This window comes from Crocodylus siamensis, chromosome 1, assembly GCF_052110815.1.
Source record: "Crocodylus siamensis isolate JL-2025a chromosome 1, ASM5211081v1, whole genome shotgun sequence".
Classification (NCBI taxonomy): Eukaryota; Metazoa; Chordata; order Crocodylia; family Crocodylidae; genus Crocodylus; species Crocodylus siamensis.
In genome coordinates this window covers 79092757-79381114 of record NC_143395.1, presented here as the reverse complement: position 1 = coordinate 79381114, position 288358 = coordinate 79092757, and the positions used below count along the sequence as shown (strand labels likewise).

At 43.5% G+C, this 288358-nt stretch overlaps 1 protein-coding gene and 1 long non-coding RNA gene across 6 annotated transcripts; one reads left to right on the top strand and one right to left on the bottom strand.

Moving 5' to 3' along the window:
* Nucleotides 1–126681: 126681 nt before the first annotated feature.
* Nucleotides 126682–129930, bottom strand: LOC149872956 (uncharacterized). Its single transcript, XR_016440931.1, has 3 exons — nt 129841–129930; nt 128586–128684; nt 126682–127237 (listed from the first exon to the last, which is right to left on the bottom strand). It is a non-coding gene; the product is annotated as an uncharacterized LOC149872956 (long non-coding RNA).
* Nucleotides 129931–129972: 42 nt separating this feature from the next.
* Nucleotides 129973–282458, top strand: FBXL4 (F-box and leucine rich repeat protein 4). 5 transcript variants are annotated; one of them, XM_090037134.1, is made up of 10 exons: nt 129973–130091; nt 139986–140115; nt 145811–145959; nt 146770–147363; nt 170954–171305; nt 194602–194846; nt 210716–210929; nt 249478–249549; nt 258008–258320; nt 265117–282458. In XM_090037134.1, exons 4-10 carry the CDS (start codon nt 146852–146854, stop codon nt 265278–265280), a joined length of 1872 nt encoding a protein of 623 aa, XP_089893260.1. In that variant the 5' UTR covers nt 129973–130091; nt 139986–140115; nt 145811–145959; nt 146770–146851; the 3' UTR covers nt 265281–282458. The 5 variants fall into 5 exon arrangements, with proteins under 5 accessions (XP_089893260.1, XP_089893263.1, XP_089893262.1 ...); XM_090037136.1 differs by lacking the exon at nt 129973–130091 and adding an exon at nt 130592–130670; XM_090037135.1 differs by lacking the exon at nt 129973–130091 and adding an exon at nt 130768–130900.
* The last annotated feature ends 5900 nt before the right edge of the window (nt 282459–288358 follow it).

Genomic DNA, 288358 nt, shown 5'->3' with positions numbered 1-288358 from the left:
TCCCCAGACGGATGGGCTGGTAGAGCGGTTTAACCATACCCTTAAGGGGATGCTCAGGGCATGTATATAAGGTGATCCCTGGGAGTGGGACGACCTGTTGCCCCTGTTGCTCTTCGCTATAAGAGAAGCCCCACAGGCCTCAACAGGATTTGCCCTATTTGAACTCATTTACAATCACAGCCCACAAGGGTTGCTAGACCTCATATGTGATGAATGGACACAAGATCAGATGAATCCATCCCAGCCCCGAGTTGTGGGGGAGTTCCAAGAATAATTACAGAAGGCTCAGGAGCTAGCACAGAGACATCTCAGCCAGAGCCAAGAGGGGCAGAGACAACAGTGTGACTCTCGAGCCGCCAAGAGGGAGCTGCAGGTAGGGGACTGTGTGGTGGTGTTACTCCCAGATAATACCCACAAGCTGATGGCCCAGTGGCAAGGGCCCTTTCATGTGACAGGACGTACAGGACCAGTGAATTGTGAAGTCTTGCGAATGACACTGACACGATGAAGACAAATTTATCATATCAACCTCCTGAGGAAATGGCGCCAGGGAGATGGGTGGCTGGAAGAGCCGAGGACGAGATGGAAGAAGGGAACAAAACAGTGGTGCGAGACTTAACCAGAGCCCAAGAAATGCCCCAGGTGGACGGCCAATTAGAGCCTAGCTGGCAAGCTGAAATAAAAACCCTGATAGCTGAGTTCCAAGACGTGTTCAAAGAAATACCGGGGGAAGCTAGGGGAGTCTACCATCATATTGTAACTCCACCCGGACAAGTAGTTAGGGATCACTGGAGGAGGTTACCACGCCATTTATGGCCTGTCGTCCAGCAAGAAATCGATCAGGTGAAGAAGCGAGAGATTATTGAAGAGTCCAGAAGTCCCTGGAGGAGCCCCATAGTGGTGGTACCGAAACCGGACAGATCTATCCGGTTGTGTGTCAATTACCAGAAGCTCAATGAGATCGCAAGATTTGATGCCTTCCCGATGCCTCAGATTGATGATATGCTGGACAGGATAGGCTAGGCCCAATTTATATCTATTCTAGACCTCACAAAGGGGTACAGGCAAATCCCAATGGCAAAAGAGGACAATGAAAAGACAGCTTTTGGGACTCCATGGGGGCTTTTCCAGTTCAAGAGAATGCCATTTGGACTACATGGGGCGGTGGCCTCCTTCCAACGATTAATGGAACAACTACTTGCCCCACATCAAGACTACGTGGCGGCCTACATAGACGACATTATCATTTTTTCCCCCAGCTGGGATACCCATTGCAAACATCTGCAACAGGTACTGGGGAGCCTCTGACAAGCAGGGCTCACAGCACACCCCAAAAAATGCGCCCTGGGGAAGAAGGAAATGCAATACTTAGGCTTTGTGGTAGGGCAAGGGATCATCAAACCCATATCGGATAAGGTGGTGGCCATAAGGCAACATCCCCTACCAAAAACCTTGAAACAACTCCAATCATTTCTGGGGTTTGCCAATTATTACCGGCGGTTCATCTCTAACTTTTCAGAAAAGGCAGCCCTGCTGACAGAATTGACAAAGGGACGCCACAACCCAATCTCCTGGAACTCAGAAGCCCTACAGGCCTTTGATCAGGATGGCCTGAAGGATGCATTATGTCAACACCCAGTCCTGTATACGCCAGACTTTCAGAAACCCTTTTTCCTACAAACCAATGCGTTGGGAGTTGCACTAGGCACCATATTATTTCAAAAGGAATAGGGGGCCAAAAGACCAGTGGCGTTCTCTAGTAGAAAGCTTAAACCCACCAAGGCCCATTACTGTACCATAGAAAAAGAATGTCTAGCGATACGATGGGGCATAGAACTCTTTCAATACTACCTGTTAGGCAAGAAGTTTGTGTTTATCACAGACCACACACCCCTGCGGTGGCAAGGACGGCAAAATTAAACAATGCTAGGATTATGAGAGAGTTCCTAGCATTACAACCTTTCTGTTTTGCAGTGGAACATCGAGCGGGACGGAGAAGTGGAAATGTAGATTTCTTATCCCACCTGGGAGACATCCGCATCCAAGGCACAATATCCAGAAAAAGGGATACACCGGAAGGTTAAGGATCAAGTTAAGGATCTCCTCATGTGAGCAAGAACGGTCAAGGAGAAATTCTGGCCCTGACTTTTTTTTTTTCTCCCTTTTCTTGTCCTGGGTCAGGATGGTTGCCCTTCCTTTTTTTTTTCTTCTTTCTCACTTTCTTTTTTCCCTCCGGGGGGATAGGACTAAATACCTGGAGGGGGAGGTGTGTAACAGGGCCCTGACTGAGACCCTGTTACTAGAGGGACATGGACAGCTGAAGACAATTACAACTCAGGGGGAGAAGGTGGGTTCCGCCTATGGAGAACCAATGAGGATGAAGGATAAGAGGGAGAAAAGGCAAAGGAGAAATTGCCTTCGGGCACGACAATCCACAGAGACGCCAGGGAGGATGTGGCTACAAAGGATCCCAATGTGAGAGTCCACACAAGGATAGCAAAGGAATGCCAGGACCCACCGCTCCTCACCCTATGTACCTGGAGCCCATGCTGGTGACGGTGAGTCGGACAGAAGTGGAGCTGCAATGCAGGAAAAGCCGTGGCTCTGGGCCAGGACGCGGCAAAGGTATTTGGGAGTAAAAGGGAGCGGGGAACGCCCAACCGGACCCTGAGGAGGCAGGGATCCAGCACCCCACACCCAAAGAGAAGGGGATCAGGGACAGGAGACCCCTAGCACGTGGCGGGCCCCAATCCAGCAAAAGACACAGCAAGGGAACGCTAAAGGTGTCGCTAACGAGCCACTAATGAGATAATTAGCAGCAGATACTGGGACTTTGCGCAGTACTTACTTATTGTATTAGTGGACAGGGATCGGCCAGGAGGCCTGGGGGATCCCCGAGTTTGGTCTCTTGGACTGCTTCCTCCTCCAAAGGGGGTTCCTGTAAATAATAGAAAGAAAGGAGCTGAATAAAAGCACCTGCATTATACCCGATCCATCGTGGTACTTCCCGCGGGTACTCCCTCAAATAACACCCCCTTCTTCGCTATTTCTATTGAGATCCAAGTCATGGCAGGAGAGAATCACGAGGCTTGGGGGGCTACTCTGCGTGAACACGCTGACAATATGAAACTGGGAAGGACTGTGGACATGTTGGAGGATGCAAGTTCAATTCAGAAGGATCTCGACAAATTGGAAAGTTGGGCTAGAGCTAACAGGTTAAAGTTCAATGTGGACAAATGCAAGGTGGTACACCTCAGAAGGAATAATAAAAAAACATGAGTATGAAATGGTTGAATAGCAACACTGTGGAAAAGGACTTGGGAGACCACAGACTCAATATGAGTCGATAGTGTGATGCAACCAAACAAAAGGTGAATGTGGTTTTGGGATACTTCATTAGGTGCAAGAAACAGAAGGTGATAGTGCTTCTTTACTCAGCACTGGTTAGGCTTCATCTTGCATATTGTGTGCTGTTGTGAGCTCCACATCTTTAAGAAGGATGCAGAGAAGTTAGAGAGGGTCCAGAGGCCGGCAAGATGATAGAAAGATGATAAAGGGCTCGGAAAGCAAGTCACATGAGGCTAGGTTGACGGAGCTAGGCATGTTTAGCTTGTGGAAAAGTTACTTAAGAGGGGACATGAAAAAAATCTTCAAATACCTGATGGGCTGCCATAAAGAAGAGGGAAAGCAACTTTTTTTCTTGCTGAAAAGAGGAAGATGTGGCCCAGTGACTTGAAGTTTCAGCAAAGTAAATTTAGATTGGATATCCAGACAAACTGTGGCAATTTAGCTGCTGGGGAAAGTGGGGGCTGGTCCTGTGCACATACCAGCAAGACATTTCCAAATCATCTACTCTGCCACACTTGGAACCAAATAGAGCAAAAGCAAGGAGCTGGGCCTTATATCTCAGGGGTGGTTCTGTATATGGCAGGGAGGCAGTATAGACATGGCCTTATTTATTTTTGAAAGCATTTGCTTCCAAGGGAAAGGATATTAACTTGATTGTGCAGAGATATGAGGGAGAGAAAGTCTGTTTACCTGGGTGGTGAATATGACAGAACTACTTGTAATAATTGGATGTTTAATTTCTTTATGTCTCCCCCCCTATGTATTTTCTGTGATAGTTTCTCTAGAAAATGGATTCCTTCCACAGTGTTTTATAATGATTATATCACAACGCAGGGTGCTGTTGCCTTTCTGTTTTCCCAGTAAAATCACACTGTTTGCTCATATTCTGCCTACGGTTGACTGTAACCCCCAGATCCTTCCCTGCAGTAATGCAGCCTAGCCAGTCATACCCCAGCCTGTATTTCTACATTAAATTTATTCTGTCCTGCTTTGCATTTGTTCTGTTGAATTTAATCTGGTTGAGTACATACTGTTTCTCCAGTCTATCCAGGCTAGGGACAGACATTCAAAAAGCCTGAGCCCGAATTGATTCAATCTTTGCAGATTAGCCTAACCTGGCTAGGCTGAACTGGTTTGTAATTGGCGAGACATTCTCTCTGGACTGAGGAAATTCAGGAACATGTCTGCAGTGGCTCAGGCTAGAACTTGAGGGGTGCTAGAGCAGCCTTCCCTTGCATAGTCCTGAGCTGAGGGGGGCACGGCCGGGCCCTGACAGAGCCTCTGATTAGGGAGGTCTGCCTGCACCATCCCAGGCTTTTTCCTGCTGGCTGCTCAAGGGGCAGGAGTGTTGCCAGACCCCAGGTCCCTGCTAACACTCTGAGGCAAGGGCGGGTGGGGTGTGTGCAGTGCATGCATCTGTTGACGATATGGAGCTTTTTAATCTCCCTCCCTGCTCCTTTATACTGTCTGCAGCAAACTGACAGGCGAGCAAACCAGGGCGGGGGGTGGGGGGAGGGTGGTGATAATAGCGTTTATCACTTCATCAGCAAAGCAATAGTTTTTTTGCATTAGGTCAAACATAAACAGCTTACCACCTGGCTTATTGATTAGCTCCACAAGCCCTAAGCAGTCACTTTTCTTTCTGCCTTTTTCAATGAAATTGGAGACACTCATACAGCCACCTGTCTCATTAGCTACATATCACATGCCTTGGGTCCATGGGGCTGGGATCTGTGCTGTGCAAGATGGAAGGGTGGGAGGAAGGGAAGGTGGGGAGGAATCCCTGCTTCAGCAGTGAGCAGTGAGGGGTGGGGGGCAGGGCAGGGGGTAGCCGGGCAGACCCTGCTGTGTCTTCAGTCTCTGCCGGAGCTGCAGCCAGGGAGCAGAGGGGAGGGGACTGTTCTGCTGTGGAGCAGAGAGCCCCACCCAAACCAGATGGCATGCTGTGGTTTATCTTAAACCAGAAAGGGGTCTGGGACAGACATTGCATAAACTGGTTTGTGCCAAATCAGTTAAATCTGATACTACATTCAACCAGGTTTCTGATACTACATCTCAAATTGGTTTCAGCAATTTTCAAACTGGTTTATGTGCACTGAACATCTGTTCTGTTACAGGTTTAAGCCAGTTTCTGATCACTTAAACTGGTTCATGTGTAATGTCTGTCCCTAGCCTAAGTGGTAGGAAAGTCTGTTTGCCTTGAGTAAATGGCTGCCCCAAAGTAAAATTAACAATGGTAGCAGACATGACACATACAGTGGAATAATTTTCTCTGTAGAAAATGTAATTCTCACTTCCTCAGAAGTAACTTTACATAATGTTTCCTCTGGAGTAAATGCTAGGTGCCATGTGGCCACTCCACTTCTCTTCTTGAGTAAATGAGTTGTGTCAAGACCTGTAGCTATATTCTGAATTTGCTTGCCATACACTGGTAGGAGAGAGCACCACATAAAATACACCTGTCACAGCAACTTTAATTTAAAAATATGCCCAGGGAAGAAGGAATCCTCCTGCCTACATACCTTTATCCAACAGCTCAGTAGACAGAGCACTTTTCCAGGAGGTTAGCCTAACCCTTATAGGTTGTTCTGGAATAGTAAGGATGCTCTCCACCCTTGCATTGGAGCTCTGCCACTCCAAGAGAGAAGGGAATTAGGGGACTATGACTTTTGCCTAATGATAAGGGCACACACCTGGAAGAGGGGAGATCTGGGTTCCAGCCCTGTTTCCAAGGGCTGTTTTTGTATTTTATCCACTGACTGTTGGATGTAAAATACTCTCTTCCATCCTAGCCACATGCTGTTATCCCTGACATGCTGGATAAAAGAGAGGTACCACCAGCACTGACATTTCTTCTGCCTCTTCTAGCCATGTCTTAAAGCAGAGCCATCCAATTTGTGGCCTGTGAAGGTTTAATTTGCAGTCCCTAGGATCCTACACCACAGCCAGTCCTCCCATTGCTCCCCTTCCTTTCTTTGGCTTCTGCTTTCTGCCCTGACCCCAGAGAATGGGTTAAGGCAGGATGGGACATGGTGGAGGACAGTCTGCAGGGTTGAGGGAGCCCACAGTGCAGTGTGGCAGGGAAGCCTACAGCTGGGGAGCTGGGACTGGAGGCCAGAAGAAAGAGTAAAGGAAAGAGATAGAGTCACACTTGGTTTTTAAATGACTCAGATTCAGGTGTGGAATTTAAACTACAGAGCCTAATCTGACACTGGTGTTTCTCTGTAGTTCTGGATTAGGTGCCTAAATCCTTGAGAGGGGTAGTTTTAATTATACAGGCTGTTATGTTAACTTCACCTATGTGTTCCTGCTCAGCCTGCTGTCTGTTGTGAATCCAATTCTGAGGTTACTGAGTCTGTTCCATGCCTGAGATAGGAAGCAGAGGTCCCTAATTAGGGCTGTAAATTCCATGCTTGGAGCCAACTGCCTGATTGTTGCAACACCCTTTGCATATAGCCTGCAGTTCCCATTCGTTACAGGTGGCATGAGAAATGTCCCTTAAATCTCTCTGTTAAATTTCCAACTGTAAATTGGAATAAATTGTGTTACCCTGCCTCATAAACGTAGACAGAAGGCAGCATAGAGTTGCACCTCTCCCTCTGCTCATAGGAACTTCATAGTAACTTGATACATAAATACAGTACTTGGGACATATGGAAGTACTATGGTGATGGGGGCCTTAATAATACCAAGCTAGATTTGCTAAGGAAACATTTGGCACAGATACTGAGGAGGATTTTTTTCTTCTTTTTTTTTTTTCTCTCAGATCAATTAAGTGAAATGATGTGCTTTTGACTTACTAGGAGAAAGGGAGAAAAATTGAATTTTATTGGATTGTGTTCTACTGCAAATTTGTAATTCACTACTGTGACTTTCTGATTTTTATAGTTGGTTTCAGTAGCCTGTGGTTTAAAGATGATATGAATTAGAAAGGCCTTGTCCAAACTGGCTCAAAGAAATCTACTGCATTATTTGACACCAATAGAAAAGGTAGTTGGAATAGCTTAATGCCTGGAAAAATGAAGCAGTTGACGCTAGTCATGGGGAAGTTGATGCTGAAATATCTGAAAAAGTATTTACTTGTAAGTTTAAAATGAATGTATATAATCCATTGCTGTCATCATGTTGAAGAATCATCTGTGGAAACAGATGGATGAAAGAAATTGGCTCAAAATCTTATTTCAGTGGTCTGGATGAATGTTAGAATTCAAGTTAATTTTAAAATCAGTGGAAGAAAATGTATAAATATTATGACTTGTGATCACAGCCTGTGTTACTCCACTTCCACTCTCTAAGAGACTTTATATATGATACTGCCACTTTGAGTCAAATTAATGAAAGAGCCTGCTGTGCTGAGAAATTTTACAGTCTCCCATTACTTGTTCTTCCCACATGGTCTGAGGAGTGGGACAGCTTGTGTATCTTGAACCCCAGTTCAATCATTGCGCTTATTTTCTCTTGGGTACTGATGACTCCGATGAGCAGAGAATGCTTTGGGATTATTATTTGTGCCAGATCACAAAACAAATTCCCTCAGTTGTATCTGGTGTTATGGATCACAGATGAAATCAGCTGCTGAAGGTCTCTATGGAATCCATTCATTTGGGTTTGAAAAACTGCATTCCTTCAGAACTTAATTTTTTACCTTTATTTTCCCACACATTTTCACTCATGTCTGTTAACTTGCACTTATCAGAACTGAATGTTTTTGCTTCTTTAAAATACTCTTTGTTGTTTCATTAATAGGCTGTTATTATTGACCTAAGTTCTACCTTGGCTCATTTTTTTCACTTTCGGGGCATTATTGTTTGTGATTATAAGTCTTAGAAGCCTTTTTTGTGCTCTTTGAGGTGTGTTTCCATAGTGCAACAGCCAGTGGACACTTCTACACGAGACGTTACCACACAATGGTTACTAGGCATTTATTTAGCACTTGATTATGCTTGTATAATCAAATGCTAAATAAATGTACAACAACTGGAGTTACTGCACAGCAGGACTGGTGAGTGTGCTGTGCAGCAGCACTGGTGAACACATTGGCGAATGCTGACCCTAGAAACTATGAAACTAAGAACTTTTTAGTGATGCTACTGTGCAGTAGCCTAATAATACTGCACAGTAGCATATTAGTACTGTTGGTGCTGTGATGCACTATTGCATAGTTTGTGTCCAGTGTTTTCTTTTTCCTTACCTTCCCTATTTTTAATTTATCTGTTAATATTATTTTGTTTTTTTTATTGCTTTCCATTCTCATATTGTCCAATATTTAGTCTGTTTGGATCTCATTTCTAACAAATCCACATTTGTATAAAGTATCCACAACAGGTTATCTTCCACCTGCAAAGCCTCTTGCATACATAGAACTGTATAAAAAATAATAGTAACAGTAATAATAATAATAAATAAAAAAGAATATGGAAAGACATGATTAGAATATTTTGATTATCCTGGTTGCCCTTAGGATTCTTTCCAAGACCCTGAAGGAACACCTCAGACTTGGACATCTTCTTTGGCATCTTTGAATTCAAAGAATCTGGCTGACTGATCCTTAGTTGAAGCTCATAGACTGAAAACTCATTGAAAGTAACACCATTTCACAATACTGTGATAGGAATGATTGCTATTACCATATTTACTCAAATAAGATGATCCCCCAATAATGAGATTCTATATATGGAAAAATTATAAACTTATTATAATTGTCCAGGTATAGAATCTAATTATTGGAGATTTTTCCTTGAATTTGTCCCCCTCCCACTGGTACAGAAAGGAAAATAAATCTGGAGGGATTAGGTGGCCACTTTGTCCTGTGTCCCCACAACTTCTTCCTCCTGCAGCCCCTTCTGTGTCTCTTTACTGTCAGACCCTACTCTCCCTCAACACATAATAGTAAAGGGCAAATTTAACTTGAAAACACTGACCTCAAAATAAACACAGCTGTAGTAACTGCCTGCAATAGTTGGTCTTGCATCTATAGACCAGGGGAGAGCAATTATTTCGGGCAGAGGGCCGCTTACCGAGTTTTGGGGAGAAGAGGGAGGAGTTGCACTTTATGTAAAAGAGATGTATGATTGCTCAGAGCTCCAGTATGAAACTGGAGATAGGCCTGTTGAAAATCTCTAGTTTAAGATTAGAGGGGAGAGCAACAAGGGTGATGTTGTAGTGGGTGACTGCTTTAGACCACCAGACCAAGAGGAAATGGTGAATGAGGCTTTCTTCAAACAATTAGCAGAAGTTTCCCGATCACAGTCCCTGGTTCTCATGGGGGACTTCAATCACCCTGACATCTGCTGGAAAGACAATACAGCAGGGTGCAAGCAATCCAGGGCTTTTTTGGAGAGTGCTGGGGATAACTTCTTGGTACAAGTGCTGGAATGGCCAACTAGGGACCATGCTCTTCTTGACCTGCTGCTGTCAAACAGGAATGAATTGGTGGGGAATGTAGTAGTGGAAACTTGGGGAGCAGTGACCATGAGATGATTGAGTTCAGGATTCTGAGGAAAGGTAGGATGGAGAGCAGCACAGTAAGGACCTTGGACTTTAGAAAAGTAGACTTTTGACTTGCTCATGTAACTCATGGGCAGGTTCCCTGGGAAGCCAGTCTGAGAGGGATGAGGAGTCCAGGAGAGCTGGTTGTACTTTAAAGAAGCTTTACTGAGAGTACAGGATCAAACCATCCTAATGCACAGAAAGACATATGGCAGAAGACCAGCTTGGCTTAGCAGGGAACTTTTCAGTACACTAAATTACAAAAAGGAAGGTTATAGGAAGCAGAAACTTGGACAAACAACTAGGGAGTGGCATAAGAGCATTGCCTGGGCATACAGGGATGAAGTCAGGAAGGCCAAAGTGCAATTGCAGTTGCAGCTAGCAAGGGATGTGTAGGGTAAGAAGAAGGGTTTCTACAAGTATGTTGGTAGCAAGAGGAGGATCAAGGGAAGTGTGAGTCCCTTACTGAATGCGGGAGGCAACCTTGTGACAGAGGATGCAGAAAAGGCTTAAGTGCTCAATGCCTTCTTCACCTCAGTCTTCACAGGCAAGGTCAGCTCCTAGACTACTGCACCAGACAGCACAGTTTGAGGAGGAGGTGAGCAGCCAACATTGGCAAAAGAACATATTAGGGACTATTTAGAAAAGCTGGACATATACAAATCCTGGGGATGGATGGAATGCACCCAAGAGTGCTGAGGGAGTGGGTTGATGAGATTGCAGAGCCACTGGCCATCATCTTTGAAAATTCATGGCAGAAAACTGAAAATTCATTCCTCTCCATGGGGAGAGGTCCCAGACGATTGTAAAAGGGCAAACATTGTACCCATATTTAAGAAAGGGAAAAAGGAGGATCCAGGGAACTATGGACCAGGCAGCCTCATCTCAGTCCCTGGAAAAATCATGGAGAAGATCCTCAAGGAATCTGTTTCTAAGCACTTGGAGGAGAAGAAAGTGATTAGGAACAGTCAGCATGGATTCACCAAGGGCAAGACATGCATGACCAGCATGATTGCCTTCTATGATGTGATGACTGGATCTGTGGATGCGGGGAAACCAGTGGAAGTGGTATACCTTGATTTTAGCAAGGCTTTTAATACAGTCTCCCACAACATTCTCACAGGCAAGCTAAGGAAGTACAGGCTGGATGAATGGACTGTAAGGCAGATAGAAAAATGGCTGGAGCATTAGGTTCAGAGTGTAGTAATCAGTGGCTTAATGTCTGCTTGGCTGCTGGTATCAAGTGGAGTGCCCCAGGGTCTTGGGGCAAGTTTTGTTCAATGCCTTCATCAATGACCTATAAGATGGCACAGAGTGCGTCTTCAGGAAGTTTACAGATGACACCAAGCTGTGGGGAGTACTACTACTACACTAGAGGGTAGGGCTAGGATTCAGAGTGACTTAGACAGATTGGAGGACTGGGCCAAAAGAAATCTCATGAGGTTCAACAAGGACAAGTGCAAAGTCCTGCACTTATGACAGATCAATCCCATGCACCAGTACAGGCTGGGGGCTGACTGGCTGGACAGTAGCTCTTCAGAAACGGACCTGGGGGTTAGTGGATAGTATGCTGAATATGAGCCAACAGCGTGCCCTTGTTGCCAAGAAGGCTAACAGCATACTGGGCTGCATTGGTAGATGCGTTGCTAATAAGTCAAGGGAAGTGATTATTCCCCTCTATTTAGCATAGGTGAAGCCACAACTGGAGTCGTGTTCAGTTTTGGGCCCCCACTATAGAAAGGATGTGGAAAAATTGGAGAGAGTCCAGTGGATGGCAACAAAAATGGTTGAAGGCTGCTATTAAGTCCCCTCTCAGTCATCTCTTCTCTCAACTAAATAAGCCCAGTTCCCTCAGCCTCTCCCCAGATGTCATGTCCTCCAGCCCCCTCACCATTTTTGTTGTCCTCTGCTGGACTCTCTCCAATGGAGAGTGGTTAACATGAAGAAACAGAAATGAAAGATAACAAAGATGAGAGCAATAGCAGAAGTAGCAATGACAACAGGGGCAGTAGCAGAGAAAGTGATGGGGAGAAGAACAAGGCCAGAGGGCAGACAGGAGCAGACAAGAAGGGGAGGTAGAGTGGGAGCAGCGCAGGGAGAAGGTACATTGGACAAGAGGCAAAAAGCAGCTGAAGCACAATGGAATGCCAACCCACTGGGAGCAGCACAGGGGGAAGACATGGAAGATACACTGAGATGTCAGGGAGGGTCAGAGACTGCAGATAAAAGCAGTATCAACTAGTGATGGGATGCAGATGGGATAAACAATGAACAGATATGGGTTCATAGAAAATATACTGTTTGAGATATTGGAAGTACAGGCAGAACATCTCACCAGACTGATTGCTTTTCAAAACAGAAAGACTTGGCAGTTTACCTACTGGAACAGTGGGAACATTTTTGGAAGTATGAACATTTTTGGAAGAAACATGCAGAGGAATTAAGAGGGGTAAAATTTATAGGAGGGAAAAAGTCAAGGGAATGAGTGATTATAGTAAGAATGTATACGATTTATTAGAGGCAGAAGACATAGGAAGGTAGATGGAACTGCATGTGCAAAGAGTAATGTGTGTAGAAAAGGTGTGGGACAAATATGTTATTTGGACAGGGTCATGGAGGGGGCAGGTTGTGTTGAGAGCAAATTAATGGAGCCCAGGTGGAGTACAGTACCTTTCATTTGTGATCCAGCTGGGGACCCACTGGGGTTTTATAACATACTTTGGGTACCCAGGTATATTGAAAAAGGGTACCTGTCCACACGTTCTTCCCTCATGATGTGTTACTGATGTGAAGGGAAGGGGCATAGAGCTGCAGAGTGTCAGGGGCTCCTAAAATACATTTGCTGTGGGGGGGAGGGACACCCAGAGCCATTCGTAGGATGGTGTGGATTGGGGTGACCACCATGGGCCCCACGCTTTGGGGAGCCCTATGGACAGTGCCATACAGGCTCTGCCGTGGCTGCTATGTGCCGCCGCTGCTGAGCACTGCTGGCTCTGCCAATCCTGCCACACACCACCAGCTCTGGCTACTCGCCACCCATCCACCCCCCTAGGCCCTGCACAGGCCAATATGTCCCCGGCCCCACACAGCCCTAGGGATGGCTCTGGGGATACCTGTTCTGCAGGTCTCGCAAAGCCTGTGAGCTCAGCCCCCTGAGAAACAGTGTGACGGGGGGAGAAGAGGAAGGTGAGAGTAAAGTAGAAACGGCAGATGAGAATGCAGGAGGACAAAGATGGGTGTAATATCTGTAACTGAAGTGTCTCAAGAAGAAACAGGAAAAGAAGAAGGGGATGGGGGGGGGCAGGAGAGAGCCTAAACATGGAGGCAGGGGAGGGGAGAAAGAAGAAATCAAACAAGCAGAAGAAATGCAGGTGGAACATCTACAAGAGCCTGGGATTCAGGGAAGGAAAAAGAAGAAAACACCGGAGAAGAAAATCAGGGAATGAGTAAGAGCCAGAGAGCAGCTTCCTGCCATTAACTCCCCTAAGCCCCAGCCTGGAGTGGCGAGCTGGAGGCAGGAAGCAGTGGGGAGGCAGAAAAACGTAAGCCTTCCTGAATGCAGGGGCAGTCAGGCAGCTTGCAAAAGCAACAGGCATAAAAGTGGGGAGGCGGAGGAGTCAACCATGGTGAGCAGCAGCACCAGCAAACATTAAAGGGAGGGACACACTTTTAAAAAACAAGCATAATGGCACTGATTATAGCATCTATTAATATCTAACAAGGAAAAGATGGGAACAGATCAAGCCAATGTTGAAACAAGAAAAGGCAGACATAATCTGTCTACAAGAATATGGGATATGGGGGGGAATGGAATTATAAAGACTTTGAGAAAAGGTGGAGATGGAGACTGTCCTGGTGGTCAGGGACATGTGAAAACAAAGTAGCTGGAATGGCAATACTATTCAAGAATCCAGAGGTGAAAGCAAAGCACATGGAAGACATCATCTGTGGGAGACTACTATTACTCAGGGGAGCAGAATTAGGAGTTTTCAATATATATGCACCACCACAGCAGGAGGGGAAGAAGGCTCTGCTTAGAAAGCTAACAGTTCACGTGGTCTGAGAAAGACTGCAGATAACAGAGGAGGACTTCAACTGCATAATACAATTGGGTGACCCAGTAGGGGGAGGAGGAGATGGAACTTTAGACAGTTCATCCACATTGTTATCAAATATAATAAAAGAGTCACTAAGAGATGTGTGGGCAGGGGAGAATTTTTTTCTCTAGAACTGACCCCAATAAAAAGAAAGAATCAAGAATTGACTTTGTGCTGGTATCAAAAGAAATAGGGACAAGGAAGAAAGAAACCATAACTGTGGCATTTAGGAATCACAGGAGACTGAAGATGGAACTGAGTCTCGGTAAGAGCCTCGTAAGAGGAAGGGGAATGTGGAAATTAAGTGTGTGACTGCTACAAGATGAGGAGATAGTTCAAGTGTACATAAGACAGGATGAGGCATGGAGAACACTGAAGAAATATTTGAAGAGTACCAGAGAATGGTGGGCGACGATGAAGACGGCAATGGGAGAATTCTTCAGGAAGGAAGGCCAAAGAACTGTAGGGAAAAGATGAAAGAGCTAAGAAAGATGCAGGAGCTGTTAAAGAAAGGTGCACAAGGAAGACAGGTATGAGAAGAACTACAAGAGACAAAGCAAGAGATAGAAAGCTGGTTTAAAAGAAAGACGAGAGAAAATGATTATAGCACAAGCACCATGAGTGAGAGAAAAGGAGGAGTCCTCAAACTTTTTGGCTAGAGTGAAGATGGCAAAAGGAGAGCTAAAAGCAGTGTGGGAAAAAGGTGGTTTCCGGATTGTAAAGCTGGGGTGTTGGAGGGAATGAGAAGAGTATATGAACAGCTATATCAGAAGAAGGAATACAGGAAGATGGTGAAGGATTTATTGGAAGAGACTGAAGGGAAAGTAGAGGAGAAGGAAGCAAAAAAGATGGAAGAAAATGTAAATTTAAAGGAAGGTGGAGGTGTCTTTAAAAACCTTTAAAAGAAGGAAATCACCAAGAGCAGAATGGAATTTTACAAGAAGTTTTGAGCACGGGTAGGGAGGGATATAGTGGAAGTTTTTAAAGAAATAGCGAAAGCAGGGGAGTCTGGGAATGGTTTTACAAGAGGCATTGTGATCTTACTCCTAGAACTTCTGAAAAGCTGGAGACCAATTATACTCTTTAGTATGGACTATAAGTTAATGGCCAAGATGCTGGCATGGAGGATGAGGAAAAACTTCCAGAAGATAATACATGAAGACCAAGTATGTGCAGTACCAGGTAGAAGGATCTCCAAAGAGAGCACATTGATCAGAGATACGCTGTCCCACATCCAAGAGAGGAAAAAAACCACAGTTACAGCAAACATAGATTTAGAAAAAGCACATAACAGAGTGGATCATGATTACCTATTCAAAGTACTAGAAAAAATGGGGCAGAGAAATGTATATGTTGGATAAGGCAGACAAGGTTCTTTGGGTAAATGTGATATCTTTTATTAGACCACCAAAAATAGTTTGAAAAATTGTTCACCAACTATTTAATTGGTCTCATAAAAGATAGCATATTTACCCAAAAAACCTTGTCTGCCTATGCCCTTAGACCAGCACAACTACAACCAATACCCCCAAAATATGTTGGGTAAGTTATTCTATAGAGAAGTAGAGAGTCAAGTCCAAATTAATAGGCATCTAAGTGGGTCTTCTAAAATCCATACAGGGGTGAGACAAAGGTACATCCTGTCACCACTACTATGTGTGTGTGGCATGGAAGTGTTAGCACAAATAATAAGAAAGGAGAAGGTCATAAGTGGAGTAAAAATAAGTGGAGGGGGAGAGGTAAAATGCACATTATACATGGATTATATCAATGTAGTAGTTAGAAATAGATTTTTCAATGGAAAGAATACTAAAGTATCCATCAGAGAAGGGAGGAGCAACAGGGGCTAAACTAAAAAGATTGAAGAGCACCATAATGGAATTGGGGAACTGAAGGGACTTGGAAAAGTTGGGCCTTCAAATAAGAGAGGGAGAAATCAGTGCTAGGGATCCTGATAGACACTGAGGGGGAAGGTAAGACAGCATGGGAAAAAGTGATGGCAAGGCCACGCCACAGCAAATACTCTGGTTATGGTCCAGAAGGACACTGTCCTTTGCCAGAAAATGGTGGTAGTTAAGGCTGTGCTAATGCACATGGGAATTGTATTCCCACCAACATTATAGCAGATAGCAACAGTACAGAAGGAAATATGCGCGTTCTTCTGGAATGCCAAAAGAGAGAAAGGTTGGCTAGATCAGAAGGGTACACAGCAAGAGAGATGTTGAGATTGTTTGTCTATGTGAAATATGCAAGGCAGTAATGGAGGGAGAGGGGAAAGCAGCACATATCACCCTATTTCATGGAGCTGCAATTATGAGGAACTGGGGAGTATATCAGACCTTTCTGAAGAGTCCATGGGTGTGGCAACTGCCGACACGTTACATCAAGATGGAAGGTTTCATGCAGAGGTATAAAATAGGGAAGGTAGGGCTGGAGATCCTGAAGAAACTGATGAAAGCAGGAAGGGAGAGAGACAGGTTGGTGTTGGTGGGAAACTTCACAGAAGGTCAAGTGAAGAAGGTGTGGGGAGCAATGGTTAGTAAACAACCACAAGGGGAACTTGCTGACCTAGCATTCATGGTTGTGAGAACTATCTTGCTGGTGAGAGAGCTGCCCCACATGTGGGGCTTGATAAGTTCTAGGTGCCCAAGGGAGAGGTGCAGAGAAAAAGAAACAATGGGACATATTTTGGGAGTATACCTATGCAAAGGGGGCATGGGAAAGACTCTAGCACTTTCTGAGTGTCACCAAAATAAACCTGTTTATGAATATGGACTCATACTAAAGGGACTGGAGGAAACTTTATTAAGGACTTTATTAGCATGTTTAAAACTAGTTTAGGGAAAGTAAGAAGCCTCTAGGTTTTTAAGGCTTTGGTGTTCACTGAAAGAGAATGTCTGAAGCTGGAGCTGCATGAACTGAAATACACTTGGGTCTCTTTTTATGCAAATTCATTTTGTGCGAATTCACGTATATGCAGCAATCTTATGTATACCAGAAACTCACTTTGTGCGAGAAAAATTTGATCTTATGCCAAGAAGTATGCAACATGGCTATGCACTGATGCAAGTGAAGCATTGTTGGTGGATGGGTGAGGCGGGTATGCGACAGCATCATGCACTTGCCTCAGTCTTGAATAATCTATTGCTCTGTGCAGTGCTATGCTACTTCCACTCGTATTGTGGTGCATCTATTTGCCTTTATTATTGAATTTAGTGAAATGTCATCTAAGTGACCTTCTAATGCATCTCCTAACCCCTCTTGAGTCAGCCATGAAGCAAAAAAAGAAGCTGGTACGTATCCTTATTAATTACATGTAATAATGGATTTGCTTTATGCAAATTCACTTTGTGCAAGGTTTTTTTGGTACACAACCCTTACATAAAGAGAGACCCAAGTGTACTACATCAGCTAGGAAAAGGAAGAGATCAGAAAGGAAGAGATGGAGAAGTGGAGGAAGAAGGACTGGACATATTTATTTCACTGAACCAACAAAGAGTACTGATTGGAGGGCTGGAGAGTTTCAGGTAGTTACTGAGGTGATTAGTTTTTAATGGCATTCTGTATGATGGGATAGAGTTCTGCTTGAAGTTGTGGGAGGTTCATGTGTATTGTTTAAGGGTTTAATATATGTAATTGTATATTTTTGGATATGTAGTTTTTGTGATATGAGGTTTTGGTAAAAAAAAAAAAAGGATGCTTAATATGTGCAGTTTTGTAAGTGTAGGGTAATATGTGTGTTTTTAATAAAAGTTGTAAAACAAAAAAACGGTTCTCATCAATGTGTTTGCCCAATATTGGCCATGAGTTTTATAGTCATGCTCAGTATTGGCTGCATTTAATCAGCTTCGTAGTTGGTTGCCATTACTGTGCACATGCTGCTTTTGGCAGCAGTTTAATGATAGACAATGTATTTAATGAGGTTTCCTTCTATGTAAATATAAGACAAGGGGCTTTTCCCCCCATGCTGCCTAGAGGAAAAAAACTTTTCTCATATATGGTAATAATGATATTATTATATTAAAATGCATTTTAGTGACTCAATGCTGAGAAGCCCTGTATGTGAAGACCTTATACTAGTTGTGCCAGTCAGAGATTCTTGTAGGAAAAAACTAGTATAGCCCTACTAAAGTCAGTGGTAAGACCTTCCCCACAGCACCATTATTAATGCAAGTTTTTCTAACTATGCCATACTTATTTACATACTCCCTCCACCTGAAAAAAAGACATACACTGTGTTTTGCAAAGGCAGAATGAGGGCATTTCCCCCGCTTTTATCCAACCTATTTAGATTTATTTTCCTCATTTAAAGTGTATATCCACCCCAATGTTTAATGCTAATTTTCAGAGGAACATGGTGAGTGTGGTCTGTGAATGAGAAGGGTATCTTAAAAAATCTGTACATCACTTACTATACAAGGTTTGGAGAATATTTATTAGTGGTGTATGGTTTGTGCAAGTGAAAAATGTTGGGAGAATTATAAACTTTATAATCATGGAGCAGGTTCTCAAGGAATCTAATGTGAAGGACATAGAGGAGCTGAAGGTGATCAGGAACAGAGAACTTGGGTTCACCAAATCATGCCTGACCAAGAGCAAATCATGCCTGACCAACCTGATTTCTTTCTACGATAAAGTGACAAGATCTATAGATGGGGACAGTAGTGGATGTCGTATACCTTGACTTCAGGAAGACTATAAAACACCTGCTGCAATGCCCACTGCTTGAAGGCACAGGTGTAATGAAAGATCTTGCAAATACAATAAACAAGCACAAATATGTGTAACAAAATGGTCAAATGTGGTATAGAGACACAAGATGAAGAAGAAGATGAAATACTTTTGATACTGTTTCCTACAACATGCTCATTAACAAGCTAAGGAAATGCAAACTAGATGGAAGTACTGTAAGGTGCATACATAATTAGTTGATCAGCATACTCAACAAGTAGGTCTCAGCGGTTCAATGTCTGTTTGGAAGGAGGTATCAAGTAGTGCTCTGCAGGACTCCGTCCTGGGGCTGGTACTCTTTAACACCTTCATTAATAATTTGAGCAGTAGAATTGAGTGCATATTAGGAAAGTTGTGGATGACACAAAGTTGGGTGGAGTTGCAGACAATCCGTAGGGTAGGCCTGGGATCCATATTGACCTGGACACACTGAAGAAATGGTCTGCAACCAGATGGAATTCAAGCCCTGCACTTGGGATGTAATGTAGAAATACAGGCTGGGGAGTAACTGGCTAGGCTGCAGTACTGTAAGGAAGGAACTGGGGGCTATATTAGCCTATAAGCAGAATATGAGCCAACAGTGTGCTCCTGTTGCAAAAATAAAGAAAAAGCCAACAGTATTTTGGGCTGTTAATAAGAGAAGTGTAACAAATAAGGGAAATGATTTTTCCACTCTATACAGCACTGATAAGACTTCACCTGGAGTACTGTGTCCAGTTTTGGGCCTCACACTTCAAGAAGTATGTAGACAGATTGGAAAGAGTGTAGTGCAGAGCAAGAAAAATAATTTGGGGCCTAGGCAGCAAGATTTATGAGTAAAGGCTGTGAAAGAGCTAAGGTTATGTAGTCTAAAAAAGAGAAGACTGAGGAGAGATTTGATGACCATCTTTCAATACCTGAAGGGTAATTATAGAGGGAATGAGATGGACTTTTCTCTGTGGCCATAGGGGACAGGAGTAGGAGCAATGGTTTCAAGCTGCAGCAGAAGAAAATTAGGTTGGGGATTAGAAGGAATTTTCTGACTGTGATGGTGGTCAAGTACTGGAGCAAGCTACCTAGGGAAGCTGGGGACTCTCTATCCTTGGAAATTTTCAAGAGCAGGTTGGAGAGACACTTGGCTGGGATGGATGATCCTGCCTTGAGCTGGGAGCTGAACTAGATGATCTTGTGAGGTCCCTTTGAGCCCTACTTTCCTATGCTCCTGTCAGAGAGGGTCATTCACTTTAATTTTACAATATATACACACTTGTTTGGCTGCATAATATATGAATTTAGAGAAGTAATATTGTGGTGTTACTGTGTAGAAGAAGGATTACAGTTTGCAGTTTCAGCTACTTGCATGTTAAAAAATTTCTGTTTGGGAGGAAAATATAAGAACCATTTATCTATTCACTTTTTCACATTTCATTTTTCACTTGCATAGGTTATACATCCCCTTGCAGTAGTAGTTAGGCTCATTAGTAATTCCCCATTTAGCCAAAAACATAATAAATATGATGTCTTAGTCTTGTGATGACGTAGTCTTCCGCTTAAGATATGCTACACCATGTACAAGAAGTGGTAAAGTAGGACACAGAAGTAAACAGTAAAGCTTGACATTTTATACTAATGCTAATACTAAGAGACTAGTTTTTGCAGACCCTAAAGTTAGGGAGGATCATATCTTCAGAAGACTTCCTGTTCTGCTGGCTGTATTTTTCCAAAAGATGTATTTTGCTTTGCATAAAGTATAATTCTCTAGGAAAGTGACTAAGGTTGTGTCTACACTTGATGAATTTGGGACCACTGCCAAGGATTTAAGCCTTGCTAACTGTCCTGTTCTACGTGCACCCAAGACCAACAATGAGGCAATATGTGGTTTTGAGCAGTCCTGAGTTCATGCCCCAGTGCTGCTCTCAGGCACTCCGGAGACAGAGGGCCTCAGTCATACTGGAACATGGAAACAGGTCTGCTGAGGACTCCTTTAAGCTCTTTTAACCTTTAGCTGTGTACTTATTTCTGGGTTTGGGCATATGTGGAGCAGGAGTAAGCAGGCAAGGCTTAATTCTTTGCTAATAGTCCTGGGCTTGGCTGAGAGAACGTATAGACATGACCTAAGAAGCTAAGGTCCCAAGAACCCCAAGTTCAATTAAGATCAATCAGTTTATTTCAAGCTTCAACACACTGTTTTTTCCTTTATGAGAAGTGAATTTTTTTTCTGGGGTTCTCAAGGAGATTGCTCCTAATCACTTAGAGAGGTCCAGGAAATGGGATCAACTGTCAGTTTGGACAATTTCCAGTAGTTTTAAGAATGAACGCTATAAAGACTGGGGAGTGGGCTGTTAGAAGGAACTATGCCCTTTGGGTCTAGAAGTAGAAATGTGAGGTTGCATACAATGCTGACAACTGGAGAGCAGATGTCCTCAGGAGTCAGTGAGGTCAGTGTTTACAATGGCAATAATTTTTCCTAAATAGGCTCTTGCTTTGACAAGGTGCCTGCTATAAGAAATCCATTGTAGTGAAATTCTGTAACTGCAATACTGTCTCACAGTGACTAGTACAACAGCATAGTTGTATTAAGCCATTCTTTTTAAAGCCTTCTGGGGAATAATCTGGACGTGTCCTATTTCCTCAAATTCTCTGATGAAGCAGCACAAAAATATTGTTGTTTCCAAGTTCCTATGTGTTTACCTTATGCTTGCAGTCAGAACGCTTATGCCATGCTGATAACTGTATTTGATAATCCAGGCTTGCGTCTCTGGGACAATCACGTCCTGTCATCATTTTGTATGAGTAAGTGCCATAGAAGCCAATAGGATTTTGGGATAAAATTAATGGCAGGAAATGAGCCTTAGAAGCAGTCTTTGGCTTTGTGTTCTGCCTTGCATATTTCTTAATGTAACCCGGGTACACCCAAGGGTGTGCCCTATTCTCAATTGAATGAAATGGGTAGGCAGGAGGGGGTGCTGTGAGAGGGATGCCAGAATTTCAAGCAGATCCCTCTTTCCTCTATAGAGTTAGCCCAAGCCCAATATATAAGGTGCAAACATGAATAATCTTAATACCATCGATTCCTTAATATAGCCCCTGACCCATGGCAAGAGATAGTCTTCCTTCCAATGGGGTCCCTTGTGGGGTGTCCAGGGCCTTGACTAGGCAGGGGGGAACAATGCTGCTCACCCAGCCCCTTCTCTGGGTTTGCCGGCCCCAAATGTCTTTCCCCAGTGGGACCCAAGGGCCCAGTGACTCACGCTCCTTCAGGTGGCGATGGTCAGGGCACAGCTCAATAGGGTCTCCTCTGCTGGAGCGCCTCTCCAGGCTTTTCCCATGCTGCTGGGTTCCTCCCCACCCTGTGCCCCGCTCTGGGCACCGAGGGCTCAGCTCCTCTCAGCTGCTGCACAACTGCTGCCGGCTCCTGGGTGCTGGGCCTCATGCTGCAGCACTACCATTTCCCTGTGCCCTGGCGTGGCACTGAGGGCTCTCTTAGCACAGGCTGGGCCCTTCAGGCTTCGTCTGTCCATCCTCATACTGGGTGGCTAACCCAAGCAGCCTCTGCTGCTCCCTAGCTCCCAAGGCTCGGGCCAGCGTGCTGCCCTGCTCATCGTGAGACCTGGTTGCTTGCTGGGAGATGGGGCCTTTGCCCCGTGTGCTGTCCCACACACTGTGTGGCCCGCTGGCCCTGCTCGGGTTGCAGGCTTTAGTTGCCACTTGTGGGTCCCAAAGCCTGGGCTCCATGCACCAAACCGCACACCGTGATGGGCCGGAACGGTTTCACACCGCTCCCAGGGCTGGGTCTCCACGCACTGTCCCTGTGCACCGTCAACAGCCCGAGTGTTCTTGCACTGCTCCCAAGGGTGCTCCTCCAGTGGCAGCTTCAGGAGCCTTGGGCCTATTGCCAGCTGAGGGAGAGCTCCCCAGCTTTTCTTGGCTCCACTCTGCTTGAGTCCTTTGCAGCATCTGCTCTCGTGCTGGGCACGCAGCTTCTTTTATACGCTCCAGAGCTCCACCCCTGAAGTGGACCTGACGTTTACACTCTTCATTCAGGTCCGGGGGAGCTCTTCTCCCCCTCCCCTCAGGAAAGGGGTGTAACTTTATATCTCCTGCTGCCTCCTGGTTGGTGGATAGGTTCCACCAATCAAAACAGCAGGATCTCAAGCCTGGGACTCAACCCAAGCTCTGAAAAGTGAGCCTGCTACATTCACATCGTTTTTTTTGTCCACAATTCTTGTTTTCCATCTCATCCTAGTTTGTGGTCATGTGTCTCAGGAAGGCTTTTCATTGGACATAATTTTTAGCAGGTTTCTTTCCCCAGTGATTTTATTGTTTTTCCCCCATAAACGCATTACAGAGGTTCTTCAATTCTGTGTTGGAATATGGGATGGAACACAAATAATATTTGTGTTGTTGTTATTGCTGATGATGCTATTATTGTTGCTGCTATTATTTAAGCTGTACAAAATCTATGTACCAATGAGAAAAGATGCATAACTGTTTAGATATTATTTGTTATGGTTCCTCTGAAATGTCCATTTCTGACTAGCTTGAAGAGCTGTATAAAGCCAAATCTTTTTCACAACGCATTTTACATTCCCTTGGTAATCCTGAAGGAATGATCTTGGATTCTGAGATAGGGTTTGCATAATATAGGTAATACAGCAATAAGGAGCACTATAGCCTCTGCTAGTTCTATTTTGTAGCTTCTGCCTCAAGGCATTTCTTCCTCCCATTGTTTTAGATTTACTGGCTGATCATGAAACTTTTCTGAAATCTAGTTTTCAAAACAAAGCCCGTTGAATTAAATTCTAGCTTCAGTTATGCTCCTACGACCCTCCTTGCATATATCTTAAATATCTAAAGACAACATTTTGCTTTTACTGCGCATAACAGAGACAGCTTTTTTAAAGGAAGCCATAAGCAAGGTGTGGACATAGTAGATACACAATTTGGGCATTAACACAGGATTTGCTATTGCTATTATGAGCTGCATAACGATAATATTAAGACAATTTTATCACACACACAATGTACTTGAGAGCAGGATGCAAAATAAAGGCCAGTTAACCATTACATATAATTGCTTCAGTCAGTTTAAATGTTTCGAAGTATCTGAGTGTTTTTATGTAAACTTGTGGCATTGTGTGTTGTATAAATAGATTAATTTAGAACGTGGGTGTCAAACATGGCCCGCAGGTCTTCTCATGACCTGTATGACCCATCTCTGTCCACCAGACCAAAGTCTGCAGTCTCTTGCCTGAACCGCTTTTATAGTATGTCTCCAAAATCCAAGGGCTTAATTTCACCACTGCCTGCTAGGGGTGTGCGAAATGGGTCCTATTCGATTTGAATTCAGCCCAAATCAGGGACAGTGATTTGATTAGCTGATTCTGGCCCACTTCTGGGTCTGCTGCCAAGCGCGCTGGGGACCCCCTCACACTTCTGTGGGACACTCCATGCGCCCCAGCATCGCAGCACTCACTAGCCACCTGCTACCTAGATGTATGTAGAAAAAACATTTAAAGTTGTGTTTGTATCCGAATTGCTGAGTTTTTCAGAATCTCACTGAATCAGTTTGCAGGGTTCCAATTTGATTCAGAAAGATTAAAGGGTCCTCTGATTTGATTCAGATTTGGAGATTCAGCCACTGAATTGGGCTGAATTTCTGCCAAATCAAATCAGGGGCCGAAGCTTTGCACAGCCCTACTGCTTGCCTCTCTTCCCCTGCTTACCTACCGTTGAATTTGAGGCTTTTGGTTGTTGTTGGCAACTAAAATTGTTGTCAGTCAGCAACTGGAAGAGCGTGTGGGGAAGGGGAGAGGGGGGTACAGAAGCTTTAACTTCCTGGGTTCCATAGCTGTGCTGACATAGTGTCTCGGGCAGCTGCAAGGATTAACACTGCTGCTACTTACTTCACTTCCGGAGGTGGCTTGTCTGGCCTGTGAGAAGCCCTGTGATCCAAATCCATCCCATGAAGCCAAAAAAATTGGACAACCCTGATATACAGCACAGTAGTATAACCAGGACTGAAAATGTATGAAAGGTTAGCAGGGAAAAAAACCTTCTCAACTCCCCCCATTCCCATTTCTCTTTTGTATTTTGCAGTCAGACTCCTCCTCCTCTCCCCAACCCCCAAAGCTGAAGGTACTACATTTTCTACACTTTGATTCATTTTCTTCAGTTTTAAGAAGCAAAAAACAAATCCATGTTCCTGTTGGAGAGGTACAGTATGGATATTATCTAAACTTCCTGTGAATCACAGATGACAGTGTTGCTATTTCTGGGCCCGAGAATCACTCTTTGAACAAAATGCAATCTCTGTGTCTTTTCAACCTGCGCTTCAGCAGAGTGAAACAGCAGGATTCCCGTACTGTATAATAACTGTCAGAAACAATTTCTGCTCTGTAAGTGAGGTGAAGCAAAATGTCAAAATATTTGAATACATTTCATTGAGGATATCTTCTTTTAAATTAGTGAAGGCTAGAGGAAAAGAACCCTATTCTCTCACATAATAAATATGCATGGAACAGTGGGGCCAAGTGAATTCTAATAAAGCTGAGTCCTCGCTTGTTAATGTGTTAGAGAACCACAACAATAAAACACAGTAATTATTAGTTAAAGAAATGCCAACCTTGGCCTTTTACTGACACTCCTGAACATATAAATTGTAATAAACTTAGGATGTCTAAAGTGAGCATGTTAGTTATCATATTTTATGAAATGCCTTCGATAGAAGTGAACAATCACAGCAGCTGGCAAGGATTCTACTCTCTCCAACCTGTGTGTGTACATCTCATTATTAGTACAACTGCACTTTTTGGAACTCATTAGCTTAGTGATGTTAACCTCACGCATATCAATGTGTCTGTGAAACACCAGGAACATAATAGTAAGGAAAGTTCACTAATAGGGTTTTCTATAGGGCTTTTCACTCTAGGGGGTCCAAAAGCACATTATAAACTATATGGATGAACCTCCTGAATTTCAAGTTTTGCAAATGTTTCTTCCTGCATTTCTGTCTTGCACAATACCACTTTCAGTTTGGGAATGCCTCTCTCATGTCCCCATCTGGTGATCTAAAGTTAAGCGAGTCAAAAGTGAGTCAGGAACGTATTGATATCTATACATTCCTAGTAAAAGGGAAAACTCCACACAGTTCTACAATTGTGTATTTATTATGGTATCATGGAAATACTTTAGTTGCTCCATTTGTTAGGTGGCTAAACTAATTAGCTCCAACGAATGCAGTTATGTTAATGATGGGTTATATGTCCATATGTAAGTTGGAAACCTTTGTGTCAGTAGAAATATGATTGTCCCTAAAATGATTTAGGCTTAATGAATTCATAGTTCTTATTATGTCACAGTCAGATAAGAGTGCAACCTTATTTATTTTACATGCCCACTCAGCCCCAGCTTACTTTTTGTAGCTAAAAATACACTTCTCTGATTAGTATTATGTAAATGATTTACTATCCTCAGCAAAATTGTATGTGAATCTGTGAAAATAATACTTTTGAATTTAAACTGAGAATGCTGGTTTATTTCTGACAAAAAGATGAATTCTTCCACAAATCTGCTTTGTGTTTGGCATGTAACCCTTTGTCTGTTTGGCCTCCTATAAGATATATCTATAGAGATAATGAGCTCTTGCTAAGATAGGGGTTAGGTCAAATTGCTGTAACTTTTGTAAAGGAAGTGATCTCTCTTTGAAAAAATGTGTGTATTAATGGAGAATGGGAGGCAATAATGAATCTTGGTAACTTGTTTCCATGGTCTTCACTGAAACATTGTTCGCAGATGGTGTTTTTTTTGATGTTCTCTTCATAACACCAGTTGCATTCCCAACCTTGGCTAGTAAACCAGATTCAACTTACATGGTATACCATAAATCAGCAAGCATTTTGATAATCGTGACTAGGTACAGATGTTACACATAATTTGAACTAAGTGATCAGAAATCGAGCCAAATCCATACAGAAGTTCAGGGCACAAAGACCAGGCTAGAAATGACAGAACCCAGGCTAAGATAGTCCTGGACCAATGTACATTCAAACTTAAGTGAACTAAGTTAGTCCTGTTCATTAAACCTCTGTACCAGCTCCCCTATTGAATCAAGTTAGGTTGCTGTCTGACAGCATTCCAGACTCCTTTGCAGGCACCCACCAGCCTCCCCTCGTAGAGCAGCATGGTGGGATTTGACCACGCTTGGCTGCTTTGGCCAAGCGCCCGGTGGGTCCCACCCCCAAGTTCTCACAGAGCCGAGTCCACAAACCTCTGTCCCCAGGCCCACCTCTTGCCTGAGGCCAACTGTCAGCCGCAGGCAGGGAGGGTGGTCGGGGGGGAAGGGAGTGTCTGTAGCTCAGTATTTTTCTATCTTTATACAGTGTTTCTAGGCAGAAGGAGGGAGTGCTGCACAGAAGAAAGGATTGGGCCCCTTGAAGCTCTGGTGAATGGCAGGTGGTGGCAACAGGTGCCTGGCACAATGCCTACAATTATGATGCCTGCAATCATGCCAGGCACCTGCAGCTACCACCTGCCATTCACTTGAGCTCTGAGTGGCCTATACCTCCTTTTACAGAGTGCCCCCTCCTGCTGCTGCCACCAGCAGGGCTGGCAGGCATGCCATGGTCACCCGCTCTGGGTTTTACCAGGAAGCCTAGGGCTGGGCATGGGGGAGGGTCTGCAGTGACTAGGGTTGGCAGTGTGCTTGCCCCTGCCTGGTTGCCAGTCAGGGGTGGGCCTGGTGCTCAGGTTTGCTCAGCATTCTCTGGCAACCCAGGGAGCACATGGGGCACGGTGGGAGGCATGCGGGAGTGACCCTAACCTTCTGGCACTGGCTGGTGCAGGCAGCCTGCAGGCCCCCCCCAGTGAAAAATTACACTAGTTTAATTTCCTTTTATACTGGTAGTTTCTATAAAAATGTTTATTGTGTTAAACATACGTACCCTTTTGTAGACAAGACTACTGCTGTGATTATACTGATTGTTTAAATGTTTAAAATGTGTCGGCTATTTCATTATGATGCTAAAGTGCTAGAACATAATCTTTCTGTATTTTCTAGATTTAAAAAATTTTCTCTTATGAGACATGATAATTTATGTGATTATTCTGTTTGTTGTATTCTTTAAAATAATGCAGGCAGAGGTGACAAAATATTCTGGTAATACTAGGCTGAAATCATAGTGTACTTCTATAGTGTGTAGATGGAGATATCTGCAAACCTTGGTAATGTATGCTGGTCTTTCAAAACTGCTGTAAAGAAACAGGAAAATTCAGATAATCTGGACAAACTGAGTCAAGGGATTATGAACCTGCCTCAAAAATGTTTGTTTAGCTACAACTTGGCTAGTTAACTGAAATGTAATATGTTATGTCATCTAGCCTCTCTTATGGCTTCATGCAGTACTGGTCTCTGCTTTACATATATAAGTATTTTACTTTTGCAGAGCCTCATGGCTTTCTCTTTTTCAGCGTTTCCTTTCAGCAGTATGCACCTATTATTGTCTCTCCTCTTCTTGGTGTTCTTACTTTGCAGATCAGGATGTTGTCAACAATGTGTTTTAATATCTCCTTTGATTACCCTATTTTTCTCCTCTTTGCCATCCTGACAAAACTCTGAATAATTAAAGTCTCCTAGGTGTATAGTATACTTTGATATAGACATCCTTTATAATTGGTCCCATAACTCCTTGCATTGTTTTCTCCTTTTTTCCATTTGCAAACTCCCTAAAATAAAAACTCATCTCTTAATCTGTGCTAATAACTCTCTCTCTTCTGGCTCCTTGCAGAGCTGAACAAAGCAACAGCATCTTCAGGACGTACCCACATACCACAACTAGCTAGTCGGGAAATTATTACATGTTCTAGATCTGAACTTTCCAAGTAAATGGAGAGTTTTTTCTCTATTGTGAACTCATATTTAAACACATTTTTAAATGCATGCCATTGTTTGAGTGCATTATGTAAATTTATATTTTGGTAATTAATTAAAATATATTTGATACAGTTCTGGCTGAGATTCTTTTCTCACTGGACTGAAAGCAATTAACCTTTTTAAATCGAAAGTCTTGTTTCAAGTTACCTGCTGCCTCTCACCCAGTTATGAAAAGTGCTCAGACTTTTCAGCATGTCAGTCTTTGAAGTCCCTCTCTTGCATATAGTCAAATGTTCTTAAGTTAATTAATTAATCCATATTTTCTTAAACACATGGAAGATCCCACTCCTTGATGGGGACTATGTATCTATCAGGATTCCAGGTTCAAGTGTCAGTAACTGTGTGTGTCACCCTGTCCAAGAATGTGTGATTAGATTTTTTTCCCCTCCCCCCATAGAGTGGCTAAAATATATCTCTTTCTAGTTTTATTTAAAACATCTTGACTGCGTTCTAGGAACACTTTCCAAAAAATATTCCCTTTAGGAAGACAGCAAGGCATATTTTTTAGAAATATATTATTTTTTGTTTTCAGACATTAAATAGAAAGTAACAAGCAATGGGCACTATGGGCACATGGCATAGTAAAAAAATTCTAGCGTCAATAAATAAATGACAATATGTTAGTATTCTTGTGCCTTCAACCTGAGGATCTCAGTGTTTCACAAATGTTCTCTAATGTTCTCCAAGTCTCTCTCAAATCCAAGGAAGTTAGTGATTATCTAATCTCTCTCTTCCTCTCTCTTGGAATTTGGTGGACATCAACAGACAGAGTTGGATATCCCTGGCCTTTTGAAGTACCTGTTGTGATATTTTGGCATCAAGCTTTCTATAAATGTTTCCTGTGCAGTTACCAGTAATCATCCCTATAAAATAAAACATTTTTCAATGCCATATTTGATCACTGAAAATATCTAGTTCAATATATCTCCCTTGTTTTTTGGTCTCCTCTTTTCCCCCCCTTCATCTCATTAGCGTTTCTTTTATTGTACACCTTGCTGTATCTTTTTCTTCATCTCTTCCTCTCAGTCTAGCACATCTAATTGTATGTTTAAATCGCCTTGCTCATTTCTTTTTAACACTGCTTCTTCAGCTCTTCTTTCTTTTCAGTGCATTTCAGTGAATCCCCATCAAGAGCTAATATACACACCAATTAGGGATGTAACTTCCTGATGGTGGCAGGGGGTGAGTGACTCTACATATGTCTTTTTTTTTATACTTTTCCTCTAAGGCATCTGCTACTTGCCATTGTCAGGAACAAGATACTGTGTGAGATGAAGTGACATAGAATACATTCATATTTTCTTATGTGTAGGAATGTGCTTGGTGGATCTGTAAGCAAGTTCTGAAAAAAAGTGATGCTGAGTTAAACTATGTCTCCTGTAGGGACAAACAACAGTTGTAGAAGTTACTGCAGCCCTGAGGTCAGGAAGCAGCACTCCTTTCCCTTCTAATGTCAAAGGAAGGGTTGCAGATCACTGTAACTATTTTATTCATTGCCCAAATAGTTGGGCTATACAATAACAGGTTTCTCCCAGAAGGCAGGAAGAGGTCTAATTGTACTTATAAAGGATCATAATGAAAACCCTTACTTGAGACTAAATATATGCAGAATGTGGGTCTTTTAGTAAGTTATACCCTTCCACTTCTTGCTGCTATTTTGCAGATCAGTAGGTCCCCCTGCAACACAGTAGTCCACACATTCATAAGGAAACAATGGATTTTTCTTTTTTATGTTAGTTTTGAATAATAAGAATATTCTCTAATGCATTATAGTACACTTGCAAAAGCAGCTTTTGAGATAGATGTCATGCTGAAACTTCACTTTGCTTAATAATAATTTTCTGCAGCCATTTATTGCTTCATATGGTACAAAGCAATAGCAATCGTCTCTTACACAGTACTAGAAAGGAGAGAAAATAACAACCAGTCTTCTACAAAGTACTAAGTAGCAAGCCTGTGGACATTGATTTTTTTGTGGTGGGGAGGGGAGTTGGATGAATTACATAAAAGAATGCAGTAGATGTAACCTATTTGCACTTGGCCAACATATTTCATACCATCCTACAAAATCTTGCTCTCTTAAGTCAGTGAAACTGGCTCACCTGACAATGGGATCACGTTATTAGAAAACTGGAGGAAATGCCACCCTTCCCACAAAGAGTTAGGGGAAATCTGCAATATAGTGAGTGCCTCACTTGATCTTCAGAATGATGTGGGATAAGCTGTAAACGTCAAGGTTGCTAATGATACTAAATGGGGAGTGCTGCTAACACCAGTAAGGGCAGAGAAATAACAGTAAGGGTCTTAAAGAGCTTAGTACTATAGGAAGAAAACACAAAAAGTATACACATTTCCATAGCTCTGTTACAGCTCCTTCTGCCTGGCCATTCACCAGGCTGTTTTGTCTGAGTCACAATAGGCTTGACCCCTGTGTTCTTTACCTTCTCATGGTCTTAGTAGGCTGCAGCATTGATCCCTTCTTTAGCTTCTCTAATATGATTTGAGGGAATACATTGTCTGTCTCTTGCTTCTTCACAGCCCCATTGTTCAGCTGTCCTAGGGCCCCAGGACCAGACTGGATCACTTCTCAGACTCTTCAGGAGATTCCAACCCTATGGAGCCTCTGGGTTTTCAGTAACTATTTCAGAGACACATGATAGTTGGTGGCAGAGAGAGATAATATTTTGTCAGATTTTCTAAGCATAACAAGTCTTTACTTTAGCTGGCACAAGAAATAAAACAGATCTAGACAAAATAATAAATGCATCTATACACATTTCCTTGACTCCGTTTTCCTCTTAATCTTTGCAGGCCTAGGTGCTCTCCTGCCTGCACAAAGCTGAGCCTCCAAATCATGGAATCTCTCTCTCAGCTCTGCAATCCATGCCCTTCTGCTCCTTCTGAGAGAGCTTTCCTTTCATAACCGTCAGCCCCCGATCACTCCTATCCCTGTACCAGATCATCCATTTTTTAATTACTGCTCCCAAGAGCTACCCTGAAAAATGTTGTTTACTGGGCTGCAAACTTCTATTTGCTCAAGAATGCTCCATTTAAATGAGCAATCAAAGTTTCATGATCCTGTGTTGTTAGCTTGTGTCAAGTCAAAACTGTCCCATTATCATCTGTGGATTTATGCTGGGGGGTGGCGGTGGGGGCCAAAAGACAGCAAAAAGGCAAACAAATTCCACATGCAAATAATGTCTATATAGGTCAGTGAGACCAAGTACAGTGGGGAATCACTACCTGAGCTGTGCCTGATCTATGCATAAATGACAGCACTCAGTCTTTAATATGTGGTACATGATGTAGGCTGTAAGGAAATGAGGCCAGCCACCTCTCCTGCCATGCCCTGATGTTCCTAATTATCCAATGTTAATCAGGCGGGAGTCTGCCCATTTATCTGCCCCGATGACAAAGGCCTATGTATATGATTCTGACCTCCCCCTATTATATCCCATGCCTTGCAGGTGTTTCCTCCAGCTAGCTAGCACTGTGCGCACACGCGCATAAAGAGAGAACCCCCACCTCCCCCCACACACACTCTGGGCTCCAACCCCACACCTCAGGGCTCCAACCCCTTTTCTGGGATCAGGGCTCCGAGCCCTGTCCCAAAGCCCTCCTTGGACTATCCTGTTATCCCTGGGCCTGGGAGCTTCCTTAATAGCTCCCCAAGGCTCAGGACCCCACCACCCTGGAGCTTCATGCTGGCTTCAGTATGCAGCCTCAAACCTCCACCGAGAGTCTGGGCACTGCCACAGGTCCCTCCACTGACATGGGTCCTGCCTCAGTATCCTTGGTGATTCTGGGCTCCCCTTGCTTGATCTCACCCACCAGGAATGTGGGCCTGGGATTAGGAGGCACCCCATAGTCACCTTTCACTGGGGCAGTAACTGGCATGGCATTTCTGGAGGACTGTCCCACCACAGACAGTCCCACCAGGCTACCCATCCCCAGCAGGGTTCAGTTATCTGTCCTGCCCAGGACCATGGGATCTCCTCCATCCCCATAGCTCCATTCCTTACCTCCAAGGATGTTCCATGAGCAGCAGCTCAGCCAAGTATTGTTCGTTTGGCTGCAGCAGCAAACCGCTGCCTTTTTGCAGTTCAGGGCTCAGCTCTCATGGAGCACAGCTGGGCCCTGCTCCCAATCAGGCCACACTGCCCAATTGGCATTGTAGGCAGCTGCAGGCTGCCATGCAAGCCCCTATTAGTAACAGAGCACCCTCTGCTCTGTTACACCATATTATAAAAATATAAGCCAGTTAAATACAATACATTATGTATTTATTATAACATATTACCTGTATTGTTATGTAATCAGGGTGGCGGCCCAACAGTTGCCACTCCAGCCCAATATCAGGGATGGTGTGGTGAGAGTGGAGCAGGACTTTCAGCCAGCCCCTGCTCCCCACAGAGCAGCCTGTGGTCCAGAGAAGGTCTAACACTTAACTGATTTAACTATTTATGCTTTATTTACAAAACAAGCATAATAGGAAAGGTTATTTACAACTGGACTTAAATGGCATAACCAGAATCACAAAACAAAGCAGAATGCATTAGTCAACCCTTGACTCAAGAACCACAGGTAGGGTAACTGACAGCTTTCAGCCATTGCTGAGATGCTGCCACAAGGAAGCAAGGTAATAACTCCCAGCAGCTCCAACAGGTTTTCCAGTAAGTGACAGAGTGCAACAGGTTAAGCTCTTCTGGTCTGCAGCAATCAAATTGTATCAACCCCCCAAAGAGGCTGAAGAGTGACCCTCCATGGCAACCAAAAAGGCAAGCAACAAGCAACAGAGTAGGCTCCTGCAGCAATCGGCATGACCCAAGCACAAAGCTCAGGGACGCCATCCAATGACAACCAGCTGCAGAATAAGGGATAGGCCTGAGTCCCCTCTGGGGCAGTCAGTGGCAGAGGGTCAGCAGCACAGGCAGCTCCCAGGAGTCATTGCTCTAAACCCCTGCCCCAGATGATTGGCCGGGCACCCCACATGCCTTGCCAATCCCGTTCTGAGCACTGGCCTGCTCCCCGAGCTCCCAAGGACCCTCACCCTGGTGCTCTGCTGCTCCTCAGGATCCCAATGCCTTGCCTGCTGCTGTCCCACTTCCCCAGGAAAGAGAAGGGGTTCCCTCAACTCACTGGCCCAGCTCCCTACTCCAGATAAGGATGCTGCCTGCATTCCTGGCCACTGCTTTTTCTCTGCAGTGGAGTGGGGGGCCGACTGCCATCCCTAGCCTCTGGGATGCTGGACAGGTCCAGCACACTGCAGTGGGGCCTTGGAGCACCAGCTCTCTGCCCCAAGCCCTGGCTGCTGCTCCGTCTCTGCTGCAGGGCTGGAGGAACGGCCGACTGCCGCTGCCTTCTTCTCCCAGGGCCTTCAACACTCTTCAGAGGTGTCTCTCTGCCCCCTCTGCTGGGTCAGCTCACCCCAACTCTTCTTAGGCCTTCTGCATTGTTCCCTGGAGTCACTGTCAGCAGCCCCCTCAAGCCAGCTCAGCTGCTGCTTTTATCCCCTCTGGCAGTCCCTCACTGGCTTGCAAACTGGCCAACCAGGGCTCAAGGTGGCTGGTCCCTAACTCCGGCCATCCCCCTTCCATGCGAATGAGGGGATTGAAAACCCCTCCTTTCGATTGGCTTCTCCTTTTCCACAGGGCAGGGCTCCCCTGCTCCACCCTTGGGATCGCTCAGAGTTCACTGGTACTGTTTCTAGCCCAGGGTAAGTATCTCAAGCCAATCTGGTGAGCCCACATTGGCAGTCTGTTACAGTTAAATACAATAACTGTATTGTAAGTAAGGAAACTGCCTTTCCTCCGTGTTGGAATAGATTTAGCTTGTGCACTGAGGATCGCTTCCTTGAGAAGCAACCACTCTTCTTGAACTCCCATCTCCCTGGGGTTATGGTCCCTGAGGGCCTGACCGACAAGCCTCTTGAGCTTATCAAAGTCGGCTTTTCTGAAGTCAAGGACTTCTGTGTTGCTGACTGACTTGCCAGCTTTACGGCGGATGGTGAAGGTGATCAGCTCGTGGTCGCTGTCACCCAGCTTTCCATCGATCACTAGGTCGCCGATTAGGTCGTCCCCCGTAGCCAGTACATGATGTATTTATTATATTTTCATGAGTTTATTTACTCCCATATCCAGCATATTTTAAAAAAGTTAGATAATAAGTCATAAGTACATGCAGAAAAAGTGGGGAAAAGGGAAAATTAAAAGTTCATACACAAACAGCATTTTAAATATCACATAGACAGTAGCATGTAGATGTCAAGTGATAAAGAGTAAAGTCTCTGTCCTTTCCAAAATTCACAATAATTGTAAATGAATTTAAATGCTCTATTACAGGAGAATAACAAACCATAAAAACTGCAATTTAAGTTACCTCTTCTCTGACAAAGGTCAATTGCTCCATATACATAAGCTATCCAGGTGAGAAAAACACAGTAATGCTAAAATAATGTAAATAAAGGTTACTTGTAAGGAGGAGACCAAATTGCTCATTTGCCAAAGCTTGGACATTCACAGCTTTCTTTCTGTTGCACAAGAAAACAAATTCAGTTAATTTTTAAGAAAAATAAAGGTGAAAAGTAACTTAGAGTTTCAGGGGAAGGCTTGAATGATAATTAAATCTATGCCCAAGTAGAAATAAATTGATCTAGTCTAAAATATTGTAGTAACTGGGCATGTCTCCACATGCTATTAATGCTATAAAGGTTTACTGTGCAGTAAAATACTGCACAGTAAGCCTTCCCTGGGAGCACATCTACATGTGCTCCTGTTGGGAGCAAATCTGCTCCCACCAGGAGTAGCCCAGTACAGGGCTGCTCCTACCCTTCTCTGGCACTCTGAAGCAGCCAGGGAGAGCTCCAGGCTCTTCCAGGGTGCTAGGCTGGAGGATGGCAGTGAGCACAGGGTTGTTCCCATGTGCATGGGGCAAAGAAAGCTCTGACTGTTGCAGTGGCAGTTGTCTCCTTGCCCCATACATATCAGGAGGGTTCCTGATGTGCAGGGAGCTGGAAGACAGCTACTGTTGCAGAGGTCTCCCAGCTCCATGCACATGGGGACAAACCATGTGCTCGGCAAAGTTTCCCTGTGCAGCCTGAGGTAGGCTAAGAGCTGTTCTGCTTCTGGGGCAGCTTCCAGAAAGCTCCAGGCTGCATGTAGATTTCCCTGAGCAGCCCCGGACCGGCCAGGAGCTGTCCTGCTTCTGGGGCTACCCTGTCCTGGCACTGCTTGGCTCCCAGCTCCAGGGGGGAAGCTGGGAGCTAAGTAGTGCCAGCACTGGGGCAATTCCCTGTCCTCTGTGGCTCCCTAGTGTTGGGGCTGAACGGGAGCAAATTTACTCCCAGTCAGCATCTACACACACACTATGGCACAGTATCTACTGCGCCATTAGTTTACTACCTGTATTTACAGGTAGCAGTCAACTGCGCGGTAGACTAATCTACTGTGCAGTAAAGGATGTGCAAGTGTAGATGGTGATGTCTTACTGTGCAGTAGTTTAGTCTACTGCATAGTAAAGCATCTTGTGTAGACACTCATGGGTGTCTGGTGCCTCTTGAATCAGCGACTGATCATGCTGGCTGGGGGTGGAGGAGGATCCTCTGGTGGCCGATCCCGCTGGCCGGTGGGGACCGATCTCACTCACAGGAAAAGTAAAAACTTGCAGGGGGGGCACTGGTGCTCCTGCCTGCCCTCCTGCCTGCTGGCTACACAGGGAGCATGGCCTGACAGGGGGTGCACCAGCACTTTCAGGGGGTGCATGTGCATCCTCGTGCACCCCCTACACCTCGCCCCTGTGTCCTGAAGTTCTTGGACAGGGTTATAAGATTCATATGACTTTTTAAGTGGAGCTCCCCACTCAAATCAGGTATTACTCAGTTTTTAATCAAGCACTTACATTAGTTAGGAACTTAGAAGTTAGGACTTACTGTCACACACTGCATGTATTTTAATTTCATATACATTGTATAATATTGATAGCTATAGCAGTCATCTTTGGATGCAACCCTCCCTTCCCTTTCTCTGCCAAGTTACGGAGAAGATGAGGGTTTTTGATATCAGCATAAATGAAGTCTTTCTGATATGAAACAGGGTCTCCCTCTCTCTTGCTTACTCTTGCTTTCTCCCTCTCTAGTGTCTGATAATGTCAGTATAATGTTTTCTCCCCTCCACTTCCTCATGTAAGTATTAAACTCTTGTAGCATTTCTCAATGTACAGTGGATTCTTTAGGTTGGAAATAAGGAATCATTCAAATGGGGCTTGAGGTTTTCATACCTGTTTGAAGATGCAGCATATATAGAATAATATAATTATACAAAACCAGGCAGGAAGGAGGGACCTTATAATGTTATCCAGTGCATACCACTGCCCTTAAGCTTGATTGTCTACAATTTCACTTTTTGCGGGGAGGGAGGGTATTTTATATGAGTGTGGATTATTTGTTTAATTGCGAGAGATTTTACCTTAATTCCATATATCAGACTGCAAATGTCTTCTTGTCTCCTTTCCCTTTTAAGTTGTTCACAGGAGGTGCTTAGCTTCATTTTTCATTTTCAGGGAAATCGTTCAGGCTTGGAGGCTGTCACTTCTTGCCAGTTGCATTTCTAATATCTGTTTTACTAGTAGCTTTTCTTCAGGGGATGGTAGTATTAAACATTTGGATCCACATGTTCAGCTGGTACAAACTGGCATAGCTCCATTGACGTCAAAGGAGTAACACTTATTTCCACCAAGGATATTCTTATGGACATCAGTATTGATTCTGACAGGTTGGTTGGAATGCCTGATACCAAGAAAAAAGTAGTAATTTTTCCCATTATGCTTTTTGATTTTATAGCATCATTTTAATGCCTGTATTGTTCAAAGCTTTTATAGTCTTCTGCTGTCAATACATTTTAAGCCTGGCATCCTGAGAGATAAGCCAATTAAATCTCAAATTCATTTGTCAGAACATTTCCTCTATGCGTCTGCCATGTTTTGGAGCCAAGTCCTACAATCTCTTGATTTTAGACCAGCAGGAAATATTAGCAATAAGTAACAATGAAGATTTCTATTCTGAGAATTATAAATTCCCAAAAACCAAAACAAAACAAAATACTAAAGGAACATATGAGCGGTATCTTGAAAATTAAATAAAAAATTTAGGATTATTAATGCTCTGAAAAAATAAATGGACTAAATTAACTTTTATCGCAGGGGGGGAAATGGACTGTTTAAAGCTTTCAAGTGTTCGGGTTTTTGGCATAACACTGAACAATTTAAGTAAATGCTTTTAATAAGATAAGTCAAAACAATTTTACTTCCACTTCAAGCATCTTGTGGACTCAGGGCCAGATCCAAAACCAAATAACTTGTCCCAGATGCCTAATGGAAAAGATTGTGTGCAGAAAGCAGAGTATAAAGGAGGAGGTAAAAATTAGACTACAGAAGAAAAGGGGGCAGGGAGAGAGAGATAGCGGGAAGTGGGTAGTGCTAGGAGAGACAAACAAAACAAAACAAACATTAAACCTATAAGAAGAAAGGGTCACAAAAATGAATCCAAGTAATAAGTATCCTTAATTCCTGTTTAAACCATACTTAAACAGTCCCCTTTGTAGATGATTTCTGCTTCCTCCACTTTCTGTTCAAACTGGTTTTAAAAAATTTTCTGCCTGAGAACAGCAATTCTGAGGTCACTGATGGATTCTCCGGGGACAGGGAAGTGTTCTGCCACAGGCTTTTGAGTCCTTCTGCAGCTGGTGTAAGATTGGTGTTCATTAATTTTTTACACAAAGAGATTGCCCTGTCTGTCTAATGTAGACAGCAGGGGGGCATTGTAAGGAGGTACTGGCATATATGTCATTGATAGAGTTGCTGGTGAATGAACCTGGAATGTTATGCTCCTTGTTATCTTTTATTAGTCCATACCATACCAGCTATGAACTGACTACCCCGAAGAGTTTTCCATCTATTGAGTCCTCTCTGAAATCCTATGAAATATGAACTTTCATTTCTACCCAGGAGAACGTTTACAACCTTTTCTCCAATGCCTGCTGAAGGCTGTTTGTGCCCAAAAGCTTGCAATTAAAAATTTATTGTTGCAAAAATCTTGTTGGTCTAATAAAAGATATCATCTCTACAATGAGTCCTGATTGCCTTTTCCTCTAGACCAATATGGCTACAACCTGGATACCATACTCCTTTAAGTCCAGTGATGATGTGGTCGGTATTGATGTGGGGACACAGCAGGCATTTGGGTCCCTTGCAAGACCTTGTGCCTCAGTGAGAACGAGAATTTGTTAGTCTGTTGTTTGAGAGAGAGTTTGAGGTTGGAGTCTGCCTGTAAGCCAGAACAGGTTTTTCCCGAAGGAGTAGAAGCCAGGATTCTCCTCCATGGGCTGTGTCCTCCTCACTATGCTACAGTCCATTTCCTCTTGCTTGCTCTGCTTCTGGTCCCATGAGTCTCATATCTTGGCTGAGATTGTTCCACAGGAAGGAGCTCAAGGATACTTCAGCCAAGAGGATCCTATAACCTGTTGGTTAGAGTGCTCTCCTGGAAAGTGGGAAGTATGGGTTTGATCCCTGTAGACTGAAGGAGGGCCATCAGTACACTTTTAGAATCAAGCAGTGCTTCTGAAATCCAATAAATATCTATGGCGGTAGCTTGCTTCACTTCAGTATAGATGATGAACAGTTACTTAATGATGTGTACAACCAGGGGTTTTGTCATTCTTTGCTTTTTTTGCCACCATATGAAATTATGTAATAGGCCTAATTGCTTAATGCCAAGACAATCCATATTTCTTGGCAAACACTATCATAATAAATCTTCATGCTTTTCTACCACTTTGGAACCATATGCTGCATCATCAGGTGATCTGCAGGCTGCCAATGAAGGTCACAGAGCTGGAAGTGTTGCTGATGCCTCACAGTCTGATGAGAAAGACCTAGAACCATTTCTCCCAAGTCCCAATCTGAACTTCAGTGGAGCATAGGCAGGAGTTTGGTGCCTAGGACCTTGATTTACATCAACTCTAAGTACAGTACGTGCACAAGTCTCAGCCGAGATGTTTAGGGATCTTTCAGCCCACAGTGGAGATGCTAAATGATTCTAAGCATCTAAATGGTTCTGGGCCATTGGTGTGGGACTGCCATGCATAAAATTTTTGCCTCAGTTCCACCTCAGTCATTTTTGAGCACCTGCCAAAATGAATTGGATACAAATATCTTTCTCAATGAGGAAAAATAGTGTGCTGAAAAATGTCTCTGGTTGAGAAATAGTAAGGTTGCTAGTATAGAAAAGCTCAGATATTCACAGCAGGCAAATTTCCATTGCATTTGTAATAACATTCCAGGGTGGATAAGTGTTGAATTTCTGATGAGAAAGTAGAGCTCTGAGCGTAAAGTATTTTGGTTTGGAAAAACACTCAAACTTTTAAAACATCATGGTTCATTTATAAGTACTGACTATTTAAAAACTCTCAGGACTTGATCTAAAGTCCACCAAAACTAACTGCTCTTTTAGTTTCACTTATTGCATCTACATGAGATGTTTACTGCACAGTAGCCTAATAACATTGCACAGTCAGGTCACAGTCAAAAACCGTACTAATATGCTACTGTACAGTGTTATTAGGCTATTGTGTAGTAAGCATCACAAAAAAGCAGTGTGCCAGTGCTACTGCGCAGTAACTGTAATTACTGTGCATTAGTTAGTACTTCATTAAGTACTAAATTAAATGTGCAGTAACTCATACACATTAATGCACGTGTAAACGCACCCACTGATTTCAAAATAAGCTTTAGAAGTACTTACATCTAGAAAGAAAGAAATCTCCCTTTTTTCTGTGAATAGCTTCCATCTCTTCTTTAATTTTCTTGGAATTATAAGATAAATTGTATGACATCTCTAGTCACTTCAGTGCTTGAATTTAACCTGAGGTAAGAATATATAGTTTTCAGTATAATAGCGAATAGTTATCTACAATACAGTGCTATGTAAAGCCAGTACACACCCTTCTGGTGGAATTTTTTTCCTTCATGCTGCAAAACTTTACCTATGATCCTATGTGTAGTGTGTTGCAACTCTCACATGTATCTACTCTCCTGTTAGCACTAGCCCTGTCTGCCTTCTTGTTTAGCTGTGACTACTTTGACACTTAATTTGAACACGAACCTTTCTTTAGATTCAGTGCTTTGGTTTGTTTCTCTTTAGAGGCCTTCTCCTGACACCTATTTTTTATCATTATTTCATTAGGTAATTTTCAACTTGGTTGAATATACTTACTTTGGTCCTTCAGAAGAAACCCTATCATTGTAAAAAAAGTAGCATTTACTGTTAGCGGTATACACAAACATGTTAACCAGAGAAACAAAACACTGAAAAAAAAAGATTAAACATTTAGTACATTACGTATTTAAGACTCAGGTCTAAATGTAGAAAATGGTGGTATAAAGAGTGGTATAAATATGGTATAAAAGAGTGGTATAAAGAGTGGTATAAATATAAAAATAAGGAAGAGAAAACAGTCTTACCCCCTAAGAATAAAAATATTTATCCAAGCTGATTCTTTCACTGTCACTCTTTCTAGAGCTTCAGAATTTTTCAATTGGTGCCATGATATTCTACCAGTAATGCATTTATGTATCAGTAGTGAAATGGGGCCCAGATCCTGTACAGCCAAAGTCCTTCCCCACCCTGTGATGTGCTTATATTACACTTTGCTCCTGTTCCCTGGTCTTCCAGGCAGAGATAGCTGTAATCCAAGGCTGGCTTCCATATTGGACTTACCTTTACATCCAAACTTGGGGGTAATTAATTTCCTTTCCTGTCCCAGGTTAGGATCCACAAATCCATTGCCTCTGCCTTATTTTTTCCATGTATTGGGATGATGATTAAAGCTCCCAAAATTATGACCACCTCAGAAAAGACAATTACTCAATTTCAGCCCCAGAGGGCACTAGGCCTGCTCTCTACATACTTCCTCCCAAACAGAAAGTGGTCCAGCCCTGATTAGCTCCACAGAGAGGCAGTCTGTTAGCCCATAGGAAGTGCTATACTCACTTCATTACTTTCTGGGTGTGTCTACATGTCGCCGTACGGCAATGTTTCTACAGTGCTATGCTTTAGTACAGGTGGCTATTGCACCGTATGCATGGCACAAGGTTAGATTTCACTGTTACATTGCCGTAGCAGCATGCTATACTGGGGGAGAGCGCCACTATGGTGCCGTAGCTGCCATAGCTGGCAATCACACATAGGCCCATGTGATAGTTATGTTGCCATAGCAGCTGTATGGCAACGTAGCACATCTCTACATCGTTGTAAGGTGATGTATTCAGGAAAGAATGTGTAGAGCAGGAGGACTGCCATGCTAGGATAGCATGTTGTTTTCTAGGACAAAAATTTGTGTTGGGACAAAATACCAATTTTTAAAACTTCTTTGGAATGACACAATAATATGTTTCAGCCCAGGACTGTCCTGGTCAAACTGGGATGCTTGGTAGCTTTAATGATAATTAACAGTAATATAATTTAGGGCCCAATCTGGCAAGATTTACCCCTGCAAATGAGGCTGTTAAGATAACAAGCCTGTTTGTGTGAGTAAAGGGACTGCTCACATGAAAATGGGCATGCATGAACAAGTCCTAAATAGCCTTCTGTCACAAGTACTATTAGCATTAAGGACTGCAAAATTAAGAGCATCACAAAATCTTTAAACATAAGGATTAAATGATAGAGACAATAACAATATAAATAACTGGTCATTGAAATAGTCAGTTTATAAATAAACCAGAGGCAATATATATATGCCTACTGGTCTCTAAAGAAATTAGACCAGTAAATTAATGGAAATCACAATAAGGAACATATTTTTTGCATTTTAAATAAATCTCAAAGCTGCATGATAAAGCACATTTAATTATTGTAGGGTGGCACAGGCAACAACTTTATGCATTATAACTCCCAGATCAATAGCAAAAGGAAAGTAGTTTTGCAGGTTCTGAGGCTCTTACACATATAATAAAGTGGTATTTAAAAAGAAATGGTCTGACTCCATCCGTACTTTCTCTTTACTAGACATTTTATTTAACATACATCTTAAAAGTCAGTTGATTATTGTAGAAAAGGCAAGAATATCTTCAAGAAAGAGTACCTTAAATTAGGTGCATGTTTAGTAGATGTTGAAATGCTAACAAAAATGGTATAAATGCTTTACTTTGTCTTACTGTAGCAAAGGGAGAGGGACTTATTTTACTAAAAATATGCTAAAGAGAAGGGTGCAAGGAGAACATTTGAAAATATGTTTTGCTTTTGTTTTAAAAGGTTAAATGATATGACAGCAAGAAAAACCCAGAACCTGGCTGTATCTGTATCCATGAAATGGAGGCCTTACCTGTTAATATGGGCAGACAGCCTTGCTTGGTAACATATAATGAACAATGAAGCCAATCAACAGATAGTTGAAACACTGCTTTACAGTTTTAAATAGGGCTTAAGAGATGCTGAATCTGATTTGTATACTGTATTTTTTGAGACAATTTTTGATAGCTACCTTGATACACTCTTTTAGGAAGATAAGAGTGCATAGGTGGATTCACATCCAAAGGCAACATCATTTTCTTTATCAAATAGATACAAATATCTTTTCAGAAGATCCAACCTGAATAATCAGTTGCTTTGTTCTTTGTACATATTCATGACCATGTCTTTATTTACTGAAATTATGTCTGTATTTTTTCTGACTTTCTAGTATTGTACAAAACAGGTGTCTTGGTCATTTTTACCTGTTATAGCATAATCACCCTATTAGCTAAGAAGAATATGACCTGAAGGACAATCAATACTCAGAATCTAGGAACCCTATAACAAACCATTAGCTATTCTTAACACAAACACAGACAACAAATGTACTTGAGAGCATGTCTCTCTAGTTTTGAGTGGGCAGAATTTGGTCCAATGCAGGATACAACAGATTTTCTCAAGAATTGGGAGCTATAATGCATAGAAAATAGGTGCTAATTTGCATTAGCTTTTCTTCTGTTTTTTTTTCCAGGGGAGACTTGAGTGACATGCTGACCTTTCCATTCAATAGACCAACTTGCGATGGTACCAACACTCACAGCTACTAGTGCTTGCACAGCTCTAATATCTATGGATATTTTGTTCTGGAAATGCTTACTTATTCATTGCACTGTTTTATACTTTGGGTCTCTCAATCTCCTGCTGGGGCTGTGGAATCCTTCAGAATGATCAAAAATAGACATCAGCCCAAGGCAGCTTCAAAGACGTTTCATGCATTTAAGCATCATAAAATATTTCAAAAATATTTTATCATGTTTAGCACATCTGGCAAACTAATAACCCCAATCATAGCTGATATTCATATAACCCCTTTCTTGCAAAGAAACCAAAGCGTGCAGCGCACTTTATAAAGAATGGTCAGCTGCCCTTGTGGTAGACTACATTGTTCACTTCTAAACAGTGCACAGCAAAGCTACATAACACCTCAAGAGAGACTGTAAAGTATGTCTGATCCAATTATAACTATGGAAAAATATGGGATAGGCAGCATACCTTCTGTAAACTGAGCCCAGGGCTAGCCCCAATCTTGGGGAAAGATATGTATAATTTTTAATGACCACAAGAATTCATGGGAAAAAGCCCCACAGTTTTATCTTATACAAAGGCAGCATCTCATTAACACTATGCTGTATTATTAGGTTATGTCCACACCAGAAGCTTATGTGAGCATAGCTGAGCCAGCCAGCGGACAAAAATATGTGATCCCTGACCAGCACAACTGTCCTGAAAAAGCACCTCATTTTACTGGCAAAACAGCACTTTTACCCAGGATAGTCTGTTTCACACATAGGTTTGAGTGATTTAATTCAATTTATACAAAGCGTAACTTTGCAGGTATAGCTGTGTTCACAGTAGGAACTATTTGCTGGTATAGTAGATTAATAATCCTATGGTGCAGAGTTCCTGGTATGGACATGGCTTCAGCTCAATACTAGATTAAAGAAATAATGGAGTTGTTTAGTGAAGTACCCTCAATGCTTTCTGCAGCACTGATGTTTTCCTCTGAAATCTTCTATCCAAACTCTTAACAGGACTGATTTTGCTTAGTTTATAAGACCTATTATGATCACAGACCAAGGTGACATAGTTGTACTGTAGAGACAGCTATGGGTTAAAGTGCAAATGCCCTTCAAAACTCCCAGCAAGCACATAACATTGCTGAAATTAAACAAAAGGCTAATTTATGAATGGGACAACACATTAGTAGAATTTTAATGAATAAGCAATGTGCCCACTCATTATTTTTCTACTTCTATGTGTTAATAAACAGCTCCACTGATAATTAACTGAATTTTTACCTTTATAAAAAAGTGGCACTTCATAAATATAAAATTGTGCTATTACCCCACCTGTGTGCTGGTTTCCTATGAATATATAAATTTGGTAATTACCACTAGAGCTATTTGTTAAAACGTGAAAGAAGATTAATAAGAAAGAGTAATATAATCATTACAGTTCTAGAAACAGATAAAATCTTTACCTGATTCCAGGATTCAGCCTATAATAAAGCGGGGGAATGGATGGAATTCCAGCCTCAATCAATAAAGGCAGTTTTTTCTAATAATATGAAAGCCCTGTAAATGACAAATAATAAAACCTGTCTGCAGTCAGGTTTAATTGTTTCAAAAGTTTGGGCAGGTCTGTATTCGGGCATAAGGATTATAGTCCTGTGCCTTAAACCCAAGCAACCTAAGTCATACAATTACATGAGAATTTCAGCATTCATTTAAAAAAAGTTAAGGTTCTAGTCCTCACAGTAGAGGAGAAACCAAAAACACAATGAACTGAGCATAAGCAATGCCTGAGCTTGCAAATGGCCTGAAACTGTAGGTATGAGAGGTGTGACCTGCATCATTCATCTCAATGAAACAGCTACCAGTCTGAGAGACTTAGCTAACACCATTCCAACCACCAGTGGGCCTCTGGATTCAGACCAATTCCAGGTCCAGGGTAAGATCTCGCAGGGGTGCTGTGGTGCATGCCTCCGTTGAGTTGCACTCCCAAGGCACATTCAGACAAGCATGCATATATATTATGGGACACCACACACTGCACTGCAAGTGCAGACATTCCCTTTGCTGCTAATTTGCAGCATGGGGTGGGAGGGAGGGTGAGGGGGAGCTGACATCAGGATACTCCAGTGTAAAAAAAAACTGCCTAAAAAAAGCAGGGTGGCACATGTAGGGGCAGCGCGTGCTGACTGAAGCTGGACCCTGGCAGGGTACAGCCAACACTTCAGCTGCCAGCTAGGCTCCCTGCTGCTGAGTTACCACAGCTTCAGTCCCCAGAGGCCACCAGGACCCCAGGTAAGGCTGCTGAGACCACGCCAGGGTGCTGGCCTCAGTCTCCTCTACCCCACCCAGGGCAACAGGCCATGTGCCACAGCATGTGTGCATGGGCATTCTCCAGGGACAAGTAGCAGCATTGGTGATGCATAGGGAGTGCACGCAGGTGCATGTGCACCCCCTGAGTGTGGCAGTGTATCCCCCTGAGAAGAGGCTCTGATGACGTTGTTGGGGGATGGTAACTGCTTGCCACCTTCCTCTCCCCTTCCCCCCGCATCGTCAGTGGTGTCTGCGCATGGTCTGCTATCGCCGCTGGCCACCACTGATGCTGCTAGTGGTGTCTGCGGGCAGTTGCTGACCACTGGTTGGTGCGCACCACCCCCCTCCTCTGCTACTGACAGCACTGCAGCTGCCTGCTGCAGGTCCCAACTTGCCTCCACCTCGCTCCCACCACTGACAGTGCCACTGTTGCCTGTGGGAGCTCACCATGCTCCCCTCCCCGCCAGCCTCTGAGACAGGGGTGGGCAAAATGCGGCCTGAGGGCTGGGTGCAGCCTGCCAGGTCATTCTATCCAGCCTGCAGGGCCGCTAAAAAATTTAGAAAATTAATATTTATCTGCCCTGGGCTTCCTATCATGTGGCCCTCGATGGCTTGCCAAAACTCAGTAAGCGGCCCTCTGCCCAAAATAATTGCCCACCCATGCTCTGGGAGCATGCCTCATTCATGAGTAGCAGCGGCGCACGTATTGTGCCCCTGCTGTTTGTCCCCAGGGCAATGCATGTTACCACTCATGGGGATGCATCCCCTAACTGCCTGGCAGTGACAACGTTTTTATTTATGCAGCAGTGAGGAAGTTCATTGCTTTTATAGCTTATTATAATCTACTTGATTCTTTGTAAACTCTTCATTTTACAGGTGTTAACAACTTTTCAATAGTCCACTAATCAAGTTATCTTTTCTTCTGTGATTTTGCTGTCCATTAACTGCTCCTGGTAAAGTAGCTCCTGTTTCACAGCTCTGGAGGTTCTTCTTTAACTATACAAAAACATTAACTCAGATGTGCAAAATAACTTTCAGTGAAGCACTGGATGGAATGTCAAGATGCTCAAGAGGATGAAATTTTGTTTTATGAATCTGAGATGTACATTTAATGACTACAGAAACAACATCTTGTGATTATTTTTTGCCCTGTTGATTATGTTTTACGCATAATGTATGATAGAGCAAATTAATGAACATTCCAATAGTTATATTTTCTTTTGCTTTGATCTTAAACTGAATAATATAGCCTTAGGCCCCTAGCATACAAGTAAATCTTACTATTTTTTGAGCTGGAAAAAATGGTGTGTTACATGTGCTGATGCACACCATCTGCTTTTAAAAAACCTAGCTCCGCCCATATCCAGGTCTGTGGTCTCACACAGTGGCAGAGATTGGATGCTGAAGGGTGGTTGTAAAGGGTATTTTTCATTCTCTGCTTCTCTCCTGCTGCAGCTTCCAGCATTCTGAGGCTTAATACATAAAAAGAAGAAAAAGGATTAAAAGCAAAGCCCTGGCAAAGTCAAGGGATCTGCATCTCGTTAGAATATTGCAACATGTTTCAGAATGCTTTCTTTGGATAACCAGTTTGCAGGCTCATAGATGGAATGTCAAAAACCATTGTGTTAACATCTAACAGGCTTCCTCAGCCAAAAAAGGGGCACATAAAACAGCTCAGCACCAAGGAACTAGCACTGAAGAAATGTTACAGTGAGGATACCAAACAGACAGCTGCCCTATTGCAAATGGAAGAAACATTTAGCTTCTAAACAGAAAGTTTCTGGCAACTCACCAAGTTAACAGCAGTTCCATCTGCACCAAGGTCATATGCTTTAACTACTTCTGAAAGTAAATGCTACAGGAAGAGCAAGAACAAATCCCAGAGGGATGCTGGCTCTTTTTCCTTAAGAGTACCTAGAATTCTGCTAATACAAGTAGTACACCTGCAATGAAAAATGCCCACAGGGGCAAACAAGAACTGCAGATTTGAAGGAACTGAGAAGTGGCCATGTAGCCAGGAAGCTCAAGAAGTTCAGGTAAAGTAATTATTTTGTCTAAATGAAATCACCACGAAATGGATGTTAAATAGGTTGAAGGAAAAAAACACATGAACTACTAACCAACAGCGCATACCCAAAAATTATTTATTTATGGCTTGCTGTCAGATCAGCATGACATTTCAAGTGGGATCCCACAGTGGTCTGCCCAATTTCCTTAAGGATTTGGTTGACGGAGTAAAGAGTATGCTCAAAACACTTGCAGACAATGACCTGGGAAGGGTTGCAAACACTGGAAAACACAACCAAAATTCAAGGTTATTTTTGAAAGGTCCAAAATGAACAAAATGAAATTAAATAAAGCCAAGTGCAAAGTACTGCACTTAAGGAAAACAATTAAGATTGTTTATTAAGCAAATATTCTGATTTTAAGGACGTTGAAGAACTGTAGCAGGTTGCCCCAGTGCTTCAAGAACTCAAAGGCTGCCCCAGGGTTTCAAGAACCAGTTAGATTAACACCTGTCAAGAACAGTTTAGCTATACTTACTCTGCTTCAGAGCTGGGGGTTGGACTAGCTTTGTTTCAAGTCTTTTCCAATTCTGTCTTTCTGTGATTGAGAGCCATCCATTAAGATTCACAATTAGCAGGATAACCTGTTTGGAAACTCATTTATCCTGAGCTTCAGGGAAATTATGACAGGCTTTGGAGTCAGTGGAGTCATACTGTTGTCATGCAGTAGTGGCCACTTTGTAATCCTGATCCATTTCATGCGACTGCAGCCAGGAAATAAAATTCAGTCATGTCCTGCCTCTGTTACACTTTATATGCACATATCTCCCGCTTGGGGAGCTAGAGCTGGATTGGGAAAATTACGGTGTTATGTAAGACGCTTTCTTTCCAACCCTCAAAGAGACACTTTTGTGGGTCCTTACACAGAAATGAATCTTTACAGGGAATGTACCTAACACTGAGATTCACACAGGCCAGTATGCTGAGCAGGGAGCTGGCTCAACTCACAAAAGAGACAGTTGTGAATAAAGACTCACCTCTCTCAGGAGCCACGACACTTATCATCACTTGGGGTTCACAACCAGGAGCTCTCTGAGTTAGTCACCTAAGTATTTTCTTTCAAAATCAAAGTGGGGGTCAGGTGTTTTTCCCCAAAGATGATGGCCAGAGGTTTTGGCAATCCTCCTTAATGTATTGTAATTAAGTATTTACTCATTTAGGGAAGCTAGTGAGAAGGCTAGGCTCAGTAGGGAGACCTGGGTTGCATTTCTCATTCCTGTGAACATACTGCACAGCTTCACTGGGAGGGAGGAAGAGGACCCAACCTAAAAACACCCTGCATCCTAGGGGTTAGAGCGTTCTGCTGGGAGGCAGACAATGTAGGTGCAGCTTCCCTGAAGGAGAGGAGAGATTTGAACTCAGGACTCCCACACCCCAGGTGAACACTTTAACCAGAAAGGCATCACTGCAACTTGTTTTCTTTGGTGAAATGGATCAGGCTCTGCAAGAAATGTAGGTGAGGGAACAATGCCTATAAGTTTATTTGAGGGTTTCACTAATACCAGAGGCTGTTCAGGGTTGGATATAACCTTCCACATCCTTTTTGTAGATTTAACCCTGAGTATTTAGCAAAGTGCTCTTTTACTGTGTGAAAACTAACTTACAGATGGGCTGAAGTGCTCTAGGGCTTGGAACAGAAGTCCAATATAAATCTGTTTGTTTTGGGGGGGGGGGGGAGTGCTCAATTTGTCCCCTCCTTTCCCTTTACCACCCTAATTAAAAATAAAGAAATAGAAAGAATACTGGGCCTTAACAAACTGATAATCCTTCTTCATAATACACAAGTGATATTATGGTATTCTGAATGATCCTCGGTTTAATACTTGCCTGCCTGCCTGCAGGTCAGGGTAACAAAGGGGTTGTCTTTCCCACAGCAGGTGACAGTGTTGATTCATGGATTAGCCAGTCATAGTTACTGCCACCAGCCTGCTTCCTACATCTCCATATAGTTCCTGAAGCTAAGACTCTAGTGAGGGAATGTCTTAGGCCTGGAAAGGCAACTTCCTTTGATGGGGACCTTTCAAACCTCTTTGACCTGACCTCGCTGACAAAAGAATCCTTCAAAGAAGGTGAACCATTTCATGTGGCAGCAATTTCTCATGTCAATCAAAAAGATTTTTTAGAGTGCCAGCTCTTCATCCGTCTCTCACAAAACAGTTCATTTTAATATTGCTATTGTTCCCTACACTCTTGAGTAGCATCTTTTACTGTCCAGAAGATACATTTTAAGTTATATAATCATATTTTATTTTCTTGAAACAACACACACATGCCCACAAAACCAAGTTGGGTTTAATTTGATTCAGAGTTCGTTCATTTGTTCTCTTTCTTTCATTCATTCATTCATTTGTTCTGTCTTTCTTGCTTGCTTTCTTTTCTTTCAAAATGGCCTCTGACAGGTGTGTTTGCTCTGAGAGCTTGCCTCTGTTCTGTGAGCCTTTCTCCTTCTTCTTGCTTTGTTTTTCCTTCCCCAAAGCAGTCTGACCCTTTTGTCACCGTACCTCATCACTTTTCATTACTTTTTCCTGCCTTTTTTCACCTTATTTGAGCCCTTTCTCCTGCAGTAACCCTCTCCCCCTCCCTTCCCCCTCCTTCTGGGTTTATTTTGTTTTTTCCCCCCTCTCACTGTAGCTGTTCTGCTGCTTATTCTTTTCTCTTCTCTTCCTTGCCATATTGCTTACCTTTCTCCTTTCCTCTGGTGTTTGTTTGTTTGTTTTCTAGCTACTCTGTTTACTGCTTGCAGAGGGCTGCCCACCCATCTGGCTTCTTGCAAAGTTAACCCTCTTTTGCTGGAATGGCTGAAGGTAGCTCCCAGTGACCCACTGCTGGGGCTTCTGGTCCTCTGGACTGGAGTTTTAGTCCCTGGCCTCATGCCCCTCCCTCTATTGGAGTGAAAAGGTGTGCTACTGCTGTGGGGGTGCTGGTAGGCTGCAAAAATGTCCTTTATGCTGCCCAGGTGAGCTCAGTCCCTATCATTTTCCTCAGCTCCCCTGCTTTGAGTAAATTGGATGCTTATCTTGCTGGGATCCTATGACCCCAGCTGACTTCCTGCCCTTTGGTCAGAGGGCTGGACTTGATGATCTCCCGAGGTCCCTTCCAGCCCTGATGTCTATGAAATCTATGAAATCTTTGGTGCTTGAGGTCGTGGTAGCGGGTGTGTTTGTCGGGTGTGCTTTTTGCCTTGTGACATCCTTAGACACATTGGCCATTTGGGTGGTAGCCTCCAATGTCCCCCCATTCCTCTCAACCACCTGAGCCCTTATGGCATGGTGATGAGCCCAGTCCATAGACTGCTACTTGGCAGCAGAATCCCTGAGCTTTGGCATTTCCTGTCCTTTAAATGGCAGGTGTTCATGCTTCTTGACAGGGAGGGTCGCGGTTTGCCCCACTCCATGTCCTTCCTGATTAATGGGCAGCAGTACAAGGTTAACTTCATCACTGGGGACACCTCATGCTTTCACTGTGGTAGCAGGTCTCATCTGGCTACCCAGTGCCAGAAGAAGTCAGCCACAGTGGAGTCGCCTGTGGCTGCACTCAGTGGTGGCTTATCTGCCTCTGGTGTGGCAGCCCTGTTGGGTGGTGGGAGCGGGTCTTCCTCCTGCTTCATTGGAATCAGCTAGCTCCGATGACAGTGGACCTACCCCCCACTTTCCCCCTCCCACAGGGGAGGTTTTGGCTTCTGCTGGGAAGGGCAAGTTGGAGAAACAGAAGGGGGCTTCTAAAAAGTCCTCATCATCCCCTTAAGACCTCTCTACCACTTTGAGGGGAGCTGAGGTTAGTGAGTGGGAACCCCTAGCTCTAGCTGTGTCCTTGGCACCTCCCTCAAGCCTGGTAAAAGATGGGGTGGGCCTGGAGGCAGGGGCGGTGGTGGAGGGATCTGTTGGCCTTCCCCACACCTCTCAGCTCCCTGAGCCTGATGAGGTCAAAGTGGAGGTCAGGCACTTTGGGAGCCACAAGCGGCTCAAGGAGCAAGAGTGCCCGGCTCAGGAGAGCACCCCTCCCAAGAAACTGAGGCCTGATCTTCCCCCACAAGGCCACTCAGAGGGTGCTGCTCCCACAGGGCCTGATGCTGAGAATTTGGTGATGTGGCGAGTACCATCCCCTGGCCTCAAAGGCTCTTGGTACAGGACATGTACAGCTCCTGTTCCTCGAGGTCAGATTTTGATTCTGCCCCTGAGGATGAGTTGATGGAAGTCCTTCCTCAGGAGGTAGCATCCCCCGATTCAACTCCAGTGCCCCCTGGCATGGGGAAGGTCCCCACCCCAGAGGCGGAACCTGTTCCTGCTTCTGTGAAACCTCCCTATGCTGGTTACACTGATGAACGCCTTACTGAGTTTCTTGATCAGACGAAGCACTAGCGAAAGGTTGCACAGAACATTCATAAATGGTTCCCAGAACCTGAGATGTTCGTGCTTTCCACCAAGGCTGCAGCAGTGGCACTGCACTCCACTCCAGGGATGCAGCATTATATCTTTCGCCTAAGCAAGGTTGCAGGTAATGTTGGGTGCTTGCTGCATGATGCACAGGCTGGCAGGCTGTAGGCCCATTCTTTTCCCTGTCCTGCATGCTTACTCCTCCCTAGTGTTCCTGTCTGCTCTTTTGGTTTTGCCTGTCCCCCTTTCTTCACCTCTTGCACATGCCTGTTATGGCCTTTGGCTGTCTCAGTGCCAATGTCTGCTGAGCTCCTGTGCTGTAGAAGGCTCTCTTTGATTTCCTGTGCCAGAGGCAGCTAAATGTCACCTTTCTGTATGAAACACACGGACACAGATAATCAAGCCAACTGGCATGTTGCCTGGTGGGGCTGTATGTTCCTGGGCTGTGGTACCTCCCTCAGCACAGGGGTTGTGATCCTCTTATCACTGCAGCTGACATCTGACTCAGCTGTTGCCCAAGTGGTCAACCCTGACTGCCTGCTGACTGTTCGTATCTTGTTTGTGCTACATTGCTGCTTCCTCATTACCATCTATATGCCCACTGTTGGGCAGGAACAGCTTGCCCTCTTTGAGACACTGGCTGGTTTTTTATGGGCTGCAGCTGATGGCGATAACCTTCTCCTCCTGGGTGGGGACTTTAATTCACACAACCAACTAGCAGCTTGACAGGAATGGACCAGAACCCCATCTGTCCTTGGCCCATTAACTGCAGACTGCTTTGGAGGCAGTGGACTTTGTTTCAGTCTGATGCCATTTCCATGCTTACATGATGCAGTACACCTGACTGATGGTGACCGCTGGTGGGATTGCCATGGCACGCCATGGCTGCTTGTGCATTGCCAAGCATTGCCTGCCAGCCCTGTGGGGTGGCTGCATTTATTCCATCTAGACTCCTGAATCACAGTCTGTGAACAGTGACCTGGGTGGTGGGCCCAGTACTTCCTTGACTTTTCCTGTGTCTCCTGCCAGTGATGCCGGGGTTTGCCTTGCCTTGACCGGGGCAGCCTTGTACACATCGGTGGTTCAAGTCCACCATGCCCTCATCCTTGCAACTCATTCTGAATGATGTGGCAGCAGTGCCTAGTGGAACTGACTTTCAGCACCTTGCTTGCAGGGCTAGACATGGACATCTTGGACATATCCTATTTGTTTTCTTTTCCCTGTCGGGCCTCTAAAGGGAGTATCATCTGCAAAAGATGGCTACCCTCCAGAGCTGTAGGAGATGGCTTACTGGGGCCAGTTCTGATGCCGCACTGTGACTGTTCCCACGTTTGATCTGGGCACAGCTGTCACTGTGGTGTGAGCCTGTGGTTCTACAGCAGATAGCACCCACCTTCCAGGCGCACTGGGCCATTTCAGGGTTGCTCTGTGGCATTGAGGGTGTCCATTTGGTCCTCAGGCTATGACACTGTCCCTCCCCACTTCCTCCTGGGGTACCAGCAAGAGCCCTAGTGGCTTGCTGTGTTAATGGATGCTGTTGCTTTTGTATTTGTTTTCATTTGGGAGGGCAGACCTTGAGGGCTAACCCCAGGCTCTATCTTCTGCACCTGGGCCACTGTGCGGGCCATGTTTTTTTGTCTTGTTGTATTATCACCTGTTTTCCCTCTAATAAACATTTATAAAAAGTCTGTCTGTCTTTCTTTTGATTTGTAACTTTAAAACATGTATACTTTAGAGAACAATTTGCTAGATGAGATCTGGTTATCTTGAGCATGTTTTAAGAATTAGATGCCTAGTTTCAATTTTTACATGATGGAATGTTTGACTTGTTGGCCTCATATTTTTAAATCAGTTTTCTGGGTTTCAAATTGGCTGCTATTGCATTTATTTTCATGACAATGGAAGACCCATGTTGGATAAATATTTTTTGCTACTGGAATAAGCATTAAACTGCATTTTACTAGATTTATATTTTAGCTAGGAAATAAATAAGGCAGATGCTGGACTCAAAGAAACCTTAAAAGCTACTTTAAAATGGCCAAAAATAGACTTTCTATACATAAAATGACCATAGTTTTATAATAATAATCTTAAGTCCATTTTTATCACTAAAACTAAGTAGTAATAAGATGCTGATTATGATTATCTTGGGTGATGAGTAAGATCAGGAGTCCTCTGGGAAGTGGAAGTCTTTCTTTCCCTATGACTTAAATCTCTGGAATATTGGTTTTTAAAAATTGGCAAGTATTGAGGAGTTTAGAACATTAGAAATAGTCCTGGGTAAGACAAACTAATGGTCAGGGGGCACATGACATAATCACACAGTTCCATTATTTTTTTATGATCTACATTTTACCATGTGTCTGTGATAGGGTTGCGAACTCTGTTTGAATCTACTCTGGGAGGTTTCCAGACCACCAGTGCGTCCATGACACACAATATGAATATGCCCGTGTGCTTGTGTACAGGCAGCCCTCAGACTTACAACACAATTGTTTCCTGAAAACCACATCTTAAGTCGAAATGTTGCAACTCGGAACCAATTTTCTCATAAGAAACAATGTTATAAATGAGGGATTTGTTACTGAACCAAGGCCCGATACCCAATTTTCACCAAAAATACTCCAGAATTTTGTACTCGGTCAATTATAGATGAATAATATAGCTGCATTAATGTATTTATATTGTAAATAGCAATATATTGATTTGGAAGGACTTCTTTGAGGTGACTTTGCTGGACTTTTTGAAAGGCTCTTGGTTGGACATTTTGAAGGGTTCTTGGCTGGAGTCATCTCAGGACGTCCTGGCTGCAGGTTTTTCTGGAGTCTTGCCTGCTTTCTTAAAGAAAGTGTCCAAAAAAGCTTGGACAGATGTTCTCCAGGGAGATGAGTGATGCAGCGAACTTGTTCACTGGTGTGGTGTCGCACTGGATCAAGTGTTGTAAAATCAAAACTGACATCATAAAGTTGAAACAGGGTGTCAATTTATAAAAGTTGTAAGTGTGAAACATTGTGACTCAAAACATTGTAAGTCAAGGACTGCCTGTATATTAGTTATGGATTGTGGTGCATGGGCTAAACCCCACTGGCCTACTGTATAAATCAGATTCAGCATTTAATATTTATTTTAATGAATGCCCCATCATTTATCTCTTGGGTGACTCTTAGCAGCATCCTGGAGATCTTTATAATTCCTGGAGACTCCAGGGCAATCCTGGAGGGTTGGCAACCCTAGTCTCTTACCACTACATGTATGTAGTATGTATTAGGGCTCTGTGAAGCTTCGGTAGATGATTCGATTCAGAGGAGATTCAGCCTGATTTGGGGACCAAATTTCTGATTCTGAATCAAACTGGGAGACCAAGTAAAAGCTCTGAATTGATTTGAAGCATCCAAATTGATTCAGAAAAGCTTCAGAAAAAGATTTAGCTGATTCGGAGATTCAGTCACAGACTAAACAAGCAGCTGACAGCTGCCTCCAGCTGGTAAGTTTGTTGGGGTTGGGGGAGGGAAGGAGTGTGGGGAGGGAGGGATTGGGGCTGGGACAAGCTGCCCAGCCAGGGTTGGGTGGCACATTACCTGGGGGGGAAGGGTTTGGGGGATGCAGGCACGGCAGTGCTGAGAGTGTGGGCTGTGCCCTGCTGCAACTTGCTCAGTGGGGGTGGGGGGCAGGATGTGGGTGCAGCTCACTCCAGGTGGAAGGGGACAAGTGGCAGCACGGCATAGCACGTGCCTGCATCCCATGTCCCCCTTGTTCCGCGCCGGCTGGCAGGGATCTGGGCATGGCAATGCTAGGAGCCCTGCTGCTGCCTGGAGTGAGCCATGCCTGTTGCAGTTGCATTTTCCATTATTAAATGGGATTTTTCTGGTTCATTGGTAGGTGGTAAAGACTTGAATTTTCTGAGCAAGAAAAAAGGAGTATCTGTAGGGACCAGATGTGCCTTTTGTGTGTAGCAGGCTTGCCTTTTGGAGCTTGGGTTCAGTCCCAGGCTTGAAATCTTGCTGTTTTGCTTGGTGGAGCTCATCCCCCAATCAGGAGGCATCAAGAGGAGTTCAGTCATGCCCCTTTCCTGAGGGGAGGGAGAGAGAAGTTTCTCCCTGCTTCCTGCCTCCCTCCTCCTGTGGACCTGATTGAAGACTGCAACACTCAGGTCCAGAAGACTTCAGGGGTGGAGCCCTGGAGAGTATAAAAGGAGCTGCGTGCCCATCATGAGGGGAGCACATCCGGGAGAGAGAAGAGCAGGGCTTAGAAGAGCTGAGAAGAGCTGCTCAGCAGGGTGAAGCAGTAGCCCAGAAGCGCCTGTGAAGACTTCCATCAGTGGGGAACGACAGATGGCTCCAGCAGCTAGGCTCTTGGTGTGCAGCACGGGACAAAGCTTCCAGACCCTGGGAGCTGCGTGAGGCACCAGAGACATGGTGCACAGGATAGTGCACAGAGTAGTAGTGCCTTTGGAGCACTTGGGCGGCTCAGGTCCTCAACCCCTGGAACAAGGCTGGGAGCTTGGTGCAGGAGGTGCTGCACAGAGGGTCTGGGCGAGGTCCAAGCCTGGTGCTGCATGAGGCAGCCCAGGCCTCTGACCCATAGCAAAAGGTTGAGTCCAGAGAGCCAGACAGCGGTTGTGCTACTGAGCCAGCAGACAGGGCCAAACCAGAGGCCCCAGAAGCCCTGCACAGAGGATCCCTGTTCCAGGGCACAGTGACCCCCCTGAAGCCCACAGCAGGCGAGAGAGCAGCCTGGCACAGAGGATGAGGCCCACCCTCCAGGCCTGGAAGCCGTGAGTTGCAGGGAAAAGAGGATTCCCACAGGGGAAGGGAGTCCCCCCTGGTTAGTGAAGGGCTCCTGAAAGGGGAGGTCCCACTGAGAGGGCCCCCTAAAGTTACCAGCTTCTTTGTAGGGCTTGGGAAAAGCCCAAAGGCATTGGGGTTTCCCCTCGGGATTGAGTTTATCTTTGGGGTTTTTCTGTTTCAGATCAGATACTTACCTGTAACTTACCTGTATCTGGAGTGCTGGTATAAGGTTTTTGTCATTTACCTAGAGGGTATTGCTTATGTTACTGGTTTAGATATCTTATATATATACATATATAGTGTGTGTATATGAATATATGTGTGTGTGTGTGTGTGTATATATATAATATATATAGTACATATGTTACTTTCCCTTGTGATAAGTTAATATAAATAAATGTGTATATAGTTAAGTCCCCTGAATGTCCTGGCCTGGTTCTATAGGGACAGAGGGAAACTGAGTGGTCTGAAGTCCCCACCACCCAGTATACCTGCCAGCTAACAATCCCCTTCAATTGGAGAAGGGGAGTATATACCCAAGTTACCTGGGCTACATGTGATTTAGGGAAACCTGCCTGTCTGTTTGTATGCTCCCTAGAATTTGCCTGTGCATTGGTTCTGCATTGTACGTTTTGCTTGGGAAAATTAATAGACAATTTTGTCCTTCTCTAGGGCTAATGAAGTTGTATAGGAAAGGAGGAAGATTCTTTCTATAGGCAGCTGTGAGGGAATGTGGGTAAAGATGGAGCAATGCTTTGTCCGTATGAGAGAAGAAAGTTCATGTGCAATACAACAAATGGTCCTACCTGATCAACTGCTCATATTGAACAGCATAGAGCATTCTGCTGCTAACAAACCCAAGAACATGTATTTTGAGGATGGAAATATTGCAATATGAAGGACTCATGGGTAAGGAAAAGACAAAGGAAAGAATGCTTGTTGCACCTTAACTCTTCCTTATCCCATTCTCTTTAATTGCATCATTGTTAGCTTCTTTCCACAGGAGTACTGGTAGCCAGTGCCGCTGGCCGCACTCACTACACTTCAGGGTCTCCCCATCCCCCACCTCAGCTGGCTCTCTGTGCATTTCCAGGATCCCAGGAGTAGGGCTGGGGGACTGAAAGCAGCGGTGCCCCTCTGCAGGCTGCACATGCGCTGCCCAGATGGGTAGACTGGAGGGGAGATGGGGAGGCTCACATGCAGCAGCCACTACTGCCACTGCCACTATCACTGCCCTGCACTGCCACCACTGCTGTGCCCCACGCTGCTTTCTCATGGCCACTTGCACATGCAGCCATCTGGGTAGCGCTTGTGCAGCCTGCAGAGGGGCACTGCTGCCCTTGCCCCCCTGGCCCTGCTCCTGGGAGCGGGCATAGAGGTGCACTCCCCCCTTCATTCCTGATCTGGCCCCAAGCCATCCCTTCCCCCCTACACACACCTACCTACTGGGGTGGGGGGCTGTTTATGTGTGTTTCTGATTCTGCATGTGTATGTGTGTGTGTGTGTCTGCATCTGTATGTGTGTCTGTGTGTGTGTGTGTGTCCACATCTGCATCTGTGTGTGTGTGCCTGTGTCTGCATTTTTGTGTGTGTGTCTGTCCCCTGCCTGCCTGGTGGCAGCAGGTGCATGGCGTTGCGCGGCTCTTGGAGCTGCAGCAGTGGGGTGCAGAGTCCAGCCTGCAGCAGTAGCTGCCTCCACCCCATGCACAGATCTGGGGAGCATGTGCTCCCTGAGCCTCCACCAGGATATGTGCAGTGGCAGGAGCTGCCCTCCCCTGCCCACACCCCCCAGACGAACCACTCTCATGGCTCTGTCCCAAAACTCTGCCCTGGTTGTACAGCCCCAGCCCCACTCCCTCCCTTGTCATGGGGGGCCTCGATCTGCTCCCCCCCTAAAAATGAGAAAACTATAAAGGGATACATGACCTGAAACTGAGACAGAAGGGTTACACTTGTTGAAAAAGGTTGAAACCCCCTGACGCAGATGATTGTTTATGGCTAGAAAAGGGTAATATCTCAAACTGAAGTTTTCAAAAAAGGTAACCATGGTTTTGTCCTTTGTACTGGGCCATGGAAAAATGAACTTAATTTTTTTTTGGTGTTGGTGCTTATTGTATAAAGTACAATAATAATTGCATGCCAGCAACATGTTTAAAAAGGTGTTAAATTGAATATTTTTGTTAAAAAAGGAAAGTTAAATTTGGAAGGATGATTGACTCCGGGTACTTGGAGAAAGTTGTTTGTTGTAGTTTCTGTCTGGCAATAGCTCAAAACAAAAGAGTAAAAGTAGGCACCAGCAGGAATATTGAAATTGGTCATCCCAACCAAGAAATAAAACATATAGGTTTGCTCAAATACAGGGGATAGCCATATTACCCATTATAAACTTACCTACTTCAATCCATTAACTGTGGGTAAAATGACATAATGGGTGTAAGTTTCATCTAGTTCTATAATGGTTTTATTTGTCAATTCTAAGTCTTGGGCTGAACAGTACATTATTGTTTACATTTCTGTCTTGCTCTTTTTTCCCCAGTATGCAAAGAGTCTGTCAAATTGTCTTTTTCTGTGTGTCTTCCTCAGACTTTTTTCTTATTATCACATTCTTTTTTCTATCCCATGCTGTGACTTTGATTCTTTTCTCCCAATGTCCCAACAAATGCACTGCTTCTTTTATTTTGAAATTCATAAGCCTCAGGATTAATATAAAAAAGTATTTTTACAGAATAACTGTATGGTTATTGATCCAAGTAATCAATAATGTAGAGTTTGTCACACCTTTGCACCTTTCTAAAGCAAATCGTTAACCAAAGCAACCAAAACCTAAGAACACAGAATTGTAAATACACGTAAGTGACAGATTTTCATTGGCCTAAGAGTTGTTCTTGTATCGAAAGAAAAAGACCATGGGTTTTTCCAGATAATATGGAGAATTATCAGATCTTGATGTTTTCATCCTTTTCCCTACTGTGTGTAGTATTCAGCACAAATAACTTTCATTGGCAATGTCTCCTCAGAAGAAGTCAAGAATAGGGAAAAAAAAAAGAAGAACAACAGATTTTGAAATGACTTCTTGTTGTCCTTGACCTGGGAAGCTAGTCCCAGTTCCATCTCCACCTTGGCCTTCCTGACCGCCCCCCTGCAGCCCTGAGCAACCACAGTATAATCCTCCCTGGTGATGGCCCCTCCTTTCCATTGGGTGTACGTCTCCCTTTTAGCTAGGAGACATTCCCGGATGCTTTTGGTGAGCCATGGGGGCTTTTGCGCCCTTCTGCTCCCTTTGATCCGTGTTGGGATTACCTCCCTTTGGGCTTGGAGGATCGTCTCCTTAAGGAGCAACCACTCTTCTTGGACATCTGACTCCTCTCCCCTCCGGGAAATCAGTGCCTCCCTGACTATTCTCCTTAGCTCATTGAAGTCCACCCTCCTGAAATCCAGGGCTGCTGCCTTGCTGCAGGCCTTTGCCATCCTGTGCTGGATGATGAATTCCAGCAGACGATGATCACTGTTGCCCAGGTGGTCGAGCACCCTCAGCCTCCTCACCAGGTCATCGCCTGTGGCCAGCATCAGGTCCAACAAGGCATCTCCCTTGGTTGGGCTGTGCACCTCCTGGGTTAGATGGAGGTCCTGCATTTGGGCTAGGAACGTGAGCGGTCAGACCTGGCTGACTGCTCTTCCCAGCAGATGTTTGGAAAGTTCAGGTCACCCATGATGACCACGTCTTTTGACCTAACTACCTCCATGAGCTGACTTAAGAATTCCTGGTCTAGCTCTTCCCCTTGGTTGGGTGGTCTGTAGTAGACCCCCACCGGTAAGTCTCTTTCCAGTGTTATAGTTTTACATTAATGCTGGCAGAGGGTAGATTCAGACTAGATATCAGGAGTTGCTACTTCACTGTCAGGGCAGCTAGGTTCTGGAACCAACTTTCAAGCGAAGTGGTGCTGGCTTCTACCTTGGGGGTCTTTAAGACAAGGATAGACAAACACCTTGCTGCGGTTGTTTGACCCCAGTACTCTTTCCTGCCACGGCAGGGGTTGGACTTGATGATCTGCTCAGGTCCCTCCTGACCCCACCAACTATGAAACTATGATGGAAGAGATCTGAGAAGCAGGCTCCCGGAGTACAAAGTTGTAGAGAAGTTTGAGCCGCTAGCAATACTAGATTCCCTGCTGTCAACTGAAGACAATACTGAGGGGCACACATACTGGAGCCTTTGCAGGCTCTAACAATTACTCTGGAGACACATTTTCCCAGAATTCTGGGAGGGAAACAAATGCGTGGGTTCCCTGGGGACAGTGGTGTGTTTAAAAGCTGCATTAGAGCTATTTGAGTAAAAATAGAGTATTAATTCATGCTTGTCTTGTTCCTTAATTCTTCTCTTTACCTTGGGAAAAAAACTATATATATGTGGAAGTAACACAACTTCCTAGAGACAAGTCTGAAAAGCAGATTGGATTCAGAGCTGAAATGTGCTCCAGACTTAGTTTTAGAAAGATTACATAATAACTTCATCAACCTCCCTAGGAATTTTGTTAAAGCATGTCTGAAGGGTTTGCTTGCAGTAGGGTCTACAGATATATAAGTTTGTTTTGCCATGCATATTGGTGTGATAGGTCATTTAGTGTTTTATGTACAGGGTAAACATAACAGACCAGGGACTAGGCCTGATGGACCCCCAACAGAAGTAGGCTGAAAAGAAGATTTAGTACTTCTAGTAACAATATTTTGTTGGCAGTTTGACAGCTTTGACCTAAGCCAAGTGACAGCTTTAGGTGATACACAGCATGCTGACAACTTATTACGTAAAGTATCACGGTTGGTTGTCAAAAGCTTTCTTGGAATCCAGAAATATAGCCCTGGCCAATTTTATGGCAGTAGAAATGTGTTCAGTAATTTCTAGCAAGGCAGTTGCTGCGTGGTGAGGCTGAAAGCAAAGACTGATGGAGAGTTATCTGATGCCAAAAAAGTTGTACACCTGCAGGTGGGCAGGTTTCCCCATATGCTTTCTCCTGTGGCATCCTTTTTAGCTAGTTCATGCTATTGTGTTTGTTTCCCATTTAAACTGTTGAACTGTCATGTGTTACAGAAAGATCATTGTGTTCTCCCAGCTATTTCTATAGATTGATTTGGACAAGTAGATCTTACAGACTACATTTTTTGTCTTGTTTTTGTTTGCTTTGCTTTTAAACTGTATTTATTAATGAATCCAACTTATCAAATAACAAATTTAAGATTTAAAGGTATGTCCAATCCCCTAAACTATACGTAACAACAAATATTTATCTTCTATCAACAGTGCTACCCAGTGGTGATGTGTAGGGGTGCATGTGCACCCCCTGAGATTGCTGCTGCACCACCTGACAGCCAGCGCTCCCCATGTAGTTGATGGGCAGGGGAGGCAGGTGGGAGTGCCAGTGCCCCACCTGCAAGTGCCGGCCGAGGAGTAGGGGTGCAAGGAGAAGTGCCACTGGCCATTCTGGGTGCCCTGCTTGTGCTCCCTGGTCAGTGCAATTGGCTTGGGCAACCCCCCCCACCGCTGGTTACTGACTGGCTGCTGAGCGGGGCACATGTCCCCCCTGACTCAGGGGGCACCGGTCGCCCATGGTGCTACCATAACCCAAGTCAGTGTCCATGGAAGTCTTACCTTCTTTTCTTCTCTTCCTTTCAGTTTCTGACAGGTCCTTTATGTCTCCATCGATTTTGGCTTTTGTGTTTCTTCATCTCTATTTTATAATTCACCCCCTCCTTTTCCCTAGAACTCTGCATAATACAAATCTCATTATCTTCTACTCATCTCTGCTTTTAAATTTTAAATTTATTCTAAACGTATTCTTAAATGTTAGCTCATGGAACTTGCACTTCAATAGTAAAAAAGTTTCTCAGATTTTCTGGTCTGGAGGCAGAAGTTTCTTTTTTTAGCAAATTCTAAAAACTTTCATGAGCTTTCCAAGTCAGCATCTTTTTGCATTCTCCCCTGTAGAACACTGATTTGATAGGACAGATTTTTCATTACTAAAACTCCACAAACTTTATAAAAGCAGTCACTGATTTTAAGGATGTCACTTCTCTTTTTAGTTATCCCTGTTAAACTAAACATTGCCCCTCAGGCTTATGCTGTTTTAGGACTGAGTTTATATACAGCAGTGGAACTAGGGACAGATGAGAAGGACATCTGCCCTGGGTGCTGTCTACGATGGGGCACCAGGATCCCCCTGGTGAGGAGTGCTTGCTGCAGCAGAGGCCATAGGAGCTAGGCAGTGCAATGATGCACTAACAAAATCAGTTTTTTCTGACGGTGGGGGCGGAATGGGGTAAGCAGAATGGGGCTCCTCTCCTCTCTCCTTCCCAGGAGCTTTTGCCATGATGATAAAAGCCCTATGCTGCTCCTACGTGGCCACAGGAACCTGGTAGCGCAGTGCTGCACCCAACTCTATATCAGGGGGCGGGATAGGGTAGGGCAGGGCGAGGAGGTGAATGTGCTAAGCACAGTAGTGCTCCACCGCCCTTGGGGAGCCATTGCCAGAACAGACATAGACCTGCTCACATACAATATATGTACTGTAGGGAGAGGAGAGTGAATGGGACACTAGGATCCACTCCGAGGGAGTCTGGATATGGGAAAGCTGATACTGCTGATGTTAAGCAGTGGCAGTGGCAGCAGCAGCACCCCTGGCAGGTAAGACTTCCCTTTGCCTCACACATGCTGCTGTATGACCCCCACTCCCATCTACCAAGGGCAACATATCCTTGCCTTCCCTCCCCTTCTGCCTCCCCCTCTCTCTCCCCTTTTCCTTCCCCCTCTGCAGGTGCTCCATAAGCTTGCTATGTCACTATATACATATATATGTGTATACACATTACATTTTGTAATATATACACACACACTATATATATATATATATATATATACATGCTACACACACATACACATATAAAATATGTGTGTGTGTGTATAGTATGTATATATATAGCATGTGTTTATATATATAAAAATAAATAAAACTTCAAAGTTTGTGCTGGGATAAAAAAAGTTCATAATTTATTTTTATCTTATTTTAAATGATGCAACAATATATTTAATTTTCAGTTAGGAAACTATATTCACAATCAATTCCCTGTGATTTTTCTAAGGAAGCCAGCTTTATTAGACCATGTTTTCCTTTTAAGTCTATAATGCAAATCATGCTTATACTACAACACTGACAGATACTAAACTGATCATTATAAAAACCATTATAAACCATTTAAAACTGTCTTTAGCCGATCAGAGGCACAAAGCCATTCTTTTGCCTTGTCTGGCACAATTCAAGCCCCAATTAAGAAATACAGGAAGCAAAAATGGAAATGCAGAATCAGATTTCACCTAATGTGAGAATCTATAGCTTGTTATAGTTAGCATTAACCAAATTCTTACTTCATCCAAGTTCAAAACAACTGCTGATTATATACATGGGCTTTATATATATATATACCTTTTCTGTTGCAGTGAATGAAACTTCAGTTGATTTAGGATATAGATTGTATTGTGATTTAGTATCTTTTCTGTTGGAGAGAGCCAGAGTTTCCGTAGAAACAGGAAAACGTAGTCAAAGAACAAACGTTTATGAGGATGAATATGTGCACCATCAATTAACACCTTGTTTCTTTCACAAGTTCAGCTATATTTACAACACTGCTATAAATCAGAGAAAGCAGACAGTTTTGTATGTGCATCAAGGCTGTGAGAGATGCACTCTGTGATACCAGACAAATATGGATTCACACCATATGGCTAGTTCAAGAGTTTTGACCAATTTAGAGCAAATGCATAATAATTTTCCACCAGGCTGGGTTACAATAAATATTAATTTAGACCTGAAATAACGAAAGGGAAAGTGGACAAAGATTAACTATAAGTTATGTAAAGCAACAACAGTTTTCAAGACTGTCTTCTTGCCTTGGTTGGCTGTTTGCACCTGAATTCTATACTGTTTACTTAAATTCAGGTCTTAGTAAGATCTCACCGTTTCTATTTTCAAGTGACAGATTATCAGCTTGAATCCTAAAATACAAAGTCCAAAAGAGTTCAAGCCTTGAGTTTGAGTGTGGTTTAAAAACGGTGAAACAAGACAAGAGCTCAAATGCAAAAAAAAATGTGGGTGTAGTAAAAACTCTGGTGATCACACAGGTGGTTCTGTTCCATACCTTTTATTCTTGATTAAATTCAGTTTCATGCAAGGAATTTTTCTTTGGAGCAGTGATGTATATTGACTGATGGACCTGGGTTTTTTCACTATGTCTGTAAAACCTCACTGCCGTGGAAATGTAGTCAAGGTATAAGCCTGTGGAAAAATGTGGTTTGCACATGCTCAGGGGAAGCTTGGTAGAGTTCCAAGCTCACCACTGATCATGCTGCAGCCTACAGCCACAAGAAGTAGGGGGTGACTTTCTGTACAGCTGCAGTTGTTCGTTGTTCTGGGCCCCGCCAGATCTGGGTCCAGCTGCCAGTGTCAAGACTAGGGAAGCTTGAGTCTCCTGTGCTGTCAGTTACTTAACTGGACCAGTCACCCTGGAGAAGAAAACCATCAGATGCAGAAGAGACTGGAATCAGACCTCTGTAGGGGACCTGTGTGTTAGAAGAGATGATGTGAAAGTTATTCCTAATCGCCAGCCTAAATTTCCACTGCTGTAATTTATGACCGTTGCTTGTTGTCCTGTCTTTTACAGCCACAGGAAATCTTCATCCCCACCCCTTAGGTATCTGAAGACTATATTCCCCCAAAACAGTAATCTCTTCCATTTCAAGATCATTTAGCCAAAATCATTAAGTCCTTTCATCCTAGAGTACTAATATGAGTGTGCATCAGGTTTTTTTTTTGTTGCTAAAAATATTGTACCGTGTTTCTGTTGTTTGTTTTTAATCACTGAGTTGAATCTTGGATGTCACTGGTCAAAAATATTGATGTAACTAGAAATGTAGGACACCTCAAAAACTATATTAAAAGAACATTGGTAAGGTGGCAAAGTAAAGTATGCAAAAGGTAGGAAAATGTCAGAATGAGGATTGCCTGTACAACCTTAGTATGTGTCCCTTGTGCTTATCCATTAGGTGAACAACTGTTTGCTGTCTTGTTTTCTCTTCGTTGGTACATGTGTGGCCACCCCTTGCTTTCTTTTCTACATACTACATGAATCCTGCTTTGAAGACAAAAATCATTCATTTCCTTCAGAGCCTTTCTATGGTGCTTATCACTGTGGTATCTCAGGTATAATTAATTAATTAATTGATTGATTAATGTTGACAACAACTTCTGGGATATGAGGGGACATGTAGGCTGCTGTCCTGTCCCCTCACCCAGGAAAAAAGGATTCTAATTTGCTAGGGTAATAACCAAGAGGACCCCTGCCTCAGCTTAATTAACTAGACATTAACTAGACCTGTATAATTAGCCAGCATGTCTGGTCATGGCAAATGAGGCCAAGGGCCCCAGAAAGGAGGCACAAAGCACCATAGAAAGGTTTGAATAGATAACAACCATGGCCTTATTAAGTTGTCTGGCTCACTTTGGGATGTAAATTATATGTTGCATCTGGTTAAAAAGGACACTTATTGTATACTGAAGGTGTTTGTGGAGAATGTGATATGCTGAACATGCTAAATGAAAGACTGCTACAGCCAAGGACATGGTTTATACTTTAAAAGGCTGAAGCCATTGCATCAGTTCAGAGGTAAACCCATTCTAAGACATTTGCATGTCTTCCAGCTTTGGGAATAAGAATGAGATATGATACAGCTTCCCTTATTACCTTAGCCTCCTTCAGCATCCAGAACAGGTTTGTCCTGCATGCTGAATAAGATAGAGGTCCTTTGGAAAAGGAAGATGTGATTTTGTAACTACAGACTGTACTGTGATACAATGGGGCTGAATTAAGCTGGCAAAGACAACCTGTCTTTCTGGCATTTCTTAACCTTTAGACCCTTAATAAAGTAGTTATGAGCACAAAGACACACAAACAGACTGGCACAGTGGCATCCACAATTAAATTAAAAACTAAATTAAAAAAAGAATTTAACAAGCCAGAAGCCTACAACACTAAATAAGCCATGTAATTTCATTCTGCAGGGGCTTTAGGTCAGAAGATCTCAAAATGAAAAGCAATACAAAAAAGTGAGTGGGTTGCCATGGCATAGATACCCCCCCGCCTTTGGCAATGTCATGTGCAGTGAGCTCTCAGCTCACTGGCTTGTCAGCTGCAGGTCTTGCCAGAGCTCCACATGTACATGAGCTTTGGGCTTACCAGCTGGTCAGCACCGAGTCTGCCCAGAATCCCTGCTTTCAAGCAGCTCTGGAGCCAAGGGGTGAACACTAATTCAACCTAGGGAGTGAGCACACCCTGCATTCAATGTCAGTGGAAAAAAAGGGAATGAGCAGACCCTGGGCTCTGGAGCTGCTTGAAAGAAGGGGTGAGTGCTGCTACTGCTGCCCATCCCCTTTTTTCTTTTTCCCCAGCACAGGCATGAAGGAAGGAAGGGAAGTAGACAGGGGAAAGGTGAACAGCAGGGGTCCTCCCCCCCGGGCTCTGGAGCTGCATTGACATGTTGGTGAGCTCAGAGAACTCACTAGCAACCAGGATCCCAGCAAGGGGTTGTGTGGACACACTCCCTTAAGCCAGTGATTTCTAAAGGATGTACTGTGGCACACTAGTGTGCTGTAAGAGCAACAGAAATTTGCCAGATCTCCTTGTGTGAGGAGGTAAATGCTTTCCTTCTGTTGCACACCCTGTGCCTGTCTCAGCTACTTCAGTGGTGTCTGTGGTTGCTTCTCTGGGGATCCTGTCACTACTACTGTCTTCCCCTATTCCCTGACCCCAGGTAGCCCCTGTGCTGCTTCCTTTCCTATACTTCCAAAGGTGAACTCTGCTACTAGAGAATGGGCAGGCAGATGCATAGAACCACATGATGCAGCTTGGCTCATCCCTTCTTGCTCTTCCTAGGCTCCAGGTGCTAGCAGCAGGGATGGTTGCTGCTTTTCGGAGCAGCCTTAGCAGTAGGAGCTACCCTTGCCCCCTGAGGTACAGACTCCAGGGGTTGGGAGAGGGCAGACAGTAGAAAAAGAAAAGCATAGCAGGATGAGGTCCTGCCCCTGTCAGTCTTAAGTGGCACCAGCTAGTTTAGTGATTCTTGACTTTCTTAGCCTGGAGGCCCCCTATATATCTTTTCTGAACTAAAGATCTTTTTCTGTGATTTTTAACTGGAGTGCCATGGAATTCAGAGAAGTTATAGAGGAGCTCTTGAGGCTACAAACATTGAGACTCACTGATATAGAGACTAATCCTTTGCTTAAAGAAAGATGTATTTGATGTCAGTTTTTTTAACAGTACATCTCAGCACTTGTATGATTTTCTCTGGCAGGGGAATGGAATATGGTATGTGTTTGAAATACATACACAGCTCTGTTTGGGTATAAGAATGAAGTGTGCTGCCAATTTTAATCCAGAAAAATAGTATGCCTCAGGTTCCCAAAAGTTTGGAAAACACTGCTGTAAGCTGTGCCGCCCATGCACAGTGAATTCTTTTCACTGCCTGTGTGCCACACTGCTGAAGGGGATGTGGCTGCACCCACCGTGCTGTGATCCTGGATCTGCCCATGCAAAGATCTGCTTTTTCAGGGAATCAGTATATGGCAGGAAAAGCATTTTGGTTTATGTCTTCTCCAGAGTTTCTGAAATACTGTCACATATAAATACACACATAAAATAGGGTCATCATGGGCAGATACCTATGCTAGAATGATCCCTTTTCAGGACTGAATTGAGACTTCAGTTTGTGACACAGTTACAAAGCTGAGAACTTGATGTGTGTCTTAGAGTGAAGTTGAAAAAGAATTCACAGATTGAACGAATCTGTTAATTGATCAAAAATCCAACTGCTCACATTTTAAACATTTCTAACACTTAGTGTTTTTTCTTTTAATGTTGAGGTGTGCATGTAAAAAAAACATTTGCCGAGCTGTAACTTTTCACTCTATTTGGGTCAATCATCAGGACAAGGAGATACAGAATTGTGATTGTGCTATCTTGAACAGCATTTAAACTTTATGTAGGATGTGAATTATGGACTTGATAGGTAGCACTCCACATTTCAGCAGGAGGCACATCTGGTAGAGCAGTAATGCAACAAGTGTGAAACTTCATACAGGTCATTTCATCCCTCTACATTTAATTGACTAGAATTTAGTGTTGCATTTAAATGGTTTCAATTTAAGAAAGGACTTTGCTTTTTAAAGATATAAAAGATCTTGGGTAGTTTTGAAATTTGAAAATGACAAGTGATGAATGTAAAATCTGGTGATGTTTTACTTCAGGAAAACTATGATTGCATTCTTTCACCTGCAACTGCAGCTGTCAGGGTGGGCAGGGGCAACAGCAACCATGTGCTCCATGCCCCAGGCCAAAGTGGGGCCTGAACTGCAGCTTCAGCCACAGCCATAGCCCCCCCCCTCCCCCATTGCTGCCTCTGGCCTGCCCTCCCCCTCCCCCCCATCAGATTCATGGAGGATGAGCAGGGTGGGGGGGAGGGCAGGGTCAGAGGTGGCAATGGGAAGAGGAAAGGCAGCAAGAGGGGGCCAGCCATGGAGGAGCAAGCAAGGCTCTGGGGTAGGACAAGCAGTGGGGAAGGCAGGTGCCAAGGGGTGTAGGTACAGAGGGACAGCAGACAGGACACACAGGCACGGGGTGGGGGGGGCGGGGGAAGGTGGCAGGCAGCAGGTAGGAGGAAACAGATGGCAGTGGGCCACTTGGCTCCCCTGTCTCCTGCCCCCCACCAACTGCCTACCTCTGTATCACTGCTTTCCCCATTGTAGCAATGGTGGGGAGGACAATTTAAGATGATTCTCTAATAATTAGGTTCTATACTTGGAAAATTCTAACAAATTTTTAAATTTTTCATACATAGACTCCAATTGTGGGGGTCATCTTAAATTTGAAGTCATCTTGGATTCAAGTAAACACAGTGTTTTTTCACTGTTTGTTATTAGAATTATACTTTTACATGGCCTTTAGTCCTGCAGATGAAACATTGTTGATGTTTTTTATAGTTGGAAGAATTGTTTTCTGCAAAATATTTTTGCATTACACTTCACTTGTTTTCAAGCTTACAAAACTTCCATACGATTCTAGAGCAGTTTTTATGACATTTCAAAATTTGTAGATGAAATTTTGCATTTTTATTATGATTACTATAGATTATGCAGATGTATAAATGATGTGAAATATTCTTATAATGTGGATCTTTAATGAAGATTATTTTATTATTCACATGAAAAGCAATCATCAGCCATTATTTTTGCCTTAAAAAAATAAGATCTTGAACTTCTATTATGCATCACTGAGAATAAGAAAGCAATATGACTACAGTAGTGTAATCAGTGAACAAAACTTACACCAACCATTAATGATTCTTTTATTGTAAGGGAATAATGGTTGTGAGGCAGAAATTTGGCACAGATGAACAAGACATAGAAGGCGTATCAAAATCTTGGTGCTACCATTCACTGGCACAAAGGGTGAGGGAGCATTAACACTGCCAGCATCTTTGTGCACCACTAAATAAGCTGGGTGGGTTCAGTCAGATCTAGCTAAGATAAAAATATGCACCTTTTAAAGGATGTAATAATAGTTGCTTCTCTGTGTGCTGCCACTGTGCATTAGGTAGCAGTGCATCTGTCAATATGCTGTGCTGGCCCTTTCTTATAGAATCAAAATAATTCAAAGGGTGTAAAAATAATAGTCATAAAAAGACCTTATCCAAATCATTGTATTAATAATGTAAAATTGTGATTTGTGAACCAAAATTCTTGAACAGGTGAAAGAAAAAAAGATCAGTCTGAAAGATTTCAGTCTTGTCTGGAGAATGACCTATCCAACATTCTTTAGACTTTAATTAATTAAAAGCAGAGAGAAAGTGAGGATTTTGGCTCAGGATAAATATTCCAGGCTTGAACAGAAGTTGTTGCTTTAATGACCTGGACAGTATCCAGGAAGTATGCAAAGGCTAGCAGGCAACTCTGACAGCTAATATATCTGATAGGAAAGAGCATTTTGGCCAATTAAAGAACTAGGCTAGAAATAATGGTTTGTCACTCACTGTAACTGAGGCCAATTGGTCCAGATTAACCAATGGGTTATCCTTTGTAAATGAATTTAAAGGTCACAATGAGCTGCCTGTACTGGGTAAAAGATAAAAATGTTACTTTAATGTGGAGGGAAAAGATTTTCAAATACTAGACATGGAAATAAGAATTAGATTTACAAATCATATAAAATCACCTTGAATGGACAAAGCAATTGCTTTTATAGCAGAAGGTCATAACAAACCATTTTTTGTATAAAAGTGTGAATTTCTATCCACTGTGAAAAGCTGATCCAGTATTTACAGGCAGATGTTCTCCTGAAGAACTTGGTTATTAACTAACCACTGGAAGCATGTAAGGATTTAGACAATCCACCATTGTGTATCTGTCAGAACTGGGGCTAACTTCCACTTCTTACAATAAAACAGTCAGTCTCACTGTGGCCTACAAAGAATGATCTTAGATCTGCATGTTACAGTTTACATGGTCTGGATCACATCCCCATGAGATAATAACTGTCTAAGGTTCCTTCAAGATACAGCCTCTGCATTCTTCCACTGCACAGAAAGGTAGGGTTTACTTCTTTGTGGAAATTGTGTGGCCACTTCCCCCCAAGACCTACTGGGAGTACAGGACTGTCCATGTAGAAGATCTTGCTTCTCAGAGTCTTATAGTACTGCCCTTACTCTCTAGCAGTGCCAATCTTTGAAGTGAGACTGATATCTTTTATTAGACCAACTTAAATAGTTGGAAAACAATTATTAAGCAAGCTTTCGGGTTCAAAAATCCTTTGTCAGGCTAAGGAAGTCTCTGCAGTTGGTGTGTGCTCTTTACTTTTCATTCCATCCAGGAAGAAGCCAGAGGCTGGTCTGGTCTGCATACAAGACAGGTACTCAGTGACAATGTAGATTGAGGAGTCAATGGGTGAGACAGGCAGGGGCGGGGAGGAAGAGAGAGAAGGGGGATGAATAGTGGAGAGATACCTGGGGAGTCAGATGTCAGGCAGGTTTATAATGTGTCATAAATCCAGTGTCTATATTTAGTCCATGGTTTTTAGTGTCCAGGAGGCTGATGGAGTGGAGTTCATAGGCTTGCCTCTGGGAAGTGTTTTGTAAGTTCCCTTTGATGATCAGGACTGAGAGATTGGAGAGAGAGTGGTTTTCTTGCGAGAAATGTGCCCCCACAGGTAATTGGGTATTCCTGTCTTTGATAGATTTCCAGTGTGCATTCATTCTGGCGTGCAGTAGTTGTTTGGTCTCTCCTACGTATTTTCCATCAGGGCATTTGGTGCATTGCATGAGGTATATTACATTTCTGGAGGTGCAGCTGTAAGATCCAGAAATGCTGATGGCTCTGTTGTGGGGTGTAGTAATTGTGGGGGTGGTGGAGATGTGTTGGTGGGATTTGCATTTCTTGTCATGGCATGGTCTGGATCCATCTGGTGTGTTCTGGGCTTGAGGAAGTTTGCTTCTGGTGATGAGGTTAGTGAGGTTTGGTGGTTGTTTGAAGGCTAGGATGGGTGGCTCTGGGAAGATCTTTTCAAGAGTAGGGTCTGTTTCTAGTATGGGTTGCAACTGTTTGAGGATTTTCTGTACAGGTTCGAGGGAGGGGTGACATGTTATAACCAGCGGTGTGCGATTTGTGGGGGGGGGGGTTCTTCTGTACTGCAGCTGTTCTTCACATAGTATCTGGGTGGCTCATACCTGTGGGGGCACATTTCTCACAAGAAAACCACTCTCTCAGTCCTGATCCTCAAAGGAAACTTATAAAACACTTCCCAGAGGCAAGCCTATGAATTCCACTTCATCAGCCTCCCAGACACTGAAAACCATGGACTAAATATAGACATTGGATTTATGACAAATTATAACCTGCCTGACATCTGACTCCCTAGGTATCTCTCCACTATTCATCCCCCTTCTCTCTCTTCCCTGCCCCCCCACCTGTCTCACCCATTGACTCCTCAATCTACATTGTCACTGACTACCTGTCTTGTATGCATACCAGCCCAGCCTCTGGCTTCTTTACTTTTCATCCCATCCAGGAAGAGCACGCACCAACTGCTGAAACTTCCTTAGCCTGATAAGGGTTTTTCAACCCGAAAGCTTGCCTAATAATTGTTTTCCAACTATTTAAGTTGGTCTAATAAAAGGTATCAGATTCACCCATACTTGAGAGATAAGGTTCCTAACGAACACATGCAATGTAGTAAATTCCACAGTAGGTATTGTAGATTTTTTTCTCTACAGACAACATACGTAATATGAAGGGACTGCACAAGTACTGCTCTGTTGAAACAGATGTATTTGCCAGCATATGTAATATGCAAAGTCTAACTATTTACATACCGTGCTGCTTTAGTAAGTTTTGGAAACACAGAAGTTGGTGAGGCCCTCTAGTGAGCATTCAAGCTTTTTAAAGGCATATGACCAAATTCACTTAAGTATGGAATTAGGTCCTGAAGCTAAATTTGAAAATTAAGGACTACACACATTGGTTATTGTAAGACAATAGCTCACTATCCTGATCATTATTCGTTTTACTTTAGATACGTGAAATCAACCACACTGAAGGTATCTACTGTGTTTCTGCAGAACATTTGAAAATTCTGTGTATTTTCCAAATATGACTGTGTGAAAAAGGAGTAATTTGCTAAGTTCCTAAGTCTGATCCAAATATTCAGTGGGTGAATCTGAACATGTTAAAAAGTGCACACATCTACCAGCCTGCATGCTTTTACTACATCTTCATATACAAAGGCAGTAACTATACATGCCTAGGAATAATTGAGCATTGCACCGAAGTAGGTCTATTTAAAATTTAACTTTCATGCAAAACTTAAGTAACTACATGTGCAAACATTCTATACCTGTAGCAGTATTTTTATGTGCTGCCTCTGAATTTTACTTTTGTAAAATATAATTTGTCAGAGGACAGTATTCAATATTTTTTAGTTAATGTTCATGGGAGATTGTGTATATACATCTGGATGGGAATTATTTTTGTACAAAGGAGAGAAAATACTTCAAAAGAATTTCACCATTTCAAATATTGATTTTTTTAATTTTAAAAGGCAACAGTAATTTTTATGTAAACTTTTTAAAATGTACTCTAGGCGTTATTTAACAATACTTTAGAATCTGAAAAAAATAAATTAATTTTCTGAGTAGATCGGTTTGAGGGTGCTAACTTACTAACAATCATATCTTTATTAATATCAGCATTATTAATGTAACATTTTATAGCAGTAAATTAAAAAGCCATTCAGGACTAGGATTCCATAAGTGTGTGAGACACTAGAAGCATTTACACAAGATGCTATGTTGCTGTAGCAATGAGCTATGGTGATGTAGCTCATCACTATGGTGACAGCATTGGTGGGCACAAACTGTGATGCCACTGCTACTGTGTAGTAGTAACAAGCTACTGTGCAGTAGGTTTGGAAACGACCTGTGCAGCACTGGGACTGTGCCATATCGGTGGTCACTGCGCAGTCATTTAGTAACAACTGGGGAATTGAGCCCACAAGTAGATGCACCCATTGGTAAAAATGGTCCCCTGTAATAAAGAACTTAGAATCTAAGAAAAATACTCTGGGTGCTGTCGCGTCCGATGACCGGTGTACCCTGGATCTGCAAGCCTGGGTCGGCACGACCGGCTGGACGTGGGTAGGGTAAGGTGGTCGGACAGGTGGGTAAGCGAGCGGAGTCAGGAGGTTTAAAGCGTATTGGTTACACAGAAAGTTTATTTTTATTTACACTACAGAAGAATGCAGCGTAGGAAGGAAGTCATGGTTGCGCGGTGTAAAAAGAGAAGTTGAGCTATTTAGCACAGCACTGTAGATATTTTGTTGTTCAGATTACAAACTGAGTAATACAGATTTTTAAGCAAAGCATATAGGTGACTTCGGTCAGCAGGCTTTCGAGAGCTCTTGACAAGAATGGACGAGTCGACAAAATCGGATACGCCTGAAAATTTTTACCGTAGGCGGGGAGAGAGGTCAGTGACTGGCCAAATCGCTGGCTGTGTCTCCTGGGCGTGCATGGAGATCTCCACCGAAGGCGGAAATCTTTCTAAAATTATAGCTTGCAGGGTGGCCTATTACAACACGCCAGGCATGAATAATTACAGGACTGCCAATCATGACTGTGAACAGACTCTGTGTGTTTCTCACTTCTGCTCAGGTTGACTGTGAGATTGACTGAGCATGTGTTTTGCATTTAAGCTGGGGGGTGTTTTTTGGATACGGAACTATAATGACAAAATATGTTATGTTAGCCTTTGACCTTTTTGCCATTGGCATCTGAAACCAAAGATTTTTCTTTGACAGGTGCCTCTACACATACACCCAACTATGTTGTTGTTACTGTGCAGTCATTTAATACTTACTAAAGTTAGCAAGTACTAAATAACAGCACAGTAACAGCTATTACTGCACAGTCCTGGCAGTGTACAGATTGTTTCTGACCCTACTGCACAGTAGCAATGAGCTCCTGCACAGTAGTTTGTTGCTACTATGTGGTAGTGTTGGTGTTATAGTTCATGCCCTCCAATGCTACCTCATGGTTGCTCACTGCTATGTCTCCATAGTGTCTCGTGTCAACATGCCCGCTTATTCCTATTCAAATTCCTTTCCACAACTCTGGATTCACTACTTGGATTCCACCACCATCCACAACCCACCACCATCACGACACACACATTTAGGAAAAGAAGAATGGTATAAGCAGGAAAACATTAGTTTCACTTTTTTATGTATGCAGAAGTAAAAAGAAAGTTTTAGAATGTCACAGTCAAGGCATTATTATAAGATGCTGTTACAGTGACTTTGTAGAGGTTAATGGAGTGACTCATATTATTACTTTGTATGTTTGATGGCGTGAAGCCCTGTTCCTCTTTGTGTAAGACTGCTTCCAAGTATGCAGATCAATGAGTACAAAACCCTGTTGGACGCCACTTCTTGATACTAGAGTAAGTTTTGTTTTGCTGCAGAATTTGATTTCATTTCTCCTTTTGTAATCAGCATATATCTAAGGAGAAAATCTGATTTCCTCGTTCAGGATTTCTTATTCTTTAATACATAATTCTACTTTTTACATTCAGAGGATATTTTCTCAGCACTTTGGTTTGGCATAGTTTGGAACAGAAATAGTATTTCCTCCCTTCCCCTCCTCCCCCCCATTTTTCAGCAAAGGTCAGCAGCCATTTTTTGAACTAATTCTCCCCACACCCTGGACCTTCCCTGCAGTGGCTCTGCCAGCAGAAGGGCATAAAAGTGTAAATGGAGTGCAGTACAGGAGCAGTAGCCACAGGTATGCTGCTGCTGGAGGAGATGGCCACCTCCTACTGGCCAGTTATACCTCTGCTAGGAAAGTACTATGATATTTCTTTTAAAGAAGTGTAGGAAGGATTTCTTTCAAGGTCACCACTTCCAGTAGAAGAAAATACAATGAAAAAAAATCACAGCAACATTTAATATAAGAAAATAATAATTGATTTTCAGTATAGGGTCATGTGGAGGCTTGGTAAGTTCCTTAAAAGTCAAGTTAAGGATCAACCTCTTGATGGGATTCTTTATGATTAGCTTATGAGTAAAGTTTTCAGAAGAACCCAGGAGATTTAAGAAGCTTTAGTCCAATTTTCAGAAGTGATTTAGGCCTTAACTTTGAAGATAGTTACGTGCATAACTCCCATGTACTTTTAAGGAATCTGCGATTTAGAAAGCTAAGGATATGGTAACAGAGTTGTGCTGAGTCCTAATACTGCTGTGCTGAGGCACACTGGACTTGCTCATCATAGAGTAGCTCCTGAACCAGGAGCAGAGCTGCCTCACATGTGTTGCCACACAGTTGTCAATAGGGTTTACTGGCAAGTGTATAAGGCCACACTAAACTGGCTATGCTGCTTTCTATCTCGGATGACCATGGCATATCTCAACACGGTTCTGCCTTGTACCAGGTAGACTTACCTAAATATCAGTGGGTGTGTCTACACATGCTCTTTAATGCACAGTAGTTGATTTTACTGCACATTAAAATGTCACATCAAAAATCAGGCTAATATGCAATGTGCAGTAAAAATAGGCTACTGCACATTAAGCATCACTAAAAAAAGCATGTGCTTTTGCTATTGTGCATTAGAGCATCCTAATGTGCATTTATGAAGTACCTCACATTAGAGGTACTAGATTTAATGCGCAGTAGCAGATGCACATTAATGAACATGTAGACGTGTCCATCGACTCTGAATTACTTTTAGCCTCTGAAGGGCCACCTCACTTTTGCAAATGGGACTTAGATTCCTCAGGTCACATCTGTATTGTAAATACACTGTTCATGGAAGCAGTGCTATCAAGCACATCACAGTGCTCTGCAAAGGCTATCTCCTATTTTGGAAATAGGATAACTATATCCATGCAGTTCTTCAGGTAGGCTAACAATCATTTCTGAGTGACATTAGCTGGATTGCATACAGATAAGGCCACTTGTGGCCCAGTGTGGACATGACAATTCCTTTTCTGGTTTAGTTGGCAGCCTGCCTAGAGTAGTTCAGCATGCTTGAGGATGCCAATCTGGAACACAGTAAATGTATCATGTAGACGTACAAGGGTGTAGGTTGTAGCTGTGTTGGTCTAAGGACAGAGGCAGACACGATTCTTTGGTTGAATCTGATATCTTTTATTAGACCAACTCAAGATGTGGTACATGTCACTTGGAAGTTTTTGAAATTATTATTCTGTCTCTCTTTGTTGGTGCTCGCAGGAAATGGGGTGGGGCACATAGTGAGTGAGTGACATAGGCATGCAAATACACAGAAACACATGTATTTTATGGCTGCGTTTTAACAGAAAGCGCTCATCATGTTTACAGAGCATGTTGTAGATTTGAGTGTTGCAGTGCAAAGGTATCCAGTTTAAAATCTAGAGTTTGCAAAATCTTAATCAGCAACTGCAGTACTTTCCCATGGGATGTGAAACAAGGAAAAATCAAGGCAAATAATCTGCAATAGGCAATAATATTAAGGAAAGAGGAGTAGCACCTTTTTGACCCAATGAAGCTCACCAGACAGTGCCCTGTTTTTCCCCCCTTTCCTTAACTGTCATTGTATCTTTGCTCCTGTAAGCAACTCAGTCTCATTAAAAACAATGTGGTGAAACTAGTCACCTCATTACACTCACTTAGACTGAGTTCTGATAGCCAGCACTTACTGTTCATTATAACTGCCACTTAGGATTTGTGAACCCCTATTGGCACCTTCATATTTTTTGTCCTACTTTGAAATTTACATGTCTTCAGAACAACTAAAATTCACAAGAACAAACTAATTAATGGATTCCAGTTTTGACAGCTACAAGAAGACAGATGAGAAAGTAACATGCTTCTGGCAGCGTGTTATCAAATGGGAGGCAACAGTGCATTCCCTCTATGTGGTACAGTGAGCTGGAACAGACACTGACAGATGACACAGCCCTTGACAGTGAAGCCTGTATAAGCTGACAGCTCCACTTGCAGTCAGTCAAGTCCACATTTTGCTCTGGAACTGAACCAACTTGATTTGCAGAATATGCTTTCCTTTATCTGCTTTCTGAATGTACAGTGGGTGAAATGAAAACCATTTTCATGGTATTTACATGGGAGCAATGGATCCCAAGATCTACTACAGTAAAAAAAAAAAAAAAAGATAAGGGTAAATTAAGTTTGAGAGCAATAAAAACTGAAAATGTCTTTTAAAACTTAGGTTTTTCATTTTCTTTTTCTTTCTTTGCTTTTTTAACTTGAAGGAAAACATCTCGGACTTCCTTCACTCTGCTATCAGACAGCCTCATTCTACCCCACTTACCCTTTATAACAGTAGTGCTCAATCATGGCCTGCAGATCTGTGCCATCCAGTTCCTGAGGTTCCCCACAGTTCCTTACATTACTGCTCCCCTGCTGCCATATGTCTGGACCTGTGGGGAGCCCGGTGTCCAGATAATGTGGCTCTTGTGTGCTAGGTAATACTAGCAAGCAGTCAGGCTGGCACACAGGGTCACTGTGTCTGGATAGGGGTGTGCAGGGTTGGGAGGCATGCAGCTGTATCTGGCTCATGGGGTCAAGGGCAATGTGTGGGGCCAGAAGGTTGGACACCATTGCTATTATAAAGGCATACATGAGGCAAAAAGATTTGCATGCTGACATGTATCACACTCAAGAACAAACTTTCCCTCAGATCTACATAGTGGAGCTTTGCTACAAGACTTCACTCATTCCTACTGTACATGTGTAGAAGACAGGAGGAGAGAGACTGTTCTAAACAGGATGGCACAGAGCATTGGAGTCAATATCCAATTTGTATGTTAGAAAGAATTTTGTCCAAATGAGGAAATAGTCCTAACAAGTCAAAATTGTTTTAAAAAGCCCAGGTCTCCCAGAAGCTTTCCTTTAGTTTCTCAGTTATTATACTTCTCCCTCCATTACAGAAAGACTTAGAGATCTACTTAAAGAAACTTAAAGTTTTATAGCTCTGGTGACAAAACATATTGGCACAAAATGGAACCTCATTCCATTCTCATGCAAGCAAGGTGACCTACACTGGAAAATTAACTAAGGGAACAAGGATGGAGGAACTTGGAGAAAAGCTGAAGGATTCTGAATAGATACCTCATAGATTTATAGATTCGTAGATGCTAGGGTTGGAAGTGACCTCAACAAATCATTGAGTCCCACCCCCAGGGCAGGAAAAAGTGCTGGGGTCAGATGACCCCAGCCAGATGCCTATCCAGTCTTCTCCTAAAGACCCCCAAGGTAGGGCACAGCACCATCTCCCTTGGAAGCCCATTCCAAATTTTGGCCATCCTTACCGTCAAGAAGTTTTTCCTGATATCTAGCCAAAATCTGCTCTCTGTCAGTTTGTGACCATTGTTCCTTATTACCCCAAGAGGCACCCTGGTCAACAGAGCATCTCCAATCCCTTGCTGTGTCCCTCTAATGAATTTGTAGGCAGCCACAAGACCACCTCTCAGCCTTCTCTTGTGGGGGGCTGAAAAGGTCCAGGTCCCTCAGTTTCTTCTTATAGGGCTTGTCCTGTAAGCCTCTAACCATACAACTGGCCCTCCTCTGGACCCTCTTGAGTCTATCAACGTCCTTCTTGAAGTGCAGCACCCAGAACTCGACACAGTACTCCAACTGCGGTCTGACCAATGCAGCATAGAGCAAAAGTATCACCTCCTTGGACCTATTTGTCATGCATCTGCTGGAAAGCAGCTCCTGTAGCTCTCTCCAGGTAAGTCTATGGGGGCAGCAGGGAGGCATGGGTGATGCAGCAGGGGAGTTGAGGGGGGACAATGGCCATGCATTGGGAGGTATGGGGGAGGCACAGGTGACATGGTGGGGGGACACAGGTGATATGGTGGCAGGGCAGGGGAGTGCATGTGGGGCATGTGCTCCCCAAGATTTCTGCACCCCCAGCAGGGTGCTGGGCTGCAAGTGGGCTGGACCAGCTCTGGAGAAGCCGCCTCTGTGGTCCAGGTCAGGAGTGAGGGGCACTGGCAGTGCCAGGGAGGCTGTGGCTTTGGAGTGAGGAGCAATGGCATGGGCAGGGGCAGGGCACTGACATACCAGAGCTGTTTAGCATCACAGAGCAGTAGGGGGGCAGCTGAATCCATGTCCTAGCAAGTGAAGGGAGAAGGGGAAGCTCTGATTTTCCATGATAAAAAAACCCCAAAATCAGATGCCAGAATATATAGGTATTTAGAATTCATTATAATGATTGAGTCATTGGTAGGCTTCTAAATTGTTTTAAAATTGTAAATATATCAGTAAAACGTGTTCAATTGAAAAATGTGGATTTTGTGTTTTTTAAGCAGAGAATTTGGGGTTTTTAAACAGATAAAACCAGGATACCTGGTAAGTTCCAAGCCTGATTTTTTATTTTGATCTAACAAGTGTCTGAGAGATATTGGGTGTTTATATACCTTGACCCATAGGTATACTTTTTAGAAAAAGGCCTTGAATCCAGCAAATTACTTAATCACAAACTGTTCTGTTCACTTCAGTGGTACCACTCAAATATGATCAAAGGAAAATAGGGTTAAAAAAAGACTTAAAGAGGCATCTCTTCTACTCCCCTGCACAGGGTGGGATCATCCCTGACTAAACCAATCCCAGTGAAGTGTCTAACCTACACTTGAAAATTTTCAGGGATGGAGATTCCAGCTTCTAGGTGACCTGTTCCAATGCTTAACCAACCTCATAGTCAGAAAGTTCTTCCTAATGTCCAACCTAAATTTCCTCTGCTGCTGCGTGAGGTTTTTTCTTTTACAGCCACAAAGAAAAGGCTATCTCTATTATTTTTACAATTACCCTTCAGGGATTTCTAAACTGTTATCATCTCACAGCCTCAGTTGTTTCTTCGCCAGACAACATAACCCTAGTTCTTTCCTTATAAGTCATTTTTCCAGGCCTGTAATAATTTTTGTTGCTATCCACTGGAGAGCAATATGTGCACATTTTACTTGAAATGTAGGGCCCAAAGCAGGACACAGTGCTCCAGGTGAGGCCTCACTAGTGGTCTGCTGTAACTTCCAGGGACAGCCTAGGCCCCTGGGAACCAACCTTTTTGGCAGACATGACACCAGGTAAGCCCCAACCCCTCCCTAAGTACTACTCCAGTCCCCTTCTGCATGCATTAGTTTTGCATTAATTTGTGCACTCTCCTCCCTGTTCTATCTGCTGCAACTATTGCTCTGCATTCTCCTCCCTCCTCTGTCTTCCCTGCCAGATCTGCTGCATGCCATGAAAAGTGGCTGTACATGCCATTTGAAATGGCACATACTGTGGGGTGGCCAGGCAATAGTTCTCCAGTCTGTATTTATGCATGTTAATATTATGCAGATCTTTTACATGTTTAATGGCTCCCAGCCTAAGTGTGCAACTTGTGTTTCATATACCTTCATCCATGGGGTGGATGTAGGATTTTAATAAGTGAAGTGCAGGTGATGTGGTTGATCATTACCAGAGATTTTGGCTTTCTCTGTTTAAAAAGTGCAAATTCTCTGATTTAAACCCCCCCCCCACAAATTTGCATTTTTCCATGATTAAAATGAAATGCCACTATATATATATCAGTTGAACACTGTTTTATTAATATATTTACAATGTTAAAGTAATTTGGAAGCTTACCAGTGCCTCAATCACTATAAAAAAAAAAAATTCTAAGTACCTGTCAATTTTGGCATTTGATTTTGGGTTTTTTATGATTGGAAAATCAGAGATCCCCCTACCCCTTTCGTTCACTAAGATACAGGTCCAGCTGCAGCTTTTCTCCATTCTGCTTTGTGGTGCTGAGCAGCCCTGGTATGCTGATGCCTTGCCCATGCCATTTCCCCTCACTCCTAAGCCACATCCCCCTAGACCTGCTGGTGCTCCTCACTCCTAAGCCACAGCCCCCTGACCTTGCCATTGCTCCTCACTCAGGGCCCACAAGACTTTAGCCCTGATGGTGCCCCTCACATCTGACCCACCCCACAGCCCCCCGGCTCTGCCGGTGCCCCTCACTCATGATCTACAGCCTCATGCTCCCCACTCCCAGCCCTGGCATAAGGGGCCCCCAGTGCCAGGGCTACAGGGCCAGAGACCTGGGTCCACAGCCCACTGCCCACCCCCAGCAGTGCCTGAGACAGAGGTCTGGCGGGCTGCGTTGCTGGCTCAAGGGCTGCAGGGTTAGAACCGGGTTGACCTTGCACCTGACGCGGGACGTGGAAAAATTTCGCCCGGTGTGTGGCCAGCGGTTGACATGGGCCTCCTGGAACTCCCGCCTGGCCTGGCCCCACCAGGATCGGGCCCCAGTTGGGCACCGGGGCACCAAACTCAGACACTGCCGCTCGGAGCAGCACGGTTCTGCCCCGCAGCTTGCGGTCGCCGCCCTCCTGGAACCGAAGATGGGCATCTAGGGTCCCGAAAAGCATGACCCCGAAAATCTCCGTGAACGTTTCCCAGAAATATTGCGGATGTGGCACCCAGCCCCGTCACCGGGACGAACCACCAAAACTGTCCGCCCTCCTGGATCATTGGGCTGGACACCACATTTAAAAACGACCTCATACAGACTTTGGGCTGCCCCGGGAGGCCCCGTCAACCGCTGGCCACACACTGGGCGAAATTTTCTAAGTCCTGCATCAGGCGCAAGGTCAACCCGGTTCTAACCCTGCGGCTCTTGAGCCAGAAACGCAGCCCGCCGGACCTCCGCATGGGTCACTGGGGTGAAGCCGGAATTTTGTCCAGGCTTCTGGAACTCCCACCCGGCCTGGATCTGGGATCAGGCCCCCTGCGGAGCTCTGGGTTGACGTATGCTCACAGAGGGCTGCCCGTGCCAGCCACTCCTCGCCAGGGTCGCTGCGCTCCCACCCCGGGGCCACCCCCGGCCCACCTGACCTCAGAGCAGGTCACCGGGGTGAAGCCAGAACTGTGCCCAGGCTCTTGGAGCTCCCGCTCGGCCTCGATCCGGGATCGGGCCCCCTGCGGAGCTCCAGGTTGACATACGCTCACAGAGGGCTGCCCGGGCCCCTGCCACCTCGGCCTGGGCTAGCCGCCCCTCACTGGGGTCGCTGGGCACCGACCCCAGGGCCCCGCACACCTGCCAGGACCCTCCGAGCTGCCTCTGGACCGCCCAACCTCTGAGTAGGTCACCATGGGAGGTGGCAGCTGCTGCCTCCCAGAGCAGAGCACAGAGCCTGGTTCCCCTCTCCCATGGGCAGCACAACTGGAACAGAGCCTGTGGCAGGGGATGGTTGCAGGCTGGCAGCTGCAGGCTTGCACATCCCCACATTGCTGCCCTCTCCCTGGGCCTCCATGGCCCAGTGGGCAGGACCCAGTGCTGGAGGGCAGTGTGAGGCGAGGTGGCTTGGTGCCACTGCCAGGTGCCCTGTGCCACCATGGTGAGGTGCTTCCTGCCTACCTGGCAGCAGTGGTGGGCACAACTCCACGCTACCTCCCCAGCTTCTGGTAGGAGGTGCCTCACTATGGCAGCATGGGACTTCTGGCAGTGGCACTGAGCCTCCCCTCCCTCTTCTGCACTGCTGCACCAGGTCCTGCCAGCTGGGTTGTGGAGGTTCCCAGGGAGAGGGGAGTAGGGTGTGGAGCCCCGACCCCACAGCTGCCAGCCCGCATCTGCTCCCACCCTGTGCGCAAATATGGGGGGGGGGGCACATGCCCCCTATTCTCCCCCTGGGAATGTGCACAGTGGAGGGAAGTAAACCCCCGGTTGCCTCCCCAGACAAGCTGCCTGTGGCTCCATCCTGCTCCCCAGCCAGATCCTGCAGCCACATGCCCACCCCAGTCCTGTACCCAAAGCCCCAGATCCCAAACACCACCCTAGCTGGGCAGTACTCCCAACCCCAGCCCTGCCTATCTCCCTCCCTCCTTGACTTTAGGGGCCTCAATCCCCTCCCCCAGACTTATCATTGTGGAGCTTGAGATGCTGCTTTCCATGCTGTGTGGCTGCCATGTTTGAGTGCATGTGCACATGCACATGATGCCTCCTGCCTGATCATCCCCATCCTTCCTTTCCCACCAGCCCTTTGCAGGATGGAACTCTGCCAGCCTAAAAGGAGAAACCTGCAATTTCCTGTGTTTTTTTTTCCTTAAAATAAGAAACTGCATTTTCTGTAGCAAATTGAAAACCCAGATCCCTGCTTATAAGTATCTGCAAAGTTACCTTTTAGACAGAAAATTCTAGCATCTGTTTTTTAGTCTAAATATGAGGCAGTTTTGAACATGAAAACCATGATTTTCAGTGTTAGGATTATTTTTCATAGATGGGAAAGCAGGATTTACTATACCCAATAGAATCCTTGAACATCCTGAATAGAAAAATAGACTATGCATTTGCAGCAGGCTAATTGTTTCTCTCTTAAGCCATATTAGTGAAAAATTGTCTTGAAGGTACAAACAGGAAAAGATGATGAGGAGGAGCAAAGCTGTTCATTATTTGTAGGTGTTGAGGAAAATATCAGAAGATGTCATCATCTAACTAATGGTGTGCTTGATTCACGAGTTTAAAGAGAATCCTTACGACTATACATGGCCATTCTGTGGGAGCCCGGAGGAGGCATTATAACCAAGTCTCCAGGCTTTCTTCATGATAGTCTCCTAGAACTGGCTATAGAGGCTATGAAAAGACAAGACTTTCATTTTATTCCTGCAAATGTGGAACTGAACAATGAAGTTACTATAATTTATAATGAATCTTTCACAGTGAATCCAAAGGAAAATTTGCTCAGAAAACTGAAAATGTGGTTTATGTAGTGTTCCTTTTCTTTCCTTTCCATTCCTTTCCTTTTTAATTTTGTTCCTACAGTGATTGTGAGAGTCACATACTTAAAGACACGCAAAATAAAGCAAGATCACTAAGCAAGCAATTTGTGAACTTTGCCTGTGTAGGTAAGGAGCTGAATCCAAATTCAAACTAGAACCAGATGAAATATTTATGAGCATGAGTAGACAGATATTTATATAGGGAGGCATGGATATAGACAAATACAGAAATCTGTTTTTTTCCTTATGATCAGACTCTTCCTGGATTTCTTACTGAGATATATTTTAAATGGCATATATTTATATTCATGACTTTATATTTATGTTCTTGCTGGTTTAGCTAGATTTTAAAATATCAGCTTGGAATTTCACATAGGCTGATAAAGTCAGATGACAAACTCTCCTGAATAAAATGACATTATATAACATCACACAGGGCTACAGAGAATTTTCTCTTAACTTCTTGAACTACATTAGTGATGGTGCAGTGTTTTCTGGAGCAGGTTCGTTTAGAGAAAACACTACCATTTTTTCTGCACCCACCATATATCCAGTGTTCGCTTACAACCTAAGTAAGATAACCTGGCCAAAATTCTTTACCTAATGTTAATAGGTGAATTTCCAGTAACTTCACTGAAGCTGTGTCAGTTAATACACGCAGAAAAACATGGCCTCTTTTCTCCTTGAATATCCAAATTACAGAGATCAGCCAACAATACATTAAATTTTAGCAGAGAGAGAAGAAAAATGGCAAGAGTGGTATGAAAGGCAGCAGAGCTTTAAATCCTGATTGGTATCTTGGTATCTTTGTTTTTTTAATTAACATTATATTGGGGGGTGGGGTTCAATATTTTTTATCTTGGTGTTTTTTTGTACATAAAGAAAAGCCATGCAGTAGATAATGTCAGTATACAATAAAGGTCACATTTCTACATATTTTTATAGAAAAAAAATGAATATAATTTTTCTTCATTTTTTCCAGTGGATTTTCTGGGTTATAACAATAAAGTCACAGTTTAATTTGGAGTCTGTGACTAACAGAGAAGCTCTGATACCAAAGCAGGCAATTGTGCAGTTGTTTTAGATTTTGGCCAGACAAAATTGGGAATAGTTTGTGTACAATAGTGAGAAAAAATCCAAAAAGAAGTGAATGCCTTTGATTTGAAGTGAACTTGCCGTGATGTTGTTGCCTTGCATTCATGTTGTTCTTGTACTTTTACACACATCAGGGAAACGAGTGTGAGGAAGTCTACATGGATTTAGTCAGAGGGGCTAGAGGGAGGTGCATTTTAAACTAATTTAGGTTCCTTAGCAAAAGTATTCAGTTGCTCCATAGGTAGAAGGGTTTGCTGTACTTGAAGCGCATTAAAATATTTTTGATAAAGATGAGGAGAATGTGTCTTTTATCATTGCCTGGTGTCTGATTAAGAGAGATTATGTCTGGTAGCTAGGACACTGGACTAACATTCAGGAGATCTATCCTGAATTCCTGTATTTGCTATGGTGTTCTTGGTTAAGTCACTTCCCTATATATCTGTAATGGGGCCCCTACCCCATTACTAGGGGGACTAGGTGGTTTAGAGTTTGCTCTCACTGCTACCTTTTCCCCTTCCCCCCACTTCGCTTCCTTCATTCTCCACCCTCACCCTGACCAGTGCAGGCATGGCATTTCCCATTTGTTTCCTTGGGTTAGTACTTCCCTGCCTCTTTCTCAATTCACCCCCAGTCTCTCCCTCTACATACACACATGCTCCCCCCACATGCTGGAGGTGGGGGGAGTAGTACCCAGGCAGTTACAGAAGCAGCAAGAAAAGCCCTGCTAGGAAACCATGCACCCTGGTGGGGGCGGTGCTGTCTGGTGGGTGTGGGGCAGGTGCAGGTAGGAGCACAGCATGAGCTGCCCCAGGTGGAAGCTGGCAGTGCTTGGCCCCATACAGAGCACCATAGAGACACCCATGGGCCAGATATGGGGGGAGCAGAATGCACCTGCAATGCATCACTTGGGCAAGCTCTGAAACATGTTCCCCATAACCCCTCCTCCCTCCCCCACTCCCTGGGACCTAGCATGTAGGCAGCCTCTCACATACACCCATCACACACACCCCACCCTCCCTTCCCCCTCCGCCCCTCCAATATACAAGAGTAAGACTTTATTTTGAGCTATTATGCAATTACCTCTATACACACTACTAAAAAAATATAAATCAGGACACAAATTTTTTTTAAATAAAATTAAAATAAAATATAGTAGATGTTTGATTTTTAGTATATGATTTGTTTTTTCTACCTATAATTTGTTAAAATGATATCATCTGAAAGATTTTGTGTGTACAGCCCGTGACAATTCACCCACTCACAAAGTGGCCTACCAGCCAAAATAATTGCCTGCCCCTGCTTTATCATGTGGCCTGAGTTGGGCTTCTGGGTACTGCCACAGTTTGCATACAAGTTGAGGATGTGAAACAAGATGATGGATGAGTCCAGATGCCGACAAAGCCTGATGACCCAGGAAGTGGAAATAAAGGGTCAGGTGACCCAGAGCTTGCTATATAAGCCCAAGCCTTAGACCAGAGAGGGGCAGTTTGGCTGAGGAAGCTGCCAGGGACAGAACCTTTCCTGGGAGACACAAAGACTGAAGCACAGACTGTGGCAAGGGGGACTTGGAAACAAGCCTGAGTAAAGGGAGGCTGTGGACCAGCACAGGAAGCAAGCTAAGTTTTTTTCTGTTTTGTTTTCTTTCTACTTGGAGCTTGTCACACAGAGGTGAACTGAACCCCTGAGGGACATTACTGTGCCCAGTGATGGGCATTGACATTTTGTGATTCTTCATCTCATTCCCCAGAGGACTGGTTTGTGGCTGAAGGGGAGGTGGAAGCAACTGAAAGTGGTGACTATGGACACCCTGAACTCAAAGCTTAGCAGAGTGGGCAGAGTATCTGAGACCATTAGTGTACAACATGGTGGATATCATGAGCTTTGGAACCTGAGGTCACAAAGCATGACCCAAAGCTGAGCATGACCCCAGGCCCTGACGTGGTGGCCCTGAACAGTGATTCCCAAGCTGGAAGGCTCAGCTAAAGTAAAAGTGGGCTGGGGAGCTCCAGACCAGATAAGGCCCATATCTTTAAAGCATGCCTTACCCTCTGGGTATCTGGTAGAAGATGTCCTGAGACTTAGGGCCTTATTATACATTAATTTTCGGTGGCTCCTGGAGCTCTTAACCCCTGAATGGTTCATAATTAAGACATGTAAACTAGTTTAAGCACCCTTTAAGGTATCTTAAAGTTATGCCACTCCAGGGGAGGTTTACCTCTGATCCATGTTACCCAGTTCATGTTCCATGAATGTGTGGCCACTCCCAAGTTTCAGTCCTCCAGTATCCCAGGATGCAGTATCCCCTTCCACCCTCCTGTTTTATGTGGATGACATTTCTGCTCCCTGAATTCTGTCACCCATTGGGTGGTACTGGCACCAAGCCAACTCTGAGACCAATGATCTGAGACCATTAGTGTACAGTGTGGTGGATATCATGAATTTTGTAACCTGGGTCATGAAGTCTGACCCAAAGCTGAGCCAGGACTTGGCAGCCTTGAATAGTGGGTCCCAAGCTGGAAGGCTCATCTAAAGTAAAAGTGGGACAGGTCCAGGTCCAGACCAGATAAGGCCCATTTCTTTAAAGCATTCCTTACCTTTTTGGCAGCCTCCACTACTGAGTTTACATCAAGACATGGCAGGAAAGAATATTAAAAGGGAGGAGAGGATGAAGGGTACAGATACTGGGAAACCCCTAAAGGCAGGAATGCCATAGTGACATCCATCTTTCTTCAGATCAGTTTCACATCTGGAAAATGGGAATAATATTTCCTTCTTCTCACCCTGAGACTTTCTCATCTAGATTATAAACTACCTGAAATAGTGGCTATGCATTGCTACATGTGTATACAGTACCTAGAATAAGAGGGCCTTAATTTCAGTTGCAGGATCTAAGGTCAATTGTAATACATAATAATATTAAAGCTAGCTCACTGCTGGACCAGTCAGGCATAAATACAACCCTTCCCTAACAAACTATCAAATAACTTCCTTTGATGAATGTTTTAATATTTTCATTCTAAAATGTATCTGAGAGGTCTGTTTCAAAAAGTTTTCCACAATTTGTTAATTACAGATCTGAATTTATTGTACTTGTACTGTATAATACACACAGTGTTAGCACTGCTATCTGTAATCTCTTTGTTGATTTTGATTCTCCTGAAAAGAATATTTCCTCTGATGAAAAATAGCCAAAAGGGCTTTCATTCAAGAAAATATGTAAGGCATTTGAAAGTTTGTTATCCGTAGGAGTAATATCCTTTGCAATTGCTGCATTTTAGAATGGGGTTTAACTCTTTTCTTACTGGATCAGAAACTCCAGAAACTTGTACAAATTAAAATAGATATTAGGGGTGAAATGATGGACATTACAGGTTAAGTGCAGTTGGTAGAAGAAGGGAAAAGGAGTGCCTACGCATGTACCCATATTGGAAGCAACCAGTATAGAGCAGAGTGTTTGGCAGTGATGGTGGAGCTGGCAGTGCTCTAGAGAAGATATGTCTGGGTCAGGCGGGAATGTATCACTATATAATAGGGGTGTGTGAAGTGGGCCCTATTCCATTTGGATTCAGGCTGAATCAGGGACAGAGATTCAATTTGTTGATTCAGATCACTGTCCCTGATTTGATTCGGCCGAATCCGAATCTGAAGATTTGATTCAGAGAATCAGTGATTCGGACAGAGACACAGCTTTAAACATTTTTTCTACATACCTTGAGGTAGCAGCGCCGCTTGTGAATACTGTGATACTGGGGCAGACGGAGCGTTCCACTGGAGCTGTGGGGAGCCCTCCACATGCTCAGCAGCATACCCAGAAGTGGACTGGAAGTGCTTCTGGTTCACTTCCAAGTCCACCGAGGGTGCGCAGAGGGCCCTCCCCATGCCCCCTCAGCAATTGGCCGCAGGGGGACCCTGGGTATCCCTCCCAGACTCAGGAGGCACCAGTTGACAAGCCAGGGAGGTGCGGGGGGCCCCCCTGCATGCTCCCCAGCAGACACAGAAGTGGACTAGAAGTGCTTCGGGTCTACTTCCAGGTCTGCTGCTGAGTGTACTGGGGACCCCCCATGCTTCTGTGGGACACTCCATGTGCCCCAGTATTGCAGTATTCATGAGCCACCTGCTACCTAGGGGTATATAGAAAAAACATTTAAAGCTGTGTCTATGTCTGAATCTCCGAATCTTTTTAAATCTCTTTGAATTGATTCGGAGGGTTCCAATTTTGATTCAATTCAGATTTGGAGATTCAGCCACTGAATCAGGCCAAATCTCCACCAAATCAAATCAGGGACCAAAGCTTTGCACAGAACCTACTATATAATGTCAGGATCACAAGTTATGGGATGCAGCACCATGAAAGAAGATGACTATGTCACAGTTCCATTTTCTTAATTCTGTGCTCCAGTGAGTCCTTCCCTTCCACTGAACAATTTAGAGTACTGTATTTCATGGTGTATAAGTCGAGTTTTGAAGCCCAATTTTTGTCTATCAAAATTCAGCCTTGACTTATACACCATGTCAAAGCAAAAAATCGCTGCTGACCTACCACTAGTTTAGCATGTGGATGAGGCACGGTCACACTAACTACTAATTGGAGGAGGAGCGGTCCCACTAATTACTTGAGGCATGGTTGGGTAGCATTAATTAGATTCGCATATTTTGGTGAAAACCAAAACTTAACTACCAATACTCCAAACTCCCCTATATAACAGAGTATTCAGGACGCTGCCAAAACGAATGAAATACGATGCCAAATTCAATACCACAGTTGTCAACTTTGCTCTTCATGCTAACAACAGTTCTGCAGCCTATCAGTTTAGTGTGAATGAGAAAATGGTTCGTGACTGGCAGAAAAACACTGACAACATAAAGAAGATGCATTACATGAAGTGTGCAGACTGCAGAAAGCAATGCAGGTGGCCAGAATTAAAAATAGACCTCACCAACTGGGTCAACAATCAGCAACCGTTTGGTAGAATCATAAGAAGAAACATCATCTGACTGCAAGGCAAGATGTGGGTTACGTTGAAAGGACTGAAAGACTTTACTGGCAACCCAACTTGGTGTTCCTGGTTTATGAAAAGGAATTCTCTCTTCCTGTGACAGAGAACGAAGATATAGCAGAGATTACCAGCGGACCTCAAAGATAACCCAGTTCCAGAGCTGTGTCTGAATTCTCTGGTGGTATTCTCATTCATGTTAACCCAAAAGGCTGGATGGACAAGGAAAGCACTCACATTTGGAAACCGCAAGCGTGGTATATGCACCTTGGCATACATTTATAACTGAAATCAACGCTCACGTTGGACATGTTTAAGGCCCACCTCTGCGAGTGTGAAAAAAAGTCTGTGGAAAAGTAAAACTGACTTAGTGGTCATCCCTGGAGGGCTAACATCCATTGTACAGCCACTGGATGTGTGCTTAAACAAACAGTTCAAAGACTGTGTTCACACTGAGTGACAGCTGGATGATGACCAGCCAACATTCATATGCAAAAGCTGGAAGCTTAGCAACTGTGTGCCAGTGGATTCTTACAGCTTGGAGGGACATTAAACTCGAAACTGTTTCACATTCGTTCAAAAGATGCAGGATCAGTATTCTATGGATAGTGAGCAGGATGATATTTTGCAGCGTGATGAAGATCAAAGAAAGGATGAAAATGCAGAATGCTGAGGATCCATACAATGATCAGATTACTAATCATTTAGATTGGGAGGAACTGTTTGGGGCTGACACTTCTGATGATGAAAGTGAATGAGGGATTTTAAATTGTTAATTTTTAAATTATACTTTTTAAAAATGTTTAAAACTGTTAACTTAATGAGGGATTTTTAAATGTTATTTAAGTGCAAGCTGCGACAACCAGTGCTAATCGGCACTGATTGTGCTAATCATGGTGACGATTGTTCGATTGCTCATTCCTGATCTGTGCCGATTGCTGATTGTGTGTAACCCACAGCAATTGGTGCTTATTGTGCTAATCATGCCAGCGACTGATTGTCAACATACATACCATGTCTATGAAAATCCTAACTTTTCACATCAGAAAAACGGTTTTGACTTATACACTGCATTGACTTATGCACCATGAAATATGGTGGTCTCATGAAATGTATGACATACTGGAATGCTCTTTATGGTCTGCTGATGTGGATAGCTAGTTTGAATTATACTCCACACACATTTTTTTCCCCACTTCTGGTCTACCAGCATCTTTCCCTGCCTCCACCACCTACATGCCCAAATTGAAGGAGGCACAGAAGGCTGATGTACATCAGAGGTAGCCACAAGTGGCACAGGCAGCCTCTGTGTGTGGCACACAACAGATAGGTCAGAGAACAGAAAGAACAGCAGATTGGGCAGGAAGCACAGGGCAGGGAGCAGAAAGCAGAGCAGCAGATCGAGATGGGGGATCAAAGTGGCACTTGGAGAAGGCACAAGACATGATTTGTGGCAAGTTTACCAAAAAGGTTGACCCCCACTGGCATGTAGCTTGAACCCTAGCCACCTCTATGCCTGGGATAGTTCCCCAGAGTTAATTACATTCTGTTTTCACTGCTAGAGTAAAGGGGGATCAGGAGAAAATATCCTATTAGCCCATCGTTATCCAGAGTCCAGACCAAGTGACTCAACTACACTTCCAGGTTTTTTACTCCCCAAACCATGAGTCTGTTCCTGCAGCCCAATGGGGATGAATGCTGTAGAATGGTCCACAGGTTTCTGATTCTCATGTTATGAGGCTAGACCTCCCATTTCAGACCAAACCTTTGCTAGCATCAAAACAGTTGTGGCTTACCTAAATGAAGAAGAAAAGCTGGGTGTTTAAAAAAATTCATAGTCTCTCAAGCCAGAAAACTATGGATTGTTTATTCCAAATTATCAGTTTCCAAGTGCTTCTGGTCATAAATATTTATCAGTTGCAAAACCCTTCCACCTTGATCTGGAAAAGTTTATTTCCCATAAGAGACACATTCTCCTCCTTTTTTCTAGTTTCTGAGCATATGTGTCACCAAAGGGGTCATTCAGACAGCCTGAGGGCCTACAAAACTGGAAGTTAGTCCATGCATTACTGTACTTAGAGCTCTGAGTACTTTCTAGAAAAAATAAATGTATTACTATAGGGGGGCCAGCATGTTCAAGAAAAGGCTAAACTTGAAAAAAAAAAGTATGAACATCAGTTACAAATAGCTGGAAGCAAAATAAGTTGTTATAAAAAGACCAATATGAGCATCATAATTCTCAAATTGACTCACCTTAGCATTTCTCTTTCACTGTGCAATAGTTCATTTCTTATGCCCTCCAAAGACTTTCTGCATCACACAATAAATATAAAAGAACATACCTCAAATTGAATTGCAAGCACACTGGTAAGAGACTGGCAACCAGTGCCATTCCAAATGATGCTTTGTCATTTACCGTAATAACTGTGAGTGTTATAATATACCTGGAATTTAGTTTCACTAGATTCTCTTAATCTCCTTGGGAAATGATAGCACCAGAGGTGCAGTTTTTGAAAAGTAAAGATAAAATGTATTTTTTTGAATGCACCAGAGAGGAAAAACTGGCTTTTCTTACCGCAGCTTAAGAGAAGTAGTTGTGTGAACAAGTTACCACAGGGCTAAAGGAGGTGGGCTTTATCGCAAGTTAGCTGCTTCACAGTCACTGCCCACATGAAAGCTCTTACCCCATAGTAAGTGAAAATTAAACTGCTGAATTGTGGGCCTCTTCCATTTATCTTTGGCGATGAAATTACCAGTAAAATTTTCTGTAGTTTCTGTTACACAGTGACGCATTCACCATAAGTCCACAAAACCCTACTGGTATCTCATACTGGAAATGCATCTACCATCCACTGAAAAGATAATAAACTTTAATTTACCATCATTTTTAAGCAGAACCTTTCTTCTGAAATCAAAAGGATGGAGAATTCTGTGTGGTGGATTGATAAATATGTCACGTTTCACCTAAAATGAACTTTATTCAAGACTTGTTGAGTAATTGTATTATATCAGTTATAGACACCGAATAACCATCTTTAAAGAGGAAACAGAATTTTTGGATGTTTCCCATATGATCAGATTACATGCTGTATATCATTAGAGCCTTACTGAAATACAACTTCAAGAGGCTGTGTTAGTATTTTAAAACAGCAGTTCCAGTATGGCAGTTTTGGGAGTATTTTACAAGTCTATTTTTAATTAACTGATTTCCCTACAGTTACTATAACTGCAAGAAAAATACATTTGTAAAAAGCTGTTGTCTTTAGACTTTTAAATCTACTTCTAAAAATCTTGCTGGAGCTTGGGATACGTATAAAAAGTTGTATCTTCTGTGCCATGAGTGTGAGTTTAACTTTTCTTGTCATTATCTTTATAAATTAAATCTCTTATTCCGGAGGTCAGATCTGTTGGCCTACACCAGGGGTGGGCAATTATTTCGGGTGAAGTGCCATTTAATGAGTTTTGGTGAGCTGTCAAGGGCCGCATGGGTAGTCCCACCCCTTGATAGTTGCCCTGCCCCCTTGTTTTTTTTTAAATCAAAATCAGAACAGGGTACTTTCTTGTCATGTTGAAAAGTGATAGCATAAGTTGATCTAAAAAAACTACTTACAATGCATGTGTAACGAGAATCAATTTGAGAGTAAAAACATGGGAACTGTGCTTTTAAGATGAACTACTGGGAGTCCAGAAGAGGTGGGACCTAGGGATGTATGCCCAGATCCTCAGGCAGAATGGGGGCAGTTTGATTCAGGCAAAGCTGGAGGCAGGAGCTCCCTGCTGGGAGCTGGTAAAAACTGTCCTGAGACTTAGGGCTTTATTATACATTAACTTTAGGTGACTTCTGGAGCAATTAACCCCTGGACGGTCCACACAATAAGACATGTAAACTAATTTAAGCACCCTTTAAGGTATCTTAAAGTTATGCCACTCCAGGGGAGGTTTATCTCTGATCCATGTTATCTAGTTCATGTCCCATGAATGTGTGGCCACTCCTCAGAGATAAGTTGCCCAAGTTTCATCCCTCCAGTATCCCAGGATGCAGTATCCTCTTCTACCTTCCTGTTTTATGTGGATGACATTTCTGCTCCCTGAATTCTACCACCATGGAGTGGTACTGGCACCAAGCCAACTCTGAAACCAATGAGCTGAGACCATTAGTGTACAATTGTTACACAAATTGCCAATTGCTCAAATCACAAGCAAGACCTTATGAGTGGGATAAGGCAAAGGGCCGCTTTTATTGATTAAGCGCTTAATACACACACACACACACACACACACACACACATCACATTCATACCCCAATTTCTATTTTGTGCTGGTATATGTTACTAGTCTTATCGGTGCTCAGATCAACTTAGTGGGATCTGAGCACCAATCACAAGTGGGAGCCGGGTTTCTGCTGGTCCATCTCGTCAGACGAACTGATGCTCCAGGATGACATGCAGAACAAGACCCAAAATCAATATGTCTCACCCCATCTTTTATAGCCTTGTCAATTCACCCAGTCATCTGAGCTTTTGTTGTGTTATCACTGTGTTCTTCCTTGAAGATCAATTGATGTTGTTCTCTAGCTGTTCTTGGGTGGATTCGTCTTGTTTTGGTCTTTTGTCTGCATTCTTCAGCCAGTCACCAGTTGATATTTTCCTTTTCCAGAGATACACTCTCACCCATTCTCTCACACATACAGCATACAAAGGTGTAACACTTATGTCAAGCTACAGAGTAATACAATATGGAGTTTCTTAAGGCAATGCAAAACTCAAGAAAATAGGTAAGATTAAGGCAATAGGCAAAGGCCTATCTTGATGTTATTTCCCTAATATAAAGCTGGTATTTATGCCATTTGCATAACACACTGTGGTGGATATCACAAGTTTTAGAACCTGGGGTCATGAAGCATGACCCAAAGATGAGCCAGGACCTGGTGGCCCTGAACAGTGGGTCTCAAGCTGGAAGGCTCAGCTGAAGTAAAATTGGGATGGGGTCAGGGAGCTCTAGACCAGACAGGGCCCATTTTTTTAAAGTATGCTTTTGTGCAGGACTTGAATAGTTAAGCTTCTTCAGTTGCAACGTGAATAAATACTATAATATATATGTTTTTTTGGTGGGGAGAAATTTACCTTGGGTTCTATAGACTTGGATAGGAGTCCTGAGCTTCTGGGAACATCCTGTCATCAGCTGCCACTGGTGCTGAGCTCTGAGAGGTCTGATCCTTCCCCCGGTTGGAGCCCCTCTGTCTCCACCACCTGGTGTGAGCTGCCTGCTGGCTAGCCCCTGAAGCACCCTCATACCTCAGCCAGTCCCCCTCTGACGGGGCTCCATGTGCTGTACACAAATGCTCCCAGGCACACATTCAAACTACAGCCAGGAGCAAAAAGCTCTGGAACAATAAGCTCTGGAATTAATTCACATGCAATTAATGCACATGTAAACACGCCCACTTTACTCTCCCTGTCAACCTCACTTTTAATTTATTAATCTCCTGTCCTGTGGCTGCATGAGTGTGTGTCATTGGCAATGTGAGTCCATGAGCCCTAAATTAGAGACTTTGCTACTAAGCTTTTTCATAAAAGATTATATATCTCCTCCAGCTGTATTTTAACAAAAAGAGTAACTTCCATTAGATTAGAAAGACTGTAGGAACCTGCCTTTGAGAGAGGGTTTCAAGCTATGAAGCCCAAATGAATAGTCACCTCTCAGCAGTCCTGAGTAAAGCACCAAAGTCCTGGGGAGGGGTAGAGTTAAACCCCTGGCCTCAGTGTTTCCTTTGGGCTCTAGCTCTGTGTGGCTGCCCACTTATGCCGGGTACATTACACATAAGCTGGTATACGTGACTGAAAACTGGTCTACACCCATAACAGAACTGAAGTTTAGTGCACATAGGCTAGTTTAAAAATGAAAGAACGTGATCTAAAATAGACCGGGACTGATGTGCACTCAAATTTAATAGATTAAGTTAGACAGGTGCATCACACTTCTGTACCAGATCCCCTATTGATTCATTTTAGGTTGCTGTCTGCTGCCATCCCAGGTGCCTTTGCAGTCTCTTGCTAGACCTCCTCACAAGGAGACAGACTAGTACTTGCCCTGCACTTGGCTGCTCTCACGAAGCACTCAGCCTATTACAGAACTAAGCCAGCAGATCTGCCTCCGGCCTCTAGCCAGCTGCCAGCATAGGCAGGTGGGGAGCTCTCCCCTCCTCAACTGTGGGTGGAAGGAAGGCATCTATGTCCCTGCATGAGGTCAGGCACATCCCTCGGCTGTGCCCCACCAATGTACAAAAAATCTGACACTTTTAGGAAGCAGCAGATGTGATCACTATTCCATAGGATAAGGCAGGAAGTTATCTCTTTTCGGCTAGGATTTAAAAGAAAGAGATGTCAGATACGCCACTTCTTATGGAGCCTGACCCAATTTGCAGTCTTGGAGCATCCATGTGCTCTAAGAACATTTACCAAATCATGTTCCTCAGGGAAGGAAGGCATAATTTCTGGATATTAGTTGAGCCTAGCTGTGAACCAAGCACTGACAGGACTGCTCAGCATTGACAAGACAGAAGCTTCTGAGCATGCACATAAGCAAGCTGTCAGTACTTGAGGAACTTTTGAGGAGAAAAAGAAATGGAGGCCTTTATGGAATTTAGGTTGCTTCAGGGTTAGAGAAGATAAGATATTTTCAGATTCACTATTTTAGACTTTCGGGATATAGGCGGCATCTATATTCCTCCTCTGTCCCACTTTAAATTCTTGAGTTATTTGTTGGATCTGGCCCAGTATCTGTTACTGTCTAAGCTGTGGTAATGTCTATGATGCACAGAGTTGCAAGTCCATCATTGAAATGAAATCCTATGCTAATTGATTAAGTTAGTTCTCTCAAGGTTAGAGAAGCAACTTATACAGCTGGGAAGGCATGTATTGGGTGATGATGGGATCCACTCACCACAATGAGGTTCAAAATTAATACCATGAATTAAACAGTTGCATAGTGCCCATAATGGCAACATGGCTATCTTCTTTCAGGCCACTAGAAAGTGAGCTTCTAGAAATGGGCACAGCACTTGGTCATGCTCTGTTTGGCTCCAGCTGGTTCTATTTGTCCCTCAGTTCCATAAACAGCAAATTGGATAAGAAATTTAAAATATGTATCTTTCTTCGTCATCTTCTGATGTTGCTCCTGACAAGCCAAAGAATGAAATTAAAATGAGCCGACATAATTTTGCTGCTGATTACAGATTAGAGAAGGCAGTGGACGTAAAGGGGAAACCCACTGGACTGGGTTTGATTCGGGTTTGATTTGAATGGTCTTAACCGTGTTGAAAATTAATAGCTGGACTTATTTTAAAAGTCAACCTGCAAATTAGCTAAGTAATTTCATATAAATGGGCTCAGTTTTTATACATAGGTACCAAAGAACCAAATATTTGGGTGTTTTAATTGGTAATTATCCCTAAGTATATAAATCTGATGTAGAGTTTCAGCCTTCTATTATCAGGGTTGGGCAATTATTTTGGGCAGAGGGATGCTTACTGAGTTTTGGCAAGCCATTGAGGACCACATGACAGGCAGCTCAGGGCAGATTAATATTAATTTTCTAAAATTTTTAGGGACCCTGCAGGCCAGGTAGAATGGCTTGGCGGGCTGCATCAGGCGCCTGGGCCACATTTCGCCCACCCCTGTATTAAGTAGCCACAACTCTTGGTAGAAGTGATATCTTTTATTCAACCAACTAAACAGTTGCCCCAAAAAATTCTTTATTTGCAAGCTTTCGGGCTTACACACCCTACCTCAAGCGAAAGAAAAATGCACAGATTTCTCCCAGGTAGAAATGAAACTTCATATTGCGTAGGAGAATAGAAAGATGTTATAGGTTCCCCTGGCCATCTTTGTTTGAAAAGTGGAATCATATTGCAATGAGACATCATATTGCAACAATGTCTCACATTTAAAAAAAATTATATTTTAAGGGATATACTTTGTGGATTGCCCATCCTTTTTCATTTTTCTCTCATGTACATGAATGAGTCTTTATATCAGTCTAGTGGTATTAGTAAATTATGCTCACTTTAAGGCACTTTACAGTGCCAGAAGTACCATATGCTAAGGTCTAAATGAAAAGCAGACCCACATGATTTTTCATGCTGCCTGAACACCAAAGTACTCAGATTTTTTTCCGTCAGATTGAGATTCTTTCTATGCATAACCCTACTAAATTTGAAAGTGAAACGGTGTAATGAAGAAATTTTGCCAAGATAAAAAAAAGACTGGGTGGCATATTTCTTTTCAGCTGAGAGCTACTTAAAATATGCAATCTAATCTGGGATAATCAATAAGCAAATATTTACACACACACACATTCACACAGACATACAATTCTATAATGGCACAATGGAAAGTAAGCTCATTCATACAGTCTACCTACATCCACGGTAGACATGCATCTATCAAGGTAGCTAATAAAACTTTGTAAATTATGCATGACAGAATGGGTGTAAAAAGATGATAACAGGAACTGCTGCTTGCCTTGTGCTATGCATTTGGTAATGCACTGACATCCTGCCTATTGCCATGCATTAGAGAAGTTCATAATAGGCTATAATTGTTGCTTGCTCATTTGATTGAACTCCAAAACTATATCAAATAACACTTAATTATACACATAGAATATCATTACAGAAGATAACTCCTACTTGAACAGCTCAGTGTAAGCAAAGGCATTTAATAATTATACTACTACTGTAGATGCAAACAGATATGTTGCTGTCACTAATTAGCCTTGTGTTTTATGCTTGCAATATCAGAAGTAAATCTAACAAAAAATTGTTTGGAGGTTGAATATGTAGTTTTACTACAGCTCCATCTGGTACATGCCCTCCGATTACTCAGAATGTTGGCTGGCGGTTTGAGGGGCACATCTGATAGCTGGCCAAGTTTAAAGGTCTATTGGAGGTAAAACAATGCCCAGCTTTTTACAAGGGGATCATTGTTGCTTAACAATAAAGCTCTCTGGCTTATTTGAATGTCAACAATTCAGAAAAGTTGATGTTTGGAGCCATCAAATAAAATGTTTTTGTGAAACAGTTTATTATTTCAGTGGTAATTATTTGAATCATTCATGGTAAAGGATGTTTGCTAATGAGAGCTTGGCTGCTGGAAATTCCAGGGAGACTGAATGCTCTTTGTGCTGACAAAAAGGCCCAAATCACTGGAGAGCGACTGACTGGACAAATCATTCATCTATGCAAATGCCAGCTGAAATGGTCAGATGCATTTATTACCCTCCTCATTATAGTAAACAAGGCAGGAATCGTGACTGGCAGTTATCAACTTGCCCTGAAGTGTGATTTGTTCTCCTACCACTATTTAAATGAGAGGAAGAAAGGCATGCCACCAGGGACTTTGTCGGTTTATAAAAGAGTAAATGTCACATAGCCCAGTGCTTAAAGACTTTTGATTGACAAATGTTTTATTTGACATATCAAACAATAATGGGTTTCATATCAAATAGTCCATATTTGTTAGCAAAAATTTAACCCTTTGAGGAGTGCTGTCTTCTCATGATACCCTAAACTTAAAATCTTGGTGGAAAGTTATAGCATAAGCAAACCATATAACTCTATGTTCAGTGCTTTAAGGAGTAAAAATACTCTAAGATGGGTAACAGGAATGACTCAATTTTTTATTGCAACACATATGCAGCAGTGTAAAAAGTTGTTTTTAAGGGAGGCTTCAGCTGAACTGTTGACCTACTTGCATATAGTTAAATAGGCTACTGCTGTTTAATGCTAGCAAATTTCAGTGAGTGAAACAGTTGGCCCTTTCCCCAAAATAATGACACAACAGTCATTAAACAGCATATAGTTAGGGGATGAATAATCTCACTATAATTCACTGTTGTAATAAACATATAATTTCAGTTGTTCTTTTAAAGGAATCTAGAGTTCTAAATGGAACTTCCTCTGTCTCAAACTTCATGAGAAACTCTGTTGGTATTAATCCAAATGTTGTGCATATATCAAGGGCAGTCAATGCTTCAATATGCATGGAGAATTTTTATTTCTTCAGTAACTATAAGCATAATGGTAATAATAATAAAAGGAAGATACAAGCAACATAAAAAGTGGTCTCAAACGATCAATATTAGAATAATTTAATTTTTATTATATGTTATGTATGAAGGTGAGGGCATCACAATTTTTTTTGCACAAAGCAACATAGGACATGTTGTTATGCTGGTGATTTATCACTAACATATTTTGGACCTTTTATTACATAAATGACTCGCAGATCATTTTTAAGCTTCTAAAAATGCCTCTAACACAAAAGTGTTTTACAAATGGATTTGTGCCCTGCCTTTAAATGGGAAAGGAATAATGGGCTATAACTAAATAATGGACTCCATATGGCTTATTTATATCATGCTGTCCTTGGTATTTAGCACAATGGAGAGTTTTCTTCATTGCTGTGTGAGAAACTGGTGCTTCCAACTTCAACAACATGGTGTGAAAAAGTCTGTGTATCCATTCCTGAGAGGAAAGCCATTATAATTATGTGATATTGACCCTTACAGTCTGACAGATGGAGCACTTACAACTCCTTTTCATCCAAGTGATGAGTTGTAGCTCAAGAAGAGGTCTTGAAACAGGAAAAATGGGGTTCATCAGGAATGCTAAGAGAGAACCAACCTTCTGGAAGAGGGTGCTTGTTCCCTGGTATGTGCATAGTGAATCAGATACAGATGGTGCATCTACATGAGATGCTTTACTGTGCAGCAGACTAATATGCTGCACAGTAGAGCATCACCACCTACATGTGTGCAGCAATTAGGGTGCAGTAGACTAATTTACTGCATTGCTGGATAATTCCATCAGATACAAGCCGTATCCAGCAGTGCAGTATATTACTGTGTTTAAATGCATGTATAGATGGTGATGTTGGGATTAGTCTACTCTGGCTCAGATTGAGCTGGAGCATATTCAGTTGCATTAATTGCACATGTAGACATGCCCAGAAAGACATAAACTGCAGTCATACAATAGGTTCTGTGCATGTGGACCTCTGGGTATATGTACAGCAGATCGAAGTGTCAAGAGAAGGTAGTTTAGGATTGGTAGGTAGCTCCCAGATTTTGAACCACATGCCTAGGCCAAATATCTATTCCATAGTTAGAAATCATCCCTGTCATTTTGATGACATAGGATTTATTCCCAGGAATGAGCACTGCTGTCAGTGTTGCTTTAATCAACACACACCTGTAGTATTAGGGCAATTCTAAGAGATGCCCCCTCTAGTGGTTCTTAATAAATACACATTTCTCAGTAATACAGTACAATATGCTACAATTCCTCAACATATGCCTACATAAATGTTTCTCAGCAGGGGTGTCATGGCACCCTGGGGTGCCTTGAGATCTTTTCAGGGCTGGCACAGGATGCCATGCCTGTTAGTACTGTTAGGTGTACAAACATGATTCACAGGACAAATCCAGAGATTTCAAATAAGTATCCATTTCGTTAAAAGGATTCTGATCTGTTGTGGTCTTTCAGAGTTCTTTGCAACAGAATTGCTCTATTATTTTTCTGCAGTCAAAAATTAAGTAAAACTAAGCTAGCATTTTAAGAAGGGTGCCTTAAATCTAGTGAGGGGTGCCCTGAGTTTATCAAGAGGTGCCTTGAGTCTAAAAAGTTTGAGAACAACTGGCATATACATAGGGTGACCATATGTTCCAGGCAAACCATAACAGTCCTGGCTTCCATAGTCCAGTCCCAGCCAGTTGGTCCTGGAGCAGAGGCTGGTGAGGATGTGGAGCAGCATTGTGTGCTGAGCAGGCAGTCAGGCACACACTGCTGTTGCTATTCATGAGCAAGGTAGGTGGACTGAAGTAGACACCACCCCACTCCAGTCTGCCCACTTTGCTTGTACATAGAAGCAGTGGTGCCTACCTGGTGCACCAGGCTGCTCCACATCCCTGCTAGACTCTGCTCCAGGACTTCTGACCAACTGGCTGGAACCAGACTACAGAAACCAGGACTGTCCCAGTTTGCCCGGGACGTACGGTCACCCTACCCATGCAGATCATTACTCACTCAATCAATTAAGATTCTCCAGTGAATTACAAAGAGTTCCCATTTATTGTTCCTGATTCCCAAGTGATACCCCTTTCTTTCAATTGGTAGTTCCCCTCTTTTAGTCACTATCCATTCCCCAGCTGGGATTAAAACTGGCAGAAAGCTTAGAACAGCACTGTCCAATTCAGGATAAAAGTATTTCCATTTATTTGCTTTTAAATGCAACACCCAGTTATTTTGCTTCATCAGCTGATTCCTTGATCTTGGGTGCTGGATCCTTTGCTATCTTATTATCATCTCTTGTTTATAGGTACACATCGACTATCCATCTCAGGTGGCAGCAAATCAGCTTATTTACAGGAGTTCCTATTCTTATTCCATTTTTGCTGTCATCCAACACTCCACTTCCTCAATCTTTCAAGAGCAGGCAGCGTTTAAATGCCCCCATCAGTCCACCCTGCTGGCTACTATCAATCTATCTCAGAGCTGCGATAAGACTGTATACTGCTACTGCTTCTGCAGGTCTTGAGGTTGCTGTCACAGGTTGCTGATTTAACACAATGAGAGAGGCAGACAAATGGCGGTTAGCACTAGAGGTGGACAAACCAGTGGAGCCTTGTAAGAACTATAAATAGCATTGTTGGCATCAAGGATTTTGCAACAGAAAAAGAAAAGCAAGGTGCTAATGAGGCAGGGAGGAGCACCTGCCTTCAGTGACATTGCTAGCTTCCACCTTCTCCACTGGAAAGAAAGTTGAAGGAGTCGATTATTATAGTTCAGGAAGGTTTCAAGATTAATTTTCAGGAATTGCGAAGTAATCAACATTTTCTCAAGCAGTTAGTGTGTGCAGTCAATAACAATGCCACCTTCAAGACTAACTGTATACCCTGAATAACTGATAATCAACAAATCAGAGAACGGAACGGACACTCTTACTGAAGGATTATCATATGAAGAAGGGAGAAATCTCAGCTATGAAGCCAGAGCTGAAGACTACATGAAAATGAGTTTTGTGGCAAACAGCAGGCTCATTTGTTAGTTGGTCAGAATATTGTGGTGGTCTTTTTATGGAGCAAGAAATCTGAGATTGATTATAGATTTAGAAGCAGTCTTTTGTACATCCTCATTCCTCTCTACCAATATAGGGACTATATAAACTATAGAGACATGTAGTAATCCCTAGGGATGTCTTCTGAATAAAAAGAAAATGCCTTTGTGGCTAGAAAGCACTGCTATAGACAAACCAACAGAACACACACACATACTTCCATTCATTTTTTGGGTATATTCCATTGGTAAATTATCTATACTTAAAAGCTAAGAAAGAACTTGAAATTCTTCCTCTAAAAATACATTTTAATGATCTTACAGTATTTGCCTTAGTTCCTTATTTTGCAGGTGAACTTATTTAATATAGCAACAATAACTGACTGGTAAATCAGACTGAGATGCAAACTGCAGCAAGAGCTGACCTAGCTGTGATTCTTGCTTGAACCAATTTTGTACTGGGATAATTCCATTTCTCTTCTCACTTAGATGGGCATAAGTGAGATTCGAATCAGTTTCAATATTTTAAGAATGTTGAGAAATCAGAAAAAATGTTTACCAGTTACATTTATGTGAAATCCTTGACAGATGGACTGATTAGCCTAAAAGCAAAGGAAGAGTTGAACAAAATGAAAGAATCTTTGAGGACACTTTTACATTAAAAATGATTCCTTATTCAATCTGATCTGTAACCAATACAAAGATATTAATGCCAGTCTTTTTATTATTCAAAACTGTGTCAGCAACTGCATCCAAATTTACATAACCATCTATTTCCCTGTGAGCAGGAATTCATGCTAATTGTACATTAATTCCTAAGATGAATAATTGAGGTATCAGATGCAAGAACTCAAAAAACTAAATCTTGTTTAGTGCTCAAAGTAACAAGTCCTAAGCTATGAGTTAATCAAGAAAACTATACATAAGTCTTCATTAACATACCAAGAATCAATCCACAGATGATAAAATCACAGAGCATGCAGATTTGATGGTGTATGACTATCATACTTAACTCATTCTGAGCACATCACTATCTTTGAAATTTCACAGGAATGGTTATTTTATACATAGCACACAATCACCATCCATTACAGTATAAGCCAGGGGTGGGCAATTATTTGGACTGGGTGGCCACTTAAAGAGTTTCAGCGAGTTGCTGCGGGAAGGAGGTGGGGGCAGAGGGAGGGAGAGACACCTTACCTAGCCGGGGGCAGCTTGGTGTGGGGTAATTGGTCCTATGTGGCCCCAGGCTTCCACCATGCACCCACTGCCAAGGGTACCAGATGGAGAAGTGGGTGGGTGGAGTCTCCATGGAGACCAGCCCATCTGTCTTGTGCTTACAGCTGGCGGTGCCAGCAGAGTGGTGGATGGGTGGGGTGTCCATAGGACCAGGACCTGGGGCAGAGCCGTGATTCACGCCCTGAATGCCCCTGTGAGGGACACCAGCTCCACAGGCAGGGACATGTGGTGGCCGAATTGCTGCTCTGCCCTGGGCCCCATCCCCACGCTGTCACTGTTCTATGATCCCAGCTGTCCCCACCTGCCTGTCCCGCTCCCGGGTGCTGCTCCTTGCCTGCCAGCAGCCCCATTTCAACCGCCTGGCCAAGAAGGTCCTGGGCTAGTCTCCATGGAGACCCTGCCTACCCACTATGTCCAGTGGCCCTAGCACTAGGTGTGGAGTGGACTGGCACTGGTAGCCAGGCAGAGCAAGTGCTGCTACAGAGGCTGCCAGGAAGCTGAGTCCAGCTGCTGTGCCACCCCCACCCCACTGTGGACCCAGGGGTGGCAGGACCAGCTGCATGCTCCATGGCCCAAGCTGCTCCCCACACCTGGGCTGGGTGTAGCCAAGGACTGGATAGAATTTATTGGTGGGCCAGATCTGGCCCGCAGGCCATATGTTGCCCACCACTGCTGTAAGCGCTCTTTCCAAAAATGATAACATCTGCATAAGGAGTTATCTTAAACCTATTTTCTGTTTTGCATTTCATTTCTCCCTTCCAATCTCATACATAACACTGGGACATGTAGCTGTGGTAATCATCATAGTTCTTCAGTATACAAACATAGTATATATTTCTCAATATTACTGTATACTCTTCCTCTTTCTGTAAGTATCTTTAACTTATCTGTAATTAGATAACACAGTACATAAACCAAATCATTGTAGAAACCAGAGTAGAAGAAAATTAATGCAACTTCAACACCAAAATAAACAAAATGTAGCTGACTGGCCAAATAAATTTTGCCATGCAGCAAATCTAATACTCAAGAATTAAGAGCTAATTATAGCTAACAACTATAGCTTGTTTCCTACTGTCTTCTCTAAGAAAGACAGAAATATATCATTCAGATTCTAGAACTAATGAAGAAAAATCCATGTAGTTAACAAGATAGTTAATGAGAATACGATTTTTCTTTTGGTTTTGGTTTCTTGGATTTATGGTATATTTTTTTAAACATGGATTACTACATTGCATCCACACCTCTTGTACAGATATATACAAAACAAGTAATTAGAGGCCAAGCTGTAGTACATCTATCAAGTCTTCTAAATGTAATCCTAGTCCATCCTGGCCAAATGCCTAAGAAATACATTAATGCAAGAAGTGGATAAGCCTTGCTTTTTGCAATTTAGTCCTAAAGCTAAGATGATGGCATGTTATGAAAGCAGATACATTAGTAGTTTTTCAGGGATTCAAGCAAGATGGAATAGGATTACTCAGGCACCCAATAGGTGGAGTAAACTCTGGCTCAGTGAGTCTAATTATATCTATTTTTGTTCAGTGTACATATGAAGCCTTGTAACAATTATGTTTTTAAATGGAGACTGCTGACGGTACACAGCTTTGGGCTAGATCACTGGATGGGTCATGCCCTCTTTGCACCACACCATTCATATGGCCATGGAATAAGTACATGGCTCAGGGAGCATCACACAGCCACAGGCCTTTTTTGATGTAAGACCTAATAAACAGTGGGCATGGCTACACAAGACACTAAAGGCACAGTAGACTAATTCTACTGTGCATTAGCATGGCAGGAAAAACCTGTGCTAATACGCTAACGTGTAGCAGAATTAGTCTGCTGCACATTACCATCACAAAAAAGCGTGCACCAGTACTAATACGTAGCAGCGCCAATTATGGTGCATTAAGTTAGTTCCTGTAATTACAGGTACTAAACTTAATGTGCCATAATTACGGCACATTAATGAATGTGTGGCACCCAGTATATCATTCATGCTGTTGGTATAGCAAGACAGGTAATTCGTGGTTAGAAAAAGGAGGTTGTGGCAGATAACCTTTGGGTGCCTGCCATTTTAAGGGCCAGAGCAAGCAGCAGGGCAGCTGGCAGATGTGGGCCAGCCCTGATAAGGTGGTCACATGACCACAGGAGAGCAATGTGATAGCAGGAGGGAGCTTAGCTCAGGCCCTCAGGGGAGCCAGCAGTCTGCTGCCTGCAGCCATGGAGAAAATGCCACCTGCCTGGAGCTGCTGCTCACAACATCTTTGGAGGTAAGGGCAGGAGCTATGGGAATGGCAGGGGGCTCCTGACCCTGGGTATGACTGAAAACTGCACCCTGCTGGGGAAGGATGGCTTGGTAGGACTACCTGTGGAGGGGCAGTTCCCTAGAAATGCCAGGATAGTTGCCTCCCGAGTGAGAGATGGGTAGGGGCTCCTTATAACTCCAGCCCCCACATCCTGGTAAGATATCCTGATGTAGGGATAGGCATGGTGGCCAGGTATGTCTCTGGACATCTGAGCCCCATAGAGTGTAAGACCCTGGAGGCCCTGGTGAGGGGGCAGAGAAGTATAGCAGCCCCAGCGAGAGAGGCAAAAGTCAGTATGGTGGCCCACACAGAATAGAGTGCACCATTGAGGCCTGAAGGACTGTGCATTGAGGGTGCAGAGTAGGGTTGCAAGTGTGATCTGAAGGGCTACACCGAGGGTGTGCTGAGTAGGGCTGTAGAGGTGGCCTGAAGCACATGGGCCAACCCCTATAAATATTTGAATATATAAAGTTGCCTGGCAAGGGACTAGGGGCAGAGTCAGCCCAGTGTGAGGCACAATCCCAGTGCCACATAGAGTAAGGTGGCTCAAGCAACCTGAAGGACTGCATGTGGACAGGCTAAAATGATTAGACTTCATAGACATTTGGGCTGGAAGGGAGCCTGGAGAATCAGTGAGTCCAGCTCCCTGCCCAGGGGCAGGAAGTCAGCAGGAATCATAGGATCCCAGCAAGATAAACATACAAAAGTTCTTGAAGGCGTTCAAAGTGGATGCTTGAACTACCTCCAGCGGCAGTCTATTCCAAACCCTGGGGCTTGGACAGTAAAGAAGTTCTTTCTTATGTCCAGCCTGAAACAGTCGCAGAGGAATTTGTGACCGTTTGACCTTGTCATCCCTTGAGGCGCTCTGGTGAACAGACTTTCCCACAGATCCTGGTGAACACCCCTAATAAACTTATAGGTGGCCATCAGATCACCCCTGAGCCTGCACTTTTCCAGGCTGAAGAGTCCCATGGCTCTCAGCCTTTCGTCATAAGGTCTGTTTTCCTGACCTCTGATCATATGCATGGTTCTTCTCTGGACTCTCTCAAGCTTCTCCACATCCTTTTTGAATTGTGGAGCCCAAAACTGGATGCAGTACTCCAGCTGAGGCCTCACCAAGGCCGAGTACAACAGGAGAATGATGACCTGGGATTTGCATCTATGGATGCAAGCCAGCATTTTGCTTGCTTTACTAGCCTCAGCATCACACTGAAGGCTCATGTTCATCTTGTGGTCAATCATGACCCCCAAGTCCTTTTCATCTATAGTGCTAACCAGCGTAGCCCTGCCGAGCCTATAAGCATGCTGCAGGTTTTTCCTCCCAGGGTGGAGAACCTTGCATTTTTCAGTGTTAAACACCATTAGGTTCTTGTCCGTCCATTAGTTAAGCCTGATGGCCCAAGGGGGTCACTCATGGAGCAGGGCAGGTTGAGAGTGGCCCAGTGAAAGGCAGTATGAAAGAGGCCCAGTGAGAAGGGGCTTATGAAAGACAGAGGGTGGTATACAACAGATCCTATGAAGGGCAGAGTGAGTGAGTTGTATGTTTGAGGTTCTACAAGGGGCAGAGTTGGGCCTGGCCCTGTGCTGGTACTCTAACCAACTTATGATGTCATCTGTGAGGTATGGGACGTGGTGTAGCGATGGTACGGAGCTGTGTAATGCCCTTTGCATTGGGGCATAAAATGGGCAGCCTCTCACATTCTTACACCAGGTACATATACAGAAAATCATGGCAGGCAAGACTGGGTGGACTACCCCAGAGACAGGTGGGCAGGTCAAAGTTGAGGCCTGGCCCTGAGGTGGCCTCCTGTCACAGAGGTTAATTAAGATTATGGTAAGGGGTAAGGATCTGCTAGTTCTTTGGCAATTTTGGCCATTACTATAATGTAATGTTGAGTTACTTTCAGCTTTCTCTCTTGCATAATATGCTAGAAATGAGAGTCAAGGCAGCATAAGTGGGAGCTTCCTGCCAGCTTTACATGGCACCCTAAGATATGCTAGGGCTGTCTAAATGACAGCCCCTGGACTACAGGTTAACATGCAGCTCCTGGGCTACCACCTGGCTTCCACTGCCCTTATTGTTCCAGCTACAGCAACAGTGAGGGTCTCTGGGCATCCCTGCCCTCCTCTAGCTTCTTCTGCTTGATCCAGTGTTGCTATACAAAAAACAAGTCTTATGTCTTCTAATGTAGCAATTTGTGGCACCTTGAAAAGCAGGAGCAGTGGAAGGGTCACATCCAGTTCTGAAGCCATGGGGTACAACTGATCTACAATTAATGCCTTTGGACCAATGAACATATTATGGACACCTTTAAATAGATCTATGTGTAGCCTGGTGAGAAGCTAATTACCCTTGTGGGCCCAGATGACAGCTCTATTGAAACCAATGGAGTTGTAGCAAGTTAGATGAATATATGGCTCAAGACTGCTAAGCAGGGAAATAAATGAATTATCTGCCTGAAAATACCTCTAAATGATGAAGTAGTATTAGCCATAAAGTAAACAAAGCTGAGGAGTCTTTGCTGGTGTAGCAGTTACTGATAATTAGTATCACAAGCTTGATGGAGGACCAGGTCCTTCTAATTATATGAATAACTTGTATTCTGATCACAAAGGCCCCAGAAGTCCTTATTCAACTGTACTTTGCTGTTCTCTGGGCACTTCTACATGTTCATTAAGGCGCAGTAGTTACTGCACATTTAATTTTAGTGTTTCCTTGATAAAGTACTACCTAAATGAACAGTAACTACAGTTACTGTGCAGTAGTGCTGGCGCGTGTTTTTTTTTTGTGATGCCTACTGTGCAGTAGCCTAATACTACTGTGCAGTAGTGTATTTGCACAATTTTTGCCTGGCACATTACTGTGCAGCGTTATTTGGCTACTGCACATTAAGAGTCTTGTGTAGATGTTCCCTCTGTGTCTGACAAATGAATTAATGACTACGCTTCCTTGGGCATACAGTCTGTTAGACATTCACAGGAATGTAAGAAAAGGCTAGAGTATAAGCAGCTGACAGTACAGCAAGCATGTGTAGTTTTAGAAATCTGACATTTAGAAGGTTAAACTATGGGTCCAGTTTGAAGATTGTAGGTGTTCTGCCAAAAATTGCCTCTGGGAAAGTTTTTATGGTACAGACATCTACAGCACTCATTTGTTTGCTGAAACAAAAATTGCAGTAGCCTATGGGCTAAGGGAATTTCTCACTCAGTTTTGCAGTTGCTACTTTGGTTTCTATACTCCTATGCATGTCTTTTCACTACTGAAGGACTATATAGATTTTACATTTTCACTCATATATTTCAATTAAATACAGTACTAACCAACTGTGCAGTGTCAACACAAAAGCTGAATAAGACTGTATTTATTCTTCTCTCTTCAGGTTCCTGTATAAATCCTACTGCTGGTTAAAATCAGTTCCTCCTTCTTATTGGATCCTCATGCTGTTGACAAAGGATTCTGAAAATTAACGCTTGTCAAAAAAATTACTCACTGCAAACTTTTTTGGTACACGATTAAGCAGCTAAAATCCTATGAGTCTCATACCAAATTCATGAAGACAGCAAAAACTCAGTTAAAGCACCCTTTTCAAAATACGGGATAATTTTAGGCTAAGAACAGTATTTCTACATGAAGATATGAACAAAGGAAAGGTTTTAAACAACGTGTCAATGAAATAACCCTATTTTGCTAATCAAAGTTTTTTTTTTTCTAATAGTTCCTGCTATTTTTAAAAGCTTAATTATACATCAAGAGCATCAGGCGTGTTTACACAATGAGTATACTGCAGTCCATTCAAATGCTTATATTGCTGTTACTTGGTAATGCCCAAATGTGTTAATACTTCACAGAAGATATAAGACATGGCCCTTGACCCAATGAATAATCTAAATTTTATATTATAGAATGAGTGCAGGTGATAGATGATAGGGAGGGTGATGGGTTGAGGAAGATTGGGTTAAAGCAAGGTGTCAAACAAACAGCTAGCAGGCCAGATCTAGCCTGCAGAACTGTCATCTGAGCTGTGGGCGCTAGAGGGGCCAGGAATTTGGGGGCAAGATGAGCAGTGGCAGGGCTCAGTACCAAAATTACGGGTAAAGATTCTTGTTGAGGACATACGTTGACTCCAGAGGGTGAGCAAGGGCCACATTAACCCCCACAGCTCCTTGATGTCACTTGTCACATCACCCTTTGTCCCACTACTGCCGCCACAAGTATATCCAGCACCCAAGGAGCACTACGATCTGGATCCAGCTGCGGTGGGGGAGGGACAGGTGAGTTAGACACCCCTGGTTTAGAGCAATACAGTTATACATGTGCTCTGTTGAAAGGTATGCCCATTGTAGTGGTTCTATGAATTCTTCTATTCCTAAAATATAAGTGCAAAACTGAAGATGTAAGAGAAAATATGCTTGACTGCACATTGTAGAAACCTGAATTTTCATAGGAGGGTAGCAGCTTGGCATAACAGAAGAGAGCGCATGCCATATAAAGGGGTCATTGTGAAAAGATATTGAGACTCCTATGGGAAAAACATATGAATAGAGATGAATCCTTTCTCTCCAGCTACAGACCATAGGAAACCAGTGACTTCTTAAGCCCTTATCATGAAAATATTTACACACATGCTTAACTTTGCTGGATGAGTACTCCCAGTGACTTAATGTATTTTCTCTCCAGCCCCAAACAAGAAGCTGAATTTCACATATCAAGAAGTGACTATGCTGGTACAAGAGGCAGTGAGATGTTATCCATTTTAGGTTAATGTCCTGAATTTATCACCTATGTTCAGTTAAGTTTGTGAAAATACACTAACTGGATGCAAAGGAAGGTGAAGAGAGAACAGTGATGCTGTACCCAGGCTTACTACTATGTTACTGTTAACACTTTGTTGTGTCCACTGCATTAAAAATAACTTAGTGGGCGGAAAATAAATATGGCAGGCTTGCCAGTCTTTGCCTGGCTCTCCAGGCTTAGAAGACTGCAAGTGCTATTGGTGGAGCAAAACTCGCCATTCAGAGGTAGGTAGGGGAAGAGCCAGGAGGAGAGTCCGCTCCCCCTCTAATCTGAAGGGTGGGTTAGGAGTGGACTTAATTAGGAATTGCAGTTGCAGCCCCCTTAATTGGTTCATTTTCAATCTGAGCTCCAGAAGGGGATATAAGCAGCTGCATGCTGAGCACGCAGGGTCAGTCGGCAAAAGACAAAGACGAAGGAAGCTGTCCTGGGACCAAGAAGAGCTGGGAGAACTGCCCAGAGGGCATATCCAGCTGCTCAGAAGAGCCTAAAAGATTCTGTTGCTGGATGGAAGCGGTAGTCAGTGCATGCATTGCTGCACGGGGGGTCTGCGAGGGATCAGGACCTTGGGAGCCACAATGAGGTGGCTCGGGACTCTGACCCCAGCACAAGGCCAGGCTGCAGTGCAGGTGTCGTTGGAGGGAGGGTCCACAAGGGAGCAGGACCTTGGGAGCTACACTGAGGTGGTTCAGGTCTTCAACCCCGACATGAGGCCGGGCTCGGGAGTCAGAGCTACTGCAGGGTGAGTCATTGCAGGGCGTAAGGCTCCGGAGAAGGAGGGTCCAGGTGATCTGGGACACATTCCTTGCACTGGGTCTCCAGGGGCCCTGGGAATGGAGCAGTTCTGAGTGTGGGGAGCAGCATTCAGAGCGGCATGGCCTCGGGTATGCACAAGATGGCCGAGGCCCGAAACTCCCCTTGAGAAGGATTGAGCCACTGGGATGTGAGCAAGTCATGCCGCCCCCCTGGAACTGAGCTCTCCCTTGAAAAAACATAAGTGAGGCCAGGGAGCTTATGAACACTGCCCCACCCAACTTCTAGGGACACGTGGGTCAGTGGGGAAATGGCTCTCCCACTGGGGAGTGACACTCAAGAAAGGTAGCCTCGATAAAGAGGCAGGAAGAAGAGATCCCCTAGAGAAGGGGAACCACTAGGGAACTCTTGCATCTTATATTTAGGAGCATTTATTAATTGACATACACTGTGCATTTTGGAGGGTTTATTAACTGTTAACTGCATGCCTTGTATTTTAGAGTGCCATGTATTGTTGTATTTATCTGTTTATATCATTTGGGATCATTATGCTTACTGTTTGTATTTGGGTATGTACATAGTTATAGTTATATGTATTTATAAACTGTAAATACTCACTTTAGTTCACTATCTATCTACATTAAATTTTGTACCTGGTTAAGACATTGCTTTCTACCCCTCCTCTATTGAGACACAATAAGTGGGAGGGAACTGAGAGCGACTGCAGTTTCCCCCCCACAGCACGCATGCCCTGCTGGCTTTCTTCTTCTGGTGAGGGGGGGACTAATTTTGGGGACAGCTGGGTTACATAAAAATAATTAGTTTTGGTAGTGCACCTAACAATCTAGAATACACTGCTAATCAGAGCTTTGTAAAGTAGCTTTGTGTTTGAAACAGAAATCAGTTGCATAGGCCAAGTCTAAACCACTTCTCTTCTGAGTTTAGGACTGCCCACTCACTCCCAAAGTCAGCAGTTAGGCACAGAGAACTTATGCAGTCCTGAGAGCTTGCTTGATTACACTCCCAGGAGAGCCTGAGAACAGCAATAAGGCTTGAGACCACTTTAAGTTACCTGCTGTGGCTAACAGCCAGGCCTGTGCCCGTAACAAACGGGAGTGAGTTGACAAGGGCTGATTTCCCTGCTGGAGGTCCTGCTGAGTTGGGCAGAGAGGCAGCATAGACCTGGCCTCTAAGTCAGGTGGGGTGGCATGTTTATAACTTATTAACTTAAAAAATGCACTCAGGTCCTACTTTCCTGAGCAGGATGGTAACAAGTGGCAACACTAGTCTCTCACTTTTGCAGCCTTAAGTAAGGTGTCCCTGCTTTTCTCCCCAGAAGAGGCTGTCTTGCATCTGTCTATCCTTTGAAGAGTCTAGTAAAACTATCAGCACTAGCTGGCCTCAGTTACAAGCCAGGCTTCTCTACAGGGGGATGAAAGGACTGGGGAAGAGCTCCTTGTAGCCCCCACATGTTGTGTAAATAGGGCTAAGCAGAAAGTAGGACTTAATGTGCGCATGATGTCTTAAGCAAAAGAAAAACAAATTACCATTGCCAATAACTTCAACTCTTCCTTAAGAAGGGGAAATCAATTCCTCATTATAAGGCTCTGTGGAATCCCTAGTAGCAAATTATTAAGCTGCCAAACTGTAAAGATGACATTCATAAAGATTTTTTCTATATTTCAGTTGTAATATTTTCATTCTACTGTAACAGAGGAAGCACAAAGTTAACTAAATAAACCTATTCTTAGAATTACTGAATCTTTACGGATATTTTTTATAAATAAGGAAATTACAATAAACTGTTGCCCATAATAGGGTGTTTGCTAACTAGTGGTGGTTTTTACCCCACATTTGTTAAATAAATCATTTAAAAGCTTCCAAGAAGATATAAAAATAATATAACTCCCCCAAAAGACCAAGTTATGGTCCTGATCATGCAATTTGTTGCACACATGCTTCCATGGGGACCCTCTGCTAAAGAGGCAAGATACCTCTGCATGGAGAATTTCAGATACAGTATCTGTAAAATACTTGGCAGTGTCTGTTTAGGGAGTTATTTCAAGGTATTAGGAAAAACGACAATATTAAAATAACCTAATCATTCAACTTTTTCACTGCAGCCTTTATTTGAAGAGAAGACAGTTTGTGTAGAAGGATCCCCAAATGCATAAGCAAGGAGATGGGCACTATAACAAGAAACCCTGCCCTGTTACCCATACAGGGATGAAGAGAAAAGAGTAGAGCAGGATGTAGCCCAGAGGGCAAAACTCCAGATTATCAGGCAACCACAAGAGCACAAGCAGGAGCCATAGGTGGAACCCGGATGAAGCAGTTAAAGGGAACCTGTAGAGCAACCAGATAAGTGACGGCTGTTGGGGGCAAGTTTGTTAATTAAGTAGAAACTCCTGGGCCTGTTTACAAGAACTAGAGACAGGGGTCTAGAAGGAATGGAGGTAGATTAGTCCAACTCTGGGACCAGAGCAGACAAGCTGGCTTTGGTGGAAGAGGGGCTCCAGACAGAATGAGCCGCTACTGAGATGAAACCGGCCAAGACGGAGCCCACAGATTGGGGGTAGGGTTTTACAGCAGTTAGCAACCCAGGGTAGGGTTTGAGTATGAACTGGTTGGTTTGTGTTGTGTTTTCATCAGAGGCTTAGGAGTAATTATAAGGGTGTTTGGAGGCCACATGGGCTGTTTGGGAGCCACTTTCTGCTGTAAGCCCTGCAAGAGTCAGGGACCTGGTGGGCTGAAGACAGCAAGAGAGTAGCCTCACAAAGATCAAGGACTTGGTAGGCTGAAGCTAGCAACAGAGCAACCCTGACAAGGGTTAGGGACCTGTGAACGGGGTAGGAGTAAGACCTGCGAGGCATGGGAATGACCTGGAGGTCATGATTAGGGCGAGGAGGCCCACACTCAATGCCGAGGATTCATAGGTGCCATGAACGCACAGAAGATGAGATAGTGAACTTAGGAAACATTTGACATGTTTAGGACTGGGCTGTCTGGTTGTGCAAGTTGAGCTAAGCTGAGTATGGACTCATTAGGCCCACTTACAGACTCTGGTTACAAACTCTCAAAGTAACATACAGATAATCTCACCGTGTGACAGGTGAAACAGAGAGGGTGGTATCCTGGAAGACTGGAGGTGAGGCAGGACTAGTTCAACCACTACAGTTGCCTGGGAGTGGATCCTATCACAGGCACCCTAGCTGTTTATCCCTGTTTGAGATACAGACTTGAATGCATTCCTGGCTCAGCAGTTTTGCCTCAACAGCTAAAGGAACACCTTTGCTAATAGTACTTGAAACGTTAGGCCTAATTTTCCACAGACTTGTATCTTGGGTGGTTATTTTACACCCCTGTAAAATGGGCTTAAAATGTTGCTCAGTAAGAATGTTCTACTCATGGTTGACTATGCTACTCAAGGTTTTATGCCAACTTTGCAAAAGCCAACATGACTGCTAAGGTACAAGGCATAAAAGGTTCTGAATTATTATCTTTGCACCCTTCAGAATTTTTCAATGAAACTTCCAGAACTGCTGGGATGTCTGAAACACAATGAGAATAACGCAGAAAAGAGCACAGGACGATTTGGCACCCATTAGAAATACCTGAACTTCTGTTTTGTGACCCATAGTATGTGTGTCCTTGTGTGTGTGTTCCTGTCTTAAATGTTTATCTTGTTCTCCTAGACTAATTTTTAAAAATATGATTCTCAAGATGAGGATGAAGGTGAATGGCTGTGTGAAGACACTGGTATTAAAAGCAAATTTTTTAACATGGTCCATAGCCACATTGCTGCAAATTGAAAAACAAAAAGGCCTTACTCAACTGCTGAAAAGTTACTGAGATTTAAATAAATAAAGGGGTCTGTAGCATGAACCCTAGCTGTGGATATTTGGTCATGATCTCATGAGGAGAATGGTAAAGTACTCTCTAAATTATTACAAAATAATCTTTATCTACAAGTGTTGTGAAACAAATTGTTCAGTCTCTTTAATCAGTAATCAGAATGTACCTAGTTCCTTCAGCCTCTCCTCATATGACTTACCTTTCAAGTCCTTGATCATCTTTGTTGCCCACCTCTGGACCTTCTCTAACTGCACACAGTACTCCAGATGAGGCCTAACCCGTGCTGAGCAGAGAGGCACTATCACCTCTCGTGTCTTGCACTTATGCTTCTACTGATGAATCCCAAAACTGCATTCACCTTTTCATAGATTTCATAGACATCAGGGCTGGAAGGGACCTTGGGAGATCATCGAGTCCAGCCCCCTGCCCAAAGGGCAGGAAGTCAGCTGGGGTCATAGGATCCCAGCAAGATAAGCATCCAATTTACTCTTGAAGGTGTTCAATGTAGGTGCTTGAACCACTTCCGCTGGCAGGCTGTTCCAGACCTTGGGGGCTTGGACAGTAAAGAAATTCTTCCTTATGTCCAGCCTGAAACGGTCTTGCAGAAGTTTGTGACTGTTCGACCTCGTCATCCCTTGGGGCGCTCTGGTGAACAGACGTTCCCCCAGATCCTGGTGGTCACCCTGATAAACTTATAGGTGGCCATCAGATCACCCCTGAGCCTACGCTTTTCCAGGCTAAAGAGTCCCATGTCTCTCAGCCTATCATCGTAAGATCTGTTTTCCTGACCTCTGATCATGCGCGTGGCTCTCCTCTGGACTCTCTCAAGCTTCTCCACATCCTTTTTGAATTGTGGAGCCCAAAACTGGACGCAGTACTCCAGCTGCGGCCTCACCAAGGCCGAGTACAAGGGGAGAATGACGTCCCGGGATTTGCTCGAGAAGCATCTATGGATGCACGCCAGCATTTTGGTCACTTTACTAGCTGCAGCATCGCATTGCAGGCTCATGTTCATCTTGTGGTCAATGATGACCCCCAAGTCTCTTTCTTTTGTAGTGCTATCCAACGTAGCACTGCCGAGCCTATAAGGATGCTGCAGGTTCTTCCTCCCAAGGTGGAGAACCTTGCATTTTTCGGTGTTAAACACCATCAGGTTCTCGTCTGCCCATTTGCTGAGCTTGTCCAGGTCAGCCTGGATCACCCGCCTATCTTCTGGCGTGGATGCTTTGCCCCAAAGTTTGGTGTCATCGGCGAACTTGGCCAGTCCACTCCTGACTCCAATGTCCACATCATTAATAAAGATGTTGAACAGTATGGGTCCAAGGACAGAGCCTTGAGGGACCCCACTGGTCACAGGGCACCACGATGAGTGACTGCCATCAATTACAACCCTCTGGGTCCGACCACGGACCCAATTTCCCAGCCAGCGGATCGTGGTGGAGCCAAGGCCACAACTGGCCAGTCTGGCCAAGAGATGATCATGGGATACCAGATCAAAAGCTGTTTTGAAGTCAAGATATATGACATCAATCTCTTCTCCCTGGTCCAGGTGATAGGTCACCCGGTCATAGAAGGAAATGAGATTGGTCAAACAAGACCTACCTGCAACAAACCCATGCTGGCTATCCCTTAGAATGTTAGCCTGGTCCAGTCCATCAAGGATGGCCTCCTTAATAAACTTTTCTAAGATCTTCTCCAGGATAGAAGTCAGGCTAATGGGCCTGTAGTTAGCCGGATCCACTCTCCTTCCTTTCTTGAAGATCGGCACCACATCGGCCTTCTTCCAGTCTTTGGGCACTACACCAGAGCGCCAGGAGTTTTCAAAGATCCGCGCCAGGGGCTGGGCTATGACACTCGCCAGCTCCTTGATACCCTGGGGTGCAAATTGTCAGGGCCGGCTGACTTGAAGGTATCCAGCTTCTCAAGATGTTCCTTCATGAGGTCAGCATTTATGTAGGGTAGGGGATCCCCATCACCCAGATCTCCCTGTCCCATAGCAGGCATGGGCATCCCATGGGACTGATGAAAGACTGACGCAAAGTACCTATTTAATAGGTTGGCTTTGTCCTGGGCGTCAGTTGTCAGTTGCCCCATCTGGTTCAGCAGGGGTCCAACGTTGCCCTTGCTTTTCCTCCGGCTGCCCACATATCTGAAAAAGGACTTTTTGTTGTCCTTGATGCTTGAAGCTAGTTGGAGTTCTGTTGCAGCCTTGGCTTTCCTGGTTTGCTCCCTGCAGGACCGGACCAGTGCAGAATAATTCTCCTTGGAGGTGAATCCCGTCCTCCATCCTTTGTAGGCTTTCCTTTTTAGCCGCTAGGTCCCTGGAGAGCCAGGAGGGCTGTTGTGCCTTCTTGCTGCCTTTCCTCCGTGTTGGAATAGATTTAGCTTGTGCATTGAGGATCGCTTCCTTGAGAAGCAACCACTCTTCTCGAACTCCCATCTCCCTGGGGTCACGGTCCCTAAGGGCCTGACCGACAAGCCTCTTGAGCTTGTCAAAGTCGGCTTTTCTGAAGTCAAGGACTGCTGTGTTGCTGACTGACTTGCCAGCTTTACGGCGGATGGTGAAGGTGATCAGCTCGTGGTCGCTGTCACCCAACTTCCCATCAATCACTAGGTCGCCGATTAGGTCGTCCCCCGTAGCCAGTACCAGGTCAAGCAGCGCTTTGCCTCTCGCTGGCCCATAGACTTCTTGAGTCAGGTAGAGGTCATCCACGCATGAGAGAAAGCTTTGCGCCCGCTCAGATTTAGCTGAGTGATCTTCCCATGAGATGTCCGGGTAATTGAAGTCACCCATGACAACCAAGGTCCTGGAGCAAGCGGCCTCAGTCAGTTCCCGGGCGAACTCCTGGTCAAGCTCGGGACTTTGAGTGGGAGGTCTGTAGCAGACTCCCACTGTTGTGTCCCCTGTGCCGAATTCCCCACGAATTTTTACCCAGAGGGTCTGTAGCTGTCCATGCCAGTCACCAACATCAGCTTGCAGGGACACGTAGCTTTCCTTCACATAGAGAGCTACACCCCTGCCCCTTTTGCCAACACGATCCCTCCTGTACAGGGTATAGGCCTCTATACCCGTGGTCCAGTCATGGGTGGAGTCCCGCCAGGTCTCCGTTATCCCAATGACATCATATTTCTTTGCACTGAGCAGGAGGACGAGCTCGTCCTGCTTGTTGCCCAGGCTCCTGGCATTAGTGTACAGGCAGGCAAGTGTGCCCTTGGGGGCTCTTGCCTTGCCCACAGATTGTGCCAGGGCTGGGGCAGGGGTGGGCTCCCTTAAGTGCCCCCTTAAGTGCCTTGGTCCGCTGGCTTTGCAAGGGCCGTTCAGCGGGCCAGCAGGGGCAGTAGTCCCCCCATCCCCCAGCGGGCTTAGTTTAAAGCCCGGTGGAGCAGGCCAGCCAGCCTGGCTGAGAAGAGCCTCCTCCCCAGTGGGGAGAGGTGGAGGCCATCTCTTCCCAGCAGCTGGCTGCCTCTCTCGCCAAAGAGTGGGCTGTGGTCATGGAAGCCAAAGCCTTCCCGATGACACCAGCTCTGCAGTCTTTGGTTCACTGTGTGGATCCTCCTCTCCCTCCTCAGCCCATAGCCCGAGATTGGGAGGATCGACGAAAACACCACCTGCGCTCCCAGACCCCTAAGCCCCGCTCCCAAATCCCTGTAGCGCCTCATGACCCAGCTGGGAGTGCTCTGAGCCGTGTCATTGGTGCCCACGTGAATAAGTAGCATGGGGTAGTGGTCTGTGGGCTGGAGGAGCTGTGGGATCCTCTCCGCAATGTCTCGGATGCGGGCCCCTGGGAAGGAGCAAACTTCCCGGGGCTAAGGGGTCGGGGCGGCAGATTGCCCCCTCAGTCTCCTGCAGGATGGAGTCTCCGACAACAAACACCTTTCGCTTTGTCTTGGGGAGAGCGGGGGCAGTAGCTGTGGTTGCGCCTGGTTTGCCTGCGGGAGCTGGCAACTGAGCAGGCTCTGCTGCGGCTGCAAGAGGTGCGAACCTGTTGCTAAGCTCCGGTGAGGGGGGGCCTTGGTGCGGTGGGCCTTAGGGCCCTTGACCACCTTGGTCCATGCCCCGACTGGGCAGAGCGGGAGGTCCCAGAGTCCTCCTTAGTCCTGGAGGGAGACGGTGTTCTACCCTGCGGCTCCCAGGGGAGAAGGGCCTGGCAGTAGGAGTCTATCTCCTGCTCGCAGTCCCTGATGGCATGCAGTCTCTGGACTGTGGCCTGGAGCTCCTCCAGCTGGCGCGCCAGAGACCCCAGTAGGGAGCAGACCCCAGAAGGGGAGGTGGCCATGCTCCCGGGCCCCAGAGCCTGAAAAAGGGACAGGCAGCCCCCGCAGCCAAGAGCCAGGGGCTCCATCTGCGTGGCTGCGTTTTATGTGGCTGCATCACACTGCAGACTCATATTGTGTCTGTGGTCTACCAAGACTCCCAAATCTTTTTCCATAGAGCTGCCAGATGTCCCCATTTTGTATTTGTGTTTTTGATTATTGTTTCTGAGATGTAGAACCCTGCACTTTGCAATCTGTCAAGATCTGTCTTAATTGCACTTGCATCCTCTAATATGTTCACAGTTCTTCCCAGTTTCGTGTCATCCACAAATTTGCTCAAGAAGCTTTGTAAGCCAGTATTCAAATCTTTAGTAAATATGTTGAACAACCGTGGGTACATGACAGACCCCTATGGGACTCCACTCAAAACCTTCTGCAATTCTGATATGAACCTGTTAATAATGACCCTTTATGGCTACTGAGCCAGTTATCTATTTACCTTCTAGTAGTTTTATCCAGCCCACATTTCTCCAATTTGTTATGAAAAGGTCATGTGGGACACTACATCCTTTCATCCACCCAAGTAGTTACTTTGTCAAAGAAGGAGATCAGATTTGTTTGACATAATTTGTTTTTCATAAATTCAAGCTGGCTGTTTGCAGTCAGGCTTTCCTCCTCCAGATGCTTGCAAATGGCCTTTCTTAGGATATGCTCCAGTCAGTAACTTCCCAGGTATTGGGGTGAGGGGAAGCAGTCTGTAGTTCCCTGCATGGGCAACACATATGGGGTGCACCCCCTGAGATTGGCGGTGCAGCCCCTGCGGTTGGTTGCTGCTGCTGGTGATGCCTGCGGGCAGTCGCCGCTTGCCACCATCCCCCCACCTCACTGCCAACACTGCCAGTAGATGCTGATCACTGCTGGCTGCTGTCCCACTGCTGGTGTCGTCTGTGGGTAGTCGCCAACCACCAGTCAGCGCTCACCACCCTCACCATTGACATCGCTGTGGCTACCTGTGGGAGCTTCCTGCTTGCTGCCACCATGCCCCGACCCCTGCTGCCTGAGGACAGTCTCTGTGCCCCCCTCCCCCCCAGCCTCCAGGGGCACAAGTCATTCAGCATTCCCTAGGTCCTCCTTCTTGCTTTTTTTTTAAAAGCGGGCACTACACTGGCCTTTTCCCAGTCCTCTGGCACCTGGCCTGTTTCCCGCAACTTCACGAACATGATTGCCAAGGGCTCCAAGATCTCCTCTGCCAGTACCTCCAGGACTCTGGGATGAAGCCCATCTGGCCCTGCTGACTTAAATTCATTCAGACTCAACAAAAGCTCTCTTGCCATCTCTTTTGTTATCTCCTCCCTCAGCTTGCCCCCTTCCTTATTTGGATAATCCCTGTTAAGTGTGTGGCAGTTTACTTTTTTTTGTGAAGACTAAAACAAAGTAGCCATTAAGTAGCTCTGCCTTTTTTATATCTTTAGTTAGGAGTTCCTCTTGGTTTGTTAACAAGGAGGACCCACAGCTTCCTTGATCCTTCTTTTCTGACCAACATACTTATAGAACATCTTGTAGCCTTGTAATTAACCTGCTTTGTCAGGTGCAGCTAATTCTTTATCTTTGCCTTCCTGATTTTGTCCCTGTGAGTTCTTGCTATTTCCTGGTAGGTGACCTGCCCATTATTCCATTGCTTGTATGCTTTCCTTTTGCATTTAAGGCATTTTAGAAGCTTCTTGTGCAGCCACAATGGTCTCTTGCTATTCTTCTTGTGCTTCCATCATGTCAGGGCAGTTTTTTGTTGGGCTTCCAAAACTACGTCATTTAGAAGCTCCCAGTCCTTCTGGGCACCTTTATCCTTCAATCTATCCTCCCATTACACTATGCCTGCTAGCACTTTGAGTTGGATGGAATCCACCTTTTTTAAACCTAGTGCCCTAATTTTGCTAGCCTTATGCTTTCCCTGTTTCAGGATCTGGAATTCTTGCATATCCCAAATTATCTATCACCTTCACATCCTCCATCAGTGCTTCCTTGCCGGTTAAGACAAGATCCAAGATACATGATCCCCTACTTGTATCCTCCGCTTTCTGGATGAGAAAGTTGTTCTCCACACAAGTTAGGAACCAGATTGACATTTTATGTTTGGCTGCAGTGTTTTTCCAGCAGATGTCTGGAAAACTGAAGTCTCCCGTCAGTACCATCCTTTAGCTTTTGGATAGATTTGTCATCTGCTTGAAGACTGCCTCATTCATCTCCTCTTTCTGATTAGGTGGCCTATAACAAGTCCCCACCATAATGTTGGTACCGTGTCTTTTACCTTTCAACTTCACCCAAATGCATTCTGCTTTACTGTCTTCTTCCTCCTGAACCAGGGAACAAGTTTTTGACATACAAGCCAACACTACTACCTTTCTTCCCAGCCCTGTCCTTCTGAAGTCTCTCCTCCCTTGCTTGCTCTGAGGGCCTTATGGCTAAGGGCAAGCAAAACTCGGGGGGCATCTGAACCCCAAGCATCTGGGTTTGGGCCTGCAAGCAGGATGCCCACCAAAGGTTTTGGAAACAGCTGAAACCCCAGGTGTGGTTGGAGGATGTTTGCCAGTAGTAGGGCAACTTACAGTTCTGGATTCTTGGATTTAGTATTACTTTTGGCTAATTTGGCCTCATATACAAATTTAATTAAAAAAACCCAACCAACCAAACAAACAAAAAAACCCTGTCTTTCTGAAACAGAGTGTAACCTTCAGTGTTTACACTGTAGTCATAAAAGCTGTCCCACCAGATCTTGGTGATGCTAATCAGATCATAGTTCTTTTCACAGACTGTAGCTTCCAATTCATTTTGTTTACTCCATACCATCACATACCACAGGAGGGGAAAAAAAACCCAAAACACCCACCAGGCAAACACTCTGGCAGCAATCAAGCACCCTAAGTCACTAGCAAAGAGAAAAGCCTCTTCAAGGCACACACCTGAGCTGCTTATCCCAGAGCTACTGCTCTCTGCTTACTGCTTAGCACTGTTCTGCCTTTCCTTGATACCCTAGTCAGCAGCCTCAGGAGGGCATCTTAGAGTAGGGATTCTTATTTTTTTAATCTTTAATTGCTAAAGAATATCACCATATTTTTCTTCATGCAACTCCCGTGAAGCTGAATCATTTTCTCTCTTTCTCTTCCTTGGAGCCCATGCCCCCAAATCCTTTCAGATTTTAAAAATACATGCACATATATTGTATTTCAGAAATCTCTGGAAGCATCCGTGGCATTTAATTCTAGTTGAAAGATTTTCATAACTAGAAAACATAGATATGTATAGACAGGACTTTATGATCAGACTCATGGAAATGTCCCAGTAGATGCTGACGGGTGGCTTCTTATTTTTTGACTTTTGTTAGATCCCTGATGTTTTTTCCACATTATTGGTTTTTACGTGTTACCATCAAGAGAGTTCAGTAATAGGTAAGGACATGAATCATTCACAGTGATGATTCCACCTTCCTACAGTGTACTGTCACTACTCCATCATAGTTTCTCTGATTCGAGTTCTATAAATCAATTCATGTATGCAGCCTGCCTTGTTCACACAGGTCTCACTGAAGTCAATGTTGTATTTCTTTCTTTAGTCTTTAAACAGGATATTATTTGTCTTTAAAGTTGCCTTGCAGAAGTCCAGAATTCTTTACCTAGAAATTGGCTAAGACTAAATCTCAGCAAGGTTGAATTTATGTTGACTGAGTTGGGCAGGAAATGTAAAAAGGGCAGTATTTCACAGTGTTTCCTGGACAGTGTCACTTCTAGAGGCTATCGTAGGACACATACTAAAACACTGACCAGAGCTGAAATTGCCCAAGAATCACAGGCAGTCATGGCAGCCCTATACCACCTCCGGTCTTTTATACACTAATCTAATGCAAATACCTATGTAACATCTATGTTGTACTACTATAGTGTATTGTGGGCTACAAAAAGATGGTAGGAGGAGCCACAGCAAAGTGCAATGGCATGATTACTGAATGGTAAGAAGGAAGAAAGAGTTGACAAGTACACAGCTACATTCACCTCACTTTCCCATTTCATCAGAAAGTGTTCAAATAGGATAGTCTTCAGTTCAGCTGTCTCAATGACCTTCTGTTCCTTGACACATCATTCAACACCTTATGGGTGTGTTTTCAATACGGTCACAGCAAAGACTGCAGCTCCTGCTCACATATATGGGGTAACTTTTAACTAGCTAGCTTCAATTCCAATAGCAGTAAAGCCATGATAACATGGGCTTCGAACCTAGGCTAATCCACACTGAACTCAATGCTGCTGCACTTACACTGTCATTGGTTGCGTCTACACATGCATTTATGGTGCCTGAATAAACTGTGGAGCTTATCGCTCTGGCATTAATTGCTCCTGGGGACACTATTTGAACATGTGCCTGGGAGCAATTAACTCTAGAGCAATAAGCTCCACAGTATATTCAGATGTGACATGTGGAACCCAGCTGGCAGGGGGTCCTGGGGCTCAGCCTGCCGGTCCGGGCTGCTACCTGTTGGCACTGGATTTATCACCCAGATACCTTGTTCCAGGCAGAGCCAAAACCCTCAGACTGACCACGACCTCTCCATTCAATAATAGGTGAATTTTATTGATATAGAATTATTTGCATTATTCTTATCTGCTATCACTATATATCTACCAGTCCCAGGGTTCACAGAGTCAAGTTACATCTGGCCAGTACATGAGCTTCACTTTGCAGTTCTCTCTTGAATGTCAGATGTCAGCAGCCTGGAGGTTGGAGGTTAAGGCCCACTCACCACTCCCAGTAAGGTTGTTGAGATGGGTTGGTCGTGTGCTGTATGTCCAAGATAGTCTTCGGTTCCCCTCTCAGGGGCCCTTTGCTGCTCTGAAATCCCTCTTTTTGTATTCTTTGCCTCCTTCTGATGACTGTTCATCTTTGGGCATAGCTGATTGGTCTCTCTGTAGTTGTCATACTGTCCATGTTCTGTCCTGTCAGCATATTCCTTTGTTTCACAAACCCATCACATGAACACATCTTAATTTGTTTTTTTTCTGGTATCTCCTAAATTGGTCCATCTACCAAAGCCAGAAATCCCAAGGGCTCTGCAGCTGGGCACGGTGACCTGGCCAACATGGCAAAGTTTCTTATCTCATGTTAGGGAACAATGTGGTACACTTCTTCATTTTCCCAGCCTGTGCATCTGCTTGCTGCTTGTCTGTGTCAGACACAGTGGGCCTTGAAGAAACTGTCACAAACAGGTTTGTTAGTAATCAATTAACCCTTGTTGTTGCCCTGGACCATTGTTCTAATGCATATCTACGTTACCTACAAGCCAATTCTCAAAAGTAAGCCTCTAAATAACATTTTCTACCATCACTACCCCCAGCTCAACATGCTTCGGAGGGGCTAGCTAGGGCATGAGAGAGCTTCATTGTGGGGCTAGCCAGCAGGCAGCCCACACTGAAGCACCCTCATGCTCCAGCCAGCTGGGCAGCATCCATACATGTGCTGCTGTACAGTTTTTAAGTTAGTTTACTCCAGTCTAATAGGGGTGCACATGTAGATGCCAAGATGTTTACTAGACAGCTAATTAGTCAACTGCTTAGTAAATGCCTCATGTAGACGTGGCCATTGATACCTAAGCTATCTAGTTTAAAAATAGTTTGAATGTGGGTATGTGAGCTGCAGTCACTCCCTGGACTGTTGTGTAAACACACCCTTAAATAGTGAAGCACCGTACAGACTAAATCAGAGTGATCTTATGCATCTCCATTCCAGTTAGTCTGTAAGGTGTATCTCTACCCAGCCTCCTGCCTGACTTCAGAAAAACCCAGCTAACTACCTGTCTTTGCACTTAGGTAATGAACTGTATGCAAGAAGGCAGGAGCTTAGTAAAGTAGCTGGATTAAAGGCTATTTGACTGAAGGATAGACATGGCCTAAGTTTTAAGAGGATGAGGCTGTTGAATGGGTTTGGTTGTGTCTGACAGAAGTTGCATCTTTGCCATTGTAACCCCCAGATAATAGAGTGTCTTTACCATCCACCTTAGTTGGACCACAGCAGTAGCTCCTTTTATATCAGATTTAAGAATCTTTTATGTAATACTTTACAAGTAGCCATGATAAAAAATATGTATATTGCTTATAGTTGATAGTGTTTCGATCTTTGTTTTATTCCTTTAATATGTATGAAGGTTTATGTTACAGATAAGTGATAGGTAAAATTATGGAAAACTTACTTCCCAACTTGTTACAGCTCTTTGGAACACCCATTTGAAGCTGAGCTGAATAGGTGCTCTGTCTTTTTCCCCCTAACATTTCTGTTCTCACCTGCAAATTTATTGCTGGAGTCCTGTATTTTTACAAGCTATTCAGAGTTGTCCATTTGCTCTAGTTGTTTGCATATGGAATTAACATATTTATCCATTTTCTGACTAACCCATTAGACACCATAGATAAAAGTCCAGTTACAACAGTATATTTTTAAAAAAGTTTTTACAAAGGCAATAAACCCTGCGGCTTTTGAACATGCACCAGCTTCTCTTGGGGCTTGAAGAAAATTCCACATTATGCCCTAACAGCAAGGTTTCTTACCATGAAACACCCAGCGTTAGCTACTGTTAGAAGAGAGATACTGGACAAGATGGACCACTGGTCTGATTAAATGTAGCAATTTCTCCGATCCTATTCTTCCTATAAAATTTAAGATTAGCAACAGCAGTTAAATTGAAAACAGACAAATGCTTGGACATGCATACCAAATTAAAGGACAGGAAAGCAAAACATGACATTTCTTTTGTAATCTGCCAGTTAAAGACCCTAGAGACACAGGAATTCACTAGAGGAAATACTCATTAAGATCAATTAAAATCAAGTCTGGCCTGATGACATCCGAGAACACCAAGCAGCATGATAAAGGAGAATAAGTCTGGACTACAAATAGCATAATGCACCTGGTGACTTGGTTGTTTTTAAGAGTTGGTGAAATTGGTCTGTCAATTGCTGAAAACCTGTGCCCATCTCCAGAGCTTGCACAAGTTGCTAACTCCCTAGATGCTACAAGTCCCACAGCCTGTGGTGTTTTCCTAAAGCCTCAGCTGCTGGAGTCAGGTTAATGTGCCTCAGCCCTCAGGAGCTCTCTCATAGTCACATGGACTCACTTTTGTGACTCCTTTGTCCCTAGGGGTTCTGTAAGTTTCATGCCTCTCCTACTGTTGAAGTGAACTTGGGCTAGTCCGATGGCAGAGTAGATCCTATGTAGTTAGCCTACAAGGGTGTGGATCTACTCTGCCGTTGGACTAACTTCATACTAGCAGGGCTAGTGACCTGTTTCTTCTCATGGGCACAGTGACAAATGGACAGATGTGGAGGTGGGGCTGCAGAGGCCTCCTGGAGCTGAAGACAAATGAAGAGAGTATGAGTGGATTCACGCAGGGCTGGTTGTAGCCGTGTTGGTCAAAGGACGTAGACAGACAAGGTCCTTTGGGTAAATCCGTGTCCTTTATTAGACCAACTCAAATAATATTGGTCTAATAAAAGACATCGGCTTTACCCGAAGAACCTTGTCTGAGGCGATGAACAAAGCTCTTGCGTCACAGACCCCATCTTTTATTAGTCCAACTAAATAGTAGCAAAAAAATTCTTTCTCTACAGGCCTTGGGGTGCACGCACCCTTCACTCTTCTTTTCACCTGCTTGTTCCCAGTAGGGTGAGGCGGCGGCTCTGGGAGGGGCGGGCTGGGCCCAGGCGGATGCCTCAGCTTCCACCGCAGCCCAGTGGGAAGTGCGGAAGCCACGCGCGCAGCTGGGGGGAGGGGCTGTTGGAGGCGAGTACCACCTCCACGACTTACGTCACCCGCGCGGCCCCATGTGTCCAGGACGTGAATGCGTCACTCCGTCCGGCCCCACCCACTGCGCTCTGCCTCTGCCTCCTCCTCGTCCTCCTCCCTTCGCTGGAGTGCGGTCACGCCACCCCTCCAGGCGGGGGGAGGGGTCTCGCGCTCGACCCCTCCCTTCGCGCGGCGGCCGCTGGGGGCGTCTCGTGCGGCAGGTGGCGGCGCGCAGGGCTGGCTCGGCGGCTCGGCCCCGCCCTGCGGACTGGGTACGGGGCCTGCTTGGCGGGGCGGGGCGTGAGCACGAGCGCGAACCCTCCCCTCCCCTCCCCCTCCCGGGGGCCGTGGGTGCAGCCGGGCGGGGACCGTCAACGCTCGTAAAGTCACGGTCTGGGGGTGGGGGAGGGGTTTTAGGTGTGCCTGGGTTGAGGCAGCCCGGGGTTGGAGGCTTGAGATGGTTCCTTAGTCTCACTTCCTTTTCCCACACTCAAATGTGCACAATTAAAGGTTGTTAGCAAGGAGGGAAGGGTCAGACTTTCATCAGAGGAGCCTCATTACTAAGGAGGATGTGAAATAATAGTGTGCATCAAGTACTAGACCTAAAGGAGCTGAGATTGGGTTGGGATTATGGGGTATTCAACCGGGAGCCAAGACTAAGGAACCAAATCAGCTTTGTGCTTGGGGTGGAGTCCTGACCTTGTTCCTTCCTCCTGGCATGAGGTGGTCCCCAGGCAGGCCCGGTGGTGGGCTCGCTGCTTTGGCAGTCAGCTGGAGAGCATTTGTGCTTTGGAGTGCCTGTGGAGCCCACCTGAAGAAAAGTCTGTTGAGCAGCAGTTTGAAAGCAAAAGGTGAAGAAATCCCATGCGCCAAATTGGCCACCCAGGTGTTGAGGAAAGGTGAATGGCTCCTGAGACCTGCTCCAACTTTTGTTTCAAGCTTGCTTGCCACATGTGGGCCCCGGACTCTCTTACAGAGTGTGCCCCCTTCGGGGTGATTTGGGGCATGCCTGCCCTGTGCTCTGCAGCATGTATTTGTGAGCTGTGAGCTAAGCACTATGGGGCAGCAGCCAGAAGTGGAGGTGAGGAGGGGATGAACGAGCTTTGGTTACAAGCCAGAAAGGGTTGAAGTGGTACATTTGAGACTCTCACTGGGCGGAGGAGGGAGGCATTTGTTTCCGAGCTCTCAGAGGGGTGTTCAGGAGTGAGGAGGTGCATTTCTAGGCCTGGTGGAATCAGGTGCATTTAAAAAAAAAAAATCAGTTACCCTGGTGAGGCTGGGGCAAGCTGCATCTTTTTAACATGAAAGGATTAGTAGTAGGCATCTGTCTCACCAGACAGCAGAATTGCACTGAGTGGGGCATTGGCTTGCTGAACGTTTTCCGAGTGTGTCTGTAGAGCCTACAGTTGACGTTTTTAAAAGTTAGGATCATCTCTTTAATGGGCTTTAAAATAATGAGGAATGGTTCCCTTGTGCCAGACTAGCCTTTGTGAAGGCCTATGACAAATGTGTCCTGGATGTGGAGCATTTAGTTTATTTAGGTTGTTAATTCTTGATACCAGCTCTTAGATTCAGCAATTTATGTTGTAGGTTATTTGTTAGTTTGGGTAATTAACAGCAATTGATGCTAATCTGTGGTAGAAATGTTCCTTTTGATGTAAAATGGAAGGATGTAGTATTTCCTCTAAGTAGCCCTGTGTACTGATAGCTAACAGATTTCCATTTTCTGCCTTTTATGTAAGGTGCACATCTTACGTTCCATTGATCTTTCTTTGCCATCTATTCCTTCTGTCATATATATATTCTTTGTAATTTATTGTTGTGGGTGTTTCTTTTCATAGTGAGAACAAACCTTCCACAGGACTCCCAAGGGTAATATTAACAGGGGTTGGATAAAGAGGAATTATTACCTTTCTGGCCTAAAAAATGGTCTTCTCGAGCCCTTTGTAGATTTTTTTTTTTTTTTTTTTGTATTTAGATGCATCATGTTACAAGCTATTTCCTAACCAGTATGTCTCAGGACCAGTTTTGCACTGGTGTGGGCTTGATCTAGGTCAGGGGTGTCAAACTTATCCAGACTGCGGGGTTTTTTGTACGCTGGACCTGGACCAGAGATGTGGTGGTTTCCAGGATTAACACAGCCATTGCTCACCTTTTGTCACTGATACTTATTCCCAGTAGGGCTTTGGGTACCCTAGATTTTGGCAGTGGACCCCAATTCTGAATTCCTGGCCTGTTTGGGAGACCCACAGGCTGTACTTTTAACATCCTTGATATAGGTAAATTTAGATCTCTTCAGCATCTGATATCTGTAACTTTTATGCTGTCATCCCAGATTCTTCACCTTAGTGTTCTCAAGCAATGCTTTTCTTTTGCTTGGTGACTGGGTTGGTCAGTTGCTCTTGAGCAACATTTCTAATGCTGTCCTTGAGCAACCTGTTTTTCCTTCATACAACAAAAATGATTGAGAGTCTGGGGAGAAAGCTTTTCAAGACTAAATAAATTACATAGATAAATCAGTTGTTAAAACAAGAAGTTGGTTGAAGACTGGAAGGTAGCTGTATGTAAATAAACTCCAAAAAGGGAGATTCAAATAACTCAAAACATAACTAGAAATAATACCTTTGCTTAACGTAAAGATTGGATGGTGACCTTTTTTGTGAAGAGGTGACTTTTTTTTCTCTCTCTCAAATGTTTTAACCAGCACATGATGCAAATCTCCTCAAAATGTGTTGAGAAGATACAAATCTTTATCAACACCTGTTGTACCTAGGTTAATGAAACAATAAATTCCAGAAAGAAATATAGATTCCCTGTAAGAAGACTGGAACTTATTTAAAAAAAAAAACAAGGAAGTATTCAGCAATACAATAATAGGTCAAGTTACTGTTAACAAGATACCTAGAAAAGAGGATGCCATCCAGTATTTTGGATGATAAAGACCAGAATAGCAGTAAAATCAATAGACTGTAACACATTTTGCAACAATATAGCGCCTCTCATTTGAGAATTTCAGAACATAGGGACTTGCCTCCCAGTTATCTGTCCTAATCCAGAATCCTGGACCCTCATTTCTTCTTCCTAGCCATGAAATAAGCCTCTGTTTTCACAGAAGCCCAGAGCTTCCTTACTCAGCAGAATCTTTCTCCTCAGGATCTGTTTCTTTAACTTAAAACACATTTCCCTTAATTTTTCAGAGTTGTCCTGGACAACTTAGTGGAAAGGGTTTTTTTTGTTTGTTTGTTTTTTTTTGTTTGCTTTTTGTTTGCTTTTTTTTTTTTTTAAGGTTGTTGCCTTGTGTTTCTGTTACTCCTGATATTGTTGCTTTCCATCCTGCATTTGTAGTATTCATTCTTTTCTTACCTGTATTGTAGATCTTTAAATCCATCAAATTCTAGTATCTTCCTGGTCTGGTAACATGTGAGAGGATTGCAACACTTTTGCTAAGCAGGCAAAAATAGGGCGGGGAGTAGGAGGAAAAAGTAAGTGATACCAGCAAGTGTCATGTACAGAATTTTGAACAAGAGAAAGGGAAATTCAACATTAATGGGGAAAACTAGGAAAAGCCAGCTCAAGATGCCAAAAGGCAGGATGTTGTCAAAGTGATGGAAGGAAAAGATTTTTTTTTTCAGCAGTATTTTATACAATCTGGACCAAGGTAAGAGAAGATGGAGTATCACAGATGAAGAGAATGTGGTACTTGAAAAAAGAGATGGCACATGTATAAGTGAGATTTTTTGCAGAGCAAAAGGTGTAATAGATGAAAGTTTTTTATCTTAAACATTTTTTCCTTTTTTTAAGGAAACTTGTCTTGATGTAAACTTGTGTTCTGCAGTTCATAAGTGCCACTTCAACCCATTTAACTGTCCCTTCAGAGAAAAAATTGCAAAGTGAAATTTAGCAAAAATTTCATGATTCAGTCTGTGGAATAAACAGAGTAAAAGAACAGGGTAGGATAGAAGTGTTTGCTGCTTTGGACTGAGTGCTCCAAAATGTAATTTATCAAAAATGCTAAGGTTTAATTTGGCTTTCTGTTTTGTAATAACAGGGTTGACAGAAAAAACAGTGGTGTTGCCTTGCATGTCAGAAATGCATACGTTTGCTCCCTGGTTCAGGAAGAAGTTAGCAGATCAGAATATATTTGAGTGAAGATGAAAGGTGAAAGATACAGCACCAATATAATGGTGGGGACTTATTATGGACCATCACGTCAGGAAAAAGAGGTGGATTGGAGAAGTATTGGAAGCCCAACAAAATGCTCTTCTGATGCAATGGACAAACAAGGAGAATGGCAAGAAACTAACCAGTTGTATAAAGAGATTCTAGGATGCCTCAAATGTAAAAGGAAAGCATGCAGGCATAGAAAGCTGGACAGGTTACCAAGGAAGCATACCAGCAAACAGGAAGAACTTGTGGGGACAAAATCAGGAAGGCAAAGGTTAAAAAATGAACTTTACCTGGCGAGGCAAGTTAAGGGCAACAAAAGGAGAGTCTATATTTTCTATATTTAAATACATTGTCTGGAAAAGCAAAACCAAACAAGCTGTGGGTCCACTATTAAATAGCCAAGGTTGTGCAAAAAAGGCAGAGCTGCTCAACAATGTCTTGCTTTAGTCTTTGTGAAAAATTAGGTTGCAACCAGACAACCATCAACGGTTTGTTAAGGAAACGGAAAGCTGGGGGGTAAGATAACAAAACAGCTTTTTGATGGGTCTGGATGCTGACCCAAGTCAGCAGGGCCTGATGACCTTCAACCCAGGGTACTGAAAAAACTTGGATAGGAGATATCAGAGCCCATGGCAATGATATTTACAAAGTTGTAGGAAATGGACGGGGGGGCACTATATTGGCCATTTTCCAGTTACTTTCACAGCAGGCAAAAAGGAGACTGGTTAGCCTGACCTCAATACCTGAGAACTTACTGGAGCATATTATAAGGCAGTTACTGGAGCAACATTCTGGAGAAGGAAAAACTGATCATGAGCAGCCAGCATGGATTTATTGCGAACAGATTGTGCCAAACAAACTTGGGTGGATGAAGGAAATCTTGACTATAGTCTGTCTCTTTTTCAGCAAGGCTTTTGCCAAAGTTCAATGTGACCTTCTCATAAGCAAATGTGAAAAACATGGATTAGACAAAATTATGAGGTGGATAGACAACTGACGCAATAAGTCAATTTATAATTTCTCTCCACTTTCAGCTATGTTGGAATGGCTGGAGGTTTTGAGTTGAGTCACACCGGTCTCTCCTGAGCCCAATGCTTTTCATAGAATCATAGAAGTAGGGTCGGAAGGGCCTTGTAGATCTTCAAGTCCAACCCCCTGTGTCCCCTGCGTTTATTAATCATTTGGATGGTAGAGAGCTGCTTAAGCAAATGTGTAGACAACACAAAATTGGGAAGTATTACAAACACAGGAGGACAGGAGCGCAACTGAGAAGGATCTCTACAGATTGGGAAGTTGGGTTGGAGCCAACAGGATGAAGTTTAGTGCTGACCAATACAAGGTGCTAAAAGAGGAGTGGTGTCTGGCTGAATAGCAGCACTACAGAGAAGGATATAGGAGTCTTCGTGGTTCACAGACTCTGTGAGTCTGTAGTGTGATACAGTCGCACAAAAGACATGTGGTTTTGAGCTTCCTCGGAAGTATTATATGCAAGACATGAGAAGCCTCTTTATTTAGCACTAGTTAGGCCTCATCTAAAGTACTGTATATAGTTTTTTTGGGTCCCTCATTTTTAGAAAGACATGGAGAAGTTAAGGGTCTAGAAACAGGTGAGAAAAATGATAAAAGGGCTTGGAAGACAAGTCCTATGAAGAGAGGTTAAAGGAAATAAGCATGTTCAGCATATGGAAAATAGGGGACATGACAGCAGTCTTTAAATACCAGAAGATGAGGAAGAACTTTTCTCTCTAGCGGTGGGAAGCAGGATGTAGGCCAATGGCTTGAAAGTGTAGCAAAGTGGGTTTAGATTGGATATCAAGAAAAACTCTTTCACTGTTAGACTAGTGAGGCAGTGGAGTAGGCTGTCTGGGGGAGTTTTGGAACCTCCATCATTGGAGGTGCTCAAGAATGGTGCACAATAAAGTGTATAAGACAAGGTGTTTGAAAAGAGGTTGGAATACTTATTCCTATCTTCTAATATGGATCGTTTCCATGCTTTTGGGCGTAGCTGGTTGGTGCAGGGGGCCGGGAAGGAATTTTTTTTCCTCTCCTGTTGATACAGGTGTCAGGGGTTTGGTTTGGTTTGGTTTGGTTTTGCCTTCCTCAGAGGTGTTGACGGTTGACTGCAGCAAAGGCCGGGGATTTTGATGGGTGTGCCAAGGCTCCAGCTGGAATTAAAACCCAGAGGTTCTCTTTTCCCTCTGCTCACAGTCAGATCACTCGCCACATTTGGCATCAGGATGGAATTTTACCTGGATTGGTATGGACTGCGGGGCTGAGTACAGACATTCAAAAAGCCTGAGGTGGAATTGATTCAGTCTTTACAGGTTAGCTTAAACTGCCTAGATTGAACTGAGAAGCAAGTGAACAGACATTCACTTTTTATTTTGGAAATGCAGGCAGATATTTTCAGTTCAGGCTAGAAGCTTGGGGGCTCTAGAGCAAGCCTTCCCTTCTCTTCAGCAGTGGCCAGAAGGCTGGAGGGAAGCTGGGAGAGAAGTCTTTCTGGGTTTTCCCTCCCCTTGCTGGAGCTGAGGGGCAGGAGCGTGGCAGGCCCTGGCCCAGGCCAACGTGCTGAGGTGGAGGGGAGGGGTCCCCCACCAACATGGGACCCCTGCCAGGGTCTACCTGGCAGGGGTGTGGTAGCCCCTGCCAGGTTTTTCTCTGCTTACTGCTTGAGGGGACGGGGTGTGGCCAGATGTTGGTCCTGGGCTTGGATGCTGAGGCATAGGATAGGGAGGGGGGGTTTAAAGCCCCCTCCTTCCCCTCTACCCCATTCTGCCAGCCTGGGCCCAGGGTTTGACCACTCCTCTCCGCTCAAGTGGCAAGTGGGGGAAAACCAGCTTTGGCCATCTTGAAAGTAGTTTGCGTGCACTGAAATTCTGTTCTGTTATAGGTTTAAACCGGTTTCTGATCACTTAACCGGTTTATGTGCAACTTCTGTCCCTAGCCTGGGGGTTTTGCCTTCCTCTGTAATATGAGGGCATGAGCATCTTCTTTGGAACTCTTGAACATATTTTAACAACCTTTGCAGTAGTAGGACATTGGTCACCATTGTCCCTCTGCTTTACTAGCTACAGTTTGTGTTGTGACTTCTGGTTGTGTGGCAGGGTTGCCTATGTAGTTTTAGTAAAGGGTAGACAAGGATTTGCTTAGGTTGGTTTGGATAGGCATGATCCTGCCTCAGAGTGGGGTTAGACTAGCTGACTTCCAGTGCTACTTACTCCACAGATTTGAAGGAAAACCTGCTTTGACCTAGAAGGCTTTCTTCTTTAATTTTTTTTTTTTCTGGAGACCGTGGAGTTTGGGGGAGGGGAGGACACCTAATTACTCGCATAAGCTTTGTACCTATACCTTTTTCTCAATTCTTAAACTGTACATTTTGCTCCTTTTGATTTTCCTGTCTCTGCATTTTATGCATTCAGCACAGTCTTGCATGCTGCCCCTGAAATGCTTTACCCGTGGCAATTCCTGAATAAATCACTGCATGTTCTCTAGTCCTCTTCTTTTACGTATGTTTAGTGTAACCCCTTCCCTAGCTTCTTATCAATCTTTCACACCACTGAATGTTTCATTAGCATTCACATTCATATTTTTCTGTCCATTAAGTAAAATCAAAAAGTTTGCCTCAGCTGTCTCCTGCTCATAGGAAACAAAACTGGAAAGGAGGGTGGGACTCCCAGGCCATCAGGTCAGTCCTCTGCATCCGCATTAAACTGTCCAAAGGGTTCACAAGGTAGTCTGCCCCATCTCCTTTCACCCCAAAGCACACTATTAAAACAAACGAACCAATCTGCAACATACTGGACCAGGGAGACCTGTGGCATGGAATGTGTCAGTATTAATACATGTTCAGATTATCTTGGAAAAAGACTACAGGGAGAGGCAAAAGAGCCTGGAGTCTTTTGCCTGTCCGACCTGAGGAGAAAATACATTCCTGGCTCCAAGATAGCCGTCAGTTTGACCCTGAGTATGTGAGAAAGGTCTTTGAGCTAAGTACATGTGAGGTTTCTAAATCCCTTTGGACCAGTGCATTTGAGCTGAAGACCCTGACTAGCGGTGGTGGTATGTCCAGTGTTCCTGTCCAAGACAAGGAGAGAGGGAGGGAAAACAAATCATTCATGGGTGGGAAAGGGGGGAAATATTCTTCATGACCATAGCTGAAGCCCTGAAACATGGGATTACCAAGTACTGCCAAATACCTCCCCCCCGCCCCCCCCCCAAAAAAGTTTCCTTCAGTCTCACTGTGGTGCTGCCAAGTATATGAATGGCTCTATTGCATGCCGAGTATTGCTTCAAGCACACCCCTGTTTTGTCACACTGTCCGTTGCATTAACTTATCAATCCTGAAGCAATTCAGGTTTCTTTTTCTCATTACTTTATTTCTTTTAATACTTAATTTTGCTTCCTTTACAATGATTTTTTCTCCCTTTCGTCTTACTTGTGATTAATTACTAAATGTCTTATATTGTTTAGCCCCTTGGGAATTCATTTTCATTCTTTAATACATTTTGATGAAAGGTGTCTACTTGCTGTTACCCCTATGTTTTGGGGATTTTTTTGGGTAGGAGGGTGCTTCTGGGTATTTGCTTTCTAATTGTCTAGTACCAGTTCATAATTACTCTGTTCTTGTGTCATAGGGATGATCACAATTTAGATCTGTGTTTCCTTTGATTTAGAGACTGGGCAAAACATAAATCCAAAGGTGAAGATTGGCATATTTTGTCCACGACACTTTCCATGAGGAGTAGTTTCTCTGATTAGCACTCTGATCACTTGTTGTCATCTTATTTTTTGAGAATGATAGCATCCTTGAATGATTGTCCAGCAGCCTCCTTTCAGGTTGTTGATAGTTCAGCTGAATAAATATGTCAGCAGCAATCTTCTCTGTTTCAGTAGAGAAATGTGATGTTGGACATACATAACAAGCTGGAAACTTCTTCAGATTAAACTGAAAGTATTCTATGTTTAAAAAAAAAAAAAAAAAAGAACCCCTGCCCTCCAAAAACTACTCATGAGATCTGCTGTTATTATGTATTTTGAGTCAGTTGTTTGATTTGCTGCTATACTCCTTTTTACACCTGTTAGCTTTTCAGAACCAATGCAAAAATGGGCCGGATCTTTCAGGTGTTAGATGGCAGAACTCTAAATGGGCTTAAAATCCTTGTATCTTGTAAGGTGGTCTTAAAAAGACTAGGGAGAGGCAAAAGAGCCCCCCTCTATTCCAGTATTGCTGTTGCTGAATTTGGCAGTGGGCAAGCGGGGTGGGATAGGGCAAGCAAGTAGCGGTGTTTACTTTTTCTCTCCACCATGAGTTCTAGAGCTGCATTAATGAACCGGTGAGTTTAAAGTTCATTGTGTGTACACCCACTTGGATCCACCCTTTGCCACAGCTGCAGGACACTACATGTCATCACCATAGTCTGAATTCTTCCTTAATCCAATCCCTGAAAAATATAAACCCATCTGATTGTGCAGGTCTCTGTTTTGAGTCTTAAGATTTGTGCAGCTGTATACATATTTTGTTAAAGAGTGGTCAAATGTTTTAAGGAGAAATTTTAGTGAGAACCCAGATTCAAATGCCACTTACTCAAAATGGAAAAAGTATTCAGAGGAACAAAATAAAAAGTACATAGATGATTTAATGCTTAGAAAAACTAACTGGAATTAGCCACTTTGTTTTGAAGGAAAAACAGGAATTTATTTTATGCCCATTTTTAGAATGCACCTTAGCTATGGAGTCACCACCAGGTGGTTACACTAAATATCCTTGTGTTCCTATATAACACTGCTTTTACAAATATAAATATAAATTACTTATCCCATTTTTGTTAGAAGAGTAATATTTGTGCAGTGTGCCCTATTTTGGTAAAGTTCTTGTATGTATATGTTTATGTTTTCAGGAAATGCTTAATTACAAGTACAGCTAAGTTTTTGTAACTATTTTGCCTATCCTGTCACTGTCTACAAAAAGTATGGTTTGAATTATCTATATATTGCAGATTTTTTGCCTCATGACTGTGGCAGTTTGTGGAAAATCTAAACTGTTGTTCCATAATAACACAGAAGAAGATGGCTCCCTCAGCATGTGGTGTAAAATCACTACTATACAGAAAGTAAAGACAAGGACAGGTAAAATAATTTATGCAGCACAATTACAAAACTTTTGGAATAAGTAGTACAACTGTGCATGCATGTGCATAAGTGCATGTTAAATGGCCTGTCGATCAGCTTCACTTGCACTACATATTTAATTATACCAGGAATCAATTGTATAAATACACTTCCCTGTTAAACTACAAAAATTTACAAAATGTACACAATTTCAAAATACAGCGATTTCAAGGACTTTAACAAAACATTTTGTTGTTTTTGATAAACTATAATTACCAGTTAATATGTTTAAGTATCCCTTAAAATATATCAGATATGGAAATTGAGATGATAAAAACCTGAAAGTCCATCAATAAGTTATTTTGAGAAAAAATAATTTATTTTTAATAGTTGCTGATGTGTATCATAAGTAAATGCAGAAACTTGTTTCCTTGATTTATACTATGTTTTGGTTTTGTAAATTATACAATACATTTTCACTTGTCAAGTTAAGTGAATGAGATTTCTGGGCTCTTTTTCTTTTAATTCTTACAGTCTTGTTTACTTTTGTACTCTGGCTGTCAGTGTTTGTGTGTTTCCATCTTTAGACAATAAACTATTCTTTAAATTAAGCCAGACTGAAGTCGGTACATGTCATTTGCATTGTAAACAACTGGCACCTCAAAGGGAGATGGTCTAGAATAGTGGGGGCAAACTATTTTGGTAGGCATGTCGCAAATTAAGCCCTATGCCCTCTCCGAGTGCCGCTGTGATGCATTCTCCTGCCTGATCTTTTCTTTTTCACCCTGCTTGCCCTGTGTTTCCCCTGATCTGTGTGTCATGCAGGCTGCCCATGCTGCTTATGGCGCATGTACATCTTGGCCACTCCTGATTTAGGAGATACCTTCTCGTGGTAGGTTTTGGAGAGGAGAGATGACTTCAACTTACCTGTCACCATGGTATCAAATTAGTGAGTTCTCTTGTGACTGTACGGCTAGGTACAGACAGTCAAAAAGCCCCAGGCTGAATTGATTCCATCTTTGCAGGTTAGTCTAAACCGCATAGATTAAATTGAAACGGAAGCGAACATACATTTTCCTTTGATTCAGGAAATGCAGCCACGTGCCTACAGTGGCTCAGGCCAGAAGCCGGGGAGCACTAGAGCATGGCTCTCTGGCTGTGTGTTCACTTCCTCTTCCTGCTGCCCCCAAGGTCTCTGGGATTTGCAGTCCAGAATTACAGCAGCAGGATCTGCAGGGTTGCTTATCACTTCCTCTTCTTGCCTCCAGGTGCCTCTGGGATTTATAGTCCCCAGTTCCAGCCAGCAGTGGGTAAGGGTTGTTTAACCCCTGTCCCTGGCACCAGACCCCAGCTGGGGTTTGCCTTGTGGGGGGGAGGGCAGAGGGGGCAGGCAGCCTCCACCCCACTTGCAGTCTAGGTTACATCCCCAGCTGGGCTTGCTCCTCCCCTCACCCCCTTGTCAGCCAGCCCTCACTATTCCAGCTAGGAAGCAGAGGGGCAGGGTGGGGACAGCCTTGCTCTCTGGAGCAGACAGCCCAGCCCAGCCCAGCCCAGGGCTGCAAAGCATGCTGGGATGCTAGGGGACTGTGATTTAACTTGAACTAGGAAAGGGTCTGGGACAGATGTGTCATAAACTAGTTTGACCCAAATCAGTTAAGTCTGATAGTATATTCAACTAGGTTTATCTTATATCAGTTTCAGCCATTTGGAAACTGGTTTATGTGCACTGAGCTTCTGTTATCTTACACGTTTAAATCAGTTTCTAATTAAACTAGTTTGTGTGTAATTTCTGTCCCTAGCCTGAAGGAAACCTACTGCTCCCTAGCTTCCAGGGCAGTTATATAGTTTATAAACTGAATATTTCTGTAACTTGTTAATGTATGACCCATTACACATAGAATATACAAATCAATTGTAGGTGTGTAATAGCAACTATTGATGAAAATGAAAAGCATAATTGGTGAAAACTAACATTTGTTTTTGATATTTTTAATTATTCCAAGTAGTAGTACAGGTCACAGAGTTTTCAACAGGACTTTAAACTAGGCTATGAGGCTTAAAATGTGCTTTTCACTTTTGATTAAAGCATGTTTTAAATGGAAGTAAATGATAAAACTTCATCTTTGTGTACCTTCTTGTCTTTATAGCAGCATTTTAGACCAAAAGCACATGACAGTTGAAGTTGGAAAAAGTGCTGATTTTTTTTTTAAGTCTGTTTTGGAGTCAGGGCAAAAAAATGACACAGGCTTTTTCTAAATACCTTTGTACTTGGCTGACTGGCTCTTCTCAAAGACTTCAGAGTGTTTGTGTTTCAGATGCTCTGTGAGAGAGATCTTCACCTATCACAGACAGTAGTATCATAAAATCTCTATCTGAAAGATGGTGCAAATGGGTTGGGAAGAACTGAATGTTTGTAACCTAAGTTTGTTTAAAAAAATGTTCCTTTTAAATTTGTTGAACACCTTTAAAAATAAATATAAGTTGTAAAAATGTTAGTGATAAAAGAAATGGAACTTTTGAAATTAGAGCAGTCCAACAACTGATTCGATTTTTTTTTTTTTTTTTTTTTAAAGTCATCACAAGAGGGATATTCAGATAAATAGTAAGTCCTAAAATTTGAATCTAGGTTGTGACACATGAATGTCCAGAGTGTTTTGATGCATAACATGAGTGCATAGATATACAAAGATATTGTAAAAAAAAAGCTTAATTTTTGTGAAATATAAAATAGGCACATGCATTTTCTTGTGCCAACCCATAGAACTGATGCTTTATTTTCTATCGTGTTTAGTAACTTTTAAAATAATATATGGGCACTGTTTTTCACTGTACCTCCCAGTTCTCAAACTAAGATTTTTCTGAAGAGTGCTAAATGCAGTTGGGGTGGTGATCTCCATACAACTGGGGAAAGTCTTCCACTCAGAGATAACTGAATCTTATGGCAGCCTCTTCTTTTTACTTGTGATATACTAGAAATAATCTTAGGTGGGATGGGGTTTGGGAGAGTTAAATGACTGTCAAAAGCAATGTACAAAATAATGTAGTTAAAATCAAACGTTGCTATCTATCTCCAACTGAGTTTGAACAATTCCAAAACTAAGTTCTTGTCTTTTATAAGAGTTTACCTGTGGAAGGTATCTTGTAGGGCTGCGCGATGCTTTGGTCCCTGGTTCGATTCAGCAGAGATTCGGCCTGAGTTGGTGGCCGAATCTCCAAATCTGAATCAAATCAGGAGACTCAATCTCTCTCTGAATCGCATCTGAATTGGGTCCTGATATAGACACAACTTTAAATGTTTTTTTTTTTTTAGGTACCAGGTGGCTTGTGAATGTTGGAATAGTGGGGCAAATGGAGCGTCCCACAGGAATGCAGGGCTCCCCAGCACACTCGGCAGCAGACCCGGAAGTGGACCAGAAGCACTTCTGGGACTGCTGGGGGGCTCCCCCACATTTCCCTGGCTCGGTGACTGGGCCCACTTGGGGTGCCCCTGCGGTTGATGGCCGAGCCGGCAGGGGGCCCCACTGTGTGCTCGGTGGCGGGCCTGGAAGTGGACTGGAAGACTTCTGGTCCACTTCCAGGTTCGCTGCTGAGCAGGGGGTGGTTAGTGTTAGGGTACTCCATCCACCCCACCATTGCAGCGTTCACAAGTCACGCCTGGTACCTCGAGGTATGTAGAAAAAAGGCCTAAAGCTGTGTCTGTGGCCAAGTCACTGATTCTCTGAATAAGCATTGAATCTTCAGATTCTGATTTGGCCGAATTCGAATCTTTGAATCCGACTTGAATACGGCCCATTTCGCATACACCTAGCATCTTGCAGAGTTCTCCCCTTTTGCCCTTTGACTCGTGGTGCTGCACCACAGAAGAACCTTTTGGTAGAATGAAGGCTGCAGTCTGGATGTTCTAGTTTAGCACCTGTTTCCTATCTAAAATCTGGATCAGGAGGCATCAGCAGAAAAGACTCTGAAGAAAGTGTGGTTTCGCAGTTAAATTCTAAAGCTGCCCCAACCTGTACAGGGAGAAGATGAAATCCTTTCTCCTTTCTTTCCATGAGTTTTCCAAAGTCTGGAAGCATGGAGCATTTTGGGAAATGTGGCTTCATTTGGTTTGGTTTCCCTGTAGAGCACAGGGCGTAGTCAAGACAACTCCTTACATATTCCCTCCTGTATTAGGTGTCAGATGTAGTTACTTTGTTGCTGTCCCAAGCAGATATAAAACTGAGTAAAGTACAAAACCCAAACAAAAAATAATTATTGGAGGAAAAGAAAAGAGAAGGAGCAAACAATCAGCATATTTTTTCATTGCCAAACGTAGGAGGAGCAGAGGCTGCAGCCTGTCCTTATCTCCAAAAACCTGCATATGCGGTTGTTAATGGTGTTCAGACAAAAAAGAGAGCTCAGTGGATGCTATGTGTTTGGGGGTGGGGGAAGGTTATTTTTTTGTTTAGGGGTAGGAAGAGGAGTTACTGTGGAACCATAGAGAGGATTCATACAGAGCAATATAGATGTCCTTCCAGTTTGTTTCCATTCAGGGAATAATTATAATTTAAGCTTGGGTTTTTGAACTAAAAAGCATTGCCCTTTGACCTGTTTAAAATGGTAAATGTGCAGTTGGTCTCCTGGACCAGGGGAGGCATTGAGTTGATTACCGGCTGTTGTTTGTCCTGAAGTTTATGTGCAGCCAGTGTCTGGCTCAGTGATTAATACAGCACATGTCCTGTGATAAAGTAATCAGAAGTCCCAGTGCTGTAGAAGCCCTTAGTCTATTTTAGGAGATGCTGAGTCATACGTGTTCATCTAGCAGGTTATACAGATTGCTCCCTGTTACCAGTGAGGAACAGCTAAACTAGATTTTAATAGAGAAACATAGTTCTACTTTCATAAGGACACAGAAATAATGTTGAACTTCTTTGCTCCTTGATAAGCTGTAAAGCAGTATAAATGAATAACTATATTGACAGGGGACTTTGTCCACACAATAGTATACAGTGTATTGCTATAGTATAGTGTATCTACTAACTAAACAGAGGGTATGTAAGATGATCTTTTATTAGTAAAAAATACAGTAAGGACTGCTCTGTTTCCTTAAAAAACCCACACTCAAGCTGAAATGTATCTCTTTAAGCAAATTTATTTATCACTGTTGATAGAACACTTTAGATTAGTACTTTCAAAGAATTAAACCCCCCCCCCCCAGCCTTTTCTGCAGATTGTTGTAATTGTTTACTATTTGCATGTTGTTCATTCTGGGCATTGTAAGGACTACATTTTTTACAAATGCCTATTGGCAGCATTTAGTCAATTTATATATGGCTCAGTATATTAAATCCACACTTTGCTTCAGCAAAATAATTTGGTTACATAAAGACAAGTCACTTAAATATTTTTTGAAAACATGGAAACATCATTCTTCCCCCCACCTCCTATCTAGCTCTTCTGACTTTTCTAGGGCGTTAATTTTAGATCCTCAATTACTTTTGATCTTAAAGGAATCCAGGAGGAGGCTGCAGCATATGCAGAGCAAAGTACCCTGCAGTATAGTTGCTAAAGTTTATTTTATTTATACTTTGATGGATTAACTTATTGGTAAGGAAACATAGCTCTTCTTGGGATTCTGTTCAACAGAAGTTTGTTTTCATGTCTGCCCTTTCTGCATTTAGCAAACTTGACATCAAACCCAGTCAACATATGCATCAAAATGTCCTCTCTTTATCAGGTATAACAGGCTGTCAAGATGAACTGCTTCTGATGCCAGAACTGTGAAGACCTACCTCGTCTTGTGGCTGTATGGATATGACCAGCTAATAACTATAATATAGAATCCACTGAATTTACTTTTGGAGTCTACTGACTTCTGTATCAGGGGTGAGTTCTTCTATGGGCAACCTGAAAGAGGAGTGTGAAGGGCTTTAATAACACGTAATTTTTGTCTAATGGAAACCAGTTATTTGATCCAAAACTAAACTTTAATTGTCAGAAAGCTGCCTTTAATTCAAAGGCCGTACAGAACCCACCAGGAAGATCACAAGCACAACTCAAAGGGGAGCAAAAGATTTGATGACATGAGCGGTTTACTTCTGAAGATTTACAAGAATTATTTCTGGACTAATGGCATGTGCTTCACTATGGTCTTTAAATAAGCTAGTTTGGGTACCAGGAGCAGTCTAGTTCCTGGAGGATAAACTAGTTCATATTGAGACCTGTTCAGCTGTGACTACAGTGCTTCTGGTACCCAAGGCAGCTCGTTTAATGCTAGCTCAGTTATCTTATATAAGTCTGCAGTGTAGATATACTCTCAGACTCAGATGCTTGCCACTGCAGGAGCATAAGAATTGCAGAGGTTTTTCACTGAGGCCATGAGATTTTATGCTCAGAATACTGGCTCAGTATTTTCAGTATTGCATGCAACTACTCCTTTTTATTTTTTTGTTTACTTCAGGATGAGGTGACCAGTGTTTCTTTCATAAGATACTATCTTTCTGGTGAAAAAAATGAGATGCTCCATTAGATATATTTTGATTTTAAATAATCCCTTTTCATTAAGTAAGTTTTATACTTAATACCAGATCTTCAATATCAGTGTTTTATTTAGGAGAAATTAAAATGAGAAAAATGCATGTATTTTCTTTTGAAATGTTCTGTGCTGACCATGTTTCACTATTCTGTTTTATTCAGCTATTTTTTAAACATCCTACAAAGGGTTAATGGACCTTGTAAAGGACTCCTAACCATTTGCAGCTTCATAACTCATATCTAGATGTCACCGGTGTTTCCCATGTTAACAGTTCTCAGCATGTTTTACTATATCTGCCTTCGGCGCCGAGCCAGAACTGCTACAAGGGGAGAAATGATGAACAGCCGGAGAGCTATTGAATCAAACAACCGAGCCTTACCTACCAATGTTGAAATAGTCCAGTATGCCAAAGAAGTCTTGGATTTCAGTTCCCATTATGGTAGTGAAAACAGCATGTCATACACCATGTGGAATTTGGCAGGTATTCAGAATGTGTACCCTAGTTCTGGTGACTTTACTCAGACTGCAGTGTTTCGAACTTATGGAACGTGGTGGGATCAATGTCCTAGTGCCCGATTGCCGTTCAAGAGGACTCCACCTGACTTCTACAGCCAGGACTACGTAGAGCTTGCTTTTGAGGATCCAGTATATCCCACAGCTGTGCATATTCTGGAAACGTATCATCCTGGATCTGTAGTTAGAGTTTTGGCTTGTTCTGCAAATCCCTATTCCCAAAATCCACCAGCTGAAGTAAGGTAAACTTTTACTCGTTGTCTTTATTAAATACATTTAGAAAATGTCTTCAAGGATTTTATATCAGATCCACAAATGGTTTCTTTGTTTTAGTGCAAAGTTTAACACATGCACATGTGCTCTAGTTTTCTACTCTGTCTTAATACTAAAATTGGGGAGATAGATCTAGTAAGTGAGGCCATTTTAGTATCAAAGATTATACAGGGTTCTTTTGCATAATAATGGTTCTTGTGAAAAGCCACACCTACAGATAATATAGATCATCAAAACTCTTGATAGTTACTGGACATGTACAATAAGTATTAATTAAATGGTGTTTCTTTTGAATGTGTACTTTCCTCAAGTAAGAAGGGTAACGTGTTTATATAATGTTTCATTTTAAGAGACCAGAGATTTTTATTTATTTCACTGTAATACAGAAATATACCTAGCATGCCTAATGTCTTATGTCTTAGAATGTTAATAGGAAGGCCTTAAAATTATATAGACCTACATTTGTTTTAAAACAAAATAAAAATTGATTTGTTGTTGTTGTTATAATTAAAATGGATAATTATTTATTTAGATGTGTATCCCACCATATCCAGAAAGGCTCCATGTTGTTTACTGTGTTCTATTTTGGAGTATAGAATAATATATTCTTGAAATTAGTTGATAATGACAATGCAGGAGTAAGCATGTTCAACTATGGCATATTAACATTAGCCTTTTTTGGGTAAACTTTTCATATTTGTCATGTAGAATTCTTTCATAGACTTGTTTCTACTTTCTTATATTTTATTTCTTAGACTAAGGAATGATTTTGTGACCATGCTGAATTCTCTGAGTGACATTCTGTACTTGGTCAATGAAGGAAAAAAATCAGTCCTATTTTGTATTTCATAGCCCTTATGCCTTTTTCTTTTTCTTTTTCTTTTTCGTTTTTAAAGATGCATATCATCAGTACCTGTCTATTCTAATAAGGCTGTGTTTAAGGAGACCTCTATAACTAATACTTCTTAACAATTTATGTTAAATAAAGTCTAAGGCCATGTCCAGACATGCAGGGTTGTAAAGTTTGTGGTGCCACAGGTTTCGTTGGTGTAAACACTGCAGATTTCACACATGTGTGATGGATCTATGAATTCCTTTAGGCGATTTTGATTGTGGAGTGGGTGGTTAGTAGGACTTGGTATGGTCTTTCTCACATTGGCTCTAGGCAACTTTTCCGTCGCGGAACACGGACCTATACATAGTCACCGGGACTGAAGGGGTGTATCTCGCAATCAAAGGGTACAGGTTGCTGAACGGCAGCATGGCGCTGTAAAGAAGTAAGCTGCTTCTGCAAAGAAATCACATAATGGGTTAAATTCTCATCCTCCGCTAGCAATCCTGTATTTGGAGGAAGGCAACCACGGGTAATGGGGGGTGGATGACCAAACAAAAGCTCATAGGGAGATATCTTAACATCAGCTTTAAGTGCGTTTCGCATAGCAAACAGTGCAAAGGGCAATGCCTCAGGCCACTTAAGCTGAGTTTCTGAACACACTTTGCCTAGAAGGGTTTTTAGAGTCCGATTTGCCCTTTCCACCCCTCCAGATGACTAAGGGTGATAAGGGGTGTGAAGCTGCTTAGTGATTCTTAACCATGTGTAAATTGTTTGTAAGACCTGGGAGATGAAGTTGATCTTCTTGATTTGAGTCAATGACTTGAGGTATGTTAAACTGCGGAATAATGTCCGTTAGAAGTGCATGAGTGACTTGCTGATGAGAGGCATGGGTGGCAGGAAACGCCTCCACCCAATGGGTGAGCTGATTTCGCACTACTAAGGCATATCTGTATCTTCGGCACTGGGGAAGTTTGATGAAGTCTATTTGCAGTCTCTCAAATGGTTGATATGCCTAAGGTCGGCCCCTGGGTGGGGCTTTTCTCTCTGGGCCAGAGTTGAACGCTGGGCAAGTAGAGCAGACGCTGGTCACTTGTTTAGCCACTGCATGTATTCTAGGGGCAAACCAAACTCGGAGAACGGTTTCAGCTATGGCAGTTGCCTCATAATGACCTTGCCCACAGCAGGAGGTGAGCGGGCTCGTGGTGTGAAGGGGTTAACTCCTTGCTTGCTGGGAGGAGGCCGCTGTCTGGTGCCAGGCCGGGTCAAGCCCCTCCCCAAGCAACTTCTTGGCCCAGCCCCCCAGGGAGAGAGGAGTGAAGGAGGGGGTACTCACCAGTTCCCCTCCTGTAGGGCAGGGCCCCCCAAATCCCGGGCAGGGCCCCCCTGGCCTGAGAAGCCAGCGTTCCCCGACGGCAGGCCCACTGCGCATGCGCGTAGTTTAAAAGGGCCCGCCAAACAAGGGGAGAAAAAAAAAAACCACACTCAGGTAGGCTCCGGAGCAGTGAGAGACGCGCAGGTGAAGCCCGCTGTGCCCCCGCTCCCCGAAGCCCCCCAGACACCCCCTCAGCAGCCGCCGAGCCCCCTGCCGACCCCCAGCACAGCTGGAGGTGAGCGGACTGGTGGTGGGAAGGGGTTAACTCCTCGCTTGCTGGGAGGAGGCCGCTGCCTGGTGCCGGGCCGGGTCAAGCCCCCGCCCAGGCCCCTACTTGGCCCGGCCCCCCAGGGAGCCACGCGACCAGGCTGCGTAAACAGGCGCTCGAGTTAGCACGGAGTTTGCGCAGGGGAGGGCGTGGGAGGGCACGAGACCCTGCCTGCGACCCCCCCAGCCATAGCCAGCCTACCAGAGGCATGACACGGATGGGCACGCGCCGCACCCCGAGGGTCCCCTCGGGCTCTGCAGCCCCTCCACTGGGCACCGCAGAGACGGCCACCCAGACGGAGCCCGTGGTTCCGGGCTCCGCACAGACGGAGCCCCTGTCTCTTGGCTGCGGGGGCTGCCTGTCCCTTTTTCAGGCTCTGGGGCCCAAGAGCATGGCCACCTCCCCTTGCAGGGTCTGCTCCCTACTGGGGTCTCTGGCGTGCCAGCTGGAGGAGCTCCAGGCCACAGTCCAGAGACTGCGTGCCATCAGGGACTGCGAGCAGGAGATTGACTCCTACTGCCAGGCCCTTCTCCCCCGGGAGCCGCAGGGTAGAGCTCCGTCTCCCTCCGCGACTAAGGAGAACTCTGGGACCTCCCGCTCTGCCCAGTCAGGGGCATGGACCAAGGTGGTCAAGGGCCCCAAGGCCCGCCGCACCAAGGCCCCTGCCCCGCCGGAGCTTAGCAACAGGTTTGCACCTCTTGCAGCCCCGGCAGAGCCCACGCAGTTGCCAGCTCCCGCAGGCAACCCAGGCTCGACCGCAACTACTGCCCCCGCTCTCCCCAAGACAAAGCGTAAGGTGTTTGTTGTGGGAGACTCCATCCTGCGGGGCACTGAGGGGGCAATCTGCTGCCCTGACCCCTTAGTCCGGGAAGTTTGCTGCTTTCCGGGGGCCCGCATCCGAGACATTGCGGAGAGGATCCCGCAGCTCCTCCGGCCCACAGACCACTACCCCATGCTCCTTATTCATGTGGGCACCAGTGACATGGCTCGGAGCACCCCCAGCCAGGTCATGAGGTGCTACAGGGAGTTGGGAGTGGGGCTTAGGGGTCTAGGAGCTCAGGTGGTGTTTTCGTCGATCCTCCCAGTCTCGGGCTATGGGCTGAGGAGGGAGAGGAGGATCCATGCGGTGAACCAAAGACTGCGGCGCTGGTGTTATCGGGAAGGCTTTGGCTTCCATGACCACAGCCCGCTCTTTGGAGAGAGAGGCAGCGAGCTGCTGGGAAGAGATGGCCTCCACCTCTCTCCCCTGGGGAGGAGGCTCTTCTCAGCCAGGCTGGCTGACCTGCTCCACCGGGCTTTAAACTAAGCCCGCTGGGGGATGGGGGGACTACTGCCCCTGCTGGCCCGCTGAACGGCCCTTGCAAAGCCAGCGGACCAAGGCACTTAAGGGGGCGCTTAAGGGAGCCCACCCCTGCCCCAGCCCTGGCACAATCTGTGGGCAAGGCAAGAGTCCCCAAGGGCACACTTGCCTGCCTGTACGCTAATGCCAGGAGCCTGGGCAACAAGCAGGACGAGCTCGTCCTCCTGCTCAGTGCAAAGAAATATGATGTCATTGGGATAACGGAGACCTAGTGGGACTCCACCCATGACTGGACCATGGGTATAGAGGGCTATACCCTATACAGGAGGCATCGTGTTGACAAAAGGGGCGGGGGTGTAGCTCTCTATGTGAAGGAAAGCTACATGTCCCTGCAAGCTGATGTTGGTGACCGGCATGGACAGCTACAGACCCTCTGGGTAAAAATTCGTGGGGAATTCGGCACAGGGGACACAACAGTGGGAGTCTGCTACAGACCTCCCACTCAAAGTCCTGAGCTTGACCAGGAGTTCGCCCGGGAACTGACTGAGGCCGCTTGCTCCAGGACCTTGGTTGTCATGGGTGACTTCAATTACCCGGACATCTCGTGGGAAGATCACTCAGCTAAATCTGAGCGGGCGCAAAGCTTTCTCTCGTGCGTGGATGACCTCCAAGAAGGTCTATGGGCCAACGAGAGGCAAAGCGCTGCTTGACCTGGTACTGGCTACGGGGGACGATCTAATCGGCGACCTAGTGATTGATGGGAAGTTGGGTGACAGCGACCACGAGCTGATCACCTTCACCATCCACCGTAAAGCTGGCAAGTCAGTCAGCAACACAGAAGTCCTTGACTTCAGAGAAGCCAACTTTGACAAGCTCAAGAGGCTTGTCGGTCAGGCCCTCAGGGACCATGACCCCAGGGAGATGAGAAGCAACCACTCTTCTTGAACTCCCAAGGAAGCGATCCTCAGTGCACAAGCTAAATCTATTCCAACACGGAGGAAAGACAGCAAGAAGGCACAGCAGCCCCCCCTGGCTCTCCAGAGACCTAGCGGACCTACTGTGGCTAAAAAGGAAAGCCTACAAAGGATGGAGGACGGGATTCACCTCCAAGGAGGATTACTCCGTGCTGGTCCGGTCCTGTAGGGAGCAAACCAGGAAAGCCAAGGCTGCAACTGAACTCCAACTAGCTTCAAGCATCAAGGACAACAAAAAGTCCTTTTTCAGATATGTGGGGAGCCGGAGGAAAAGCAAGGGCAATGTTGGACCCCTGCTAAACCAGATGGGGCAACTGACAACTGACGCCCAGGAGAAAGGCAACCTATTAAATAGGTACTTTGCGTCAGTCTTTCATCAGTCACACGGGATGTCCATGCCTGCTATGGGACAGGGAAATCTGGGTGAGGGGGATCCCCTACCCTCCATCAGTGCTGACCTCGTGAAGGAACACCTTGAGAAGCTGGATACCTTCAAGTCAGCTGGCCCTGACAATCTGCACCCCAGGGTACTCAAGGAGCTGGCGAGCGTCATAGCCCAGCCCCTGGCACGGATCTTTGAAAACTCCTGGCGCTCTGGTGTAGTGCCCGAAGACTGGAAGAAGGCCAATGTGGTGCCGATCTTCAAGAAAGGGAGGAGAGTGGATCTGGCTAACTACAGGCCCATTAGCCTGACTTCTATCCTGGGGAAGATCTTAGAAAAGTTTATTAAGGAGGCCATCCTTGATGGACTGGACCAGGCTAACATTCTAAGGGATAGCCAGCACGGGTATGTTGCGGGTAGGTCTTGTTTGACCAATCTCATTTCCTTCTATGACCAGGTGACCTATCACCTGGACAAGGGAGAAGACATTGATGTCATATATATTGACTTCAAAAAAGCTTTTGATCTGGTATCCCATGATCATCTCTCGGCCAAACTGGCCAGTTGCGGCCTTGGCTCCACCACGATCCGCTGGCTGGGAAATTGGCTTCGTGGTCGGACCCAGAGGGTTGTGATTGATGGCAGTCACTCATCATGGTGCCCTGTGACCAGTGGGGTCCCTCAAGGCTCTGGTCCTGGGACCCATACTGTTCAACATCTTCATTAACGATGTGGACATTGGAGTCAGGAGGGGACTGGCCAAGTTTGCTGATGACACCAACTTTGGGGCAAAGCATCCACGCCAGAAGATAGGCGGGTGATCCAGGCTGACCTGGACAAGCTCAGCAAATGGGCAGACGAGAACCTGATGGTGTTTAACACTGATAAATGCAAGGTTCTCCACCTTGGGAGGAAAAACCTGCAGCACCCTTACAGGCTTGGCAGTGCTACGTTGGTTAGCACTACAGGAGAAAAAGACTTGGGGGTCATCATTGACCACAAGATGAACATGAGCCTGCAATGCGATGCTGCGGCTAGTAAAGCGACCAAAATGCTGGCGTGCATCCATAGATGCTTCTCGAGCAAATCCCGGGACATCATTCTCCCCTTGTACTCGGCCTTGGTGAGGCCGCAGCTGGAGTACTGCGTCCAGTTTTGGGCTCCACAATTCAGAAAGGATGTGGAGAAGCTTGAGAGAATCCAGAGGAGAGCCACGTGCATGATCAGAGGTCAGGAAAACAGATCTTACGATGACAGGCTGAGAGCCATGGGACTCTTTAGCCTGGAAAAGCGTTGGCTCAGGGGTGATCTGATGGCCACCTATAAGTTTATCAGGGGTGACCACGAGGATCTGGGGGAACGTCTGTTCACCAGAGCGCCCCAAGGGATGACGAGGTCGAACGGTCACAAACTCCTGCAAGACCGTTTCAGGCTGGACATAAGGAAGAATTTCTTTACTGTCCGAGCCCCCAAGGTCTGGAACAATCTGCCAGCGGAGGTGGTTCAAGCGCCTACATTGAACACCTTCAAGAGTAAATTGGATGCTTATGTTGCTGGGATCCTATGACCCCAGCTGACTTCCTGCCCTTTGGGCAGGGGGCTGGACTTGATGGTCTCCTGAGGTCCCTTCCAGCCCTAATGTCTATGAAATCTATTTGGCACAAGGGCCGCTGTAATGTTTTAGGCAAGATGGGGCGGTCATCGCTAGTGTACCGCAGTTCATCTTTTGAATAAGCCCCATAGAGACGTTTCCAGTCGTCTTCTTCTCCTTTGCACACTTGCTCATATCTTTTCAAGGCTCTGGATGTCTCCTACACAGGAGCAAAGGCATTGAGACTTAGGGGTTGTTGAGCAGCAGCTTTGGCAGCAGCATCCTCCCGCTCATTTCCTTTAGCCTCAGGCGTGCTCCCGTCGGTGTGTGCGGCGACATGTGTTACGGCTATCTGTCTGGGTTTCTGAATGGGTTCCAGGAGCTCAGAAACCTGCAACTGGGTTTGAAAAGAAGGCAGCACACAAATTAATTACTGTGAATTGAGTGGCCCACTACGGGATGGAGGTAACAATGGTGGCAGGGTTAGGAACTACGGCAGCTCTGGGAATTACATAATCATTTATAGCACATAAGTCTTGCACAAAACGATAAACAGGCTTGCCATCCTTTCCTAATTTAGGTTTCCTGACTGGTAACACGGGGGTATTGCAAGGTGACTAACACTCCACTAAAATCCCTTTCCTGATGTATTTATCTATAAGGGGCTGCAAATCTTCTTCTGCTTCTTCATTCAGCAGGTACTGAGGCACGCAAGGCGGGACTCTCCCCTTGGTTTGAATAACAACCGGAGTGGCAGACTTTAGCAGTCCTACATTGGTGGCCTTCCAGCCCCACAATGTGGCTGGCAATCGTTGTAGTTCCACCGGTAAATTTCTCTTTTCCCCCTCTGAGGCCAATGCCCAGGCAAAATAAGGCAGTTTGTTAATTGGTAATTCTAAAGTTATTCTTTGCGGACTACAGTGTAGGGTGGCCTTCAGCTTACACAGTAAGTCCTGTCCTAATAAATTCGTAGGAGCACGGACAGACAACAAAAAGGAGTGTTCACGTGGCAAGGGTCCCACTTGGACTCAAGTAGGGGCACTTCTGCTAGTTTTGAGCAATTCCCTCCCAGTCCCATCACATTCTCAGTTCCTTTTCAATTAGACCTGCACACTCAGGAGTTTAGATAACATAGACATAGTAGCGCCGGTGTCAATTAAACAGTAATATTGTTGCTCTCCTACCTGAATTGAGGCAACAGGGTTGCTCTTATTGCAATTTATAGTTACTGCAGGGCAGACTGGGTGAGGGTGATCAGTCGGGTCACTGAGTCCTTCTTTCCTGTGAGTAGTTTTTAACACTGGCTCCTCGCGTCACTGGTCCGGAGGGGGCCCCTGTTCTGGGATGGCTCTGATGTTCATCCCCTTCCTCTGGGGACACTCGTTTGAAGTGTCCAGGTTGTTTACAGTAGTAATATACTTCGTTGGCCTTTTGAACTGTGGACCACCCCTCGCCCTGGGTTCTCTGACCTAATCCCCTTCGTTGAAACCCTCCCTGGCCCCTTCCCCTGTTCTGTCCTCTTCCTGACATGCTGTGCACAGTTCCCTCAACCATTGCAGCTACTAGCTTAAAATCTTCCTTTCTCTCCTTCTTTCTTTCTCTGTCCTTTCTCCCATCAAACACATAGCTTGCTATGTTTCTTATCTCTAACATACTCTTTCCTTCCCACCCTGGAGTATACCTGTGGAAATGCTCCTTAATATCGGGAGCACTCTGGTTTACAAAGGCTGATACCAGCAAAGGCACATGCTTTGGTTTATCTACATCAAGACGAACGTATGTCTTGGCTGCCTTACACAAACGGGTAAAGAAGGCATCCGGATGCTCCTTGGGTCCCTGTTTGCATGCATGGAATTTTCCCCAATTCACAGGCTTTTTACTCGTTTCATCAAAGCCTGCTAGTAAATCATTCTGGGCTTCCCCCGGGGGTGTTGTAATCCCAATTAGGTTCATTAGAAGGCCAAGGATCTCTGTTTACTGCTGAGGCAACAGCCCTGGCACAGTTTAAAACTTTAGCCCGCTTGTCTGGGGTCAGCAGGGTATCCATGAGTTCCTGCATGTCTAACCAAGAGGGGTCATAAGTATGGACTATGCGCCGAATAGTCCGTCCTACTTCATTAGGTTTTTCCCGAAAAGAGGGGGTTTGTTGTTGCAAAATGAGGAGGTTCCCTCGGGTGAAAGGCACATGAATTAGAGTAGGGCGAACCTGGAAGCTGCCCCTGCCATCCACAAACGGGACTGGGTAGGTTCGTAAAGGAGCCTGAACCACTGCATTCGGGTGTTCCTTCCCCTGGCTGGGTGGAAATGCCTCCTTAAGAGGACCCCGGCTCCGGGTCCAGACCGAAGAAAAGCCTTTGGAGGCAGGGAGCCCGGAGCTTGGAGCCGGCGCTGATGCCATGGGAGCTGCAGTGCTCTCATCAAGGGGCAGGGGTTGACCGGAGACAGGGAGAGCAGGGTAGAGAGGCTTGGGTCCGTCTTCAGACTCCACAGAGACTGAAATCGGAGGATCATAAGGAGGTGAAGTAGTAGAGCAAAGAACTGGTTTTGGGGCTTTTTCAGCCAATTCAGCCCACAGGTACCAGTAATCCTTCTGTTGAGTTTTAAAGCTACCAATTCCATTCAAAGGAATGCTAAATGAGACCGATCAAATGAGCCAAATTTCGGCCACTGTTTATCCGGAGCACCTTGTTGAGTTAAGACAGGCCACTCCTGTGTACACAAAATACAAGTGCACTTCGTGCCCATGCCAGACTGCACCGGCAGATTCTCTTCTCCCCAAACCTGGAGAAGTCTGCCTAAAGGAGATCCCGGTGGGACGTTTGAAGCTGATTTGTCCCATCCTCCCGAGACTTAAGCACTCTGGTCTATAAATTCCTGGGAACAGCTACCCCTCATGGCGGGCCCCACTTACCCGACACCTGGACCAAGCCCTCCGAATGGTGACAAATTCACCTATGCTGGCTGGGAAGGTTGGTCTGAATGACGAACAGCAGGGTCAGCACACAGGGGGTCCCATCTGCGGTGCCAAAATTGTTGAGGAGTTCGTGACCCCTTGCGGAGCTGTTCCCAAAGACACAGAGTTGCTGTCTGTCTCAAAATTTATTCAGCATGCTGGGCACCCTGAGCGAACTCAGAGGCCCCGAATAAAACTGTTAGAGGCGATTTATAGTTTACAGACAATATGCGCGCGCAGGTGGGAATTTTCCACTGTGAAGGAAAGATGTTAGGTCAGTGTGGGAAAACTTTTAATCGTTTCAAAGCTGGTTTTTGGCTGCGTGTTAACTAATGGGGTGGGGGCTGTATCTCTGCTTCAGACTTCAAGGCGACGAGGCCTGTGTCTTATCAGCCTGTCCTTGAAGCACTGAGCCTGCTACACTATTATTTATGATTTTGTTAGTAAATTTCTACAGGCAGTTTTTCTTACAGTGAGGCACACATGCAGGGGCATGTGCTGCAGCAATTTGTGCTGCTGCAAGCACACACCCCTGCATGTCTGGATGTGGTCTAACAGGTAACTCTTTCAGGTATCAAGGTCAAACTCTGTGAATCATTCTGTTAAATACTTCCCCTTGTACTCGGCCTTTTCCCCTTGTACTCGGCCTTGGTGAGGCCGCAGCTGGAGTACTGCATCCAGTTTTGGGCTCCACAATTCAAAAAGGATGTGGAGAAGCTTGAGAGAGTCCAGAGGAGAGCCACGCGCATGATCAGAGGTCAGGAAAACAGATCTTACGATGACAGGCTGAGAGCCATGGGACTCTTTAGCCTGGAAAAGCGTAGGCTCAGGGGTGATCTGATGGCCACCTATAAGTTTCTCAGGGGTGACCACCAGGATCTGGGGGAACGTTTGTTCACCAGAGCGCCCCTAGGGATGACTAGGTTGAACGGTCACAAACTCCTGCAAGACTGTTTCAGGCTGGACATAAGGAAGAATTTCTTTACTATCCGAGCCCCCAAGGTCTGGAACAGTCTGCCAGCGGAGGTGGTTCAAGCACCTACATTGAACACCTTCAAGAGTAAATTGGATGCTTATGTTGCTGGGATCCTATGACCCCAGCTGACTTCCTGCCCTTTGGGCAGGGGGCTGGACTCGATGATCTCCTGAGGTCCCTTCCAGCCCTGATGTCTATGAAATCTATGAATTTTGTGTTATCACTCTTTGCACTGGTATTATGTAAGTTAAATTCTTACCATTCAGTGTGGCTCAGTGAGGAAGGGATTGGACTCAAGCTCAGATTTGAGAGCTCTGAGTTCTGTTCTTAACTCCTCTGGCTCTTTGGGTGATCATGAGCCAAGTTACTTACTCTTGCTCCATCTATGTTCCCCACTTAGTAAAATGTGGATAATGGCACTTAGCTCCTTTTCATTCACAGATGTAAAAATGTTTTATAAAGTTCTATATAAAAGCTGAGTGGTGGCAGTGATACTAGACAGATTTAAAAAAGGAACAAATACTATCTAAAAAGATTCACAGCAAGCTATAAAAAGAGCAGATCAGATGCAAAGATATGGAGCCAGATTTTTTTCCATGCCAAAATTAAGTGGGTAGGAGTGGATCAACAAATAGCAGGGTTTGATTCTCTAACATTGACATAATGACTGTTTCAGCACAGGCATAAATTGATCCAGACTGCTCTAATTTATGGTGACTGATTATGGTCAGTACAGGACCAACCAACAAATGTAACAGTGCTATGCCATTGGGGGATGGTGGGTAGAGGAAGCCAACTCAGTTAGCTTTATGCTATGCTGTCTTCTGCTCTTCTCAATTATAAGCAGATTCTAACATTGTTGAGGTGGCTGGGGCTGCTGTGAGGATCTCGTTTATTTAACACTCTCCCCGCCCCCCCCCCCCCAAAAAGAGGGGGGGAACATGTTAGAAAAGTGTTAGCAATTGACAGGGCTTGAAAAATCCACTTTACATAGTAGATTAGGACAGCTTTTTTGGATTAGTGCCATCAGCTTTTGTAGAGCTGAAAATTTCATTGGTGTGATAGAAGAGACAAGACAGGGAGGAGAACAACAAACCTCTGACACTTGATGAAGGCAAAGATAATTTCTCAATTGTGAACCTAGAGTAAAACAATAGGGCAAGTTATTCCCTAATGTTCAGGGAGAGCTGCAATATCTTTGCAGTGTATAGCTGTCTCAAACAACAGAATGCAAACTAAAGATAATTTTGCTAGTTTTCACTGGCATTGAGGCAAATCCACCTGGGCAATAGTGCGGCAGAAGGGAATCAACTCCATTTCACTTTATATCTGTGGAGTAGACAAACTTTTCCAGATGCAGGCTGTCATGGGAAGATGGGTGCTAGGACCCTGCTGCTGCTTGTCTGATGGTATGGGGAAACCTACAGCTGGCATTTGTCCCTGTGGCTGAATGCTGCCAAAGCTCCAGTCTGTAGGTTGGAGTCAAAGCGTTCATGAGGTAAGTTGAGCTTGAGGCTATAGGTTGCCAACTTCTACTGTAGTTTTTAAGCTGTGTCTGATAGCAGAATCAGGTAATGTAGTTGCATAGTGGGAAAGCTGACTGCAAAAAAATTGAAGCGGGAGAAGTAGACAGTTGGTAGCCCCCTCTATCTTTGTGCACCTACCAAGTGAATAAATAGAATAGCTGACTATGCAGTTGCTGCAGCTTTTAAAACTAACGACACAACTTGACTTCAAAAAAGCTTTTGATCTGGTATCCCATGATCACCTCTTGGCCAGACTGGCCAGTTGTGGCCTTGGCTCCACCACGATCCGCTGGCTGGGAAATTGGCTTCGTGGTCGGACCCAGAGGGTTGTGATTGATGGCAGTCACTCATCATGGTGCCCTGTGACCAGTGGGGTCCCTCAAGGCTCTGTCCGGGGACCCATACTGTTCAACATCTTCATTAACGATGTGGACATTGGAGTCAGGAGGGGACTGGCCAAGTTTGCTGATGACACCAAACTTTGGGGCAAAGCATCCACGCCAGAAGATAGGCGGGTGATCCAGGCTGACCTGGACAAGCTCAGCAAATGGGCAGACGAGAACCTGATGGTGTTTAACACTGATAAATGCAAGGTTCTCCACCTTGGGAGGAAAAACCTGCAGCACCCTTATAGGCTTGGCAGTGCTATGTTGGTTAGCACTACAGAAGAAAAAGACTTGGGGGTCATCATTGACCACAAGATGAACATGAGCCTGCAATGCGATGCTGCGGCTAGTAAAGCGACCAAAATGCTGGCTTGCATCCATAGATGCTTCTCGAGCAAATCCCAGGACGTCATTCTCCCCTTGTACTCGGCCTTGGTGAGGCCGCAGCTGGAGTACTGCGTCCAGTTTTGGGCTCCACAATTCAAAAAGGATGTGGAGAAGCTTGAGAGAGTCCAGAGGAGAGCCACGTGCATGATCAGAGGTCAGGAAAACAGATCTTACGATGACAGGCTGAGAGCCACGGGACTCTTTAGCCTGGAAAAGCGCAGGCTCGGGGTGATGTGATGGCCACCTATAAGTTTATCGGGGTGAACACCAGGATCTGGGGGAACATCTGTTCACCAGAGCGCCCCAAGGGATGACGAGGTCGAACGGTCACAAACTCCTGCAAGACTGTTTCAGGCTGGACATAAGGAAGAATTTCTTTACTGTCCGAGCCCCCAAGGTCTGGAACAGTCTGCCAGCGGAGGTGGTTCAAGCACCTACATTGAACACCTTCAAGAGTAAATTGGATGCTTATGTTGCTGGGATCCTATGACCCCAGCTGACTTCCTGCCCTTTGGGCAGGGGGCTGGACTCGATGATTTCCCAAGGTCCCTTCCAGCTCTAATGTCTATGAAAAATCTATGAAATCTATGAAAATGAAAATATTTCTTGTGGGCTTTGACTGATCAAATTTGGGGCAGCTGATTCCTGATTTTGTGGTCTCTTGTGCTTCAGGAATCCAGAGTTTCCCACTCTTTCCTGGTTTTGCAGTTTTCTTCCACCTCTTCCCGCTTGCTGCTGATTTTGCACCTTTTTGTGTTCCCCATGCTTTTTTGTGGGACTGGGTTTTTCCACGACTGACTGAATTCAAAGTTTCCATAAAAATTGCAAAACTGTGAATTCACTAGGTCCCTAGAGACGAGTAGTACCGATTGATTCCATAGGTGGGGTCGGTCCATGGGCTGGATCAGGCTTGAGCTTGGTGTGCAGCATCCTTAATTCCCTGCTGTGTCTCCTGGTTTAGTTTTCTCAGTATCATCCAAGAGCTCTTTTTTAAGGAAGAGAGAACAGTGATATTAACCATTTAGCCAAAATGTCTCTAGTAATTTCATTTGGACTCTACATCCAGATCTCATCCTCTTAGACCAGGAAAAAAATTGGGTTCCAGTTCCACAGAGGAAGGGCATGTAGGCTCTGAAGGTTGTACATGACCCAGGCAGTTTCTAAACTCAGCAATGTCCAAGAGTCTTATGAACCAGAAGATTAATACCTTGTTCAAGAAAGCCTTTTTATTTTCTTCCTTGTGAACATCCATGGTCCGAATAGATGTCACTTGTTTGGCTGTCACCAACGTTATGCTTTATTTAAATCTAAGAACTAGTCCTGCATGTTGCTAGAGAGAGGTTCTCATCTGAGTCCCCGTGGTGGTACAGTGCATCTTACCCACTTCATTGAATCATTGCCAGTGATTATGAAATCCTCCTATTAATCTACGAACGTAGGAGGATGCTAGCCTAGAGCAATTTGCTTCAAGCTATCTTTAAATAGGTCAAGCTTGTCAGGGATCTGTTGAAGGACACTAAATGATTCAGTATGGAAAAAGATTGTGATTAATTGATCTTCTGCCTGGAAATGGAGGAAAGCTCAAATTCTTTCATCAAAATTATGACTTCCAGCAATTCTAGAATTCTACATGTGTTTGTTCCTTCCTTGTTCTCGAGCCAGACAGATGCTTGGCAGAGAAATTGCACCCTTAAGCGGAAGGGTCTCTTAAGTTTTCCAAATGGCAAGTGAGAATGTTAATGGTTGAGTAGGATATCTTTAACCACTGATAAAACAAACTACAAGAAGATGCTCTCTTTTGCCTCTCTTTTGAATTAGTAATAAAAGAAGGGTTTAGACTACTGTAGAAACAGGTACTGACTTGGAAAAGATAGTTCTAAGATAGATCAGGAAAATACTTTTACCATTCTTCTGTTTTCCGCCCTTCCCCAAAATTTACTGTTTAAAATGCATTGATTCCTTCATTTGAATCAGTCATTTAGAAACTTACCAATAGTTTACAATTTGTTGCTGTCAGATTATGGAAATGTGTGTATATTGAAGTCAGAGCTGTCTAGTTAGAAATCACTGAAGCTTTTTTTTAAACTTACTGTTACAGAAACAACTCTTAACGACTAAATGTGAAAAATACAGGGGAAAAATCTTCCTTTTTTAATTACAGTTGATGGTCAGTTTCACTTTCCAGTTGCATGCAGTTTCCTGGTGATATCGCATTTCTGTGTGCAGTACTGGGAGTTCAAAAACACAGTTTCCCAACCAATCTGGAAGTGTGTAACAGTGCAGGTGCTGCTACTTCACAGTACATCTGGCTGCTGCTATGCAATTATTTCTTATTTTAGTAAATTGGAGTGTTATCTGTGTATTTCTTCATACTACAGATCTATTGCAGTGGTTAATCCTGCTGGTAACTCAGTCACAACTAGTGACTGTTAGTGGCAACAAGGGAATGCCCTACCTCCTGAAGTTTTCTTCACTTTTTAATTTCCCCTCAGTGTCTTGTGGCTCTGCCAGACTTGCTTGCTGCAGAGCATTCTTGAGCAAAATTACAAATTTTATTTCAGATTTTTAGACTAACAGTTGGGATTTTGTTCAGGGTATAGCACAGTGTGGTCCTGATCTGATTAGATCAGTGATTTTCAACCAGGAATTAAGGGTCTCTGGGCATAGACCCTTAATTCCACATCCTCTTTTCCTGTGCATCTCTTGGCACTCCTGCAAAAGTTAGGGAAGGAGCTAGCTTGAGGGGGAAAAAGGCAAAAATCAAAGGATTGGTGTTTCCTCTCTTCCTTTGTGGTGTCAGATGTTTCACTGGGTAGCTTAGCGGAGTCTGCTGGCAGAGGGCAGTTTGCAGCTCTTGCGGCTCATTCGGCGTGAGGCTCATTTCCTCTCCCAGCTGAGAAAGAAATAGGCAGGGTTGGAAAAAGGCTTTGGGAGAAACAGTCCACTCATCTCCATGAGGGAGTAAAATGTGAAAGGCAGTGTACCAGAGGGAAAGCTGCACAGCCTACACAAGTAGACATGCTTCACTTGGAGGAGCTCAGCCACTTCTCCTACCTCTCTGTTTCCTATGAGTCCTGGATGTGGGACACCAGATGCAGGACAGATATTGTCACTACCTGATATAGGCAGGCCTGACTCCATTAAAACATGCACCATCCTACTGGTAGATTAGGATATGAGTATGGTGTCTGAGATCTCCAGGGAAATACAGATCTCTGTCCCATGTGGTCCCCGTGCAGGAGAAGAGTAGAGTTTCTGAGAAGCTCAGTCTGGAGACCCAAAAGTGCCCATGTGAGAGACAAAAAATGCAGAACATTTGAAATTTAAATGTTTTTGGAGCAATCTTTGAGCTGTTTCACTGTTTACTCCAAAGCTGTGTTATGTGGACAAACCCTCAAAGAGTAAATAACCAAGTAGTGGTTGCTGTAGGGGGAACCTAATGCCGGTAAGTTGCTACTGTGCTGAAATTAGTGCCCATTATGTAGGTCCAAACTGCTTTGCTCTTTTGTTGTACTCCCTTGTCATGCAGTCTGTAACCATCTGCTGTATTTTGTTATTTACCTAAATCATAGGTTTCCTGGGTTTGGACTTCAGTTTTGTTCTATATTTTTTGATCCTAGTCTGATTAGATCAGTGATTTTCAAACAGGGTGCCCCAGCGCTTTGAGGCTGATGCACAACTCAGTGGGAAGAGTGTCAGCACTGTTAGGTAGCAAACATGATTCACAAAATAAACTAGGAGATTACAAATAGGAATTCATAGTGTCGAAAACATGATGACCCATTGTGGTCTTTCTGAGTTCTTTGCAATAGAAGAATTTGTTCTATTATTTTTCTGTCATCAAAGCAGCAAAAATTAAGACCTGGCATTCTCCAAGGTGTGCCTTGAGTCTTTTGAGGGGTGCCTTAAGTCTGAAAAGGTTGAGAACCACTAGATTAGATGCTACCATAATACAATAATAAAAGATACTCTTATAATAATAGGAAAAATAGGCCAGTAGGTGTACGCTGATTACTTTAAACATGCCTTGATATTGCCGAACCTGTCTCATGGGAGGGAGGACAGTAGTCACATAGTAAAATATGTTTAAAAAAGCAGCAGAAATAAAAACCAGAGGATAGATTCTGTCAGCAAGAGAGTACCAAGTGTTGTTAAACTATGCTTAGGGGACTATGGCTGTGCCAGATCAGCTGTAGTTTTATGTTCTTCCTATATACCATAGGAAGGTATAATAGAGGGATAAGATCATAATGTATTTGCTACAATCCAAGAAGACCCTGAATTTAAGACACCACACCCCCAAATTAGATTATATATGGAAAATTTGTTATTCTTATATATAAAAAATTGTATATCATGGACTCCTTCAATAGCTTCCATACGCTGGGGTATATCTTCCTAAAAGCATAGAGCTGTAGTTGCCACTTCTTCCGGCCACCCTCCAGTGATGGCTCCTTATTTCTCACTCATTGCACTTAGAAGCAAGTACCCCTTGCCCTAATCTTCTTCCTGAGCTCTTCCCTCCTTTCCCTTCTTTTCATTAAGCTACATGGGGCTGCAGGACCTACTCTGTGCTGAGGCAGAACCAAAACCAGCAGCATAGAAAACCTTCTACTGACCATCTACTGTGACTTAATTTTGTCTTTTATAGTTTCTGTGTGTTTTATTTCTGTTTGTTATTTGTATTGTTATTTTACAACTTTTTTTAGCTGACCCTGGGGTTTTTGGGATAAAAACTAAGGAAATGAGAATTATTCAGCACTCTTGGTAGAGGTGTTATCTTTTATTAGACCAACTAAATAGTTGCAAAAAATGCCTTTATTTGCAAGCTTTCAGTCTTGAACAGAGGCATAGCAGGGCAACCTCAGTACATGGGCAGAGCTGAACAGGATAGTGCCCATGGAGGCAGTACTTTTTTTTCGCATCTGTTTGCCTCCCTCAGTTACACTACTGGTCTTGAATATTATTCATATTTACACTTACCTAAGATTTTTACTTATAAAAATTAATTGCAACTTTTTTAGAATTTAATTTCAAAGGCAGTTATATAACTTGTCTGTAATTAGCTAATTATCTAACTTCCTGAAGATTAAATTGTCTCTCTTCACTGTTCTAATAAATTAATGCTTAAAATATTTTATCATTATTTGACAATATTTGACCGGTCAATTGTCCAGGTAGTCTTGTCCAGTCAAATACTCATCTCTAATGAACATTAGACATACATGACAAAAATTGGGTTGGCTGACTAGCTGCTACTACCAGAATTATGACTTATTTCTGGTAGTAGCAGCTAGTTAGCTAAACCAATTTTAGGGATAATTGCTCTTTTAATGGAAAAATTAAAGTCAACAAACTGTATTTATTCTGTTGTTTGGTGCAGAGTCCACAGCTCAACTGTCATGATAAACCACCAGAACATAGCTTTGTGGTCCTCCAGAAGAATTATATTATGTGTGCATAAATGTCCAAACAAAAAGGTCAGGTCTCTGCAGCATGATATTCTTGGCTTATTCAGGGAAAATAAATTATTCCAACATTAAATATTTCCTTAGGGCACCAGCCTTACTTAATACCTACAAGATTACTTACAGTATTGTATGGTCCTTATACCTCACCAGGAAGTCTTGTTATACTTCCTCTCCATTAGATTTGGCATTCCGCTTGCTGCCAGTTGCATGCATTTTCCTGAAGTGACCTTTCATTATCGAAGATCCATAATTCAAATAAGTCTTGACACTCATGAAGTTAATTTCATAAGAAAATTTAAAAAATGTTCCTTTACTATTTAAAAATTAAAGTCAAAATCATAGGGATGCTAATGCCCAGGGCAGAGTTATTAAGTGTCTTACCAAGTTTTGCATTTTGGTCATTCAGTCTTGGCCAGTAGCATTTCTTTTCTTTTGGCAGAAGTCTTCTTCAGGCTTTTGGGTCCATTGTAAAGGATCTATGGACCTTGACATGAAGAAGAATAGGAAAGCTAATCTGTGCTGACCTGAATATTTTCTTTTTTTGTATGATTAAGTCCACAAGCCAGTCACCCATGGAAACTATTCATCCAGAACAGAGATGGAAATTGGCATCTGTCTGTTTTGGTTTCTTATTATATGGAATTTAAAGTGCTCTGCAACAGGAGAAATTGTTTTTCATCTAAATTTATTTAGCACAGTGTATAATTTTAAAAGTGTACATCTGAATTATCCTAGCTAAGGAACTAATGGCAGTTGGTGGGACATTTCCATTCCACCAGTGAAAGCCAGGTCAGGTTCTGTCTTCAAGCCTATGGAAACTGAAATACCCGTTGAAACAGATCTGCAGGCTTGATGGTTTAAAATAAGAACTATTCAATCAAGCACTCATACATTTTCCTATTGTGTATTTCAACAATGAAATTTCCAAGCCTGATTAGCAGAGTAACTTTTTTGTAGTGTAAACTCTGTTTACTATATGCTTTTTTTTTAAGTTGGAAAGTTTAAGTGGCCAGCATTGAAAGAATGGTAATGTTTTGATTTGTACAATACTACTTAGTAGTAGTACTCAGTACAAGTGATATTTGTTATGGATCTAGAATACTAACAGCTTTCACCAGAGAAGGAGCTCCGTTACCAGAGAGGCAGTGTCAGGTTTCTGAGGTCAGTGTGAAGGCAACAGCTTATCTGTTCATAGTTGAGTGGGTTTTGAACCTGGGATCAAGAGATTGGAAGATGGGAAGAAGGTAAAACTGCTGAAAGTGTCTCTGTAGTGTTCTCCTCATTCAGAGAAATATCACAGGAAACAGCATCAGTTATTCTAGAGATTTCTTTTCCTGCCATCAATTTACTGGACCAGCAAAGCAGAAGAAGCCAAAAGAAGATGGACATTAGTGACCGCAGAGTGTGTAAAATCTGTTCATGGGTTCATGATAACAGAATACATGTAAAGAGCAGAACAGTTTCCATTCCTAGACCTTTCCGCAAGGAAGCATTTAGGCAACTTGGGTATGCAGCGATGAAGTTGTGAAGGCCAAAGCGCAATTGGAGTTTTAGCTAGCAAGGAACATGAAGTATGTTAACCACAAGAGAGAGGTTGTGGAAAGTGTGGGTCCCTTACTGAATGGGGGAGGCAACATAGTGACAGATGATGAGGAAAAGGCTAAAGTACTCAATGCCTTTTTTGACTTCCATTTTCACAGGCAAGATCAGCTCCCACACTACTGCACCAGGCAGCAAAGTTTGAGGAGGAGGCTAGCAGTCCTCAGTGGTGAAAGAACAGGTAGGGGACTATTTAGAAAAGCTGGACATGGGTCTGGATGGGATGCATCCAAGGGTTCTGAAAGAGTTAGCTGATGAGACTGGAGAGCCACTGTTCATATCTTTGAAAACTCATGTGACTGATGGAGGTCCCAGACAATTTGAAAAGGACAAATATAGTGCCCATCTTTAAGAAAGGGAAGAAGGAGAATCCAGGGAACTACAGACTGGCCAGCCTCACCTTAATCTCAGGAAAACTCATGGAGCCAGGTCCTCACAGAATCCATTTCTAAGCACTTGGAGGAGAAGAAGGTGATTAAGAACAGTCAGCATGGATTCACCAAGGGCAAGTCATGACTAAACTGACTGGATTCTGTGATGAGACAACTGGCTCTGTAGATGTGGGGAAAGCAGTGAGCTTGATATACTTTGACTTCAGCAAGACTTCTGATACCTTGTCCTACAGCATTCTTGCAAGCAAGCTGAGGAAGAATGGGTTAGAATGAGTGTAAGGTGGATAGAAAGCTGGCTGGATTGTCGGGCTCAACGGGTAGTAATCAATGGCTCAGTGTCTAGGTGGTAGCTGGTATCAAGCGGAGTACCCCAGGAGTTGGTCCTGAGGCCAGTTTTGTTCAAAATCTTCATTAACAGTCTGGAATATGGGATGGAGTGCACCCAAAGCAAGTTTGTAGATGACATCAAGCTGGGATGATACACTGGAGGGTAGGGCTTGGATTCAGAGTGTCCTAGACAGGTTGGAGGATTAAGCTAAAAGAAATCTTATAAGGTTCAACAAGGGCAAGAGCAAGGTCCTGCATTTTGGATGAAACAGTTGCATGTACTGCTACAGCCTGGGGACTGACTGGCTAAGCAGCAGTTCTGCTGAAAAGGACTTGGGGGTTACATGGAAAATACGCTGGATATGAGTCAGTAGTTTGCCCTTGTTGCCAGGCAGGCTAACAGCATATTGTGCTGCATTAGCAGGAGTGTTGCCAGTAGATAAGGGAAGTAATTATTCAACTCTATTCTGCATTGGTGACGCCACATCTGGAGTAGTGTGTTCAGCTTTGTGTCCCTCACTCTATAGAAAGGATGTGGACAAGTTGGAGAGAGTCCAGTGGAGAGTCCACTGGAATGATCTAGTTGGGATGGTCTTACTTTGAGCAGGGGGTTGGACTAGATTCATAGATTATTAGATTGTAAGGCTGGAAGGGACCTTGGAAGATCATCGCGTCCAGCCTCCTGCACCAAGCAGGGAAGATAACTGGGGGTCAGGTGATCCCAGCAAGGTGACTGTCTAGTCTCCTCTTGAAGGCTTCCAGGGTAGGTGATTGTACCACCTCTGGAGGGAGCTTATTCCACAGTCTGGACACCATGACTGTGAAGAAGTTTTTCCTAATGTTGAGCCTGAATTGGTCTTTCAGGAATTTGTGGCTATTACTCCTAGTTTTCCCCTTGTGTGCCGTGGTGAACAGTTGCTCACTGAGCCCTTGATGTACTCCCCTGGTGTAGGTGTAAGCTGCTACCAGGTCCCTTCTCAGCCTTTTTTTTCTTCAGGCTGAAGAGTCCCAAATCCCTCAGCCTTTCCTTGTATGACTTTCCATGTAAGATTCTGATCATACGGGTGGCTCTTCTTTGGATTCTCTCAAACTTATCCATGTCCTTGTTTAAAGTGTGGTGCCCAGAACTGGACACAGTACTCCAGCTGTGGTCTCACCACTGCTAAGTACAGTGGAAGAATCACTTCCTTGATTTTGCTGGAGATACATCGATTGATGCATGCCAGAGTATTATTTGGCCTACTGGCTACAGCATTGCACTGCCAGCTCATATTCATACTGCTGTCTATTATTACCCCCAGGTCCCTTTAATTTGTGGTGTTAGTCAGTTTGGTGCTGCCAAGCCTGTAGGTATGTTGGGTTGCTTGTCCCGAGGTGGAGCACTTTACATTTCTCAATGGTGAACTTCATCTGATTCTGATCCGCCCAACTTGCTAGCCTGTCTAGGTCCACCTGTATCTATCTATAGCCTGTATTCAAGAGTGACCACACTTTGCCATAACGTGGTGTCAGCTACAAACTTGGCCAGTGAGCTCTTCATCCCCTCATCCAAATAGTTAATAAAGATGTTGAAAAGTAGTGGACCAAGCACCGACCCCTGCGGGACACTGTTGCCCACTTCTCGCCAGGATGACAGATCTGTTCACTATGATTCTCTGCGTCCTGTCCTGCAGACAGTTTCTTACTCATTTGACTGTCTCGGGGTTAAGCCCACAATCCTCCAATTTTTCTCATGAGGACATCCTGGGATACTAGATCAAAGGTCTTTTGGAAGTCAAGGTATACAATGTCAACCTGCTTTCTTGTGTTCAGGTGGCGAGTTACCTGGTCACAGAAGGAGATGAGGTTGGTAAGGCAAGACCTGCCTGACATTCTGAAGTCCCTTCCAACTCTAATTTTCTATGATTCTGTGAAGTGGTGGTGATAGTACTTCTCATTACTTTCAGTTTACTCCACGAGTAGCATGCTGTAGAAGTCACAGCTTTTTAGTGGAGGAGGATGTATGTATGGGAGTTCTTTGCATGCCGTAGTCCTCCTTTCATTGTGTTCATGCTCTAGCAAGGGAGGATGAAAGCTTTCAAAACATGTTTTTCCAGAAAGAAAAAATAAAGGAGGCATTTGTAAATTCTCAAATTGACAGAGTTTCTTTTGATACATACCTTAAAGCTTTCATTTTTCTTATTTTCCTACCCATAACACTGAACTAATGAGGTAGGCACAGTGAATTTTTTCTTGACTGTAAAGCAAATAAAAATTCTTTTAAGACCAGTTTCTATTTTAATGACTTTGAACTACCATATTGGACATGCACTTTTTTTCAAAAGTGGCTGGGGAGAGATGAGAGAGGCATCTTGATTAAATACTTGCATGATTCTTTGTGTGACCCTCCTTTCTCTAAGTAGCATATTTGTGTGAATCTGTAGTGTTCACAATGTTGGCTTACTATCCTTTTGCTACAGTTTGAGTAAATTGTAAAAAAAAAAAAAAAAAAAAAAGAACTTGAACTGCATGTCAGTAAAAGAACATGTGTGCACTCATGGACATGCTTCCTGTTCATCAGTTTGTAACTCAGAGAAAAATATATGCTAATACATAACCTCTATGTGAGCCTGTTTAATATTTTTTTATTTTCCAGATATTTATCAAAATTTGGGAAAAATAAAAGTGGTCTAAACTGACCTGTGAGCCATGTGCCTAACCTGTTTAATACTTGTACTTCTGACATAATAGGAAGCACCTTGTCTATAAAGTTCAGAACCTACATTAGCTGTTCATCTTTTTGTAGTAATTGCTGTGTTGTGTATGAAACATCTTTTCTAGGTGGGAAGTCCTTTGGTCAGAGGCGCCTACCAAGGTGAATGGTCCTCAGGCTCGTCAGTTCACACCTTGCATCAAACAGATCAACTTTCCTACCAACTTAATTCGGCTGGAAGTAAATAGCTCCCTTTTGGACTATTACACTGAATTAGATGCAGTAGTGCTACATGGTGTGAAAGAGAGACCTGTGCTTTCACTGAAGACTACAATGATTGATATGAATGATATTGATGAGGATGAAGATGAAGATGAAGAAAAAGATGGTGGTGGAATGGAAAGTCTTAATAAACAGTTCAGTGTTGCTGCCCTCAAGGAATGGCCAACAAATGGATATTTTGATAAACTGCCTTATGAGGTAAGGTAAAAAATGCTTATACTGAAATAGAATCGTCTCAAGTACCTGGACTGCAGAGATGCTGCACAGTTACTGATGCAAGGCTGTTGTTATTTTCCAGTTATGCAGTTCTTGTCCTCTGGTTGTAGGTGTCTAGTTTACATAATTATGTTATGGTTATTTCTTAGGAGTCATAATATGTTGATCTGTATGCTTTGGCTGATGGCTGTTAGCTAGCCAATGTGCAGGTATTTGCATAAGCATTGTACAGTTATTTCTCAATACCTTATACTATAAGCATGGGTGGATCTAGGATTTTGAAAAGGGGTTGCTAGTAGTATGATGCATCATCCCATAACAATGATATTTTTCTCCACTTAAAAAGAAACTGCAAGTATTAATACTATGCTAAGAGCCTAGGTCTCTGTTATTCTGTTTAAGATTTAGGCAAAAACAAGTATAACTGAGTTGTTTGTGTCTGTTGGTGCAGGGCTGGCAACTCCAGGATGGGGCAGGTACTTGTTGCCAGGGAGTACAGCTGTTAAACCTGCAGCCTGGCCATGGACAGAATTGCTCTGTGCACCCTCATACTTGTCCTCCAGAGATTCCACTGTCCCCAAGGTGCCCTTCCCTGCCCTATATGCGTTGCCACCTCAAATGCCCCTGGCTTTACTCTGTCCCTGTTATCCCACATAATTTCCCCATACATAGCCATCCCCATTGTGCTCCAAGCCTCATCAGACTCCCCCATTCCCTTTACACCCCTCTGAGTCCTACCCTGCCCTCTCATTGTCCCATGAACACACTACATCTTGCACAGACTCATTCCCCTCATGCCCCAGTGAGCCCCATCCTGTACCTCCTAAGCATCCAAACTTCACTGCAGTTCCTAAAATCCTGTGTCCCCTTCACCTACAGTCCCTCTTGTTTCCAACCTCTTCAGACAGTTTCAGCCCCATAGCACCTTCCATACCTTCAGCTTCAAACCTCATTTGCCCCCACACCCTCATAACATCTCAGTTCTTCCTCACCCCACAGGCTCCCTCTTCTGCAAAAGCCTCTTGTTGCCCATGCCATGCTATGTAGCCCCTCATTGCCACCAGGAGTCCTTTCTCCATCAGAACCTCTCCCAAACAGTTCTCCCCACTCCTCACAGTTGCCAGCTATGGGACAGGTGCGGGCACGAGGCAAATCTCTTCTTCCTACCACTCCCCTTCTCCACAGCGTGCCCATACCTGGCTTCCACTGGTTTCCACCCTCAGCATACAGAAACAAACAGTTGGGTTCAGGGGAGGACTTGCTTCAGTCATTTGAAACACCGTTACCCAAGGAAACTAGCCTCTCCAGATCCACCCTTCCTTGGCTTTATGCTGCCCTGGTTTTGCTGCTGATTCAGCCTCCCACGGCCCCCGCTGTGTGCTGCAATGAATAACCCAGGGAAGGGTCCATGCACTAACTTATCTTTTTACCTCGCCTCTACAGCTGAGCCTGCTGCTTCCCCTCCTTTCCAGTCTCTGACTTGTAACCTTGAATACACTATGAACAGAGCCACCCAGTACAGTTCTTAGGTAGTGGCTCACCTTTATTTGACACCCTAATGAATGGTCAGAGAAATCTTACCAGGAAAATGGTATAAGAAAGGATAGCTTGAATAGTGGAAGATCATGGGCTGCTAACACCTGTGGAGTGAAGGACAGAAATCAAGTAGATAATAATGAGCCATTAAGTCAGTTGACTCTGTTGCCCCCCCCCCAAAATGCAGCTGTCCCTGTGGGCAGTTGGTTTTAGCTCTGAGTGGAGCAGAAATCAAAGGGGGCTGTGACTGCACTACTAACTCCCACCTCTTCCACTTTTCTGATCTACCCCTGATCATGAGCACATATTTTATCCCAGCTATTACCATTCTCACTTACGATACTTGAATTTTTCATCTGCTGTCCAATAATATAGATTTTCATAGACTTTTCATAGACATTAGGGCTGGAAGGGACCTCGGGAGATCATCGAGTCCAGATGATGGTGCTGTGGCTTTCTGTTCCTTTAATTTTGAAAAAGAGAGAACTTGTGTGAAAGAGAGAAAATAGTATGCAGATTGCTGAAATAGGATGATATGTTTTGATTTGTTTTGAAGAAATCCCTGTTTCCATAGAGTATCCAGAGTTTCAGCATTAATGTAATTGTTCCCCCTCAGGATAAAGAGGGTAGTTTGGGAATGGAATGCTGCTGGTGTATATGCTGCTTGGTTGTAATAGTTTCTTTAGGGACCACAGCCAGTTATACAGATTGCAGCCATCACCAAGCTGCCCTGGCCAGCCAGCAGCATTGAAGAGAACCAGGGATGCATAAGCAGTTGAAGGTCTCAGTCTTCCCCTCCAACCTTCCCTTCCTCCGCAGATGTCAGTGGCTGAGTGGTGAAAAGGAGGCAGTCTTTGCTTGGCTTTCTCCTGTACTTATGTAAGCTGATCAGGTTTCTAGTTTTGGATCCTTTTAGTCTGGCAGAGAAGGCAAAATTGCTTCTTTCCTTGCAAATCGTGAGCAGCAGCTACTGCTGCTCAGAGTGATCTGAATTTGCTTGGGAAGTGTTCCTGGAGCAAAACAGGAAATGATGTAGAGTGGGGGGTCTCTTAGCATCACCTGGAGCTACGGCTGGAGCTATTTAAACTTTAAACTTTGTTTTAAAGTTCATGGTATAGCTCAAATACCAGTTCTCTTCTTAACAGTCATCCTTGAGGGCCATGGTTGAGTGCCTCAGTAGCTGGCCACATTGGGTATTGCTGCATTATGGCTTTATCTGGGAAGAACAATTGTGTTGATACTCCTTGTAGAAAAACAAGAAGGAAAAAAAAGAGTTCAGTGAAGAAGGACACAAAGGGTTTTACTTAAGTTATCCTTTCAACTCTTTTTTAAAATCTTTTTATAGGTTTTCCTTACTGCCTACGTTAAAATATATATTAGTCAATATAATAAAACATTCTTGAATTATCACAAGGCATATATCATAGTTTAGTTATATGTAATATTGTTGATACTGGTATCTTACACACATAAGATGCAGGCACAACTTCATGATATTTCTGACATTTTAATTGTTCTGTCTATACTCTGGAATGCTGACAGTTCTAGAAAATCTTGGCTTTCATTACTTTTTTAAAAATTTTGTTTTGGTTTGCTTTGTTTTTTGTTTTATAATGTAAAGAAAATACTTCTGAGGCTGGTAAAACCTGTTTAAAGGCTGTTAAAAGTCTGATTTAGGAAGGACTAATACCATCTTTACTTGTATATAAGATGATCCACCTTCAATAATTAGATTCTATATATGGCAAATATATAAATTGGTTATCATTTTCCAGATATAGTCTCTAATTATTGGAAGTTTGTCTTGAATTTGTCAACCTCCCACTGCTACAACAGGGAAAATAAGTCTGGGTGGTCAGCTCCTTTGCCCTTGGATTCCTTGCAGCTCCCTCCCCCTCCCTCCTTACGGTCAGACCCTGCTCTCCCTGTGCATGTGGAAGCGCAGAACAAAGTTGAAAAAACTGACCTTGATAGCTGTAGCAACTTGCATATTGTACCCATAAACTGAATTCACCCAGAGATAATGCAAGTTTTTTGGAAACTGCTTCAAGTTTTAGCACAGGTACTCCATAAACACACTATTAAGAGGCACTTTAGAACCTACTTAGAGTGAAAACCTTTTTTTCCCCAAAATATTTATTTCTATACACAGTAAAATCCCTGTTATCTGGCGTGAGTGGGGAATGGGGGGTGCCAGGTATCTAAAAATGCCAGTTACCAGTTTTCAGCTGGACATGGAGTGGGGCCGGGGGGAAGGGGGGAGTTGTGGTGGCCACAAGTGCAGTGTCTGCAGCACAGGGTGGTGGGTGGCGGTGGTGGCCACCATTTGGGAGCTTCCTCTGCATCTGGCCAGCTGGCCGGAAATTCCAGTTAATAGTGTTCTGGTTATTCAAAAGCTGGATAACAGGGATTTTACTGTCTGTCTGTCTGTCTCTCTTTATATATATCTATACCCGCCTGCCCTTGTGGTTCACTTGGCAGCTCAAAACACAGTACAAACCCATTCTACAGTAAACACTGCATGACCAAACTATGTATAATATTAGTCCAAAGCTGAAAGGCCTTCTCATGTAGTTCATTGGGCTGGGCCCCAATAGAGTCAACAGCATTTCAAGATATGGTGACCCCACAGCTCGCAACTGCTCAGTTTGTGTGTGCACTCTGGATACCCCCCACAAAGGATTAATGTCCTAATTGCTCCCCCCGTCCCCCGCCCCCCTCAGTCATGACAGGAACTGGCTGTTTTTGTCATCAGTCCTGGGATCCTCCAAAAACTTCTATGAAGATGAGGCATAGGGCAACCTGGTGTGGCTTCACATTCTGAGGGTGGGGCCACGTTAATCATGTGACAGGCTGAGAAGAGGGGGTAACAGAGGCATTTGGGTAAACCGAAGCCCTGTTTGGTGGTATCTGCCAGACATTTAAAGCTGGTGAAGAAACTGGAGTCACTGGAAATGGGAAAGAAAGGTGCAGCTCAGCTGTGAGGGTATGGAGGAAGTCAAAATGCATGTAATGTAGTGGTTCACTAGGACTTGAAAAGGAGTTGGCACTGAGGGGGACTGCTCAATGGCACTACCATATGTTTTAGGTTTCAGTAACCCAGGGGTAGGCAACCTTTTTTGGCCAGAGTGTGGGGAAAAAAAACACAATGTCTACCTTGGAAGATGCTGGAGTGCTGCATTCCAGAAAACCAAAGTGGTGGGGGAGTGGGGGGTGGGAGGGGTGGTACATAACAGGATGCACTGCATATTAGTATATGTAATAATCATTAATGCTGCCCTTGTTGTTGTGCGTTCCTTTTGTTAAGCATGTTGCAGTGGGAGAGTGAGAGGGGAAAAAAAGAGAAATAAGAGGAAGAGGAGAGGGAGAAAGAAAAGAGAGGAGAACACCCACACACCCTCCCCAGATGCGTGGGCATACAGATCCAGGCTGCTGGGCCACTGGACAAAGTCTGACCCAACAGTGCCCAGAACCCCTGGGCTTCCCCAGGGAGCCAGCCCCAAGGCTGCAGTGCAGCTGGCCAAGGCCCCAGCCTAGAGCCTGCCCATCGGTCTGACCACCCACCCACTCCACACACCTAAGGCCCTAAGCTGGCAGGACCATTCAGGATATCTAAACTGTTATCCCCAGAGAGGCTGGGAGAGCACATGATGGTACATTTCCACCACAGTCCCTCCACCCTGTTGCCAAGGCAGCGGTTGTAGGGAGGGCATCAAGGAGTGTTTTCCCCCAGGAAAGCAAATCAGACTGGCTCTGAACTGACAGTGCTGGCTATTTATAACACCCCACTGGGCCCAGGGCACTGCTCTGGGGTCAGGCCAGTGCAGCAGGGGAGGGGAGAGCTGGGCTGGAGCTGGGGAAGTCCGTTCTCGTACCCTGAAAGGACCGAGGCAGTAAGCCAGATCCTCCTCAAGGGCTCCTGGGGCTTGACCCCTGCCCTAGGCCCTGGCCCCAAGGAGCAAGTCTCATCCTCACTCTAAGCTGCAATGCACAGAGGCACAGAAAAACGGGGGACTTGCCCATGGCCCTGGAGGATGGAAGTGACATAGCTGGGGCTGCTGGTCTGAGGTCCCAGTAGGAGACTGGAACAGCCCCAGGCTGCATTGTTCCTGAGCAGCAGCCACATGGCTCTGCCCAGCATCTCTAAGAGCTCAGGTGCAGAGGAGGGAAGCTTGTTCCTTCTAAAGACGATGCCCAGAGGACAGATCACCTCAGATATAGTTCCCAGCACTTCCTGGATCTCTGGAGGGGCCAGATCTGGATCTCTGGAATGACCAAGCTTTTCAAAACCTTGTAGCATGGAGTTGATGCTGGAGGTGTAGAGCCCAGCGCAGCTATTTGCAGCCTGGCCTGGCTACAAACAGCTGTGCCAGGCTCTGGAGCCCACTCATTATATCTGTGCTGGGAGTGGGGGAGTGACTGTGGTTGCGCTGCGTCAGGCCCCTTCCCCACAGTCTGGTCTGAGGTACACGTGCACGCACCAGCACAGAGCTGATGCTGGAGCCAGGCACAGCTGTTGCAGCCTCCCAGCTGTGGCCAGCCCCAGCTCCGGGTAGCTGCTGCCAGTCATGGAGCCCGGGCTGCTTGCAGCCTCCCAGCTGCCTGCTGGCAGCAGCCTGGGCTCTGTAGCTGGCAGCAGCTACCCAGACCTGGGGCTGGTGGTGGCATGCTGAGCAAAATGGCCTCGTGTCATGCACACATGCTGGGGGTTGCTGACCCTTGCAATAACCTATCTTTGTGATAGATTCCCATTGGCATTCTTGATAGCTAACAAACTTCCCTTGCTGCAACTTGAGACCACTGCTCCGTGCCCTGTTATCTGCCACCACTGAGAACAGTCTAGCCCCATTCTCTCTGTAACCACCCTTCAGAGAATTGAAGGCTGTTATCAAATCCTTCCTCAGTCTTCTCTTTGGACTAAATAAGCCCGTTTCCCTCAGCCTCTCCTCATACATCATGTTCCCCCAGCCTCTAACCATTTTTGTTGTTGGCTGCTGGACTCTCCAATTCATCCATATCTTTTCTTCTGTAGTGGGGGGCCCAAAACTGGACACAGTACTCCAGATATAGTGTTACCAGTGCTGAGTAGAGGGGAATAATTACTTTCCTTAGTCTACCGACTACAACTCCTAATAATGCAGTCCAGTATGCTGTTAGCCTTCTTCTCAACAAGAGCACACTGTTAGCTCATTTTTAGCTAATTGTCCACTGTAACCTCCAGTTCTCAAAGATGACGGCTAGTGGCTCTGCTGTCACATTAATCAACTCAGTATCTTGGGTGCATCATGTCCAGTCCTATGGACTTGTACATGTCCAGCTTTTCTGAGTAGTCCCCAACCTGTTCTTTCATCACTGTTGACTGCTCACGTTCTCATCAAACTGTGTTGCTCAGTGCAGTAGTCTGGGAGTTGACTGTGTCTGTGAAGTGTGAGGTACAAAAGGCATTGAATACTTCAGCCTTTTCTGCATTGTCTGTCACTAGGTTACCTCTCCTATTCAGTAAGGGACCCATACTTTCCCTGATCTTCCTCTTGTTGCTGACACATCGAGAAACCCTTCTTCTTACCTTTCACATCCTTTGCTAGCTGCAACTCCAGTTGCTGCCACTGCCATCCAGTTGCTTTCCTGATTTCATCTTTGCATGCCCAGACAATGATCTTCTATTCCTCCATAGTCATTTGTCCAAGTTTCTACTTGTAAGCTTCCTTTTTGAGTTTTCGCTTGCTGAACAGTTGTCTGCTAAGCCAAGCTGGTCTTCTGCCCTACTTGCTAGTCTTCCTGAGCATCGGGATGCTTTGTTCCTGTGCCCTCAGTAAGGTTTCTTCAGAATACAGCCAGCTGTCCTGGATTCCTTTGCCTCTCAGACTGGCCTCCCATGGGATCCTGCCCTGCCCTTCAGTTTCCTGAGGGAGTCAAAGTCTCCTTTTTTGAAATCCGGGGTCCTCTTCTCCTTCCTTCCTTTCCTCAGGAACCTGAACTCAGTCATCTCACGCCCAAATTGCCATCCACTTCTACCTTCCCCACCTAATCTTCCCTGTATGTGAGCAGCGGGTCAAAAAAGTCATGGCCTTTAGTTGACTTCTCCAACACTTGCACCAAAAAGTTGTCCCCAACACCCTCCAAAACGTTCCTGGGTTGCCTGTGCATGGCTGTATTGCCCTCCCAGGAGATGTCAAAGTCCCTCATGAGCCAAGGAAACTTCCACTTGCTGACTGAAAAAGCCTCATTCTCCTGGTCTGGTGGTCTATAGCAGACACCCACCATGGTATCACCCTTGTTTTCATTACTGAGCACATGCTGCTTTTTGTAATAGTCCCAAGATAGACAGTGTATTTAATGCGGTTTCCTTGTATGCAAATGTAAGATGAGGGGCTTTTTCCCCAAAGTTGACTGGGGGAAAATTGTCTTACATTCGAGTAATGCGGTACATTGATCTGCAGCATATGAGTTAACTGGATAATTTTCATGTTCTCATCTTTAACTGCATATTTATGTGGGTTTTTAAGAATTATCATTATGTAGGAAAAAAATTTAATCCACTTAAATAGTTCCTTTGAGTTCCTGTCTCGTGTATCTTCTATCACCATTTTTCTATTTCTTGTATACTGCTTCCCTTTTTTATCTATTTTTACCACTTCGGATGCTATGAATGCTTTTGTGTGGTCTGTCAGGTACAACGGAGCAACTCTGTTTTCTTGTTTTCATCTAAAGATTCCCTAAATACAGGCAGAATATCCAAGTACTAGAAAAATATTTGTGTTACTGGGTCTGTTACACCCTGATCTTTTTCTACTTTTTCTACTACTTTGACCAGATGTGCAAGACTGGTATTAAGTAACCCATAACATTTTTCCCTTCTGTGGTGAATGTAAGGAATTGAACTGGGTCAGACTTGTGCATCTTCTTTGAGATCTTGTCCCTGAGCTGGTTCTGAGAAAGCTGATAACATATTTTTAATGGACAATTTATGGGATAATTAGTATCAAGGAATGAACAAGTTGTTCCTAGTGATTTCTTGTGATTTTTCACCCTCGGGATAAAACTAAGCTTTGGCATCTGGTGTATCTTGTGGAGCCTCAAACTAAGTAGTAGAGGTAATATACCTAATGAATTGCTTATAGTGCTAATAATGGTTGGTTAATGCCCTAATTTGAGAGAGTTTGTCCCCTATATTTTATTCCTATGTAATGGGACTGTGTATATTCTCATTATTTGAGCCAGTCCTTCCAGATATCCGAGCTCGATTCCAGTCCCACAAGTGTTCCCCAGACATTTCTTTTGCCCCTTTCCTCAGCTTGAAACAAGGGCAGAGATTCCTCTGATCCTTGATGTGCTTGCAGCAGTTTTGTGCAGCAGCTTTTGCAGTGAGTTCATGAGTCTTACGTGAACCCTGACCTTCCAGAAAACAGCAGCCAAGGTCAAATCCTGAAATAACCTGCTAGCCAAGCTTGCTGGATCAACATGGGGAGCTATAGCCACAACACTGCAGATCTCAGCTCTTGCCCTATCATACTCAGTAGCAGAGTACTATGCACCTGTTTGGCAAAGGTCATCACACACTTCTTGTTGACACCCAGCTGAATGCAGCCATGCATATCATAAATGGAACCCTCCGTTCAACTCCCCTCCCCTGGCTTTCTGTCTTTGCAAATATCACTCCCCCACACATCCCTCGATTGATGATGACTCAAAAGCTGGTTGAAACTATTTGCGCTGCATCTCACCTACAACTTTACAACAATCTGCTTAATCTACCCAAGGCCCACCTTTCCTCGCAACTCCCTGTATGGAGCAATGTCCTAGATCAGGTCCTGTTTGCAGATACCCTTTGGATCAAGGAATGGGAAATGCACAAAAACACAAATAAGTTCCTTGTGACAAACCCCACTCATCAACTAGCTGGCTTTGAATTAAAATGGCAAGATTAGTTCCTGCTAAACACATTCAGGACAGGCCAAGCCCCCAGTGCAGCCATCTTCCACTGCTGCGGTCTCTGTGCTAACCCATTGTGCTCTTGTGGAGAGACACCAACAATGTTGCAAATTATTGAGGAGTTTCCCCTCTTCAAATGAAGAGGCAGATTAAAAACTTTGAAATCAGTTAACGAGGAGGCTATTGCTTGGCTCCGTAGATTTGCATTTGCTAAATAATAATCAGCCTTACACTCCAGAAAGGTATTTGAAAGGGCCTTGGTGAAGGCTGAAGTGGGGTTTAGCAGTGTATCATCAGATTTCAGCCCACTTTTCCATAACGTAAGAAAAGTGTGTTCACCGGTTGGAGTGTACAGACTTTCCCAAAATGAAGCATGGTATCACTGGTAACAGGCACGAGGCTTTTCTAGTATGTAGACCCTTCTCTTCTGGTCTGCTATCCTGAAGTTGTATTAAAAGCATAAATGCACCAATCCAGGAATTCTTCAGATAGTCTCCCTGTTCAGTCTCTAGTGAATCATTTTGTGCTGCATCCTAAGTTTCAGGGACAGAGTCATCCTTGATCAGATTTGCTTTTTCTGTCTAATCCTCCTAAGGCCAAGGTCAGGGTTGCCTGAAAGTGTCTGAGAAGAGCTGGGGACACCTGATTGGGCATATTTTCTGTGCTACGTAGTCTGAGGCTCAACAAAATGCACCAGATGCTTATCTCTGTCCCTGGGAGTGAAAAAATCGCAAGAAGGCTCTCCTTCTGCATGCTTGAGTCCAAAAGATATTAGAAACATCTTGCTTATCCCTGGGTACCAAGCCAGTTTTCTCTAAAGCTGCCTGCAAGCTTTACAAGCAGTTTTAGGGTTTGTCGGACAAGTAGATTTCACCACTGAAAGGAGATTCGGTGGTTGTATTGTGCCCCAAGGGAACAGACATGAATATAGAATCTGCTATGTCCCTGAAGTACCTGGAGCTGTAAAAATTGAAATGGTAGCCAGACAGATTTTTCTTTTAAAGTGTTACATATTCTTTTATAGCAGTATCCTCCTTATATCTTTCCAGATGAACAGTATGTTGGCATTCAGATAATTATTAAAATGTTATGCTTGTCTCTCATACTTGGGAGAAGAGGATTCACTGATGTCTTGTTAGCTCTTTTACAGTGTCAGTGGAATGACACAAGATTTCCTTAACCTAGTAACCAGCATACTGAACACAATCCTCTTAGCTTGCTAGGCTCTCAGAATAGGATCTGGCACATGAAAAGGATGTCTTCTCTCCTTGTTTGATTCTACAGTTCCTGGCATATGCAGAGCCTTTTAGAGAGGTCTCCGCATTGCACTTTTTGCTGGTTCTGTTCTTCAACTCCAGGGAAGGCCCAAAAGCTGTATGATATGGTTTTGCTGAATGGATGAAAGCCTGCATCCTGGAAGCATAAAGAAAAATAGAACGATGAAAGTTTCTTGCCCAGTTGGGATCAAAGCCTGAGTGATCTCTGCAAGCTGGGTGAAGAAAAGGCATCTGTAGATGAATTCTGTAACTTGGCACTCTTTCCACACATTTGCTGAGCGCTGTTGGATACATATACATTTGGCTGACACAGCTTTTAGCCACTTGGTATTAAGGACTGTCTGTTCCTTTAAAAAAAACCCATTTGCTGTAAAGGTGGGGGATAGCTGGAAAATATTGCTTCCCGTTTCCTGTCGTGTTCATTAGGGTCCTAAGTGCACTTCTAGGAGTTTGTGCTTTCTTCTTCCTTTACTTGGGCTGTTGATGAAGTCCTCCTCTTACTATTCTAGGTTCTGTGCTTTAGCTTCTATAGTGAGGGAAATTAAAACTTAGTTCTGTCTAGCCAGAGAAGCTTTATTTTTTTCTGAGTAAGGAGATAGTATATACCACCACATTTTCACATTTCAGATCTGAGGGACTCAAATTAGGGAACTTGAAAAAAATCCTGAAAAAGTACAAAAAAAAATACAGATGATGGATTACCAAACTGGCATGTCTGGCTGTTGTTGAACATATATGCTGTAAATTATAGGTACACTGATAAAGACTTTCTTGACCAATATCAATAGCTGTTTATTAACCAGACCTGTTGTCTGATACTAATCTGATAGCCAATTTACAAGAATGCAGCCGGGCAGCTTGGAAAGCAGCATCCTGCTGGAAAGTCTGTGGGGAGAAGGGGCATGGAGGAGGGAAAGGATGTGGGGGCAGGGCAGATCGAGGCCCCCATGGTGAGGGAGGGAATAGGATGTGGGCTGGGGCAGGGCCAGGGGCAGATGCTGCTTAGCCAGGGCAGTGAATGTGTCCCCGGGGCAGGGAGTGGGATGGAGCCATGGGAAGCTTGTCAGGGGGTGCGGGGAGGGGTAAGTGGCTCTCCGCTGTTGTGTACACTCCCAGGGGAGGCATGGGGGGCATGGGCCCCCACCAGATGTGTTCATGGAGTGAGAGTGGGCTGCCTGGTGCAGTCTTGGGACCAGGAACTGCACCAGCCTATTCCTGGTGGGGGGACTGGGTTGGGCCTGGGCTCAGAGCTGGTGAGGGTGGGTGGCAGTGCTGGCAGCTCTGGGAGGGGTGGCGATGTGGGGGGGGCTATGGGGAATTTTGGGGTTGCTATAGACACCTGAGCCCCTCCCCCCCAGCACTGTTCCTGCTCAGGACACTGCTCTGCTGACTTTCCCTTGGTAGCCCTGCACTGGCTGTTTGCCCCCTGCAGCAGGAGACTTCTTAGAGAAAGGCAGCAGAGTGAAGAGCCCCAAGCAGGGGGAGGGGCTGTGCTAGGGGGAGGGTTTGGGGGACTATAGTCACCCCAGAATTCCCCGTAGCCCTCCCATGGCCACCCTCCCAGTGCCTCTGCCTACCCCACACAGCTGAACCGGCCCTGCTCCTGCCAGCTCAGATCCCAGCCCTGGCCCAGCCCTCCAACTGTGAAGAGGCTGATGCTGTCCCTAGGTCCAAGCCTGTAGCGGGCAGCCCGTCTCCCGCGCCAGGGGTGCACACAGTGGTGGAAAGCTGCCCCTTCCCCACCCTCAATGCCCCGTGGTGAGCCGCCTGTGACTTCATCCTGCTTCTGGCCCCAGGGTCCCATTTGCTAACCTGGCTGGGCAGTGCCTGCCCCAGCCCCAGCCCCAGCCCCACTTGCTCCTTGCCTGTCGGGGCCTCAGTCTGCCCCCTACATGCTCCTTCCCTCCCCTATGCCTTTTCCTCCCCACAGACTTACTGGCAGGACACTGCTCTCCAAGCTGCGTTCCTGGCTGAGTGCATGGCAACTGCGCTCCTACTTGCGGCATTTATCAGTGATGTTATTGGCTACACCAGCCAAAAACATCAGCACAGTCCTGCCCCCAGCCCCTTCTCCACCATCTGCTCTGAAGTGTGCGTGCCAAGCAAATGCCTTTGTGTGCCACACTCTGGCACCCATGCAAGGGGTTGCCTACTCCTGCAATAGCCAATAATGTTAACTTTCCTTTTATCGGTGCTGATCCAATATGCAACCAATATGTTGATATACCTCTACCGTAAATAGGCAGACTACAGTGGATACAGTATTAGTAAAGACACGTTCCGTACAATGAAGAGCTGAAAATTAGTTGTCATGGAAAATTATTCCTCAGTTTATATAAACATTCTTTGTTTGACAGGGGAAAAGCAAGCTGTCTACTTTTCTCTAATTTTATTATACACGTTTTCAAGTTAATGGCAAAAAAAGTGAGTTACCACACCGAGAGAATGTGTGCTATGATGACAAAATGGAAAACACACGTGATAAAATTCTAGAACTGGAAGGGGGGTTCATGTAGTCCAACCTCCTGTGTTTATGCTGGTTTGAATACACCTAGGTCATCCCTAGCAGATGTTTACCTACACGTACAATTAATGTGAAGCAATAACTCCTGAACAGTTTGAGCTGGACTAAATTGTTCCTAGGCACACTATCTACACGTGTGCCTGAGACGGCACCAATTTGAGCCCGGATGGAGCAGGCCCCTGGATGGCTGGGCTGACTAGGTGCCATTTATGCCCACTGTTAGCATCTACACATGCATTTCAGCACATTAATTTACTCTGCCCTAAGATAATACTGTCCCCAACCATACTGTCTTACAAGGGAATTAGTTTAGTTGCCCTAACACCAGCACCCATGTAGACAGTGACGTTTTACTGTGGGGCTAATTAGTCTACTCTGCAGTAAGGTACGCTTATGCATGCACCCCCTGAGACGGATGCAGGAGCCCCTTTCTCATTAAAACCAGTCCCTTTATATAGCTCAGCAGCTTTGTCTCCATATAACATAAACAGGCTTTTCACATTCACGCAAACAAACCCATCTTCTCTTCACAGTAAGCAAGCAATTAACATGTAAACCATCCTCTGGTTTCCCTTCAGTCCTCCGACCTAGAGATAGTAGTCTGCCTTAGGCTGCAGGTTTCAGCCTTGCAGCTTTTCTCTCTGATAACCCACAAACCTTTTAACCCACAAACCAAACATCTGGTCTTTTTCTGTGGACCCTGGGAAAGAGACAACTGTGTACTTTGTCCATCAGCTTACCCACTTCCACTCTTTCCTTTCTCTGCTCACAGCTTCCCACCTGGGACCCTTTTTTCTTCAGGTGGCTAGCCAGTTATCCATAAAAGCTAGCCTGTCATCTTGAGCAGGCTTAAAACCACCTTGCTTGCCTGCAGCTGGATGGCAGCTTCTGAGGGTTGACAACTCTTATGCTTACTTACATGCAGGTTTGCAACCTGCTACAGGCACCCGGAACAGTGCTTATCATTTTTGCAAGAGCATGTCAATGTTGACTCGCATTTAGTTTGGCTCTCTTTATAACATCCAGATAATTTTCTGCATGTTGTTGCCTCATTAGTTAATTCTCTGTTTTTTATCTGTGCATTTGATGTTTTTACTTTTAACTCTAGCATTTTGCATTTGTCCTTTTGAATTTCATGTTCTTGACTTCAGACTATCCCTCTAATCTCTCAATGTTGTTTTAAATTCTGATCCTGTGCTCCAATGTGCTTTCCTCCCCAGTCATCATTGGTGTCATCTTCTGATTTTATAAGTGTGTATTTTTTATTCTATCATTCAAGTCACTAGTAAAAATATTGAGTTAGAACTGGGACCAAGATGCATCTCTGGCAGACTCCACTGTGGGTGATCTCCTAGCTTGACAGTGAACTATTAATTATTTCTTTTTAAGAGCAATTTCTCAACCAGTTGTGCAGCCACCTGATGGCAATTGCATCTAAGCTATACTTCCTTTGCTTGCTTATGAGTGTGTCACGTGGGACAGGTTGAAAAGCCTTACTGAAATCAAGGTATATTGCATTTTGTCCTTCCCCCATATCCATTAAGCCCTTTACCCTGTCAAAGAAGGAAATTTAGATTAGTTTGTCATCTGATGTTCTTGGCAAATCCATGTTGGTTGTTATTTATCACTTTATGATTTTTAGGTACCTGCAGTTTGATTGTTTAATGATTTGTTTTAGTATCTTTCCAGGGATTGAGGTTAAGTTGACTGATTTATAATTCCTCAGGTCCTCCTTTTTCCCATTTAAAAAAAAAAGTAAATTTTCCTTTTTAGTCCTCTTGACTTTCCTTGCCCCCAAGGAATTCCAAAAGATAATTGCTAATAGTTCATATGTTATTTTAGTTAGTGGCTTAAGCAGTCTAGAATAAATTTTGTTAGGTCCCTCAACTCATACACCATTATCTTATTTAAAATAATCTTTGACCTGTTTTTTTCCACACATTGGCCTGCACTCCTATGCCTTTGTTAAAATTAATCTCAAGTATCTGGTCACAATTTAATTTTCAAGACTGAAGCAAAGGCGGCATTGAGTACTTCAGCTTCCTCTGCATCATCCATTATTTGCTGTCCTTTCCTATTTAATAGTGTACCTAGCCTTCCCTTTGTTTCCCTCTTACATCTGATATATTTATAGAATCTTCTTTGGTTGCCTGTGTCCTTTGCTAATTAAAACTCATTTTAGATTCTCTGTTTTCATTTCTACATACTTGTGCTCTTCTTTCATACCTGTCCTTAGTTATATGCCCTTGTTTCCATTACTTAAATTATTCTTTTTGATTTTTCAAGTTATTGAAGAGCTCTTGATGTGATCCCATGTGTCTCTTAGTATACAGCCTATCTTTTCTTTGCATCAGAATAGTTAGCTACTGTGCAGTTAATATAGTCTCAGTCCATAATTGCAAGCAATTTTGCATTTTTAGCTCGCAGATTTTCTTCCCAACAGACCTTGCCTATACAGTTTCACTCATTTTTGATGAAGTCTATTTTTCTGAAGTTCATTATTTTTGTTGTTGCGCTCATGCCTTCCTTTCTTCAGAATAATGAACAGTTATTTTCTGATTGCTTTTCCCCAAACCTACCTTCCACCCTTAGATTCTCAACCATCTCCTCCTTATTAGTCAAACCAAGTCTAAAACAGCATCTTACTAGTAGTTTTCTTCACTTTTGAAATAAAGGTTTTCCCCAACATATTCAAGAATGTGATTGATTGACTTTGTTCTGCTGTATATCTTTACTAATAGGGATCTGTTATATGAGACAACGTCCTCCATAAATACCAGATCTCATACTTTCAGTCTTCTCATAGCTGCTCACAATGCTTCATTTAGATCCTCTTCATGGTTAAGTGACCTATAGAGACTGTTACTGTAACATCACCCCTATTCTTTTCCCCTTTTTTCTTCAGCCAAGGACCTTTAACAAACCTTCCTTGAACTTAAAATCATAAAAAACTAGGGTTGGAAGGGACGTCAGGAGATCATCTTGTCCATCCTCTTCTAATATGTCATGTTGCCCAGCCCTCTAACCATTTTTGTTGTCCTCTGCTGGGCTCTCTCCAATTTGTCCACATCCTTTCTGTAGTGGGGGGGCCCAAAACTGGACACAGTATTCCACATATGGCCTCATCAGTGCTGAATAGAGGGGAATACTCACTTCCCTCAGTTTGCTGGCACCACTCTTACTAATTTAGCTATAGCAGGCTGTGGGCTTGTAGTGTAGGGGCTTGTAGCAGGCTTCACAAATCAGGTTGGAGTAGGCTGTGGACCTGCAGAGTGTATATCCGAGCTGTGGGAAGTAAAACGTGATTGGCGACCTGCCTTGGAGGACTGGGCTGGCTGATGAGAATAATTAGCTGGCACAAAAGAAGTTAAAAGGCTCCCAAAAAAGGGAGTGACGGAGGGAGAGGGAAGTGGAGGTGCTTGGCTGGCAAGCACAACAAAATCTATACCCTTCTATATCAGTATTGCAGTCCTGTGATTTGTACTGCTAGTCATATGTGGTGTTAATTATGTCATACCTTTGGTTGTGTAATAAGACTTAAAAGTTTTCTTGTTTTATTCCCGGTATGCCTAACATTTATGTATAGATACCTCAGCTAGTTGCCTCATTTTTTCACTCCTTTCTCACTTGTGGCCCTAGTACAGTTTCCCATCTCCCCAAAGCTTCATGAATAAGTAGTTTAATAATGTTTTTAATATTTTTTTTGTTTAATAATGTTGACTTGCTTATGGGCTTATTACCATCCAATTCACATCTAATGTTAAACCTTCCTAGCAGGTCATGTCCAAAGATTCTCTTCTCTGTCTTCATTAGATGGACCCCATTTCTTCCCACTGTTCTTTGTTCTCAGAACACTGTCCCATGCATGAGGGAGCTGAAGCTCTTCTCTTGACAGCTTCTGTGAAGCCGTGCATTCATCTCCAAAATATGTCTGTCCATGCCTGGTCCTCTCCCCATAGTTTGGAATGTTGATGAGAACATTATCTGTGCTTCTGGCTCCTTCACCCATGCTCCCAGAGTCTTGTGGATCCAACTGATGTGGTCAGGATCGTACTTGGCAATATCATAAATGCACATATGGAGGAACAGTGTGGTTTAACAGTCAGAGAACCTGATGAGCCCTTTCAGCCTTTCCATAATGTCTTGGATTTGGTCTCCAGGCAAACAGCATATTTCCTGTCATGGTAAATGAGGTTGGCAGATGAATCTCTCTTTATTTTCCCCAAAAAAGGAGTCATGAGTCGCTGCCATCCTTCGTCTTTTGCTCTGCAGTCTTCCTGGGCTGAGGGTCATCTGGCTTCACCTTCCCAACCGCTGGGGGTCTGCACCTTTCTTCTGGGTTCCAGGCCTGCATAACAGTTTTTGAGTTTACCAGTTAGAAGCAATGGGAGAAAAGTTGAGTACTGGCTGCTGTGTGAGGTGCCCAGTAAGCCAGTCTCTTCTGTGTTGATTCTTACTCCCATGTTGCCACTGCAGTTCTTTCAAACTAACTAGTTTTCTGCATCCTGGATGTTTATTTATGTTGCATCCTTCTGATTAAGGTCTGTGCTCCCATTTGGTTTTTAGGCAAGCAACCTTTAACTGCAGTTTGCTTACGTGCTTGCTGAGGCATATTTGTGTCTCATTTTACATGACTCCACTGGCAGATATTTTCCATGCTGGTTGATGCACTGTATCAGTGCCTCCGCTATGGACAGGCTGAGTTCCCAGGGAGTCAGCACCGGGACTTGATTGGTGACCTCCAGAGTATGGATGTCTACTTAAGCAGGGCTCCCAGAGGTGCAGCAGACGAGCTGTCAGCAGGCTGGAAGTTCAGCTTTTTCACCCAGGACGTGTTCTGCCTTCTGGTATCTATAACCTAGGGGTCTACTTAAAGTGCAAAGGCAAAGTAAAAATCAAAGGTTGCTCATGGGAGCCAGTAATATTTTTGCAGTCTTTTTGAAGCGTGCCTTCCTGCTCCCCCCCCCCCCCCGCCCTGTTGGTTGGCTGAGAGTGCTGTCTTTCTTGAAGTCCCACCCCTTGCTGTTAATTGGCAGAGAAGGCTGCCCTTCATGTGGCCCTACCTCTTGCTGCTGCTTGCTGGAGAGGGGAGAGGTTGCACAAAAGGCAGCCCTCTTGGCCAATCAGTAGCAGAGGGAAGAGGGGGTGGCCACCATCTTGGCTGCTCCTCTGTGTGCTAGCGATTCTCCTTTCCCCCCACAACCCGCCCCAGTGGGCTGCAAGGTTGGGCCATAGTAGTTGTTGGTTCCTGCTGGAGAGGCAATATTTTATTTTCTCCAGCAGTTCCATGCAACATCTTGGGGAATGCCAGTTTTCATGGTGATCATAGGAACCACCTTTTTTCATGGTTCCCATGAAAAGCATGAAATCACAAATTGAGTAGATCCCTACCTATAACAGCTGCAGGGAAAAATAGCCTACCTCCATTACCTAACTTAATACCCTATATATCTTAGCCTTAGGCCTGTATAGGTATTTAGTTTCTACTGGAAGAATCACTTTTCTCCTGGTAGAAATCAGTAAAGTGCAGGTTTTCAAACCTTTTTTTGTGGAGCAAAAATGGTCACTCTGGGGGAAAAAAATAACCCAACAACAATGATACAGAAATCACTCCAGGGAGAACTTCTCCTGGGAGATTAAATGTCTGTACACTTTCCCTGAGCTTAACTCCTTCTGGGGACCAGGAGCAGTGGAGCTGTGGAAGAGGCTCATATGCCTTCTGGAAACTGGGGTCACCCCAGTTTGGCAAAGGTCCAGGGGACAGCCACTTCCATCTGCCCCATAGACTACAAAGAGCAGGAATGAGCAGGTACCAGCTACTTCTTTCCTGCTTCTCATACCAGAGTTCCTGGTATGAGGAGCAGAGAGTCAGAAAAGTAGGATTGAAAGGAACCTCTAGAGTAGGGATTGGCAACCTCTGGCATGTGTGCCAGAGCTCGCATGCAAGGCCATTTTGCTCATTACACTACCACCCACCTGGGCAGCTGCTGATAGTTGTGGGGTCCAGGTTGCTCTCAGCAGGTGGCCAAGCTCCATGGCTGGTGGCAGCTACCCAGAGCCTGGGCTGACTGCTGGGGCGGCACCAGCCTCTTCCCAGTGGAGGAGTCTGAGAGGGGCCTGTGCTGCAGGCAGGAGCTGCATGGGCTCAGCTGCTTGGGGCGGGTGGTGGCAACCTGGGTGGTGCTGGAAGGGGCAGGCAGTGGCAGCCCAGGCAGTGCTGGAGGGGTGGCTGTGGGGGAACTAAGGTGAACTTTGGCTTCCTTTCCTTTTCTCTTCTTTTTCTTTGCCCTTTTCTCTGCCCTTTTTTCTCCCCACTTTTCTCTCTTTTTTCAATTCATTTATGATTGTTAACTATATTAATATGAAGTGCATCCTGCCATGAACCCTCCACCCTGATGTTGGTTTTCTGGCAGGCCGGCACTCTGGCACCTTATAAGGTAGACTTTGCCTTTTTTCCTGCACTCCAGCCAAAAACATTGCCTACACCTGCTCTAGAGGTTACCTAGTCCAACCCCCTCCCTGAGGCAGGATCAGTCCTATCCAAGCCATTCCAGAGGCCTCCAAGCTTTAGAAGCAATTTAAACTTTTGAGTATTCAGGTTTTCATTCTAGCATGTGCTAGTCCAGTCTTACACTGTTAAATGTTATGGACTTATTATTCTTGCAAAAGAGTTTATTTCTATTTTTCATTATCTTTGGTTTGCCATGTTTTAAGAAAGCAACTCTGGTATTGTGACAGCTATGTTTTTTTATATTGCTTTTTCCTTCTGGGCAAATCTTGTATAGAGTTTTAAAGAGTCTTCCATTCTTTTTAATTTTGCTGTTAATAGACTGATTTAGAAAAAGGAATATGAAACAATAATGGCAGCTGCTGTAATTCTTTAGGAATGTTTGATAGTAGCGATTGTTTGAAATAAATTCTGTGTGGTATGAGATTAGTTTACAAAAGTAGATATTTAGTTTAGCTGCAGTCTGGGAATTGCCCTGAACTCAGCATAGCACAGTACAACACAACACATAACATCACTCTTCATTAGATTGTACTTTATACTAGGATACATACACATAAAAAGTGTTTTTTTGACATACACAAGACTCTAGACTTGCAGTGATTAATGGTTATTAGCCTGTAGGCTTAGAACCTGTTATCTCTGTTTAATCAAAAGCAAGAATATATAACTGTCTTAATGTCATATTCTTAAATGCGGTTCCATTATATATTTTTTTTCATTTTGGATATTATGGAGTGGTATAGTTTTAGTTTGTTATCAAATAGTTTAACTAATTTAATGGGTTGAAAGGAACATGGGCGAGCTGTGCATAGTCTTGTTCACCATTGCCTTTAGTTGTAAAAGTAGGAAGTAATTTTGGACATAATTTTTGTTAATTTGGCCTCCCTTTTCTGATCAGCTTGCCTGCTTAACAGAAGAAGAGCAAACTCACCTAATTGCCTTAGAAAGACAGTGGGGAAAATAAGTTTTTGTGAAACAGAGAGTTTTCAGAAAATAGCTATTTCCTGTGGATTAAGAAAACTGTAATAGTAGAAAGATTACAAAATAGCCAAAACTGTTTGTCAAAATAGTGAAAAATTAATTAACAGTTTTAGTGAAGATATAACATGTTAGCAATCTAATATAACCACATACATTACCAAGGCAAAATCAAGGACTCTTCAGATAAGCCAGTTTTAGTAACCACACTGTCTGTCTCAGCTTTCAATGTAATTACTATTTGGTTATCAAAATACCTAAACATCCCGAATCCTAAGCTCTGAAGGAAACTGTCAGTCACAATAAAATCAGTAAGATCAACCACATCTATTTCCTCAGAATTGTCCTGAAATATACAATCTGAACGCTAGCCTCAACAAAATACAGTCTTTTGTGTTGCCTGAAAAAGAAGAAAGCTGAATACAAAATTGTTAGGAATTTGATGTGTAAAAAAATTGTACTGGTTCTATGGTACAGTTGAAATAAAGATGGTCAAGCTGAGTGAGGAGTCTGCATGTGTTTTGGATATTTATGCTATCTAAATGCTAGTGCTGGTTGGAAACGGCATTTTTCATTTTGGTGGATTTTTTTTTCAGTGTTGGATTTTTTTTCCTTTCCAAAAGAAAAACAAAAAAATTAAAATTTTTGTGAAATGTAAATTCAGGGAAAAATGTGTTTCAGGTCAGTTAAAACTTTTTTTTATTCTTTGACAAAATGTGGATGTTTCATTTAACCATATCACATCATTAGGAATCTCTGTAAATCATACCAGAAGTTCCCCCTGCAGCGGTGGCTTTAATGTTTTTCATTTAGCTCCTTGCTCCCCTTCCCCGATTGGCAGAGGTTTTAAATATGCCATGTGTTTTGCTTCCTTGGCAATCGGCGCCAAATGGCCCCAGTCAGCAGGACCCCTCCACGAAACAGGAATAGAGGGGGAAAGCAGTAAAATTAGAAACATTGAAGGAGCTGCTGCACTTGCAACACAAATTATGGAGATACCTACACATCATATCATTGCATAACAGTTTTTAAAGAACGAGGTAAGAAATCATTTTGCAATTTAAATTTGAAATATTCCCTCTTGAAAAAGTGACAAGGATTTTTTTTCAGCTTTTCCTTTTTAAGCCAATTGTTGTTAACCAGAGAGACATTTCTGCAAAATGATTTTGGCTTTTGTTGAATTGGCATTTCTAATGGAACAATATTCCATTGGAAATTTTCTAGCCAGTTCCAACTAATCATTTGTATTAAGATGTCTGTGAATGTGATTGTTGGCTTAATTGAAGATTTTTAGAGATTACATTGCTGAAATCTTAAATTTTTACATGGAAATTTTTTTGGTCTTGTCTACTTTTTTCATTAATATCCATATTTATATTTATTAATGGTTATGAGCAATGCTTATTTTAAAAAAGAAAAAATATAATGGGATAGGATAACTGAGAATAATTCCAATTTTTCATTTTCTCTTTTGGTGAATAATTTAAAAAGGGCAATGTTTTGTTGTAGTGTAGCTCCCAACAAAATAGCTCAGGATGAGGTAGACTGATAATTATTCTGAAGCCATGGTTGTTAACTTTGAAATTTAGGACTCAATCCAGTACCAGAGTGACCACTGCTTGAAGGGAGCAGGGGATACATTTCAAGTACAAAGCAAGAGAATGATTAGGCTAGAAAAGAAGAATTGGGAAATGAGAGCTCTCTGCATCTGGTTGTTGTCTAGTCAGATTGCAGGCAAAAATATAGGAGAATAGTGGGGGCATTGGTCCAGAGCTGAAGCATGTTTGGATCTCATTGCAAGAAGCAGAAGGGTAAGTCAGAAGAAATTCAAGGAATGGGAAAATTGAAACAAAGTCTGTGTGTGCATGTGTCATTTGCAAATTTGCTACAAGCTGAAGAAGTAAGGTAAATTTGCTACAAGCAAGAAGAAGGTGTGTATAAGTTGTCTTCTGATCAACTGAAAGGACAAACTTTGTAAAAGAACATATGTAAACACGGGACTACACTGTGTGCATCTATTAGGTACCTAAATGCAGTCCTATTTCATCCTGTTCTGAAGTCTATTGATATGTCTACATTTTTAAGATTGAGTCAAAAAAAGCAAGGGGGAGGAGAAGGATGCATGCATCTTGTATATTAAGAGGGTTTTAATTCAACCAGGGTGGAATAGAATCACATTTAGGCACCTAAATGCACTTATCTACCTAATAGATAGATTAAAATTTGTCCCCTAGTATTTACATTTTTTGTTAGTGTTTAAATTAGCATAAGTTAAGCAGCTTCATACTAATTTGAAAGATTCTTGCTTTTCTTCTCTTTGTTAATATATTAAACTGACAGGACCGTGGAGTCGTATTCAATTGTTAATCTCCAATTTGAGACATCCAAAAAAACCCCAAACCTTTTCTTTATCATTAGAACATCTTTTCTTACATTTTAGTTTTCCCTTAACATTTCCAGTGCTGTATGACCATCTGTGTTTTGTTGTTTTGTTTTGTTTTTTTTGTGTTTTCAATATAGCTCATCCAGTTGATTTTGAGTCATCTTACAGTACCTGACCTGTGTAGACTAGCACAGACTTGTAAGCTACTATATCAGCATTGCTGTGACCCTCTACAATACATTCATCTCAGTTTACAACCTTACTGGGCAAGGATAAATGACACATCTCTGGAGTATCTACAGTCTCGCTGCACTCTCGTCCAGTGGCTGAATTTATCTTGGACTGGAAACAGGGGAGCCATCTCTGTTTCTGGATTTAGCAGGTCAGTGCTAAGTGTACTGAGGTGATACAGCAAGCTCTGTGTTGAGTGCTGCTGTTTGGTAGTTTCTCACTAAATGTTTGAAAGCCTTTAAACTATCATATTTATATCAAAAGACAGGCAAGAGGCTGCTTTGATTTACCATAGAGGGTAGGGTTTCAGGATGAATAAAAGCATTCCCTTCACTATTTTCTTTAGATAAAACAAGAAGAGAAACACACAACGGCAGAAGTCAATGTAATGTAAAGTGTTAGAATTGTTTAACATACTTGATATGTGCATACCAAATTGTACTTAAGAAAAGTTTCCCCTCCAGTATGGAGTCATGTTAAGTTACTTCTGTGGATTGTGAAAGGATCTGGTTGCAATTAAGCTTACAGAAAATCTGTTTTCCAAGTAATACATTCAGAATTGTCCTTTATATAGATGATTTGTTAGTAGGGATATATTGAAATGGCTATAATATTGACCTGATTATGGTGCATTTTGTAGGGTAGCAGCTGTATGCAATCACTGGAATGAAACTTAAATGTAGGTTTGTTTATAAAAATGACTTGAGCATCTAGTCCTGTTGGCAAAGAGGGAGGTTGCACTTATAGCTTTACACCACTTATAGCTTTACACCAGACTGAAAATACTATTCTGTGGCAGAGCATTAAAAATAGTTAAATTGTAGGGGTATTTTTCTATTTCAATCTCTACATTCTCTATTTGCTAACATATTGTTTCCTGCTTTTTTGCTCATTTGTGTTAGTTAAGTAGTAATTATCAATGCATTTTATTATTAAAAAATGCCGCCTTCATCTGAAAGATAATCTACAATAGCGTGGAAAGCTGAACTTCACACTGATAAGAAACAGACATGTTGCATTTAATGTAAACTTTTCTGAAAATGTTCAGAATTCATTTTTTATAAAACTCTAGAGTACCTCAAACACTCGTGTCTATCCTGTTGGAGTGAAGAAAACTTCTTTCCTTGATATCATTCAAGAAAAAAAATTTCATTTCCAGGAACCTGAAAAGGACATCCAGTAGTATTATAGGTAGCTTCTCCTAAATTTAGATGTATGATTATGGTGAAAACAAAATATCCATACTCAAATAGGAAATTATACTTTCCAAACTAATCAGTTGTATGGATACCGGATAGTTTCATTATTAAAGTAATTGATATTAATTTTGTATAGTGAACACTAAAAACATGTGCATGTTCAATCATATAGATGTGCTGCTTTCATTTTTCTTATGTAAACAGTATAGGTTCATCTCATGGAAAAGTTAGTGCATAATATGTAACTGTATTGGTTAAATAGTGGTGTGGTTGATAATGAAATAAATATCCAAATTCAGAGAATTAAAAACTCTGCACAATAACAAACTTGCATTAATGGTCTTGGGTAGGGTTGAAAAGTTCTGTATTTGCTGATTACCTTTTACTTTACTGTTAAATTGATAGCTGTAGTGATTTTTTTTAGTCAGCATTTCTGGAATAAATAATAAATATACATAACTTGATTATTAATTAATAATCTCTCAATAAAAACTTTATTTTGCTCTTACAGTGCGCAACATGTGTTCATAAAAATTTAGGGCATAAATGGTTTTTGTAGATCTTGGAGAGAATTGCTTAAATTATATGTATTTATAGAAAAAGTTCTTGGGTGCGGGAGGGCAGTTGTATGTAGCCTGTTGGATTTTGGGGTTGGTGGATTCTCAGAAGCTTCAGTCATGCAACTTTACCATAAACTTGTGTCAGGACTTTTGAACTCATTTCTTCTTTTTTTAAAAATGTACCATTTGCATAGGCTTTTTGCTCTGGAGGATTTATACTTTGTTAAACAGAACCCTCCAAACCTTATAACACTTACTGTATTTACTCACATGTAAGGCAGCCCTGCATATAAGATGCCCCCCAAATAATTAGATTCTATATATGGAAAATGTATAAATTTGTAAATTTATAAATTTGTTATAGTCTTCCAGGTATAGAATCGAATTATTGGAGTTTGCTTTGAATTTGTCCCCTTCCCACTGCTGAGCACATGGAAGTGAGGAGCAAATTTGAAAACACAGATCTTGAATTAAATATACCTGTAGTAATTTGCATATAGGCGAATTATTACAGGTATCCATAAACTTAGTTTATCCAGAATTGATGCATATTACCTTTTTCAAAATTGTCGCAAGTTTTAGCACAAGTACATTATAAACACAGTTTAAAGGAACACTTTTGTACTTACTATATATAATAGAAACCATACTTTTATTTTATTTATAGATCGATATAGGGGTGGGTGTGGGTGTGTGCATACACACCATGTATGGTAACAGGAATGAGAATGGTGCAACTGTAAAGGCATGTGTTGGGCTGTCAGTGAACCATATCAGTCACAAGACAGATTGGTACAGGTATATACATATCAGCTGTCTTATGACTGATGTAGTTCACTTGATAGCCCAACACACACCTTTACAGTTACACCATTCTCATTCCTGTTACTATACATGATCTTAGTCAAAAGCCAAAAGGTTCATGATTTACCGTATTGTTCATTGGGCTGGGCCCCAGCAGAGTGAACAGTGTTTTAAGCCATAGTAACTCCATAGCTCAGCACTCCTCAGTTTGTGTGTGTATTCCAGATCCCCCCAATTCCTCCCCCACACGTGCACACAAAGGATCCACGTGCTAATTAGCTCCCCACTCATGACTGGAACCAGGTGTTCTTGTTATGAGTCCTTGGATCCTCCAAAAATGTATGTGCAGATGAAGCACAGGACAGCCCAATCCTTCCGCCTCATGGAGGGTGGAGCCACACTAATCATATGTTAGAGGCTGAGAGAGCGGGCAGCAGAGGGTTTCTAGGTGAACTGTTCAAGGCCCCATTTGGTGATGTTTGCTAGACATTTAAAGTTGATGAAGAAACAGGAATAATTGGAAATGGGAAAGAAAGGCATAGCTCAGCTGTGGAATTGAAAAGGAAATAAAAATATATGCAGTATAGTGGCTCACCATGACTTGAAAAAAGAGTTGGCACTGAGGGAGACTATGCTCAATGGGCACTACCGTATAGCTTATTCAGATACACTGACCTAGCCTTGTGGTAGGTTCACATCAGCATTGAAAGAGTGTTCTATGCCTTAAAGGCATAGAAAGGGATCAACAGCACATTGGGGTATAAGAAATAGAGGAAGGAGACCAAAAGTTCAAAATAAATGACAATGGTGGCAAGGATGAGGTGGAAAAGAATTGAAGAAAGGAAATGAAGATCTGGAGACATGGAAAGTGGACAAAAGTGGAATAGAAGGAAGGTGACAACAGAAGCAAAAGCGGAAGCAGCAAATGACAATGCCAGAAGGAAGACAAGAGCAAAGGAAAGTGTAAGACAGAGTGGGAGCAGCAGGCGAAGGTATATCGGGCAAGAAGCGGGGGATGACTGGAGCATTATGGCAAGCTGCTCTGCTGGGAGTGGTACAGTGGGGCAAACGTGGAAGAGGCACCAAGAAAAGCCAGAGAGGAGCGGAGGCGGTGGATAAAGGCAGCTTTAATCAACGATGAGAGGCAGATGGGATCGGCAATGAAAACATATAACTACCTGGAAAAGGTACTGCTTGAGATGCAGTACTGATGAGATGCTTAGAGGCGCAGGCAGAGCATCTCGTCGGTTTAATTGCTTTCTCAAACTGAAAGACTTGGGAATTGACTTACGGGGGTGGAGAAGGGTATGAGAACTTTTAGAAGAAATTTGCAGAGAAACGTGGAAGGAATTAAGAGAAATAAAGTTCATACTGAGGGAAAAGTCAAGATAAAGAGTGAATAGAGTTCAAATGTACTGATTTATTAGAGACAGAAGACACAGAAAGACAAATGGAAAAGTACATCCAAAGGGTCATGTTGATAGAGAAAGTAAGGGACAAATGTGGTATCCAGAAGGGGTCTTGGAGGGCATGAGTAGTGTTACGAGCAGACAAATGGAGCCTGTGTGGAGTGCTGTACCTCCCATCAGTGATCCAGATAGGGGCACGCTGACATTTTATAATATACCATGGGCAACCAAAATGGTGCAGCACATGTGGAAAGGGGGGCACCTGTATGCATGCTGTCATCTCATGGTGTTCTATGGATGTGAAGGGATGGGTCATAGAGCAGCAGAGTGGGAGGAGTCCCTAAAATGAACTACAGGTTTCCCTTGCTTTACGCTCTACATGTGTTCCTGGAAAACAGCTCATAACTCAAATTCATATAAAGGGAATCCACTTTACAATGTAACAAATAAGGATATGTTCCCAGACCTCAACTGTACTGACCTCCAGACCCATTTCTACCACTTTTACAAGACAATTTTGGTACTCACCAACAACAGACAGTACACACAAGCACAGACCACTATTGTAATAGTTTCAAGGGACCTGAGCAGATCATCAAGTACGACCCCCTGCCATGGGTAGGAAAGAGTGCTGGGGTCAAAAGACCCCGACTAGCCTTGTTTCGAAGACCCCCAGGCTAAGAGCTAGCACCACTTCCCTTGGAGGTTGGTTTCAGATCCTAGCCACCCTGACTGTGAAGTAGTGCCTCCTGATGTCTAGCCTGAACCTACTCTCAGTTAACTTGTGGCCATTATTCCTTGTTGCTCCCAGTAGTGCTTGGGGGAGCAGGGACTCTCCCATTGCCTGCTGGTCCCTGTTGGCCAGTTTACAGATGGCCACCAGATCCCCCCTCAGCCTTCTCTTGTGGAGGCTGAACAGGCTCAGGTCCCTTAGCCTCCCCTCGTAGGGCCTGCCCTGCTGCCCCCGATCATGCGAGTGGCCCTCCTCTGGACCCTCTCGATGCTGTCCACGTCCCTTCTGAAGTGCAGTGCCCAGAACTGGACACAGTACTCCAACTGCAGCCTGACCAATGTCGCATAGAGGGGGAGGATCACCTCCTTGGACCTGTTCGTGATGCATCTATGGATGCATGACAAGGTGCAGTTAGCCTTCCTGACCATGTCCCCACATTGGCAGCCCATGTTCATCTTGGAATCAGTGGTAATTCCAAGATCCTTCTCTGCCTCTGTGCTGCTGAGAAGAGAGCTCGCCAGCCTGTATGTAGGTATGCTGCTGGTTCTTCCTCCACAGGTGCAATACCTTGCACTTTTCAGTATTGAAACCCATCCTGTTCTCATCCGCCCGCCCCTGTAACCTGTCCAGATCTAGTTGCAACCTGTCCCTCTCCTCTAGCACTTGTCCCCACATCTTAAGTGTCATCTGCAAATTTGAACAAGGTGCTTTTCACCCCCTCGTCCAAGTTGCTGATAAAGATGTTGAACAGTGTGGGCCCAAGGACTGGGGATGGCAACTACAGAAACACGTTGCAGGCAATGAGCGAGGAGCACAGATCCACACAGGAGACTACATTTTGGTGCGTGTCACTCTCACAATGCACTGCACAAAGCAGCTGACTGTGGGCTTCCACCACACTGATCATATAAGAGTGAATTTACCTCACATATAACAAAATTTGTTGTAAAAGTCATTTGCATAAGAGAGAATTCACACATACAGAATCTGCAAGGGAAATCTGTATTTGTAAGGGAGAGGGACCCTTGTATCATAGGTTCCCCAAAAGCCTTTGCAATCCTCAGACCCCTTGAGTAACAGCAAAACCCAGAGGAGGAGATGGACACTGAAGTAGAAATGATAGAAGAAACCCCTCAGGAGGGTGAAACAGGAGGGGGCAACATTCCTGTGATTGAGGCAGTGCAGGAGGAGATAAGTGATGGAATGAAAGGGAAAGTAGGAACAGCAAACAGCTCAGGCACAGAGGTGGGGATGGGGAAGAAAGAAGACACCATACAGACAACAGAAATGGAGCTAGAGCAAAAGAAAGAACCTGAGAAACATGTTGGGAAAAGAAAGAAAATGCAGGGGCTGATGACCAGGAAGAAGAAACCTGATAATGAGGGAGGTGAGTTGGGAGAAGAGGCAGTGATCAGTTTCCTGTCACTGGTCTTCAACGCAGACTTCAGACCAGAAGGTGGGAAGTGGCAGGAATATGCAAGCTTTCCTGAATGTGAAAGTGATCTGGCAGCTTACAAAGTCTACAGGAATGCAAGTTAGGGAGAGGGAGAAGTAGACTACCCTGAGCATTAGCATGGATGAACCTTAAAATGACAGGTGTACTCAGCTCAAAGCAAGCATGGACAAATTTTAAAGGGATAGGCACACTTATTTTAAAGCAAGGTTAAATAGCATTGACAATAGTTTTATTTAATGTCAGGAGTATCTTAACAAGGAAAAGATGGGAACAAATTGAACCAATTTTGAGCCAAATAAGGGCAGACATATTCTTCCTATGAGAATGTGGTGCACTAGGGCAGAGGGATTATAAACACTTTGAAAAAAGCTGTAGATGGGGACTGTTTTGGTGGTTAGGGGCAAATGAGAAGGAAGTGTCAGGGTTAGCAATATTATTCAGGACCCCAGAGATGAGAGCAAAGCATGTAGAGGTCATCAGTGGAAGATTGGAGTGAATGATATTATCAGTCAGGGGAACAAAATTAGAAATTTTTGGTGTATGTGTGCTGCCAGAGAGGGAGGGAAGGAATGCACTGCTTAGAAAGCTAGTGATTTACATGGTTGGGGGGGGGATAAGGGGGCTGCCACATTTAGGATTGTTTGTGTGAAATATGTAAGTGCAATATGCAAGGTGGTAATGAAGAGAGGGGAAAGTAGCATATATCTCCTGATTTTTAACCCAGCTGCAATTTTGAAAAAATGGTAAGTATATCAGACCTCTTTGAAGAGTCCATGCGTGTGGCAACCACTGATTTATTATATCAGGATGGAAGGATTCATGCAGAGGTATAAAATAGGCAAGGTAGGGCAGGGAGATAGGAGGGCACTGGTGGGAAACTTGAGAGAAGGTTTAGGTGGTGTTGGGGAGTTATGGTGGGTAAACAACTAAAAAGTGAACATGCTGACCTATCATGGATTGTTGTAAGAATATCTTCCCAATGAGAGAAGTGCAACACAGATGGGCTTGATGAGCTCATCATGGTACCCAAGGGAGAGGTGCAGGAAAGAAGAAACAGTGGGATGTGTTTTGGGAACGTGTATATGCAAAGGGTGTTTAGGAAAGAGTCCACCACTTTGAATGTCACCAAAGTACAGCTGCTGTTAGCAAAGGAGATGGTACTATATGGACTCATACCAAAGGGACCAGAGGAATTGTTATTAAGGACTTTATTAGCATGTTTTAAAACTAGTTTATAGAAAGTAAGAAACCTCTAGGTGTTTAAAAGGAAAGTTTTAGGACAACTAGAGTACATAATGCTAGACTTCAACATAACGACCATCCATCATGATACAGTGCTCAGTCTGATCTTCCAAATCCTTGAAAATGTTTCCCAGTTGCTCTTGAGTTACTGCACTAATTGTATTGGTGATCCTAACCCAAAGTTCCACCAAAGAATGTGGTTTTGACAAGTAAACTACACTTTTAACGTGTCCATAAAAAAAAAAAGAAAAAGAAGTAGTCCAATGGCTACAGGTCAGGTGAATGAGGTGGCCAAGCAATTGGTCCACCTCTGCCTATCCCCTTCTTTGGGAAAACATCATTTAGGAACTGTCGTACATTCAGAACAGAGTGGCACAGAGCTCCATCTTATTTAAGAATAAATTTGTTATTACTCATGAAGTCTAACATTGTGTACTCTAGTTGTCCTAAAACTTTAATAAATTTGCTTTTAATTGCCATTTACAGATTGTTTTTATCATACCTCTAACATAAGTTATTAAAGTTTAAAAGTGCACAAGGGACTTTATGAAGACCTTGCATATTGTTTAAGGGCTTAATGTATGTAGTTCTGTTTTTGATTATATAATTGTTTTTGTGATTTGAAGTCTTGGTAAAACAAGATGTTCAATATGTGTAGCTTTGTAAGTATAGGGTGGTAAATGTTGTAATAAAAGTGGTAAAAAAAAAAAAAATTCCCTTCAGTATGCTTGCTCTATAGGGACCACGTTTTTTATAGTCATGCTCAGTGTTGGCTGTATTTAATCACCTTTGTAGTTGGTTTCCATTACTGAGCACATGCTGCTTTTGGTATTAGTTTAATGATAGTGTATTTAATGAAGTTTACTTGTGTGAAATAAGGCAAGGGGATTTTTCCCTTCATCCTGACTTGTTCACGAAGCTGTCAATATCTATCTTTCTTGCTCTATAGAACTGCCTTTCTGTTTTTATTAACAATTTCCTAATAAAACTTTCCTGTCTCAATATTTAGCACTGTCCTGTTTCTATTTCCTGGACCCAAGAAATGGATGGTTCACTTCCCATTTGGTCATTGCTAAATGTATGTACATCGTATTTATTAGAGGGACATTCATTTCTCATAGATATTAATGTAAATTCTTGTATCTTATTTCTGACGGGTTGATTTTCCTTCAACAAAAAATCTGTGAAATAGCTTTTTTGCTTTTCACACTTATCTTCACTTGCCACCATTACACTGTAGGAGATTCCTTTTGGAAGTTCTGGGCTTTGGGCCCTGCATTCTGTGAAACCAGGGGTCTTCTGCATTACTTCGGTATTCTTTAACAAAAAATAGTTTCCAGATACATTTGGTCGATCTGTGAATTCTTCACCATTTTGCACGTGGTTTTTGTTTTAGCTTATTATTCAGGATTTGAAAATTGCTAGAAGTTAGCGGTTGGTTAACTTGGCCAGTCAGCTAGATGAAGAGAAAAGGTATCAATCTCTATTACCTTATTGGTAAAGTTAACTGAATCAACACAAGATGAAAAGTAATCATGTTTCCAGATTGTACGTGAAATTTACGGGTGGGATCTCCCTATGTAATTCTGATGTCCCTTTTTTTCTTAAGGGATGTAGGTTACAACATTTATTATCTTGTTGGCTACTGCTCTTACAGCTCTAATCTCCCTGGATCACTTGGCAGGTTTCACTGTCTTCTTTTTCACTCCTCTGTATTTGCTCCCTTTCTAGCCTTGGTATCCTCTGCAAATTTGATCATGGTTGACTTTATGCCAAAGAAACACTTGACAAAGTAATTCAGTACCCTTGCAGAGTACAGGAAGGTGCCTGTTCTTTTGAGTTTAGTTAGTGAAAAATGGATCTTGAAACCAGAGAGAGACTTGGACAGGATTAAAACTAACTTGAAATATCAGTTTCAGGACTGTCAGTTGTGTCACCATTGTGACACAAGATGCTGCATAAACAACCATTAAATGCTTGCTGGTCCGCAAATCAGTTTGAGAACTAACTGTGTGAATACCACCTAAAAAGTTTAACTGGAATTGTAATGTTTCAGGTAGATGCTGTGATGGCATTTTAAATGGACAAATTAAATTTGTCAAATTAAAGAAAACCTAGTGAACAGCAATTACATATCAACTTTACTAGCAACATCTTAGATTACTAGAAGTGAATATGTGATAATAGAATAAGTGATTAAAAATTAATAGAAGTGATTAAAAATCGAATACTCTGATCCTTGTGGATGAAATCCTGGCTCTATTGTAGCGAGCAGCTATAGTCTCCTGGGCTTAAGTGAGTCCAGACTCTTATTCTGTGTTTCGCTACCTGTTTGCACATCTCATTTTCGAGTACTAAAATGGGTCAAATCTGATTTAAACTTTGCAAAACTACTTGGATTACAGCTAGCATGTCAATTTTGGTCATCATATAATAATGTTTGTTTAAATGTTGTTTTCATTGGAATATTTTTTCACAAACATTTCTTTTTGGTTTTCTTACATGCTTATTTGTTCAAAACATAAAGATCGAGCCATATTAAAAGAACCAAATAGAAATGATTTTAAGAAATGTTCTTTATTCATCTGTTTAAATAGTAGAAAGCATAAATATAGGTAAGCGTTATTTTAAAATGTAAAGCTCTAGGAAAAATGCAATAACAATTTAAGACATCTGAGTAAAGCAAATACTGTATTGTCATGGGGAGATGGAATGCTTCGGGCATCTGAACAACCTAAGGCAAAGCTGAAGGTAATTTAACTTATTGATAGGGTCCATTTCCTTAGGGCTATTAAAGATGATACTTAATAGAAATGAGTTAAACTTCTATAATTTGGTTGGAATAAAGAGTACTCAAAAGAGAGATATAGGAAATATTAAAAAGTGAGGTGAGTATTTGAATATGTCTGCTTGTGTCATGCCAAAGCTACATGCGTGGGGCGACAGGAAGAGACTGCCTGAAAAGACTTGCTGCATTAACTGAATTAACTCTGTTGGCATTAAAGAAATTGTGGATTCATTCACACAACTGGAATGTCATTGTGGGAGGATATGACCTTTTTAGGAAAGTGAGGCAGGGGAATTGGTGCTCTGTTATGGACCAAGATTTTTATCTGAATGCTCTGAGGTATGAGAGAGAGAACTTTCTGAGTTAAAGGGACATTGTCAAATTAAAAATCAAGTTATACAAATAGATTTCTTGATCTATATCACAGATAGTACCCCAGGTTAATAAAAGTCAAATGATAGAAATATTAATTTATGTTACACTACGATTTCTATTTACTTTTCTGATTTCTGTTGTATGTTGAAAATCAGTGGAATTTCACTTTCAGATTTTCAGTGTTGCAGTGTTTTTAGTTTTAGACACTATAAGGAAACAGTTTGGTTTAAATCTTGTAATCTTGTGAAATTGTAACTGTAATAGAGACATATTTTTACTGTCTTTAGACTTGGACCTAAATTTTAAATAGTCTTAGTGAAAGTATACTACAGATCAATTTAGGGGAAAGATTAAGCTAGTTTAGCTATTCATGTATGTTTCCAGCTACAGGAAATATTAGTAATGTATGACTTCATGGGTGTTCATTCTGTCAATATAAAAATCTCATTTCTGTCTGAATTTTTATAACATCCATCTTACAAATAACATGAAAGACTATTGTAATTGAATGAAGAAAATAAGAGAAAAATATTTTTCTCTCATGTTTTATGTTGGATATAGACAATTATATTTTTTTACCTGTGGTCAGTTTTTAAATAGCTTGTTCTGTACATGTAGGATTAAGTCCTTGATTATTTCCCTTATTTGTGTGAAGTACTTTGAGGTCTATTGATGAAAATCACTAATAGGAGCTTAGTATTATTATTATTTCACATAGCAAGAGGGAAGAGAAAATAATCATAATTTTAAGGGTAAAATTGAATGAGAATACAAAAAAAGTGTGGAAATGATGAATAGGTGGTACTTGAAACTGTTTTAAAAGGATTTTTGAAAGTGGCTAAATTTTATAATGCCTAATCAAAAGGACTTTAGTCATTGTTGTGAAGCTAGCATTGTGTTTTTCATGAACCTGGATTTTTTCTGTGGTTCAAGTTACTCAAACAAGCTTTCCACTTTAAGTTTTATACTGGGTCGTCCTTGGCTGTGGTCCCTTATTATACAGATCAGAAAGGGGTTTGACCATGTGTTTGTTCTTTCACAGCTTCACTCCAGACTTACTTATTAAATTCTTACTTTATGTCTTACTACTACAAATGAATGAAGTATCTTATTTACTATTCATTTAGAGATGCTCTCTCTGTCTTCTCAAATACAGATCCTTGTACAGAAGCTGCCAGGTCCTGTATCTTCTGAACTTGGTCTCTGAGAAGACTATGGAGTCTTCCTTGTAACCCAGACTCCCTCAGTCATTGGTGGTCTAGGCTGTAGTATCTTGACAGTCTTGGTACTTTCACCAACCTATTGAAGAATCCATTTACCCCTAACAGCCCTCAGTTCTGTTTGGTCCAACTGCTGGGATTTGAACAAGTATTCTAGAGCAGTGGTCAGCAATGTTTTATGAGTGGATGGCTGGATCAATGCAGTTTTGGTCCAAGGCAGGCTGAAGCTTCCTACATGGCTAGTCATGGTCACTTTTCTTCCGAGCCCAGCTGTAGCACAGGTAGAGCCCCCCTACAGCTGAAGCCACTCACCTCCACAGGTTGGACAGAAAGGCTCTGTAAGCCAGATGCCGTTTGCAGACAATGGTTTACTGACCCCTATTAAAAAATTATTTTAGCTAATATTATATATAGGCCCTTATGCAGTCCGACCACAGATTTATTTGCCATATGTACAAAAAACAGCATTAAACATATAGCTGATATTCTACATGTAGCCAAACATAGAACATCTCTGCTTTTGCACTTGGCAAATAGCTTTGGTTTCAGAGGGCAGATAAAGCATCAAAGATTATGGCCATTTTATATGTGATTTGTTCCATTTCCAGGATTTTTATTACTTAGCAAGATGTCAGAAAAAAATAGTGTGTGGAAGTTTGGCATCCTTTTAAAGGAAAAAAACCCATTCTCTTGGACTTCTTTTTTAGCTTGATTTAATTTTTAACACTTGGAGGCATTTGTTTTTTCAGAACATTTTTTTTTTTTTTTTTTTATATATTAGGCAAATTAGGCTTTAATTTCAATCTGTTAATATAAGCCTCCACCTTTAAAAGTTAGAATGTAAGTTACAAGAGCACCAAGGTGTTATGGTGGGAGCAAAAAATATTAAATGTCTGGAAGCCAAAAGAAGGGAAATGGGTAGAACCATTGGCAAATTTGAAGGAAGATGAATGGTAGGTAAAATCTACAGTCATCGAATACAGAAGGAAAAGTAGATGAAGTATTAAACTTTTAGAAGTTGGTTCACTTGTTAAAATTCAGAAATTTTTCTGCAAAGTAAGTAGAACATCTCAATTTTAAGAAGCCTGAACAGAAAAGAGAACAAATGGGAAAGGATAGAAGGACAGCAGAATGGTATTGATGTCTCTTTAGTGTCAAAGTACAACATGTAAATATAAGAGTGAATGGGATTATAACGTGATTCAGCAAATTTCTTCCGTGATACTACATATGGAACAGTAGTTTACAAGAAATTCTGCAGTTATTGGAAGAAAGATGATGACAAAGTGATTCTAAAATAACCTCTAGTAAGAAAAACTATTTTTCATTTAGCAGGCTTGGATAACTTCTACCAAAGAGTCTTAAAAGAGGACTTTTCCTGATGATGTTGTTATTCAATAAATTTTACATTATTTAAGGAAAGTCTATAAGGTTTTGAGAGAGATAATATTTTAGCAGTATTCAGAAGGCCAAGAAGGACAGCCCAAAGAGTGATAGCCATTAAAATAATGGAAGAACTGATTTTGTGTTGAATTGGTAGAGAACTGAAAGATAAGGAATAAGAAAAGGTTAAAAAAAAATTGACACTCAATATGACTTTATGGAAAATAGCCTTTTAAATAAAACTGACTTCAGTTGCCAAGAGAATCACAAATTTAACTTAAAAGTAACTGTGCCTATATAATATAATTCAACCTGTATAGGACATTTACCTAAAACTGCATAACATACTAATTAAAAAAAAACTAATGTTATACAATATCAGTTATGCATATATTAAATAGATTAAACATTGGGTAGCTGGTGAAGCAGGAGGAAAATTGATGGTTCCCTTTCCCACTCTTTCCCACCCTCCTCCCCATGCTATCCAACTCCTACCTTCCTTGTTTTCGGTACACACGAGAAAGGAAGGAGAGGGGATATGGAATTGTGAGAAGGAAATGATGAACGGAAATGTAAAGAAAAGGGGGGTTTGAGCGTTGGAGAAGAGGAGATGATGAGTATATGAAATATGGATTGAATGAGGGGAAAAGTATCACTAAAAGGAAAGAGATGGAAAGAATAAATAGAAATATAAATGGATAGTGTGGCTCCATCCAAAAGGAAAAGATTCAGAAACTTCGTGTGTGGGTTTTTGGGTTTTTTTATTATGATTGGGGCATGTGCCACTGGTTCCTGGTTCTAACAAATAGTAAGCTTCTTCTGTATCTTAGGGATTTTTAGCTGAAGAACTAACAAAAGGAAACAAAACCCAAGAACCACCTATTGGGGCTGACCACTATTAAGCTGTATTAGTACAAGCCCTGGTATAGATGAGACTCTTGGCTTCTGGCATTTTCTACCATATCAATTAAAGCAACTCAGCTGTCTCATGAAAACCTGTGTGCAGACAAGGCAGCCTTAGACTCTGACATTTATACATACTATGAGTGATTTTTATGCAATATCAAACTTGCAAGCCTAGTGATTGATTTACATTTTGAAGGTTATCTTTGCAATGAAAAGGCCTATGAGCTTACTACTTTTTTAATGAAAGCTTAGATTAAAAGGAACAGAGCTTGTAAAGTTCAGCAGACCTCTGACAGAAGTTGTAATGCATGCAGAGACCCTCACAGTTTCTAGGTGTATGAATATTCGGTCTTTAATAGCTTAAACCTTTTTACTGCAACATAGTCCTGGGGATTAGTTCCCCTTGAGGATTAGTGTATTCTAAAACAAGTACAGTTTTTGCATTGCTGGCTTTGACTTATTTGTGAATAAAAAGAATTAGAACAGTTTTTCTAAAAGTGACAAAACAGTAGTTTTTCCTGAATCCCCTAGCTCTCATAGGGCTTGTCCAATTAACCTCAACTTTTCCTGCTTAGGTTATGGATATATGACCAATTTACCATGATGGGAAAGGGGGCAGGACTTTACTACATATTAGTTGCTATAAATGATGTTGTGCAGATAACTGCCATGGACAGCTTTTGCTCTATAGTAGTAAACCAAAATAACTTGCACCTCAATGAAAGAATTCAGTTTTTGTCTACTGCTGGGTAATAGCATGCACATGCATGTTTACGTAGTAATGTACCTCCTTCTATAACCCTGCAGCAAAGTTTCCATTTGTACGTGACCTTACAATATTTTCCTTGGGGCAGAGAGAAATATGAGAAACTTGAGACAGAAAGAAGCATATCAGTGTCAAAACCATACTTGAAGGTAGTTAAAATGATGCCAAACATGAAAGCTATTTCTGTCTTGCATTTGAGTTAGAGTAACTGGCAAAGAAGCAAGCAACATAGCTCAGTTTTTACTACCCAAACTGATATTACAGGAATGGGTTTTGCCTGTAATATGAACAAAAAACCAGTACAGCATTTTTATTTATTTATTTATTTTTACAATCCTTCTTCAAAATACAACTGCTCTTTGAGGCTGCTTTATTAATCTTAGCTTAATGCCTATACATGAGCTTGGAGTCTGCTCCCATGTGCCGGAATTCTAGCATGCCAGACCACACTCGGTCGAGTCCACTGGAGTATGGCAGTTGTTGTGCTCCAGTCGTGTTTTGTGTCTCGTGCTTCCTATACTTAAAAATGCTAAAAGCGTTCCCATGCTTAAAAATGGCGGTGGGGGCACTTGAACTAAATCTCATTGAACAGCTTTAGTTCAACTGCCCCCACCCCCATTTTTAAGCATGGGGACGCTGATACAGGAGATGTGGCAGTGCTTTAATTAAAGCAGCTCTTGGAGCCACTTTAATTAAACACTTCCCCACACCCCCAGAGCATGTGTAAAAGTTTTTGAGATGTGCATTATCCTCTAGTCCTCATGCATTTGATAAATGTAAGCCCAATCACATTTCTTTTCACTTGGGAACACCAAAAACTATGTAGGCTATGCAATATCGTTGAGTTAATGTTGATGGAGTAAACATAATTTTAGTATATCCCCAATTCTTGGTGCTTGATTTGTAACTTAGCATTCTGTTAATGCTTGATATTTTTCAGGGTTTTTTCCCCATTTAATATATAAATTATTTCCTGAAGTCTGGTAACACTCAACTTACTTTAACCTAAGTAGATATGGAATTATTTTGCAAAATAATTTGAGAGAATGCAAATGATACAAATTATATATTTTTCCTTCCTTTGCTTCTATTAGTAGCGGTTAGAGCTTCAATAGTGTTCCAAAATTGTCACACACAAGGAGTTTTTTTTTAATTCACATTAAAATATGCTTTTTACAGGTTCATGAAAATTTGTGGCTTTGAACTAGTCCGCCTTGAGTTGGCTTGTGGCCATTTCCTCAATGAGACTTGCTTGGAGGTCATTGCTGAGACATGTGTAAACCTTCAGGAATTAAATCTCTCCTCCTGTGATAAGCTACCACCTCAGGCTTTCAACCACATTGCCAAAGTGGGCAGCCTTAAGCGTCTCATCCTTTATCGAACAAAAGTAGAGGTAGGAACAACTGTTTTTAACCTTTGTGAAAAGTATTTTGATTCCTACTAATATTGTAAAAGTTTAATTGCCAAATAGCAAATTAGAATCATATCAGAATTATGCAACTTAAAGCTGATAAATGTGATAAATATGGATATTTGTATATTTACCAAAGTAACTTCTGAACTTAAAAGGAAAAAGGGAGTAAAAATTTACTAATCTTTTCACTTTATTATCTACATGCAAGATTGATGATCTTTTGTGTCTTTAGAAACAAAAGAATGCTCCAATGTAGTCATGGTAATGTGATCCGTCCATATTTTTACAAAATGTAGTACAGTCTACTACACTACACAATTGTAAATCACTAAAAACAAACTGTCGTTAACTGGAACGAATGAACAAATCAGATTTTGTGAAGTATTCATTTTGTTTAGTAATTTATTTGCTAATGTTCAAAATTCACTCATTTAGAATGAGTTACTAATTAGCAAAGTTATTCTGTATTTTTGTTATGTTGGGAAATGAGATAGAAACATTTTTTAGAAAGAATTTTCAAATGCAGTATATAAATGTCACTTTTATAGTTGGATAGTTTTGGAAAGAAATCAATATGATATCAGAGCTGCTTTATTTATAAATTATTTCCCCCCAAAATGTGTGTCAAATATTTTGGTCTATGATGCTATTATTTTTTTATCTGCATGCATTTATTACTGAGACATTTGTTCATGGCACTGGTTTAGATTAAAAGTGCTTTTGTTATAAATATATTTCTTAGTGCTTTATAACTTAGTTATGCCTCCTGGTTGCAGTATAATATTTCACAAAGAAATTCTTATTCCAATGATAGTCTTTGCATATGTGTGTATGAACACATTGCAGAAAACTTTTTAATGTAATACTAACATTGAGGAAGTAAGTTAAAGTAGTTGATTTTGATATTTTCTTAAGCCAAGACAGCTAGGCAGCCTGGATTAAGTTGAGTGTAAAAGTATTTAAATTCTGAGGGGGCAATTGATGCATCTTTTCAGTACATTTAGTTGTTAGGGTAAGAGAGATTGGTGTAAGTCGGTCTTGCAGGCCTGCTTTCTGACTTTGTTCAGTCCACTATTAATGGCCAGACCAGAAGCCGACAAAATGTTGAATGATATTTGGAGCTTTTCAGAGATAACTGAAGTCTCAGTCTCCTGACTATTGGTGATCCACAGAAGGACCTCCTGAAATACTTTCAAGTCATATTGCTGTACCCGGGCTGAGGGAACCACTTCATCCAGTAAGGGTAAAGACATTTTCTTAGAATGTGAGACAAGGTGATGATGTTGTTGTGCCCCAGAATTCATCTTTTTGATGTGTATGTAAGGCAAGTTTAGCTAGAAAGTCTTTTGGAGAGGGGGGCTCTTCCTTTTCTTGATGGCAGAGATCAGTTTCTTGAGGCCTGTGTAAAGGCTGGTTCCAGTGCCCCCAGTAAAGTCACAGCATGGGAGGAAAACAAGGACTGCTCATCTACTATATCACCTGTGAGCAACTGAGCATCAAGAAAGCAGAGTGGAGCAGGGACTGGAAGGAACTCTGCCTCTGCCCACCTATTATTCCCATGATGAAATAACATGCCAGGTACACAGCAGCTGTCTGTAACAGGGCTGTCTGGCCCTTTAAGGGAGAGTAGGAGCCCAGCTGTGGGTGATTGCTGGCAGTTAAAATCCCAAGGGAAGAAAGAGCAGGGATCTTGAGCTGGGGGAAGGAGCAGTTTATGGGCATGGAGCAGACTCAAACCCAGTGGAGCTCACCACCAGAGCCAGAGGTGGCAGGCCCTCTCCTGCCTCATGCAAAAAGGTTAAAGATTTGCTTTCTTCATGTGTTCAGGCCAAGGAATATTGTCCTTAGCACTCCCAAGGGACCAGACCTAGACAGCAAGATTGCAGGCCTCTAAGCCCGTTTATGGACTGTTGTTTGGGTGGTCTGAAGGACTTCTGAGGGGTCAAAGCCTGCTTGCTTGGCAGCAGGCACAACAACCTGCTTACACTCGCTCACAAAAAGAAAAAAAATACCTAAGTAACGTGCTATCCCCCATGGAAACAGAAGCAGAATAGGAATTGTGACTCCAGGTCAGAATTGGAGTCTCTGTTCTTCTTTTGAGGCTTATTCCTCAGATATTGTAAAGTTATAATCTCTCTTCTAAAGGTGTGTCTTTAACCAGGGTTACTTTAAGCATGGAGGCCAGTTGAAAGAGTTAAGTGTGCCAGTATTTCAAGTGACTCTATATTTTGAAAAATGTCATAATAATAATTTTATTATTATTGTGTGAAATGGGAAGGAGGCTATGAACAAATGTATGCATGTATTCCAGTGTAGTGGGAGTTAGCCATTTTGGCAGACATGGCACAAATTAGCTCTGTACTCCTTCTAAGTGCTACTCAAATCCCCTTCACCTGCCCAGTCTGCTATTCTGTTTCTCCTAGACTGTGTTCTCTGCCTGATTCACTGCTCCGATTTCTGCTGCTTCCCCCTGTTCTCCCTGCCCAATTTTCTGTTTTGCTTTCTGCTTCCTTCCCTGTCTGCCCCTGTGGTGCTTGATCCTTCCCCAATCTGCCATGTGCTACATGCAGAGGCTGCCTGTGCCACTTTGTGGCACCCATGCCATAGGTTGGCTACCCCGTTCCAACATGTCCAAATTCAGCTGAGGCATAAGAGACCACAACTCCCACTGATTTCAGTAGTTGTACTAGTTTTGGCTAGACTAAATTTGGCTCCAAGTGTTTAAATTTGTGAACTTATTTTATTCAAACTTGATTTTTAAAAATTTTATTAATGGAGGACAATAAGGCAAGCTAAGTTTGAAGTTACTAACTTCATCTGTTTTTTAAAAATGTATTTGCATAACTCAACTTGAGAAGAGATAAGAAAGAAAGGGCCATGGAAAAAAAGGGATTGAAGAGATGGAGGACCTAGAAAAGATTAGTGCACCTTAGTTGTCTGTATTCAGTCATAAATGCTAGTTTGTAAAGCCCTAACTGCTACTGAAGTCTGGATTTACAATTTTGAAAAGAGTCTTAAGGGCTGTGAAATAAGAGGAGAGACACCAGGAGCAGCAAAACCTTAATAAAGTTTATCTTGTGAAATGGAACATTGAGACCATTAAAAAGTAGAGTCAATAGTTAAGGCCTGTGGAGTGAAGAACAATGACCCTTTTAAGTAATTTGCCTGTCTCAGGTGCCTGAATACCATAGGTGCTGCATTGTAAAACAGGATGCAAAGTGTGTGGTGTTTGTATCCCAGGCAGAATATCAACTTCCCCACTGATTTTTATGCCCCCCAATTTTGGGAGAAGGAAGGGTGATTTTTTTTTTAGGGAAGAGGTGCTTGGTATATACAAGAAAATATGGTAGTTTCAGGGCTAAGACGACAGCAAGTTATAAAACGGGTTGCATTAGTAGATTTTTCATGCATTGTAACAGGATGGAATAGAATCATACTTAGGTGCCTAATATTGGGGTAGCATCTGGTACATAGTGTTTAGTGACTTTCCAGTCTTCAATTAGGACAACATTTCTAAAGCAGATCAGGATTTTACAAGAACATTGACTAGTATAGCTCTTATCTCAGGTAATTCCTGGTTCAACATATTCAGATGGCCACATCTTTGATTTGCTGTTTGTCTTGCGATTGGAGTAGGAAGTGGAATGATCAACTCTTTCTATTTTGCATGGGCCATGGGCTGATTGTGTGGATTTGTAATTTGTGGTTGCAGTCCACCTCTCCGTTTAGGTTAAGTGACTTGAAGGTAATGAAACCTGAGTATTTACAATGGCTGTGCAGGAGAATTTGTTTTTACAGCAGCCTCAATCTCTATTGCTAGTTTAATAGGATTTTGTGACTATCTTTTGTACCAAGCTATCGATTAAATACCAGATACATTTTGTCATTGTGACGTCTAAGCTATATTTTGTCTTTTACTCCTATTTAAATACCCATGAAGGGCACCTATACGTGTGACGTGAGGCTGCTCTGGGGTGCTGTAATTACACCAGCTTAACTGAGTCTGCTGGAATGTGATAATTACCACGCCCCAGCAGACTCCAGCGTCATGTGTATTAGCATCCCTGAGCTGAAAAATGGCAGTAGGGGTGGTTTAACTAAAGCTTGTTTGACAAGCTTTAGTTAAAGTACCACTGCAGACATTTTTCAGTGCAGGGACAATGATACACATGACACTCCTGGTGCTTTAATTACAGTGGGTCTCAGAGCCACTCCCAGAACATGTGTATAAACTCCTGAAGAGGCCTGGTTTGGAATGTATACTTTATATTGATGACATTCAGTCACATAGATCTTTTATTTTATGTCCTCTGGTATTGTCAGCTGTCTTTTTTACTGTTTCACATAGCCATTGAGACATTGATGAGGTTCCAGTAATACAAAGTTCTATCCAGATAAAATAGAAAAGATGCTAATAGAATAGCAGAAGAGGTTATAACATACAGAAAAGCTATGATGTCTCTTTTAAGTGAGTGTGTGACCTTACCATTTGCTGCAAGAGATAGCAAACTGTGAGTATCATTGGACATCAAACCACAGTTAGATGATATTTTTCTATCCCTTGTGTGTTTTATGAGAAAATAGCAATATCTGATTCTTGTATAGTGCTTTTTATCTGTATATCTCAAGCCCCCTCCAGAGGTTATTTAATTATGGGGTGGAGTCTGAGTAATTTTATCCTGAAACCCAAAAATCACAAATCCTGCTACTCCTTGATCTAGACTTGCCATATCACCTGGATATTTAAAGGGGGTGTTCATCCCAGAACTAGAGAGCCAGTCATTGTTCCCAGGTTTCCCTTACGCTTGGATGTTTAAAGGGAGCTTGTGCAGCCCCGGACCAGGGAACCAGTCCCTGGTGCTCCCTGCATACTGGTGCTTGCCAGCATGTAAGGACCTCTGCAACAGAGACTAACTCCCCTGTATGTGCTCCCCAGAGGCAAAGAAATTTAAGGGGATTTGTTGATAGCCTAGTACTGAGATTACCACTTTATAGTTGCCCAACAGCTAAACTATTGTTGGAACATAGTAGGGAATTGCTTTGTTTCTAGTAACAGTTTTGTTGGCTATACTTCCAGGTAAATTAAGATTAAGAGTAGATTTTGTCTGAGCAAGTATATCTCCCAAGACCACTGGAAGTTTTGCAAATGGCTTTAATTCAAAAGATTTATTTTCAATTTCTCTGCCCTGTATATTTATATAGAAACATAGTTGGACAAAAAATAACTTGGGGAAAAGGTACTTATGTAAATTATACTTTTTATTTTATGAGTAGTATATCCAGGTAAAACAAAGGTACTATTCATAACTATTTACACCACTCAAAGTGAATTTTATATTGCATTAAAAAGACTAATCAGGCAGGCTTTTTCTTTGTTGTTTATGGGATGTGAAACCCTTTATCAACGCACATTTCTCAGCATTCAAGGGAAGTAAAAGGGTGAAGGATGAAGATATAGCACTGGACTAGTATGCAGAGAATACTAATTATTAATAACTTAGGAATTTAGTTTCCAGTAAGAATTAATATTATTTTAGAAATTGGCAGAAGTACAGTGCTGTTTTTTGACAATAATTGTCCCCATTTAAAACAGATTTTCTGTTAAGCTTTCTTTCAATATTTTTCCAATTTGGACTGGAACCTTGTAATGTTACTGTTGTGCAAATGCATAACAAGATCCCACTTTTGCTCTCGAGAGCTTAGTTTTGTTCAAGATGCATCAAATGATCCTAACAAATTCTAGAGCAGCATGTTAGATTTTCTGAAATTCTTTCACTGCTGTTCTTGCTGTGATACAGCTTCAGTGGTGCTAAGAATTGTAGAATACCAGATCAGAAACTGGCTTTTTTTACAACTATCATTTAGACCAGCTCTAAGAACTGGTGAGACCATGACACAGCCAGAAAACCATCACTAGTGTTTTTCACCCAGTTTATGTTGAGAATGTTGATGGATGTATTAAGCATAAGTAGTAAGAGATGCATTAAGGAAAAATTAGAAGTTTGTGTGTCTGAATGTTAACTAAAACACCCCAGTGGGGTTTCCCTCATGAAGAACTGAAGAGAATGTAAAAGGTCTAAGAGTTTAATATAGCTTTATATTTTTATTTACATGATGTTAAAATGTAAACATTAGAATTCTTATTTAAAGATCAACCAAATCACTGATCACCCTTGAATAAGTATTAAAGGAGAGAGTAAATACAGAAGGATTAAAGTATTGCTAAAACAGGTTATGGGCTCAAGCATATATTTTTGCAGCAGTCTCTCAATGTCTTTGTTTTAGAGAATCAATCCATCCACTTCAGACCTCTCCTGCTTTAAATAATGAAGCTGCTAGTGTGATTCAGACAAAAAGACAGTACATTTGTCTTAATACTTTTATTAGGCCGTATTCTGGGAGGTCACAAGTGTAAGTCAGAACATCATTGTCAAGTCTTGTGACATGGAGGCGAAGTGGGAGGTTACTTGATGCAAAGTTAGGGTCATATAGCACTGACAACAGTAGAAACTTGGTGAATGTAATCACCAAAAAGTAGAGAGAGAGAGAGAAAAGATGTTGGAATGAAATAAATAAATAGGCAGTTGACATGGGTGATTTGACAATGGCTTGTGTAGAGGATTTGGATGTAAAGGAAAGGGTAGTGAAGGAGGGATAGCAGTCTGAGGGTATGGACACTTGTACATTTGGAGGTTTCATCAACTTTAATCCTGGATGAAGCATTATGAAAGTTGGAGTGGTTTTGTTACATTTCTATAATTCCCAGCTTGTTCCTGTATACATTTGTATCATAACAGCTGCTGTCCTCATAAAACACTATCAAATGCATGTGTATGCATACTCACAGAGCCATAACCAAAGATGGAGATGATATAGTTAGTAAGTAAGAAAACATCATGTTGAAGAGGATATTTGAAAGATTAAAGGTGATATTAGGTTAGGCACTATTAAATAATTTTTTATCCAAAATAATATAGGCTGCTGATAGGTGCTCAAAGCTTGGAGGTTCTAAACTTGTATTGTCCTCAAAAAACCTAGAATCCTTCCTAGTCTAAAAACATACAGTAAGTTTGCTTCACCCCAAAGTATTTTGGGCTGCACCAAATCCAGATCTTACTGACGAGATATTTACTGCAGTTGCTGAATTAGCTTTTCAGTAAATATCTCAGTGTCTACATATGCAGGCCTATCAGGCTGCAGGAAACTAATAAACTCCGTAGCAGGATAATACTTGTAAATGCAAGTACTATTCTGCTGTGGAGATTTTTCACTCTGCAGCAATGCAGGTATAGACATTGATGGGACTGGTTGTGGCCCAAGGGTGTTTCAGTGAGGGGGCTGCCTACTGGGTAGGAGAAGCCCTGGCCTAGCAGGTTTCCCCCCCTTACCCCGCCCGCCCCGGGGCCGGCTGCCAGCCAGGGCTTCTCCAACCTGACTCAGTGTGCTGTGGTCCCAGGCGCGTGTTCAAATAGTGTGCCCTGGTGCCATACACACTGGAGTTTATTGCTTGCATTATTTGCCTACAGAGAACCAGGCGTGGTATCCCATATTAAATACCTATGAATTATTCAAATTAAGCTTTGCTGCAGAACAGTCATGGCTAATTTGACTTAATTGCCATTTAAGCCTAGCGTGTAAAGCTGGACTGTGCCTATTTTGGTGCAACTCTTAGACCAAGCCAGTATGTCTCTGCACCAAGCTGGTTGTCTGTTTGAAAATTATGTGGTTGCATGGTTTTTTGATTGCCTTATATCAGGAAATATAAATGAGATGTGAAATAGTTAGTAGTTGGAAAGAAACAACGCACAGGACTGCAAAAACTAAGAGCAATTATTTGACAAGAGGAGAAAAGAGAGGGATCTGGACTGAGATTTAAAATTAGGAAGGAGTAATGCATGATCATCATTTCCTGTTGTTTACCTTATTGTCGGATAAGAAGCATTAAGTGAAGTTAAAGAACAGTAAAATTAGATCAAAAAAAGAGAAGGTTTTCTTTCATACCTATAGACAGCCTGTGAAATTTATAAGTTACCATGGTAAACGTTGAAGTTGGATTTTTATGCATTTAAAATAATGAGCAAAAATACTTTGGCATTGTAACTATTACCTAATATGCAGGGGTTGGAAAGTTATTCATCACTGCATAACTTGAGCATGTGTTGGTAATGATTATAGAGCTCTGTGTCACCTGATTCATCACATTGTGGCTGCTGCTGGAAGCGGAATTCTGTGCTAAAGAGACCAGTCGCCTGTTTGGTATGACAGTTTTTGTATTAGTGGAGACCTTGGCTATATGCTTGTAAAGCTTAGCATACAGAAGAAGGATTCACTGCTGTTGCTCTACTTAACTGTATAGCAGGGTTTTTTTATTTGCCCGCAACTTCATGATTTGCAGTATTACAGCCTTAGCTTGGTCTTTTCTCTTTGATAGCAAATGCAATACCTCTCTGGTTCTGCCAGTTCCTTGCAACACTAGAAAAACATTAAAAAGTGTTTGCTGTACCATTAGAGCAGAAATGTTTGTTATACGCTGTGCTATGTATTACTTCATTTTTTCACAGTTACAGTAATGATTATATAATGCTGAGTGAACAGTGTCTGCATTGGACTGCTGGCGCTGTTTAACGATTTGTACCTAATATAACAGTTTAATGTGCAGTGTTTAGGGAAAACATAGTAAAATTAACAATATGTTATATGATACTAAAAAATCCCAGTGATTCTTATTACAATTACTTGTTACTCTTATCATTCGTGTTTTTGAATGTATTATGTGCTTTGTGTTTAAAAGATTTTTCATGCTGTTTCTGTTTCAAAGTTGTTATCTTTAAAATACCTGATTAATTTCCATGTAGAACGGGAAGTGGGAAGTACTAAGATTGTGTAATTTATCTCCCATTATTCATATTGCACCAGAAGAGCTATAAAAAAAAACTTGAGAGGACAAGATTCTTTTCCGGAGGAGTTTATGATCTGTGCCAATAGTTAGACAATATGAGTACTTTTGAAGACTACTTGTGCATAAAGATCTTCATGTGCAAAGCTATGTTCAAGACCAGATATAAAGTTCGTCAAACACTTTGGGGTCATAGGTATTATTTGCATTGCTCTAGGGAAGCCACTGCACAGGAAGTTCAGTGAGTTGCTCAGGGTCATGCAGGAAGATGCTCCCACTCTTGTTGTGCCTTAACAGAGACCATTGTTCTTCATTAAATGCAAATAAAGTACTTCCAAAGAGCCTTTGACTTCATAATAATAGGTTTTATTCCTAAACCTCATAATATTTTGGATTTGCTTAGGACAGTTTTATAACTTTTGGCACAAAAAGCTATATAGTTGTTACTTTAAAAAAAATAAAGTTTAATTTCTGCTAAATTAAGACCACTATTATTCTTCTAGGATTCTTGTGCTGGTGGTCTTGGTATTTGCTGATACATGACTCTTAATGTTTATTCATTGAGTACACATTCACAGCATAATTTCAGCACTTGCTGGCATTGATGCATTTACAGTGCACAATGAACAACAAAAGCACTATTGTGTGCAGTAATTTGACAATGCATGTCATTATGGTTTCAGTATGAATTTTATCTTGATCTAATGCTTATCTTGAAGTATTCTTTCCATAGCCACAACTATATTTTAAATACACCGAATCCACAATTAAATTAGAAAAAATTATGACAGCACTCTTATTAATATTTGTAGGCTGTAATATGAGTGTGTGTGTTTCATATTGCATTTCTAAACATTTCCAGCTCACGAGTGACGAGACAAAAAGGAGTTTTAATTTTGTATTTCAATTACAATTTTTCAAAGTTGATCTATGGATCAGTTAGCTAAATTCAATTTACAACACACACTTTTTTACATGTAAATATAAATTCAGTATTTCTAAATTTTCCTTAACTGGCAGAAGCATTCAGGTGCAAGATGGAGGTATCAGTAGCTTGAGTAAAGGAACAGTTTACTGCCTTGTTTAATGCAGTTCAACAAGGACAAGTGCAGGGTGCTGTACCTGGGGAGAGGGAACCAGCATTATGGTCATAGGTTAGGGGCTGACCCTCTCGGCAGCATAGAGGCAGAGAGGGATCTTGGAGTCATGACTGACTCCAGGATGAATACGAGTCGCCAATGCGACGAAGCAATAGGCAGAGCCAACCGCACCCTACCATGTATCGACAGGGGCATCATTAACAGGTCCAGAGAGGTCTTGGTCCCCCTCTATGCGGCGCTGGTCAGGCCGCAGCTGGAGTACTCTGTCCAGTTCTGGGCACCGCAGTTCAAGAGGGACGTGGAGAACCTGGAGAGGGTCCAGGGGAGGGCCACTCATATGGTTGGGGGCCTCCGTGGCCAGCCCTATGAGGAGAGGCTGAGGGACCTGAATCTCTTCAGTCTCCACAAGAGGAGACTGAGAGGGGATCTTGTGGCTGCCTACAACCTTATCAGGGGCCAGCAGAAGGGACTCAGGGAAAGTTTGTTCACCAGGGCCCCCCTTGGAACAATGGCCACAAGCTGAGGGAGGATAGGTTTAGGTTGGATGTTAGGAAGAACTACTTCACTGTAAGGGTGGCCAGAGCCTGGAATAGGCTTCCCAGAGAGGTGGTGCTCTCACCTTCCCTGGAAATCTTCAAGAGAAGAGTGGATAGGCACCTGGCTGGGGTCTTATGATCCCTGCCACCCCCAGTGCTCCTTCCTGCCCATGGCAGGGGGTCGGACTAGATGATCTGTCTAGGTCCCTTCCGACTCATTGATTCTATGCGTTTGGGTTTTCTGATACTGGGGAAGATGAGAATCAGTCAGCTATAAAGATATTAAAGCCTGATTTTTCTTAAATAGTGAACAATGAAATAATTAAAATTGACCTTAAAATTGTTGTGCTTTGGCTTCAGAATTAACCCATTATGGACTCAGAGATATTGTTCCAGGCAGTTTTCAGATGCAGGCAGACCTTCATTGCTAATGCTCTTGTTTTCAAGGTTATGTTTGCAGCCAAAAAGATTAGAATAATAGAAAATTAAGGTTGGAAGGGACCTCAGGAGGTCATCTAATCTAATCCGCTGCTCAAAGCAGGACCATTTGCAACTATATCATCCAATCCAAGGCTTTGTCTAGCCAGGTATTAAAAACCTCCAAAGATGGAGATTCCACCTCTCTGGATAACCTGTTCCAGTGCTTTATTACTTTCCTGGTGATAAAAATTGTTCCTTATATATAATGTAAATTTCCCTTGCTTCAATTTGAGACCATTGTTCCATGTTCTGTTACCTGCCACCACTGAGAACAGTCAAGATCCATCCTGTTTAGAACCATCCTCAGGTAGTTGAAGGCTGCTATTAAATCCCTTCTCAGTCTTCTCTTCTCTAGACTAAATAAACCCAGTTCTCTCAGCCTCTCCTCATAAATCATGTGACCCAGCCCCTAACAATTTTTGTTGCCTTCTGCTGAACTCTATCCAATTTGTCCACATCCTTTCTGTTGTGGTGGCCCCAAACTGCACACAGTACTCCAGATGTTGCCTCACCAGTGCTGAAGAGAGGGGAATAATCACTTCCCTTGATCTGCTGGAAAGATTCCTACCAATGCAGCCCAGCATGCTGTTAGCCTTCTTGTCAACAAGGGCACACTGCTGTCTTATATCCAGCTTATTGTCCACTGTAACACCCAGGCCCTTTTCTACAGAGCTGCAGCCCAGGCAGTTAGTCCCCAGCCTGTACTGGTATATGTTCTGTCCTAAGTGCAGGACTTGCAGTTGTCCTTACTGAATCCCATGAGATTTTTTTTTTTTAAATCCAATCATCCAATTTGTCTAGGTCTCTCTGAATCCTAATCTGATCCTACAGCTTGTTTACTACTCCCCCCAGCTTTGTGTCATCTGCAAACTTGCTGAAGATGTACTGTATGCCATCTTCCGAGTCATTGATGAGGCTATTCAATAAAACTGGTCCCAGGACTGATCTTTGGGGCATTCCACTTGATGTCAGCTGCCAAAAAGACATCAAACCATTTAACTACTATCTTCTGAGCCTAATGCTCCAGCCAGATTTCTATCCACCTTACAGTCCATTCATCCAACCTGTACTTTTGTAGCTTGCCTGTGAGAATGTTGTGGGAGATTGTATCAAAAGCCTTGCTGAAATTAAGCTATACCATATCTACTGGTCTCCCCACATCCACAGAGCCTGTCATCTATCTCATCACCATAGAAGACAATTGGGTTGGTCAGGCACGACTTGCCCTTGGTTTTTGGTTTTTCCGGAGACTGAGGTGAAGCTGACTAGGATACAGTTCCCTGAGTCCTCCTTTTTCCCTTTCTTAAATATGGTCATTGTATTTACCCTTTTCCAAACGTCTGGGACCTTTCCTGATCGCCATGAGTTTTCAAAGATGATGGCCAGTGGCTCTGCAGTCGCATCAGCCTGCCAGTGTTCCCTCTAAATTGTAGTGATCAGGTGAGCACACTGCTTCGGTCTGTGAGCGCACTGCTTCTGTCCCACTTCCCCCTTTCAGTGCGTGCCGCTTTGGAAACCACAGGTACCTGAGGGGCACCCTGCATAGACCCTTATAAGGGGGTCAGGGGCCCTGGGACTATAGTGGAGGGTAAGAAGCCTTGTCCTGGACCCCAGGAGACTGGGTTGGATGGAGAGGAGCCTTGCCTGGGCCAGGGACCCCAGGCGCCTGGGAGGACATGTGGAACAGGGCCAGGTGCCTGGAACCCGAAGGGGCTGGGGGGGTGGAGCAGTTCCCTGGAGCTGGCGGAGCCCACACCAGCCCTGGCCCCAGCCCTCACCTCGCCTTGGGGAGTGAGGAGGCACATGGCATCAGGCTGGGGAGCAGAGTAGGTACCCAGAACCTGTGGAACAGTTTTCCCTGCTCCTGCCCCTGCCTCACCTCGCCTCGCCTCACCTCAGGGAGTGAGAAGGCAACATGGAACTGGGGCTGGGGAGTAGAGCAGGTGCCTGGTGCCAGCCCTGGCCTCCATCCCCGCCTCAGGTGAGTGCACAGCATTAATAAGTTAGCATGTGGCAAGATTTTAAATTGTGTGCAGCCGCGCATGCACACACCGTGGAGGGAAGCTTGCAGCCAACTTGCTCAGCACCCTCAGGTGCATCCCATCTGGCCCCATGGACTTGTGTCCAGCTTTTCTAAATAGTCCCTAACTTGTTCTTTCACCACAGTTGGCTACTGTATCACGCTGCCAAGTGCAGTAGTCTGGGAGCTGAGCTTGCCTGTGGAGACTGTAGTGAAAAAGGCATTGGGTACTTCAGTCTTTTCTGCATCAGTGTCACTAAGTTACCTCCCCCTTTCAGTAAAGGGCTCACACTTTCCCTGATCTTCCTCTTGTTACTGACATACCTGAAGAAACCCCTCTTGTTACCCTTCACATCCCTTGCTAGCTACAACTCCAATTGCACTTTTATCTTCCTGAATTCATTCCTGAATGCCTGATCAATACTCTTGTACTCCTCCCTAGCTGTTTGTCCAAGTTTCCACTTCCAATAAGTTTCCTTTTTGTGATTTAGCTTACTGAAGAGTTCCCTGCTAAGCCAAGCTGGTCTTCTGCCATATTTGCTAGTCTTCCTGCACATCAGGATGGTTAGTTCTTGCACTCTTAGTAAGGTTTCTTTAAAGTACAGCCAGCTGTCTTGGATACCTCTCCTCCACAGACTGGCTTCCCAGGGGATCCTGCCCGTGAGTTCCCTGAGTGATTCAAAGTCTGCTTTTCTGAAGTCCAGGGTCCTTACTCTGCCAGTCTCCTTCTTTCCTTTCCTCAGGATCCTGAATTCAGTCATCTCATGGTCACTGCTGCCCAGGTTGCCATTTACTATTACATTCCCCACCAATTATTTCCTATTTGTGAGCAGCAGATCAAGAAGGGCACAGTGCCTAGTTAGCCACTCCAGCACTTACACCAGGAAGTAGCCTCCAACACTCTCCAAAAACTTCCTGGATTGCCTGTGCACTGCTGTATTAGTCTCCAAGCAGATGTCAGGGTGACTGAAGTCCCCCATGAGAACCAGGGTCGGTGATTGGGAAACTTCCACTAGCTGTTTGAAGAAAGCCTTATCCACCACTTCCTCTTGGTATGGTAGTCTATAATAAACGCCCACTACAACATCACCCTCGTTGCTCTCCCCTCTAATCTTTAAACCAGAGATTATTTCAGCAGACCTATCTCCAGTTTCATACCGGAGCTCTGAGCAATCATAAGTCTCTTTTATATAAAGTACAACTCCTCCTCTTCTTCCATGCCTGTCCTTCCTGAACAGTTTGTACCCAACCATGACAATGCTGCAGTCGTGTGAGCTATCCCAGCAAGACTCTGTTATTTTGATCCCATCATAGTTCATTGACTGTGCAAGGACTTCCAATTTACCTTGCTTGTTTCCCAGGCTCTGTGCATTGGTGTCTGTCTAAGGTAACTATCTGATTGCACTGATTTCTCAGGGAGAATGAGAATACCTTCCCTGTTGCCCACTCCTGCTTGCTCTTACTCCAGGTCAACCAGTTGCCACTTAACTCAGGGCTTTGGTCTCCATCTGCTGGTGAAACTAGTTTAAAGCCCCCCTAACTAGGTTAGCAAGCCTGTCTACAAAGATATTTGTTCCCTGTTTTCATCAAGTGGATCCCATCTCTTCCTAGCAGAGAAGAGACCATAGTCTCTCTCTGCTGAAGAAGTTCCCATAGTCCTCTCTGCTGAAGAAGTTCCTATCTTCTTTGGAACATAGTCAAAGAAGCCAAAGCCCTGCTGGCGATACCACCTGCACAGCCAGGCATTGATCTGCAGGATGCACCCACTCCTGCCCAGACCCTTCTCCTTGACTGGCCCTTACACTTGACTGGAAGATTCATAGATGTAGGGTCAGGAGGGATCTAAGTAGATCATTAAGTCTGACCCCCTGCCCTGGGCAGGAGAGAATACTGGGCTTATATGATCCTAGCTAGGTAATTGTCAAGCCTTGTCTTAAAGACCCCCAAGATAGGAGCCAGCACCACTTCCCTTGGAAGTTGGTTCCAGGTCCAGCTGCCCTGACTGTGAAATAGTGTCTTTTAATGTCAGCCTGAACCTACTTTCAAACAACTTATGGCCGTTATTCCTTTTTACTCTGGGAGTTACTCGGCTGAACAGGGTCTGTCCCATTCCCCACTGGTCCCCCACCCCTTGTAAGTTTGTAGACTTAGCAGGTGCCCTCTCAGCCTTCTCTTGTAAAGGCTGAACAGGTTTAGGTCCCGTAACCTCTCCTCATAGGGTCTGCCCTGTTGTCCCCAGGGCATGTGAGCAGCCCTCCTCTGGACCCTCTCGATGCTGGCCGCATTCCTCCTAAAGTGTGGCACCCAGAACTGGATGCAGTACTCCAACTGCAGCCTGACCAGTTTTGCATAGAGGGGGAGGATCACCTCCTTGGCCCTGCTTGTGATGCGTCTGTGGATGCATGATAAGGTGCGTTTGGCCTTATTGACTGCATTCTCACATTGGCGGATGTAACAGGGTTTCCAACTGAAACCCTGTTACTTGAGAGATCTTGTAGCTGGTAGTGATTATGGCCTGGCAGGGCAAGGAGACACCCAATGCCTGTGGAGAGCCAATGGGTCTCGGCGCCCAGGGATATGAAGGGGATGATGCCCAGGGAAAGTTGCCTTTGGGCCTCCAGGACAAGGGAGGAGCTGCGGGGGTGGGGGAGACTCTGGGAGAAGGATCCAAGAGGAGGGATCCACAATGCAGGATCAGCGTGAACCAAGGGATTCTGGAGCTCAGGACCGGCAGGCCCATGCACCACCTACCAGGAATCTGTGGGAACGGCAGTGAGTGCAGGGAAGAGCGGAGCTGCAGCGTGGGAAGAAGCTGTGGTTTCTGCACCAGGATGCGGAGAGGCAACTTGAAAGCCAAAGGGGGTGGGGGATCACCAGCTCAGACCCCTGAAGAGACTCCAGGAAAGCCCGGAGACACCTTGTGCAGGGCAGAGGACTCGGAGGAGACCCTGCAGAGACTGATTGTTTGACACAGCTAGAAGTGGGCGAGTTGAGCCTCCTCACATACCATCCCAATTGAGGTGCCGGGGATCCTGTTTGGAGCACAGGGGTGATCCCAGGAACAACTCTGAGCTGCTGCCTCCCACCTGGTTGCCTGTAAAAGAAAGAATAAAAAAGGACCTAGATTGTAAAATAGACCAAATGTGGTCCTTCCGCAGGTACTAATCATTGCAACACATCTTCCCTCCCTATTTCTTTGATAAGATCGAAGTCATGGCAGGCGAGAACCAGGGGATCAGGCGGTACCCTGGGTGGACATGCTAACAGTGTCCCATGTTCATTTTGGAATCGATAATGACTCCAAGATCTCTTTCTGGCACTGTGCTTTCGAGAAGGGAGTTCCTCAGCCTATAGGCATGCTGCTGGGTCTTACTGCCCAAGTGCAGTATCGAATCCCATCCTATTCTTATTCGCCCGCCCCTGTAACTTGTCCAGGTCCAGCTGTATCCTGTCCCTCCCTTCTAGTGTGCCCATCTCTCCCCAGATCTTGGTGTCATCAGCGAATTTGAACAGGGTGTTTTTCACCCCTTTGTCCAAGTCGCTAATAAAGAGATTAAACAGTGCGGGCCCAAGGACCGAGCACTGGGGAACCGCACTGCCCACATCCCTCCAGGTCGAATATGACTCGTCCACTACCACTCTCTGGGTGCAGCCCCCTAGCCAATTTGCGACCCATCTGACTGTGTAGGCATCAATGCCACAGTCACCTAGCTTTTTAATGAGAATGGGGTGGGAGATGGTGTCAAAGGCTTTCCTGAAGTTAAGAAAGACTACATCCAGCGCGACACCTGCGTCCAATGATTTTGTGACCTGATTGTAGAAGGCAATCAGGTTGGTCTGACAGGACCTGCCCCTAATGAAACCATGCTGGTTGCTCCTGAGCATCGTCCCCCTGCTGGTCCTTTCTAGATGTGCTTCTGGATAATCTTCTCAAAGAGCTTCCCCAGGATCAAAGTAAGACTAACAGGCCTGTAGTTGCCCAGGTCGTCCCTCCTCCCTTTTTTGAAAATGGGGACCACATTGGTCCTGTTCCAGTCGTCTGGCACCTGGCCAGAACACCATGAGTGCTTGTAAAACTGTGCCAAGGGCCCCTGGATAATCCCTGCCAATTACCTAAGCACCCTGGGTTGGAGAGCATCTGGACCTGCAGATTTGAACACATCCAGCCCATCCAGAAGTTCTCTAACTCATTCCTTCCTGACCCTAGGCCTCTCAGAGTCTCTTGTGAGTCCATCCTGAATCTCAGTGGGGGAGTCCTGATCCCTACACAAAAAAATGGAGGCAAAGAAATTGTTAAAAAGGTCCTCTTTTTCCTCTGGTGCAACCACTATGTTGCCAAGTGTATCCCACAAGGGGCCCACGTTACCCGGTGCTTTCTTCATACTCCCTATGTATTTAAAAAAGGACTTTTTGTTGTCTTTGATGCTAGCCCTAGATCCGTGTCTGCCTTAGTTTTTCCAACAGCTCCCCTACAAGCCCGAGCAATAGAAGTATACTCCTCTTTGGTGATAGCCCCTCCCTTCCACTGGGTGTACACCTCCTTTTTGGCTTTCAGGCATTCCTGAATGCCTTTGGTGAGACAGGGGGGCTTTTGAGTACTCTTGCCCCCTTTGATTCTCGTTGGGACTGTCACCCCTTGGGCTCGGAGGATCATCTCCTTAAGGAACTACCACTTATCTTGGACACCCAGTTCCCCAACTCTCGAGGACCCCAGTGCCCCTCCTACCAATCTCAACTCACTGAAGTTGGCGCTCTTGAAGTCAAGAACTACTACCTTACTGCAGGCCCTTGACACCCTGCGCTGGATGGTGAATTCCAATAGGCAATGATCACTGTCACTCAGGTGGTCAAGAACCTGGAGTCCCCTCACCAAGTCATTGCCTGTGGCCAGATCAAGGAGAATACTACCTGTGCCCATGTCCCCTTTACCTTTGTACCCAGAGCCCTGTAGTCACTTTTGACCTGCTCTGGGTCTTCCCTGGCAGTATTATTGGTGCCCACATGGATGAGCAGCAAGGGGTAGTAGTCAGGTATATATCCATCATATGTAGTTTTTCTCTATAACATCTTACTATAGCTTGCTAAGAACAAGCTTTCATTACATATTATCAATGACCTCATCATGTGTGTGAGTGTGTGTATATATATGTCTGTGTGTGTGTGTGTGTGTGTGCATCTCTCCAGCTGTCTTGATGAAGGCTAAAGGTAGATCAGAAGTACCATCATAGATGTGAACTTAGATAGATATTTATTCCCACTGAATTTGGAGATGTCAGAATGCAAATTTAAGAACTTGTAACAGTGAACAAAAGACCTGAGTAGTATGACAATGTCAGAAAACATGTCGAAAGTAGTTTTGTCTGTGATGCAACTTTGAATTTCCCATTCTGATTAAATCCCACTTCAGGTTGGATCCAAAAATGTAATGGCTTAAATGTAGAACTGACTTGGCCAATGTTTAGTTCTTAGCTGGTCTGTAGTTCTCTGTGGTGCAGAGCTTGCAAAATGACTGCTGTAGTGACCCACAGAAAAATTAATTTAAATCTCTTTGGTTTACAGGAACCTTGTCATACGGTATTTTGCATCCTTTTATTGTTTCTGAATCTTCTCAAGACCCTTTTTTCTGTTAGAATTACTTGAGCATCCTGTCCATGGAACACATGGTATTGGACATAGCATTTGTTTACAGCCTGCTCTCCTTTTTGTTGGGGAGCCAAGCAGTTCATAGATTTCTTGAAAATCAAAAAACATGCTTTGAATTTCTAGATAGCTTTCTTTCTTACTTTTTAAAAAAATATATAGTAATTCTGCTATATTGAAGGTCCTGTACATGTTTCCTTTAGAATGTTGTGCTGTTGAATTATTCACTAACCTGTTGTTTCAAGTATAGCAATAAGCACATGTAACCTCAAGCTGACAGCAGTATCCTACAATATTTTGAACTCAATGGGATGAATTAAGAACCGACCAGAAAATGTAATCTTCATTTCCTTATTTGAATTCATGAAATTAGACCCTTATTTCAACTTTAATGCCTTTTATGTGTTTATGGTGGTGTGAAATAACATTATTTTTTCCATCAGTGGAATTTCTTTGTTTGAGAACATCATTAGTGCTATCTAAATTGTATCTTAGCATCTAAGAAAACAGTGGTGAAAGTTGCCTTAAAATATATAAGATAGAAAATATTGTTACTTTTTTTACGTGATAAAGATTTACCTTATTGTGCTTTTAAAATTAAAGAAGGCTTTGGAAGAAATTATACAGCATCTGTACTTTAGTTTGGTAATTAAACAATAGTGAAGGCACAATACTATAGTTCTTCCTAACCCATTTCTTAACATGCAAGTCACTTGACAAATTCTGCCAAAAAACCCTAGTGTTTGGCTGTCACTCATGCTTCACAGTGCCAAAGAGAGAAATTTAGTTATTAAGTTACTAAAATTTAAATTAATAGATTCTGGATGGCTTCAGATAATCCTAACAAGCTTACCTTTTAAATTGATTTTTAAGGTTCTGTTTGTCTAAAGACCTGACTATTTGCATGTTTTAAATTATAGTAACCATAAATGTTTCTTTGTGATAACAGTAGTATCTTTCAGTTTGAAATAAAATAGTCTGCTGCTGTCTGATCTGACTTCCTTCACATTGCCAATTACAGTATGGAAAAACATAGTCTTTCTACACCTAGGAAATAAGAGTTCACTTGCCTGAGATAAAGCTTGATAATTATGATCACATATTTTTAAACGGTTGTTTTAGTATCTGCTTTTTGTGGCAGCATTTGCTTTACTGTTTTTGCTATGTAATCCAAAACGGCAGGAGGGTCTCCACTTAAATGTTGGGAAATAGTGCTTAGGAGGGATCCTTTTTGTGTGATCTTACTTGAAATCTCTTTATGTCCAGTTTTGCCTATGGAAATTAATTTATTTTTCAAATTTATATGAATTTAGTATGGAGTTTCAAACATTTGAAGCCATTACAATTTGCTTATCTAAGAAATGAGCTGGACAAAGGAAAAAAAGAAATATTATATTATTTAAGATTATATATCACATTTACTCACATAGCACAAATACCCTTTTCCCAAAAAATAGTCTTCCAGAATGGAAGCATGTGTCTTTAAGTTTTTGCTTGGCATAGAAGCATGGAAATGGTTTAAGATGGATACTGCTTCTTTTCATTCTCTTCCCTCCAGCAGCTCCATGCAAGGGGGGTGGTGGCCAGCAGAGACAGATAAAAGGTAGATGAGTTTGCAATGTGAGAAGCTTTGTGGTACTACTCCCTCTGAGCAACAAGGGACAGTGTATCTCCTTGCCTGCAGTTCTCAGTCTGAAAAGCAGGCAGGGACTTTGCCTCACTGCTCCCTCTCCTCAGCTCCTTGGCCCCAGGAGCTGGGTGCAGGGAGCAGCACTGTTCCCTGCTAACTTCCCTTGGCAAGAGAAAGCCAACCTGGGGGAACCAGGCTGGGGAAAGCCTTCCTGAGCCCAGCTCTCGGCTGCATCAGCTTGTAAATTGGGGTGGGCAGTTATTTTGGGTGGAGGGTCACTTACCAAGTTTTGGGGAGCTGTCAAAGTCCTCATGGGTAGCCTTGCCCCTTGACAGTTGTCCCACTTCCCCTGATCACCACATTGAGGCTCAAAGTCCTGCCCCCAATCCCTGATCTTTGCCACCAGAAGTCCCTTCCTTTGCTCTGGAAGTACTCCTGTTGGGCGGAAGGGTGCTGCAATCTTGAAACGCAAGAAAATGGTTCTGAAGAAGATTATGAAGAAACAGGACACACTGATTACAATTGCGTTCTCAGCCAATTGAGTCTTAGTTCTCGGAGTGATATAAATGTAACTGGAACCCCACCAGGGCAGGGGGCTGGACTCGATGATCTTTCAAGGTCCCTTCCAGCCCTAATGTCTGTGAAATCTGTGAACTCGGCATCTCAACAGACATATGCTTATACACTGAAGAGGACACAAGATGCATCTGTGATGAAACAAGGTCTGTTGCTTCTTACCCTGTCATCTGGGAAGCTGAGTAGAAGGAAATACAATCGTTCATCCTATGGAGGTAACAAATCACTGCCTATCTCAAAAGAAATTTGCAAATATTTATTTATCCCTTGAGGTTTGTGTTGCAAGGAATTTTCATCAAGACCAAGATGGCTGAAGCAAAATGCAGTCTAGTGTTTTCATATGGCCCTCAGCGCATTGAAAAAGGCAAGCTAGCAACTGTGGGCACCACTGTGTGCACTGTAAGAAACCTGTGAGCCTTTTATCACCTCACATAACAGATTCATGAGGACCACCGATTTTACCAATTCTCTGGCAATAGATTAGCAGATTCCCATCATGACCTTGGTCCATTTACTGCAAGCCATTTTTCAGCTCAACAATTGGTAGGTCTCTTCATCTTGTAATTAAAAGGTATCTTGTCTACCTGGTATCTGCTCATCCAACAAAGTTTTGAAAGTTGGCTTCTTAGTTACATCTCTCTTAAGAGTAAGTAATAAACCATTGCCACTCTGTAAATTAATCAGGCCTCTGTTCCTAAGCTCACAAAATATTTCTCATTGTAGTAGGAGGTATTATATTGATAAGTGCAATTAAATCTTCTCTCTAGGGATAATTTACTGCTTTCTATACCTCACAGTCAAAACACATGAAACTGAGAAGGCAAAATGCTATTTTAGCTGTGGATTTTTATTTACACTCATGTCAAACAGTTTCCTGAAGATTATGTAATGTCCAGAGATTTTGTTGTTGTTGTTTTTTCAGTTTGTGTCCTCTTGTTCAGTAATTTTGGGGAGGAAAAAATAAGAGGGTGTTCCTCTAGAAAATTCCTAATTTCATGTCCAGGTTGTGTTTTAAATAATTCAAGTCAAAGTGTATGTCTAAGCTTTTATATCAGTAGTGTTGTCAGCTAGAGGGTTCTTCCTGAAGGGCAGTCTAAGCCCAGACTCAAAACAAAGATCTGGTCTGCACCTATGTGCCAGGGAATGGGAACACCCTACTGTGAGGACTGCCTGACAGTGGAGAGACCTAGAATGAAAATTCACAGCTAAGAAACACATTTCCATTATGTATTTTGGGTTTGATTGTCATCTACAGTTAGAGAATAGCTCAGTAGGGAGTTCCATCAGATGAATAGTCTCTGAAAGACATAATTTTAAGATTTCAAGCAATAAAATTGGGTTCTTGTCTGCATGCATAGCTTAACCTCTAAGCATATAAATTTCTACTAAGTTTTTGTAGAAGAAGAATTATCTCTTCCCCTTCCATTGAGGAAAACAATGATTCTTGATGATGTCAAAGATCATTTTCCTTTAAAATAACTATGGAACTTACACATATAGACAAATACATTTGATGTGGTAAGCATTATTTCTAGAGATTACTCTTGTCAGAAAGGTCTACTATATGTACCTTCTGGCTGTTTTGCTGACCGTACTGGTATGTTTTATGGTAATGACCTAATTACTCTATATTTTCTTTTATTCAAGACTACCAAAATGTATAAGATTGACTCTACACAAGTGTTATGCTACAACTGTTGGTTTCTAACAATCTTTTCTAGCCCAATCTTTGACCCTTTCCTGTTGCTTTATAAGCAGCTCATGAGCAACTTGCTGTTTGATTGTGGGATGGTATCCAGTTTCCATAAAACATGCATAGTAGTAGCGTTAGCATGAAAATGCCATAAACCTTAGCTAAAAAAGCAAATGTTTTTCAGGAATATTTTGACTTAAACAATACAATAGCAAGATAAGAACATTCAGATGCAAATGGTAAACAAGGAAAACATTTACATCACACTTCAAGGACCTGTTGTTGACTGTAGTACTTCAGATAATGTTCTATTAAAAAGTATAGTTCTAGAGCAGTGATTCTCATCAAGGATGCCACAACACCCTGGGGTGCCTTGAGATTCTTTCAGGGGTGCTGCAGGGTACCACACAATGGTAGCACTGTTAGGTGTACAAATGGGATTCACAGGATAAACTGAGAGATTTCAAGGAGGAATCCATGGTATCAAAAACATTCCAACCTATAGTGGTCTTCCTGAGATCTTTGCTCCATTATTTTTCTTTAGTCAAAAAAAAGAAAGTGAAAGCTAAGAGCTGGCATTTTCCAAGGGGTTCTTCAAGTTTAATGAGGGGTACCTTGAGTCCATGAGTGTTAAAAGGTTAAGAACCACTGTTCTAGAGAGGCTCTCAAAGGGTAGATCTTGTGACCAGTAAGGAACAGTCTAAAATGTGATGAAAGAAAGAGGCAATTAAACTCATTGCAGATTGAGCCTAACTTTTTTCCCATTAATACCAGTGGTGGTCAGCTCACCTCACATATATACAGGAGTGAGTCTCTAATTTCTGTGTACATTTGCAGAAAGTAAGACCTTTATTTAAGTTGTAGGTGGAAGTAGTATTTCTCTTTTTTTCTTTTAACACGGCATTATCTCTACACATATATAAAAGGAAATCTTGATTTTTGTCTAGAAAAGTGTATGAGCAGCTAAAAAAGTAGTAGTTTTATGTAACACAGATAATAAAACCTTGTTAAATAAGATGCAGGCACTTTTTCAGTCAGTTTATAAACATCAGCTTTTGTCAACACCCATTTAGTTCAAATGTCTGAATAAAGAGGTAGATTTTTAATATATTTTTAAAATATTTTTAAATAGTGGGATATTCTAGCCATTTCATTTAGGGCTGCAAGAATTCACAGTTTCCAACACCCTCCAAGAAAAAGTAGATGATTCTTGTTATTTCCAATATTCTGAGACTGCTTGGAAGCTTGAGTTTAAGCATCAGATTGGGTGGATCTGTTTTTGACTTAGATACCTAAATTCTACACAAGACTTGTTTGGGCACCTAGGAGAACAATTGGGATATGGCCCTGAATCAGTGATTTTCACCCAAGTTCTTTGAGAGTCCTTCAAGGGGTGCCATGCAATGTTAGCACTTGTAGGTGTGCAAACATGATTTGCAAGATAAACTCAGAGATTGCAAATAAGAACATTAAAAATGTTCTGGCAGTTGTGTTCTTTCTGAGTTCCTTGCAACAGAATTGTTGTATTTTCTTTCTGTAATCAAAAATGGAGTGAAAACTAAGAACTTGTATTTTCCAAGTGGTGCCTTCAGTCTGTTGACAGACTCCTGGAGTCTGAAAAGGCTGAGAACCACTGCTCTAAATCCTTAAGACATATATATAAAAAAAAAATGTCTGTCACGTCACTTGTGGTGAAGACTGTAGGTGCCTCCATTGCCTTGGCAAGACGCATGCCAACATATTTGGTCCATTGTTCATATTCACAAAAACGAGACTGAGTTAGGGGAGCTTAGCTCAAGCTCCTTCTTCTGCATCACTGAATGAGGTGTTCTCAGAGCTTGTTAAGAAACACTCTCTTAAGCTAGTCCAGTGTCTTTCCTCTAGTTATGCATACAAAGATTGCATTAGCTCTCTTTTTCAGAACACCAGTGTGGTAAATTTAGGATGAATTATTTAACTATGTTCTCTAAATCCTTTTTAGAATCATCCCATCCCATATTCAGTCCTCTACCCTACCATTCTGTAGATATGGCCTTGTTCCTAGATGTGGAACTTTGTATTGGGCAGATTGCTTACCAGCCTGTCTGATTGCTTTCTATGACTGCCTTACCATCTCAGCAGTGCTTGAATGATTTGCAAATGTTATTCATGGGGATTTTATATTTGCTTTCAGACCATTGATGAAAGTTTTGAATTGAAAGACTTTAGTACCAAACCCTACGGAATCTCCCCCCCCGCCCCCAAAAAAAAACAAAACCAAAAAACCAAACAAACCAAAAAAAAAAACACCAAACAAAAAAACCCACCACATCATTGGATGATGATTATCATCTACTTTAAATTGTCAATAAGGCCACTGACAGAGGTTCAGTTAAAGACGCAATGGGATCTAATCTGCCCAACAGTCATGCCCCATGCCATGCCACATGCATGGCAGGAAGCATGATTGTTGGATCAGGGATCAGATCCCAATTGTATTGTATTGCTGGGGCAGGCGGAGCCAAGGATCATAACCTCAGGCTTCCCCAGCCAGGTGGCCAGTGCTCCCATGGCTCTGGGCACTGATCAGCTGACTGATGCTTCTAGCCTCAGGAGTGCACTGGAGCCCTTCAAGGCTGGGAACTTCAATTAGCTAACTGGTCCATGCCACATGTTCAATTTTAAGACATGATGGTAACCAACCACAGAGTTATCATACATCTTTTTTGTTTATACTTTTGTGTCTTATTCCCTGTTTTAAGGGAATGAATTGAATTAATTGAATGAATGTGTGGACAGGTTACTACTTAAGACATGATTATCTGGTTAATCATGTCTTAAGTATAATGTCTGCCATGGGCCTGAGATAGTCCTTTAAGCCATTTAATATTTGCTTTCTTAACAATGTATAGTATCATAGTATCATAGTAGCTAGAGTCGGAAGGGACCTAGGTAGATCATCTAGTCCGACCCCCTGCCTTGGCAGGAAAGAGCACCGGGGTCAGATGACCCCGGCAAGGTGCTTATCTAACTTCCTTTTAAAAATCCCCAGGCTAGGAGCCTGCACCACTTCCCCTGGAAGCCGGTTCCAGGCCCTAGCCGCCCTGACTGTGAAGTAGCGCCTCCTAATATCTAATCTAAACTTACCCTCCGCCAGCTTGTGACCGTTATTCCTGGTCACTCCTGGCAGCGCACGGGGGAACAGGGACTCCCCCAATACCCGCTGATCCCCCCTGACCAGTTTGTAGCAGGCCACAAGGTCCCCCCTTAACCTTCTCTTGTGGAGGCTAAACAGGTTCAGGTCCCATAGCCTCTCCTCATAAGGCCTGCCCTGCTGACCCCTGATCATACGAGTGGCCCTCCTCTGGACTCTTTCCATATCGTCCACGTCCCTCTTGAAGTGTGGCGCCCAGAACTGGACGCAGTACTCCAGCTGCGGCCTGACCAGTGCCGCATAGAGGGGGAGGATCACCTCCCTGGACCTGCTCGAGATGCATCTGTGGATGCATGACAGGGTACGGTTGGCCTTCTTGACTGCCTCCCCACACTGCCGGCCCATGTTCATCGTGGAGTCAATGACGACTCCAAGATCCTTTTCCGTCTCCGTGCTGGCAAGAGGGGAGTTCCCCAACCTGTAAGTGTGGTGCCGGTTCTTCCTCCCCATGTGCAACACCTTGCACTTATCAGTGTTAAACCCCATCCTATTCTCATCTGCCCACCGTTGCAACCTGTCAAGGTCAGCTTGTAGCCTATTGCACCCTTCTAGTGCACCCACATCCCCCCACATCTTAGTGTCATCAGCAAACTTGAACAGGGTGCTTTCTACCCCCTCACCCAAGTCACTGATGAAGATGTTGAACAGTGCGGGCCCGAGGACCGAGCCCTGCGGAACCCCACTGCCCACGTCCTTCCAGGTTGAGAAGAACCCATCCACTACCACCCTCTGGGTGCGGCCCTCTAACCCGTTGGCGACCCATTTGACCGTGTGGGCATCGACACCACAGTCTCCCAGCTTTTTGATGAGGACAGGGTGAGAGACAGTGTCGAAAGCCTTCCGGAAGTCCAGAAAGACTACATCCACAGCAACCCCTGCGTCTAATGATTTGGTGACCTGATCGTAAAAGGCCACCAGGTTGATCTGACAAGACCTGCCACTGATGAACCCATGTTGGTTGCCCCTGAGCATGCATTCCCCCGCAAGGCCCTCCTGGATGTGTGCCAGGATAATTTTTTCAAAGAGCTTACCCGGGATTGAGGTAAGACTAACTGGCCTGTAATTTCCCGGGTCCTCTTTTTTTCCCTTTTTGAAGATAGGGACCACATTGGCCCTCTTCCAGTCCTCCGGCACCTCACCAGAGCACCACGAGTGCTCATAGAGCCGCGCCAGGGGTCCCGCAATGACCTCGGCCAGTTCCTGTAGAACCCTAGGGTGAAGATCATCCGGACCAGCGGACTTGAACACATCCAGCCTCTCCAGAAGTACCCTAACTAACTCCTCGCTAACCCCTGGCCCAGGCGTGTCTCTCCCGGGGCCCGAGGGGGGCCCAGCAGGGAGGTGGCTGAACTGGTCCCTACTTAGGAAGACAGAGGCAAAGAAATCGTTAAATATGTTAGCTTTGTCATCTGGCGTGATGACTAAGTTGCCCATCGTGTCCTACAGGGGCCCCACATTACCCGGGACCCTCTTTTTACCCCCTATGTATTTGAAGAAGGACTTCTTATTGTCCCCAATCCGGGAAGCTAGTCCTATCTCCATCTCTGCCTTGGCCCTCCTGACTGCCCCCCTACATCCTCGGGCAACTGTAACATAGTCCTTCTTGGTGATGACCCCATCTCTCCATTGGGTGTATGCCTCCCTTTTAGCAAGGAGACATTCCCGGATGCTCTTAGTGAGCCATGGGGGTTTATGTGCCCTCCTGCTCCCTTTGACCCTTGTTGGGATTACCTCCCTTTGGGCATGGAGGATCGTCTCCTTAAGGAGCAACCACTCCCCTTCGACATCTGATTCCCTTCCCCTCTGGGTCCTCAGCGCTTCCCCAACGATCCTCCTTAGCTTGTTGAAGTCAGCCCTCCTAAAGTCTAGGGCTGTTGCCTTGCTGCAGCCCTTTGCCACCTTACGCTGGATGGTGAATTCCAGCAAGCGATGATCACTGTCTCCCAGGTGGCCCATCACCCGCAGCCCCCTCACCAGGTCATCACCCGTGGCCAGCACCAGGTCCAACAAGACGTCTCCCCTGGTGGGACTGTGCACCTCCTGGGTTAGATGGAGGTCCTGCACTCTGGCTAAGAACTGACGTGAGCGATCAGACTTGGCTGACTGCTCCTCCCAGCAAATGTCTGGGAAGTTCAGGTCCCCCATGATGACCACATCCTTAGCCCTCACTGCCTCTGTGAGCTGACCTAAGAATTCCTGGTCGAGCTCTTCTCCCTGGTTGGGAGGTCTATAGTAGACTCCCACCGTTAAGTCTCTCTCCCCTGGACTGCCTTTTACTCTAACCCAGAGCACCTCAGAGTGCCCCCCCTCTACCCCCTTGCTGATTAACGAGGAAGTATATTCCTCCTTGATGTAGAGTGCTACTCCTCCACCTTTCCTTCCTATCCTGTCCCTCCTGTATAGCCTATAGCCCTTGACACTCACCGCCCAGTCATGCGATGAGTCCCACCACATTTCTGTGATCCCTACTATGTCAGGGCTGGTGACGGCTAGGAGGAGGGCAAGTTCCTCCTGCTTCTTCCCCATACTTCGAGCATTTGTGTAGAGGCATTTGAGGCCTCCAACGGTTGTGCCCACTGACCCCCTAGTCTCAGCAATGCCCCGTCCCCCATCACTTACCTGTTTCTCCCTTTTGACCATTGGTCTGGGCTCGCTGGCTGTTGCTGGGCCTGGTAGTTCATTGTCTCCTCCGCCCTCATCTTCCCCCTCCCCCGACGAGCCTAGTTTAAAGCCCGCCGAAGGAGGTTCACCAACCTGGAAGAGAACACACGCTTACCTTTAGGTGTCTTTTTATCCAGAGTAGTATGTTGTACTAAATTAAATTACTTAGTCGCATTATACTGCATTTTGCAGTTACTTTTAGGAACCAAACTTGTAATATGATCAATAAATGAAATCAACTTTGATAAGACCTGTTTCATGAAACTGGTGCCTGATTTCTCTGTCCTGGGATGAGGGCTGGGATTGATCACTTTGACACTCTGGGACTGTGTTTCCTGAGGAAACTCAAACAAGATTCAGTCTTAATGAAAATGCTATTCTCAGTTTGTCCCAGAAACTTCTGTAATTCTGACATGATAAACCTTTAAACACAGCCTTTGACCGCATCTTTTGCTCAAAGGTCAAATGATACACCGCATTCAGAATCTTTATATGACAGCTTGGTTACTACTGCTGCCCTGAATACTACCAAGATAAGTTATTCAGATCAAATACAGATAGCAGAAAAAACCTCTACTAGAGCAACCTATGTAGCAAAATTGAAAAAGCTTTCTTTGTGGGTGGAACACAGTTAATTGCATCACTCAAATCCCCTGTTTCTGATCTGTCCACTAGCCCTTAAACATTTGGGACTATAAATAGTTCTGTAGGGGTACATGTAGTAGTCGTATTGGTATGTCATCCATCAACCTGTCTTACGCCATCTGGCTGTGAGAGTTACCTTTTTAATAGTTGTTACATTACTTTGTAGAGTTGAAGAAATCCATGCTCTTAGAATGGGTCCATTTTGCACATTGTTCCATAAAGACAAGGTGGCATTTAGACCTCACCCCATATTTTTCTGATTTTCACTTAAAACAGGTTATTCAGCTTCTAGTTTCTTCCTCCATGTTAACTCAAATTATAGAAAAGTAGGGTTTGAAGGGACCTCAGGAGGTCATCTAGTTAAATCTCGTACTCAAGGCAGATTCATCTGCTACCAGACCATCCTAATTAAGAGTCTGTTTAGCCTGCTCTTTGTAAACATCCAAGGATGGAGATTCCACAAGATCTTGGAATAGCCTATTATCATGTTCAACTGCCCTCATAGTGAGAGAGTTCTTCTTAATATCCAACTTAAATTTTCCTTTCTACAATTTAAGACCATTACTCTTTGTCCTGTCCCTTGTTGCCACAGATAATAGTCTATCACTATCTTGGGAAAGTCAAGTGTCATACCATAGATGCACATTGAGAGTCATAAACAACCTAGATACAGTACCTTCAGGGCCTCTCTCAAATTGTAGCCTTTGCTAATAGGGTTTGAGAATAAAATTGTTGACTTGAATGTTAGATTCCAACTTTATTAGATCCTGTTTTGTGAAAACATAGATCCCTCCATGCAGATTAAAGCCAAGGGGCCAATGGACCCTTTTACTTATGGAAGCCTCTGTGCCTTCTTTAAGTAGCTTTCTGATTTCAGAAACTTGCAGGAATTTGGCTGTATCATGTTTGCTTCATGCCTTCACATCATACTCTTCTTTAGTTGAGAGTTCAAAGTCTGTCGTAATTTGAGCAGAACTCTCCTTCAACCCTTGCTTCAATAGCAATCAGTTATGAGGGTACTGCTTGCGAGTTAGTAGGTGTGAGCAGATAATCAAATGAGAAAGAATAGCTTTTTGCCTCATGTAGCTGTCCTTACGGATTCTATGATTCACCCTACATCTCCACTTCTTTGGAATCCTGTTGGCACAGGAACAGTGACACGATTGGACTTGCTTATCACTTTTTGCACTCTTCCAAGGTGTACAAGGACACAAGAAGTTTATGGGCTGACAAGAGGCAAGGTGCTGCTGGACCTGGTACTGGCCAAAGGGGAGGATCTAATCAGCGACCTTAGAATCAAAGGTGACAGTCCATGAGTAGAGCACTTTCACTATCCCAAAGCTGGGCAAGTCAGCCAGCAATGTGGTAGTCCTTCACTTTAGGAGAGCTAACTTTCATAAGCTCAGGAGGCTTGTTCTTGAGGCCCTGAGAAGCCATGATTTCACAGGAACAGGAGTTCAGGAAGCGTGGTTGCTCCTTAAGGAAGCGATCGTAGAAGCAGAAGGGAAGTCCATCCCAACCTATAGGAAAGGTGGTAAAAGGGCTCAACAACCCCTTTGGCTCAACAGGGAACTTATGGACCTCCTACATCTAAAAAGACAGGTGTATAAAGGATGGAAGATGGGAAACACCACTGAGGAGGAGTATACTGCACTGGTCCGCACCTGCAGGGAGTGAACTAGAAAAACCAAGGCTACAACTGAACTCCATCTGGCTACATGAATCAGGAATAATAAAAAGTCCTTTGGATATGTGGGGAGTCAAAAGAAAAACAAGGGCAGTATTGGACCCCTGCTAAACTAGTAGGGGCAGCTGACTACTGACACCCAGGAAAAAGCCAATCTGCAGGACGTGTTGGGAAACTTGGTCGTCACACCAGATGGCAAAGCTAACATGTTTAACGATTTCTTTGCCTCCGTCTTCCTAAGTAGGGACCAGAACAGCCACCTCCCCGCTGGGCCCCCCTCGGGCCTCGAGGGAGGCACACCTGGGCCACGAGTTACCAAGGATTTAGTTAGGGAGCTTCTGGAGGGGTTGGACTTATTCAGGTCAGCCGGCCCGGATGATCTCCACCCTAGAGTTCTAAAGGAACTGGCCGAGGTCATTGCAAGTCTCCTGGCACAGCTTTATGAGCACTCGTGGTGCTCTGGTGAGGTACTGGAGGACTGGAAGAGGGCCAATGTGGTTCCCATCTTCAAAAAAGGCAGGAAGGAGGACCTGGGAAGCTATAGGCCGGTTAGTCTCACCTTGATCCTAGGCAAGCTGTTCGAGAAAATTATGCTGGCACATCCAGGAGGGGCCAGCAGGAGACTGCATGCTTAGGGGCAACCAACATGGGTTCATCAGTGGCAGGTCCTGTCAGACCAACCTGGTGGCCTTTTACGATTAGATCACCAGATCATTAGATGCAGGGGTAGCAGTGGATATAGTCTTTCTGGACTTCTGGAAGGCTTTTGACACTGTCTCTCACCCCATTCTCATTAAGAAACTGGGGGACTGTGGTGTCGACACCCACACAGTCAAATGGGTCACCAACTGGCTGGAGGGCTGCACCCAGGGGGTGGTAGTGGATGGGTCCTTCTCAACCTGGAAGGATGTGGGCAGTGGGGTTCAGCAGGGCTCGGTCCTCGGGCCTGCACTGTTCAACATCTTCATCAGTGATTTGGACGAGGGGTAAAAAGCACCCTGTTCAAATTTGCTGATGACACTAAGATGTGGGGGGACATGGGCACACTGGAAGGATGCAACAGGCTACAATCTGACCTAGACAGGTTGCAAGGGTGGGCGGACGAGACTAGGATGGGTTTCAACACAGACAAGTGCAAGGTGATGCACCTCGGGAGGAACAACCGGCACCATACCTACAGGTTGGGGAACTCCCCTCTTGTCAGCACGGAGGCGGAAAAGGATCTTGGGGTCATCATTGACTCCAAGATGAACATGCGCCGGCAGTGTGGGGAGGCAGTTAGGAAGGCCAACTGCACCTTGTCATGCATCCACAGATGCATCTCGAGCAGGTCCAAAGAGGTGATACTCCCCCTCTATGCGGCACTGCAGTTGGTCAGGCTGCAGTTGGAGTACTGCGTCCAGTTCTGGGTGCCACATTTCAAGAGGGATGTGGGCACCATTGAGAGGGTCACGAGGAGGGCCACTTGCATGATTAGGGGACAACAAGGCAGGCCCTATGAGGAGAGGCTAAGGGACCTGAACCTGTTCAGCCTCCAAAAGAGAAGGCTGAGGGGGGATCTCGTGGCCTGTTATAAACTAGTCAGGGGGGATCAGCAGGCATTGGGGAAGTCACTGTTCCCCCGAGCACCGCCAGGAGTGACCAGGAATAACGGTCACAAGCTGGCAGAGGGTAGGTTTAGGTTAGATATCAGGAGGCGTTACTTCACGGTCAGGGTGGCTAGGGTCTGGAACCAACTTCCAAGAGAAGTGGTGCAGGCTCCTACCGTGGGGGGTATTTAAGAGGAGGTTAGATGAACATCTTGCTGGGGTCGTTTGACCCCAGTATTCTTTCCTGCTATGGCAGGGGGTTGGACTAGATGATCTGCTCAGGTCCCTTCCGACCCTAGAAACTATGAAACTATGCTTAATGATTATTTTGCGTCGGTTTTTCACCAGCCCAAAGGGACCACCCTGCCTAACGTGATGCAAGATAACCAGGGTGAGAATGAATATACACCCACCATTGGCATGGATCTTGTAAGGGAGCATCTTGAGAGGCTGGACCCCCATAAATCAGCTGGTCCGGATAGGTTGCACCCAAGAGTGCTAAACGAAATGGCAGACATCATAGCACAGCCACTGGCAAGGATATTTGAGAACTCGTGGCGCTCAGGTGAAGTACCTGAAGACTGGAAGGGGACCAGTGTGGTGCCCATCTTCAAGAAAGGGAGGAAAGAAGATCCAGGAAAATACAGGCCAATCATTTTAACCTCAGTCCCTGGGAAGATTTGGAAATAATTATCAAAGATACCATTCTTGACAGGCTAACAGAAGGCAACATTCTGAGGGTTTGTTTTGGGTCGGTCTTGCTTGACCAATCTCATTTCCTTCTATGACCAGGTGACACACCACCTGGAGAAAAGGGAAGAGGTTGATGTCACGTATTTGGACTTTAAAAAAGCCTTTGACCTGGTGTCCCATGAAAAAATTGGGCAACTATGGCCTCGAGTACTCCACAGTCTGGTGGCTGGGAAACTGTCTCTAAGGTTGGACCCAGACAGTGGTAGTTGACAGAACTGAATCAACATGACACTCAATGACTAGTGGCATCTCCCAAGGCTTTGTTCTTGGACCTGTGCTCTTTAATGTCTTCATAAATTGACACTGGTGTCAAAAGCAGACTGGCTAAGTTCGCTGATGACACCAAACTTTGTGGAAGATTGTCCACACTTGAGGGTGGGCTCGTGATCTAGTCCAACCTTGATAGGCTTGCAAGGTGGGCTGATGAAAGCCTGATGGCATTCAATATGGAGAAATGAAAGGTACTCCACCTCAGGAATAAAAACCTGCATCACATTTATAGGCTTGGCAATGCTACACTCACTAACACTAACCCACTAACATAGGTTCATTAGAGGCAGGTCCGGTCAGACCAACCTGGTGGCTTTCAGTGACCAGGTCACAAAAGCCTTGGACACAGGTGTTATCATACATCACCACAGGTGTGGTGGACGTAGTCTTTCTGGACTTTAGGAAGGCCTTTGACACTGTCTCTCACCCCATCCTCATTAAAAAATTAGGTGTCTGTGGTGTCAGCACCTATACAGTCAGATGGGTCGCAAATTGGCTGGAGGGCCACACCCACAGAGTGGTGGTCGATGGGTCATTTTTGACCTGGAAAGACATGGGCAGTGGGGTTCTGCAGGGCTCGGTCCTCGGGTCTGCACTGTTCAATGTTTTGATTGGCGATTTGGACAAGGGGGTGAAAAGCACCTTGTTCAAGTTTGCAGATGATTCTAAGATGTGGGGAGAGGTGAGCATGCTAGAAGAGAGGGACAGGCTACAACTAGATCCCCACAGGTTACACAGGTGGATGCATGAGAATAGGATGGTTTTCAATACGGATAATTGCAAGGTGTTGCATCTGGGGAGGAAGAACCAGCACCATATCTACAGGCTGGGGAACCCCATTCTCATCAGCACAGAGGCAGAGAAGGATCTTGGAATCACTATTGATTCCAAGATGAACATGGGCCACCAAGGTGGGGACACGGTCAGGAAGGCTAACCACACTTTGTCATGCATCCATAGATGCATCACGAGCAGGTCCAAGGAGGTGATCCTCCACCTTTATGTGGCACTGGTCAGGCCACAGTTGGAGTACTGCATCCAGTTCTGGGCGCCACATTTCAGGAGGGATGTGGGCAGCATTGAGAGGGTCATGAGGAGGGCCACTTGCATGATTAGGGGGCAGCATGGGAGGTGCTACGAGGAGAGGCTATGGGATCTGAACCTGTTCAGCCTCCACAAAAGAAGGGTGAGAGGGAATCTGGGGGCCACCTATAAACTTGCCAAGCAGGACCAGCAGGCAATGGGAGAGTCCCTGTTCCCCTGAGCACTGCTGGGCGTAACAAGGAACAATGGGCATAAGTTGACAGAGTAGATTCAGGCTAGATATCAGGAGGCGCTACTTCACAATCATGGTGACTAGGAGCTGGAACCGACTTCCAAGGGAAGTGGTGCTCGCCCCTACTCTGGGGGTCTTCAAAAGGAGGCTAGACAGCTACCTAGCTGGAGTCATTTGACCCCAGCATCCTTTTCTACCCATGGCAGGGGATCAGACTAGATGATCTGCTTAGGTCCCTTCTGGTCCTACCAACTATGAAACACAGTGACCAGAAGAGATTTGAGGGTCATGATTGACCACAAGATGAATATGAACCACTAGTGCGATACTGCAGCTGGCAAAGTGAACAAAACTTTGGCTTGCATCTACCAATGCATCTCGAGCAAGATCCAGGATGTCATCCTCCCACTGTACTCAGCCTTGGTGAGGCTGCAGCTGGAGTACTATGTCTAATTCTGGGCTCCGTAATGTAGGACGCTTGCAACAGTCCAGAGGAGAGCCACATGCATGATCAGAGGGCAAGACAAGAGGCCTTATGAAAAGAGGCTGAGAGCCATGGGACTCTTCAGCCTGTAGAAGTACAGGCTCAGAGGTGACATGGTGGCAGCCTGTAAGTTCATAAGGGGTGTGCATCAGGATCTGGGGGAACACCTGTTCACCAGAGCGCTCCAGGGGATGACAAGGTCCAGCAGTGTCAAACTTCTGCAAGACTGTTTTAAGCTGGGCATAAGGAAAAACTTCACTATCCAAGTATCCAAGGCCTGGAACAGACTCCCTCCAGAGGTGGTGCAAGCCCCTATTCTGGATACTTTCAAGGAGCATTTGGGCGCTTATCTTGCTGGGATCCTTTGACCCTAGCTGATTTCCTGCTCCTTGGGCAGGGGGTTGAATCCGATGATTTTACGAGGTCCCTCCCAGCCCTAATGTCTGTGAAATGTATTAAATAAGATGTAGTCTGGCTGCTGTGTGTCATGCTAGAAACTCCTTCAGAAGTGTAATCTGTGCAAACCGTGTAGTGAATCCTAGTGAATTGTAAGAAACTATTCCTGCCAAGGTTTGAATTGGGCTACTTTGTGACAATACAGCCTCCTCATGTTCCACCAAGGTATTACTTTGTTTTCTCAATTCTTAATGCAAAGCAATGCAAATATTCCTGCCTGAAGTTGCTATGTGTCTAAAGAAACAAATATGAGGTGTGTACTACTCTCTGTTCATGTTAATGAGTCCTGTTGTAGGTTTTTGATCATCATTGATGAAATGTCAGCCTACTTAATTGTTATACTATACAGCGGAGAAGGAAGCATTACATGCATCTATCTCAGGGGAGGGCAATTATTTGGCTCTGTGGGCTGCATAAGGAGTTTTGGTGAGCTGTCACAGCCTGGGTCAGCAATCCTCCACCCTGTACAACAGCTCACCAAAATGCCCTAAGCAGCCTCATCCCATCCACCTGCCCATGCAGGTCCTGGGTGGTCTCCATGGAGACTCTGGGATCAAGGGGCAGTGACAACATGGGGCTGGGGCCCAGGGCAGAGCAGCGATCCACTCCCCACTGCTGCTTCCCGCAGAACTGGCGCCTGTTGCAGGGATGTGTGGGCAGTGGATCATGGCTCTGCTCTGCACTTGGCTGGGGAGGGGCCATGGGTAAGCTGGTGAACCCAGGGCTGGGATCACAGTGCCCCAGCTTCATGCTGTCACCGTCCTGTGGCCTGGGCTGCTTCCTGTGCCTGGACTGGATGGGACCGATCCACCTTGTAACAGACAAAATTCCTCGGTGAGGCATATTTTACTCACCATTGATCTAACTGCACCGGAGGTTTTCAACCTGTGGTTCACAGCCCCCTGGGGATCCGCAGGCTGTGCTGAAGGGGTCCACAAAAGATGACTGTGCTGTATCAAAAGTTTGTGAGAATACCCACACTTATAATTCAAAGGGATCCGCACATCCATTCAATTTTTTTAGGGGGCCGCAAATGAAAAAAGATTAAAAACCACTGATCTACAGAGTTTACAGTGAGTGACAATTCACCACTTTGTGAAACTATTCCTGCTTATTTTTCCCCCATCAAGAGAAGCCAAAGCTGAGCATTTGAGCTTACTGAGGAAAACCAGTACTGAGGATCCCACTAGAGGACATGGCAAAATTTAAATCTTATTAAGACACTGTCAAACCCACATATATGAATAAGCCTATTGACCATATGCACGACCTACTGTGATCAATGCTTTATTTTGGTGTCTGAAGTGGAAAATTTATTTTTAGATTTCCACACCTCTCTTATTAAATAGTCTAAATGTATATGGCCTTAATTCAGCCTCTTTAAATATGTAACTAGTCCTGTTTGCTTAAATGCTTAGAATGAAGCATGGACTTAGCAAGTGCTTTGATAAATCAAGACTTAATATGACTGACCAAATGCGTCACTTACCTCTGTTTGCTGGACTAGATTTAAAGAGCACTTAAAATTAACCTTTGTAAAATGCTGTTTTTACTATTGGGCATATAGAATTCTTTCTTCTCAGAAACTTTAAAAAAAATTAAGAAAACAGCCGGCTAGGATCTATATAAGGATGTTTTTTTGTGTCATTATCTGCTGACCCTTTAGTACCAGTTAACAAATGCTGCTCAGAATGGTTTACAATAAATAAGTAAACTAAATAGATTTACTTATGTTAATTTTCATTTGACTATAACATGGGAAGATTAGTAAGAAAAATATTTTCTTTGAAGATTTTAAATTTAAGTGCATAAAATAAGTGGGACTAATTTAAGTACATATTAATATACATACAAATTTTACTGACTAATGCTTCTTCAGGACTTCTAGGTTTTCTGATAAGTTGTATTGTTTCTTATATGTAGCTTTGTGGTTTTTTTCCTCTGTGGGAAACTATTACAGATACTGTAAACTTCAAATATTTTGTTTTTCAGGTGGAATAGATAACACATTTTACTAATGCCAGTAAATTATATGGATTACAAAATACAAACTAAACAGATTATTAAAAGGGAATGACTATTTTTATACAATACACATTTATTTGTGATTCTGTTTATCTGCATATTTATTTCAAGTTTTTGGTTCTTGTCCATTTTAATTTGAATATATTTCAAAACTACACAGTATAGCAGATTAGATTTTTTTTAATTATTTTATGAGCACAAATTTTCACAACATAAATCTTCTCTTTGTCATATGAAGTAAACTGAGTATTTAAGAGCATAAGCATTCTTGTTAGTTGCAGCTGATATTCTGGTAGAGCTTCAGGTTTCTTCAGTAGTACGACAGTACTCTGCCAACAGAATTGCCATGTACAAATAGCAGAAACATGACTGTAAAGTACGCATTTGTTTCAGTCTCTGTGTTGCTAGTGACAGGTGCTCAATGGTTGTCAGTATCGTTGTCAACAGAGAGAATCCTTTGACATTAAAGTCACCAGCTCAATCCTGATGCTGTGTGACTATTGGCAGTTCCATCAGGCTGAAGCTGATCAGTGAATGTCAGAACTGCTGCTGTTCTTCTGGGATGTCACCAGCCCTGTGTGTGTTGGGTTTGGCCTGGCTTGTCATTTGAACTTACCACATTTCCCAACATTTTTCCTGTGGGAAATAAACTGATAGGTCATAGGACTGTAGGTGTCTTCAGGGCATGCAAACTTGCATCCAGAGTGACTTACATAAAGGCTTGTAATGATTACCTTGACTCTCAGCCAATCAATGGTTTAGAGCACCTAGGGACTCATTAAATGGCATTTTTGGTATCTGCAACCTAGGTTTTGAGCTGTATTTCAGGAAAAGTGGTGACGGCCTTTAATGTCTAATTGACCTCTTCTCTGTGTTTCACTTTCCATATTTGTCTCTGATGTGTTCCCCAATGGCAGCAAACAGCACTACTCAGCATTCTGAACTTCTGTTCAGAGCTTCAGCACCTCAGCCTGGGTAGCTGTGTCATGGTAAGTACCTAAAGTCCACCATGCATGAGTATTTGTATTCCCAAGCAAGGAATTATGATTTTTTGTTCACAAAATTTTAAATGCTAATTTACTGGCTGAATTTCTGAACTAATGTTGGCCTATGCTCTTAGAAGGGCAGAAATGACTGTTGATATGTTTGGAGAAATACCAGCCAATTCGATAGGCTTAAAGTTTGGTTTGTATTTTTTTTTTTCATTCTTTTCTTCTGTCCTGGTTGAAAAGTTGAGGCGATTCCTTAGACATATGTACCAAACCCCACAACCTCAGGACCTGGCACAACAAGCCAAAAAGGGAAGTTCCCACTTTGTATAGAATATTAGGGGTTAGGATCACAAGCCAGTGAGCTAGGGAGAAAGGAACAGGTCTAGGTAAGTAAACATTAACATTAAGGTACATACACTTAGGAACTAAGTAACAGGTAATAACCAGTAACACTGTAGTGAGTTTGCTCAAGAATAGGTAACAGGTAATGGGCACTACCACTGTGGTATATACATTCAAGAAACCTTAAACCCTCCTGCACCTCTGAAGGTGCTCCAAACAAGCCTCTGGTTCCAGGAATGCTCAATTACCATATGCATGTGCTCCCATATCCAAGCTCCACTGCTATAGTCTGCAGTCTCAGCTCCATCAGTTCTTCGAGATCTCTGGCCCATGCATTTCCCTCTGCCACTGTCCCACACTGCCATTGCTTCCTGCTTCCTTTCCCTTCTGTCTCCCAATCCCCACTGTCTCTGGGGTTGTAGTCTACATGCAGCAAGCACAATTCTGCAAAACTGTTCCCCCAAGGATTCCTGGGAGTTGTAGTCCAAATCCAGTCAGCAGGGCTGCTGTTGCACATCAGTTCACACAGTATATTACATTACATTTCCCCCCCCACAACACTTTTAACAGAGTGTGCCCCTACATCCGACTAGAGTTACATCATGTAGTCATTAAGCCACCTGGGAGGTTTTATTCTCTCTGTGGTCTACCTGTGAATTCAGGAATGGGTGCGCCCCACTGGCTTCGGACCAAAATTTTTTTGGGTACCCAACTCTGGTCTTATCCACCATATTTGTTTATCCTTGCTATCTTCATTTCTGTCAGGCCATGGATCCCACCTTACATTTCTGGATCTAGAAGCACCTTCTGGCAGCACTTTGTTAGGCCTATTTGAGACTGTATTGGTGAAAGTTCGGTTATGAAGCCCCTAGGGTTGTCCTGGTTGTTCCCGAGTGGGCCTGACTATCTCTCTGGTCAGGCCAGGGTCCCTGTTCTCTGAGCATAAATAGCATCTAAATAGTGTACTACTGATGTCTATCCACCAGGCCTGCTTGCTAGCTCATATAGCACCTCAGAAAACTTTCAGATGATGTATGTGGGCCTCTGGAACTTTTACATAGTTTTTGACACTGCCCTCGCTTCCTGGTCTGGTTCTGTCCTTCCACCAATTCCCCTGGTTCATAAACCTGTCCAGTGACCCTAAGGGCGTAACACTCTTTGTCTTTGGGTGGCTGCAGCTTGATGTTTCTTAATAGCTTGGGTAATGAACTTGGGTATCCTGCCACCTTCTTAATGCATTCAGATGGATTGTTACATTCCTCCAATACATTTATTTCAGACATAATATCAACAGATGGGCAGATCTCCTGTCCAGTCAACATTGAATGTGGTGTACACCCTGTAGGTGACTGCACCCTGCACCAGTAGGCTGTCATGACATAAGGGAGTGCCTTGTCTTATGTTGTTTGATTGTCTTTGATCAAGGAGGATAGCATGTCAACCAGAGTATGGTTGAACCAGTCCACCAGCTCATCAGATTGGGGGTAATATGGTGTTGTGCAGGCTTTGTTGATTTCCAAAAGGTCACATATGTGGTGAAATCACTGAGATTCAAAATTTCTCCCCTGGTCAGTGTGAAGGGCCCAAAGTGTTCTATGGTAATGCACAGATCTTTCAACAAAAACCTTTGCTGCAGTCTGAGACTCCTGATTAGGGAGTGGGTACAGTTCTGCCCACTTGGAAAAATATACTAAGAGATACTTGTTTCCATACAGTGTTATGGGTAGGGGACCCAACATATCCATGGCTGTCCTTTCCAGGGGTTATCCAGCCTGTGTGGAAATCATGGAAGCACTGGCATTACTCCTCATTCCTTTTTATGCACTGCAGACCTTGCACAACCTACACCAGTCTCTGGCACATTTTCTTCAGGCCAACCAGAAATACTGATACTGTACCTTATGCAAATCTTTCTCCTTGCCCAAATACCACCCCCCCCCAGTATTGGAATCATGAAGGGCTTGCAAAAATTGTTGGTATTTCCTTCTTGGGTACCACTATGATTATGGAAGTTTTCGCACCAGTACTCCTTGCCTAATGCTTAGCTCAGTCCACACCATCTGGTACTACTTTGGGCATGGATGATGCTGCCCTTTCCCAAGGAACTCCTCTTTATTGATTTCCTTTGACCTAATTAGTTTCTCAATATCAGCATCTTCCTGTTTTGCACACCAATCTGCCAGCCCTGTGACTTCCCTTGTAGTTGGGGTTGGTTCACTCCAGGTAGTTTATCTTGCTAATAGTGGCAGTACCCCCACTACCTCCACTTTAAGTTCAACTTCTGCTGTGGGAGACCAGTGGTACAAGGCATTGGCATTCTGGTGCTGCCATCCAGGGCAGTGTACTATCTGATAGTTGAACTCAGCTAGCTGTTCCAACTATCTAGCCAGTTGTCCCTCAGGTTGCTAAAAATTGTGTAGCTACTAGACGTTATGGTCTGTTCTTAACGTGAAGTATCTCCCTAGGAGGAAGCCTTCTTGTAGTTGCACATTGGCGCTCAGATTTGGTTAGGGTTCAGCTTGCATAGGCTATTACCTTTTCTTGACTTTCAACTTGTGAAAAACAGCTCTGATGCCAATGTTACTTGCATCAGTGACCAACAAGAAGGGTAGCTGAGGGTTGGGATTATGCTAAGATAGGGGATGACATCAACTCCTGCTTTAGTTCTAGAAAATCATATTGACATTTCTTAGTCCAGATGAACTTCATTTTATATAAGATGCTCACCACTGTAATGAAACCTGCCACAGATCTCCTGTAATAGGAGGGTAGACTCAAAAGGCCCCACAGTTCTATTACATTTAGAGTTACTGGCCAAGTTTTAACAGCCACTGCTTTCTCTGGATCTGGACCTATCTCCTCCGTGGAAATCACACATCCCAAAAAGTTTGCTTCCTTGCAGAAAAGCTGACATTTGGCAGGTTTAATTTTTAGATTGGCCTTCTTTAGCCTCTTAAGCACTGCTTTCAGCTCCTGAAAGTTTCAACCTATCACAGTGATATCATCTAGGTACACCAGACATGGTATCCCTTGAGGTCCCTTGTAGATCTGCTAACGTGATATCCATCAATTTCTGAAATGTGCTGGGACCGGTCGTTGCATAGCCTCAAGGGCATAACATTAATTTCAAAAAGTCCCTTCTTAGTGAAGAAAGTGGTCTTGGCTCTTTCCTCTGGGTGCACTTCTACTTGCCAGTACCTGGGTTTGGCCAGGAGGTCATCAAGCTGAAGTAATGAATGGGCATCCTTAACAGTAATGCTGATCAGTCTGTGATTATCCACACAGACCTGTACCACCTCCTCGCCTCATCAGCACCAACACCACAGGGGCAGCCTGATGATGCCCCTGTCTCATTTCTTGCAGTTGTTAGTCAAACTTTTGCTGAAAGTGAATGAGCATGCTTCTAGGTCCCAGTTTCACAGGTCTGGCACTGTCAGTATTAATCCAGTGCTGTCAGGCCTGTACACCGTAGTTTGTGGTCTCCCAGGCTGAAAACATCTGCATACTCCATTAGGACTTCCTGCACTGACCTCACTTGCTCAAGTTTCAGGCTACAGTGACTCAGCTTAAACTTATGTTCCAATTTTCCTGCAGTTGATTGGAAGTTATCTTGTAGTTCTCTAAAATGTTGATTCTTGTCTGCTCAGGACCCTTGTAGCAGCTGACCTCTCTGATCCATCTTCAGGACAGCCATCCTGGTTTGAAATGTCCCAATTATGGTGCCTTGATATGCAACATTCTGTCTGTGCGTTGGCAGCACACATTGGGATTTTACCCCTGTGGCTCTTACCCAATGTGGTTCCCACTAGGAATCCTAATCCCTCTTTATGCTTAGGTTTAGATGAATCCTCCTCTTCACAACACCATCTCTCCAGTTTGCCAGTGATCATTATCTCACTTTGAGGAGGTATTGTTAGATTCTTCTCCACTACCACTTCACATATTCCTGTTTGGCCATCTGTGGTATACAGGGGAAAACGCCTTCCCAGATAGGAACAGGAGAAATCTGGAAAATTCATAGTGACGTGACATTTTTTTTGGGAAATGGGTGCCTAACAAGACATCTTGATTGGCATCCTTTACTACAAGGCATTTACATGGAAGCTGCAGGCCTTGGAAATCAAAAGCTACACTCCACTCTCCCAGAATAGGGAGCATTTCTCCATTGGATATTAGTCCACAGGGTTGATGGTTCCTTTCTGCCCCTGCTGTAGCTTGCTCTCATATCTGGCTACATACAATGGATACCTGGGCAGCCGAATCTAAGGGGAAGTGGCAAGGAACTTCTCCTAGCTTCCCCTTTAGGTAGTACTCCAACTCTGCAGCACCAGCAATTACCAACTCATCCTGTGGGCTCATGGGTTTACCAGCAGTGGATGGACCCCTCTCCACTGCCCACCTCAGTTTCCCTGTGTGGAATGCCAATTTTTCTTTGGGCATTCCGTCTGAAAGTGATCGTGGCTGCCACAGTACCAGCATCTATGAGCAGCCCCCTGATGACACCCCAGTCACTGTAGTCCCTGGAGACCTCCACCAGCATGTCTGCTTTGGGACTGGGTCTCCATACTTTTCTTGAGTTGGTCCAGTTCACCCCAGATTTCTTTCAATGTCTCCATCATCGTTAGCAAGACTGATGGTTCTGGGTTTGGAATGTGTACTGATGACTTCTCCTTGGCATGCACTTGTACCTTTGGGTGTACCTGTACCCTTGGGTGTCCTGGATACCTAGAGCCCCCAGCTTTTTACCAGAATCTGGGGCTTTCTCAGCCAAATTTCAGTCTGCATCTCCCCACTTAAGGCATTGCTGACAAGCTGGTCATGGGCCAGCATGTCTTGTACCTCTGGACCAACTTGTGGGAAGGACTTTACGGCTAATCATCTTATGGCCATGCCAAACTCTTGTACTGACTACACTGCCATCTTCTTAGGATTTAAGGGTATGTACCTGGTTACAAAGCATTCTTGAGGGCCCGTATCAGGTGCTGGTAGTCTTACTTGGTTTCACTGCTGAGCCCATGGTAAACCTCCCTGGGCCCTCCCTTTGAGTAACAGGCTCAAGAATTTTAGCCTGGTGGCCCCATCCCACCCATTTAACTCAGCTGCCATTTCAAACTGTTTATACCAATCATCCGTTCATGTCATTCCCCACTAAAGAGTGCTGGATTGAATATTGGCCTCGAGATACTAGGTGTTGGGTTGTGGGGGTAGGGACGTGTTTCCCTGTCCTGGGGTACTCATCTTCCCTGATCAGATACCTATACAACAAAATGTACACATTCCTGCAGCAGTTTGTTGTGTGCCTTCTGGTCTGTGACCACCAGTCCCCACTGCTACCACCAGTTGTATCAAACCCCACAACCCAAAGAACTGGCACAGGAAGTCAAAAAGGGAAGATCCCATTTTTATTTAGAAAAGGCAAGGGGTTCACAAGCCAGCGGTCTAAGAAGAAAAGAACAGGTGCAGTGAATAACATAAGGTACATACACTTAAGTACACTTAGGAAATAGGTAATAAGCAGTAACACTGGGTGCGCCTACATGAGACGTTTACTACATTTGCCTAATTTGCTCTGCAATAAAATGTCAGCAGTGCTATTAGGATGGAGTAAACGCATTAACTCTGCTGTAGGATAGTACTGCCAGACCCAAGTACTTATCCTGTGGTGGGGTTATTTACTCCGTCGCAATGCACATGTAGACACTGACAGGGCTGGCTTTGGCTGGCCCCTGTACTGAAGCATTCTTGTGCCCCAGACAGCCCCTCCACAATACATTGAGCTGGATCAGAACAGCCCTGGGCTGGCAGGCTGACCCTTGGGATTCCCTGCTAGCCAGAGTTGTGTCACCCTGGCTAAATGTGCTGTGGTCCCGGGCACACATGCAAACAGCACGCCTGGGAGCAACAAACTCCGGCACAAACTGTGCCAAAGTTAATTCAGGCATGCTGTTTGCATGTGTAGATGTGTCCACTGTAGTGAATTCACTCAAGAACAGGTAGTGAACACTACGATCATGGTACATACATTCAAGAAATCTTAAACACCCCCACACTTCCAGAGGTACTCCAAACCAGCTTCTGGTCCAAAGAGCACTCAACTGCCGTCTGCATGTGCTTCCACATCTAGATCCCAGCTCCGTCACTTCTCCAGGATCTCTGGCCACACATTCCCCTCTACTGTTGTATCCCCTGCTCTGCCCCTGCTTCCTACTTCCTTTTCCTTTTTTCTCCCCACCCCCATTGTCTCTGGGAGTTGGTCTGCAGTCAGCACAGTTCTGCAAGACTATCTGCCCTGAGGACTCCTAGGAGTTGTAGTCCAAATCCAGTTAGTAAGGCTGCACCCCCTGCTCCTCCCTCTGCTGTCGCACATTCACATTACAGTGCATTACATTCTGTTCACACAGTATGTTTCCCCCCAAAAGTAATTTCCAAAGCTTAGTTTTACTTAACGTGTGTATTCATTAATAGCAACTCAGCATTCATGAGTAGGGCCCTGAGAAAACTGCGGATTTCTTATAGAAAATTTGCGGCACATGCATGGGTAAAGTATCATTTTTTCACATAATAGTCACAGAAGTACCATTGATCTTGGCAACTGAGTCCCCATCATTCCGTAAATATTCTGTGAATAATGATACTTTACCCACGCATGGGCGGCAGACACCATAAGCAGTGGGGGGATAATATTATTGGGGGGGAGGGGCTGAACCCCACCTGACCCCCTCCACTCCCTCCCTCCCATGGGGCTGGTGTGCCCTGTGGCTGTAAACAGCAGTGAAGAGTCAGCTGTGTGCTGACTGCTGCTGGGCACTGTGGTACAGTGGTGCCATGGGGCTGCTGCTGCTGCTACCAGTTACCACAAAAAGCCGTTAGCTCTGATTTCCTCTGCCTATGGCAGGCATACACACGGTTCCAACTCCCTCCCCCCAACTGTCCCCCGCCCTGGCCCTCCAAACCCCCTTCCTCCCTGCTCCCTACACACTTACTTTCATCTAGCTGCCTGGCTACATCCTGGCCATGTCCCCAGCAGCCGCTTGCAGGCTGGAAGCTGCAAAACCCCAGGTGTCCCCTTGCAGGCTGGAACGCTGCCAGCCTGAAAAGGGAACCTGCACTTTTGCATATTTTTTCTGGCACAGGCTTGTGACCCTTAAAAATTACAGTGTGGGGCTAGTTTCATGGTATCCATGCAGTCTGTGAAATCATGATTTAGTCAGGGCCCTATTCATGAGCAAGCTTGCAGTAGCAAGTGTATGTGTGATGAGATTTTTGTGTAACTTAATTTTTATCTCTATTAAAGTCTCCCAGTAACAAGGTTTTTATGTTATAAAACTAACCGGGAATTGTGCATGAGAGACCCTGCCTGAGCGATGTTGCCCATGGATACTAGCAGCCCTGGATTTTACCTCTTTTCATTGGCTAAGGTCCAGCAGAATACTTAATTGGAGATGTGGTTGGACATGCCTATCCATTCAGGAATCCAAAAAACAAAGTAAAAGTAGCTAGACCTTCCCAGTTGGATCAGCAAAGATTGGAAGGAACACTACAAACTCATTCTTCCAGCAGTCTAGACTCCTGTTACTCCTTCCTGGATTTTTCTTCCTTTCCTTATTTTTTCCTATGGGGGTGAGAGTAGTAGTGCTTCCCTAAGGGGTGGATCCATATTAACCTTCAACACGAGTGGAGCTCAGCTTATTCTTCAGTGTACACATTTGTGTATACTTTTTCTCCTGTTACCTCTAGTGCTATTATCCCTTCATTTTTTGTCTCTCTATTACCACTAATTATGTTTTAAATTACATTTTAGATGAAAAAGTTTTTCAGAAACAGCTGCAGTGATGTAAACAAAAGCATTTGTGAAGAAAATCAATTTTAGTTCTAGATTTCCAAAGTTCTTTCATATTAAGAAAATAAAAAAAACCCATACAATTTTAAAAGTAGCAGAAAATGTATGTTGTCATTGTCATTTGTAAAAAGTGGAGTAAGACCTAGTTCATATTCTTTGGAAATTAAAACACTTCAAGCAGATCAGTGGATATATTAGTAAAAAGACAGCTTGAAACAGCTAGGTGTGGCTGGAAATTTGACATACAAGAGGTGGTCCTTGTTTTCTTCATAGATTGAAGACTATGACCTGATAGCTAGTATGATGGGAGCAAAATGCAAAAAGCTTCGTACTCTGGATTTGTGGAGATGTAAAAACATTACTGAAAATGGAATAGCAGAACTGGCTTCAGGCTGTCAGCTCCTGGAGGAGCTTGATCTTGGCTGGTGCCCTACTCTACAGAGCAGCACTGGCTGCTTCACAAATATTGCACGTAAGCTCCCAAACTTGCAAAAGCTCTTTCTTACGGCCAACCGATCTGTGTGTGACACGGACATTGAAGAACTTGCTGCTAACTGTACTCATCTACGGCAGTTGGATATATTGGGTAAGGAAACACATGAATACTTGCATAGTTGTTTTGTAATTTGTTGTGTTTTAAGAGACTGATAGGAAGAGAAGGCTAGGTATTGTATAGAATAAGATTTTCTTTCAGTTTATTAGTATTATTAAAAAAACCCCAACAACAAAGGTCCAACTTAGAAAAATTAGCCGGTTGATGCGGGGTATTGATTTAGATGCTTCACATTCCCCCAGTTCTGTTCTCCTTCCCCCCCTGCAAGGGAGAGCGAAGGAGAGGGCAGTTGGCTCCCTGACAGCCTGCCCCACCATCATACTGAGGCAAATGCTCAGCCTTATCCTTGTTGATGCTGGGGACAGGGTAGCTGCAGAAGGGTCAGTAAACTTGCTGCCTAACTGGGTTGCTTCCCAGCACCCAGCAGAATGGGGGCAGCTCTGCTCAATACCCATCCCCACTCCACAAGGTTGGGGGTTTCCAGGTCCTATGACCTTTAAAGGGCACGTGGGCACCCTGACTTGGGAGATCATCTTTCCAGTACTGAGTTGTCCCTGTGTTCTTTAAGGTTCTGGGAATGCAGACATCCCAACACTGGGCGCTCTGTTATCAGGCCATCCATGTGCCCTTTAAAGGCCTCAACGCCCAGGAAGGCTCCTGGAACAGCCCCAGTCCCTGCAGCACAGTGAGCTGTTTTCTCGTCTTCCCACTCCCACCTCAGAGGAACCCTGGAAATAGCCACAATTATGAGGCAAGGGTGAGGCAGCTCCCTGCAAGTGGCAGCAGGTGCTGTTGGAGAGGGTACAAGCTCCCCATCAGCTACTGCCACTCCTTGCAGGGAGCCTCCTCATGTTTGCCTCCGGTACAAACAGTAGCAGCAGGGGCTTATTGCCTAGTGGCAAGCATGACAGGGCTCTGTGCATGTGGTGGCATCAGGGGCTGATCAGGGCAGACACTGGGAGTCCCATCACCCTTAGTGCCTGCAACCCCGGAATTTTTAAATGCTGCTGGTGCTCCAGTACCAGCAGCCCATTAAAGCACCAGTAACTTTAAAGAGCTCAAGCTTGCCTGGCCTGTAAACTCTTTAAAGTTTCTTGGGGATAGACGGGAACTACAGAGCACCCCTCTCTCACCCCCTGGCTGTAGAATATGCCTTTGTTCCAGCTCTGTTATGCTCCAGCCAGGGGGCTTTGAACATGTGGCTACCCATAGCACTTTATTTTTTGGAGTGTGACAGATTTTGTAGCCCTGCAAAAATAGTGTCCAGAAGGAGCCCACTAAAATGTCAAGATCCAGTCAACACTGGAAGGAAAGGATAAAAATGTGAAATCTTGCACCACTTACTGCAGAAGGATCAATTTTGACTTGTGTACCTACAGGTACTTTTTTGTTTGGTGTAGTTTGATTTTTTTTTTTAATTCAATCTGTTTTGCAACTAGATTAATGAGGGCACAAGAAAGATTTCCAAAGACTTACTGCATAAAGCATTTTATAAACATATATGTCTCTTAGCCACCCACTTTAATGCTTATCTGTTATGATGGCATTGTGTCTGCCCACAAATTGAGCTGACCTTTTTGCTAGAGTAGAGAGGCTGAGCAATGAATAATCTGGTTGTTTAGCTCATATAATGACTGCAGGCTATGCCAGCTCTGATGGTTTCTTGCCACATTCCCTCTTAATATTTGAATTCACTTGTTGACACTTATGCAAAATAGTATCTGAACAGTGAAAAGGAAGAAACTGAATTCCTGAGCACTTATGACTGTTAACAAGTCAGGATGTACTGTTACATATTTTGCAGGAAACCTTTCACAGTGAGACCTCATACAAAGTTGCAATATATTCTTAAACAATGTGCAGTTCACCTATTCTGGAACTGCTCTTGTGTCCTGTTTAAATCAGTTGTTATGGAGAAAACTTGCTAGATGAGTTTGAATCCAGTTACCTATCCTGCTTTAGGGGTGCTTCCTCGCTTACCACTTTTGTACTATATTAATTGCTTTACTTCTTTCTATTAAACAAAGTCCTTTGTATTGGAGGCATTGTTGGGAAACGGTTCTTTCTCCTTTTCTCTTAGCCCTCTTCCCATGAGCAGTAAGGGCCTTAAAACATCCAGATCCTTATAGCAAGGTTTCAGCTAGAAAAACCTCTATTCAGACTTCATAAAAGTGTGAGGTCATTTGAGGGGAGGGGAGTTGTTTTATGGAGTTTGGGTTTTGATTGTGGGGGGAGGGGTTGTGGGGAGAGGGGTGTTTCAAAGATCAAATTGTTCCTCCTGGGTTTCTGAAATCCTCTTGCGTGCTCCCAAAATGCACATGTAACAATTACAATGTTGCCAACTCTAAAAAATTTATAGTGAGTAAGGCAATTTTGGCCCTACTGTTAGAAGCTGTAGATGGGGGCTTCAGCCAAGATTGAGGTCACATTGTGTTGCAAAACACACATAAGGAAACAGCCTCTGCACTGAAGAATTTGTATTTTTAGTGTAAAGCACAGCAGTAAATTAAGAACTTGGGTGCTGGAACTGAGCTACAGTACACCATTTTATGTATGATACCAATACATAGGAAGAATTTGAATTTTTTTTCTTAGCTGGGCTGAACTCAAGCTGATAATCTACAAAAGAAAAGTGCTGTAGTTCACTAGCAGTTTTCTGACTCATCAAGTCCTCCATAAAGACTAATGTTCCCTTCAAGAATAAGACTTTTTTCTGGAAAGATGGGTTTGTTAAATCAAGTTCTTACCACTGGAATTTGCATTGGCAGAGGGTTTTCCATCCTCTAGACATGAAAGCAAAATGTCCATTGTGTTTGCTTTAAAACAGTTAAATGCCTTCATATCTTATTCTTAAAGGGGTAAGTGACTCTTTCACAAATGTAACAGTAAAAATAGTATCGCAACATTTAATTTTACTTATAAATTCAGTATTTTGCAATATAAAATATCTCAAAGAATTATGCTAACTTCTATATGTGTATTTTTCAGTATAACGTAGATCATGTGAGATTTGACCTTGCAAAATCTTCAGATCCTCATCCTAGACCTCTTCCACTTCCATGTATAAGTAATGGTGGAAAGCATGATGTTTTCTTCTGTAAACCAGCCAATGCAAGGAGATGCAACAAACACGTTGCCAGTGAATTATTCAGATATTTCTTATATTTCCAAGGAACTCTGGACATAAGAATTAAGAGTTTCTGTTCCTACAGAAATAGGTTATGGTCTACTGGTTATAGACAGTATAGCCAAATATAACAACCATTTTCGGGTCATCTGCAGAGACTGAACCCAAGATTTCTAATGTAAAAGTGTGAAACCTTACTGCTAGATCTCAAGAGTCTGATCTTTTTTGTATGGAAAGAATAGCAGGGTCACAAATATCTATTTGTAGTCCAGCTGTTAGAGGGTGACAGAGTGCCCTGTGGTCAGTGTAAATTACATAGGCACCTAATTTGATATGTTCCTTCTAAAAATCTGTGGCAATATGGATAAGATTTTGTTCTGGTAGGTCAGACACCTAGGATGTATTCTCAGCTTTGTATAAGGAACTTCTGCTCCTCTCTGCCTAACCTCTGTTACCTATAAAATTGTTAAATTGTAGTTGTGCCTGTAACATGTGAAACTTTGATTTGCAATTTGCATTGCAAAGGGCACAGAAATATTAACAGAAGTCAGTGAAAGAGTTAGGACAAAATTTGTGTTCTCAGGGTTAGAATTTTAGTACCATTCCTATAGGTAACAGAGCATTATATAGGGAAGTCTCTTACATGACCCACAAATCATGGCTGGAGTTTTTCACACTATAGGGAGACTGCTGAAGTAGCAGCCAAAATGGCATTCCTCACAGTAAATTCACAAGACTTGGCAACACAGACTCGGTTCCATTCTGCAATTTTACAAACTCAGCTGGGAAAAATCCTCCCGTTTCAATTATAGCATGTTTAGCTCCATGATTACTTCCTGGGCAGAAAAAAAAACACATTTATGAGAAGACATGTTGGACTACAACCCATTTAATTCATTCATTTATGAAGCGTTACAAAATCATTGTCCCATGCACATCGGATGCTGCATTCAGTTGCTGGGTCTTGAGAGTTACAGTTGCTTTCTTCTTTCCTTATTCCCTTCGTTACTGCTTGCTAATATCTAGGTGTCTTGGTTTGCCGACTTCGTAGAGTATGAAAATAATCTATTTGCAGGGATCCTTGCTATTCTGACATCATGTAAACTGCTGATTAGTTATTGATTTATTTTTAAAGAGATTTATTTGTAAATAGATGCAGAAAACATGCTTCAAAAAGTAAACTTCCATATAAAAATGTTGAGAACCTGATTCATGCCTGCAGCTACACAATTCACCATGAAACTAAAGGAGGCAGTGTGGTACAGTATTAACATAATTCCAGCCACCATAATACTCTCTCAGCCATCTGCATGCTGTGCTGGTTCACAACATGATTTACTAATACTGTGCAGGGAGAATTATGGCAGACAAGTGCAGGAATACATAAATGTCTCTGCCACTGCTCTTGGCCTTGTTATGAAGCTAACCTTCCAATGCAAACATCTGTTCCTGAAACAATGAGAGGTGGTGAGCTGTCCTTTTTCATCTCAATGGAGTGTTAACTCTGAGGTTGACAACAATTTAAATGTCAACCATTAGTCTGTTGTTCTTTTTACAGTTGTCATGGTTGTGTCTCGGAAACTGAGGGAGAGTGCAGGAAGACACCTATTGGCTATCAGTGTTGGTGAAAGTCATTCAAATCCCACCCTCTAAAATTCAGTTTCCTCAGCCCTGTACAAAAAAATGAGGGTAGAATACCCTTCCCAGTGCCAAAATAATCCCCTTCTGGATACCAACACATCTCCCATGCCTGATTGCCAAAACCCCCAACTGTCCCCTGCCCAGCTGTCAACATCCTCAGTTTTTCCCTGAGAGCTTCATTCAAATACAAGAATATTAAGCACATCAAAATTTAGACCTTGAGAGCAGTGTAGAATAAATTGAATTAAAAAACAAACAACAAAGTACTATATTAATTGAACTGCACTGGGGAGTGAGGCAAGAGAGTTTGCAGGAATGGTGCCAGAAAATTTGGGGTCCCTGCCATATAACCTAAGTTAATTTGTAGCACAGAACATAGAGTTCTGTACCTGTCAAATTGGTATCCTCATACACAGCCTCTCTAAAGTTATTTCTAATGCTTAGTTCTTTTTTTTATATGGAATTACTAGAGACAGATGTTTTTCACTTGAAACTGTTTTGAACTATTTCCTGAGAGTGTGTTCAGATATCCCCTACCACAGAATTTAGGGTTTCAAAATTTTATTGAGGTGCCTCTTTGACAGCTGCAATGTATGGGTCTTCCCTACAGGGCTAGGATTGGTGGATTGGACATATGGATATGTATACAGGAATGCTAATTCACAGCTAATGAACAAAATTGTCCCAGTGTACAATAAATTATTGCTCTCAGGCACTCTTATGAAGCCAGTGCCAGAGAATTTTGCCAGGGAACAAATTGAACAACAAAGTAAAATGACAGATTTTAAGACACCTGCTGTGCATTTGTTCTGAACAATGAACATTTAGTCCAAGTAGAAAAACTCTAGCAAATAACAAGGGACCCAAACCCCACAATCTTGGAAAGGGTGGATTGGTAAATGACAGAATAGGCTGTCCCTTCTCTGAAGAATGTAGGATGCAAAATGTGTGCTACAGATCCTTTTATTTTTTATTTTCTTGAGAAACATCCCTAACTGTGCACAATCAAGGTTAACATTGTATACAACTAGGAGTCTACTTAACTTGCAGTAGATGAAGCAATTTTCTCAGGTTGGTCGTGGCACGAAGAGCCGATTTTGCAGGCATTTCGTGGTGGCCCTGCCCCTCACCACTGATTGGCAGAGAGGCATATTCACTTCACTGACTGACACCTTCACTTAGTCTATGTCACTAGCAGACAGCCAGACAGTAACTCTCAATCACTGATCTATGGCTTCAGTGATTGTTGTGTCGTCTTTGTATCAGAGAAAGTATTGGGACATTCTAAAACAGCATCCTTTATGAATAGTACTCTGTTTTGGGGGATTTTTTTAGGTTAATGTTGTGGGAAATCATGGCCAATGCAAGATTTCCCGGGCGTTACAGACAATGCCATTTTTTGTGGTTTTTGTGAAAACTGTAAAACCACTAATTAAGTAAACCCCTTTGTATAACTGTAGGACATGGTTCCTGTCACGTCGTAAACCACTGACAGAGGTTAATCACTGCAGCAGTGGGGCAGTTGGCCATAAAAAATGTGCATTTCTGTTACGGTTCAGTGTCTGTTGTGAAGGCTCAAGGCACCCTTTAAAATAATCCTTTGGTGGATTGTTCTCCATATTTTTTTGAATTGCACTTCATTTTCCACTGAAGTCAGTGAGGCCTAGTGCACTTCTTGAAATTACAGTGGGTCCTAATACTATGTAGCCCTATGTGTGCCAGTTTATCACAGACAATAGGGGCAAGACAGACACAGGTCTGGTATGACCATTTGCACTAGTTGGAAAGCTTTGCCAGAACCAAGAAAAAAAAATCCCATTTTCCTAAGTAACTTAGGATAATTCTCTATATAATTGAAGTTATGGAAATCCCACAGATCTTCTGTAGGAAAAAAATGCAAAATATTGCCCCAAAAGGGGCCCTTCTGAAATATAGCCGAGATAATGATGTTTGTAGTACAGTAGCAGTTTTCTTCCTATATTGTATAGTGGTAGGTTTAAAACAAAGGTTTGATTCACATTAACTTTTTGAGGTTTTCTTTTCTATCTTCTTTTTAAACAGGGACGAGGATGGTAAGCCCTACATCTTTAAGAAAATTGCTGGAGTCTTGTAAAGATCTTTCTTTACTTGATGTGTCCTTCTGTTCACAAATTGATAATAGAGTTGTGCTAGAACTGAATGCCAGCTTTCCTCGTGTGCTCATAAAAAAGAGTTTCACTCAGTGACTCACTACATATGCAGTAATTGAATTCATTTGACAGTGTTTCCTGTGAATTTGTGATGACTTTCTTTTTTTAAAGAAAAATATAAACTCTCCTATAAAATAGGGGAAAATGTTAATTATCCAAATGGAATGGATAATATATAAAATAATATATTTGGTGGGAAGCTGTTGTTAGTCTGTACTTACTACTTGTTTTACGATTTGTTAATTGGTTGCATTGCATGTTTTTAAATGCTAGCCAGATACGTGGCTTAAATTAGTGGAAAATGAAAACCTTACTCTGCAATGCCCTTTAAAAGAGCATTTTTATGATAAATTATATTAATGTTCAAATAAAAGTTAAGTTTTAATATTTAGTGCTAGGAATACGAGGGATGCTTTCTCTCTTTTTCTCTCTCCCTTATTCTACTTTGTGACATTTCGGTTTTGGTCTGCATCATACAGTTTATTGATTTGATCTATAATGGTCTACCTGAAAAATTGCTGATGCTTCTGTAAGATCGGAGTAGTTTGAAAGACACTTTTCCCCCTCTTTTTTGTTGGCAATGACTTAGAAGCTATTTTAAAATTTTGATGTGTCTGATGAGAAGAGGTAACTCCACATTGAACAGATGAAGTGCAGAGATACTTTGTAGCTCTACCTAAATGACATAACAGATATCTACAAAAATTCACCACATAAGTTGTATCAGAAACAAAAAGAAAATTACCTGCTTCTTCCTGGATATAAAATTTGGTGCAGGTGCTTACTGTCATAACTGATAATGTGTAGAAAACTGTAGAGCAATTTTCTTTTCAAATATCTAGACTATTATGGTCAACTTTGTGTTGGCTTGTGATACATCTGCTTATCACATTAAATACTATGAAGTACTATAACAGTATTACTCAGGATAATGTATTAGAAACTGAGATGCTTATTTTTTTTTCATTAAAACAGTAAGTCCCAGTAATCTAAATTTCCTTAACTGCTAAGACTGGAGTAAATAGATGTTGAAGTCAGAGATAAATTCTATGGTTTTCTTCCACAGTTAGCACTTGCCTGAGACATCCTTTCCTCCCTAAAGTTGTCAGTGTTACTTTGGATTGATATTTGCAGTATATGATCATATTTGTATAACTTACACATTTTATCCACTACTAGTGAACACAGACCACCAAATGTGGTCTGTCATTTGGGATCTCCTCCATTATTGCTGCCTTCAGAACATATTGTCCTGTATTGTTTCTGATTGTCCACTGGAAAAACAGGCAAAACATTTCATTCAACAGCAAGCTATTGCTCTACAGAAGACCAGCAAAGGATGCCAGAATTGATGCAGTAAATAGATGTCCACTCTAGAAGAGGACTACCTCAAACCATTGATGAACCACCTCCATGGATCTTGAATTAGTACTTCTGACTCTTCATACCCATACCGATGTTTTACAAGTCATTTCACAAAACAAGGGAAGAACATTTTCTATGCTTTATAAAACTCTTCTGATTTTAAATTTTACAGAATCTTTTAGAAAATTCCAGATCCAAAGACAAGTGCACAGATGTCTGTTGTTCACACGTAGATGTCACCATGTGATTTCCAGCTAGGTGCCTCCATTCAGTTTTTGTTTCAGGAAATTGGAGGTGCTTAGATGTGTTTAAATGTTTACATTTTTTCAGCTGACAGATGTCTGCCCTAAAGTGGTTCTGTGAAAGCCCTGGTATTATTTTGGGAGTACTCACTTCTTTTGGCAGTTTTTCCCCTCCCCCCCATCCGAAATTTATTTTTATTATGCTTTTATCTACAAGTAATATGTACTCATTGTAACTAAGAATTTAACATTAATGTCCAGTTATAGAGTACAGCGTCAGACAGTGGGTGTTTACAAACATTGATGTTTTTAAAATACCATTTTTTTCTATTGTATAATTTCACTCCTCAGGGTGCATCTGATTTTTTATCTTTCTTTTTCCTTAAGGAATGTTTCTGAGCTTGTTTTTAATTGCAAGTGGAATGGGATTGGCTTATGATGGATGCAGTGCCTTTGAAATTGTTCAAGTAGGTGAATAGTATAGCCTTATTCTGCAGTTTGCATGAAGCATAACAGAATTTGAAAGATGGAGTATAAAAAAGATGGAGAAAGAATTTTACTCCTCTTATTTCTTATAAAGAAGGTCAGAATTGACTTTTGTTTCATTTTTGTTGTTCAAACTAAAGGATCTCTTTTTCTACTTGCCTCTTGAGTTTGGAATTTAGTTTCTGTCTAGAACTACCTGTAGTAACTAGAAAATCCATTGAATTATCACATCATATTTTCTAGTAAAGTAAAACCTAAATTGTATTCAGTGAGTTCAGAGCTTTAACTTTTGCTTGCTTATGTTTAATTTAAAAGACTGATAAATCCTTTGGAAGGAAGGACATTTCTGGTTACAGTTCAATACCGTGCCCCTTCAAGTAATGGACAAAATGCTCAGCACAATATTGTATACCTCCAAGAAGTCTTCCAGCAAAACAAGGAAAGACCAGACTTTAACATTTCTGATGTTTCTAAGGTAAAAGGAAAACTAGGGGGAAAAAACCCTACACTCTCAAGTCTTCTTTTATACATCATAAATAAGCAAATTGTAGAGTATGTGATCCTAGTGAAGAAAACAGGACTACTAACATGCTTTATTCATCATAATGAAAGGAAAATTGGCCACAGTGCTTCCAGGTAATAATGAAGAATAATCAAGGAGTTTCTATTATATTGTCAAACTTGCATCACACAAGGAAACAACTCCTTTAAAATGATATTTATTTATACCTGTAGACTGAATTCCTCTTTATCCATGAAATGGTGTAAGCTTGGCCTTGGTTGTGCAGCCTTTCCCATGCTGCTTTGAGCAAGTGCCTCAGGGCTTGTCTCTAAATGAAGGTCACTGCAGAATAAGGTAGAGTGTAAATATCAAGTGTAGGAACCATTCTGAACCTAACTCCAGGCGTGGACACATTTATTGGGGGGGGGAAAGAGTGCTTTTTCCTGGCTTAATCCAGACGGATGAAGCCAATTAAAAATAGGCATTCTTAATTATTCCAAAATAGATGTGCACTCGTGTTGTGGACAGGCCCTCAGTGGTGTGACAGATGTATCACTTCTAAGAGAAACTCCATCTCTTCTTTCTTTCTCTGTCCTTTATAATACACTGCAAATCATGTGTTCTATAACAAGGAACAAAATTCTAAAGCAAATATGGAGTGCTTGTCGTTAAAGAGTTTACATTTTAAACAAAAGATAAACTTTTGCTAATACTTTTCAAAGCTTTGATTTGTCAGGAACTTAAATACATCAGAATTGTAATTAAACGATTGGATAATTCTGCTGAAGAGACTGCAATTACTCACCTACTTAGTAATGCATGTGAATAAGTTTCTTAGAATCTTAGAAAAGTAGGGCTGAAAGGGGCCTCAGGATTCATCTAGTCCAACCCCCTGCTCAAGGCAGAATCATCCCTCTTTAAACCAACCAAGATAAGTGTTTCTTAAGTTTGTGCTGAATGGAGGCTTAAAAGAGTAGATCTGCAAGAGCCATGATCTCCAAGTGCTTTGGGATTGGAAATCTGAAGCATCTTACAGATAATTGGGTATTTTCACAAAGGAATAACCCTTCTAAACCAGTACTGGGATTTTCCATGCTTATTTTCACCTTCATAGGATGCCATGGAACTCAGGCACATTGTACTGTGCTACACAGCTGTAAGCAACCTAAAAGATTATCCAGACACCAATAGTGTTAAAGACATATTGTCATCTTGAAACAAAAGTCCTGTGGCTACACTTGAGTTTCCCCAGCAATGTTTGGACTTTTTTAGTTTTACTTTCATGTTGAAAAATGTATTTCTGTGCTCCATTGCCAAGTTAAAGACACGTGCAACCAAGTGATTATATGCAAAGTTCTCTCAAATGTACAAAGTAAACCAAAAAACATAAGGAATATATTTTGAATCTTTGGCTCACAGGATCATTATAGCAATAGATGTGATTTTTTTAAGTTAACTCTGTCCTAATCAGAAACATTAACTCCATTACATTGCAGAAACATAGGTTATCTTGTGACTTGAAGGAAGATAATGTGCATCATTCTTGCCAGCATATAAAACTCTGTGTATAGGCCTCTTATAGTATTTCTGAATTTACTAAAATATGATAAAATGTGACATTATTACAAATTATGGTATATACATATGTCTTACTAGTGAATTGCCCGTCAAGAATGACAGTTGAATGGTGTCTTCCTTGATGGCATTGTGCATCTAATTGTCTTCCCACAGCAGGATTTTCTTGGGACTGATTTGCATGGTTTTCCTGATTACGTGTGTATTTAATTGTCTTCTCACAGCAGCCTCCTCTTGTGAATCATTTGCACAGTGTTCTTGATGGTGTTGTGCATCTAATTGTCTCCTCATAATAGCCTCCTCTTGGGACACATTTGCACGGCTCTTGATGTCACTAAGTCCAGCCGCCTTCTTCGTGTAGCTTGGTCCTCAGGGCTTAGTTCATCTGTCTGTGTGTCTGTCTGTCCGTAATGCTCTTTAAAGATGCCAGGAGCCTGGTACAGCTGGGAGGGCAGAGGGAGGAGCCAGCTGAGGAAAAGAGGGAACTGGGCTCTTGGCTACTGTGAGGCTCCTTTCTTGATGGTGTTGTGCATCTAATTGTCTTCTCACAGTAGCCAGGAGCCTGGCTTCCACTTTTCCTCACCTGGTCCCCCCCTCTGCCCTCCCTGTCACGCTGGGCTCCTGGCACCTTTAAAAAGTATTACAAACAGACAGACAGATGGACAGGCTAAGCCTTTTATATATATATGGGCGTAGTCTGTCCATCTTCAATTATATAGGGCTTAATATAATACTATACTATATATATTAGTTTTTTTGCAACCACAAAGTAAACTTAGCCTTTAGCTTATATTCCAGCTCTATTATTTAGGAAATAAAAGTATTCTTATTTTAATGCATCTGTACATATTAAACATTTTCATAATGAAGGTGCTTACTGTTGGGATCTCTTAATTTACTGGAAGAGGAATTGTGGTATTTTAACCTGGCTCAACAGGATCTGTATAGATTGGGTGCTCCAGCGGTGTTTTTGGCACTTTTATCTAATAGCTGATTCAATCAAGCATTAGATAAAAGTGCCAAAACGCCCTGCTGAAGCACACTATGCAGACATTGGGTGAGCAGAGTCAAAGTAATGCCATGGTTCTGCTGTGCTCGGTGCAGGGGCACGCCAAGCTGAAAGTAAAGTGCTTTTTCCCCCCATGTTTGTAAGCAGCCTGTGGGTATTTATACACATACCTTTTCATCCTACCATGTGCCGGAGATCCACTGGATTGAAGCAGACTCGATTATTTGAGCCTGCTCCACACACAAACTGGCATGCACTGTGCTGTGTTGTGCAGTTGTATAAGTGGCAAAATGTGCATCAACATGCAGAAAATGGTGGTAGAGTGCTTTTGAACTAAAACAACTTAGATATGTTTTAGTTTAAAAGCATGCTGCTGCCGCTTTTCTTAGTACTTGCATGCATTTTGCCACTTATACAACTGTATGCTCTGCAGCACCAGGCATTTTTAAAAGCACCCAATGCTGCAGTGCAAATGTGTACAAATGCCTGATACATTTTAAAGTACCTGTGCCCTAGTGTTTTAGTTGTCAGCAGTATATAATACATTACACTCTTTTCTTTTCTTTTTTTTTTTAATGTCTCATAGCAGATGTTACATTTATGATGTGGTTAACATTTTAATCATACCATAAATATCAACATGCCATGCATTCAGCCAATGAGTTTTCCATTTAATAGAACACTATCCACAAAGATGTTCTACATGTAATGTAGTGTAGAGCATCTTTGTGGCTGGTTTGTGTGGTTCCATAAATTGAATGTGTGGCATATCCTACCTGGAACTGCCCCATCCTGATTCCAACAGTCAGTTGCAGATTTATCCATAAGCAGCATCAGCGTTAGGACAGGTGCAGCCTTAGGTTCAGAACTCAGCCGGGGGCACCCAGTCCTGATGCTGACAATCGTGTGATGGTTAGCATTGGAACTGGGCTGACAAGGGGTGCTGGGTATATGGCTTGCAAGGGGGTCCCTCCTGGCCTTGCAGTCTGTGTGCCTGGGATTTTTTCAGGTGACCCAGCACATTTGATGCCTTGCCCAGAAGCCCCTGCAGGAGCTGCAGAAAAAAGCAGTTAATCTGCCAGGTCATGGCGAGCGAAGCTCCCTTGCAACCCATGAACCCAACCACCTGCTGTAAAGACCCTTGCCCCACAGTTCCTGCAACCTGGCACTTACCATGAGAGCCTTACCCTGCAGCTTCTGAAGGGCAAGCTTCTGTGGAAGCTGCAGGGCAAGGAAGTTAGCATGCTGGGCTGGTCTGTGGCAGGCTGGGATGCCATGTGTGCAACATTAATCTCCATGGTGGGGGCATAATCCCTTGGCTGCCCCTGACGGGAACTTGGCAAGCCACATTTGGGTTGCAAGGGTCTTGTTAAAGTAATGGTGCAATTAGAATCAGTCCCCAGCTCCAATCTCACATCCAACAGCACCCTTAGAGACAGAAATAATTAAAAGTACATATCCCAGAGCGGTGCTGGGCCCAGGTGACAGCTGGAGCAACCCTGAGCTGCCAGATAGCATGTGGCGCCACATGGTGCCCTGCCGAGCCAGGCCACACCCATGTGATGCAGCAGTGTAGTGTCAGGCAGCTGGTGCCAATCCTTGCTGCCCCACACAACATGGGAAGGCTGTGCCACAAGGCTCCAAGCACCCAAATTGCCGCTGCCACTGCTGGTAAGCTTGAGCTGTGCAGGGATGGAGAAGCAATCAGGGAGCTGGGGAGAACGGGAAATGAGAGAGCAGGGGAAGTGATTGGGGAGCAGAGGAAATGAGGGGAGAGCTGGGGAGAGCACGGGAAATGATCAGGGAGCAGGGGAAATGAGGGGAGCAGGGGAGAGCTGGTGAGCAGGGGAAACAGCTGGGGAAACGATCGGGGAGCTGAGGAAACAATGGAGTGAGCGAGAGGCTGGGGCCAGGCCAGGGGGCCCCATAGTCTTCTCCCCCCCTCCAGCTATCCCAACCTCCCTACTTACCTGGCACAGAGCTGGGTCCAGGTCCCTTCTGCAGCCTGTACTGCTGCTTGCCCTGCATGGGCAGGTAGTGTGCTTCAGCACTAGGGCAAGGGCCAGTCATAGAGATGCTCTGGCTGGCTACTAGAGCATCTCTGTGCAAAACCGAGCCTCCAGTTGCCTTGCGGCATGGTTGGGGGACCGTGCCCTGCCGTGCTTTTATTGCCCAGGTTTTTTTTGTGGGGGTTGACCCCTGTTATCCAGGTATCTAATTTTGCCCCTGTGCTGAAAGTTGTAGTGTGGGGGGAATGTTTTTTTGTTCTGGCACCTCCTCTTGCAGCATCTCAAAGGGGTTTCAGATGCTGCAAGAGGCACGTGCACACTTGTCTGGACGTGCCCTAAGGGTTCAAAGATATTTGTAATTATCTCTAAAACAGGCTACTGTCCTAACATACGTGACCTCATTAAGTTGTAATTAGTGATTATCTCGGTGTCAGCTCATGCAGAAGGACCATAGAAAACTGAAAGAGAGCTACTTTAGTTCCAGTTTGTAGGGAACAAGAGGAGTGCTTATCACACTGTAGTAAGAAAAGCTAAGGAAGAAAACAAGATACAGACATTGGATCCTTGGCTGTGATGATTCGCTGCTCTAATACACTCTGTCCTGCTGAAGAGCAGAATGGAAGCAGTTCGTTTCTGCCATCCTGAGGCTGCAGTAGTTTCTGTGAAGTGACTTCAGTAAGGGCATTTATACATATACCTTTTTGTCCCACAACACACCAGAGATCTTCCGCTTTGGAGCAGACTTGATTAATTGAGTCTGCTCCACACATGAGCTGATGCGAACTGCACAGTGCTGTGTGCAGTTGTATAAGCAGCAAAATGAATGTCAGCAGGCAAAAAATGGCGGTGCATTTTTGAACTAAAACACCTCTGAGTTTCAGTTCAAAAGCATTCCACCACCATTTTCTCAGTGCTGATGGACATTTCGCCACTTCTACAACTGCAGGCATTGCAGCATCAGGAGCTTTTCAAAGTGCCCAGTCAGTGCTGCAGCGCTTACATATGTAAGTATTAGGCCTGTGTGAAGCAGCAAGTATTTGCTTTGGATTTGGCCAATTTGGAGGGATGGTGATTCAGTTCGGTGATTCTAATCACTGTCCTGATTCAGATTCAGAGCTTTGGCCATATACTATAATGGAGAATCACTAAAATACCTATAACTTTGTCATTCTTTTACAGATTTGGATGAAAACAGCAGGGATGGTAGCCCCTTCTAAGGGCATGAAGTCTGTCAAGTTTGAAGGAGATATGGGTCCTATCAAGGTGCAGGGTTTCTGTGAAAGTGCACCTCAAATTGTTGAAAGCAAAACTCATATCACTTGTGTGTGTTAAGGCAGAGAGGGATGAAAACAGGAAGGATGGTAGCCCCTCATGAGGGCATGAGGCCTTGCTGCAAGCCTTCTGAATCTCCAGATCTCTCTGAATCGATTCAGAGGCTTCTGATTTGATCCAGACCTTTTAATGGTTCTCCCAATTTGATTCAGAGATTCAGCTGCCAAACCAGGCTGAATCTCCTCCAAATCAAATCCGCTACCGAAGCTTTGCATAGCCCTAGTAAATCTGCCCATGGACTTTGCTTATAAGGGGAGACTATTCTACCCCTATTACATTGGGAAGACTCTTGAATAAAGCTTGTTTCTTTCTACAAGAAGGAACCTACCAGCCTGGAAGGAGCTGCTCCTGACTTCTTGGCTGCAGTTGCCTCTAGCCCCTACTGGTAGCTAGTTTGCACTGTATTCCTTTCACCCAGTCTGACTTGTTGGTGGAAAGGGAGTTCTACTACTAGATTGATCAAGATGGTGGTAACAAGATGACCGACCTAGTAGTAGAACTTCCTTTCCACCAGACCTTTTGAAAGGCAAAAACAGTGATGCAGGAGTGTGTGATCCCTAATTCTAACTGCTCCTATTTGAGCTGCTGATGCCTACTTTAAAATATAAAGTTAAATTTTAACAGTTACTATTTCACTTTTTTAATTATTTCAGAATTCTTGGAATAATTCTGTAGTTCTAATTAGCAGTTACTCAAGTTTATTTTACAGTTTAAGTGTCTGAAACCATTGCAAAGCTATAAAATTACTTACAAGAAAGAACTACATCTGATAAAGTTACTCTGTATATTAGAAATATCAGTAAGGAAATTAGTTGTCACAACCTTATCAAGAGAAAACAGGAGTCATCAGCAGTTTGTGGGTCTGTTTCTTTGTTATTCTAGTAAGTTGTACATAAGTGATGCAAAGAATACCTTCCACGTAGGTTGGCAAGTCAGTCAATTGACTGGTCAAATATTGTCAATTGACCATTGAATTGACTGAATATTTTTGACTGGTCAAAGATTATAGCAGTTTAAAAAAAAAAAACACCAAACCCCTACATTTTTTGTACAGCTACTCCTCACTTAACGTCATGGTTACGTTCTTGAAAAATGCAACTTTAAGCAAAATGATGTTAAGCTAATCTAATTTCCCCATAAGAATTAATGTAAATAGAGGGGGTTAGGTTCCAGGGAATTTTTTTTCACCAGACAAAAGACATTACATATATATACAGTAAACGTTTTAAATAATTTTAAACAAACAATTTAATACAAGTATAAGTTTTAAATCATTTATACAATCACAATGAAGTCAAAATGTTCAGGGAATACTTTTACCAACACAATGTAGACAACAATGGCTGCCACACTGAAGTGGGAGCGTTGCTTGGCCTACGTCACAAAGTAGTTACCTACTAGCAGGCAGTAGCCAAACAACATTATAACCGAACGTTGCTCGACTTTAAACGAGTATGGTCTCTAATAGATCAGTGACACAATGTTAACTGGGACAATGTTAAGTGAGAAGTTACTGTAGCTTTCTTGACAGAAATATGATTTTTGTTTTTGACACACTTAATGGAAAATTTGTGCTTTTTCTCTCTATTATTTGAACTCCCCTCTTGTCAGCAGGGAGGCGGAAAGGGATCTGGGGGTCATCATTGACTCCAAGATGAACATGGGCCGGCAGTGTGGAGAGGCAGTAAGGAAGGCCAACCGCACCTTGGCATGTATCCACAGATGCATCTCGAGCAGGTCCGAGGAGGTGATACTCCCCCTCTACGCAGCACTGGTCAGGCCGCAGCTGGAGTATTGCGTCCAATTCTGGGCGCCGCACTTCAATAGGGATGTGGACAGCATGGAGAGGGTCCAGAGGAGGGCCACTCGTATGATCAGGGGACAACAGGGCAGGCTCTATGAGGAGAGGCTACGGGACCTGAACCTGTTCAGCCTCCAAAAGAGAAGGCTGAGGGGGGATCTTGTGGCCTGTTATAAGCAGGCATTGGGGAAGTCACTGTTTCCCTGAGCACCGCCAGGAGTGACCAGGAATAACGGTCACAAGCTGGCAGAGGGTAGGTTTAGGCTAGATATCAGGAGGCGCTACTTCACGGTCAGGGCGGCTAGGGTCTGGAACCAGCTTCCAAGAGAAGTGGTGCAGGCTCCTACCCTGGGGGTGTTTAAGAGGAGGTTAGATGAACATCTAGCTGGGGTCATTTGACCCCAGTATTCTTTCCTGCCATGGCAGGGGGTCGGACTAGATGATCTGCTCAGGTCCCTTCTGACCCTACAAACTATGAAACTATGAATTGATTCCCTACCTTAAAGGACCTATAGGATTATAACTAAGTTTTCTTCCCCTCTGTCCAACTTACTCCTTAGTTCAGGAGCCAGGAAAAGGGTAATAGTAGTGGCTTGAAGACGCCTTCTTTATTCTTTAGGACATCTAGAGTACGCTTTGGTTTTTTTTGTTAAGTCTGCATCAGTGAGAGGCCACATCAAGAGGTATGAAGGAATAGGTCTGGCTCTCACCCCTGGGACTCCAGGTTCCTGTAGTGCATGTTAAGGACCTGACTGAGAAGGACAGTAAGGACTATAATTTTGAGATAGCTGATCCATGCTGAAACCTCCAAAAATAGCCTCATCAGGAACATACTCCCACATAGAACAAATTTAGTTACTGTATCTATATTCAGAAAAAGATGCTTTCAATCCCTTATTTAAAGAATAGAGCAGCATTAACAGCTCAGTAAGCAGCAATCTGGAGATACCTACATTTGCTGCTTATGGATAGTGTTAACACGTGTATTCACATCTTTCAAAATGGTGCATCTTAGGTCTCTCTTACAATATTCATAACCAGTGATGATTATGGGCACTGATAAGAGTAGGCATCCTAAACTGATGGGAGTCCCTTGAATACAAGTGAAAAATTCACTTTCTGAATTAGATTCCTACAAAGGGGAAAGCCTATCTGGAAATCCTATTTGGCATATTTTTTAGTTGCATTGCAGTGTTGTGGTGGGATACTAAGGGAATTAATAAAATGAGCAAAATTAGAGGGCTTCCATAGCTGCTAGAAAAGGTGGCTGTCAAATTCCTTCATTGTCTGTGTCCAGCGAAGTAAGACGCTACTTCCATTCTGTAATTGTGGTCTTCACCAGAATTTTATTTGGTGCTTTGTGCAGGAATCTAGTTATAGTCATCAGTCACTTGGTAGTATTGAGACTTCATCCACCTAATACAGCAGTTCAGAAATGTTTTGTCAATAATTCTATATAGCTTTTAATTTTCCATTTCAAATTTAATTATTCAGTTTGGTTCATGTAAAAAAAAAGTTGATTTTTTTTTCCCTAACTCTACACATCTCTATTTTTGTTGTGCATTTCTAAGGCTATGCACAAGACATCTTTTACTTGGATACTCTGCACTAAATACTTTTTGTACTGCAAATAAAGTGCATGAGGTAATATTTGAAATGTATTATACCTCTAGATTCCAATATTCTGTTTTGTATATTTTACATAGTAATATAAATTAAATATATATATGCATATGTTTTGTGTAAGGACCTAAGGTTAGAATGTGAATGAAGGTAAGAGTTGAAATCAGAGAATGTAGGTTTGAGAGCTGAATTTTCTCTTGGTAGAATTTGCACTATGCTGTATGTCACTGGTTCTCAACTGGGGTGCTGTGGCACCCTAGGAGTGCTGTGATGCAAGTGCTGCTACCATAGGCAACGAGGTGAAACTGCGTCATGTACAGGGTTGCAGTATGCACACAATCCTGCTGTATTAGGGCTTTCTTCAAACTCTTAAATAGAACAGGAGAGCTGGCTTAGACTATAGCATGTCCCAGTCGGCACCCACCCCATGCTTCTCTGAGAAACAGAGGTGCAGAGGACAGTTCCACCTGCACATTTCTGTTTCCAGGAGGAGTGTGGGGAGGCTGGACCAGGAAGGGTTACAGCCCAAGCTGTCCTGCTTAAGAATTATCGGAGAGCTCTAATGCTGGAGGAACATGCCACAGCCCTTCCTAAGCTATAGGGCAGTTTGTGCTGAAGCACTGGTAAGTTGAGACACCACCAAAAGTGGTTCTCAATGGGGTTTACCAACACATTCAAAGAAGTGATGGAGAGGTACTCTGACTCTGAAAAGGTTGAGAATGACTGGTTTACGTGTATGCAGTGTTAGACATTAGGAAATTTACATCTTATAGATTAAATCAGAAAAGCATAAGCTAACCATTTTATGCTGCTTGGGAAGAAAATTAGTCTAGCTTGAGGAAGTCACCATTTTCAACTCTCTAATTTGATACTGTTTGGAGCAGTTAGCATAACTCTGTTTATTTCTGTAAAGCTCTTAGCATATTTTTGATGCTCAAAACTAATAAAGATTTAAAATCTGGAAAATCCTCCTCTAAGGCCACCTTCCTTTTGAAAAATGCCTCCTTTGTTTAAAACTACATTAATATGTGTATTTCTTTTTCAATGTCTTTGTTTCTGGCTTCATTTATGTGCTGACTGTGTAGACACAGACAATGGTAGTGATACCCATGTAGAAAACTTTAAACTCTAAACACAGATTACAAACCTCAGGATCACTTGTTCTCTCCTGCTTGAGTGGGAAGCAGTATTTAGTTGTTGGCATATGATAGTATGAATAATTATTTTTCTACTGGCATAGTGCATGAAACATGTTTAGTGTAATTACATATTAAATTAAATTGTTGCACAGTAGGTTCATAATATCACTACTTTAATGGGAAACTTAGACTCAGACTGAATATTGAAATCCTTTTGTGCATGTATGTGTGTATATTTTACCTTTAACCTATTTCCACCAATGCATCAGGGAAAATTTTGCAATGCATTCTATTTTGAAGCAATTTTGTTTCATGTTATATTTTCAGTATTTGTTTCCCTACGTTTTATTACTAGATACATTTGTATAAAGCATTGGAATAAATTGCTGAAGGCTCATCTTTGCCTATTTTTTTTAATTTCACCTGAAACCAGTCATTTATTACATTACAAAGCTGGCTATAGTCAGCTGACAGTGATGTTGTGGAGTTCGGATTCAAGTTTAGATGAAAAAGAAGAAAGGCATCTTGGTCCCCTTCTTTGCAATAGTGTGTTTTAAGAAAGAACACTCTTAGTACAGATTTTAGGTACAGAAAAGTTCTTGGATTTAAATCAAGATGGCAGTTCGTGGGCTGCCAGTGGTCTATGGGCCCCAGTAGCTGTCACTCCTGCTGCTATGTGGCGGGGTCCTTATGTTGTCCATGTGGCAGAGGCACCATGCACCAATGCCATTCCCTTGGGGGCAGGGAGTTGTGGACCACTGGAAGTTCCCAAACAGGAGGAGGGGATGGGGAACTGCACATCCCTGGTGTAGCAAACAGAGACCGGGGGGAGTACAGGAATCTCAAAGTAGTGTGCTGTCTGCATGGTGTGCAGCCCCTGGCATACTAAAATTGAACAGCCCTCGGTTAATAGTACAATAATGTCAGGTCTACTTTCTCTTCCTTCAGCTGTTCTCCATATCGATGCCTCTGCCTGTCTAGTTTTAATTCCCTTCAACTAAGTAAAATGAACTTTTACGCTGTCTGCTGTATTTTAAAGTAAATTCAGGTACATTCAAAATAACTGTTATGGTTGTGGATGAAAGTAAGGGCTTGTCTACAGTTGGAGTTATATTGAAATAGTTGTTCAGAAATAGTTAATGAAAAAAGCTTTAACTAAACTGGAATAAGTGTCCACAAAGTGAGGTATCTAGGGATAACTGTTGCACTCTAATCCAATTTAACTTTCAAGTTTAGACAAGCCTCTGTTATCAAATGTCCTCTAAGTCACGTGTGCAGAATGGATCTTTTAGTCTTAGTCTATTTTCTAGCATTAAGTTGTGGCAAAGCTGCTGTCACATTTGGCATTAGTGGATATAGTATTGATGTTGTTGATAGGCAAATGGATGCAGAGACTGAAACCACCTCTAGAAGTAGTCCTTCTGGCACAGTTTGAGGCACAAAAAATTGCCAGTGGAATGGGAGGTACTTCTCTGCCTGTGTTTATCACATTTGTGGATAAAGAGAAATGTCACCTCTTAGCCTTCCAAAGTCAATACCTGAACTGAGCACTAAGTCCACTACAAATAAATATATATGTGTGATTTAATGATGTGGTCCATTTTCTGTTGCAGCATTAGGATTTGAATTTTGTTTCAGTATACAGCTCCCATGTAACTTCTTTCCTCTTCTATAAAAAGACTCACATGCTCTATCTACATGAGCATGGGCATACGTCTCCAGCAGCACAAATTTGTGCTGCTAGTTTGTCCTGCAGTGCATGCCCCTGCTTGTGTGGTTTACATGTGCTGCAGAGGGGCTGGCTAGGGCAATGCAGGACTAGTCAGAAGGCAGCCCCCATGCTGAGGCACTCTGCGCCCCAGCTAACCGGGGAGCAAAGCCCCCACGCCATTCTCCGGCTGGCTTAGACTCAGTGTGCCTTGAGACTGGGGGAGCAGGCAGCTCCGTGGGCTGGATGCTCCCATGTCTCCACGTGCCTGAGCCTGCAGAGTCCTTGCACTGGGGCACGTGGAGACAAGGGCTGCCTGCTCCCCTGTCTCAAGGTGCTCCAGCCAGCCAGGGAACAGCTGACTGGGGCACAGATTGCCTCGATCGGGGTTGCACAGTGCATGGAGATGGAGGATCAGACAATTCATCTCCGCATTTGTCCCACGCACAGCACTTTAGCATGCTTTGTGCCATTTTTTTGCAGGGGGGTGGGGTTTGTGAACAGGAAATCCTTTGCCCAAGCACTGTTTATCAGTTGCACAGCACACGGTTCAACATGCAACATGTGCAGTTTGTAGCACTGCAAAGAGGTTTGCGGTGCCACAAACCGTATATGCCTATATATATGGATCTGGCCATAAGGAGTAGTCCTTAAATATAAATATCCCTGCTGTACACATTAGCACCAGTAGCCAGCAGCTGCAAATGATACCTTTTCTTAATCAAGGGAAAGAAAATAAAAAACTAAAGCACTTAGGGAGAAGTGCTCCTAAGCAGAACAGCGTTAGTGCTTCACGTTCTGTGGCAGGTTGAATGTGACTTTTTCACATGAAAAATGAAGCTCAAGAATGCTTTAACAAAAGCAGTTTTTACCTTTTGTAGAACTTCAGTAACTGGTCAATTATTGTTCCCCAGGAAATTTGTAGCCAGCTTACAAAAAAACTATGGAGGATGTGTGAACAATGTCCCACACTCATCTGCTAGTATTAATGGGAGTTCAGTAGCTAAAATCCCTCAAATCCTTCTTTTCATTGCCTTCTGTCAAGCTAAGCAGCACCAGTAAGGCCAAACTCACTGTTTCTGGAAACTAGTATATTTGCCCATGAATCCCTGGCTCCATTCTGCCAAGCCTGGGTTTCTAAGGTCCTTTCCCATCCTTATATAGCTAGGCCCTGCTTAGCTGCCCAGGTCAGAAGAAAGCAGGTGCATTCAGAGCAGCATGTCTGAAAAATCCCTTGAACGCCCATGGGAAAACAGATGCCTAAGATTGGCACTGCTATTAGAAACTTAAATAAATCATGATAGAAGCCATGTACAAAAAAATGGAGGCGCACTTCAGAGATGTATTTGAACTCCGACTTTCTGCTTTTGGTTCCATGGGCACATGAAGCTAGTATCCACTTATAAGGATGACATACGGGTCCAAATGCAGTAAATATTCAAAGGTATATAATCAAGCATTTCTGTGTTTACTTTACATCCCAGAATTGTTCCCTTTGGCACTAATTCTGCAGTCATTGTGCTTATTTTTCCTTCCAAGGGCAAATGCCTATATTTGAATGGGCTAATTACTAAATTGGCCATCAGCTAGGAGGTGCATATTAAGCCTTTACAGCCTGTTTTTAGTTGGGGGTCTGCTTTTAATGGTACCTGGAATAATCTGAACATCTTCTGTATGTTGGCTTTAATGTTTCACTCTGAGGTCTGTGTTTTATATTTTAGTATGCAAACACTTGCCTATATTTAAACAATTATATTCTTCATTTGTGTTCCATTTCACTGAGTTGGAGGCACTATATTATGATAGTTTGTTATCATTTTATTTGGCTCAAAGTTTTATATTTATTAACCCAAAGGTCTCTAAGTATGAAACGCACTCTGCCAAGAAGGCAGTTGTATACATACTGTTGAATTTCTTATATTCGCACAGTTCAGGCCCAATCTCCAGCCTTTGCTCATGAGAGTGATCCTTACTCTTGTTTTTCATATAAGCGCTTCTGATGCATTTAAATATTACTCAGATGAGTAAAAGTTCTGGAGGCTGGGTCCATATATATAAATGGTTTAATATCTTTTTGGAAAGTCAGCTAATGCCTTAGGCTACTAACTTGAAACCAATTTGCTTTCTTCTTCAAAAGAAGTGAATTACATGTGTACACGCTGATTGTTTTCTTCATAAATAAAGCTTATTCTGACAAAATGTTAGATCATTTAATCTGAGTTGTACAATTATATTTAATTAATTTCAATTTCTTTGTATTACTGACAGTTTTATAACTGAATTTCAATATTTGTTGATATCAGGTTATAGAAATAATGTATAAATAAACATTTATTTTACCCATAGTATTTACTTTACAAAATCAATTTGTTTCCTTTCCCTTGTGTTGCAAAACAGGAAAAATAAATAAAAATAGAGGAAAATGATTTGCCTGCATTCATTGACCTTTTGCGCATTTATTTAAAAACCAGAGAAATAAAACATAAAATATGCCTTCAGAAGAATAGTTTGAAGGTATTTCTATCACTGTTCGCTTTAAAAAGTGGTTATTCCAGATGTGTTTATATTGAGAATTGCTTGAGATCTAAGTTGCCTTTCCCAAGGAAATACTTTATTATTATTATTATTATTATTGATATTACCGAAGTGCCTGTGAGCCCTAGTCATAGACCATTACTTCATTTTACAAGGTGCTGTTCACAGAATAAAAAATATGCCTTGCTCCAAAGACATCACGATATAAGTACAAAAGAAGAGAAAACAGATGGAAATTACCCCATCTCTCAGCATACATCTGTTTTATTCTTATAGTAATTTTGACAACTATGTGAGGATTACAGTATAGCTGTAAGAAGCATTCTTCCAAGAAAAAATATTGTCAAAGTTTTTATAAAAATAAAATGTAATAAATATTATAGTTTGCATCTCCACTATATTGGCATAGTTAGGGTTAACATTTCTTTAATTTAGTTATGCTGACAATAGATTTAATAGTTTAAGAATGTTCTGTAAATTTATATAAACTCTATTATATGGACTGAAGTTTTTATAAACTCTCTTTAACTTTTGAGACTGGGGAGAGAGGAATGCTTATAAAATCGCTATACTATGTCCAGCATAGTCCACAGTCAGTAGTTATTTAAAAATGGATAAATGATTTGTTAAATTTTGAATCTTTTTATTCATGAATTATCTAAGCTAGATCATGATTTTCTTGTACTTTTTAATTCAGAGCTGTTTGCTAGATTGGTGTTGGCTTATGGTTTCTTCAGAAGCAGTTTACTAGAGGTATCCAATAATTAGAAATATTTGATTGGATACGTAGATTGCATAATACATTTTTATATCTTCATTGGATAAATGAGTGAATAAACTTGTGTAAGCAATTTTGATTTCCCATCCCCCCCGTTATGTTATAATATGATATTCAATATATGTCAAAGTAAATTGTTACCAGTAAATTTGCTTGGAATATTTTTAGCAATCTAGCAGAAAAGAAACATAATGATAACCATTCTAACTTTGTTTTCGTCATCACCATCATAGTAATACTAATCCCAGAAAAAACATTGGAAACATTTGGCCAGTTCTGGTGTTTTATCAAGATGTGAAAGCTGATTATCATTATTAATTTCATTATAGAGAATCTAACCTTTAAAAAAATTAAGTACTTTTTTCCATTTGTCGTTTACTATTATTTTAGTATGCATCTAGTCAGATCCTGCAAGATGGGCTAGAACTTTCTGGCCAGTGAATCCAGGCCATCTGCAAGCCAGATGTGGCTGATGGTCCCGATCTGGCATGGGGCAGTCATAGCAGGGCCCTGTTCAGCTTTGCAGAGTGAGGCAGGAGGCATCCTAGCTTTAACCTGGCCCTGTGGCGGGGAGGGAGAGGGTGTGATCCAACCTTGTAGGAGAGGGGGTGAGGGAAAGGGGCATGGCCCAGCCTCAACACAGCCTGGCAAGGGGCGAAGATGGCATGGCCCAGCCACAACCTAGCCCCTCAGGGAGGAGGGGGTCATGGCCCAACCCCAGCCCGGCCCCACAGGCAGAAGGGGGCTTGTGACCTAGCCCTGCAGCGGGGGAGGAAGGGGCTTGACCCTGTCCCAGTGCAGCACCACAGGGGGTGTGGGATGGCTTCATCCAGCCTGGGAGGTAAGAGGGTGTAGGTTGGCTTCATCCAGCAGCAGGGGAGAGGGGAGGAGGGGCATGATCGGGCCCCAACCTGCTGCACAGGCCTCAGGGTTTGAGAGTTTAGCAGCAGGGGAGGGAGGGAGGCTGGCTGTATTTATTGCCACCACTCCCCTGCCACCAAATGTCCTGATCCGTGGAGAACCCCATGGGCTGGATACCTCGTGTTCTATGGGTCACATTTGGTCTGCTGGCCAGAGGTTGAACATTCCAATGCCGTTTATGCTCCAAAGCTACAAAATATGTGAAATGTGTGAATTGTAAAAATTTTAGTTATAGTGATCACAGGAGACCAGGAAAATTATGTTCATAGTGCTGAATGCACTTTTTTTCCCTGCTGTACACAAACTGCCATGTCATTTAACTTAGTCATGTTCAGTTATAATAAAAATGTCATTAGGTAGAATAACCATTAACTCAAGTAAGATCTGAGGGTACTCGGTACTTCACAGGAGTTGCCTGGCACCTTTCAGAATCAGGCCTGTAATCCTCACAAACCCTTGTCCATAAACAGCTTTTTTTTTTTCCTAATGGTTTCATAGTTTCATAGTTTGTAGGGTCGGAAGGGACCTGAGCAGATCATCTAGTCCGACCCCCTGCCATGGCAGGAAAGAGCACTGGGGTCAAATGACCCCAGCTAGATGTTCATCTAACCTCCTCTTAAACACCCCCAGGGTAGGAGCCTGCACCACTTCTCTTGGAAGCTGGTTCCAGACCCTAACCGCCCTGACCGTGAAGTAGCGCCTCCTGATATCTAGCCTAAACCTACCCTCTGCCAGCTTGTGACCGTTATTCCTGGTCACTCCTGGCGGTGCTCGGGGAAACAGTGACTTCCCCAATGCCTGCTGATCCCCCCTGACTAGTTTATAACAGGCCACAAGATCCCCCCTCAGCCTTCTCTTTTGGAGGCTGAACAGGTTCAGGTCCCGCAGCCTGTCCTCATAGGGCCTGCCCTGTTCTCCCCTGATCATACGAGTGGCCCTCCTCTGGACCCTCTCGATGCCGTCGACATCCCTCTTGAAGTGCGGCGCCCAGAACTGGACGCAATACTCCAGCTGCGGCCTGACCAGTGCTGCGTAGAGGGGGAGTATCACCTCCTTGGACCTGCTCGAGATGCATCTGTGGATACATGCCAAGGTGCGGTTGGCCTTCCTTACTGCCTCTCCACACTGCCGGCCCATGTTCATCTTGGAGTCAGTGATCACTCCCAGATCCCTTTCCGCCTCCGTGCTGACAAGAGGGGAGTTCCCCAACCTGTAGGTATGGTGCCGGTTGTTCCTCCCAAGGTGCATCACCTTGCACTTGTCTGTGTTGAAACCCATCCTATTCTCGTCCGCCCACCCTTGTAACCTGTCTAGGTCAGATTGTAGCCTGTTGCATCCTTCCAATGTTCCCACGTCCCCCCACATCTTAGTGTCATCAGCAAATTTGAACAGGGTGCTTTTTACCCCCTCATCCAAATCGCTGATGAAGATGTTGAACAGTGTGGGCCCGAGGACCGAGCCCTGTGGAACCCCGCTGCCCACGTCCTTCCAGGTTGAGAAGGACCCGTCTACTATCACCCTCTGGGTGCGGCCCTCCAGGCAGTTGGCGATCCATTTGACTGTGTGGGTGCCTACACCACAGCCCCCTAGTTTCTTAATGAGAACAGGGTGAGAGACAGTGTCAAAAGCCTTCCGGAAGTCCAGGAAGACTATATCCGCTGCTACCCCTGCATCTAATGATCTGGTGATCTAATCGTAAAAGGCCACCAGGTTGGTCTGACAGGACCTGCCACTGATGAACCCATGTTGGTTGCCCCTAAGCATGCAGTCTCCTGCTGGCCCCTCCTGGATGTGTGCCAGCATAATTTTTTCGAACAGCTTGCCTAGCATCGAGGTGAGACTAATTGGCCTATAGTTTCCCGGGTCTTCCTTCCTGCCTTTATTGAAGATGGGGACCACGATGGCCCTCTTCCAGTCCTTCGGTACCTCACCAGAGCACCACGAGTGCTCGTAAAGTTGTGCCAGGGGACTTGCAATGACCTCGGCCAATTCCTTTAGAACTCTAGGGTGGAGATCATCCGGGCCGGCTGACTTGAATACGTCCAACCCCTCCAGAAGCTCCGTAACTAAATCCTCACTAACCCGTGGCCCAGGTGTGCCTCCCCCAGGGCCTGAGGGGGGCCCAGCAGGGAGGTGGCTGTTTTGGTCCCTACTTAGGAAGACGGAGGCAAAGAAATCGTTAAACATGTTAGCTTTGCCGTCTGGTGTGACGACCACGTTACCCATGTCATCCTGCAAGGGCCCCACATTACCCGGGACTTTCTTTTTACCCCCTATGTATTTAAAAAAAAACTTCTTATTGTCCTTTATCTGGGAAGCCAGTCCCAGTTCCATCTCTGCCTTGGCCTTCCTAACTGCCCCCCTACATCCCCGAGCAACTACAGAATAGCCCTCCCTGGTGATGACCCCTGCTTTCCACTGGGTATAAGCCTCCTTTTTAGCAAGGAGACCTTCCCGGATTCTTTTGGTGAGCCACAGAGGCTTGTGTGCTCTCCTGCTCCCTTTGATCCTCGTTGGGATTACCTTCCTTTGGGCTTGGAGGATCGTCTCCTTAAGGAGCGACCACTCTCCTTGGACACCTGGCTCCCCACCCCCCCGGGACCTCAGCGCTTCTCCAACTATCCTCCTTAGCTTGTTGAAGTCTGCCCTCCTAAAATCCAGGGCCGCTGTTGAAGGCTGTCCCCTTCTTGCTATCTCTGGATCTACTTCCATTAGTCGTGGCAATTTTGAGATATGCTAGTTAGAGCAATGATGTTTTAAATTGTGCATCATAAGGTATATGCAAATTAAACTATTATATGAAGCTAAAAGGTGTGAGCGAGTCAGTGTGCATCAAGCCAGTATTCTGTGATTAGTTCATTTGTGTTTTATTTAGGGATAAACTATTCATTCCAGTTTAGATTCCACTTGCCACAAGACACAGTAGGCAGACAACATAGTTACAGTGGGTCGGCTTGCCATGCAGTAAGTCCCCCTCACAACAATTTTTAACTGTAAATGGGTACTCGGTCATTCAGGCTGTGGAATCAAAGGTAGCCATATATGATGGCAGCCACATCACTTTCTTGTGTGCCATTCGTTAAGAAAGTGCTGTGCCCTAACCACGCTTGCCCAGTGGGACTTTTAGCTGGATCTTTCTTCCTGTCCATACATCTGCCGATACTGCATCTCTGAGCACTACTGGATGACACAGAGCTTAAATGTCTGTAGCTGTCTACCAGAGCTGAACAACTGGTAGTAATGATGTGAAATTCTTGGCAGAAAAAACTTTGGATAGATGCAGTCTATATACTTCAGCTGTTTCTCATTACCATCAGCTGAAATAAGGATGGAAAGAGCAACTAGAACTGACTAGAGCACTTTCAACATCATTTTAAAAAATATCATTTTGTCAGAGTGAAGACACTTCATTGATACAGATCAGTTCTGACAAAGTTTTAATGAAATAGAGTGCATACATCATGGCTATGGCACTTGCTTTGGATGTTTAAGATCTTGCTTTGCCTGATCCAGATTGATCTGGGATGAAAACTAATCTGAATCAGATAGTTTATGGGACAGGGGTGGGCAAAATACAGCCCTCCAGCCCACGGGACCTTAACAAAATTTAGAAAATTAATTTATATCTGCCTGTGGCCACCTGTCAAAGATGACAGGCGGCCAGCGGCAGCAGGACCCAGTGGGAGCCTGTGGCTGAGCAACAAGGGTAGCCCATCTCCACGCAGCCCCCCACCCCCTTCCCACCCTCAGCCCCCAACCAGAAGCCTCTGCTGCTTCTGGACCCATGCCCCTGGAGCATCTGAGTGGAAAATAAGGTAAAATTGGACAGAAGTGGTGGTTGCGGGGTGCGGTGGGGGCTGCATGGAGCGGCGCAGTGGCAGGGGGGCTGTAGGAGCAGTGTGGGAAGTGGCACCTGCGGGGAGCGGCGGGACCCACTTGATGTGCAGCAGGCACAGAGCCACAGTGGGCAGTGGAGCCATTGTGGTCCCCAGCGGGCAATGGGGCCGCAGCAGATCCCAGCAGGCAGCACAGTGGGCCCCGATGGGTGGCAGAGCCCCCAGCGGGTGGCGAAGCTGTGGTGGGCCCTAA

Bases quoted from the DNA above. Each gene is read 5' to 3' on its own strand.
- FBXL4 (XM_090037134.1), top strand. From the start codon at position 146,852: ATGTCACCGGTGTTTCCCATGTTAACAGTTCTCAGCATGTTTTACTAT. The intron at 171,306-194,601 runs GTAAGGTAAAAA...TTTTCAATATAG, and splicing joins TTGATAAACTGCCTTATGAG to CTCATCCAGTTGATTTTGAG. The intron at 194,847-210,715 runs GTCAGTGCTAAG...TGCTTTTTACAG, and splicing joins TCTGTTTCTGGATTTAGCAG to GTTCATGAAAATTTGTGGCT.